A 276,403-nucleotide genomic window follows, 5' to 3' on the forward strand; every position below is an offset into this window, starting at 1 on the left:
ACACAGATAGTGCCCCCAATACTGTACCCGCTATGCCCCCAATACTATACTGCAGAAACAGTACCCCTGGGAATACTACTACCACACAGATAGTGCCCCCAATACTGTACCCGCTATGCCCCTAATACTATACTGCAGAAACAGTACCCCTGGGAATACTACTACCACACAGATAGTGCCCCCAATACTGTGCCCGCTGTGCCCCCAATACTATACTGCAGAAACAGTCCCCCTGGGAATACTACTACCACACAGATAGTGCCCCCAATACTGTGCCCGCTGTGCCCCCTATACTATACTGCAGAAACAGTCCCCCTGGGAATACTACTACCACACAGATAGTGCCCCCAATACTGTGCCCGCTGTGCCCCTAATACTATACTGCAGAAACAGTCCCCCTGGGAATACTACTACCACACAGATAGTGCCCCCAATACTGTACCCGCTATGCCCCCAATACTATACTGCAGAAACAGTACCCCTGGGAATACTACTACCACACAGATAGTGCCCCCAATACTGTGCCCGCTGTGCCCTTAATACTATACTGCAGAAACAGTCCCCCTGGGAATACTACTACCACACAGATAGTGCCCCCAATACTGTGCCCGCTGTGCCCCTAATACTATACTGCAGAAACAGTCCCCCTGGGAATACTACTACCACACAGATAGTGCCCCCAATACTGTACCCGCTATGCCCCCAATACTATACTGCAGAAACAGTACCCCTGGGAATACTACTACCACACAGATAGTGCCCCCAATACTGTGCCCGCTGTGCCCTTAATACTATACTGCAGAAACAGTACCCCTGGGAATACTACTACCACACAGATAGTGCCCCCTTAAACAATTATTGGCACACAGTGCTCTAAAAAATAACTGCACCAAGACACTAATAGTATAAAGATAATGTCCCCCAAAAATAATTGTGCTAAGCGGATACTGTGCCAGGGTGCCCCCAAAATCCCACCAATAGAAATAATTCTCTGCCAGAGCACACTTAGTAGTAATAATGCCCCTATAGTGCCCTAGTAATCATGTTCCTCATAGACCCCCAGTAGTAGTAAAGCTCCCCATAATACCCCCTAGTAGTACTAATTTTCCCTATAATATGACAGTACATGAAATACCCCCGCTTAGTGCCCGCAGTTGAGCTAATGTCCCCATAATGTATGCCAGTATAAAATACCCCTATATAGTGCCCCAGTAAATGCCCTCATACTGCTCCTCTCCCCCTTCCCCATAGTGTCCCCCATAATATGGCAGTGAAAAAATGCCCCTTAGTACCCCCAGAAGATGCCCCTATAGTGCTCCTCTCCCCCACAATGTGCCAGTAAAATAATTCCCCTTCTTAGTGCCACCATATGCCCCAATAGTGCTCCACTCCCCCATAGTGCCCCCAAATAATGTCCCATAGTGCCGCTCTCCCCTATAGTGCCTGCCATAATGTGCCAGTAAAAAATGCCCCCTTAGTGCTACCAAATGCCATAGTGCCCCCCATAATGTTCCAATACAAAAGGCCCCTTTAGAGCCCCCACTTCCCCATAGTGCCCCCAAATAATGCCCCCATAGTAACACCAGATGCCCCAGTGCTGCTGTCCCCTATAGTGCCCCCCAGAATGTGCCAATAATTAAAAAAAAAAGCCCCTTTAGAGCCCCCAGATACCCCCATAGTGCTCCTGTCCCCCATGGTGCCCCCCATAATGTGCCAGCAAGAAATGCCCCCATAGTGCCAGCTCCTCCAATAGTGCCAGCTCCCCTCATAGTGCCAGCTCCCCCCATAGTGCCAGCTCCCCCCCCATAGTGCCATCCCCCTTATAGTGTGCCAGTTCCCCCATAGTGCCAGCCCCCTTATAGTGCCAGCCCCCCCATATTGCCATCCCCCTTATAGTGCCAGTTCCCCCATAGTGCCAGCCCCCCCATAGTGCCAGCCCCACCCATAGTGCTAGCTCCCCCTATACTGCAAGCCCCCCCATAGTGCCAGCTCCTCCCCCATAGTGCCAGCCCCCCCATAGTGCCAGCCCCCCCCATAGTGCCAGCCCCCCATAGTGCCAGCTCCCCCATAGTGCCAGCCCCCCTATAGTGCCAGCTCCGACTATAGTGCCCCCCCAAAGTGCCAGATCCCCCCCATAGTGCCAAATCCCCCCATAGTGCCAGATCCCCCCCATAGTGCCAGCTCCCCCTATAGTGCAAGCCCCCCCATAGTGCCAGCTCCTCCCCCATAGTGCCAAGCCCCCCATAGTGCCAGCTCCTCCCCCATAGTGCCAGCCCCCCATAGTGTCAGCCCCCCCATAGTGTCAGCCCCCCCATAGTGCCAGCTCCCCCATAGTGCCAGCTCCCCCATAGTGCCAGCTCCCCCTATAGTGCCCCCGCATAGTGCTAGCTCCCCCCAAAGTGCCAAATCCCCCCCATAGTGCCAAATCCCCCCCAAAGTGCCAGCCCCCCCTATAGTGCCAGATCCCCCCCCCATAGTGCCAGCCCCCCTATAATTCCAGATCCCCATAGTGCCAGATCCACCCCCCCCCATAGTGCCAGATCCCCCCCCATAGTGCCAGCCCCCCTATAGTGCCAGATCCCCCTATAGTGCCAGATCCCCCCCCATAGTGCCAGATCCCCCCCATAGTGCCAGATTCCCTCCCCCCATAGTGCCAGATCCCCCCCATAGTGCCAGATCCCCCCCCATAGTGCCAGATCCCCCCCATAGTGCCAGATCCCCCCCCATAGTGCCAGCTCCCCCTATAGTGCCCCCCCATAGTGCTAGCTCCCCCAAAGTGCCAGATCCCCCCCCATAGTGCAAGCCCCCCCTATAGTGCCAGATCCCCCCCATAGTGCCAGATCCCCCCCATAGTGCCAGATCCCCCCCCCCATAGTGCCAGATCCCCCCCTCCCCCATAGTGCCAGCCCCCCGCAAAGAAGAAAAAAAAAAAAAACACTAATACTTACCTCCATCAGCAGCGATGCAGCCTCTTCTGGCCTGTGTCCCTGCTGTGTGCTGCCGGTGTTCTGCCAGATCTCTATAGCTTGCCGAAAGTCTATAGCGGAAGTGACGTGGTGCGCTGCGCAAGCGCACAAGCGCACTTCCACAAATCATCCGCATCATCGTCTTAAAGTGACAGTCACCTCCAGTAAAATACAGCATCTACATTAATTTGTACCCTCGCGGGCTCGCTTTGCTCGCCACGCATCGGGCTCGGCCTCGCTGCGCTCGGCATTTAGTAAAACTAACTCTATGCCGCCATTGATAGTAAAGAAGGAAATGGATAGTCTCTTTCTTTACTATCCATTTCCTTCTTTACTATCAATGGCGGCATAGAGTTAGTTTTACTAAATGCGAGCGCAGCGAGGCCGAGCCCGATGCGTGGCGAGCGGAGCGAGCCCGCGAGGGTACAAATTAATGTAGATTAATAGAGCTGTATTTTAATGGAGATGACTGTCACTTTAAGAAATGTGTGCGCACGCGCGGTGCTGCAGGAATGCTTCGCTGAAGTACGCTTGTGCGCTTGCGCAGCGCACCACGTTACTTCCGCTATAGACTTTCGGCAAGCTATAGAGATCTGGCAGAACACCGGGCTCAGGCGTCGCGATGATAATGACGTCATCGCGCTGCCTGAGCCGGCCTCTGATAGGCTGCAGGCATTAGTGCCTGCGGCCTATCAGAAGAACAGGGGAGGGACACGCCTCTCCGTCCCCTGCCCCACAGCACACAGCACGGCCGCAATGACATCCAGGGCCGCGCCGCCTGTGGTGATGATCGGCGGTGCGGCCCTGAAGAATAAAAAAAAAAAAATTATTATTATTTTTTTTAAAACGGGCGGCCCAGCGGCCGTTTATTTAGGGCGGCCTGGGGGGCAATTGCCTCCCTGCCCCCCGGCCCAGCCCGCCCCTGCTGTGGATGACTGGCCTGATAACCGTGGGGATGATCCCTGTTCCTCCTCCTCTTCCTCCTGTGCCTCATCCATCTGCGCCTGAAGCATTTTTCAAGTAGTGTTGATCACGAATATTCGAATTTCGAATTTTTATCGCGAATATAGGCTCTTCGAAAATTCCCGAAAATTTCGAATATAGTTATATATATTCGTAATTTTTTTTTTTCCGATATTTTTTGTTTTTTTTTATCAGTACACATGATCCCTCACTGCTTCTAGCTTGTGGGCCAATAAGAAGGCTGCAATATACTTGACTTTAGGAGTAGTAGTGTTTGCGAATTTTGCTCTATATTCATTGTTTTTGAATATTCGCTATATTGCTATATATTCTTGTTTTAGAATATTACGAATATTCGAAAAAAATGGAATAGAGCAATTTAGCTAATATAGTGCTATAATCTTCTTTGTCTAATAGTTGTAAGTTGAAAAAAATCGCAAGAAAAATTTGAATCTGAAAATTCGCATATTACACAATCATTACCTTTCTGATTTTTCGAGTAAAAAAAAAAAATAGTGAATTTGCGAATTTTCGACGAATATTCGCGAAATATCGCGAATTCGAATATGACCCCTGCCGCTCATCACTATTTTCAAGTAGACATAGAAGTGGGATAGTAACGCTGAGAACGCCGTCATCACCGCTGGCCATGTTGGTCTCGAAGCCGCGTGACACGGCACACAGGTCAGTTTGGCTTTGTCATTACATTAGCATTACATGTATGCCGCCACGCTGTGCGTAGACTTTCCACAGGAATAGCCTTTTATATCTGGGTGTTAATCATTTACAAGAGGGGTTTGAGGGCGAGTAGGAATAGGGCAGGGATAGGGGGCAGCCCGGCCTCGCTCTCCTGTGTAAATCCTGAATGGGGAGGATAAGGAATGATTCATGAGTAATCTGGCAGTTGGAAATGCGCACATTGTAAAGATGGCCTCTATGAAGGAATGAGGGAAATGAAGGTGACATAAAACGTGTCCCATATAGGTCCAGTCCACCCTGTCGAAGGCCTCCTCAGCGTCTGTCCCCAGTAGAACCAGTGGATGTTTCTTCTCAGACACTATCTGAAGTAGGGACAGCACTCTCCTCGTATTGTCCTTCCCCTCTCTACCCGCCACAAACCCGACCTGTTCTGGTGAAATTCAGGATGGCGCTCGGGATCCCATCCTGCTTGCTAACAGACATAACAAGGATATAAGTCTGTAGCTGCCGCAGTTTGCAGGATCTTTCCCTTCCTTATAGATCAGAGTAATATAAGCTTCCAGTGATTGCTTTGGGATTGGGACGCCGGACAGATAAGCGCTGAACGTGTCTGTCAGTCGTGGGAGAAAAACTGAGAGGAAGGATCTGTAATAGGAGCATGGGAAGCCATCTGGGCCTGGAGCTATACCCAACGGGCAGTTCAGCATGGTGGACCGGACCTCATCTATGGAGGAAGGTCCTAACAGCTCAGCGTGCGATGCCACCAGGATAGAGGGTAGAGTGATGCCTGAAAGACATTTGGTAATGGCTGGGATTCTGTCTTGTGTCTGGTTGTTCTGCTCCGTGGAGTGGATTTGGTTTAGTGAGGTATAAAACTCGATAAATTCTCGTTCAATCACAGCTGGGTCCGCCGAAAGATGGCCGGAGTATGTTTGTGGTCGAGGCTACGGAAAATAGGATATGCTAGCTGAGGGGGGAAGAAGCTTAGTAAGGGAAACTAACTGATGGCTGGTGGTGTGCCCTTAGCCATGAGCGCGGGTAGGCCTATAAGGGGGCAAAAAACCAAACGTGGGGGAAAAATATATATTGTAATTCAGAGAGCATGCAAGCTCAAAGGGCCAGATGACAAAATGCTTTTGATATCTCAGCATGAGGATTAGGAATGTACCGGGAAAAACAGGAGGACTTCCAACGACCCATTTTCTTAATGACTAGAGTTGAGCGGACACCTGGATGTTCGGGTTCGGCCGAACTTGAAAAAAAGAGTTCGGGTCCCGAACTTGACCCCGAACCCGAACCCCATTGAAGTCAATGGGGACCCGAACTTTTGGCCACTAAAATGGCTCTAAAATAGTCCTGGAAAGAGCTAGAGGGCTGCAAAAGGCATCAAAATGTGCTTAAGAGCATGGCAAGTGTTCTGCAAACAAATGTGGATAGGGAAATGACTGAAAATAACATAAAATACAGAAAAAATAAAAATAACAATCTGGATCTAGGAGTAGGAGGTTGAGGTGGTGGTGTAGGTTGACGTGGCGGTGTAGGTGGAAGCGGCGGTGAAGGAGGAATAGCTAGCCAACACTGATTTGTGTTATTTTTTATTTTTAAATTGGGACATATAACAAAATAAAACAAAGAATAAGTGCACTTGAGTACAAGAATAGATGGTTGAGGCCGGTATAAATGTCTATTCTGCACAAGGTACGGACAAGTCCTGTGGGATCCAGGCCTGGTTCGTTATAATAAACCTCAGCTTGTCCACATTGGCTGCGGCCTGTGATAACGCTCTCTGCTAAACACACGTTCACACTATACACTGTCTGCAGGGCAGCACCTCCAAGGCTGACAAAGCTTCTCCACATGTCGGCCATGCTAACCCTGCCTTCTCAGGTGCTGGCGGTGCCCCAGCTGCGTGGGCGACCTCCTCCTCTGCCTTCGCCTTGTGCTTCCACTGTGCCCAGGGCCGTAGATAATTTTTTTTCCTGGGGGGGGTTCAGCTTTCTCAAATTAGTTTTTTTTTGTATGAAGAGGCTGCGGTGCTTCATGAGTCCCACAGTCTCTTCTTAGGCCATATGACATCTTCAGACAAAAAGAAAATGGGCAACTAAGCCAGTTCTGCGTTATACCAGTCTGATAAATTACCCCAAATGTTCCTATAGTGTCCACAGCAGCTATAATGTCCCCTAGAGACCCCCAGTAATAATACCACCCTCTATTGTGCTCCAGGCAATAATCCCTGTATAGTGTCCCCAGAAATAATAGAATTGCCCCTACAGTGCCTCCCCAATAGCAACACCCCCATATAGTATTTTCCACCACACTGCCCCCCACATAGTAATCCCCCCATAGTAATTTGCCCCCACACAGTAATTTCCCAACACTGTCCCCACATAGCATTTACCCCCACACTGCCCCCACACAATAGTTTCCCCCACACTGCCCCATCTAGTAATTTGCCCCCACATAGTAGTCCCTCTCATAATAATTTGCCCCCACACTGCCCCATCTAGTAATTTGCCCCCACATAGTAGTCCCTCTCATAATAATTTGCCCCCACATAGTATTCCCTCTTATAATAATTTAAGGCGGGATGAGTCAGGCGCGTCACAGTGCTGCGTCCCGGCACAGGCACGCGATGAAGCCTATGGCGGTGATAGGCGAGGGGAGAGGGAGCTATGCACTCCCGTGCCCCGCCGCAGTAATACAGTATGTGGGCGTTCGGGTCAGCGGCACGCCTGGGGGGGATTGAACCCCCCTATTCCCCCCTTATCTACGCCCCTGACTGTGCCCCCGCTGTCAGGTGGGAATGCCATCAGCAGCGTGCTCTTGTAGTCGCGCATCTTCCCATCAGTAACAGATGTTTTCACTTTCAAATTTACTTCCCTGTCAGCAATGCAGAGCAGGGGTTCATTCACGGCAAAAGGGGGTTCATGTCACCCAGCAATAGAACAGAGGATTTTGAGAGATTTAGGCCCCTGTCACCCAGGCACAGCAGGGGTTTGTATACGCCAAAAATGGTAAAATGTCACCCGACAATTGAAAATAAGAATTTTTTCAATATAGGGCACAAAATTTTTCTTTTTTATTAAAATGGCTCTAAAATAGTCCTTGAAAAGGCTAGAGGGATGTAAAAGGCAGTAAAATGTGCTTAAGAACATGGCAGCTGCCTGCAAACAAATGTGGAGAGGGAAATGACTTAAAATGAAATAAAATAACTAAAAATTACAAATTATTAACCTGCAACTCAGAGAAGGAGGTGGATATGGAGTCGGAGGTTGAGGAGGCGGTGAATGTGGTCCTCTGTGGGAGGCGTATCATCTGCGTCCTCCGTATCCCCCCAGCCACGCACCAGTGATGGGCCCGAGCTGCGTTGGATGCCAACCCGCTGTGAACATGCTTCATCCTCATCCTCCTCCACCTCCTCCTCATCCTCGTCCTCCTCGTCCTCCAGTAGTGGGCCCTGTCTGGCCACATTTGTACCTGGCCTCTGGTGTTGCAAAAATCCTCTTTCTGAGCCACTTCTAAAAGACTGGCCTGAAAGTGCTAAAAATGACCCTTCTTCCTCCTCCTCCTCCTCCTCCTGGGCCACATCCTCTTCCATCATCGCCCTAATTGTTTTCTCAAGGAGACATAGAAGTGGGATAGTAACGCTGAGAACGGCGTTATCGGCACTGGCCATGTTGGTGGAGTACTCGAAACAGCGCAACAGGGAACACAGGTCTCGCATGGAGGCCCAGTCATTGGTGGTGAAGTGTTGCTGTTCCGCAGTGCGACTGACCCGTGCGTGCTGCAGCTGAAACTCCACTATGGCCTGCTGCTGCTCGCACAGTCTGTCCAGCATATGCAAGGTGGAGTTCCACCTGGTGGGCACGTCGCATATGAGGCGGTGAGCGGGAAGGCCGAAGTTACGCTGTAGAGCAGACAGCCGAGCGGCGGCAGTATGTGAACGCCGGAAGCGCGAACAGACGGCCCGCACTTTATGCAGCAGCTCTGACATATCGGGGTAGTTGTGAATGAACTTCTGCATCACCAAATTCAGCACATGCGCCAGGCAAGGGATGTGCGTCAAACCGGCTAGTCCCAGAGCTGCAACGAGATTTCGCCCATTATCGCACACCACCAGGCCGGGCTTGAGGCTCACCGGCAGCAACCACTCGTCGGTCTGTTGTTCTATACCCCGCCACAACTCCTGTGCGGTGTGGGGCCTGTCCCCCAAACATATGAGTTTCAGAATGGCCTGCTGACGTTTACCCCGGGCTGTGCTGAAGTTGGTGGTGAAGGTGTGTGGCTGACTGGATGAGCAGGTGGAAGAAGAGGAGGAGGAAGCTGAGGAGGAGGAGGAGGAGACAGGAGGCAAAGAATGTTGCCCTGCGATCCTTGGCGGCGGAAGGACGTGCGCCAAACAGCGGGTTGGCCCAGCCGCCACTACATTTACCCAGTGTGCAGTTAGGGAGTGTAACGGAACGCCTAGTACCTCCGTCGATAGATGCTCCTAGTGCTTCCCGAGGACTCCAAGCACTCCACTCGACACCGTCAGCACTGCAGACCCCACGAACCGCCGAAGCTTGGTGGAGGTCTCGCCGTCTCCTACCCACCCTGGACCTACGACAAGGCTCCAGGCTCCAGTGGGTGAACCTCTCCTAATTGCAGAGAGCAGGAACCATGAACAAGCTCTTACAAGAGCTTATACTCAGGGGAGTATTGTGATATAGCAATCCCCAAGAGTGTAGTTATCCCATTCCCCAAACATGAGCCAAAACTTCATGAAGGTATAAAACAGGAACTCTCTTTATTTTAACACACAAGCATTTTATACACATCTTCCAACAAGGTTACCACCCACAGGGTTTTGTAAAAACAGCCAATAACCACATACAATACACTCAGACACTCCCACACAAAATCCTCCCCTCTGCCCGTGATAGAATTACCTCACACTGGGTTGATGCAATCATCACAGGCAGGCGAATACACAATATCCTCTGTCCTGGGGACAACCGAGAAGTAATTCAATTATCTCTCAGGACAAAGGACATCGCCAATACACACAGAGAGACAATGGAACAGACCTCCCTACTCAACGTATACAATGTCCCACCCTTTTCAGTACACATAGACATTTAACATTCCAAAATGGCACGAATTAGACCAGGGTTCAAGTTAGTCCAAGTCCTTTGTGAACAAATGAGGCCTGGCTGATGAGATGGCCCATAATCCTGGGGCAAGAGGCTAGTAGCCAGGCCGCTCCAAAACCCAGTGGCGAGGTTGGTTTCGCCACAGGGAGATATAGCGTCCCTGGCCGTGCTTACTGGTCCACGTATCTGTGGTTAGGTGGACCTTGCCACAGATGGCGTTGCGCAGTGCACACTTGATTTTATCGGACACTTGGTTGTGCAGGGAAGGCACGGCTCTCTTGGAGAAGTAGTGCCGGCTGGGAACAACATACTGTGGGACAGCAAGCGACATGAGCTGTTTGAAGCTGTGTGTGTCCACCAGCCTAAATGACAGCATTTCATAGGCCAGTAGTTTAGAAATGCTGGCATTCAGGGCCAGGGATCGAGGGTGGCTAGGTGGGAATTTACGCTTTCTCTCAAATGTTTGCGAGATGGAGAGCTGAACGCTGCCGTGTGACATGGTTGAGATGCTTGGTGACGCAGGTGGTGGTGTTGGTGGTACATCCCATGTTTGCTGGGCGGCAGGTGCCAACGTTCCTCCAGAGGCCGAGGAAGAGGCCGAGGCGGCGGCAGCAGCAGCAGAAGAGGCCGAGGCGGCGACAGCAGCAGAAGAAGCCGAGGCGGCAGCAGCAGAAGAGGCCGAGGCGGCAGCAGCAGAAGAGGCCGAGGCGGCGGCAGCAGCAGAAGAGGTAGCAGGGGGAGCCTGAGTGACTTCCTTGTTTTTAAGGTGTTTACTCCACTGCAGTTCATGCTTTGCATGCAGGTGCCTGGTCATGCAGGTTGTGCTAAGGTTCAGAACGTTAATGCCTCGCTTCAGGCTCTGATGGCACAGCGTGCAAACCACTCGGATCTTGTCGTCAGCACATTGTTTAAAGAAGTGCCATGCCAGGGAACTCCTTGAAGCTGCCTTTGGGGTGCTCGGTCCCAGATGGCGGCGGTCAGTAGCAGGCGAACTGTTTTGGCGACGGCTGCTCTGCTTTTGCCCACTGCTCCCTCTTTTGCTACGCTGTTGGCTCGGTCTCACCACTGCCTCTTCCTCCGAACTCTGAAAGTCAGTGGCACGACCTTCATTCCATGTGGGGTCTAGGACCTCATCGTCCCCTGCATCGTCTTCCACCCAGTCTTGATCCCTGACCTCCTTTTCGGTCTGCACACTGCAGAAAGACGCAGCAGTTGGCACCTGTGTTTTGTCATCATCAGAGACGTGCTGAGGTGGTATTCCCATGTCCTCATCATCAGGAAACATAAGTGGTTGTGCGTCAGTGCATTCTATCTCTTCCACCCCTGTTGATGCCCTTGGGAACCCTGCCAGCAGAGTCTTCAAACAGCATAAGAGACTGCTGCATGACTTGAGGCTCAGACAGGTTCCCTGATATGCATGGGGGTGATGTGACAGACTGATGGGCATGGGTTTCAGGCGCCACCTGTGCGCTTTCTGCAGAAAACTGGGTGGGAGATAATGTGAACGTGCTGGATCCACTGTCGGCCACCCAATTGACTAGCGCCTGTACTTGCTCAGGCCTTACCATCCTTAGAACGGCATTAGGCCCGACCAAATATCGCTGTAGATTCTGGCAGCAACTGGGACCTGAGGTAGTAGGTTCAGTAGGACGTGTAGCTGTGGCAGAACGGCCACGTCCTCTCTCTGCACCAGAGGGTCCACTAACACCACTACGACCATGACCGCGTCCCTTATTAGATGTTTGCCTCATAGTTAGCGTTCACCAAGCAAAGTAAAAAGTGGTTAATTCTGTTAAAAAAAATTAACCGCCAATAAAAACCTTGATGTAGGGTATTGCACTAAATATTATTTTTTTTTAACTCTATACGACAGCGGTATTTGTGGCCTAAATGTGACACTCACTTATGCACGTCTTATCCCAGATGTGCAATATATTAGAGGGTTTTTTCACCCCAGTATGACAAAGCTGTATTTCTGGACTTGCAGATAGCCTAAGCTGGTGCACTATCGTTGCATAAAATGGCTGCCGATCAGGTATTGATATTGATGAAATGAAGAAAAAAAAGTCCGTTTTCAGCAGTAGTTGGCTCAGGGCAGGCTTAAAAAAATTGTGCACTGCACCCACAAAACACTTTTTCTGTAGATCGCTGAGTACATAAACCAGTTCTTGATTTCTCCCTGATCTCTCCCTCACAGCAGCTGCAGCCTCTCCCTACACTAATCCGAGCAGATTGACGGGCGGCGCTACGTGACCCCAGCTTATATAGAGGCTGGGTCACATGCTGCACTGGCCAATCACAGCCATGCCAATAGTAGGCATGGCTGTGATGGCCTCTTGGGGCAAGTAGTATGACGCTTGTTGATTGGCTGCTTTGCAGCCTTTCAAAAAGCGCCATAAAAATCGCCGAACACAGGGGCGTGGCTTGGCCGCTGAGAGGAATGGCCGCTTGATCTTACAGCTCCTGCACCAGAGCGATCATAATTGAGCTTCCCAGACCTATTATCACCCTCCTCATTACCCGGCTAGCCTGGACAGGAGCTGGACACCCTCCTTGACACCATGGGGAGGTCCAAAAGACAGCTGCCTAAACTGCAAAGTGGGAATCTAGACGGCTTCTTTGAGAGAGGCCCGGCTAAAGATGGCGCCGGATCGAACAACGGAACTTACCCGCCGTCTCCCTGCAACAGCATCTCGCCGAAACATAGCTCTCCCTCACAATCGCCTCCTTTGGAGCCCGAGGCCTTTTCTTTGAATGAAGCGGAGTTCCCCTCGCTCCCTCCGATTCCGGGCGAGATCCATGCCCTGGAGACCACAGATCCAGAAAATGGCGTCGCCGCAAGCAGCTCAAGATCCTCACCCTCATCTAGCCCCCAGAAACAGAGACCGAGGCTGGAATCTTCCAAACATCAGGAGGTCAGTACTGCAATATGGGCGATACCGTCAGAGACTCCCCAAGCAGTTCCTATACTTGCATATCAAACTTCTGATAAACCTCTCTGTGAAGCTTCTAGCACTGCACCAGTCACTACGTGCAGACATAGCAGGGATGATTAACCTCTGAGCTGCCAAAGTTAAAGAAAACGAGAGCAAAGTAGCTCATGTGGAAAGTAAAATGGCTGAATTCGCGGCCTCACAAAATAACATTATAGATGCACACAATGATATGGCAGATGAACTTGAATCTCTCAAGTACAAAATCGCAGATATGGAAGATCGTTCCAGGAGGAACAATGTGAAGTTCCGGGGTATACCAGAAGACGTGGCACCCAGAGATCTACAGACATATCTCAAAAGCCTATTTAAATTGCTTCTGCCGAGAATACCTGGACCTGACATGATCATAGACAGGGCCCACAGGATCCCTAAGCCAGCCCATCTAAGTGCGGATATCCCAAGGGACACCTTAGCCCGCATTCATTTTTTCCACACAAAAGAGGCCTTGATGTTAGCGGCCAGAAACTGCGATCAGTTACCTGCTCCCTTTCAATCAGTCAGGCTGTTTGCTGATCTATCCATGGCGACGCCAAGACAAAGAAGGGAACTGCAACCTGTCACCCTCGCCCTTAGAGATAATGACATTCAGTACAAGTGGGGATACCCACAAAAACTACTCATACGGAAAGACGGCAAAACCCATGTGGTGAAAACAGTTGAAGAAGGGCAAAATCTCCTCCAATTATGGGACATACGGCTCTCTGTGTAGAAACGCGGAAATCGTCGGCGAAATGACCCCCCTACTTCATCTAATACAAGGGACACTTGATTCCTCTAGTAGGACCGAAATCGGTTGGAGATATGGATGTCCCATAAAGTGTCTTACTATTAACCTTGGATGAGTTACGGGAATGGTTGTTAATATTTGCACTAATTATGAGTAGAGTTGAGCGAACACCTGGATGTTCGGGTTCGAGAAGTTCGGCCGAACTTCCCGGAAATGTTCGGGTTCGGGATCCGAACCCGAACCGAACTTCGTCCCGAACCCGAACCCCATTGAAGTCAATGGGGACCCGAACTTTTGGGCACTAAAAAGGCTGTAAAACAGCCCAGGAAAGAGCTAGAGGGCTGCAAAAGGCAGCAACATGTAGGTAAATCCCCTGCAAACAAATGTGGATAGGGAAATGAATTAAAATAAAAATAAAAAAAATAAAAATGACCCAATATCAATTGGACAGAGTTCCCATAGCAGAGAATCTGGCTTCATGTCAGCGCAGAGAATCAGTCTCTTCATGCCATAGCACAGAATCAGTCTTCATGTCATAGCAGAGAATCAGGCTTCACGTCACCCACCACTGGAACAGGCCACTGTCACACATTTAGGCCCAGGCACCCAGGCAGAGGAGAGAGGTCCTGTAACAGAGAATCTGGCCTTATGTCAGCGCAGAATCTGTCTTCATGTCATAGCAGAGAATCAGGCTTCACGTCACCCACCACTGGAACAGGCCACTGTCACACATTTAGGCCCAGGCACCCAGGCAGAGGAGAGAGGTCCCGTAACAGAGAATCTGGCCTTATGTCAGCACAGAATCTGTCTTCATGTCATAGCAGAGAATCAGGCTTCACGTCACCCACCACTGGAACAGGCCACTGTCACATATTTAGGCCCAGGCACCCAGACAGAGGAGAGCAGTCCCGTAACAGAGAATCTGGCCTTATGTCAGCGCAGAATCTGTCTTCATGTCATAGCAGAGAATCAAGCTTCACGTCACCCACCACTGGAACAGGCCACTGTCACACATTTAGGCCCAGGCACCCAGGCAGAGGAGAGAGGTCTCGTAACAGAGAATCTGGCCTTATGTCAGCGCAGAATCAGTCTTCATGCCATAGCAGAGAATCTGGCTTCATGTCAGCGCAGAATCAGTCTTCATGTCATAGCAGAGAATCAGGCTTCACGTCACCCACCACTGGAACAGGCCACTGTCACACATTTAGGCCCCGGCACCCAGACAGAGGAGAGAGGTCCCATAACAGAGAATCTGGCCTTATGTCAGCGCAGAATCTGTCTTCATGTCATAGCAGAGAATCAGGCTTCACGTCACCCACCACTGGAACAGGCCACTGTCACACATTTAGGCCCAGGCACCCAGGCAGAGGAGAGATGTCCCGTAACAGAGAATCTGGCTTCATGTCAGCGCAGAATCTGTCTTCATGTGCAGCGTACTCAAGTTGTGTGTAATAGGTGTTTCTGGGTGTAGTAGTGCAATATACACTAACCTGGTACGGCTGACTCTCTGCAAGGGCAGGTATAGGTAGAAATAGTTCGTGACGCCAGTGCCAAGTAAACGGTGGCACGCCGTTTGCGGATGCAGGAATAATTTGAGGAAACGTGGTATTAAAACAGAACTTCAACTTTAGTAGGTTTTCCAAGCAGAGACAATAATGGAAATGCAGTTCCTTAGCATACAGTCGATTTTGCAATTCGGTCGATGCAGGCAATTCAGTTACAGCAGGGTAATTACAGAGTGTTGAACACAGGACTTGCAGCACAGGAGCTTGCACTCTAATTCTGTCTGATCCTGGAATGTAGCAATTCTTCACCAAGGCCCATTAACCTAAGTCTGGCTTTATATCCTTGATTATGGCTTTTATAAGAACCTCCTCTGTCTTTCTCAGTACCTCTGGCTTTCCTGATCTTTGCCTCTGTTTCTCTCAGCTTCTGAAAGGTTCCTCAGACTCTTGGTCTAACATATTCCTGTTTCTGCACATGGGAATTCAGGAGGGAATCTTCTCCTGGGCAGCAGGCTTCTGGCCTGGACTTGTCTCAGACATTGTCTAATCTCCAACTGTAGAATACAGATACTAGACTCCGTCTGCCTTGCACTTCCCTGTCTGGGCCTTATATAAACTAGGGCTCCCTAGCTCCCTCTATGGACTAGAAGTAGGAATGACACCCCTAGCAGGCCTGTACATGCAAGTTTCAGTAACAGGGAAATACACACATTACATGACATTTTATAAAACTAACATATAGCAACTTCCCATAATTAAGGAGGGACGACAGCACACCAAGTGACCTTTGGTAGTGACGGGTATTACAGTTCCCGTACACTACATATGTCATAGCAGAGAATCAGGCTTCACGTCACCCACCACTGGAACAGGCCACTGTCACACATTTAGGCCCAGGCACCCAGACAGAGGAGAGAGGTCCCGTAACAGAGAATCAGGCCTTATGTCAGCGCAGAATCTGTATTCATGTCATAGCAGAGAATCAGGCTTCACGTCACCCACCACTGGAACAGGCCACTGTCACACATTTAGGCCCCGGCACCCAGGCAGAGGAGAGAGGTCCCGTAACAGAGAATCTGGCCTTATGTCAGCGCAGAATCTGTCTTCATGTCATAGCAGAGAATCAGGCTTCACGTCACCCACCACTGGAACAGGCCACTGTCACATATTTAGGCCCAGGCACCCAGACAGAGGAGAGCGGTCCTGTAACAGAGAATCTGGCCTTATGTCAGCACAGAATCAGTCTTCATGTCATAGCAGAGAATCAGGCTTCATGTCACCCACCACTGGAACAGGCCACTGTCACACATTTAGGCCCCGGCACCCAGACAGAGGAGAGCGGTCCCGTAACAGAGAATCTGGCCTTATGTCAGCGCAGAATCAGTCTTCATGTCATAGCAGAGAATCAGGCTTCTCGTCACCCAACACTGGAACAGGCCACTGTCACACATTTAGGCCCCGGCACCCAGACAGAGGAGAGCGGTCCCGTAACAGAGAATCTGGCCTTATGTCAGCGCAGAATCAGTCTTCATGTCATAGCAGAGAATCTGGCTTCATGTCAGCAGAGAATCAGTCTTCATGTCATAGCAGAGAATCTGTCTTCATGTCATAGCAGAGAATCAGGCTTCACGTCACCCACCACTGGAACAGGCCACTGTCACACATTTAGGCCCCGACACCCAGACAGAGGAGAGGTTCATTCAACTTTGGGTTGCCCCGCAATATAATGGTAAAATGAAAATAAAAATAGTATTGAATGAGGAAGTGCCCTGGAGTACAATAATATATGGTTAAGGGGAGGTAGTTAATATCTAATCTGCACAAGGGATGGACAGGTCCTGTGGGATCCATGCCTGGTACATTTTTATGAACGTCAGCTTGTCCACATTGGCTGTAGACAGGCGGCTGCGTTTGTCTGTAATGACGCCCCCTGCCGTGCTGAATACACGTTCAGACAAAACGCTGGCCGCCGGGCAGGCCAGCACCTCCAAGGCATAAAAGGCTAGCTCTGGCCACGTGGACAATTTGGAGACCCAGAAGTTGAATGGGGCCGAACCATCAGTCAGTACGTGGAGGGGTGTGCACAGGTACTGTTCCACCATGTTAGTGAAATGTTGCCTCCTGCTAACACGTTCCGTATCAGGTGGTGGTGCAGTTAGCTGTGGCGTGGTGACAAAACTTTTCCACATCTCTGCCATGCTAACCCTGCCCTCAGAGGAGCTGGCCGTGACACAGCTGCGTTGGCGACCTCTTGCTCCTCCTCTGCCTTCGCCTTGGGCTTCCACTGGTTCCCCTGTGACATTTGGGAATGCTCTCAGTAGCGCGTCTACCAACGTGCGCTTGAACTCGCGCATCTTCCTATCACGCTCCAGTGTAGGAAGTAAGGTGGGCACATTGTCTTTGTACCGGGGATCCAGCAGGGTGGCAACCCAGTAGTCCGCACACGTTAAAATGTGGGCAACTCTGCTGTCGTTGCGCAGGCACTGCAGCATGTAGTCGCTCATGTGTGCCAGGCTGCCCAGAGGTAAGGACAAGCTGTCCTCTGTGGGAGGCGTATCGTCATCGTCCTGTGTTTCCCCCCAGCCACGCACCAGTGATGGGCCCGAGCTGCTTTGGGTGCCACCCCGCTGCGAACATGCTTCATCCTCATCCTCCTCCACCTCCTCCTCATCCTCGTCCTCCTCGTCCTCCAGTAGTGGGCCCTGTCTGGCCACATTTGTACCTGGCCTCTGCTGTGGCAAAAAACCTCCCTCTGAGTCACTTCGAAGAGACTGGCCTGAAAGTGCTAAAAATGACCCCTCTTCCTCCTCTTCCTCCTGGGCCACCTCCTCTTCCATCATCGCCCTAAGTGTTTTCTCAAGGAGACATAGAAGTGGTATTGTAACGCTGATAACGGCGTCATCGCCACTGGCCATGTTGGTGGAGTACTCGAAACAGCGCAACAGGGCACACAGGTCTCGCATGGAGGCCCAGTCATTGGTGGTGAAGTGGGTCTGATCCGCAGTGCGACTGACCCGTGCGTGCTGCAGCTGAAACTCCACTATGGCCTGCTGCTGCTCGCACAGTCTGTCCAGCATGTGCAAGGTGGAGTTCCACCTGGTGGGCACGTCGCATATGAGGCGGTGAGCGGGAAGGCCGAAGTTACGCTGTAGCGCAGACAGGCGAGCAGCGGCAGGGTGTGAACGCCGGAAGCGCGCACAGACGGCCCGCACTTTATGCAGCAGCTCTGACATGTCGGGGTAGTTGCGAATGAACTTCTGCACCACCAAATTCAGCGCATGCGCCAGGCAAGGGATGTGCGTCAAACCGGCTAGTCCCAGAGCTGCAACGAGATTTCGCCCATTATCGCACACCACCAGGCCGGGCTTGAGGCTCACCGGCAGCAACCACTCGTCGGTCTGTTGTTCTATACCCCGCCACAACTCCTGCGCGGTGTGGGGCCTGTCCCCCAAACATATGAGTTTCAGAATGGCCTGCTGACGTTTACCCCGGGCTGTGCTGAAGTTGGTGGTGAAGGTGTGTGGCTGACTGGATGAGCAGGTGGAAGAAGAGGAGGAGGAAGCTGAGGAGGAGGAGGAGGAGACAGGAGGCAAAGAATGTTGCCCTGCGATCCTTGGCGGCGGAAGGACGTGCGCCAAACAGCTCTCCGCCTGGGGCCCAGCCGCCACTACATTTACCCAGTGTGCAGTTAGGGAGATATAGCGTCCCTGGCCGTGCTTACTGGTCCACGTATCTGTGGTTAGGTGGACCTTGCCACAGATGGCGTTGCGCAGTGCACACTTGATTTTATCGGACACTTGGTTGTGCAGGGAAGGCACGGCTCTCCTGGAGAAGTAGTGGCGGCTGGGAACAACATACTGTGGGACAGCAAGTGACATGAGCTGTTTGAAGCTGTCTGTCTCCACCAGCCTGAATAACAGCATTTCATAGGCCAGTAGTTTAGAAATGCTGGCATTCAGGGCCAGGGATCGAGGGTGGCTAGGTGGGAATTTACGCTTTCTCTCAAATGTTTGTGAGAAGGAGAGCTGAACGCTGCCGTGTGACATGGTTGAGATGCTTGGTGACGCAGGTGGTGGTGTTGGTGGTACATCCCATGTTTGCTGGGCGGCAGGTGCCAACGTTCCTCCAGAGGCCGAGGAAGAGGCCGAGGCGGCGGCAGCAGCAGCAGAAGAGGCCGAGGCGGCGGCAGCAGCAGAAGAGGCCGAGGCGGCAGCAGCAGAAGAGGTAGCAGGGGGAGCCTGAGTGACTTCCTTGTTTTTAAGGTGTTTACTCCACTGCAGTTCATGCTTTGCATGCAGGTGCCTGGTCATGCAGGTTGTGCTAAGGTTCAGAACGTTAATGCCTCGCTTCAGGCTCTGATGGCACAGCGTGCAAACCACTCGGGTCTTGTCGTCAGCACATTGTTTGAAGAAGTGCCATGCCAGGGAACTCCTTGAAGCTGCCTTTGGGGTGCTCGGTCCCAGATGGCGGCGGTCAGTAGCAGACGGACTCTCTTGGCGGCGGGTGTTCTGATTTTGCCCCCTGCTCCCTCTTTTGCTACGCTGTTGGCTCGGTCTCACCACTGCCTCTTCCTCCGAACTGTGAAAGTCAGTGGCACGACCTTCATTCCATGTGGGGTCTAGGACCACATCGTCCCCTGCATCGTCTTCCACCCAGTCTTGACCCCTGACCTCCTGTTCAGTCTGCACACTGCAGAAAGACGCAGCAGTTGGCACCTGTGTTTCATCATCATCAGAGACGTGCTGAGGTGGTATTCCCATGTCCTCATCATCCGGAAACATAAGTGGTTGTGCGTTAGTGCATTCTATGTCTTCCACCCCTGGTGAAGGGCTAGGTGGATGCCCTTGGGAAACCCTGGCAGCAGAGTCTTCAAACAGCATAAGAGACTGCTGCATAACTTGAGGCTCAGACAGTTTCCCTGATATGCATGGGGGTGATGTGACAGACCGATGGGCTTGGTTTTCATGCGCCATCTGTGCGCTTTCTGCAGAAGACTGGGTGGGAGATAATGTGAACGTGCTGGATCCACTGTCAGCCACCCAATTGACTAATGCCTGTACCTGCTCAGGCCTTACCATCCTTAGAACGGCATTGGGCCCCACCAAATATCCCTGTAAATTCTGGCGGCTACTGGGACCTGAGGTAGTTGGTTTTTTAGGCGCTGGGTGACAGGCTCATCTTGCCCCTGATGTAGTATATGGCCAAAAAATAACCAGACTGTTGATGGTTAAATGCACTTCGGTGACACAGGCTCATCCTGCAGCTGATGTAGGATATAGCACAAAATAACCACACTATTGATGGTTAAATGGACTTGGTGATAGCTTGTGCCGATCACCCCAGAAAAAAAGTGATATAAAAACGCTCTGGGCAGCCTCAAAAAAGTGAGCAAGTCAATATTAGCACTTCAATGATCCACAGCTGCAGATCGATCACAGAATGAAGTCTTATGAGGAGTTAATCTGCCTAATCTCGCCCTAACGTCGCAGCTGCAACCTCTCCCTACACTTGAATCAGCAGAGTGACGTGCAGCGCTACGTGACCCAAGCTTATATAGAGCCCGGGTCACATGGTGCACTGGCCAATCACAGCCATGCCAATAGTAGTCATGGCTGTGATGGCCTCTTGGGGCAAGTAGTATGACGCTTGTTGATTGGCTGCTTTGCAGCCTTTCAAAAAGCGCCAAGAAAGCGCCGAACACCGAACCCGGACTTTTACGGAAATGTTCGGGTTCGTGTCCGTGTCACGGACACCCCAAAATTCGGTACGATCCCGAACTATACAGTTCGGGTTCGCTCATCCCTAGTTATGAGGGATCTTGCATTTTCCCATTGTTATTGAGGTGCAGTATACCTGATTGAACACCCAAACCGGTTGTGCCTTCTCTCAACCTCACTTGTGGACTTACGCCTCCTAAACCACACAGACGGGCAAAATCGCCTGGTACTGTAATAATATCCTTTTCTTTCCCTGTTGTGTTCATCCCTCTGTACCTTTTTCTTTCTTTTATTGATTATTTTACCATTTATTGCGTTAGATTCATCTGACAAGTTTACTTCTTGTGGGAAAGTGTTGTTGCTAACCATACGGTTGTCTTACTAGTTGTTTACTATCTGTTTATCCGTCTGGTAATTGGGGCCTCTCCTCATTCATATGGATCTTAAAATTCTATCATTAAACGCTAAAGGGATCAATTGCCCCCCAGAAAAGATCATATGTTTGGCGAGAGGTGACCAAAGCAGCAGCAGACCTTGTTTGCATCCAGGAGACTCATTTGTTGCAAGAGGATGCTAAACGCATTCACCACCACTCCTTTCCTCATGTTTTGCGCTCTCATTTCAGCAAGAAATCTAGGGGGATTTTTATAGCCGTCAAGAACACGGTTGCCTTCATTATGATCTCTTCTAAGTTGGATCCTAGTGGCCGATACATCATCTTGGTATGTTCCGTTAATAATGTTACTTATACGTTAGTCAACATCTATGCACCCAACGCCCATCAAATTACCTTTTTACGTAAACTACTAAAGAAGGTTAACGCCATGAAACAAGGGAAAACTATTATTTGTGGTGACTTCAATATGATAATGGATCGGTCACTGGATTCTACTTGCTCTACAAGGCGGTTGGAGGGAGGGGTCGCCTCTCTCTTGCAGTCTGAGGGTCTTATTGATGTTTGGAGAGCCCAGCACAGTGCGGAGAGGGACTACACCTTCTTCTGGCCGCCTCATCTTTCATAGTCCCGTATAGATATGTTTTTGATTGATCACCCTACTCTTATGCATGCAAAGTCCTCGAGTATTGGACTTATTCAGTGGTCTGACCAGGCCCCAATTACATTAACCCTGGAAAATCTTTACCAGTCCTCAAGAGCTCCCATTTGGCGAAATGACATATCTCTATACCATAATCTGGAATCTGTTGAGGAGCTCTCTAAAGAATTGCAGTAGTTTTTTGCCTTTAACGAGGGTTCTGTTTCAGATAAATACACAGTGTGGCAAACCCACAAAGCATTCATAAGGGGTTCCTTGATTAGATTAAAACACAAATTGAGAAAGATTAGAGAAAAAGAATCTTCACAATTATTGAAATCTATTGCAGACCTTGAGAGTCTTAATAAAGCATCACCTACAGTTCATACCTCTAACTTATTGAGGATAGAGAGGGACAAATTAGGATGCCTGCTTTCCCAAAATTACTCTAAGACCCTGCTCAGAATGAAGTTGAGATATTACGCCCAGGGAAACAGAGCAGATAAACTACTAGCCAACCAAATTAAAACCCACCAATCAAAAACAAAAATACCATATCTCTTGCATCCATCATCTAATGCTAAATTGCTGGACCCTAGAGATATCGTGGAACAGTTTCGCACCTATTATCATGCCCTGTACAATCTCAAGGACAATATCCCTGTACCAGAGAATTACCCTAGTCTTGTGGAGGATTTTTTTTTAGCAAAATCCAACCTACCTACTGTCCCCTCATCACAATTGCAATTGTTAAATGCCCCCCCCCCCCCCCCCCACTTCTACAGAACTCCAAAAGCTGATCTTGTCTCTCCCACAGGGCAAATCCCCAGGCCCGGACGGTTTGTCAAATGAGTATTATAGACATTTTCTCCCTATTTTGTCCCCTTATATTTTAGATATTTTTAATAAAGCTCTAGATGGGACTCCCTTCCCTTCAGAAATGCTCACGGCTCTAATTGTCACTCTGCCCAAACCCGGAAAAACTCCAGATATACCTAAAAATTTTAGGCCAATTTCTTTACTCAACTCGGACCTAAAAATATTTGCCAAATTGATTGCCATTAGGTTATCACCCATACTGCCATCCCTAATCAAGGACGACCAGACGGGTTTTGTCAAGGGCCAACTATCATCAGATAATACCAGGAGATTGGTGAATCTCTTTAACTATGCTGAGCAGAAAATTTTTCCCCTACTAGCTGTGACGCTTGACGCCGAGAAAGCGTTTGACCGCTTAGACTGGTCATTCGCTTTTTCGGTCCTCCAGAAGATGGGGTTTAGAGGAAATATAATGAATGTCTTTCATAGCCTATACCACTCTCCTATGGCCAAAGTATGGGTCAACGGGGTAGTATCAAATCCTTTCCATATCACTAATGGATCACGCCAAGGGTGCCCATTATCACCCCTCTTATTTATCTTAGCCCTGGAACCCCTTGCCCAACACATACGAAATTCCCCCCTCATACAAGGTGTAGATATAGGTGGACGAGATGACAGAATTTCACTTCATGCAGACGACATCATTCTTACTCTGTCGAACCCCCTCACATCCTTGGGCTTTGCTCTAGATATCATAAAACACTTTGGCTTGTTATCCTATTATAAAATCAACAGTTCTAAGTCTCAAGTCCTACCGATTAATATCCCTCAAAGTGAAATTGCACTATTAAAAACCATGCACCCCCTAGATTGGCAGGAATCAGAACTCCCATACTTAGGAATAAAGCTCACGTTCCCTTCTTCTCTCTTATAGAAGCGTAATTATGAGCCCCTTCTTTCGACTATGTCCTCCGACTTTGCTCAGTTCTCCATGAGGGAGATTTCATGGGTAGGAAGGGTGATGACTTTGCCTAAACTGATCTACACCTTCCGAGCTCTCCCAATTCCGGTCCCCCTATTATTTTTTAAGAAAGCACAGACCTGCTTATCTAAATACATTTGGAAAACATCCAAGCCTAGGATTGCGCAGAGACAAGTATTTTTGAGGAAAGGTGCTGGGGGAATAGGACTACCCTACATCCGTGACTATTACAAAGCAATAGGTCTTTCACTAGCTAGGGAATGGTGGACATTAGATTGCACTAAAGCCTGGCATCAAATTGAATCCGACTCGATTGGTGGAGGGTCCTTGAGAGACCTTTTGATTCGAATGGAATAGGAAGATTCCTGACCTCACCCTTATGACAGAAAAACATGTAGGGAAACTCTGGCTTCAAGCCCACGTAGCTTTCCCAGATTCTAAAGATTTCTTATTTTCTCATTCTGACACATATACTCTAGAGTCTTCTCTCCAGAACATCACCTTCTCCAAATGGCGGGAGGGTGGGATAGAGAAAGTGTCTCAGCTTGTCTCAGCTGATGGAATACTCTCCTTCCCTAATATCCAACAAGTGTTCCAACTACCGTCCGGAGAAATATTTCATTATCTTAGGATCAAACATTTCCTTACAACTATTCTTAAGGCACCCCCTCCTATCCATAAAGGGATCCTCCAATTATTTCAATCCCAGGCTTATTGAGGAAAGGGGCGACTGGTCGTATCTATAATTTCTTAGGTGATAAAACCAAATTTATCAAAACTAAACCTTTTAAAAAGTGTGAACAGAAGATAGGGGCTCATTTCCAGATGACTCTTGGTCACATGCTATTGGCTTCTTAACCTCTAATTTCAAGTGTGTCCCCCACTATGAGGCGGGAGTTAAGACGCTCCTAAATCGGTATTTTACACCCCAGAGGTTACACACTATATACCCTTCTACCTCCCCTTTATGTTGGAGGGGATGTGGATGGGTTCATTGTTTCACATTCTCTGGTCATGCCCAATTATCGCCATTGGTCGGTGAACTAACTAACCTAGCCATATTGCCATCTCCAGAACTAGCACTCTTATCTGTAGGCATCCATCACATTCACCCTACTCTCAGACCTATAGTCGGACAAACTTTCCTCAGTGCCAAATTGATTGTGACCCGTCATTGGAAAAGTCAAATTCCTCCTGATTTTTCAGAGGTGGTCAATGAGTTAAAGGGTTCCTGTCACCCCACAAAACTCATTATTATTTTTTTGGATAGTTATATTCCTTATAGCGCGATATAGGAGAATATAATAGTCTTACTTACATTCATGCGGCCGTTTCTTTAGAAAACGAAGTTTTATCATATGTAAATCAGGGCTCTACCAGCAAGTAGGGCGTCTACGTGCTGGTAGCCGCAGCAGAAAACCGCCCCCTCGCCGTGTTGATTGACAGGGCCAGCCGGGATCTCCTCCTCCGACCGGCCATGTCAGTATTTCAAAAATCGCGCGCCTCTGGTCATTCGGCGCAGGCGCTCTGAGATGAGGAGGCTCGTCTCCTCAGCACTCCCTCAGTGCGCCTGCGCCGATGACATCACCGATGACATCGGGGGATTGGCAAAATATGCATTACATGTAGAGGCCGGTAATACAGAGGTTGTAATATAATGTGGAGGCTGGTGATGTAATGTGGAGGCTGGTAGTATGGAGGCTGTAATGTAATGTAGAGACTGGTAATATTGAGTCTGTAATATAATGTGGAGGAAGGTAATGTAATATGGAGGCTGTAATAGAAACATAGATGTAATGTGGAGGATGTAATGTAAGGTGGAGGCTTTAATGTAATGCAGAGGCTGGTAATATATAGGCTGTAATATAATGTAGAGGCTGTGATGTAATGTGGAGGCTGGTAGTATGGAGGCTGTAATGTAATGTTTAGGATGTGATGTAATTTAGAGGACGATAATATGGAGTCTGTAATATAAGGTGGAGGCTATAATGCAGAGGCTGTAATAGAATGTGGAGGCTGTAATAGAAACATAGGTGTAATATGGAGGCTATAATGTAATGCAGAGGCTGGTAATATGAAGGCTGTAATATTATGTGATGTAATGTGGAGGCTGAAATGTAGAGGCTGGTAGTATGGAGGCTGTAATGTAATGTAGAGGCTGGTAATATGGAGGCTGTAATATAACGTGGAGGAAGATAATGTAATATGGAGGCTGTAATAGAAACATAGATGTAATATGGAGGCTATAATGTAATGCAGAGGCTGTAATAGAATGTGGAGGCTGGTAGTATGGAGGCTGTAATATAAGGTGGAGGCTATAATGTAATGCAGAGGCTGTAATAGAATGTGGAGGCTGGTAGTATGGAGGCTGGAATATAATGTGGAAGCTGTAATATTATATATAGGCTGTAATGTAATGTGGAGGCTGTAATGTAATGTAGAGGCTGGTAGTATGGAGGCTGTAATGTTATGTAGAGGCTGGTAATATGGAGGCTGTGATGTAATGTAGAGGCTGGTAGTATGGAGGCTGTAATGTAATATAGAGGCTGGTAGTATGGAGGCTGTAATATAATGTGGAGGAAGATAATGTAATATGGAGGCTGTAATAGAAACATAGATGTAATATGGAGGCTATAATGTAATGCAGAGGCTGTAATAGAATGTGGAGGCTGGTAGTATGGAGGCTGTAATAGAATGTGGAGGCTGGTAGTATGGAGGCTGTAATATAATGTTGAGGAAGATAATGTAATATGGAGGCTGTAATAGAAACATAGATGTAATATGGAGGCTGTAATGTAATGTGGAGGCTGTAATATTATGTGGAGCCTGGTAATGTAATGTGGAGGCTGTAATGTAATGTAGAGGCTGTAATATAATGTGGAGGAAGATAATGTAATATGGAGGCTGTAATAGAAACATAGATGTAATATGGAGGCTGTAATATAAGGTGGAGGCTATAATGTAATGCAGAGGCTGTAATAGAATGTGGAGGCTGGTAGTATGGAGGCTGTAATATAATGTGGAGGTTGATAATATAATATAGAGACTTTATTTTAATGTGAAGGATATGATGTAATTTACAGGCTGGTAACATGGAGGCTGGAAAATGAAAACCACCAGCACTTCTGAGCTCAGCCAATCAGAGCTGGAGGGCGGGGCCTGGAGTTCAGGAACAGCCCCGCCCCCAGTTCTCTTTCAGGTCCGCCCATGCTCCATATAAAGGAGGGCTCTGGGCTGAGCAGTCACTGCTCTCTGCTCCTCACACCTAGAAGATGTCTGGTCGCGGTAAAGGAGGGAAAGGGCTCGGGAAAGGCGGCGCCAAGCGGCACAGGAAGGTGCTCCGTGATAACATCCAGGGCATCACCAAGCCTGCCATCCGCCGCCTAGCTCGCAGGGGAGGCGTCAAGCGCATCTCCGGCCTCATCTATGAGGAGACTCGCGGGGTGCTGAAAGTCTTCCTGGAGAACGTCATCCGGGACGCCGTCACCTACACCGAGCACGCCAAGAGGAAGACCGTCACCGCCATGGACGTGGTCTACGCGCTCAAGCGCCAGGGCCGCACTCTCTACGGCTTCGGGGGTTAATGCTGCCGCCTCCGTCCTCACAGCACAAAGGCTCTTCTCAGAGCCGCCCACATCTTCCCGGGGAGGAGGAGCTACAATTCCACTGAGGGGTTAACACCGCCCGCCCATCAGGGGACGGAGAGCCGGACAATTGCCGCTCTTCTCCGCACAGTGAATAGTGGACTGTTCTCCCCTTCTTCGGTAGGACGGTCGTGGGGAACGGGAGAAGGCGGCCACTGACGGGTTAATACTGAGCAGGCTATGGGGGCGGGGCTATAGAACTAGTACCATGGCTTTTGAAATTCCCGCTCAATTACCGTCCGGTAAGAATTCAGCGGCCGTGGAGAAGCTCCGGCTCATCTGAATGGATGGATGTGAGCCCCGCCCCCCGCCCCTCCTGCTGCTCCGCCCCCCGGCTCAGTGAATGAATAGATATGAGCCCCGCCCCTCCTGCTGTCTCCGCCCCCCGCTCTTCTCAGAGCCCCCACCTTCTCTAGGACGGAGCTGCCGCATTGTGTGAATACATGGAAGCCTCATGTCCGAGGCGGATTATTCCCTCATTATAGACCACTGATCGGGAGGATGGGGGGAGTAGTGATCGTATACTCGGGAGGATGAGGGGAGTAGTGATCGTATACTCGGGAGGATGAGGGGAGTAGTGATCTGATGGATGGATGGATGTGAGCCCCGCCGTGCGCTCTATCCCCGGACACCAGCGCAGAGAGAAGGGGGCGGAGCTATAGAACAAGTGCTTTACAGTGATTGGCTGATCTCTGGCTTTTGAAATTCCCGCTTAATTACAGTCCGGTCAGAATCCAGCGGCCGTGGAGGAGCAGTCCATTACACACAGGGGCACTTACCGCTCCTGACCTGCTGCGAGTACGGGCAGACATTGCTGCTGTAGAGGGTTCGTCCCCTGTGTGTAATGGACTGCTCCTCCACGGCCGCTGAGCGGGAATTCCAAAAGCCAGAGATCAGCCAATCACTGTAACGTACTTGTTCTGTAGCTCCGCCCCCATAGCCTGCTCAGTATTAACCCGTCAGTGGCCGCCTTCTCCCGCTCCCCACGACCGTCCTACCGGAGGAGGGGAGAACAGTCCCGTATTCACTGTGCGGAGAAGAGCGGCTCCATCGCTGCGCTGGTGTCCAGGGATAGAGCGCACGACCCCCCTGCACGCACAGTACACTCAGCGGCGGCATCACTACCAGCAGGGGGCGGGGCGCAGTGAGGGGCGGTTATCAGCCGAGCAGCGAGGCCTGATAGACTGAAGAGAGCTGCTAGCCCCGCCCCCCGGCTCAGCTAAATGGATGGATGTGAGCTCTGCCCCCGCCCCCGGCTCATCTGAATGGATGGATGTGAGTTATGCTCCGCCCCCCGGTTTAGCAGAATTGATGGCTGTGAGCACCACCCCTCCTGCCGCTCCGCCCTCCTGCTCTGCTGAATGGATGTATGTGAGCCCCGCCTCTCTATTTGCTCCGCCCCCGGCTTAGATGAATGGATGTGAGCCCCGCCCCTCTATTTACTCCGCCCGCCGGCTCAGCTGGATGGATGTGAGGCTGCCAATTAGGAGCAGTGGAGACACCACGTGACCCTCTCCTCCAGTAGATCGGCGCGCAGTCAGCAGCAGCTCATTTGCATGGCCCGTGTATAAATACCGCCGCGGTGGCAGGAGGAGAACAGACGAGATCTTGTCTTCCGTCAGAATGCCCGAGCCAGCCAAGTCCGCCCCAGCGCCCAAGAAGGGCTCCAAGAAAGCCGTCACCAAGGTTCAGAAGAAGGACGGCAAGAAGCGGAGGAAGAGCAGGAAGGAGAGCTATGCCATCTACGTCTACAAGGTGCTGAAGCAGGTCCACCCCGACACCGGCATCTCCTCCAAGGCCATGGGCATCATGAACTCCTTCGTCAACGACATCTTCGAGCGCATCGCAGGGGAAGCCTCCCGCCTGGCTCACTACAACAAGCGCTCCACCATCACCTCCCGGGAGATCCAGACCGCCGTGCGCCTGCTGCTGCCCGGAGAGCTGGCCAAGCACGCCGTCTCCGAGGGCACCAAGGCCGTCACCAAGTACACCAGCGCCAAGTGAGCGCCGCTCTCCGGACCCAAAGGCTCTTCTCAGAGCCCCCACCCTGTCTCCAGCGGAGCTGCTCCCGGGTCTCCCCGTTCTCACAGTGGCTGCGGTTTTCCTCCCTGTCAGCTAGATGAGATGCGGTAACGCTATCGGAAGTTACACTACAAGCTCCCCTCATCCTCCTCCTCCATGTCCGATCACTACTCCCATCATCCTCCTCAGTGTGGCGCTCCCTGGAGAGAGGCTGTGCGGCCGCTCAGTGCAGGAGGACGAGGCTCCTACGGGCACATAACGGCTGCGGGGTCCAGAGCTCTGCTATTGGCTGGGAGAGCTCAGGATCTCGTCGCTCATTTGAATTTCCCGCCTATAGTTGAGCTGCTGATTTACAGGAGGAGCCGGTCATGTGACCTGTACCAGCGCCGCTCATTGGCGGGACGTATTAACCCCTCAGTCTCCGAGCACAGCTCGTCTCGTAGCTGCGGTGGAGAACACCCGGGGCTCGGGATTTACACAGATTATTGGGGGGTTTCTGTAATGTAGACCTCCGGCTGTACTGAGCACAGGGCGCCGCTGATCCCCTGATGTGCGGGCGGTGTTAACCCCTGAGTGGAATTGTAGCTCCTCCCCGGGAAGATGTGGGCGGCTCTGAGAAGAGCCTTTGTGCTGTGAGGACGGAGGAGGCGGCGGCAGCATTAACCCCCGAAGCCATAGAGAGTGCGGCCCTGGCGCTTGAGCGCGTAGACCACGTCCATGGCGGTGACGGTCTTCCTCTTGGCGTGCTCGGTGTAGGTGACGGCGTCCCGGATGACGTTCTCCAGGAAGACTTTCAGCACCCCGCGAGTCTCCTCATAGATGAGGCCGGAGATGCGCTTGACGCCTCCCCTGCGAGCTAGGCGGCGGATGGCAGGCTTGGTGATGCCCTGGATGTTATCACGGAGCACCTTCCTGTGCCGCTTGGCGCCGCCTTTCCCGAGCCCTTTCCCTCCTTTACCGCGACCAGACATCTTCTAGGTGTGAGGAGCAGAGAGCAGTGACTGCTCAGCCCAGAGCCCTCCTTTATATGGAGCATGGGCGGACCTGAAGGAGAACTGGGGGCGGGGCTGTTCCTGAACTCCAGGCCCCGCCCTCCAGCTCTGATTGGCTGAGCTCAGAAGTGCTGGTGGTTTTCATTTTCCAGCCTCCATGTTACCAGCCTGTAAATTACATCATATCCTTCACATTAAAATAAAGTCTCTATATTATATTATCAACCTCCACATTATATTACAGCCTCCATACTACCAGCCTCCACATTCTATTACAGCCTCTGCATTATAGCCTCCATATTACATCTATGTTTCTATTACAGCCTCCATATTACATTATCTTCCTCTACATTATATTACAACCTCCATATTACCAGCCTCTACATTACATTACAGCCTCCATACTACCAGCCTCCACATTCTATTACAGCCTCTGCATTACATTATAGCCTCCACCTTATATTACAGCCTCCATATTACATCTATGTTTCTATTACAGCCTCAATATTACCAGCCTCTACATTACAGACTCCATATTACATTACCAGGCTCCACATAATATCACAGCCTCTACATTACATTACAGCCTACATATAATATTACAGCTTCCACATTATATTCCAGCCTCCATATTATATTATCAACCTCAACATTATATTACAACCTCCATATTTAAAGCCTCCACATTACATCACAGCCTCTATATTATCATCCTCAACATTATATTACGGCCTCTACATTACAGTCTCCATGTTAAATTACCGGCCTCCACATTATATTACAGACTCCATATTACCGGCCTTTACATTACATCACGGCCTAAACATTACATCACAGCCTCCACATTATATGACAGCCTCCATACTACCAGCCTCCACATTACATTATATTACAGCCTCCATACTACCAGCCTCCACAATACATCACAGCCTTAATATTACCAGCCTCTGCATTACATACAGACTCCAAATTATATTACAGCCTCCACATTACATTGCAGACAACATTTTACCGTCTTCTACATTACATCACAGCCTAAACATTATGTTACAGCCTCCATATATTCAGCCTCCCGATTACATCACAGCCTCCATATAACTAGCCTTTACATTACATTATCACCTACACAGCTCAGAGAGCAACCACACAGAGAGTGATTCTAATTAATTATTCTCTATTAGATATCCAACATGGTAGATGGAATATCAGTTAAAAAACATATACAAAAGACAGTGCATACTGGGAACAGATCGGTGTTACAATAAATGTATAAGAACAGAGTACGCTCCAAACCAATAAGGGGCTAGTATCCCCCCCCGTACACAGTGGCGCAGTATCAGCTAGGTGGGGCGCATGTAGCAATGAAGGCATCCAGAGTAACATACACCAACACTCCAAACATTTAGGGGAGTGTAAGCCTGGATGCCGCCCACAACCAGCGGAGACTGCAGGAGATAAGGGGGGAAAAACACTAAATACCTACTGACCCTGGTCTGAAACAGCCGATCGTTTCACAAAGTGCTTCCTCTTGGGGCCTACTGAACTACTCCATACTGACCTCCTATATACTCCAGACATCTGCATTCATCCAATCAGCACACACCTACTCAGCTTTCCATGATTGATCAAATCAGTTACTCCTGGCCGTGGGGAACATGGCCAACCAATCGTCAGTCGTGTTCAGTCTCGTCATCAGTCACCTGATGGTATCGGCACCGCCCACCTCTCTCTCCAGGTCATATTGCGGCACCGTTCAATCCTTTGTACCTATCCTCTCACTCTACCTCCGCATCGCTCCCCAAGGTTGCATAAATTAGATCCCCGGTGGTGCTCGGATGATCCATTGCCGTCACGCGATCCGCGTCATGACTCGGCTACGTCAGCCGATGGCGCCAGAGAGTGACGTCACCCTCTGTACTACCACTATGTTTCCACGGATCGCGTGACGGCAATGGATCATCCGAGCACCACCGGGGATCTAATTTATGCAACCTTGGGGAGCGATGCGGAGGTAGAGTGAGAGGATAGGTACAAAGGATTGAACGGTGCCGCAATATGACCTGGAGAGAGAGGTGGGCGGTGCCGATACCATCAGGTGACTGATGACGAGACTGAACACGACTGACGATTGGTTGGCCATGTTCCCCACGGCCAGGAGTAACTGATTTGATCAATCATGGAAAGCTGAGTAGGTGTGTGCTGATTGGATGAATGCAGATGTCTGGAGTATATAGGAGGTCAGTATGGAGTAGTTCAGTAGGCCCCAAGAGGAAGCACTTTGTGAAACGATCGGTGGGCGGCTGCTTCAGACCAGGGTCAGTAGGTATTTAGTGTTTTTCCCCCCTTATCTCCTGCAGTCTCCGCTGGTTGTGGGCGGCATCCAGGCTTACACTCCCCTAAATGTTTGGAGTGTTGGTGTATGTTACTCTGGATGCCTTCATTGCTACATGCGCCCCACCTAGCTGATACTGCGCCACTGTGTACGGGGGGGGATACTAGCCCCTTATTGGTTTGGAGCGTACTCTGTTTTTATACATTTATTGTAACACCGATCTGTTCCCAGTATGCACTGTCTTTTGTATATGTTTTATAACTGATATTCCATCTACCATGTTGGATATCTAATAGAGAATAATTAATTAGAATTACTCTGTGTGGTTGCTCTCTGAGCTGTGTAGGTGATAATACGAATAACTCCATGCGAGATATTTATGATATAGTTGTTTTTTTGGTGCTTCCTCTACATTACATTACAGCCTCCATATAACTAGCCTCTACATTACATTACAGCCTCCATACTACCAGCTTCCACATTACATTACAGCCTCCATACTACCAGCTTCCACATTACATTACAGCCTCTATATTTCATTACTGGCCTACACATTATATTACAGCTTCCATATTACCGGCCTCTACATTACAGTCTCCATATTATATTACATTACTGGCCTCCACATTATATTACAGCCTCTGTATTACCGGCCTCTACATCACAACTACATCACAGCTTAAACATTATGTTACAGCCTCCACATTACATCACAGCCTCCACATTAATTGACAACCTCCATATTGCCAGCCTGTAAATTACATTATATCCTCTGCATTATATTAACGCCTCTATATTATATTATTATCCTCAACATTATATTACAGCCTCCTTATTTACAGCCTCCACATTACATTATAGCCTCCACATGATATTACAGACTTCATACTATATTACAGCCTCCACATAATTTTACAGCGTCCATATTACCAGCCTCCACATGATATTACAGCATTCATCTTACAGACTCCACATTATATAACAGCCTCCATATTACCGGCCTCCACATTATATTACAACCTCCAAATTATATTACAACCTCCACATTACATTACAAGCGTCCACATTATATAACAGCCTTCACATTACAGCCTCCACATTATAATTACAGCCTCAATATTACATTACAGCCTTCATATTATATTACAGCCTCTATATTATATTACAGCCTCCACATAATATTACAGACTCTATATTATCAGGCTCCACATGATATTACAGCCTCCTCAAGATATTACAGCCTCCATATTACCAGGCTTCACATTATATCACAGCCTCCATATTACCAGGCTCCACATTATATTACAGCCTCCATATTACCAGGCTCCACATTATATTACAGCCTCCACAATAAATTACAGCCTCCATATTACCAGTCTCCACATGATATTACAGCCTCCATATTATATTATAGCCTTCACATTACATTATAGCCTCCATATTATATTACAGCCTCCACATTATATTACAGCCTACAGATTTCAGCCTTCACACTATAGTACAGCCTCCATATTACCAGGCGGTCCTCATTAAGGTCTTACTGGGGGGGCTGTTGTGTGTGTGTGGGGGGGGGGGGGATAGAAGCATCACCAGCATCACATGCATCAACTTCCGTCTATAATGAGCAGCTTTCTTCAGCCGCCCTCTGAAGAAACCACCCAGCTCCAGCAGCAGGACATCCAGCAGAACCTGAACCAGCAGGTGGTGACATACTTGGACTGCACCCTGTAACCCATGATCCAAGATCTCCTGGACTTCTGGGCATGCAAACTTGATGTGTGGCCCCAACTGGGCGAGTTTTCCATGGACATGCTTTCCTGCCCGGCCAGAGCGGGTGCTCGGTGCGGCGGGGGGCACAGATACCCCTGAGAGAACTCACCTTTCCTTCCAAAATGTTTAGTGACAAATAGAGTTGAGCGGACACCTGGATGTTCGAGTTCGGCCGAACTTCACAAAAAAGTTCGAGTTCGGGACCCGAACTTGACCCCGAATCCAAACCGCATTGAAGTCAATGGGGACAATGAATGCCACCAGCAGCGCGTCTACCAGCGGGCGCTTGTACTGGCGCATCTTACGATCACGCTCCAGTGAGGGAATTAAGGACGGTACGTTGTCCTTGTAACGGGGATCCAGCAGCGTGGCCACCCAGGAATCAGCACAAGTTAGAATGTGGGCACCTCGGCGGTCGTTGTGGAGACACTGCAGCATGTAATCGCTCATGTGTGCCAGGCTGCCCAGAGACAACGACAAGCTGTCCTCTGTGGGAGGTGTATCGTCTGTGTCCTCTGTATCCCCCCAGCCACGCACCAGTGATGGCCAGGAGCTGGTCTGGGTGCCACCCTGCTGTGAACATGGTTCCTCCTCCTCCATCTCCTCCTCCTCCATCTCCACCTCCTCATCCTCCAGAACTGTGCCCTGGCTGGACAATTGTGTACCTTGGGTTTGTGGGTGCAGGAACCCACCCTCGGAGCCACTTGGGAATGACTGGCTGGAAACCCTATGAAATGATCCCTCTTCCTCCTCCTCTTCCTCCTGTGCCACATCCTCTTCCATCATCGCCTGCAGCGTTTTTTCAAGGAGGCCTAGAAGTGGGATAGTAACGCTGAGAACGGCGTCATCGGCACTGGCCATGTTGGTGGAGTACTCGAAACAGCGCAACGAGGAACACAGGTCTCGCATGGAGGCCCAGTCATTGGTGGTGAAGTGTTGCTGTTCCGCAGAGCGACTGACCCGTGCGTGCTGCAGCTGAAACTCCACTATGGCCTGCTGCTGCTCGCACAGTCTGTCCAGCATGTGCAAGGTGGAGTTCCACCTGGTGGGCACGTCGCATATGAGGCGGTGAGCGGGAAGGCCGAAGATAGGCTGCAGCGCTGACAGGCGAGCAGCAGAAGGGTGTGAACGCCGGAAGCGCGAACAGACGGCCCGCACTTTATGCAGCAGCTCTGACATGTCGGGGTAATGTTTAAGGAATCTCTGCACCACCAAATTCAGCGCATGCGCCAGGCAAGGGATGTGCGTCAGACCGGCTAGTCCCAGAGCTGCTACGAGATTCCGCCCATTATCGCACACCACCAGGCTTGAGGCTGACTGGCACCAACCACTCGTCGGTCTGTTGTTCAAGGCCCGTCCACAGCTCCTGCGCGGTGTGGGGTTTGTCCCCCAAACAGATACGTTATAACACTGCCTGCTGTCGTTTCCCCCTGGCTGTGCTGAAGTTGGTGGTGAAGGGGTTACGCTGACCGGATGAGGAGCCGGTAGAGGATGAGGAAGCGGAGTAGGAGGAGGAAGCAACAGGAGGCAAACTGAAGCGCCCTGCAATCCTCGGTGGTGGAAGGACATGCGCCAAACTGCTATCCGCCTCAGGCCCAGCCGCCACTGCATTTACCCAGTGTGCTGTTATGGAGATATAACGGCCCTGACCGTGCTTACTGGTCCACGTATCCGTAGTCAGGTGGACCTTGCCACAGATGGCGTTGCGCAGTGCACACCTGATTTTGTCCCCCACTTGGTTGTGCAGGGAAGGGATGGCTCTCCTGGAAAAGTAGTGGCGGCTGGGCACCACGTACTGTGGGACAGCCACCGCCATAAGGCCTTTAAAACTCTCCGTCTCCACCAGATGGAATGACAGCATTTCAAAGGCCAGTAATTTAGAAATGCTGGCATTCAGGGCCAGGGATGGCGGGTGGGTAGGGGGGTACTTCCTCTTCCTCTCCAGCGTTTGGGAGATGGAGAGCTGTACGCTTCCGTGGGACATTGTGGAGATGCTTGGTGACCCAGGTGGTGGTGTTGTCTGCAGATCCTCTGCGGGGTGGCAGGTGGCACTGTCACTCCAGAGGTGGATGAAGAGGCCACGACTGCAGCAGAAGAGGAAGCAGGAGGAGTCAGAGACCTTTCTTGGTTTTTGAGGTGTCTTCTCCACTGCAGCTCGTGCTTTGCACTTAGATGCCTGGTCATGCAGGTTGTGCTCAAGTGGAGAACGTTTATGCCTCGCTTCAGGTTCTGATTGCACAGCGTGCAAACCACTCGTGTCTTCTCGTCAGCACATTGTCTGAAGAACTGCCACGTCAGGGAACTCCTTGGAGCTGGCTTTGGTGTGCTCGGTCCCTTGCTGCGGTGGGCAGTAGCAGGCGTACTGTCTAGAGGACGGCCGCTCCGCTTTTGCACCCTGCTCCCTCTTCTGCTGTGCTGGTGGCTCTGTGCGACCACCGCCTCTGTGCGACCACCGCCTCTTCCTCCAAACTACATAGGTCACTCGCATGACCTTGATTTCATGTGGGGTAGAGGACCTCATCGTCCTCCACATCATCTTCCACCCAGTCTTCCCCCCTGCCTTCCTTGTCGGTCTGCAGACTGCAGAAAGCCCCAGCAGTTGGCACCTATGTTTCGTCATCATCCGAGACGTGCTGCGATGGTCCTCCCATGTACTCATCTTGAAAGATAAGTGGTTGGCCATCGGTGCACTCAATCTCTTCCACTTCTGGGGCAGGGCTATGTGGACGGCCCTGGGAAACCCGGCTAACAGAGTCATCAAAAAGCAGAAGAGACTGCTGCATGACTTGGGGCTCAGACTGCTTGGCTGATTTGCAAGGGGGTGAGGTGAAAGACTGATGGACATCGGCTGCAGGTGCCAACTGTGGTCTTTCAGCAGGAGACTGGGTGGGAGACAATGTGAAGGAACTGGATCCACTGTCAGTCACCCAATCTACTATCGCCTGTACTTGTTCAGGCCTCACCATTCGTAGAGCTGCATTAGGCCCGACCAAATACCGCTGCAGGTTCTGTCGCCTACTCGCACCTGAGGAAGGGGTTTTACTTGTGCGTGTAGCTGGTACAGATCGACCACGTCCTCTCCCTGCAACAGGAGCTCCACCAGCAGCACCACGACCTGGGCCACGTCCCTTATTTGACGCTCTCCTCATATTTCTAGAATTTAGGATCTTTCCCTAAATGGGTGTTTAATTAATAGTAGAATAGAACGACAGTATGTACAGGGTGTATCTCACACGCCCTGACCCACACTAGGCCTCAATTAAACGTTTGTGCACAAAATGGCTGTATTTCAAGTAACTGAATATAACCCAAATATAGAAAGGGTATATCTCACAATGACATCTGCAGCAAAGGCTGCCAAATAAACTTTTTTTGCCAAAACGGGTGTTTTTTTAATAACTGAAATTCCAGGGTTATATACTGCTGTCATATTCAAACGTCTTGATGCTGCAAGGGCGGAAATATTGTGTATTTTGCCCAAAAAAGGGTGTTTTATTAATAGAAGAATATAACCCCTGTATATACAGGGTGTATCTCACACGCCCTGACCCACACTAGGCCTCAATTAAATATATAACATAGTAACATAGTAACATAGTACATAAGGCCGAAAAAAGACATTTGTCCATCCAGTTCGGCCTGTCATCCTGCAAGTTGATCCAGAGGAAGGCAAAAAAAAAAAAAACCTGTGAGGTAGAAGCCAATTTTCCCCACTTTAGGGCAATAAAAAATTCCTTCCTGACTCCAATCAGGCATCAGAATAACTCCCTGGATCAACGACCCCTCTCTAGTAGCCATAGCCTGTAATATTATTACACTCCAGAAATACATCCAGGCCCCTCCTGAACTCCTTTATTGTACTCACCATCACCACCTCCTCAGGCAGAGAGTTCCATAGTCTCACTGCTCTTACAGTAAAGAGTCCATAGTCTCACTGCTCTTACAGTATAGAGTCCATAGTCTCACTGCTCTTACAGTATAGAGTCCATAGTCTCACTGCTCTTACAGTAAAGAGTCCATAGTCTCACTGCTCTTACAGTAAAGAGTCCATAGTCTCACTGCTCTTACAGTATAGAGTCCATAGTCTCACTGCTCTTACAGTAAAGAGCCCACAGTCTCACTGCTCTTACAGTAAAGAGTCCATAGTCTCACTGCTCTTACAGTAAAGAGTCCATAGTCTCACTGCTCTTACTGTAAAGAGTCCATAGTCTCACTGCTCTTACAGTAAAGAGTCCATAGTCTCACTGCTCTTACTGTAAAGAGTCCATAGTCTCACTGCTCTTACAGTAAAGAGTCCATAGTCTCACTGCTCTTACAGTATAGAGTCCACAGTCTCACTGCTCTTACAGTACAGAGTCCACAGTCTCACTGCTCTTACAGTATAGAGTCCATAGTCTCACTGCTCTTACAGTATAGAGTCCATAGTCTCACTGCTCTTACAGTAAAGAGTCCATAGTCTCACTGCTCTTACAGTAAAGAGTCCATAGTCTCACTGCTCTTACAGTATAGAGTCCATAGTCTCACTGCTCTTACAGTAAAGAGCCCACAGTCTCACTGCTCTTACAGTAAAGAGTCCATAGTCTCACTGTTCTTACAGTAAAGAGCCCACAGTCTCACTGCTCTTACAGTATAGAGTCCATAGTCTCACTGCTCTTACAGTATAGAGTCCATAGTCTTACTGCTCTTACAGTAAAGAGTCCATAGTCTCACTGCTCTTACCGTAAAGAGTCCATAGTCTCACTGCTCTTACAGTAAAGAGTCCATAGTCTCACTGCTCTTACAGTACAGAGTCCATAGTCTCACTGCTCTTACAGTACAGAGTCCATAGTCTCACTGCTCTTACAGTACAGAGTCCATAGTCTCACTGCTCTTACAGTATAGAGTCCATAGTCTCACTGCTCTTACCGTAAAGAGCCCACAGTCTCACTGCTCTTACAGTAAAGAGCCCACAGTCTCACTGCTCTTACAGTATAGAGTCCACAGTCTCACTGCTCTTACAGTACAGAGTCCACAGTCTCACTGCTCTTACAGTACAGAGTCCACAGTCTCACTGCTCTTACAGTACAGAGTCCACAGTCTCACTGCTCTTACAGTACAGAGTCCATAGTCTCACTGCTCTTACAGTAAAGAGTCCATAGTCTCACTGCTCTTACTGTAAAGAGTCCATAGTCTCACTGCTCTTACAGTAAAGAGTCCATAGTCTCACTGCTCTTACAGTATAGAGTCCACAGTCTCACTGCTCTTACAGTACAGAGTCCACAGTCTCACTGCTCTTACAGTACAGAGTCCACAGTCTCACTGCTCTTACAGTACAGAGTCCACAGTCTCACTGCTCTTACAGTACAGAGTCCATAGTCTCACTGCTCTTACAGTAAAGAGTCCATAGTCTCACTGCTCTTACTGTAAAGAGTCCATAGTCTCACTGCTCTTACAGTAAAGAGTCCATAGTCTCACTGCTCTTACAGTAAAGAGTCCATAGTCTCACCGCTCTTACAGTAAAGAGTCCATAGTCTCACCGCTCTTACAGTACAGAGTCCATAGTCTCACTGCTCTTACAGTAAAGAGTCCATAGTCTCACTGCTCTTACAGTATAGAGTCCATAGTCTCACTGCTCTTACAGTATAGAGTCCATAGTCTCACTGCTCTTACATTAAAGAGTCCATAGTCTCACTGCTCTTACAGTAAAGAGTCCATAGTCTCACTGCTCTTACAGTAAAGAGTTCATAGTCTCACTGCTCTTACAGTATAGAGTCCATAGTCTCACTGCTCTTACTGTAAAGAGTCCATAGTCTCACTGCTCTTACAGTAAAGAGTCCATAGTCTCACTGCTCTTACAGTAAAGAGTCCACAGTCTCACTGCTCTTACAGTAAAGAGTCCACAGTCTCACTGCTCTTACAGTAAAGAGTCCATAGTCTCACTGCTCTTACAGTATAGAGTCCATAGTCTCACTGCTCTTACAGTAAAGAGTCCATAGTCTCACTGCTCTTACAGTAAAGAGTCCATAGTCTCACTGCTCTTACAGTATAGAGTCCATAGTCTCACTGCTCTTACAGTATAGAGTCCACAGTCTCACTGCTCTTACAGTAAAGAGTCCATAGTCTCACTGCTCTTACAGTATAGAGTCCATAGTCTCACTGCTCTTACAGTATAGAGTCCACAGTCTCACTGCTCTTACAGTACAGAGTCCACAGTCTCACTGCTCTTACAGTACAGAGTCCACAGTCTCACTGCTCTTACAGTACAGAGTCCACAGTCTCACTGCTCTTACAGTACAGAGTCCACAGTCTCACTGCTCTTACAGTACAGAGTCCACAGTCTCACTGCTCTTACAGTACAGAGTCCACAGTCTCACTGCTCTTACAGTACAGAGTCCACAGTCTCACTGCTCTTACAGTACAGAGTCCACAGTCTCACTGCTCTTACAGTACAGAGTCCACAGTCTCACTGCTCTTACAGTAAAGAGTCCATAGTCTCACTGCTCTTACAGTAAAGAGTCCATAGTCTCACTGCTCTTACAGTATAGAGTCCATAGTCTCACTGCTCTTACAGTACAGAGTCCACAGTCTCACTGCTCTTACAGTAAAGAATCCTCTTCTATGTTTGTGTACAAACCTTCTTTCCTCCAGACGCAGAGGATGTCCCCTCGTCACAGTCCTGGGGATAAATAGATGATGGGAGTGATCTCTGTACTGACCCCTGATATATTTATACATAGTAATTAGATCTCCCCTCAGTCGTCTTTTTTCTAAAGTGAATAACCCTAATGTTGATAATCTTTCAGTGTCCTGTAGTCCCCCCATTCCAGTTATTACTTTAGTTGCCCTCCTCTGGACCTTCTCCAGCTCTGCTATGTCTGCCTTGTTTACAGGAGCCCAGAACTGTACACAGTACTCCATGTGTGGTCTGACCAGCGATTTGTAAAGTGGTAGGACTATGTTCTCATCATGGGCATCTATGCCCCTTCTGATGCAACCCATTATCTTATTGGCCTTGGCAGCAGCTGCCTGACACTGGTTTTTGCAGCTTAGTTTGCTGTTTATAAAAATTCCTAGATCCTTTTCCATGTCAGTGTTACCCAGTGTTTTACCATTTAGTATGTGCACCAAATGGAGGAATTTCAAATATCTGAATATAACCCAAATATATATAAAGGGTGTATCCCACAATGACATATGCAGCAAAGGCTGCCAAATAAACTTTTTTTGCCCTAACGGGTGTTTGTTTAATGACTGAATATGACAGCAGTATTGTCATGCCCTGCTCAGGCTATGTGCGGAGGTCTGCCAGGTTAGCAGCACGTGTGTAGCTGTAACGGATCACCTGGCACCCCGACTGAGTACCTCCTTTTACGGATGCGCCTAGCGTTTTCCTGAGGCTTCCAAGCACTCTGGCAGACACCACAATCACCGAACCAGCATATAAATCCTCTCCCAGCAATGAATGCTGTAGGCAGTTGAATAGGAACCATACGAATAGGTTTTCACTCCTAGCAGTCAAACTGGGACAGCATGCAATAAATCCTCCCCCAAGAATGAGACGACACTTCACCTTGAGGGTTAAAACAGGAACTCCCTTTATTTTAACACAAGCATTGATTTATACACATCTTCCAACAATGGTACCACCCACAGGCTCTGCAAAAACATCCAATCATATGTATCTACAGTATTTAAACCTTCCCAGCAATTGTACACAAAATCCCCTTCCCTCTGCCTCTGTCTGTAACGCAATAAACAAAACACATTGAGCATTGTCTGAGATGTAATTAACCAACACAATAAGCATTGTCTCAGACGCAATCCACAAAATACAATTACCAAACGTAATGGACTAACTTGAACCCTGGCATGCACATATACAATTTAACCGAACACATAATAACATACATAGTATTTAAGACAGCCTGAATGCAATCTGCTACACAGTCTTAAAGGGGCATTGTTCCTAAAAGTCAGACATGTCCACGGATGGCCATTAAAGGGCCAGTAGCAGCAATATAAAATACCACATGCCCAAATATTGCATTCAAACGTACCAAATCACCAGGGGCCATAGTCAGCAGGTAGGAGGCGGGCAGCCAGGCCTCTCCAATGCCCAGTGGCGAGGCAGGTTCCGCCACAGTAGCCTTTTGTTTTGTTTTGGAGTTGAGCTGTATCCGCCTCCCTTCAGGTGCACTGGGTGGGGTCGTTGGTTTGAGTTTAAATTACACCCACTCCCAGTGTCCTGTGCGGGTTATAGCTTCTGTCTGGCTCTGTGAAAGAAAGGAAGGAAGGATTTGCTGTTCCTGCTCAGAAAAGATACGTTTTTGTTTTCTTGTGGTTGGCTGTCTAGGCTGTTAGAGAGACGCCTGCCCCCTCCAGGTTCTGAGGGAGCAGGCTGCCTCTATCCCCCTTTCACCATCTTAGGGATTTTAGGGAATTTTCAGCCCAGGCACGAGGACCCGTTATTCCCACCTTCAGGGTCTGAACGTGGGCATAGAAGTATAAGGACAGCTGGTAGGGATTTGTCAGGAGGTGACTTTGATCCCCAGCTTCTCGCCTAGACACTTGTTAGTTTATTTTCTGTTTATCTGGTATCCTGTCCCCCGTGACAAGTATATAACCCTGGAATTTCACACGTGCTGATGCTGCAAGGGCTGTAAAATTGTGTATTTTGGCCAAAAAGTGTGTTTTTCAAACCCCAGAAAATGATGGGTGTATTTCGAGCTTAAATTGCACACTGACTAATCCAGATGTTGTAGATTGCCAAAAAAGTTGGGTTTTTTACTAACAGAATATGAAAGCTATATATAACGTTTGAATTTCACACGTCCAGATGCAGCTAGGGATGTAAAATAATGTATTTTGCACAAAAAGGGTGTTTTTAAAAAAAAAAAAATATGCCTGTATTTCTAGTTAAAATTGCACACTGACTAATCCTGCAAATGCACCAGATGTTGTATATTGCCCAAAAAGGGTGATTTTTCACAACCAGATTATTAGTGGAGTTTTTCAAGCTTGGATTAGAATGTCACAAAAGCTCAGATGCAGTGCTGGTGCACAGATGCAGTGCTGGTGCACTGAGCTTGCATAAAATGGCTGCCGCCCGCCTAACTAACAGATGGATAAAAGTTATTTTTTTTTTGGTCAATGGGCTCAGGGCAGGGTAAAACGATTTGTGCCCTGCACCCACACAACTATTTGTCTGTAGATCGCTGAGTTAGATTCTCTCCTATTCTCTCCCTCACAGCAGCAGCATCCTCTCCCTACACTTGTAACAGCAGAGGGACGTGCAGCGCTACGTGACTGCAGCTTATATAGAGCCCGGGTCACATGCTGCTCTGGCCAATCACAGCCATGCCAATAGTAGGCATGGCTATGATGGCTTCTAAGGTCAGACAGTTACACAAATCCTAAAGTTCAGTACGAACCCGAACTTTACAGTTCGGGTTCGCTCAACCCTACTAATAAGCAATTAACTTTGTTTGTCTTAAATACACACAGCTCAGCAATTCTCAATTCTGACCTAAAATAAACCAGCAAAGTAAAATGGAATCCAGGATACAAAATGAAGGTGCAATCCCTCACAGGGTTCGCTCACCATAAGGCCCTTACTACAATGTTTTATGTTGGGGTTTGATCACCTGTAGGCCCTTACTCCAATGTTTCATACGGTCTGCTCAGCTGTAGGCCCTCACTACAATGTTTTATGGGGTTCGCTCACCTGTAGGCCCTCACTACAATGTTTCATAAGGTCTGCTCAGCTGTAGGCCCTCACTACCGCTCACCATAAGACCCTCACTACAATGTTTTATGGGGTTTGCTCACCTGTAGGCCCTCACTTCAAAGTTTTATACGGTCTGCTCAGCAGTAGGCCCTCACCTGCAATGTTTCATATGGTCTTCTCAGCTATAGGCCCTCACTACAATGTTTTATGGGGTTCGCTCACCTGTAGGCCCTCACCGCCAATATTTCATACAGTCTGATCAGCTGTAGGCCCTCACTACAATTTTTTATGGGGTTCGCTCACCTGTAGACCTTCACCTCCAATGTTTCATGCGGTCTGCTCAGCTGTAGGCCCTCACTACAATGTTTCATACGGTCTGCTCAGCTATAGGCCCTCACTACAATGTTTTATGGGGTTTGCTCACCTGTAGGCCCTCACTACAATGTTTTATGGGGTTTGCTCACCTGTAGGCCCTCACTACAATGTTTTATGGGGTTTGCTCACCTGTAGGCCCTCACTACAATGTTTTATGGGGTTTGCTCACCTGTAGGCCCTCACTACAATGTTTTATGGGGTTTGCTCACCTGTAGGCCCTCACTACAATGTTTTATGGGGTTCGCTCACCTGTAGGCCCTCACCGCCAATATTTCAAATGGTCTGCTAAGCTGTAGGCCATCACTACAATGTTTTATGGGGTTTGCTCACCATAAGGCCATCACTACAATGATTTATTGGGTTCGCTCAACTTTAGGCCCTCACTTCAATGTTTCATACGGTCTGCTCAGCTGTAGGCCCTACAATGTTTTATGGGGTTCGCTGAACTGTAGGCCCTCACCTCCAATGTTTCATATGGTCTGTTCACCTGTAGGCCCTCACTACAATGTTTTATGGGGTTCGCTCACCATAAGGCCCTCACTACAATGTTTTATGGGGTTCGCTGAACTGTAGGCCCTCACCTCCAATGTTTCATACGGTCTGCTCAGCTGTAGGCCCGCACTACAATGTTTTATTGGGTTTACTCACCTGTAGGCCCCCATTCCAATCTTTCATACAGTCTGATCAGCTGTAGGCCCTCACTACAATTTTTTATGGGATTCGCTCACCTGTAGACCTTCACCTCCAATGTTTCATACGGTCTGCTCAGCTGTAGGCCTTCACCTCCAATGTTTCATACAGTCTGCTCAGCTGTAGGCCTTCACCTCCAATGTTTCATACGGTCTGCTCAGCTGTAGGCCCTCCCTACAATGTTTTATGGGGTTCGCTCACCATAAGGCCCTCACTACAATGTTTTATGGGGTTCGCTCACCTGTAGGCCCTCACTACAATGTTCCATACAGTCTGCTCAGCTGTAGGCCCTCACTACAATGTTTTATGGGGTTCGCTCACCATAAGGCCCTCACTACAATGTTTTATGGGGTTCGCTCACCTGTAGGCCCTCACCTCCAATGTTCCATACGGTCTGCTCAGCTGTAGGCCCTCACTACAATGTTTTATGGGGTTCGCTCACCTGTAGGTAGAGATGTCCCGAACTATTCGCCGGCGAACAGTTCCCGGCGAACATCGCTTGTTCACGTTTGCCGCGGCGGGCGAACATATGCAATGTTCGGTCCGCCCCCTATTCGTCATCATTGAGTAAACTTTGACCCTGTACCTCACAGTCAGCAGACACATTCCAGCCAATCAGAAGCAGACCCTCCCTCCCACCTCCTGGAGAGCATCCATTTCGGAATCATTCGGAAGCTGCAGTCTTAGTGAGAGGAGGGACAGTGCAGCTGCTGCTGATTTAATAGGGAAATCGATAGCTAGGCCAGTGTATTCAGTGTCCACTACAGTCCTGAAAGACTCATCTGATCTCTGCCAGCGTGTGTGTCAGGCTCACAGCGTATACTGTGCCCACTTGCCCAGTGCCACCACTCATATCTGGTGTCACAGTAGCTTGCATAAAAAAAATATAAAAAAATTTGACTGTAAAATAATAGCAGTCAGTTGCCTGCAAGCGTGTGTGTCAGGCCTACAGCGTCTACTCTGCCAACTTCTGCCAGTGCACAGTGCCACTCATATCTGGTGGCACAGTAGCTTGCACGCATAGTACAACTAAACTAATCTAAAAAAAATGACAGGCAGAGGCAGGCCACCCCGCAGGGGCCGTCGTGGTCGTGGTGCTGTGATTTCCTTTGGCCCTAGACTAATGCCCAGTGTTCAGAGGCCACGTACCCTGAACTCGAAAAGTTCTGAGGACATAGTTGACCGGCTAACACAGGACACCCAATCTTCTACAGCTTCCGCTCTGAACCTTGACGCACCATCCTCCTCCAGCTCAGCTTCGGGCACCTCTCACGTTACCACTCGCCCGCCTGCCGCCACCACCAACACTAGCACCACAGCCGCTTCACTTGATCTGTCAGAGGAGTTATTTACACATCAGTTGGAAGAAATGAGTGATGCGCAACCATTATTGCCAGAGGATGTAGATAACAGGGATATGTCTCAGTCAGGCAGCATTACACACATGGACGTACGGTGTGATGATGATGATGTTGTACCCGCTGCTGCTTCCTTTGCTGAGTTGTCAGATACAAGTGAAGCGGTTGATGATGACGATGTGTCCGTGGATGTCACGTGGGTGCCCGCTCGAAGAGAAGAAGAAGAGGGGGAAAGTTCAGATGGGGAGACAGAGAGGAGGAGGAGACGAGTTGGAAGCAGGGGGAGGTCGTCACAAGGAGCTAGTGGCACAGTCAGACAGCATGTATCGGCACCCGGGGTCACCCAGACAGCATGCCAATCAACACATGCTGCTGCCACCACCAGAATGCCGTCATTGCAGAGCTCAGCAGTGTGGCATTTTTTTGTGTGTCTGCCTCTGACAACAGCGATGCCATTTGCAACCTGTGCCAAAAGAAACTGAGTCGTGGGAAGTCCAACACCCACCTAGGTACAACTGCTTTGCGAAGACACATGATCTCACATCACAAATGCCTATGGGATCAACACATGAGTACAAGTAGCACAGAAACTCAAAGCCACCATCCTCCTCCTGGTCCAGCATCTTCAGCCACGTCAACCACTGCTGTCCTCCTTGCCCCCTCTCAACCACCCGCCACTCCGCCTCTCACCTTCAGCAGTTCCTGCTCATCTTCCCACAGTCAGGTGTCTGTCAAGGAAATGTTTGAGCGTAAGAAACCTGTAACGGATCACCTGGCACCCCGACTGGGTACCTCCGTTGACGATGCTCCTAGCGTTTTCCTGAGGGTTCCAAGTACTCTGGCAGACACCACAATCACCGAACCGAAGAAGCATATATATCCTCTTCAAGCATATGAATGCTGTAGACAGTTGAATAGGAACCATACGAATAGGTTTACACTCCTAGCAGTCAAACTGGGACAGCATACCATAAATCCTCCCCCCCCAAGAATGAGACGACACTTCACATTGAGGGTTAAAACAGGAACTCTCTTTATTTTAACACACAAGCATTTTATACACATCTTCCAACAAAGTTACCACCCCAGGGTTTTGTAAAAACAGCCAATAACCACGTACAATACACTCAGACACTCCCACACAAAATCCTCCCCTCTGTCCGTGATAGAATTACCTCACAGTGGGTTGATGCAATCATCACAGGCAGACGAATACACAATATCCTCTGTCCTGGAGACAACCAAGAAGTAATTCAATTATCTCTCAGGACAAAGGACATCGCCAATACACACAGAGAGACAACAGGACAGGAATCCCCACCCAAACACACAAAATCCTCCCTTCTGTCTGTGATATAATTATGGATTAACATAACTATCACAGACAGTAAAAATACAGTTTTTAAACATACTCTATAACTTTAAAACCATACATTCCATCTCCATAAAAATTACATATTTAAACTCCGTATACATCAAACATAAACACTTCCAAAAATCACACAAATCCCTCCAGCGGATCAAAAGTTCAGTGGAAGTCCTTTATGACCGACCGCAAGCACAATTTCCTGCCCAAAACAGTTCCATAGATTTGGGCTGTGCGGTCGGTCAATTTCATGCAGAAAAACGACTAAGTCCCATCTTCGAACGGGACTTAGTCTCTGGAGCTGAAAGTTCAGTATGGAAGAAGGTAAGGGTCAGCGGCGTTCGTGTATCTGCGCATCCGATTCCAGCTCCACAGAATCTTTAGTATACACCGCTGACCGCGTTCGGTCCTATTAACAGTCCAGACATGCGGCATAGTTCTGTTACACTGTTCTTGAAGGGTAATATGTCCCGGGGCCATAGTCGTAGGGCAAGAGGCTGGTAAACAGGCCTCTCCAAAACCCAGTGGCGAGGTTGGTTTCGCCACAAAACCAATGTCGCAAAGTCACCCCCTTGCCCAGCGTCTGACAGCTGGCTTGTCAGAACTCTTAGCCCGCCAGCTTTTACCATACAAGCTGGTGGAGTCTGAGGCCTTCAAAAAATTTGTAGCTTTTGGGACACCGCAGTGGAAGGTACCCGGCCGAAATTTCTTTGCACAAAAGGCAATCCCCAACCTGTACTCTATTGTGGAAAAGGAAGTCGTGGCATGTCTGGCACACAGTGTTGGGCAAGGGTCCATCTGACCACTGATACCTGGTCTGCAAAGCACGGTCAGGGCAGGTATATCACCTACACTGCGCATTGGGTCAACCTGCTGATGGCTGCCAAGCATGGAATGCGTGGCTCTGCAGAGGAGTTGGTGACACCGCCACGACTTGCAGGCAGGTCTGCTGCCACCTTCTCTACTCCTCCTACTCCATCCTCTTCCATAACCTCCTCGGCTGAGTCCTCTTCTGCTGCGGTGTCTGGCTGCACATCAACTGCACCCCCCAGCTCCCCACGGGCTATTCCACATCCCGGATACGACAGTGTCACGCCGTCTTGGGGTTGACTTGCCTGAAAGCAGAGAGTCACACCGGACCAGCACTCCTGTCCGCCCTGAACGCACAGGTGGATCAGTGGCTGACTCCGCACCAACTGGAGATCGGCAAAGTCGTGTTTGACAACGGAAGCAATTTGTTGGCGGCATTGAATTTGGGCAAGTTGACACATGTGCCGTGCATGGCACATGTGTGTAATCTGATTGTACAACGCTTTGTGCATAAGTACCCAGGCTTACAGGACGTCCTCAAGCAGGCCAGGAAGGTGTGTGGCTATTTCAGGCGTTCATACACGGCCATGGCGCAGTTTTCAGATATCCAGCGGCGAAACAACATGCCAGTGATGCGCTTGATGAGCATGAAGAGGAAGAGTTGTGGCCGTAGATGAGCGTGAAGAGGAAGAGTTGTGGTCACCATCACCACCAGAAACAGCCTTGTCCGCATCGCTTGCTGGACCTGCGGCAATGCTGGAAGAGGAGTCTGAGGAAGAGGAGTCAGAGGAGGAATGTGGCTTTGAGGAGGAGGCGGAAGGCCAACCACAGCAGGCATCCCAGGGTGCTCGTTGTCACCTATCTGGTACCCGTGGTGTTGTACCTGGCTGGGGGGAAGAACAGACCTTCAGTGAGGACGAGGAACGGGACATGAGTAGCTCGGCATCCAACCTTGTGCAAATGGGGTCTTTCATGCTGTCATGTCTGTTGAGGGACCCTCGTATAAAAAGGCTGAAGGAGAACGACCTGTACTGGGTGGCCACGCTACTAGACCCCCGGTATAAGCAGAAGGTGTCTGAAATGTTACCGAATTACCGCAAGTCGGAAAGGATGCAGCAGTTCCAAAATAAATTAAAAAGTATGCTTTACACAGCGTATAAGGGGGATGTCACAGCACAACGGGAATCTAACAGGGGAAGAGGTGAAAGTAATCCTCCTCCTACCACGACCACGCCGGCAAGGACAGGACGCTTTACAGACGTGTTGTTGATGGAGGACATGTGGAGCTTTTTAAGTCCTACGCATCGCCACAGCCCTTCGGGGTCCACCCTCAGAGAACGACTCGACTGACAGGTAGCAGACTACCTCGCCTTAACTGCAGATATCGACACTCTGAGGAGCGATGAACCCCTTGACTACTGGGTGTGCAGGCTTGACCTGTGGCCTGAGCTATCCCAGTTTGCGATAGAACTTCTGGCCTGCCCCGCTTCAAGTGTCCTGTCAGAAAGGACCTTCAGTGCAGCAGGAGGCATTGTCACTGAGAAGAGAAGTCGCCTCGGTCAAAAAAGTCTAGATTACCTCACCTTTATTAAGATGAATGAGGCATGGATCCCGAAGGGACTGACAGTGGAGGATGCATTTGACTAAAAAAGGCCTGATGAGAGGAGCTGCCTTGGGCTAAAAATGGTCCCCACGCTGCTGTATTTAATCTCTGCATGCCGGATGACTTGCGTGACTTATCCGCCACCAACTAGGGTTCAAGCCGCAATGTTTTAGGGCACTTTCTGCCTGCGAAACAAACATCAATTTTTCCGGCCGCTGCTACAGTACTACAGCAGTGGCTGTAACAATACCTAGTTTTTCAGGCATGTGTACATGCCTAATTTTTCTGGCCTCTGGTGCTGCACTGTGGCTGCAAAAACCAAACAAAAAAAAAGGCACATACAAGTGTCAATTCCCCTTCGTGATCATTACCTTGTTGTGGTGAAGGGGCTTGCGTATCACAATGAAGCGACCACCTCTGAGTGTGTTGGCAATGTTGGCACACCCCAGATGATAAGGTCGTTGCTTCATTGTGAACAGACCAAAAGCGATCGGCTGGATAATTTTGCATAGAAAAAACATTAATTTTCTTTGTGATCATCTAAGGTGATCATTAAAGTCTACTAGGCCAACAATGGCCCACACTGCAGAATCATTGTTTTCTGGGTCACTTAACTGTCACTGAACGACCTCAGCACGACCATAGGCTTTGTAAAACCGCCATCGCCTGCAATCTCCCAAACGTGCGCACGAGCACAGTCATCACTACACCAAGATTGACGCATAGAGGAATAACATTTATGTCATGAGTGTGTCAACTATTGACAACTCTTTGCGGTTGTCTGAACTCTATTCCATACACGTCCCCCGAGAGGGGACGTAACAGGGATTAAACTGATAAGAATAGAACAACATAACACACCACAACTATCTGGTGGCACCAGGGGCTATTGCCCCCCAGGCCGCCCTAAATAAACGGCCGCTGGGCCGCCCCCGTCTTTAAAAAAAAAAGATATATATTTTTATTCTTCGGGGCCGCACCGCCGATCATCACCACAGGCGGCGCGGCCCTGGATGTCATTGCGGCCGTGCTGTGTGCTGTGGGGCAGGGGAGGGAGAGGCGTGTCCCTCCCCTGTTCTTCTGATAGGCCGCAGGCACTAATGCCTGCAGCCTATCAGAGGCCGGCTCAGGCAGCACCATGACGTCATTATCATCGCGACACCTGAGCCGGGCAGCACACAGCAGGGACACAGGCCGGAAGAGGCTGCATCGCTGCTGATGGAGGCAGTGGCATCGCCAGGGGGGGGGCCAGAGGGGGCCACGGCCCCCCTACATCATGCTGTGCCCCCCCAACTAAAATGCCACCCCCTAAGTGAGCCGCCGCCGCCGGGCACAGGGAGATGAGCGCTTCCATTGCGCTCATCTCCATTGTAATCTGCCTGTGCCAGCGGAGGTGCAGGGGAGGGAGAGGCGTGTCCCTTCCTCTTCCTCTGATAGGCTGCCGGCCTAGTGCCTACAGCCTATCAGAGGCCGGCGCAGGCGGGGCGATGACGTCATCGCGCCGCCTGAGCCTTACAGCGCGGGACACAGGAAGAGTCTGCATCGCATCGCTGACACTGAGGTAAGTATAAGTGCTTTTTTTTTTTGTTTTGTTTTTTACAATAGTGTTACTGGCACATTGGGGGGGCTTATTACAATAGGGGGGGGGACAGACTGACTTAATACTGGCACATGATGGGGGGGACTTAATACTGGTACATGATGGGGGGGAATTATTACAATGGGGGGGGCTTATTACAATGGGGGGGGGGGACTTAATACTGGTACATGATGGGGGGGACTTAATACTGGCACATGATGGTAGGGCTTAATACTGGCACGTAATGGGGGGCTTATCACTGGCACATTGGGGGGCTTATTACTGGCACGTGATGGGGGCTTATTACTGGCAAGTGATGGGGGCTTATTACTGGCACATAATGGGGGGCTTATTACTAGCACGTAATTGTGGGGCTTATTACTGGCACATTGGGGGGCTTATTACTGGCACGTGATGGGGGGCTTATTACTGGCACGTGATGGGGGGCTTATTACTGGCACGTGATGGGGGGCTTATTACTGGCACATTGGGGGGCTTATTACTGGCACGTGATGGGGGGCTTATTACTGGCACGTGATGGGGGGGACTTAATACTGACACATGATGGGGGGGACTTAATACTGGCACATGATGGGGGGGCTTAATACTGGCACATGATGGGGGGCTTATTACTGGCACGTGATGGGGGGCTTATTACTAGCACGTGATGGGGGGCTTATTACTGGCACGTAATGGGGGGCTTATTACTAGCACGTAATGGTGGGGGGGATTATTACTGGCACGTGATGTGGGGCTTATTACTGGCACGTGATGGGGGGCTTATTACTGGCACGTGATGGGGGGCTTATTACTGGCACGTGATGGGGGGCTTATTACTGGCACGTGATGGGGGCTCTTGTTACTGGCACGTGATGGGGGCTTATTACTGGCACATTGGGGGGCTCTTGTTACTGGCAGTGGCACGTTATTGAGGGCACTTATTACTGGCACATTATTGGTGGGCACTATAGGGGCATCTACTGAGGCCACAAAGAAGGGGTGTTTTATATGGGGGGCTCTGTACAGTAGCATTTTATACTGGGACACATTATGGTGGGTACTATGGAGAAGGGGAGACAGGAGTACTATGGAGTCATCTACGGGGGCACTAAGAAGAGGTATTTTATACTTGCAAATTATGGGGGACACTGAGGGCATCTACCGGGGCACGATATATGGGGCATTTTATACTGGTACATTATGGGGTGCACTAGGAGTAAGGGGGAGAGGAGCACTATGGGGGCATTTACTGGGGAACTATATAGGGGTATTTTATACTGGCACATTATGGGGGACATTAGCTCAACTCGGGGCATAAGGGGGTATGTTTTGCACATTATAAGGAGAATTATTTCTACTGGGGGGCATTATGGTGGGTTTTATTACTCCCCCATGGTATGACCCCCTAGTAGCAGCACCAGCCTCTCCCTGCTCTGCTATCCCTCTGCCCCTTCTCCAAATCCTTATTATGAAATCTTTCTCATTAGGATAAAACACAACATCAGCTCCGCCGAGCCCTCGGCCAAGTGTTGAAGTGGTGTCCGAGATCCCCAAGGGCCAAGTAACTGTAAGTGTTCATGTGAAATATGTTTATTTTATATATGTACACTCCTGTGAGAGGCGGGGAGGGAGATCTGTGGATGACACTGTTCTAGGGAGGGAGATCTGTGGATGACACTGTTATAGGGAGGGAGATCTGTGGATGACACTGTTATAGGGAGGGAGATCTGTGGATGACACTGTTATAGGGAGGGAGATCTGTGGATGACACTGTTATAGGGAGGGAGATCTGTGGATGACACTGTTATAGGGAGGGAGATCTGTGGATGACACTGTTATAGGGAGGGAGATCTGTGGATGACACTGTTATAGGGAGGGAGATCTGTGGATGACACTGTTATAGGGAGGGAGATCTGTGGATGACACTGTTATAGGGAGGGAGATCTGTGGATGACACTGTTATAGGGAGGGAGATCTGTGGATGACACTGTTATAGGGAGGGAGATCTGTGGATGACACTGTTATAGGGAGGGAGATCTGTGGATGACACTGTTATGGAGGGGGAAATGGGGATGACACTGTCATGGGGTGGATCTGTGGATGACACATATAGCATAAGATGCTATATACGGTATGTGGCATCCACAGATCCCCCCCATAGCAGTGTCATCCACAGATCCCCGTCTCTATAAAAGTGTCATCCACAGACAGCAGGACTTTTCTTCCCTGTTGCGGTTTTAGGTATTGGGTAAAGTATTGCAGCATTTCTAAGCGTACTTGTGTAAATGTATCGTTGTTATAGCTGCCCCCCCTACTTTTGTCCTGGCCCCCAGTGTGCCCCCCCAAAATTTGAAAGCTAGAGACGCCACTGGATGGAGGTAAGTATTAGTGTTTTTTTTTTTTCTTCTTCTTTGCGGGGGGCTGGCACTATGGGGGGGGGGGATCTGGCACTATGGGGGGGATCTGGCACTTTGGGGGAGCTAGCACTATGGGGGGGCACTATTGGGAGAGCTGGCACTATAGGGGGGCTGGCACTATGGGGGAGCTAGCACTATAGGGGGGGCTGGCACTATAGGGGGGGCTGGCACTATGGGGGAGCTGGCACTATAGGGGGGCTGGCACTATGGGGGGCGCTGGCACTATGGGGGGGGCTGGCACTATGGGGGGGGCTGGCACTATGGGGGGAGCTGGCACTATGGGGGGGCACTATGGTGGCATTTCTTACTGGCACATTATGGGGGGGCACCATGGGGGAGAGGAGCACTGTGGGGGTATCTGGGGGCTCTAAAGGGGATTTTTTTTAATTATTGGCACATTCTGGGGGGCACTATAGGGGAGAGCAGCACTATGGGGCATCTGGTGTTACTATAGGGGCATTATTTGGGGGCACTATGGGGAAGTGGGGGCTCTAAAGGGGCCTTTTTTATTGGCACATTATGGGGGGCACTATGGCATTTGGTAGCACTAAGGGGGCATTTTTTACTGGCACATTATGGGAGGCACTATAGGGGAGAGCGGCACTATGGGGCATTATTTGGGGGCACTATGGGGGAGTGGAGCACTATTGGGGCATATGGTGGCACTAAGAAGGGGCATTTTTTTTACTGGCACATTGTGGGGGAGAGGAGCACTATAGGGGCATCTGCTGGGGGCACTAAGGGGCATTTTTTTACTGGCATATTATGGGGGACACTATGGGGGGCTATGAGGAACATGATTACTAGGGCACTATAGGGGGCATTATTACTACTAAGTGTGCTCTGGCAGAGAATTATTTCTATTGGTGGGATTTTGGGGAGCACTGTTACTTTGGGGGCACCCTGGCACAGTATCAGCTTAGCACAATTATTTTTGGGGGACATTATCTTTATACTATTAGTGTCTGGGCGCAGTTATTTTTTAGAGCACTGTGTGCCAATAATTGTTTAAGGGGGCACTATCTGTGTGGTAGTAGTATTTCCAAGGGGACTGTATCTGCAGTATAGTATTGGGGGCACTATCTGTGTGGTGGTAGTATTTCCAGGGGGACTGTTTCTGCAGTATAGTATTGGGGGCACAGCGGGCACAGTATTGGGGGCACTATCTGTGTGGTAGTAGTATTCCCAGGGGTACTGTTTCTGCAGTATATTATTGCGGGCACAGTATTGGGGGCACTATCTGTGTGGTAGTAGTATTCCCAGGGGTACTGTTTCTGCAGTATAGTATTGGGGGCACAGCGGGCACAGTATTGGGGGCACTATATGTGTGGTAGTAGTATTTCCAGGGGGACTGTTTCTGCAGTATAGTATTGTGGGCACAGTATTGGGGGCACTATCTGTGTGGTACTATACTGTACTATAATATACTGTGCTATAATATGTTGTGCTGTACTATACTGTACTATAATATACTGTACTATATTATGCTGTACTGTACTGTACTATTCTATAAAATACTGTACTGTACTATATTGTGCTGTACTATACTGTGCTGTACTATACTGTACTGTAGTGTACTATTCTATAATATACTGTACTATACTGCGCTGTACTATACTGTGCTGTACTATACTATACTGTTCTGTACTATACTGTACTGTAGTGTACTATTATATAATATACTGTACTGTACTATACTGTACTATATTGTGCTGTACTATACTATACTGTGCTGTACTGTACTGTAGTACTATTCTATAAAATACTGTACTATATTGTGCTGTACTATACTGTGCTATACTGTACTGTAGTGTACTATTCTATAATATACTGTACTATACTGCAATGTACTATACTATACTGTGCTGTACTGTACTATTCTATAATATACTGTACTGTGCTGTACTATACTATACTGTGCTGTACTGTAGTGTACTATTCTATAATATACTGTACTATACTATATTGTGCTGTACTAATATTGTGCTGTACTATACTGTGCTGTACTATACTGTGCTGTACTGTACTATACTGTACTGTGCTGTACTATACTATGCTATACTGTACTGTACTATACTGTACTGTACTGTTCTGTACTATAATATATTGCACTAAACTGTACTATGCTGTGCTGTACTATACTATACTATACTGTGCTGTACTATACTATAATATATTGCACTATACTGTACTATACTGTACTATAATATATTGCACTAAACTGTACTATGCTGTGCTATACTGTACTATACTATACTGTGCTGTACTATACTATAATATATTGCACTATACTGTACTATAATATATTGCACTAAACTGTGCTGTGCTGTACTATACTATACTGTACTATACTGTGCTGTACTATACTGTACTATAATATATTGCACTATACTGTGCTGTACTATACAATAATGTACTATACTGTGCTATACTATACCGTGCTGCACTATACTATACTATACTATACAATACTGTTCTATACTGTGCTGTACTATAATATACCGTGCTGCACTATACTGTACTATACAATACTGTTCTATACTGTACTGTACTATAATATACAGTGCTGTACCAGGGGTGTGGAATTCCTATCGCCCGACGCCCGGGACATGCAGTTCCGGGCGCCGGGCAAGTAGTTTGAACAGTTGCAGGGACATGTCGGTTGGGCAGTAATAGGAGCGGTCATATGCTCGCCGCGAGCTGACCGCTCCTACATCTATGTCAGCCTGCGGCCACTGCATCGTCGGCTCAGCTCCGTCACAGCACACAATAGCAGAGCCGCTGGCGGCAGCAGGGAGGGGAGGGACTCGGGAGGAGTGTAATCTGATCCTAGAGTGGAAGCTGCTTCTGCCAGCCCCTCCCCTCCCCGCCCACCAACCAATCAGAGCTGAGGCAAGGCAAGCACTAGCAGCTCTGAGCCGTCTGTACAGGGAGTTAGAATAGAAATGAATCGAATGAGTCACAAGTTAAAAGAATCTAAAGATCCGATTAGTTAGAGACTCATTCGATTCATTGAGTTAAAAGAGCCGTGAGTCAGAGGCTAGAACAGGTTACACTGAGGCCGTGAGTCAGAGGCTAGAACAGGTTACACTGAGGCCGTGAGTCAGAGGCTAGAACAGGTTACACTGAGGCCGTGAGTCAGACTGTAGAACAGGTTACACTGAGGCCGTGAGTCAGAGGCTAGAACAGGTTACACTGAGGCCGTGAGTCAGAGGCTAGAACAGGTTACACTGAGGCCGTGAGTCAGAGGCTAGAACAGGTTACACTGAGGCCGTGAGTCAGAGGCTAGAACAGGTTACACTGAGGCCGTGAGTCAGAGGCTAGAACAGGTTACACTGAGGCCGTGAGTCAGAGGCTAGAACAGGTTACACTGAGGCCGTGAGTCAGAGGCTAGAACAGGTTACACTGAGGCCGTGAGTCAGAGGCTAGAACAGGTTACACTGAGGCCGTGAGTCAGAGTCTAGAACAGGTTACACTGAGGCCGTGAGTCAGAGTCTAGAACAGGTTACACTGAGGCCGTGAGTCAGAGGCTAGAACAGGTTACACTGAGGCCGTGAGTCAGAGGCTAGAACAGGTTACACTGAGGCCGTGAGTCAGAGGCTAGAACAGGTTACACTGAGGCCGTGAGTCAGAGGCTAGAACAGGTTACACTGAGGCCGTGAGTCAGAGGCTAGAACAGGTTACACTGAGGCCGTGAGTCAGAGGCTAGAACAGGTTACACTGAGGCCGTGAGTCAGAGGCTAGAACAGGTTACACTGAGGCCGTGAGTCAGAGGCTAGAACAGGTTACACTGAGGCCGTGAGTCAGAGGCTAGAACAGGTTACACTGAGGCCGTGAGTCAGAGGCTAGAACAGGTTACACTGAGGCCGTGAGTCAGAGGCTAGAACAGGTTACACTGAGGCCGTGAGTCAGAGGCTAGAACAGGTTACACTGAGGCCGTGAGTCAGAGTCTAGAACAGGTTACACTGAGGCCGTGAGTCAGAGGCTAGAACAGGTTACACTGAGGCCGTGAGTCAGACTGTAGAACAGGTTACACTGAGGCCGTGAGTCAGACTGTAGAACAGGTTACACTGAGGCCGTGAGTCAGACTGTAGAACAGGTTACACTGAGGCCGTGAGTCAGACTGTAGAACAGGTTACACTGAGGCCGTGAGTCAGACTGTAGAACAGGTTACACTGAGGCCGTGAGTCAGACTGTAGAACAGGTTACACTGAGGCCGTGAGTCAGACTGTAGAACAGGTTACACTGAGGCCGTGAGTCAGACTGTAGAACAGGTTACAATGAGGCCGTGAGTCAGACTGTAGAACAGGTATCACTGAGGCCGTGAGTCCGAGTCTAGAACAGGTTACACTGAGGCCGTGAGTCAGACTGTAGAACAGGTTACACTGAGGCCGTGAGTCAGAGTCTAGAACAGGTTACACTGAGGCCGTGAGTCAGAGGCTAGAACAGGTTACACTGAGGCCGTGAGTCAGAGGCTAGAACAGGTTACACTGAGGCCGTGAGTCAGAGGCTAGAACAGGTTACACTGAGGCCGTGAGTCAGAGGCTAGAACAGGTTACACTGAGGCCGTGAGTCAGAGGCTAGAACAGGTTACACTGAGGCCGTGAGTCAGAGGCTAGAACAGGTTACACTGAGGCCGTGAGTCAGAGGCTAGAACAGGTTACACTGAGGCCGTGAGTCAGAGGCTAGAACAGGTTACACTGAGGCCGTGAGTCAGAGGCTAGAACAGGTTACACTGAGGCCGTGAGTCAGAGGCTAGAACAGGTTACACTGAGGCCGTGAGTCAGAGGCTAGAACAGGTTACACTGAGGCCGTGAGTCAGAGGCTAGAACAGGTTACACTGAGGCCGTGAGTCAGAGTCTAGAACAGGTTACACTGAGGCCGTGAGTCAGAGTCTAGAACAGGTTACACTGAGGCCGTGAGTCAGAGGCTAGAACAGGTTACACTGAGGCCGTGAGTCAGACTGTAGAACAGGTTACACTGAGGCCGTGAGTCAGACTGTAGAACAGGTTACACTGAGGCCGTGAGTCAGACTGTAGAACAGGTTACACTGAGGCCGTGAGTCAGACTGTAGAACAGGTTACACTGAGGCCGTGAGTCAGACTGTAGAACAGGTTACACTGAGGCCGTGAGTCAGACTGTAGAACAGGTTACACTGAGGCCGTGAGTCAGACTGTAGAACAGGTTACACTGAGGCCGTGAGTCAGACTGTAGAACAGGTTACAATGAGGCCGTGAGTCAGACTGTAGAACAGGTATCACTGAGGCCGTGAGTCCGAGTCTAGAACAGGTTACACTGAGGCCGTGAGTCAGACTGTAGAACAGGTTACACTGAGGCCGTGAGTCAGAGTCTAGAACAGGTTACACAGAGGCCGTGAGTCAGAGTCTAGAACAGGTTACACAGAGGCCGTGAGTCAGAGTCTAGAACAGGTTACACTGAGGCCGTGAGTCAGAGTCTAGAGCAGGATACACTGAGGCCGTGAGTCAGACTGTAGAACAGGTTACACTGAGGCTGTGAGTCAGAGGCTAGAACAGGTTACACTGAGGCCGTGAGTCAGAGTCTAGTGCAGGTTACACTGAGGCCGTGAGTCAGACTGTAGAACAGGTTACACTGAGGCCGTGAGTCAGAGGCTAGAACAGGTTGACTCACGGCCTCAGTGTAGAGTCTAGAACAGGTTACACTGAGGCCGTGAGTCAGACTGTAGAACAGGTTACACTGAGCCCGTGAGTCAGAGTCTAGAACAGGTTACACTGAGGCTGTCAGACTGTAGAACAGGTTACACTGAGGCCGTGAGTCAGAGTCTAGAACAGGTTACACTGAGGCCGTGAGTCAGAGTCTAGAACAGGTTACACTGAGGCCGTAAGTCAGAGGCTAGAACAGGTTACACTGAGGCCGTGAGTCAGAGGCTAGAACAGGTTACACTGAGGCCGTGAGTCAGAGTCTAGAACAGGTTACACTGAGGCCGTGAGTCAGAGGCTAGAACAGGTTACACTGAGGCTGTGAGTCAGAGGCTAGAACAGGTTACACTGAGGCTGTCAGAGGCTAGAACAGGTTACACTGAGGCTTTCGGCTGATGCTCTTGTTGCAGCAGTGATAAGGTTAAGGGACAGGAGCAGAGAGATAAGAGAAGGGACAGATGACACAGAGTTTAGATTACAGGGTAAATTAAGCCTTTAGGATCAAATTGGCTTCTCAGGAGATATATATGTTAATGTTCAGGATAACACTGACAGCATTATGTCAGTGTTATCCAATAGATTCCAGAACTGTAAGGGTTACATAGCATCATAAATCAGTATAATGCTATGTGACCCCAGTCAGCGCTTGCAGGTCAGGCCGGGAGCTGCGATGTGGACAGGCTCCGGGAGGAACGCTCATCTGCAGGGGTGTCAGAAATAAAGGTTGTGCTGTCTGTCTTCTGAGGCTCTGGCCCTGCCTGCAATCTGCACTGCACGTGGCACTTGATAAACTATAACGTCTCCTTGTGGCCCCCATACAGTATAACGTCTCCCTCTTGCCCCCATACAGTATAACGTCACCTTGGGGCTGCCCTAGTGCCCCATACAGTATAACGTCACCAAGCGGTTGCCCCCGCACAGTATAACGTCACCCTGTGGCCCCCGCCCCCATACAATATAACGTCTCCCTGTGGCCCCCACCCCCATACAGTATAACGTCTCCTTGTGGCCCCTGCCCCATACAGCATAACATCTCCTTGTGTCCCCCGCCCCATACAGCATAACATCTCCTTGTGTCCCCCGCCCCATACAGCATAACATCTCCTTGTGGCCCCCGCCCCATACAGCATAACATCTCCTTGTGGCCCCCGCCCCATACAGCATAACATCTCCTTGTGGCCCCCGCCCCATACAGCATAACATCGCCTTGTGGCCCCCACCCCCATACAGTATAACGTTAGTATAAGTTCAGGACAAGTAGATTTAGCCCCCTCTTTAGTCCTTCGACAAGTAGTTTTTAAAAAATTTTCCACACCCCTGTGTAAAATACTATACCGTGCTGCACTATGCTATATTATACTATACCGTGCTGTACTATATGGTGCTGTACTATACTATACCGTGCTGTGCTATACTGTACTAAACTGTACCGTACTATACAATACTGTTCAATACTGTGCATACTATACTATACCCTGCTGTATAATACAAAACTGTTCTATACTGTGCTGTACTATACTGTGCTGTAGTATACTGTACTATACTATACCATGCTGAACTATACAATACTGTTCTATACTATACTATACTGAACTATACAATACTGTTCTATACTGTGCTGTACTATACTATACTGTGCTGTACTATACAATACTATTCTATACTGTGCTATACTGTACTATACTATACCCTGCTGAACTATACAATACTGTTCTATACTGTGCTGTACCATACTATACCGTGCTGTACTATACAATACTGTTCTATACTGTGCTGTAGTATACTGTACCATACTATACTATACAATACTGTTCTATACTGTGCTGTACTATACAATACTGTTCTATACTGTGCTGTACTATACAATACTGTTCTATACTGTGCTGTACTGTACTATACTACACCGTGCTGAACTATACAATACTGTTCTATACTGTACTATACTGTGCTGTACTATACAATACTGTTCTATACTGTGCTGTACTATACAATACTGTTCTATACTGTGCTGTAGTATACTGTACTATACTACACCGTGCTGAACTATACAATACTATACTATACCCTGCTGTATTATACAATACTGTTCTATACTGTGCTGTACTATACTATACCCTGCTGTATTATACAATACTGTTCTATACTGTGCTGTAGTATACTGTACTATACTATACCGTGCTGAACTATACAATACTGTTCTATACTGTGCTGTACTATACTATACCGTGCTGAACTATACAATACTGTTCTATACTGTGCTGTAGTATACTGTACTATACTATTCTATACCATGCTGTACTATACAATCCTGTACTATACTGTGCTGTACTATACAATACTGTTCTATACTGTGCTGTACTATACTATACCGTGCTGAACTATACAATACTGTTCTATACTGTGCTGTAGTACACTGTACTATACTATTCTATACCGTGCTGTACTATACAATACTATTCTATACTGTCCTGTACTATACTGTGCTGTACTATACAATACTGTTCTATACTGTGCTGTACTATACTATACTATTATCTGCTGTATTATACAATACTGTTCTATACTGTGCTGTAGTATACTGTACTATACTATACCGTGCTGAACTATACAATACTGTGCTGTACTATACAATACTATTCTATACTGTGCTGTACTATACTGTGCTGTACTATACAATACTGTTCTATACTGTGCTGTACTATACTGTACTATACTATTATCTGCTGTATTATACAATACTGTTCTATACTGTGCTGTAGTATACTGTACTATACTATTCTATACCGTGCTGTACTATACAATACTATTCTATACTGTCCTGTACTATACTGTGCTGTACTATACAATACTGTTCTATACTGTGCTGTACTATACTATACTATTATCTGCTGTATTATACAATACTGTTCTATACTGTGCTGTAGTATACTGTACTATACTATACCGTGCTGAACTATACAATACTGTTCTATACTGTGCTGTACTATACAATACTATTCTATACTGTGCTGTACTATACTGTGCTGTACTATACAATACTGTTCTATACTGTGCTGTACTATACTGTACTATACTATTATCTGCTGTATTATACAATACTGTTCTATACTGTGCTGTAGTATACTGTACTATACTATACCGTGCTGTACTATACAATACTATTCTATACTGTGCTGTACTATACAATACTGTTCTATACTGTGCTGTACTATACAATACTATTCTATACTGTGCTGTACTATACTGTGCTGTACTATACAATACTGTTCTATAATGTGCTGTACTATACAATACTGTTCTATACTGTGCTGTACTATACTATTATCTGCTGTATTATACAATACTGTTCTATACTGTGCTGTAGTATACTGTACTATACTATACCGTGCTGAACTATACAATACTGTTCTATACTGTGCTGTACTATACAATACTATTCTATACTGTGCTGTACTATACTGTGCTGTACTATACAATACTGTTCTATACTGTGCTGTACTATACTATACTATTATCTGCTGTATTATACAATACTGTTCTATACTGTGCTGTAGTATACTGTACTATACTATACCGTGCTGAACTATACAATACTGTGCTGTACTATACAATACTATTCTATACTGTGCTGTACTATACTGTGCTGTACTATACAATACTGTTCTATACTGTGCTGTACTATACAATACTATTCTATACTGTGCTGTACTATACAATACTGTTCTATACTGTGCTGTACTATACAATACTGTTCTATACTGTGCTGTACTATACTGTACTATACTATTATCTGCTGTATTATACAATACTGTTCTATACTGTGCTGTAGTATACTGTACTATACTATACCGTGCTGAACTATACAATACTGTTCTATACTGTGCTGTACTATACAATACTGTTCTATACCGTGCTGTACTATACAATACTGTTCTATACTGTACTGTACTATACTATTATCTGCTGTATTATACAATACTGTTCTATACTGTGCTGTAGTATACTGTACTATACTATACCGTGCTGAACTATACAATACTGTTCTATACTGTGCTGTACTATACAATACTATTCTATACCGTGCTGTACTATACTGTACTATACAATACTGTTCTATACTGTGCTGTAGTATACTGTACTATACTATACTGTGCTGTACTATACAATACTGTTCTATACCGTGCTATTCTATACCGTGCTGTACTATACAATACTGTTCTGTACTGTGCTGTACTATACTATTATCTGCTGTATTATACAATACTGTTCTATACTGTGCTGTAGTATACTGTACTATACTATACCGTGCTGAACTATACAATACTGTTCTATACTGTGCTGTAGTATACTGTACTATACTATACCGTGCTGAACTATACAATACTGTTCTATACTGTGCTGTAGTATACTGTACTATACTATACCGTGCTGAACTATACAATACTGTTCTATACTGTGCTGAACTATACAATACTGTTCTATACTGTGCTGTACTATACAATACTGTTCTATACTGTGCTGTACTATACTATACCCTGCTGTATTATACAATACTGTTCTATACTGTGCTGTAGTATACTGTACTATACTATACCGTGCTGAACTATACAATACTGTTCTATACTGTGCTATACTATACTGTGCTGTAGGCGAAAAAACAAGAAAACAGAGCTCATGGTACCAAAAGTAAAAATATAATTTTATTGTAACATAGTTAAAAAGTATAAAGCAATAAGTGATCTGCCGTAATAAAGTGAATGGAAGCAGAAGAAAGAAGAAAGAACGCCTCCCTGGGATAGCACACGTGTCAAATGTAAAAAATAATAATGATCAATGGAATGGATTATATACGGTACAATGACCGACCAATGACCAAAAAAATATAACATAAATAACGGTTGAGTCAGCAATCAAAAGAAAACCTACCCGGCAAAGACTGAAACAGGGTTTGCATTGTGAGTGCAGCATAAATGAGATAAGAGCAAACCTCAGTAGTGACTAGGTATGAAACACCCTGAATCAGAACGCCGTGTAGGTAACAAAGAGAGCAAAGACTCACCAAAAAAGACCGTCTGCTGTGTCACCAGGGATGGCGCTACCCCAACGCGCGTTTCGGCGTGCATTCGTCCGGGGGTTGTTTTTTCGCCTGTTTTACTCGGGAGCTAGTACCGAGTTACAACTACGGGAGTCCTTTTGGTTGTATTGGGTGGACACTGTTTTCCATTTTTTACCAATTGGGCACCTTTGGTCTTTATTGTATTTTCTGTGCTGTACTATACTATAATATACTATGCTATACTATACTGTACTATAATATACTGTACTATAATATACTGTACTATAATATACTGTACTATACTGTGCTGTACTATACTATACTATACTGTGCTATACTATAATATACTGTACTATACTGTGCTATACTATAATATACTGTACTATACTATACTATAATATACTGTACTGTGCTGTGCTATACTATAATATAATGTACTATACAGCGCTATACTATACTGTACTATACTGTACTATAATATACTGTACTGTGCTATACTATAATATACTGTACTATACTATAATATACTGTACTATACTATAATATACTGTACTATACTGTGCTGTACTATACTATAATATACTGTACTATACTGTGCTATACTATAATAGACTGTACTATACAGCGCTATACTGTACTATACTATACTATAATAAACTGTACTATACTATAATATACTGTGCTGTACTATACTATAATATACTGTGCTGTACTATACTATACAGCGCTATACTATACAGCACTATACTGTGCTGTGCTATACTATAATATACTGTACTGTGCTGTACTATAATATACTGTACTATACTGTGCTATACTATACAGCGCTATACTATAATAGACTTTACTGTGCTGTGCTATACTATAATAGACTTTACTGTGCTGTGCTGTGCTATACTATAATATACTGTACTGTACTATAATATACTGTGCTGTACTATACTATACTGTACTATAATATACTGTACTATACTATACTGTGCTACGCTATACTATAATATACTATAATATTATATACTGTACTGTACTATACTATACTTTGCCGTATTGTACTGAGATTACGGAGGAGCAATGAGGGGGATTATAGGGGCAGTTCTCTCTACTTTTCTTACTCCCCAGAATGTTTCCGGGGGTCAGTAAAGCGGGGTCCACACTTCTGGGGGGCGGGGCCATACTCTGCCCCATTGTACCGGCACCCCCTCTGCTGCAGCCAGGAGCCCAGGAGAGAAGTCCTCTGTCATCTGCGGAGCCCTGACCACAAGACGCATCTCTGCTCCCTGAGAGCCCTGTACACACATGAGGCGGCATCACTGCGGCGGGGAATGTGCGGGGACACGGAGCACTGGAGCCGGCAGGGAGCGGAGGCCGCCGCCTGTGTTACCCTCCCGGGCTCTCCGCGGCTCCAGCTCCTCCCCGCAGCGTCCAAGCAGCTTCCTGCGGCCCCACCTTGTGGGAAAGAGCCCTGGGATGGGGACGAGGGCCGGGAAGAGAGGGAACGAGCCCCCGCAGCGGAGCCATCGGGCCGGATCCAGCCGGATGTGCAGAACGGCAGGCAGAGCGGGAGGACTGTGGCGGAGATCCCGGGGCCTGCTCCGGCCTCCTCCGCCACAGACGGCGACACACGGTGAGGGGGGATGTCCGGGAGGAGGAAGGCGCGGAGAAGGCGGCCTCTCCTGTCCGGTTCTAGCCGCTAAAGGGCTCTTCTCCCGGGCAGGGAAGCACAAGGGGAGAGCGGAGCTGCAGCCGGGCTGAGAGGGGTGAAGGCGGGGCCTGTGTCCAGTGTCAGCCAATAGACGCGCAGGAGGGCGGAGCTCGGCAGCCAATCACTGCGCAGCGCTGCACATATAAGAGGCGGTCCCGGCTCCGGCCTCAGTGTTTTCTCCAGGAGAAGTCTTTGTGTTCTCCCCACGTCTCACACGATGGCAGAGACCGCGCCAGCAGCCGCCGCTCCTCCTCCTCCCGCCGAAGCGGCCGCCAAGTCCAAGAAGCAGCCGAGGAAATCCGCCGCGGCAGGGGGCGCCAAGAAAAGCAAGAAGCCGTCCGGTGCCAGCGTGTCCGAGCTCCTGGTCACAGCCGTGTCCGCCTCCAAGGAGCGCAGCGGGGTGTCTCTGGCCGCCCTGAAGAAGGCTCTGGCTGCCGGAGGATGCGATGTAGAGAAGAACAATAGCCGCATCAAGGTGGCCGTCAGGGCTCTGGTCACCAAGGGGACCCTCACCCAGGTGAAGGGCAGCGGCGCCTCCGGCTCCTTCAAGATCAACAAGCAGCAGGAGACCAAGGACAAGGCGGCGGCCAAGAAGAAGCCGGCGGCGGCCAAGAAACCTGCAGCTACTGCGGCCAAGAAACCCGCTAAATCCCCGAAGAAGCCCAAGAAGGCTCCGGCCAAGAGCCCGAAAAAGGCTAAGAAACCAGCCGCGGCCAAGAAAGCAGCCAAGAGCCCCAAGAAGCCGAAGGCTGCCCCCAAGAAGCTGGCCAAGAGTCCGGCTAAGAAGGCGGCCAAACCAAAGGCTGCTGCCAAGAGTCCGGCTAAGAAAGCGGCGAAAGCCAAGAAGAGCGCGGCCAAGAAGTAACCGGCGCCGCCCGCACCTCTCCCCCAAAGGCTCTTCTCAGAGCCGCCACCTCCTCCTCAGACGAGCTCCACTCCGCCCTTCTGCCCTCGTTCTCCGCTCACAGCGGGCGGGGGCTCCGGCTCCTCTGCGGGCAGGAATAGGGGGCGGGTTAACCCTGTCAGCGCCGCTCTCTTCCGTCTATCAGGGCCTCTCTGCTCGGCTGATAACCGCCCCTCACTGCGCCCCGCCCCCTGCTGGTAGTGATGCCGCCGCTGAGTGTACTGTGCGTGCAGGGGGGTCGTGCGCTCTATCCCTGGACACCAGCGCAGCGATGGAGCCGCTCTTCTCCGCACAGTGAATACGGGACTGTTCTCCCCTCCTCCGGTGGGGGGCGGGAGAAGGCGGCCACTGACGGGTTAATACTGAGCAGGCTACGGGGGCGGGGCTATAGAACTAGCACCTTGGCTTTTGAAATTCCCGCTCAATTACCATCTGGTTAGAATTCAGCGGCCGTGGACAAGCTCCGCCCCCGGCTCAGCTGAATGGATGATGTGAGCCCCTCCTCTCTTGCTGCTCCGCCCACCGGCTCAGCTGATTAAATGGATGTGAGCCCCTCCCGCCTGCTGCTCCGCCCCCGGCTCAGCTGAATGGATGATGTGAGCCCCTCCCCTCCTGCTGCTCCGCTGAATGAATAGATATGCGCCCCGCCCCTCCTGCTGCTCCGCCCCCCTCTCTTCTCAGAGCCCCCACCTTCTCTAGGACGGAGCTGCCGCATTGTGTGAATACATGGAAGCCTCATGTCCGAGGCGGATTATTCCCTCATTATAGACCACAGATCGGGAGGATGGGGGGGAGTAGTGATCGGACACTGAGGATGATGAGGGGAGTAGTGATTGGACAGTGAGGAGGATGGGGGGAGTAGTGATCAGACAGTGAGGAGGAGGAGGTAGTGAAGGACGAGCGGCTGGATGGATCCACAGAGCCGGGCACTCGGGGATACACCGGTGCTATGGGGGCGGGGATAAGATTGGAGCTCAGGAGAATGCGGGGACGTCTGTGACGAAGAGACGGAAGGGAAGAGCAGGAAGTACGGGCAGACATTGCTGCTGTAGAGGGTTTGGCCGCTGAATTCTAACCGCACTGTAATTGAGCGGGAATTTCAAAAGCCAGGAGATCAGCCAATCACTGTAAAGCACTTGTCCTATAGCCCCGCCCCCAGCAGCGCTGAGTGGAGATGGCGGGGGGCAGGGAGGATGGAGGCGGTTATCGGTCACGGTCAGCGAGTCCCTGATAGACGGGAGGAGATACAGAGAGCGCTTTTAGAATAAAGGAACTGCTCTCACTAATTAGAGCGCTGAAAGGGTTAACCCGCCTCCTGTGAGCAGAGGTGGAGAATGAAGGGCGGAGTGGAGCTCGTCTCTGGAGGAGGTGGTGGCTCTGAGAAGAGCCTTTGTTGGGTGCGGGGCGCAGATCTAAGCCCTCTCCCCTCGGATCCTGCGGGCCAGCTGGATATCCTTGGGCATGATGGTGACCCGCTTGGCGTGGATGGCGCAGAGGTTGGTGTCCTCGAAGAGCCCGACCAGGTAAGCCTCGCTGGCCTCCTGCAGGGCCATGACGGCCGAGCTCTGGAAGCGAAGGTCGGTCTTGAAGTCCTGGGCGATCTCTCTCACCAGGCGCTGGAAGGGCAGCTTCCGGATGAGCAGCTCGGTGGACTTCTGGTAGCGCCGGATCTCCCGGAGAGCGACGGTCCCGGGCCGGTAGCGGTGAGGCTTCTTGACTCCGCCAGTGGCGGGGGCGCTCTTCCTGGCGGCCTTAGTGGCCAGCTGCTTGCGGGGAGCTTTCCCACCGGTAGACTTACGCGCTGTCTGCTTGGTTCTGGCCATGGCTCTGCAGAGATCTGTACACAGCAAGAGAGTGAGGTGAGGAACGGACCGTGCAGATCATTTATACTCCCGTCCTCGTCCTCATTGGCTCATGTAAACCACACCCCTACATCACTATTGGTTTATTCGTACAATGATGTGCCCGCAAAAACTTCAATAACCAATCATCGTTCACAAGAGGCGGCGCTCATCCTATCCGCCAGTCCCAGCTGATGGGCGTGTCTTCAGGTAATAAGCCCCTCCTACATGAAGCGGGAGGTCAGTCTCTTCCCACCGCCTCCTCCTCAGACGAGCTCCACTCCGCCCTTCTGCCCTCGTTCTCCGCTCACAGCGGGCGGGGGCTCCGGCTCCTCTGCGGGCAGGAATAGGGGGCGGGTTAACCCTGTCAGCGCCGCTCTCTTCCGTCTATCAGGGCCTCTCTGCTCGGCTGATAACCGCCCCTCACTGCGCCCCGCCCCCTGCTGGTAGTGATGCCGCCGCTGATTGTACTGTGCGTGCAGGGGGGTCGTGCGCTCTATCCCTGGACACCAGCGCAGCGATGGAGCCGCTCTTCTCCGCACAGTGACTACGGGACTGTTCTCCGGTAGGACGGTCGTGGGGAGCGGGAGAAGGCGGCCACTGACGGGTTAATACTGAGCAGGCTATGGGGGCGGGGCTATAGAACTAGTAAGTTACAGTGATTGGCTGATCTCTGGCTTTCGAAATTCCCGTCCAGCGGCCGTGGAGGAGCAGTCCATTACACACAGGGGACGAACCCTCCACAGCAGCAATGTCTGCCCGGCCGTACTCGCAGCAGGTCAGGAGCGGCAAGTGCCCCTGTGTGACGGACTGCTCCTCCACGGCCGCTGAATTCTGACCGGACTGTAATTGAGCGGGAATTTCAAAAGCCAGAGATCAGCCAATCACTGTAAAGCACTTGTTCTATAGCTCCGCCCCCTTCTCTCTGCGCTGGTGTCCGGGGATAGAGCGCACGGCGGGGCTCACATCCATCCATCAGCAGATCACTACTCCCCACTGTCTGATCACTACTCCCCCCATCCTCCTCACTGTCTGATCACTACTCCCCCCCATCCTCCTCACTGTCTGATCACTACTCCCCCATCCTTCTCTTTGGCCGATCACTACTCCCCTCATCCTCCCGACTATACGATCACTACTCCCGATCAGTGGTCTATAATGAGGGAATAATCCGCCTCGGACATGAGGCTTCCATGTATTCACACAATGCGGCAGCTCCGTCCTAGAGAAGGTGAGGGCTCTGAGAAGAGCGGGGGGCGGAGCAGCAGGAGGGGAGGGGCTCACATCCATTCATTCACTGAGCCGGGGGGCGGAGCAGCAGGACGCACATCCATCCATTCAGATGGGGCGGGGCTCACATCATCCATTCAGCTGAGCCAGGGGCGGAGCTTCTCCACGGCCGCTGAATTCTTACATCACATCCTAAACATTACAGCCTCCATACTAACAGCCTCTACATTATATTACAGCCTCCACATTATCAACCTCAACAACATATTACAGCCTCTACATTATTTTTACAGCCTAAATATTACCAGCCTCCATGTTATATTACAGCCTCCGTATTAACGGCCTCTACATTACAGTCTCCATGTTAAATTACCGGCCTCCACAATATATTACAGACTCCATATTACTGGCCTCTACATTACATCAGGGCCTAAACATTACATTACAGCCTCCATATTACACCACAGCCTCCATATTACTAGCCTCTACATTACAGCCTCCATACTACCAGCCTCCACATTACATTATATTACAGCCTCCATATTACTAGCCTCTACATTACAGCCTCCAAACTACCGGCCTCCACATTACATTACAGCCTCCATACTACCAGCCTCCACATTACATCACAGCCATATTACCAGCCTCTGCATTACATTACCAGCCTCCACATTATATTGCAGACTCCATATTACCGTCCTCTACATTACAGCCTAAACATTATGTTACAACCTACATATATTCAGTCTCCAGATTACATTACAGCCTCCATATAACTAGCCTCTACATTACAGCCTCCATATTATATTACAGCCTCCATATTAGCGGCCTCTACATTACATCACAGCTTAAACATTGTTACAGCCTCCATATTTTCAGCCTCCACATTACAAGCCTGTAAATTACATTATATCCTCCGCATTATATTAAAGCCTCTATATTATCAACATTATATAACAGCCTTCATATTTACAGCCTCCACATTACATAATAGCCTCAATATTACATTGCAGCCTCCATATTATATTACCACTACTCCCCTTATCCTCCCCAGTGCCCAATCACCACTCCCCTCATTAATAGCAGATCACTACTCCCCTCATCATCCTCAATACCATATAACTATTTCCCTCATTCTCCTTATTGCCCAATCACTACTCCCCTCATCCTCCTCAATACCATATAACTACTCCCCTCATCATCCTTAATGCCCGATCACTGCTCCCCTCATCCTCCTCTCTGGCAGATCACTGCTCCCCTTATACACTTCAGCTGAGCTCTGCTCCCGCTATGAATGGCTGCGGATCAGCGAGCTGTGCGGCTGCTCAGTGCAGGGCGGGAGGACGAGGCTCCGCTCCTACGGGCACATAACGGCTGCGGGGTCCAGAGCTCTGCTCCTATTGGCTGGGAGAGCTCAGGATCTCGTCGCTCATTTGAATTTCCCGCCTATAGTCCCCAACTGCAAATGAGCTGCTGATCTACAGGAGGAGCCGGTCATGTGACCTGTACTCGCGTCATAAGCCACGCCCAGCCCCGCTCATTGGCTTCTCCACGAGTCTTGTCTCCATTGGAGGCTTCTAATCCACCCAATGAGCGGCGCTGGGGGCGGAGCAGCAGCCTATAAAGGCGGCAGGAGGCGGCTCCTCCGGATCACACACATCCGAGTCTTCCTTGCTGTAGAGAACGATGTCTGGACGCGGCAAACAAGGAGGCAAAGTCCGGGCTAAGGCCAAGACCCGCTCCTCCCGGGCAGGGCTCCAGTTCCCGGTCGGCCGAGTGCACAGGTTCCTCCGCAAGGGCAACTACGCCCAGAGGGTGGGCGCCGGCGCTCCCGTCTACTTGGCCGCTGTGCTCGAGTATCTCACCGCCGAGATCCTGGAGCTGGCCGGCAATGCCGCCCGCGACAACAAGAAGACCCGCATCATCCCCCGCCACCTGCAGCTGGCCGTGCGCAACGACGAGGAGCTCAACAAGCTGCTGGGCGGCGTCACCATCGCCCAGGGAGGCGTCCTGCCCAACATCCAGGCCGTGCTGCTGCCCAAGAAGACCGAGAGCACCAAGTCGGCCAAGAGCAAGTGAGCCCGGAACCAAAGGCTCTTCTAAGAGCCCCCCACATGGTCTGCACGACTGAGCTGGCGATGCCGCTGATCTCCGCTGAGGAGGAGGCGTCACACAGGGGCACTTACCGCTCCTGACTAGAGGTGGTAAGTTTGGATCTTTGGCTCCAGTTGCTGACAAGTGAACCGGAGCCGGATAGGTAATAAGTGTCCGATCAGTGGTGACCGGACTGAGGACTAGAACAGGAAGGGGGGGCTGGGGGCCCTGATCCGGGCATTATACTGAGTGGGGGGCGCTCTATGGACAGCACTGCGGGGGCTTTATACTGCTGCAGCCGGTCAGAGACTCCGTGTATTGTTCTAGAAGTCGGATCATTGGATTCTTAGCCTCAGTGCACGACTCCCTGGACCGTGTGCGCCTCCGCTCTGATTGGCTGCTGGCCTCCCCCCCTCCTCCGACATGAATCGGACATCACCGCTCCTGACCTGCTGTGAGTACGGGCGGACATTGCTGCTGTAGAGGGTTTGGCCGCTGGATTCTAACCGCACTGTAATTGAGCGGGAATTTCAAAAGCCAGAGATCAGCCAATCACTGTAAAGCACTTGTCCTATAGCTCCGCCCCCAGCAGCGCTGAGTGGAGATGGCGGTGGGCAGGGAGGATGGAGGCGGTTATCGGTCACGGTCAGCGAGTCCCTGATAGACGGGGGAGATACAGAGAGCGCTTTTAGAATAAAGGAACTGCTCTTACTAATTAGAGCGCTGAAAGGGTTAACCCGCCTCCTGTGAGCAGAGGTGGAGAATGAAGGGCGGAGTGGAGCTCGTCTCTGGAGGAGGTGGTGGCTCTGAGAAGAGCCTTTGTTGGGTGCGGGGCGCAGATCTAGGCCCTCTCCCCTCGGATCCTGCGGGCCAGCTGGATGTCCTTGGGCATGATGGTGACCCGCTTGGCGTGGATGGCGCAGAGGTTGGTGTCCTCGAATAGCCCGACCAGGTAAGCCTCGCTGGCCTCCTGCAGGGCCATGACGGCCGAGCTCTGGAAGCGAAGGTCGGTCTTGAAGTCCTGGGCGATCTCTCTCACCAGGCGCTGGAAGGGCAGCTTCCGGATGAGCAGCTCGGTGGACTTCTGGTAGCGCCGGATCTCCCGGAGAGCGACGGTCCCGGGCCGGTAGCGGTGAGGCTTCTTGACTCCGCCAGTGGCCGGGGCGCTCTTCCTGGCGGCCTTAGTGGCCAGCTGCTTGCGGGGAGCTTTCCCGCCGGTGGACTTACGGGCTGTCTGCTTGGTTCTGGCCATGGCTCTGCAGAGACCTGTACACAGCAAGAGAGTGAGGTGAGGAACGGACCGTGCAGATCATTTATACTCCCGGCCTCGTCCTCATTGGCTCATGTAAACCACACCCCTACATCACTATTGGTTTATTCGTACAATGATGTGCCCGCCAAAACTTCCGTTACCAATCATCGTTCACAAGAGGCGGAGCCCATCCTATCCGCAAGTCCCAGGTGATGGGCGTGTCTCCAGGTAATAAGCCCCTCCTACATGAAGCGGGAGGTCAGTCTCTTCCCACCGCCTCCTCCTCAGACGAGCTCCACTCCGCCCTTCTGCCCTCCTTCTCCGCTCACAGCGGGCGGGGGCTCCGGCTCCTCTGCGGGCAGGAATAGGGGGCGTGTTAACCCTGTCAGGGCCTCGCTGCTCGGCTGATAACCGCCCCTCACTGCGCCCCGCCCCCTGCTGGTAGTGATGCCGCCGCTGAGTGTACTGTGCGTGCAGGGGGGTCGTGCGCTCTATCCCTGGACACCAGCGCAGCGATGGAGCCGCTCTTCTCCGCACAGTGAATACGGGACTGTTCTCCCCTTCTCCGGTGGGGGGCGGGAGAAGGCGGCCACTGACGGGTTAATACTGAGCAGGCTATGGGGGCGGGGCTATAGAACTAGTAAGTTACAGTGATTGGCTGATCTCTGGCTTTCGAAATTCCCGTCCAGCGGCCGTGGAGGAGCAGTCCATTACACACAGGGGACGAACCCTCCACAGCAGCAATGTCTGCCCGTTCTCGCAGCATGTCAGGAGCGGTAAGTGCCCCCGTGTGTAATGGACTGCTCCTCCACGGCCGCTGGATTCTGACCGGACTGTAATTGAGCGGGAATTTGAAAAGCCAGAGATCAGCCAATCACTGTAAAGCACTTGTTCTATAGCTCCGCCCCTTCTCTCTGCGCTGGTGTCCGGGGATAGAGCGCACGGCGGGGCTCACATCCATCCATCAGCAGATCACTACTGCCCTCTGTCTGATCACTACTCCCCTAATCATCCTCACTGTCTGATCACTACTCCCCTCATCATCCTCAGTACCATATAACTACTTCACTCATTCTCCTCATTGCCCAACTGCTCTCTGGCCGATCACTACTCCCCCCATCCTCCCGAGTATACGATCACTACTCCCCCCATCCTCCCGATCAGTGGTCTATAATGAGGGAATAATCCGCCTCGGACATGAGGCTTCCATGTATTCACACAATGCGGCAGCTCCGTCCTAGAGAAGGTGGGGGCTCTGAGAAGAGAGCAGGAGGCGGAGACAGCAGGAGGGGCGGGGCTCACATCATCCATTCAGATGAGCCGAGGGCGGAGCTAGTCCACTGCCGCTGAATTCTAACCGGACGGTAATTGAGCGGGAATTTCAAAAGCCAAGGTGCTAGTTCTATAGCCCCGCCCCCAGAGCCTGCACAGTATTAACCCGTCAGTGGCCGCCTTCTCCCGCTCCCCACGACCGTCCTACCGGGGAAGGGGAGAACAGTCCCGTATTCACTGTGCGGAGAAGAGCGGCTCCATCGCTGCGCTGGTGTCCAGGGATAGAGCGCACGACCCCCCTGCAGGCACAGTACACTCAGCGGCGGCATCACTACCAGCAGGGGGCGGGGCGCAGTGAAAGGCGGGGCGGTTATCAGCAGAGCAGCGAGGCCCTGATAGACTGAAGAGAAATGTTAGCCCCGCCCCCCGGCTCAGCTGAATGGATGGATACGAGCCCTGTCTTTCCTGCTGCTCCTCCCCCCGGCTCATCTGAATGGATGGATGTGAGTTCTGCTCCGCCTCCCGGTTTAGAAGAATGGATGGCTGAGCCCCGCCCCTCTATTTGCTCCGCCCTTCGGCTCTGCTGAATGGATGTATGTGAGCCCCGCCCCTCTATTTGCTCCGCCGGATGGATGTGAGCCCCTCCTTCTTGCTGCTCCGTCCCCCGGCTCTGCTGAATGGATGTATGTGAGCCCCGCCCCTCTATTTGCTCCGCCCCCGATTCTGCTGAATAGATGTATGTGAGCCCCGCCCCTCTATTTGCTCCGCCCCCGGCTCAGCTGAATAGATGTGACGCTGCCAATTGGGAGAAGTGGAGACACCACGTGACCCTCTCCTCCAGTAGATCGGCGCGCAGTCAGCAGCAGCTCATTTGCATGGCCCGTGTATAAATACCGCCGCGGTGGCAGGAGGAGAACAGACGAGATTTTGTCCTCAGTCAGAATGCCCGAGCCAGCCAAGTCCGCCCCAGCGCCCAAGAAGGGCTCCAAGAAAGCCGTCACCAAGGTTCAGAAGAAGGACGGCAAGAAGCGGAGGAAGAGCAGGAAGGAGAGCTATGCCATCTACGTCTACAAGGTGCTGAAGCAGGTCCACCCCGACACCGGCATCTCCTCCAAGGCCATGGGCATCATGAACTCCTTCGTCAACGACATCTTCGAGCGCATCGCAGGGGAAGCCTCCCGCCTGGCTCACTACAACAAGCGCTCCACCATCACCTCCCGGGAGATCCAGACCGCCGTGCGCCTGCTGCTGCCCGGAGAGCTGGCCAAGCACGCCGTCTCCGAGGGCACCAAGGCCGTCACCAAGTACACCAGCGCCAAGTGAGCGCCGCCGCCGCTCTCCGGACCCAAAGGCTCTTCTCAGAGCCCCCACCCTGTCTCCAGCGGAGCTGCTCCCGGGTCTCCCCGTTGTTCTCACAGTGGCTGCGGTTTTCCTCCCTGTCAGCTAGATGAGATGCGGTAACGCTATCGGAAGTTACAACACAAGCTCCCCTCATCCTCCTCCTCCATGCCCGATCACTACTCCCATCATCCTTCACATTACATTATAGCCTCCATATTATATTACAGCCTCCACATTATATTACAGCCTACAGATTTCAGCCTTCACACTATAGTACAGCCTCCATATTACCAGTCTCTACATGATATTACAGCCTCTACATTACAGCCTCCATATTACCAGTCTCTACATGATATTACAGCCTCTACATTACAGCCTCCATATTACCAGTCTCCACATTATATTACAGCCTCCATATTACCAGTCTCCACATGATATTACAGCCTCTACATTATATTACAGCCTACAGTTTTCAGCCTTCACATTACATTACAGCCTCCATATTACCAGTCTCCACATGATATTACAGCCTCCACATGATATTACAGCCTCCATATTATATTACAGCCTCCACATTTCATTACAGCCTCCATATTACCAGTCTCCACATGATATTACAGCCTACAGATTTCAGCCTTCACACTATAGTACAGCCTCCATATTACCAGGCGGTCCTCATTAAGGTCTTACTGGGGGGGCTGTTGTGTGTGTGGGGGGGGGATAGAAGCATCACCAGCATCACATGCATCAACTTCCGTCTATAATGAGCAGCTTTCTTCAGCCGCCCTCTGAAGAAACCACCCAGCTCCAGCAGCAGGACATCCAGCAGAACCTGAACCAGCAGGCGGTGACATACTTGGACTGCACCCTGTAACCCATGATCCAAGATCTCCTGGACTTCTGGGCATGCAAACTTCATGTGTGGCCCCAACTGGGCGAGTTTTCCATGGACATGCTTTCCTGCCCGGCCAGAGCGGGTGCTCGGTGCGGCGGGGGGCACAGATACCCCTGAGAGAACTCGCCTTTCCTTCCAAAATGTTTAGTGACAAATAGAGTTGAGCGGACACCTGGATGTTCGAGTTCGGCCGAACTTCACAAAAAAGTTCGAGTTCGGGACCCGAACTTGACCCCGAACCCAAACCCTATTGAAGTCAATGGGGACAATGAATGCCACCAGCAGCGCGTCTACCAGCGGGCGCTTGTACTCGCGCATCTTACGATCACGCTCCAGTGAGGGAATTAAGGGCGGTACGTTGTCCTTGTAACGGGGATCCAGCAGCGCGGCCACCCAGGAATCAGCACAAGTAAGAATGTGGGCACCTCGGCGGTCGTTGTGGAGACACCGCAGCATGTAATCGCTCATGTGTGCCAGGCTGCCCAGAGGCAACGACAAGCTGTCCTCTGTGGGAGGTGTATCGTCTGTGTCCTCTGTATCCCCCCAGCCACGCACCAGTGATGGCCATGAGCTGGTCTGGGTGCCACCCTGCTGTGAACATGGTTCCTCCTCCTCCATCTCCTCCTCCTCATCCTCCACCTCCTCATCCTCCAGAACTGTGCCCTGGCTGGACAATTGTGTACCTTGGGTTTGTGGGTGCAGGAACCCACCCTCGGAGCCACTTGGGAATGACTGGCCGGAAACCCTATGAAATGATCCCTCTTCCTCCTGTACCACATCCTCTTCCATCATCGCCTGCAGCGTTTTTTCAAGGAGACATAGAAGTGGGATAGTAACGCTGAGAACGGCGTCATCGGCACTGGCCATGTTGGTGGAGTTCTCGAAACAGCGCAACGAGGAACACAGGTCTCGCATGGAGGCCCAGTCATTGGTGGTGAAGTGTTGCTGTTCCGCAGAGCGACTGACCCGTGCGTGCTGCAGCTGAAACTCCACTATGGCCTGCTGCTGCTCGCACAGTCTGTCCAGCATGTGCAAGGTGGAGTTCCACCTGGTGGGCACGTCGCATATGAGGCGGTGAGCGGGAAGGCCGAAGTTACGCTGCAGCGCTGACAGGCGAGCAGCAGAAGGGTGAGAACGCCGGAAGCGCGCACAGACGGCCCGCACTTTATGCAGCAGCTCTGACATGTCGGGGTAATGTTTAAGGAATCTCTGCACCACTAAATTCAGCGCATGCGCCAGGCAAGGGATGTGCGTCAAACCGGCTAGTCCCAGAGCTGCTACGAGATTTCGCCCATTATCGCACACCACCAAGCCGGGCTTGAGGCTGACTGGCACCAACCACTCATCGGTCTGTTGTTCAAGGCCCGTCCACAGCTCCTGCGCGGTGTGGGGTTTGTCCCCCAAACAGATAAGTTTTAACACTGCCTGCTGTCGTTTCCCCCTGGCTGTGCTGAAGTTGGTGGTGAAGGGGTTACGCTGACCGGATGAGGAGCCGGTAGAGGATGAGGAAGCGGAGTAGGAGGAGGAAGCAACAGGAGGCAAACTGAAGCGCCCTGCAATCCTCGGTGGTGGAAGGACATGCGCCAAACTGCTATCCGCCTCAGGCCCAGCCGCCACTGCATTTACCCAGTGTGCTGTTATGGAGATATAGCGGCCCTGACCGTGCTTACTGGTCCACGTATCTGTAGTCAGGTGCACCTTGCCACAGATGGCGTTGCGCAGTGCACACCTGATTTTGTCCCCCACTTGGTTGTGCAGGGAAGGGATGGCTCTCCTGGAAAAGTAGTGGCGGCTGGGCACGACGTACTGTGGGACAGCCACCGCCATAAGGCCTTTAAAACTCTCTGTCTCCACCAGACGGAATGACAGCATTTCAAAGGCCAGTAATTTAGAAATGCTGGCATTCAGGGCCAGGGATGGCGGGTGGGTAGGGGGGTACTTCCTCTTCCTCTCCAGTGTTTGGGATATGGAGAGCTAAACGCTTCCGTGGGACATTGTGGAGATGCTTGGTGACCCAGGTGGTGGTGTTGCCTGCAGATCCTCTGCGGGGTGGCAGGTGGCACTGTCACTCCAGAGGTGGATGAAGAGGCCACGACTGCAGCAGAAGAGGAAGCAGGAGGAGTCCGAGACCTTTCTTGGTTTTTGAGGTGTCTTCTCCACTGCAGCTCCTGCTTTGCACTTAGATGCCTGGTCATGCAGGTTGTGCTCAAGTGGAGAACGTTTATGCCTCGCTTCAGGCTCTGATTGCACAGCGTGCAAACCACTTCTCGTCAGCACATTGTGTGAAGCAGGGGCGGATTAAGTGCATGATAGGCCCGGGGCCGTCTACCCAACTTGGCCCCTTCCCCCCTCCATTTTATTTATTTTTTGTATGAAGAGGCTGCGGTGCTTCATGGGCTCCACAGTCTCTTCTTAGGCCATATGACATCTTCAGACTAAAATAAATACCCCAAATTGGGTCCTAAACTGAAAAATTTGGTCACCAAATTTAAAATATATAAAGACATGGAGGAGAATACAGCACCACATACCTCTTACATCCAGGGACATCTCCTGTCATGTAGACCTTCTCTTTCCTCTTCTCCTCCATCTGACCCAGACCACCATGGCAAATTTTCAGCCGCATCTCGTCTCTACAGTTTGTAACACAGACACGTTAGATTTCTCAATTTTTCCATCAACCTCCTCATCCTGGTGTCCCCACAGTGTCATCCTGCTGCCACCCCCAATACTGTGCCCGTTGTGCCCCCCAATGCCCCAGGTACTATACTGCTGAAAAAATAGTGACCCTAATAGACATAATTGGGGTAATTTATCAAACTGGTGTAAAGTAGAACACTATTTCCAAAAGAGCTGTCAAATATGAAAGGTGGAATCTGATTGGCTGCTATGGGCGACTAAGCCAGTTCTGCGTTACACCAGTCTGATAAATTACCCCAAATGTTGCTATAGTGTCCACAGCAGCTATAATGTCCCCTAGAGACCCCCAGTAATAATACCACCCTCTATTGTGCTCCAGGCAATAATCCCTGTATAGTGTCCCCAGAAATAATAGAATTGCCCCTACAGTGCCTCCCCAATAGCAACACCCCATATAGTAATTTCCACCACACTGTCCCCATATAGTAATCCCCCCATAGTAATTTGCCCCCACATAGTAATTTCCCCCAAACTGCCCCCATATAGTAGCTTGCCCCCACACAATAGTTTCCCCCTCACGCCCCCATCTAGTAATTTGCCCCCACATAGCAATTACCCCCACACTGCCCCCACACAATAGTTTCCCCCACACGCCCCCATCTAGTAATTTGCCCCCACATAGCAATTACCCCCACACTGCCCCCACACAATAGTTTCCCCCACACGCCCCCATCTAGTAATTTGCCCCCACATAGCAATTACCCCCACACTGCGCCCACACAATAGTTTCCCCCACACTGCCCCCATCTAGTAATTTGCCCCCACACTGCCCCCATATAGTAGCTTGCCCCCACACAATAGTTTCCCCCTCACGCCCCCATCTAGTAATTTGCCCCCACATAGCAATTACCCCCACACTGCCCCCACACAATAGTTTCCCCCACACGCCCCCATCTAGTAATTTGCCCCCACATAGCAATTACCCCCACACTGCCCCCACACAATAGTTTCCCCCACACTGCCCCCATCTAGTAATTTGCCCCCACATAGTAGTCCACTCTAATAGTGGAGCAGAAAAGAGCTCCTGGGAATATCGGAGTGTGGGGTCACTGCTTTGGCCGGCCTCTCCATGGTGGGAGGAAGGATGATCTGAGCGAGGAGTTGGCTGTCCAGACTCTTGGCTACAGAGACTGGACTTGGTGGAAGAGAGGGTGATGCTTAACGACTGGAAGCATTATCTTCAGCAAGCCAACCGACCACCTGTTGGCACTGGTCTGACTTGGACAGTGTTGTCCTGCGCCGCCTAGCTTAGTTGGACATGAAGCTGGGTACTTTTTTTTTTAATTAACAATTTTTATTGTTTTATCAAGTAGTTAAAGATAGCCATACATTGAGTGATATCATGTGAAATCATACAAATAATAGTTACACATGAAGGCAATAGATATGTAACATGATCAGTGTAAACCGGAGTGCGTGGGGAAAATAGTGCATATAGACAGTAACACAACCATAACAAGAGTTAGACATGGGGATCTTCGGAGGGATTGCGTCAGTGAGAGTACGACCTATGTGAAAGCATGGTTCCCTTTCGTCCTAACCAGCAGCACAAGTGGGGTATTTGCCCCTGTGAAGCTGGAAAGGACAGGCGGAACTTTCTGCCTAAGTATCCTAATTAGTAATTAATTAAGCCCCTACCCCATATAACCCGGCCCCTAACTGGACGGGGTTGCTTTTTTATTGTCCTGTGGACTCCAGGGCAGACTAGACTCCTTTCTGGAGTCTCCCATTGTTAGCCATAGAGTTATTTTATGGTTATTATAGTCTTTAATTCTGCCTTTTTGTTTTTTCTAGGTATCCTGAACCTGCCCTCTCCTACCTCTGTGGGAGCGTGCCTGCGGTGGATCACTTCGGAGCCCATCTGTGTTACAGTCATATCAGATGCAGGGGGGAGATGGCGGCGGTTTGGCTTCCTGCCTTTCACCTCGTGTGCCGCTGAAGCGGTCGCTTCGTTCCTCCGGCGTCTCGCGAGTACCGGAAGTGCGTCATTGTCGTCACTTCCGGTCCGCGGCTCCGACCTCCAGCGCTGTGTTCAGCGCTTCCCCTGTTCAAAATACACCTTAAGTTCGTGCCTCAGTTTTGCTGGGGCACCTAACGGGGGAATTAGGAAGGTTATCTTATATTTATTAAAATTGTACCTTTTAACCGGGAATCCACCCCCAGGGTGGGGGAGTGGCTATAGACTCCTCCCCCTTGCGCTATTTAAGACACCCGTGTGAGGCAGGTCAATGTTGCTCTCAGTTTTCTGAGCTCAACTGACTTCTGCTGTTTGGCTTCTCCTGCGCTCAGGAAGTTTTCCTTGAAGTCACCTTCTTTCTTCTAAGATGGCATCGCCACCTCATGGTAAGGTACTGCTCTCCCTTTTTGTACCATTTTGGGTCCAAATTCTTATTCTGTTGTCTGTGTCTTAGGCAAATCCACTCACAAGCAGAAGCATCTCATCTGCTCCAGCTGCAGCACCCCATTGCCAGATTCATACGAATTCCATCGATGCCCAGGCTGCCGTCCCAGACCAGCGGACCCAGAACCAACCGTGGTGGATATGTTCTCATGGATGAAACAGTTCATGGATACGTCCATTGCCGAGATCAAGGGAGCAGTCTCTAACAAGAGGCCCAGACAGACTTCTCCTGGTCCTGTACCCATGTCTGAAGACGTCGTCTCCATTGAGGATAATTCTTCCTCTGAGGAAGAGAGTTCGGCCTTCCTTTTTCCGGCCGAAAAAACTCAAAGACTGTTACGCTCCATCAGGTCGAGGGACCATGCTGTTGAGCAAGGGGAAGCTCCACAGTCCACCTCTAGGGGGCCAAGGGCCTTTAAAGTGGACGAGTCTTTAAAGAAATTAATGGCGACCGAGTGGAAACACCCGGAGAAGGGGCCAGTATTAAAAAAAAGATTTAAACTAATGTTCCCTCTACAGGATGCGGATTCCTTAGTCTGGGTTCCAACTCCAAAGGTGGATATGGCCATATCAAAGCTCTCTAAAAGGACTCTAGTCCCCTCAGATGACACCAGCAACCTAAAGGATCCCCTAGACAGACGAGCAGAGTGCACGCTTAGACGCAACTACTCGGCTGCCTCCGCCTCTGCCTCGGTTGCTATAGCGGGCTCTGAGGTATCAGAGTTTGTCCGTGCACGCACTCTCAGGATCCAATCAGACTTGGATTCTGGGGTTGCCCGGGACGACATCCTGGACCAATTCAAGACTCTCTTACTGGGCATTGATTTCCTATCAGATTCCTCCCAACAGCAATTAAAATTAGCGGCCAAGTCTATGGCGCTCTCCTCAGCCAGCAGGCGCCCACTCTGGTTAAAACCATGGGCGGCGGACAACACGTCCAAATTTAACTTTTGCTCCCTTCCTTATGAGCCGGGGAGACTGTTCGGTTCTGAATTAGATTCTCTCATGGAGAACTTAGCGGACAAAAAAGGTAAATCCCTCCCCCAGCAGTCCTTTCGGGGTCGAGGAAGAGGTAGAGGAGGAGGAGGAAGATTTCAGGGGGGAGATAGAACCCAGAGGCGTTCTGAAGGTAGTAAGAGAGGTAGGGGTCGCGGTCGTGGGAACCGCAGGGCTGATCTATGACTCTCCACAGCCCGTCAATTCCTCTTCCCCACCCCCCGGGGTCCCAGAGGAAGGACCAGTTTTCAGTCCCCCAGTCGGTGGACGTTTGAGTCTATTCAAAAAATTTTTGGATGCAAAAAATTCCAGACCCTTGGGTGCTACAGGTGATAGCATCAGGGTACACTATAGATTTAATTTCCCTTCCTCGGGACAAGTTAGCCCTAACAAGGACTTTAGCACCCGACAGACAATTAATCCTGGAAGACTCGGTTTTCCAGTATATACAGAAAGGAGCATTAGAGGAGGTTCCTCCTCGCGAATGGCGGCAGGGGGTTTATTCCCCCATCTTTCTGGTACCAAAACCATCAGGAGACTGGCGGATGATGATCGATTTACGTTACCTAAATCGTTTCATCAGGAAGAAGCGTTTCCGGATGGAAACCATTCGCTCTGTACTAAACATCCTGAACCCAGGAGATATGATGGTAACTATAGACCTGAAGGATGCTTACCTTCATGTTCCCATCTGCCCAGCACACAGGAAATATCTCAGAGTTTCTGTGGCCTTGCAAGGGGTAGTGAAGCACTACCAGTTTTCTGTATTGCCCTTCGGCATATCCTCAGCTCCGCACACCTTCACAAAGGTAGTGGCTCCTGTGGTCGCCCATTTAAGACTTCTTGGGCTAGAGGTCGTACCGTACTTGGACGATTGGCTTTTAAAAGCCGCAAACGCAGACGTCCTGCATAGTCAGCTTCAACAAGCTCTCCAGATTCTCCAGGGTCTGGGTTGGTTGATAAATTGGGACAAGTCGCACTTAGTCCCCTCAACCACGAGAACGTTCTTGGGGTTTGTGATCGATTCACAACTGATGACCCTATACCTGTCCCCACAGAGGAGGGACAGAGTAATAAAAGCCGCACAGTCTCTTATACCGCCCAAACGAGTCTCCATAAGGGTTCTTATGAGGATGTTAGGCCACATGTCAGCATCTGCAGAGGCAGTTCCTTGGGCCTTATGGCACTTACGCCCCCTTCAGGAGGAGGTCTTAGCAGCTTGGAGTCGCAAGCCCAAAGACCTAGACAGAATGCACTCCCTGTCGGTAGAAGTCCGTTCTTCGCTCAAGTGGTGGAAGAACCTAAAAGATGGGAGGTCTCTGATCCAACCTCGTTGGGTCACGCTGACCACGGACGCTTCACTGCTGGGCTGGGGGGCCCATCTGGAGGACAACCCAGTACGAGGTACTTGGAATCCCCAGAAGAAAATCCTCTCATCCAATTGGAGAGAGCCGAGAGCGGTCAAACTAGCCCTCCTTTATTTTGCTCCTCTCATTTGCGGTCAGGCGGTGAGAGTCTGGACAGACAACACAACTGTGGTCACTTACCTGAACAGACAGGGAGAGACGAAATCCCAAACCCTCCTGAGGGAGGTGGGTTCTATTCTCTCTTGGGCAGAGGTCAACCTGTCCCACCTAATGGCAGTCCATATCAAAGGGGATCTCAATTAGTGATGAGCGGCAGGGGTCATATTCGAATTCGCGATATTTCGCGAATATTTTGTAGAATATTCGTCGAAAATGCGCAAATTTGAAAATTCACGATTTTTTTTTTACTCAAAAAATCGGAAAGGTAATGATTGTGTAATATGTGAATTTTCGGAATTCGAATTTTCGGATTCAAATTTTTTATTGCAAATTTTTCAACTTACAACTATTAGACAAAGAAGATTATATCACTATATTAGCTAAATTGCTCTATTCTATTTTTTTCGAATATTCTCTATATTGCTATAACTTTGTTTTTTCGAATATTCGTAATATTCTAAAACAAGAATATATAGCAATATAGCGAATTTTCAAAAAAACAAATATAGAGCAAAATTCGCAAACACTACTACTCCTAAAGTCAAGTATATTGCAGCCTTCTTATTGGCCCACAAGCTAGAAGCAGTGAGGGATCATGTGTACTGATAAAAAAAAAAAAAAAATCTAAAAAAAAAAAAAAGAAAAAATTCGAATATTCGAAATTTCGAATATATATAACTATATTTGAAATTTTCGCGAATTTTCGAAGTACCTATATTCACGATAAAAATTCGAAATTCGAATATTCGTGATCAACACTAATCTCAATGTGGTCGCAGATCGCCTGAGTCGGGGTCTACCAGTTCCAGGGGAGTGGTCCCTGAACAAGAGTATCTTCTCCACGATTGTCCAGCGGTGGGGCACCCCAGAAATCGACCTGATGGCTACCCGATTGAACGCCAAGGTGAGAAAGTTCTGTTCCCTTTACAGGGAGGACAACCCGGTAGCAATAGACGCTCTGTCCATAACTTGGAGGTTCAGGCTGGCATACATCTTCCCTTTCGTCCTAACCAGCAGCACAAGTGGGGGGTATTCGCCCCTGTGAAGCTGGTCAGGACAGGCGGAATTTTTGCTGAATAAAATTCTGCATCTCTAGTAATTAATTAATTAATTAACTCCCCCCTCCTTATATAGGCCGCCCTCACACAGGGCTAGTTGCTTTTATTTTGTCCTGTGTGTTGGTCTGACAGGCATGACTTTATTCAGAGTCTCTCCCTCAGTAGTTGGGGGAAAAACTTGCTGAAGTTCTGCTTTTATTTTGTCTTAATGTTACAATTTTCTTTTACAGGGTCCCTGCCTGGCTGGGAGCGTAAGTATGGAGACGGTCTGGCTGCAGGTAGCCGGTAAGTTCTGACAGGGTGTACTCAGTAAGCGGAGCTGGGAGCTCCCTCCCCCCTGTCTCCTCTCCGCTCCGCTCCTGCTCTCCCCTCCTACCTCCTCTGTAAACTGCGGCCGGCCCTGAGATCGTTTCTCAGCTCCGGTGTATCGGACGCGAGACCGGAAGTGCGTCATTGTCACTTCCGGTCCGGAAAAAAAAAAAAAAAAAGAGACGCCGCCGCGATAAAGATTAGCGCGAGTTAGCGCAAATTAGCTGATGTGCTTGTGGAGGAGGGGGGGAGGAGCGAATTCGATTAAGTTGCTAATAAAATTTCGTTTTTTATGGGTCCCTCAGTGGGGAGCCTGGAGATTTTTGGGGGAGGAGCTGTTACTCCTCCTCCCCCTGGTCCTCCCCTTCCTGCTATATAAGGCCAGGCTGCTGGCAGGGTCAGTGTTGCACTCAGTTCCTGTGTGCAGCTGATCTTGACTTTTGCTGTTCCAGTGCTAAGGCTGTGAGAGTACCTACTCTGATCAGAAGGTTCTAGGTTGTTCAGATTTCTTAGAGTCATGACGTCACCATCTCAAGGTAAGATTGACGTCTGCGCTTGACCCCCTGGGCGCGTTGAAACCAGCTTTAATAGTGCCTACTTCTTTTCTAGGAAAAGTCGCCCACAAGCAGAAGCACCTGGCCTGTTCCAGTTGTGGCACCCCGTTACCCGACAGCTACGAGTTTCATCGTTGTCCAGGCTGCCGCCCTAGGCCAGCCAATCCTGAGCCGACGGTTGTTGAAATGTTTTCCTGGATGAAGGAGTTCTTGGACACCTCCGTCGCAGAGATCAAGGGGGCGGTCTCCAACAAGAGACCCAGGCAGGCCTCGCCGGGGCCTGTTCCTATGTCAGAAGACGTGATCTCGCTTGGCGAGAATTCTTCCTCTGAGGAAGAAGAGTCGGTCTTTTCTTTTCCGGCGGAGAAGACACAAAGATTACTGCGCTCCATCAGGTCAAGGGACCAGGATGTTGAGCATGGGGAAGCTCCACACTCCACCGCTAGGGGGCCAAGGGCCTTCAAAGTGGACGAGTCGCTTAAAAAACTAATGGCGACCGAATGGAAACATCCAGAAAAAGGACCGGTCTTAACCAAGAGGTTTAAGCTGATGTTCCCCCTACAGGACGGGGACTCCCTGGATTGGGTCCCTCCGCCTAAGGTGGATATGGCGATAGCCAAGCTTTCTAAAAGAACTTTGGTACCTTCCGATGACGGGAGTAACCTGAAGGATCCCCTGGATAGACGCGCAGAATGTTCGCTTAGGCGCAACTATGCTGCGGCGTCCGCCTCTGCCTCCGTGGCCATAGCCGGTACCGAGGTGTCTGAGTTCATTCGTGCCCGTACGCTGAAGATCCAGGCAGACATAGACTCGGGAATCGCCAGAGATGACATTCTGGATCAATTCAAGACCCTTCTATTAGGCATTGATTTTTTGGCGGATGCGTCTCAGCAGCAGCTAAGGCTTGCTGCCAAGTCAATGGCTTTGTCTGCTGCCAGCAGACGGCCCTTATGGCTGAAGCCCTGGGTAGCGGACAACATGTCAAAATTTAATTTGTGCTCCCTCCCTTACGAGCCTGGCAGGTTGTTCGGCTCCGAGCTAGACCGCCTCATGGAGAGTCTAGCAGACAAGAAGGGAAAATCACTCCCTCAGCAGTCCTTTCGAGGACGTGGGAGAGGCAGAGGGGGGAGATTCCAAGGAAGAGAGAGGAACCAGAGACGTTCCGAAATTAACAAGAGAGGTAGAGGTCGCGGTCGCGGGAACCGCAGGGCTGAGCAATGACTCTCGGCAGCCCGTCACCTCCCCGTCCCCACCCCCCTCACTCCCACACGAATCTCCCTGCCTGAATCCTCCAGTAGGAGGTCGTTTATTTTTGTTCAGAAATTTTTGGGAAAAAATAATTCCAGATCCTTGGGTGCTGCAGGTCATCAGCACCGGTTACAGGATCGATTTCAGTTCCCAACCTCAAGAGAGGTTCGTCCTCACAGGACGTCTAACACCCAGCAGACAACTGATCCTGGAAGACTCTGTACTCCAGTACATTGTCAAAGGGGCCTTAGAGGAGGTTCCTCCTCAGGAGCTCGGTCAGGGAGTGTATTCTCCCATCTTTCTCGTTCCAAAGCCGTCAGGAGACTGGCGCATGATTATCGATCTGCGTTACCTAAATCGGTTTATCAGAAGGAAGCGTTTCCGGATGGAAACCATTCGCTCAGTCCTCAACATCCTGAACCCGGCAGACGTGATGGTGACGATAGATCTGAAGGATGCTTACCTTCATGTTCCTATCTGTCCGGCCCACAGGAAATTTCTCAGAGTTGCTGTCTGCATAAAGGAGGTAGTGAAGCACTACCAGTTTGCTGTGTTGCCCTTTGGCATCTCCTTGTCACGGAACCATGAACCAGACGTGCAACAAGAGATAAGAGAAAATAAGAAGGCTTTATTGAAAATAAAGCTGTAAAGCAAAAGTCCAAAACGGATGGTGAAACCGAGCAGAGTCTTTGCGAAGCCAGAGGTCAGGAACCAGAAGGGTAGTCAGACGAAGCCAGGATCAGGAACCAGCAGGGTAGTCAGACGAAGCCAGGATCAGGAACCAGCAGGGTAGTCAGACGAAGCCAGGATCAGGAACCAGCAGGGTAGTCAGACGAAGCCAGGATCAGGAACCAGCAGGGTAGTCAGACGAAGCCAGGATCAGGAACCAGCAGGGTAGTCAGACGAAGCCAGGATCAGGAACCAGAAGCAGCAGCAGTCTTAGAAGCATGTGTACACAAGAGGACCAAGCAAGGAACTGAAGCCACAGACCTCCTATATATATGAGCTAGGCATCCAGCTCCTCCCAGTGGGAAGGAGGAGCCGCAGGGTGGAAGGCTACAAGAAACCCACAAACCAAGATGGCCGCCAGCACATGTCAAACGAAGGAGAACAGCAAGAAGGTAAGACCATGACAGTACCTCCCCCTCAAGGGCCCCTCCTCCGCGGAGCACAAAACGGTTTCTGAGGGAAGCGTGCGTGGAAGGCTCGGAGCAAGGCAGGAGCATGGACATCTGCGGAGGGAACCCAGGAACGCTCCTCTGGACCATAACCACGCCAATGGACCAAAAACTGCAACCGACCGCGGACCAGGCGTGAGTCCAGGATATTGCTCACCTCATATTCCTCACGATTGCCCACTTGGACCGGACGAGGCCGAGGAACCGAGGAAGTGAAACGATTACACACCAGTGGCTTCAACAGGGAGACATGAAACACATTGGAGATCCGCATGCCAGAAGGAAGCGCAAGGGCATAGGCTACCGGGTTTACCCTGCGAAGCACTCGGAAGGGACCAACAAAGCGAGGCGCCAGCTTGGGAGTGGGCACTCGAAGGTTGAGGTTGCGGGTGGACAACCATACACGGTCTCCGACCTGGTAGGAAGGAGCAGGCGCTCGTCTGCGATCAGCCTGGAGTCTCTGGCGCTGCGCAGAGACCTCAAGGGACCTCTGGATCTGTACCCAAGAAGCACGTAGGACGGAAAGGTGATCCTCCACAGCCGGAATATCCTGGGGAGAGAATTCCTCCGGTAACACGGCAGGTTGGAACCCATAATTGGCCATGAAGGGAGACGTCCCAGAGGAAGAGTTCACCGCCGTGTTCCTGGCAAACTCAGCCCAAGGCAGGAGGTCAACCCAATTGTCTTGGTGGTCGGAGACATAGCAACGAAGGAATTGCTCCAAGGCCTGATTGGATCGTTCTGCGGCCCCATTGGACTGAGGGTGGTAGGCCGAGGAGAAGGAGAGATGAATCCCCAACTGGGAGCAAAAGGCGCGCCAGAACCTGGACACAAACTGACTCCCCCGATCCGACACAATCTCCTTGGGCAAACCGTGCAACCGGAAGACCTCCCTGGCAAAAATCGTGGCCAACTCTTGTGCAGAGGGTAACTTCTTGAGAGGAACACAGTGGCACATTTTGGAAAACCGATCCACAATCATGAGAATGACCGTATGGCCTCGGGATGCAGGGAGGTCCACAATGAAATCCATCCCCAGGTGTGACCATGGGCGCTCCCCGGTGGCTATGGGTTGCAGAAGGCCCAACGGAAGGTGCCGAGGGGACTTACTCTGGGCACAAACGGAGCATGCCGCTACATATGCGGCGATGTCGGAACGTAGGGAAGGCCACCAGAACAGACGTGAAACAGCCCAGGACAGCTGATTCTTTCCAGGATGCCCCGCGGTCTTGGAGTTATGGTAGGTACGCAACAACCGAGTGCGCAACTCCTCAGGCACAAAACATCTGCCGTTGGGTCTCCCAGAGGGAGCACCAGATTGAGCCGCCAAAATCTGCTCACCCAGGGGAGAGGTCAGGCTGGTGCGAATGGCGGCCAGGATCTGATTCGGAGGTATGACCGAAGTCGGAATCGACTCCTCCCTGGACAGCTCGGAGTACTGCCGTGATAAGGCATCCGCCCTGATGTTCTTGGAACCGGGTAGGTAGGAGACCACGTAATTAAAACGTGACAAGAACAGAGCCCATCTGGCCTGACGTGGTGTCAATCTCTTGGCCTCAGAAAGGTAGGTCAGATTCTTGTGGTCCGTCAGGATGAGAACCGGAACCACCGAACCCTCGAGCAAGTGCCTCCATTCTTTAAGGGCCTGCACGATGGCCAATAACTCCCTGTCACCAATCTGATAGTTGCACTCCGCGGAAGACAGTTTCCGGGAGTAAAACCCACAAGGAAGCAGAGGACCCTCTGGTGTTCTACGCTGAGACAGAAGGGCGCCTACTCCCGTCTCAGACGCGTCCACCTCGAGGACAAAGGGCAACCCAGGGTTGGGATGCGACAGAATCGGTGCCGACACAAAGGCGGACTTTAGGGCCTCAAAAGCTCGGATGGCCTCGAGCGGCCAGACCTGGGAATTACTGCCCTTCCTGGTCAGATCCGTGAGAGGCTTGGCCAGCATGGAAAAGTCCCTGATGAACTTCCGATAATAATTGGCGAAGCCCAAAAAGCGCTGCAGGGAACGAAGACCACTGGGCTGGGGCCACTGTAAGACAGCCGAAACCTTCTCAGGATCCATGGAGAACCCCTCAGCGGAAATGATGTAACCTAAGAAGGTTACCTGGGATCGGTGAAATTCGCATTTCTCAAGCTTACCGAACAGCTTGTTCTCTCGTAACCGTTGCAACACTCGTCTGACATCCAGAATGTGGACCTCCATGGATTCAGAATATACCAAGATGTCATCCAAATAGACCACCACACACTGTTGCAACAGGTCACGGAAAACATCGTTGATGAATTCCTGAAAGACTGCGGGCGCATTGCACAACCCAAAGGGCATAACCAAGGATTCATAATGACCGGTCCTGGTGTTAAACGCAGTCTTCCACTCATCGCCCGCCTTGATCCTTACCAGGTTATATGCCGCCCTCAGGTCGAGTTTGGTAAAGACCGTGGCCCCTTTAAGGCGATCGAACAGCTCGGAAATCAAGGGTATCGGGTAAGCGTTCTTGATCGTGATGCGATTGAGACCCCTGTAATCGATGCAAGGCCTCAACTCACCGCCCTTCTTTTTCACAAAGAAAAATCCAGCCCCTGCCGGGGACGAAGATTTGCGAATGTGTCCGCGTGAAAGCGCCTCCCTCACGTACTCCTCCATGGCCTCATTCTCCGCTACCGACAGTGGATAGACTTTGCCACGAGGAGGAACGGCACCAGATTGTAACTCTATGGCACAATCGTATGGGCGGTGCGGAGGTAGGGCAACCGCGCGCACCTTATCGAATACATCCCGGTACTCCTCGTATTCAGGAGGCAACAGAGAGTCCGAGGAAGTACACAGCAACTTGACAGGCCCATGGATGCAACTAGCCCCACACTGTGGTGACCACGAGAGGATCTCGACCGATCTCCAATCGAAAGTCGGATTATGCTTCTGGAGCCAGGGGTACCCCAAGACCACCGAGTAGTGTGGAGACGAAATAACCTGGAGACAGACCGACTCTCTGTGAACGGCACCAATGGCTATCCCCACTGGAAGGGTCTCATGAGTCACGTGTGGCGGCAGAAGGGGTCTGCCGTCTATCGCCTCAAGAGCCAGTGGGGAACCTCGAGCCTGCAGAGGAATGGAATTGGCGGCAGCGAACCCACTATCAATGAACAAACCACCAGCACCAGAGTCCACCAACGCCTGGGTCGTCACCGAGCCCCCGACCCAGGAGAGGACAACAGTGATCAGTGGTTTGTCAACACGGGAAACCGGGGACGAGGAGACTCCACCCAAGATCTGCCCCCGACAGGATCTCAGGTACGAGCGTTTTCCCGGACGGTTCGGACATGCCAACCGAAAATGCCCACCGAGACCACAGTACATGCATCGGCCCTCGCGTCTCCGGAGTGCCCTCTCCCCCTCGGACAGGCGAGCAAACCCCAGCTGCATGGGTTCACCCCCAGACAAGTCATCCCCAGGAGGCGTGGGAGGAGAGGGAGGCACGGGTGGGACAGCAAACGTAGGCACCAATCTGTTAGAAGACCTCCGCAGGTTCTCCTTAAAGGAAGGTCTCTCCCTGAGTCTGGTGTCAATCAAAATCAGGAATGAAATAAGAGACTCAAGCTCAACTGGTAGGTCCTTAGCTGCAACCTCATCCTTCAAGGCATCCGAGAGACCATGAGAGAAAGCAGCGACCAGAGCCTCATTATTCCAGCCCACCTCTGCTGCCAGGGTACGAAACTCAATGGCGTATTCAGCTACGGATCGTGAACCCTGTCTGATGGACATAAGGAGCTTCGCAGCAGAGGCAGCACGAGCCGGCACATCGAATACCTTCCGAAGAGAAGCAACAAAACCGGAAAACTCGGCAACGACCGGATTGTTGTTCTCCCATAAAGGGCTGGCCCAGGCCAAGGCCTTGTCCGAGAGCAGCGAGATCAAGAAGCCCACCTTTGATCTCTCAGTAGGAAAGGCATGTGGCAGCAACTCGAAATAAATGCCCACCTGGTTAAGGAAACCTCGGCACTGAGTTGGCTCTCCCCCAAAGCGCTGTGGAAGAGGGGCAGAACCGGTCATACCCCGAAACACCGCAGGCGCAACAACAGGTGTCGGGGTAGACTCTGGCGCAACAACCGGAGCGGCAGTAGGAGCGAGCCCAGGAGCGACAACCGACCCATCGGCAACGGGAGCGAAATGAGCCGTGCGTTCAAGCAGGGTTTGCAACGCCACAGCGAACCGACCCAACAGGTGATCCTGCTGATCAAGTCTGGCAACCAGCGTGGGTAGCGAGGATGGCCCTGTACCGTCAGAATTCATGGCTTGGTCCTAATGTCACGGAACCATGAACCAGACGTGCAACAAGAGATAAGAGAAAATAAGAAGGCTTTATTGAAAATAAAGCTGTAAAGCAAAAGTCCAAAACGGATGGTGAAACCGAGCAGAGTCTTTGCGAAGCCAGAGGTCAGGAACCAGAAGGGTAGTCAGACGAAGCCAGGATCAGGAACCAGCAGGGTAGTCAGACGAAGCCAGGATCAGGAACCAGCAGGGTAGTCAGACGAAGCCAGGATCAGGAACCAGCAGGGTAGTCAGACGAAGCCAGGATCAGGAACCAGCAGGGTAGTCAGACGAAGCCAGGATCAGGAACCAGCAGGGTAGTCAGACGAAGCCAGGATCAGGAACCAGAAGCAGCAGCAGTCTTAGAAGCATGTGTACACAAGAGGACCAAGCAAGGAACTGAAGCCACAGACCTCCTATATATATGAGCTAGGCATCCAGCTCCTCCCAGTGGGAAGGAGGAGCCGCAGGGTGGAAGGCTACAAGAAACCCACAAACCAAGATGGCCGCCAGCACATGTCAAACGAAGGAGAACAGCAAGAAGGTAAGACCATGACACTCCTCTGCTCCACACACCTTCACAAAGGTTGTGGCTCCTGTGGTCGCCCACTTAAGGCTCCTCGGCTTAGAGGTCGTCCCTTATTTAGACGACTGGCTTTTAAAAGCCGCATGCGCAGGCATCTTACAAGCCCAGCTTCAACAGGCTCTCCACACTCTGCAGAACCTAGGGTGGCTCGTGAATTGGGACAAATCAGAGCTGGTCCCCTCTACTACAAGGCGATTTCTGGGGTTTGTGATAGATTCACAACTAATGACCCTATATCTATCTCCTCAGAGGAGAGACAAAGTAATAAGGGCTGCAGAGTTTCTCCTACCCCCCAGGCGGGTGTCTATTCGGGTTCTAATGAGGATGATAGGCCACATGTCAGCATCTGCAGAGGCAGTACCTTGGGCCTTGTGGCATCTTCGGCCACTACAAGAGGAAGTCTTAGCGATTTGGAATCGCAAACCCAGAGACCTAGATCGAAACCACTCCCTGTCTGCAGAAGTCCGTTCCTCCCTCAGGTGGTGGAAGAACCTAGTAGATGGAATGCCTCTAACCCAACCTACTTGGGTGATCCTGACCACGGACGCCTCCCTTCTGGGCTGGGGAGCCCATCTGGGACACAATACAGTTCAGAATACCTGGAATCCTCAGGAGAGACTCCTGTCGTCCAATCTGAGGGAGCTAAGGGCGGTGAGGTTAGCCCTCAATCACTTCTCACCTCTCATCCAAGGTCAAGCCGTGAGAGTACGGACCGACAACACGACTGTGGTTGCTTATCTAAACAGACAGGGAGGAACGAGATCCCGGACCCTCCTGAGGGAGGTGGGATTGATTTTATCTTGGGCAGAGAGCAATCTATCTCATCTAGTGGCAGTTCACATCAGGGGGGATCTCAATATAGTAGCAGATCGCCTAAGTCGGGGCCTTCCGGTACCAGGAGAATGGTCCCTGAACGACAACATCTTCTCCAGGCTAGTCCAACGCTGGGGGACTCCAGAGATCGATTTGATGGCAACCCGTCTGAACGCCAAAGTAAGCAAATTCTGCTCCTTGTACAAGGAGGACAATCCGGTAGCGATAGATGCTCTGTCCATAACATGGAGGTTCAGGCTGGCCTATGTATTCCCTCCAATTTCCATGATACCAAGGGTATTGATGAAGATCAAGCAAGACCAGACCTCAGTGATAGCCATCATCCCATTCTGGCCGAAGAGGTCTTGGTTCACCCAGCTCATGCAGATGAGTCAGGGCAATTATTGGAGACTTCCCCTAATACAGGACCTTGTGTATCAGGACACAGGTCCCTGTCTAGATCTGAGGAGGCTCAGTCTGACAGCCTGGAGACTGACCGGTCCCTTCTAGTAGCTAGAGGGCTTTCGGTGGAGGTCCTGAGAACAATCTCTCACTCCAGAGCGGATTCTACGAATCAGAAATATTCCCGCATATTCAAGATATTTATGCGATGGTGCACGGATAGAGAGGTAGTTTCCTCAGATCCTCCTCTCTCTGAGATTCTTCAATTCCTGCAAGATGGTCTAGACAAGGGTCTAAGCCCATCTACATTGAGAGCTCACGTCGCTGCCTTGTCAGCATGCCTTGGTAAGCCAATTTCTCAGGACCCCCTAATTAAGAGGTTCCTTAAGGGTGCTCAGAGGCTTAGGCCCAGCATCCAGAGACCAATCCCTGAGTGGGAGCTGCCAGTGGTCCTAAGGGGGTTGTGCTCCCCCCCCTTCGAGCCTTTGGAACAGGTAGACTTAAAGTACTTTTCCCTCAAGGTTACCTTTCTCTTGGCCATAACATCAGCCAAGAGGGTTGGGGAGCTCCAGGCTCTGGGGGCAGCGGAACCATACTTAAGTTTTCTGCAGGACAAGGTCCTGTTAAGATTTCTGCCTACCTTTTTACCAAAGGTTCCTTCGTTTGCGAACACCAACCAGACGATAACTCTGCCGGTGTTCTCTCCTACCTCTAACTCTCCTGAGGAGGAGAGATTACTTTCCTTGGACATCCCAAGAGTCCTTAGAATTTATTTGAATAGAACGGAAGAGTTTAGGAGATCAGAAAACCTGCTGATCTCTTATTCGGGGAACAATAAAGGGCTCAAGGTTTCCAAGCCCACCTTGAGCAGATGGATTAAGGACGCTATTAAGCTGACTTTTACGTCCCAAGACTTACCACCGCCATCTTTCTTATCTGCCCATTCTACAAGGGCAGTTTCTACATCATATGCGGAAAGGAAGCTAATCCCCTTAGAGCAAATTTGTGCGGCTGCCTCGTGGAGCACGCAAAACACCTTTATTTCCCATTACCGCCTGGAGAATAGGCGTTCAGAGGGAACAGCCTTTGGACGGTCCGTGTTAGATGCTGCTCGTCCATAGGTCAGCTCTCTAACTCCTGTGGGATTATTAGCTACTTAGTGCTAGTCCTTTGCCCTCCCAAGATTTGTGTGAGGTTCCTTGCTACTTCCCCACTTGTGCTGCTGGTTAGGACGAAAGGGAAGCGTCAATTTTGACGTAAATTTGTTTTCCCTTAGTCCTAACAGCAGAACACAAATATCCCTCCCTCTATGCTGTTATGTTTACTTGTTAAAAAAAGCAACTAGCCCTGTGTGAGGGCGGCCTATATAAGGAGGGGGGAGTTAATTAATTAATTAATTAATAGAGATGCAGAATTTTATTCAGCAAAAATTCCGCCTGTCCTGACCAGCTTCACAGGGGCGAATACCCCCCACTTGTGCTGCTGTTAGGACTAAGGGAAAACAAATTTACGTCAAAATTGACGCTTCCCTCCAATTTCCATGATACCGAGGGTATTGATGAAGATCAAGCAAGACCAGACCTCGGTGATCGCCATCATGCCTTTCTGGCCAAAGAGGTCTTGGTTCACCCAGCTCATGCAGATGAGTCAGGGCAATTATTGGAGACTTCCCCTAATACATGACCTTGTGTATCAGGACACAGGTCCCTGTCTAGATCTGAGGAGGCTCAATCTGACAGCCTGGAGATTGACAGGTCCCTTCTAGAAGCTAGAGGGTTATCTGTGGAGGTCCTGAGAACAATTTCTCACTCCAGAGCGGAATCTACAAGCAAGAAGTATTCTAGAATCTACAGAATATTCCTGCAATGGTGCAATGACAGAGAGGTAGTTGCCTCAGACCCTCCTCTCTCCGCTATTCTACAATTCCTCCAGGATGGTCTAGACAAGGGTCTAAGCCCATCTACACTCAGAGCTCACGTCTCTGCCTTATCGGCATGCCTTAGCAGACCGATTTCTCAGGACCCTCTAATCAAAAGGTTCCTGAAGGGAGCCGAGAGGCTTAAACCCAGAATCCTGAGACCAGTCCCACAGTGGGACTTAACAGTGGTTCTAAAAGGGTTATGTGTTTCCCCCTTTGAGCCTTTGAATGAGGTAGACTTGAGGTTCCTATCCCTAAAGATCAACTTCTTACTAGCTATCACATCAGTTAAGAGAGTTGGGGAACTTCAGGCTCTGGGGGCTTCTGAGCCCTATTTAAAATTCCTTCAAGACAAGGTCCTGTTAAGGTTTTTGCCAACCTTTTTACCAAAGGTTCCTACTTTTTCTAATATCAATCAGACAATATGTCTGCCCACTTTTTCACCGGCTGCGACTTCTCCCGAGGAGGAAAAGCTCCGTACATTGGACATCTCAAGAGGTCTTAGGATATATTTGGACAGAACAAGCGAATTTAGAAGATCGGAAAACCTCCTTCTGACCTATTCAGGGAAGAACTGGGGTCTGAAGGCCTCCAAACCCACTCTGAGCAGGTGGATTAAAGAAGCAATCCGTCTGGCCTTTCTGTCCAAGATTTGACGCCTCCTTCTTTTGTCTCCGCCCATTCTACCAGGGCTGTATCCACCTCTTATGCAGAGAAGAAACTGATCCCCTTAGATCAGATTTGTGCAGCCGCTTCTTGGAGTTCTCTGAACACCTTCATCTCGCATTATCGTCTAGAGGCTAGACAGGCGGAGGGAATGGCCTTTGGACAATCCGTTTTAAGTGCCGCCCTCTCCTGAGAGGGGAGTAGGGAGCCCTCCCAATTTGGGTGAGGTTTCTTGCTACTTCCCCACTTGTGCTGCTGGTTAGGACGAAAGGGAAGCGTCAATTTTGACGTAAATTTGTTTTCCCTTAGTCCTAACAGCAGCACACAAATTTCCCTCCCCTTGTGTTATTTATTATCATTTACTTGTTATAAAGCAACCCCGTCCAGTTAGGGGCCGGGTTATATGGGGTAGGGGCTTAATTAATTAATTACTAATTAGGATACTTAGGCAGAAATTTTTTGTGTTCATTAAAAATTCCGCCTGTCCTGACCAGCTTCACAGGGGCAAATACCCCACTTGTGCTGCTGTTAGGACTAAGGGAAAACAAATTTACGTCAAAATTGACGCTTCCTGCAGCACAGGTGAGGCAGAATGGAGTAGAGAGGGGGGTCATGAGAAGTTTCTATATCTTCTCCAGGGTGACCATATCTGGAGGAAGGGAGACCTAGTCCCTAATTCCCAGTGAGAGATTTCCTCAAACCTGTAGATCTGGTCGACCTTATTTACCCAGTGATCTATCTTAGGGGTTTCAGAGGAGAGCCAGTGGGAGGGCAAAAGCAATCTGGCTGCTGCCAGTAGTAGAGAGAAGAGAGGAACCTTATGTGAGCTTATTCCTCCTACCCCCAGAGTAAGCAGGACCAGGTCCGGGGTGCAGGGAGAAGAGGTCAGGGCAAATCTGATTGCTAGCTTTTCCTATTTCAGACCACCAGGCCTTGATAGGTTCGCAAGACCACCAGATGTGGAAGTAGGTAGCCTTTTCTTTGAGGCATCTCCAACAAACATCTGGAGATCCTGGTCTATAAAGGCAGGTCTTGTCTGGGGTCCTGTACCAGCGGAGTAGAATTGTGTAACTGTTTTCTTGGATGTGGATGCATCTAGAGATCTTATGTGGTGAGATTTTTGCTGTTTTAGAAAACGAGAAGGTCCGCTTTAAATCCCTCTCCCATAGACCTATTGCAGCGGGTTTTGGACAAGAAGGAGACGTCTTAAGTGACTTGTATATTGTTGATATTGTTTTGGGAGGGGGTAGCAGATTGCCGATCAGCCTCTCAGACCAGCTAGCTTCTCTCGGGGAGGGGTATTTTTTATAAGAAGAAGTGCTTTTGACCTTAGAAAGTGCATAAGCATATGATTTTGAGTGGGTAGTCCCAGTGGCGGATTACAATAGGGACGTTCGGGCCGGCAGCCCCGGGCCCAGCACCGCTGGGGGGCCCAACGCTGACCCGAACGCCCACATACTGCTGCGGGGCACGGGAGCGCATAGCTCCCTGTCCCGTCCGCGATCACCGCCATAGGCTTCAGGCCTTGAAGGCCTGAGGCCTATGCGGTAGAGAAATCCCGGCGCAGGCGTGCGTGATGACGTCATCGCGCGCCTGTGCCGAGACGCAGCACTGTGACGCGCCTGACTCTGTGAGCAAGCGCCTGGCCCTGGACATACAGTAGGTGAGTATTTATCTTTTCATTTTTTTGTTCATTTTTTAATTTTTTTATTTCATATTAGGGAAGTTAAATCGAGTACATTGGGGGGGGGGGAAATGTGGGGGCAGTATGGGGCCAAATTATTATGGGAGGGAATACTATGTGGGGGCTAATTACTATGTGGGGCAGTGTGGGGCCAAATTGCTATGTGGGGGCAAATTGCTGTGTGTGGGCAAATTACTATGTGGGGGCAGTGTGGGGGCAAAAAATTGCTATGTGGGGGCAAATTGCTATGTGGGGGCAGTGTGGGGGCAAAAAATTGCTATGTGGGGGAAGTGTGGGGGCAAATTGCTATGTGGGGGCAGTGTGGGGGCAAATTGCTATGTGGGGGCAAATTGCTATGTGGGGGCAGCATGGGGGAAATTGCCATGTGGGGGCAGTGTGGGGGCAAATTGCTATGTGGGGGCAAATTGCTATGTGGGGGCAGTGTGGGGGCAAATTGCTATGTGGGGGCAAATTGCTATGTGGGGGCAGCATGGGGGAAATTGCTATGTGGGGGCAAATTACTATGTGGGGGAAGTGTGGGGGCAAATTGCTATGTTGGGTCAGTGTGGGGGCAAATTGCTGTGTGGGGGCAAATTGCTATGTGGGGGCAGCGTGGGGGAAATTGCCATGTGGGGGCAGTGTGGGGGCAAATTACTGTGTGGGGGCAAATTACTATGTGGGGGCAGTGTGGGGTAATTTCTATGTGGGGACAGTGTGGGCAAATTACTATGTGGGGAAAACTATTGTGTGGGGGCAAATTACTATGTGGGGGCAGTGTGGGGACAAAATTACTATGTGGGGGCAGTGTGGGGGCAAATTGCTATGTGGGGGCAGTGTGGGGGCAAATTGCTATATGTGGCAGTGTGTGGGCAAATTACTATGTGGGGGCAAATTACTATGTGGGGGCAGTGTGGGGGCAAATTACTATGTGGGGGCAGTGTAGAGCAAATTACTGTGTGGGGGCAAACTACTATATGGGGGCAGTTTGGGGGAAATTACTGTGTGGAGGCAAATTACTATGGGGGGATTACTATGTGGGGGCAGTGTGGTGGAAATTACTATATGGGGTGTTGCTATTGGGGAGGCACTGTAGGGGCAATTCTATTATTTCTGGGGACACTATACAGAGATTATTACCTGGAGCACAATAGAGGGTAGTATTATTACTGGGGGTCTCTAGCGGACATTATAGCTGCTGTGGACACTATAGGAACATTTGGGGTAATTTATCAGACTGGTGTAAAGTAGAACTGGCTTAGTTGCCCATAGCAGCCAATCAGATTCCACCTTTCATATTTGACAGCTCTTTTGGAAATCCAGTTCTACTTTACACCAGTTTGATAAATTACCCCAATTATGTCTATTAGGGTCACTATTTTTTCAGCAGTATAGTACCTGGGGCATTGGGGGGCACAACGGGCACAGTATTGGGGGTGGCAGCAGGATGACACTGTGGGGACACCAGGATGAGGAGGTTGATGGAACAATGGAGAAATCTAACGTGTCTGTGTTACAAACTGTAGAGACGAGATGCGGCTGAAAATTTGCCATGGTGGTCTGGGTCAGATGGAGGAGAAGAGGAAAGAGAAGGTCTACATGACAGGAGATGTCCCTGGATGTAGGAGGTATGTGGTGCTGTATTCTCCTCCAAGTCTTTTTTATTACAATTATATGTATTTTAAATTTGGTGACCAAATTTTTCAGTTTAGGACCCAATTTGGGGTATTTTTTTTAGTCTGAAGATGTCATATGGCCTAAGAAGAGACTGTGGCGCCCATGAAGCACCGCAGCCTCTTCATACAAAAAACCCTAAACTAAAATGGAGGAGGGGGGGGCAAGTTGGGTAGAGGGCCCCGGGCCTATCATGCACTTAATCCGCCCCTGGGTAGTCCCAACTTCATGTGAAGCTCAGCTTCAGGAAGCATACAGCCATCTGAATCCAAAATGTCGGATAGGGGGAGCTTGGAGTACCTTAAGGGGATAGGACAGCTTTCTCTAGAGCTGAAACATCTTTAACGAGTAAGAGAGGAGCGGGTAAAGCCCCACCGCTGGCCGAGAACCACCCCCCAACCTTTAATGTGTTACCAATCATGGGGTTGGGTATCAGGCTAGGTGACGGAGGTGGTCTGTCAGCCGGCAGGAGGGCTCGGGCAGGGGTGTGAAGAAAGGCATTCTCCAGGAGAAGCCATGTTTTATGGGAGGGGCTTCTAACCCAGGCCACACCCCTGGAGAGTTGGATAGCTTTCATGTAAGTTTCAGGGTCAGGCAATACCTCCGTGAGCTCTAGATTTAGTAAGCGTGTCAAATGAGATAGGTGAGCTTCTCCCTGCCATATAGATCTGCGCATCATCTTACTCAGGGCGATAGAAGAGTTTTTGGGGGTCTCAATAGGGAGTACTTGCATCAGATAGGTTAGTCTTGGAATTACCACCAGAGACATGAGGATGTTCTTCCTCCCAAACCAGGAAAGGTATGGAAAGTCCAAGGAGTCCAGCTGGGCGGCCATTGAGAGTAGAAGGGGTTTGTACTTCATTGTATATAAATCAGATAGACAGGGAGTGCGCTTCACCCCAAGACATGTCAGTTGTTGGGTGCGCCAGTTACATGCGGAGTTCTTCTGGATGGAGGAGAGAACAGGGGGTGAGAGGCCAATATGTAGGACCTGAGATGTGGAGGGGTTCACTGTAAAACTGGACAGGGAACCAAAGTGACTGAGTATGGAGAGGATGGTTTCCATAGATCTGCAGGGGTTAGTTGCTGGGTGCGGTTTTATTACTTCTTTTTGGTGCCCGGCAGCGGGCACAGTGTCATTGCGCCCAGTGCCACGACCTCTGCCTGAACCATCAGCATAACGCCCACTCCCCCGTCCCTTAGTGCCGGCCTTCTTCATACTGACGGACTTTTTACTGCCCACAACAGACCGTCCCCAGGTGCAGGGCGGTATATGAGACAGAACAGATCCGGGACAGTATTGTAGCCACAGATTACTGTCATCTGCAGACACGGCTGTATGATGGCGGTTATATCTAGGACTATGTTACTCCCAATATACGGGGCAGAGATGCAATGCGCGGCCAGTAACGGTCTCTGGCGCAGACAAGAAAACTGGGTGCAGATTCAGTGGAATTTGTGTCTATGCTGATTCTCACTTTCTCCCAATATATGGCCTGAAGCGCTCAGACGGTATTCTAATGCAGAGCACGGAGATGAATGGGTTAAACAGCTGGCAGCAACAATGTGGTCAGATTCTGGGGCACAAACGGCTGTTTTCAGGGCTCTTCTTCCGCTCTCTGCCCGGATACACAGAAGGTGCTGCACAGACGGCAGAAGTCAGACGCCTTCTAGTAGGAGAGACAATGAAGACGGGTTTGTGTCAATAAAAAATATATAAAAAGTGCAAATCTGCCCTTGAAATTGCTGCCAATTAAAAGGACTTTTGGGTCTTTGAAAGGTCTTGAGAAGAGTAATGTGCGACCCCGATCTCCCTCCCTGACCGGCAATGAGCCGACCCCGTGACCGGGGGCCATATAGCAGGACGCGCTCCGGCCAGCCAATCACTGTGATGCCAGGAGAGAACATGGCCGATGGCGATACTGCATGGTTATTGGCTGCTAAGAAGGCGCCAGACGTGCGGGGAGGAGACTGGAGCATGGCGCTACTCGGCCGAGCGCTCGCTCATCACTGCGCGGCTCGCGGCTTCTGATGTCTCCATGAGCAGAGAAGGAAGGCTTCACAGACGTAGAGATGGCAGCAGAATGGCAGCGGGGCAGCTGTGAGCGGGGGAGGCTGCCGCCAGGGATGGTGGGTCTCCTGCTGGACTGCTGGGATCTGACAGTCTCTCTGCCTATGGAGATCAGCTATCCTCTGGCCGCGGCTTTGTCTGCTTCCCATACTACTGGTGCCGGGATATCAGGGGACCGTTCTGTTGGAGGAGGACTTCTAGAGGTCAGCGCTCTGGGCTAGCCTTACAGACACAGAAGGCAGAGACATCGTCCTCCAATAATGCCGTAAAGAGACATCTCAGCCTCCTCCTCAATAGGCAGCACGGGGTCCTCCACCGGCGGCGCACGCGCTAATCCACATCTGTCCACCACTGGTATGAATGTGCGCCATGGAACGTCGCCCTGGCAGCCATCCTCCAGTAGATGAAGGCCACAAACGGTGACCCCCCATCTCAATGGGCAGGGGATTGGCAAAATATGCATTACATGGAGACTGTAATGTAGAGGCCGGTAATACGGAGGCTGTAATATAATGTGGAGGCTGGTGATGTAACATGGAGGCTGGTAATATAGAGGCTGTAATATAATGTGGAGGCCAGTGATGTAACATGGAGGCTGATAATATAGAGGCTGTAATATAATGTGGAGGCTATAATGTAATGTAGAGGCTGATAATATACTATGCAGGCTGTGATGTAATGTGGAGGCTGGTAATATGAAGGCTGTAATATAATGTAGAGGCTGTGATGTAATGTTGAGGCTTTAAATATGGAGGCTGTAATATAATGTTTAGGTTGATAAAATAATGTGGAAGCTGTAATATAATGTGGAGCAGAATAATGTAATGTGGAGGCTGGTAGTATGGAGGCTGTAATGTAATGTAGAGACTGGTAATATTGAGTCTGTAATATAATGTGGAGGAAGTTAATGTAATATGGAGGCTGTAATAGAAACATAGATGTAATGCAGAGGCTGGTAATATAAAGGCTGTAATATAATGTAGAGGCTGTGATGTAATGTGGAGGCTGGTAGTATGGAGGCTGTAATGTAATGTTTAGGATGTGATGTAATTTAGAGGACGATAATATGGAGTCTGTAATATAATGTGGAGGCCGGTAATACGGAGGCTGTAATATAATGTGGAGGCCGGTAATGTAACATGGAGGCTGGCAATATTTAGGATGTAATATAATGTGGAGGCTATAATGTATTGTAGAGGCTGTAATATGTTGTTGAGGTTGATAATATACTATGGAGGCTGTGAAGTAATGTGGAGGCTGGTAAAATGGAGGCTGTAATATAATTTGGAAGCTATAATGTAATACATAGGCTGGTAATATGAAGGCTGTAATATAATGTGATGTAATGTGGAGGCTGGTAGTATGGAGGCTGTAATGTAATTTTTAGGATGTGATGTAATGTAGAGGACAGTAATATGGAGTCTGTAATATAATGTGGAGGCCGGTAATGTAACATGGAGGCTGTAATGTAATGTGGAGGCTGGTAATATTTAGGCTGTAATATAATGTGGAGGCTGTAATATGTTGTTGAGGTGGATAATATAATATGGAGGCTGTAATATAATGAAGATGCTGTAAATATGGAGGCTGTAATATAATGTTGAAGTTGATAATGTAGAGGCTGTGATGTAATGTGGAGGCTATAATGTAATATGGAGGCTGTAATATCATGTGAAGGCTGGAATATAATGTGTAGGTTGTAATAGAATGTGGAGGCTGTGATATTATGTGGAGCCTGATAATGTAATGTGGAGGCTGGTAGTATGGAGGCTGTAATGTAATGTAGAGGAAGGTAATGTAATATGGAGGCTGTAATATAATGTGGAGGAAGGTAATGTAATATGGAGGCTGTAATATCATGTGGAGGCTGGAATATAATGTGGAAGCTGTAATATTATATGTAGGCTGTAATGTAATGTGGAGGCTGTAATGTAATGTAGAGGCTGGTAGTATGGAGGCTGTAATGTAATGTAGAGGCTGGTAATATGGAGGCTGTATTAGAAACATAGATGTAATATGGAGGCTGTAATATAAGGTGGAGGCTATAATGCAGAGGCTGTAATAGAATGTGGAGGCTGGTAGTATGGAGGCTGTAATGTAAGGTGGAGGCTATAATGCAGAGGCTGTAATAGAATGTGGAGGCTGGTAGGATGGAGGCTGTAATAGAAACATAGATGTAATATGGAGGCTGTAATATAATGCAGAGGCTGTAATAGAATGTGGAGGCTGGTAGTATGGAGGCTGTAATATAATGTCGAGGTTGATAATATAATATAGAGACTTTATTTTAATGTGAAGGATATGATGTAATTTACAGGCTGGTAACATGGAGGCTGGAAAATGAAAACCACCAGCACTTCTGAGCTCAGCCAATCAGAGCTGGAGGGCGGGGCCTGGAGTTCAGGAACAGCCCCGCCCCCAGTTCTCTTTCAGGTCCGCCCATGCTCCATATAAAGGAGGGCTCTGGGCTGAGCAGTCACTGCTCTCTGCTCCTCACACCTAGAAGATGTCTGGTCGCGGTAAAGGAGGGAAAGGGCTCGGGAAAGGCGGCGCCAAGCGGCACAGGAAGGTGCTCCGTGATAACATCCAGGGCATCACCAAGCCTGCCATCCGCCGCCTAGCTCGCAGGGGAGGCGTCAAGCGCATCTCCGGCCTCATCTATGAGGAGACTCGCGGGGTGCTGAAAGTCTTCCTGGAGAACGTCATCCGGGACGCCGTCACCTACACCGAGCACGCCAAGAGGAAGACCGTCACCGCCATGGACGTGGTCTACGCGCTCAAGCGCCAGGGCCGCACTCTCTACGGCTTCGGGGGTTAATGCTGCCGCCTCCTCCGTCCTCACAGCACAAAGGCTCTTCTCAGAGCCGCCCACATCTTCCCGGGGAGGAGCTACTATTCCACTGAGGGGTTAACACCGCCCGCACATCAGGAGATCAGCGGCGCCCTGTGCTCAGTACAGCCGGAGGTCTACATTACAGAAACCCCCAATAATCGGTGTAAATCCCGAGGCCCGGGTGTTCTCCCCCGCAGCTACGAGACGAGCTGTGCTCGGAGACTGAGGGGTTAATCCGTCCTGCCAATGAGCGGCGCTGGTACAGGTCACATGACCGGCTCCTCCTGTAAATCAGCAGCTCAACTACGAGCTCTCCCAGCCAATAGCAGAGCTCTGGACCCCGCAGCCGTTATGTGCCGGTGAGCCCCGCCCCCCGCTGTCTCCTCCCCTCCCCCCCGCTCTTCTCAGAGCCCCCACCTTCTCTAGGACGGAGCTGCCGCATTGTGTGAATACATGGAAGCCTCATGTCCGAGGCGGATTATTCCCTCATTATAGACCACTGATCGGGAGGATGGGGGGAGTAGTGATCGTATACTCGGGAGGATGAGGGGAGTAGTGATCGGCCAAAGAGAAGGATGGGGGGAGTAGTGATCGGCCAGAGAGAAGGGTGGGGGGAGTAGTGATCGGCCAGAGAGAAGGGTGGGGGGAGTAGTGATCGGACACTTGAGGAGGATGGGGGGAGTAGTGATCGTATACTCGGGAGGATGAGGGGAGTAGTGATCGGCCAAAGAGAAGGATGGGGGAGTAGTGATCAGACACTGAGGAGGATGGGGGAGTAGTGATCAGTCAGTGAGGAGGATGGGGGAGTAGTGATCTGCTGATGGATGGATGTGAGCCCCGCCGTGCGCTCTATCCCCGGACACCAGCGCAGAGAGAAGGGGGCGGGGCTATAGAACAAGTGCTTTGCAGTGATTGGCTGATCTCTGGCTTTTGAAATTCCCGCTCAATCACAGTCCGGTCAGAATCCAGCGGCCGTGGAGGAGCAGTCCATTACACACAGGGGACGAACCCTCTACAGCAGCAATGTCTGCCCGTACTGGCAGCAGGTCAGGAGCGGTAAGTGCCCCTGTGTGACGCCTCCTCCACAGCGGAGATCAGCGGCTTTGCCAGCTCAGTCGTGCAGACCATGTGGGGGGCTCTTAGAAGAGCCTTTGGTTCCGGGCTCACTTGCTCTTGGCCGACTTGGTGCTCTCGGTCTTCTTGGGCAGCAGCACGGCCTGGATGTTGGGCAGGACGCCTCCCTGGGCGATGGTGACGCCGCCCAGCAGCTTGTTGAGCTCCTCGTCGTTGCGCACGGCCAGCTGCAGGTGGCGGGGGATGATGCGGGTCTTCTTGTTGTCGCGGGCGGCATTGCCGGCCAGCTCCAGGATCTCGGCGGTGAGATACTCGAGCACAGCGGCCAAGTAGACGGGAGCGCCGGCGCCCACCCTCTGGGCGTAGTTGCCCTTGCGGAGGAGCCTGTGCACTCGGCCGACCGGGAACTGGAGCCCTGCCCGGGAGGAGCGGGTCTTGGCCTTAGCCCGGACTTTGCCTCCTTGTTTGCCGCGTCCAGACATCGTCCTCTTCTCTGTACAGATGAGACTGACAGCCCCGCTCCGCCCGTCACTTCTTATACCGGATGGCGCAGGGAGAACTCCTCTGTGATTGGCCGAATCCAAACCCAGTTGAGGAAGCAGATGACCTGAAAGGCTTGTGAGGACACGCCCCCTTTTCTCCACCAATTGCCGGCCGCCCCCATAGCACCGGTGTATCCCCGAGTGCCCGGCTCTGTGGGTCCATCCAGCCGCTCGTCCTTCACTACCTCCTCCTCCTCAAGTGTCCAATCACTACTCCCCCCATCCTCCTCAGTGTCCAATCACTACTCCCCCCATCCTCCTCAGTGTCCAATCACTACTCCCCCCATCCTCCTCAGTGTCCAATCACTACTCCCTCCATCCTTCTCTCTGGCCAATCACTACTCCCCCCATCCTCCTCAGTGTCCAATCCCTACTCCCCCCATCCTTCTCTCTGGCCAATCACTACTCCCCTCATCCTCCTCAGTGTCCAATCACTACTCCCCCCATCCTCCTCAGTGTCCAATCACTACTCCCCCCATCCTCCTCAGTGTCCAATCACTACTCCCCTCATCCTCCCGAGTATACGATCACTACTCCCCTCATTCTCCCGATCAGTGGTCTATAATGAGGGAATAATCCGCCTCGGACATGAGGCTTCCATGTATTCACACAATGCGGCAGCTCCGTCCTAGAGAAGGTGGGGGCTCTGAGAAGAGCGGGGGGCGGAGACAGCAGGAGGGGCGGGGCTCACATCCATTCATTCAGCTGAGCCAGGGGGGGCGGAGCAGGAGGGGCTCACATCATCCATTCAGATGAGCCGGGGGCGGAGCTTCTCCACGGCCGCTGAATTCTAACCGGACGGTAATTGAGCGGGAATTTCAAAAGTCATGGTACTAGTTCTATAGCCCCGCCCCCATAGCCTGCTCAGTATTAACCCGTCAGTGGCCGCCTTCTCCCGCCCCCCACCGGAGAAGGGGAGAACAGTCCCGTATTCACTGTGCGGAGAAGAGCGGCTCCATCGCTGCGCTGGTGTCCAGGGATAGAGCGCACGACCCCCCTGCACGCACAGTACACTCAGCGGCGGCATCACTACCAGCAGGGGGCGGGGCGCAGTGAGGGGCGGTTATCAGCCGAGCAGCGAGGCCCTGACAGGGTTAACCCGCCCCCTATTCCTGCCCGCAGAGGAGCCGGAGCCCCCGCCCGCTGTGAGCGGAGAACGAGGGCAGAAGGGCGGAGTGGAGCTCGTCTGAGGAGGAGGTGGCGGCTCTGAGAAGAGCCTTTGGGGGAGAGGTGCGGGCGGCGCCGGTCACTTCTTGGCCGCGCTCTTCTTGGCTTTCGCCGCTTTCTTAGCCGGACTCTTGGCAGCCTTGGGTTTGGCCGCCTTCTTAGCCGGACTCTTGGCCAGCTTCTTGGGGGCAGCCTTCGGCTTCTTGGGGCTCTTGGCTGCTTTCTTGGCCGCGGCTGGTTTCTTAGCCTTTTTCGGGCTCTTGGCCGGAGCCTTCTTGGGCTTCTTCGGGGATTTAGCGGGTTTCTTGGCCGCAGCAGCTGCAGGTTTCTTGGCCGCTGCCGGCTTCTTCTTGGCCGCCGCCTTGTCCTTGGTCTCCTGCTGCTTCTTGTTGAGCTTGAAGGAGCCGGAGGCGCCGCTGCCCTTCACCTGGGTGAGGGTCCCCTTGGTGACCAGAGCCCTGATGGCCACCTTGATGCGGCTATTGTTCTTCTCTACATCGCATCCTCCGGCAGCCAGAGCCTTCTTCAGGGCGGCCAGAGACACCCCGCTGCGCTCCTTGGAGGCGGACACGGCTGTGACCAGGAGCTCGGACACGCTGGGACCGGACGGCTTCTTGCTTTTCTTGGCGCCCCCTGCCGCGGCGGATTTCCTCGGCTGCTTCTTGGACTTGGCGGCCGCTTCGGCGGGAGGAGGAGCGGCGGCTGCTGGCGCGGTCTCTGCCATCGTGTGAGACGTGGAGAGAGAACACAAAGACTTCTCCTGGAGAAAACACTGAGGCCGGAGCCGGGACCGCCTCTTATATGTGGAGCGCTGCGCAGTGATTGGCTGCCGAGCTCCGCCCTCCTGCGCGTCTATTGGCTGACACTGGACACAGGCCCCGCCTTCACCCCTCTCAGCCCGGCTGCAGCTCCGCTCTCCCCTTGTGCTTCCCTGCCCGGGAGAAGAGCCCTTTAGCGGCTAGAACCGGACAGGAGAGGCCGCCTTCTCCCAGCCTTCCTCCTCCCGGACATCCCCCCTCACCGTGTGTCGCCGTCTGTGGCGGAGGAGGCCGGAGCAGGCCCCGGGATCTCCGCCACAGGCCTCCCGCTCTGCCTGCCGTTCTGCACATCCGGCTGGATCCGGCCCGATGGCTCCGCTGCGGGGGCTCGTTCCCTCTCTTCCCGGCCCTCGTCCCCATCCCAGGGCTCTTTCCCACAAGGTGGGGCCGCAGGAAGCTGCTTGGACGCTGCGGGGAGGAGCTGGAGCCGCGGAGAGGCCGGGAGGGTAACACAGGCGGCGGCCTCCGCTCCCTGCCGGCTCCAGTGCAGCGTACTCAAGTTGTGTGTAATAGGTGTTTCTGGGTGTAGTAGTGCAATATACACTAACCTGGTACGGCTGACTCTCTGCATAGGCAGGTGATGGTAGAAATTGTTTGTGACGCCAGTGCCAAGTAAACGGTGGCACGCCGTTTGCGGATAGCAGGAATAAATGAGGAACACCGTGATGTTAAAGCAGAACTCCAACTTTAGTAGTCATCATCAATACAGGGACATCAATGGAATCGCAGTTCCTTGGCATACAGTTGATTTGGCAATACGGTCGATGCAGGCAATACAGATTTAGCAAGGTTATTACAGAGTGTTAGACACAGGACTTGCAGTACAGGAGCTTGCACTCTATTTCTGTCTGATCCTGGAATATAGCAAATCTTCTCCAAGGCCCATTAACCTAGTTCTGGCTTTATATCCTTGGCTGTAGCTTTATAAAGTACCTCCTCTGTTATTCTGAGTACCTCTTGCTTTCCTGATCTTTGCCTCTGTCCCTCTCAGCTTCCTTAGGCTCGTTCACTTAAGTATTCCTGTTTCTGCATAAGGGAATTCAGGAGGGAATCTTCTCCTGGACAGCAGGCTTCAGGCCTGGACTTGTCTCAGACATTGTCTAATCTCCCACTGTAGATTACAGACACTAGACTCCGTCTGCCTTCTACTTCCCTGACTGGGCCTTATATAAACTAGGGCTCCCTCTAGTGAATAGAAGCTGGAATGACACCCCTAGCAGGCCTGTACATGCAAGTCTCAGTAACAGGAAAATACATGCATTACATTACATTACATGACATTTTATAAAACTGACATATACCAACTTCCCCATAATTAAGGAGGGACGACAGCACACCAAGTGACACTTTGGTAGTGACGGGCATTACAGTCCCCGTACACAACACCAGTGCTCCGTGTCCCCGCACATTCCCCGCCGCAGTGATGCCGCCTCATGTGTGTACAGGGCTCTCAGGGAGCAGAGATGCGTCTTGTGGTCAGGGCTCCGCAGATGACAGAGGACTTCTCTCCTGGGCTCCTGGCTGCAGCAGAGGGGGTGCCGGTACAATGGGGCAGAGTATGGCCCCGCCCCCCAGAAGTGTGGACCCCGCTTTACTGACCCCCGGAAACATTCTGGGGAGTAAGAAAAGTAGAGAAAACTGCCCCTATAATCCCCCTCATTGCACCTCCGTAATCTCAGTACAATACGGCAAAGTACAGTATAGTGCAGTATATTATAGTATAGTACAGATCAGTATAGTACAGTGTAGTATAGTACAGTATATTATAGTATAGTACAGTATAGTATATAATAGTACAGCACGGTATAGTACAGTATATTATAGCATAGTACACTACAGCACAGTATAGTAGTATATTATAGTATAGTACAGCAGAGTACAGTATAGTATATTATAGTACAGTATATTATAGTACAGTATATTATAGTATAGTACAGTATATTATAGTACAGCATAGTATAGTACAGTATATTATAGTACAGCATAGTATAGTACAGCATAGTATAGTACAGTATATTATATTATAGTGCAGTATATTATAGTACAGTATATTATAGTATAGTGCAGTATAGTATAGTATAGTACAGTATATTATAGTACAGTATATTATAGTACAGTATATTATAGTATAGTGCAGTATATAATATTATAGTACAGCATAGTATAGTGCAGTATAGTACAGTATAGTATATTATAGTATAGCACCGTATAGTACAGTATAGTATATTATAGCACAGTATAGTATAGGACAGTATAGTACAGTATAGTATATAATAGTACAGTACAGCACAGTATAGTACAGTATATTATAGTATAGCACAGTATAGTATAGGACAGTATAGTATATAATAGTACAGTATATTATAGTATAGTACATTATAGTACAGCACAGTATAGTACAGGATAGTATAGTACAGTGTAGTACAGGACTGTATAGTATAGTACAGCACAGTATAGTATAGTACAGTATTAGGGTTAGGGTATAGTATAGTACAGCGCAGTATAGTATAGTACAGTATAGTATAGTACAGCATAGTATAGCACAGTATAATATATTATAGTACAGTATAGCATAGTATAGGACAGTATAGTATAGCATAGTATAGGACAGTATAGTATATAATAGTATAGTATAGTACAGATTATTATAGTACAGTATAGCATAGTATAGTACAGTATATTATAGTACAGTATAGCATAGTATAGTACAGCACAGTATGGTATAGTACAGTATAATATAGTATAGCATAGTATAGGACAGTATAGTATATAATAGTACAGTTTAGTGAAGTACAGTATATTATAGTATAGTATAGGACAGCATAGTATAGCACAGTATAGTATAGTGCAGTATATTATAGTATAGCATAGTATAGGACAGTAAAGTATATAATAGTACAGTTTAGTGAAGTACAGTATATTATAGTATAGTTCAGATTATTATAGTATAGTACAGCACAGTATAGTACAGTATGGTATAGTACAGTATAATATAGTATAGCACAGTATAGTATAGGACAGTATAATATATAATAGTACAGTTTAGTGAAGTACAGTATATTATAGTATAGTACAGTATATTATAGTACAGTATAGCACAGTATAGTACAGCACAGTATAGTATAGGACAGTATAGTATAGTGCAGTGTATTATAGTATAGCATAGTATAGGACAGTATAGTATATAATAGTACAGTTTAGTATAGTACAGTATATTACAGTATAGTACAGATTATTATAGTATAGTATAGTATAGCACAGTATAGTATAGGACAGTATAGCACAGTATAGTATAGTGCAGTATATTATAGTATAGGATAGTATAGTATATAATAGTACAGTTTAGTATAGTACAGTATATTATAGTACAGCACAGTATAGTATAGTACAGTATATTATAGTACAGTATAGCACAGTATATTATAGGACACTGTAGTATAGTACAGTATAGTACAGCACAGTATAGTATAGCACAGTATAGTACAGTATATTATAGTACAGGATAGTATAGTACAGTACAGTATAGTACAGTACAGTATAGTACAGTACAGTATAGTACAGCACAGTATAGTACAGGACTGTATAGTATAGTACAGCACAGTATAGTATATTATAGTACAGTATAGTATATTATAGTATAGCACAGCACAGTATAGTACATTACAGCATAGTATAGTACAGCATAGTATAGTATAGCACAGTATAGTATATTATAGTATAGTACAGTGCAGTATAGTATAGTACAGTATATTATAGTACAGCACAGTATAGTATAGTACAGTATATTATAGTACAGCACAGTATAGTACAGTATATTATAGCTATGGCGAATCCAACCTCGCCACGGTGTTTTGGAGAGGCCTGTTTATCCGCCTCTTGCCCCTGGATTATGGGCCATATACTAACTTTTAAACCCCTGAACCGATTCAAGTGAATTTTGGATAGGTTTGTCCCCAAGTTATATTGTTTAAATTGATGTAAGTTATATGTATGGCCAATGTAAACTCACAAAGTTGTAACAATCTATAATAAGTGTAACTTGTCAGCTTGGGAGGAAAATGCTGGGTGTGTTTCTATTGTGCCATTGTCCCATTGTGTGTTTAAATGGTGATGTCTGTTCTGTTGTCCTCACATGTGTATTGGCGATCTCCCTTTGTCCTCAGAGATATTTGGATTGCTCCTCAGGTTGTCTCCGGGACAGAGAGGAGGAGACCATGATGCATTGTGGGGATATGTTGTATCTGTCCTATGTCACAGTCTTCATTCTGGTCCTCTGGGGGCGTGAACGATTGGTTGCTGTAGTTACATTGTATGTGTTGTAAATTACTGATTGGTTGTATTTCAAACCCCTGTGGGCAGTACTATGTTTGTGGTTTATGAATAAAAGAGGCTGTACGTGAAGTACAGTCAGACCACTGCTTGACCCTCAACACGGAGCCTTGTCTCGTTATTGGGGGGATTCACTGTATGCTGTTAGGGACTGATTGCCAGGAGTGTAAGCTGATTCCTGTTCGTCTGCTAGCAGCTATTTGTGAGGTTCCAGTTTGGAGTGCTACTTTGTATCATGTTCGGGGGTTTGGTGTTCTGCAGTAGCTGTGCCTGTCTCTCAGAAAGAGCTTATCGCTTAAACGGATGTTAACCCCTTGTCTGCTGAAACGGGTCCGTTACATTGGTGGCAGCAGCGGGATCGTTTCCACAGCCCAGAAGGACAGCTACAAAGAAACATCATTCCCTGGAATTACAATTTGAGGGCAACGCATGTCCCAGTACAGCGACCCTGACAGCACCAGAATGGAAACAGCAGTGGAGTACGATGAGGGTGTCATGGATGACCGAGATGCAGTCCGCAAAGGCATCTGGTACCAGGTACTGGGTATTGTGGAATATATGCAGGACGAGAGACTCCCCACGGAAGACCAGCGGTTGCAGAAGCGAATAGCCCTGCGGATGCCCTTCCTGGGAGAGCAGCCCCGGGAGGAATGGGTAAAGGAATTGGAACTCCTAGCATGGCGAGAGCTGTGGCTGGAAGATGCCTACCAGGCGCTCTGGTGGTATGGGGCACAGTACCTACCCAGGACAGCTGAGCATGACAAGCCGGAGGGAGAGGAGTTTGATGGTCCTGGCTTGTTATGGGAGACCTTTTCAGAGCTGGAGTTTGGGAGCCCTACACAAGCCCGGTTCCATGATCTCTTTGAATGGAGGGAGAGCAGGTATGACTGGGACGACACTCATGAGATTGAGCAGGACCTGGTCCACCTGGTGACCCGGGAGATGGAGCTGGAACAGGGCTACCAGCAGCTGTTCCACGCCAGTGAGAAGGCTCAGCAGGACAGTAAGGTGACAAACCCAGTCTCCATTCCCCAGCGGCAGTGTGAAGTGCAGGGAGAGGAGAGCAGCGTCCTCCCTCCCCAGCAGCAGGCTGAGGTACAGGGGGCAGAGGTAGTTGTTCCTGCCCCCCCAGCAGCAGAGTGATATGCCGGGAAGGCAGTGTGAAATGCAGGGAGAGGAGAGCAGCGTCCTCCCTCCCCAGCGGCAGGCTGAGTTACAGGGGGCAGAGGTAGTTGTTCCTGACCCCAGCAGCAGCATGATTTTTTGGGAATTGGGAGCCCAGTCTCCATTCCCCAGCGGCAGGCGGAGTTACAGGGGGCAGAGACAGTCGGTCCTGTCCCCCAGCGGCAGAGTGTCCAGCAGGGAATAGAGAGCCCAGTCTCCTTTCCCCAGCAGCAGGACACTGTATTGGGAGCGGAGACGGTCGGTCGGTCGCCCTCCCCAGCGGCTGGAAGTATGTATGGGAGAGGAGCTCGTTACCCCCTCTCCCCAGCGGCAGCTTAACGCACCAGGGGGAGACAGTAAGCCCCACAACAGTGCAGATGGGACCGTGGTCTCTGCACTTACAGCACAGGGGGTAGAGACAGTCGGTCTCCCCCTCCAACAACCAGGCTCCAACCAGGCTTCTTCCGTGGTAGCGCTGGCACCAGGGCAGAGTACCGCTGATCCCTGCCCACAAAGCAACCTCCACTCCAAGTCAGGGAGCAACACAGAGACCGGGAGTACCAGCTTCCAACATAACCTTGGTGGACTCACTGGACAGAGACAGGCTACCAAATGCAACAGGTCCAGTATTGGGTTGTGGGTGGGCTGCCAGACTAACTCAGGTACCGACCGGCGTGAGGTCAGGTATCTGGTTAGTCTTCACTGGGGGGGGGGAGATGTGTGGCGAAACCAACCTCGCCACTGGGTTTTGGAGAGGACTGGCTGCTGGCCTCTTGCCCCAGGATTATGGGCCATATACTAACTTTTAAACCCCTGAACCTATTCAAGTGAATTTTGGATAGGTTTGTCCCCAAGTTATACTGTTTAAATTGATGTTAGTTATATGTATGGCCAATGTAAACTCACAAAGTTGTAACAATTTATAATAAGTGTAACTTGTCAGCTTGGGAGGAAAATGCGGGTGTGTTTCTATTGTCCCATTGTCCCATTGTGTGTTTAAATGGTGATGTCTGTCCTGTTGTCCTCACATGTGTATTGGCGATCTCCCTTTGTCCTCAGAGATAATTGGATTGCTCCTCAGGTTGTCTCCGGGACAGAGAGGAGGAGACCATGATGCATTGTGGGGATATGTTGTATCTATCCTATGTCACAGTCTTTATTCTGGTCCTCTGGGGGCGTGAACGATTGGTTGCTGTAGTTACATTGTATGTGTTGTAAATTACTGATTGGTTGTATTTCAAACCCCTGTGGGCAGTACTATGTTTGTGGTTTATGAATAAAAGAGGCTGTACGTGAAGTACAGTCAGACCACTGCTTGACCCTCAACACGGAGCCTTGTCTCGTCATTGGGGGGATCGACTGTATGCTGTTAGAGACTGATTGCCAGGAGTGTAAGCTGATTCCTGTTCGTCTGCTAGCAGCTATTTGTGAGGTTCCAGTTTGGAGTGCTACTTTGTATCCAGTTCGGGGGTTTGGTGTCCTGCAGTAGCTGTGCCTGTCTATCAGAAAGGGGCTTATCGCCTAAACGGATTTTAACCCCTTGTTTGCTGAAACGGGTCCGTTACAATAGCACAGTATAGTAGAGCATAGTATAGTACAGTATAGTACAGTATATTATAGTACAGCATAGTATAGTACACTATAGTATAGTCTAGTACAGTATATTATAGTACAGCACAGTATAGTATAGTACAGTATAGTACAGCACAGCATGGTATAGTCCAGTATAGCACAGTATAGTATAGTACAGTATATTATAGTACAGCATAGTATAGTACAGTATATTATAGTATAGTACAGCACAGTACAGTATATTATAGCACAGTATAGTACAGCATAGTATAGTACAGCACAGTATAGTGCAGCACTGTATAGTACAGTATAGTATAGTACAGCACAGTATAGTACAGTATATTATAGCACAGTATAGTACAGCACAGCATAGTATAGTACAGTATAGTATAGTACAGCACAGTACAGCATAGTATAGTACAGTATATTATAGGACAGCACAGTATAGTACAGTACAGTACAGTATAGTACAGCACAGTATTGTACAGCACAGTATAGTATAGTACAGCATAGTATAGTACAGTACAGTATAGTACAGTATAGTACAGCACCGTATAGTACAGCACAGTATAGTACAGCACAGTATAGTACAGTATAGTATAGTACAGCACAGTATAGTACAGTATAGTACAGCACAGTATAGTATAGCACAGTATAGTATAGTACAGCATAGTATAGCACACCATAGTTTAGTACAGTACAGCATAGTATAGTACAGTATATTATAGCACAGTATAGTACAGTATAGTACAGCACAGCATAGTATAGTACAGCACAATATAGTATAGTACAGTAAATTATAGTACAGCATAGTATAGTATAGTACAGTATATTATAGTACAGCACAGTATAGTACAGCACAGCACGGTATAGCACAGTATAGTATAGTACAGCATAGTTTAGTACAGTACAGCATAGTATAGTACAGTATATTATAGCACAGTATAGTACAGTATAGTACAGCACAGCATAGTATAGTACAGCACAATATAGTATAGTACAGTAAATTATAGTACAGCATAGTATAGTCTAGTACAGTATATTATAGTACAGCACAGTATAGTATAGTACAGTATATTATAGTACAGCACAGTATAGTATAGTACAGTATAGTACAGCACAGCATAGTATAGTCCAGTATAGCACAGCATAGTATAGTACAGCACAGTATAGTGCAGCACTGTATAGTACAGTATAGTATAGTACAGCACAGTATAGTACAGTATATTATAGCACAGTATAGCACAGTACAGCATAGTATAGTACAGTATAGTACAGTACAGCACAGTATAGTACAGCACAGCATAGTATAGTACAGCACAGTATAGTACAGCACAGTATAGTACAGCACAGTATAGTACAGCACAGCACGGTATAGCACAGTATAGTATAGTACAGCATAGTATAGCACAGCATAGTTTAGTACAGTACAGCATAGTATAGTACAGTATATTATAGCACAGTATAGTACAGCACAGCATAGTATAGTACAGTATAGTACAGCACAGTATAGTACAGCACAGTATAGTACAGTACAGCACAGTATAGTATAGTACAGTATAGCACAGCATAGTATAGTACAGCATAGTATAGTACAGCACAGTATAGTACAGCACAGTATAGTACAGCACAGTATAGTATAGTACAGTATATTATAGCACAGTATAGTACAGCAAAGTATAGTACAGCACAGTATAGTACAGTATAGTACAGCACAGTATAGTACAGTATAGTATAGTACAGTATAGTACAGCACAGCATAGTACAATACAGCACAGTATAGTACAGCATAGTATAGTACAGTATAGTACAGTTCAGCACAGTATAGCACAGTATAGTACAGCACAGTATAGTATAGTACAGCATAGTATAGTACAGTACAGTATAGTACAGCACTGTATAGTACAGCACAGTATAGTACAGCACAGTATAGTATAGTACAGCATAGTATAGTACAGTACAGTATAGTACAGCACAGTATAGTACAGCACAGTATAGTATAGTACAGCATAGTATAGTACAGTACAGTATAGTACAGCACAGTATAGTATAGTACAGCATAGTATAGTACAGCACAGTATAGTATAGTACAGCATAGTATAGTACAGTATATTATAGCACAGTATAGTACAGTATAGTATAGTACAGAATAGTATAGTACAGCATAGTATAGTACAGCACAGCATAGTACAGCACAGCATAGTATAGTACAGCACAGTATAGTACAGCACAGTATAGTACAGTATATTATAGCACAGTATAGCACAGTATAGTACAGTATAGTACAGCATAGTATAGTATAGTACAGTATAGTACAGTTCAGCACAGTATAGCACAGTATAGTACAGCACAGTATTGTACAGCACAGTATAGTATAGTACAGCATAGTATAGTACAGTACAGTATAGTATAGTACAGTATAGTACAGCACAGTATAGTACAGCACAGTATAGTACAGTACAGTATAGTACAGTATAGTATAGTACAGCATAGTATAGTACAGTACAGTATAGTACAGCACAGTATAGTATAGTACAGCATAGTATAGTACAGTATATTATAGCACAGTATAGTATAGTACAGCATAGTATAGTACAGCACAGTATAGTACAGCACAGTATAGTATAGTACAGCATAGTATAGTACAGTACAGTATAGTACAGCACAGTATAGTATAGTACAGCATAGTATAGTACAGCACAGTATAGTATAGTACAGCATAGTATAGTACAGTATATTATAGCACAGTATAGTACAGTACAGTATAGTATAGTACAGCATAGTATAGTACAGCACAGTATTGTACAGCACAGTATAGTATAGTACAGCATAGTACAGTACAGTATAGTACAGTATAGTACAGCACAGTATAGTACAGCATAGTATAGTACAGTACAGTATAGTACAGCACAGTATAGTATAGCACAGCATAGTATAGTACAGTATAGTACAGCACAGTATAGTATAGTACAGCATAGTATAGTACAGTATATTATAGCACAGTATAGTACAGTATAGTATAGTACAGCATAGTATAGTACAGCACAGTATAGTATAGTACAGCACAATATAGTATAGTACAGTAAATTATAGTACAGCATAGTATAGTACACTATAGTATAGTCTAGTACAGTATATTATAGTACAGCACAGTATAGTATAGTACAGTATAGTACAGCACAGCATAGTATAGTCCAGTATAGCACAGCATAGTATAGTACAGCACAGTACAGTACAGTATATTATAGCACAGTATAGCACAGTACAGCATAGTATAGTACAGTATAGTACAGTACAGCACAGTATAGTACAGTACAGCACAGCATAGTATAGTACAGCACAGTATAGTACAGCACAGTATAGTACAGCACAGTATAGTATAGTACAGTATAGTACAGCACAGTATAGTACAGCACAGTATAGTACAGCACAGTATAGTACAGCACAGCACGGTATAGCACAGTATAGTATAGTACAGCATAGTATAGCACAGCATAGTTTAGTACAGTACAGCATAGTATAGTACAGTATATTATAGCACAGTATAGTACAGCACAGCATAGTATAGTACAGTATAGTACAGCACAGTATAGTACAGTACAGCACAGTATAGTATAGTACAGTATAGCACAGCATAGTATAGTACAGCATAGTATAGTACAGCACAGTATAGTACAGCACAGTATAGTACAGCACAGTATAGTACAGCACAGTATAGTATAGTATAGTACAGCAAAGTATAGTACAGCACAGTATAGTACAGTATAGTATAGTACAGTACAGCATAGTATAGTACAGTATAGTACAGCACAGCATAGTACAATACAGCACAGTATAGTACAGCATAGTATAGTACAGTATAGTACAGTTCAGCACAGTATAGCACAGTATAGTACAGCACAGTATTGTACAGCACAGTATAGTATAGTACAGCATAGTATAGTACAGTATAGTACAGTATAGTACAGTTCAGCACAGTATAGCACAGTATAGTACAGCACAGTATTGTACAGCACAGTATAGTATAGTATAGTACAGCATAGTATAGTACAGTACAGTATAGTACAGCACTGTATAGTACAGCACAGTATAGTACAGCACAGTATAGTATAGTACAGCATAGTATAGTACAGTACAGTATAGTACAGCACAGTATAGTACAGCACAGTATAGTATAGTACAGCATAGTATAGTACAGTACAGTATAGTACAGCACAGTATAGTATAGTACAGCATAGTATAGTACAGTATAGTACAGCACAGTATAGTATAGTACAGTATATTATAGCACAGTATAGTACAGCACAGTATAGTATAGTACAGCATAGTATAGTACAGGATAGTATAGTATAGTACAGTATAGTACAGCACAGCATAGTACAGCATAGTATAGTACAGCACAGTATAGTACAGTATAGTACAGCACAGTATAGTATAGTACAGTATATTATAGCACAGTATAGCACAGTATAGTACAGTACAGTATAGTACAGCACAGTATAGTATAGTACAGTACAGTATAGTACAGCATAGTATAGTACAGTTCAGCACAGTATAGTACAGTACAGTATAGTACAGCACAGTATTGTACAGCACAGTATAGTATAGTACAGCATAGTATAGTACAGTACAGTATAGTATAGTACAGTATAGCACAGTATAGTACAGCACAGTATAGTACAGTACAGTATAGTACAGCACAGTATAGTATAGTACAGCATAGTATAGTACAGTACAGTATAGTACAGCACAGTATAGTATAGTACAGCATAGTATAGTACAGTATATTATAGCACAGTATAGTACAGTACAGTATAGTATAGTACAGCATAGTATAGTACAGCACAGTATAGTATAGTACAGCATAGTATAGTACAGTACAGTATAGTACAGCACAGTATAGTATAGTACAGCATAGTATAGTACAGTACAGTATAGTACAGCACAGTATAGTATAGTACAGCATAGTATAGTACAGTATATTATAGCACAGTATAGTACAGTACAGTATAGTATAGTACAGCATAGTATAGTACAGCACAGTATTGTACAGCACAGTATAGTATAGTACAGCATAGTATAGTACAGTACAGTATATTATAGCACAGTATAGTACAGCATAGTATAGTACAGTACAGTATAGTACAGCACAGTATAGTATAGTACAGCATAGTATAGTACAGTATAGTACAGCACAGTATAGTATAGTACAGCATAGTATAGTACAGTATATTATAGCACAGTATAGTACAGTACAGTATAGTATAGTACAGCATAGTATAGTACAGCACAGTATAGTACAGCACAGTATAGTATAGTACAGCATAGTATAGTACAGTATAGTACAGTACAGTATAGTATAGTACAGCATAGTATAGTACAGCACAGTATAGTACAGTATATTATAGTACAGCATAGTATAGTACAGCACAGTATAGTACAGTACAGTATATTATAGTACAGCACAGTATAGTACAGTATAGTACAGCACAGCAAAGTATAGTACAGTATAGTATAGTATAGTACAGTATAGTATAGCACAGCATAGTATAGTACAGTACAGCACAGTATAGTACAGCACAGCATAGTATAGTACAGCACAGTATAGTACACTACAGCATAGTACAGCACAGTATAGTATAGTACAGTACAGTATAGTATAGTACAGCATAGTATAGTACAGTACAGTATAGTACAGTATAGTATAGTACAGTATAGCACAGCATAGTATAGTACAGCACAGTATAGTACAGCACAGTATAGTACAGCACAGTATAGTACAGCACAGTATAGTATAGTACAGTATATTATAGCACAGTATAGTACAGCAAAGTATAGTACAGCACAGTATAGTACAGTATAGTACAGCACAGTATAGTACAGCACAGTATAGTACAGTATAGTATAGTACAGTACAGCATAGTATAGTACAGTATAGTACAGCACAGCATAGTACAATACATCACAGTATAGTACAGCATAGTATAGTACAGTATAGTACAGTTCAGCACAGTATAGCACAGTATAGTACAGCACAGTATTGTACAGCACAGTATAGTATAGTACAGCATAGTATAGTACAGTATAGTACAGTATAGTACAGTTCAGCACAGTATAGCACAGTATAATACAGCACAGTATTGTACAGCACAGTATAGTATAGTACAGCATAGTATAGTACAGTACAGTATAGTACAGCACTGTATAGTACAGCACAGTATAGTACAGCACAGTATAGTATAGTACAGCATAGTATAGTACAGTATAGTACAGCACAGTATAGTACAGCACAGTATAGTATAGTACAGCATAGTATAGTACAGTACAGTATAGTACAGCACAGTATAGTATAGTACAGCATAGTATAGTACAGTATAGTACAGCACAGTATAGTATAGTACAGCATAGTATAGTACAGTATATTATAACACAGTATAGTACAGCACAGTATAGTATAGTACAGCATAGTATAGTACAGCATAGTATAGTACAGTATAGTACAGCACAGCATAGTACAGCACAGCATAGTATAGTACAGCACAGTATAGTATAGTACAGTATATTATAGCACAGTATAGCACAGTACAGTACAGTATAGTACAGCACAGTATAGTATAGTACAGTACAGTATAGTACAGCATAGTATAGTACAGTATAGTACAGTTCAGCACAGTATAGCACAGTATAGTACAGTATAGTATAGTACAGTATAGTACAGCACAGTATAGTACAGCACAGTATAGTACAGTACAGTACAGCACAGTATAGTATAGTACAGCATAGTATAGTACAGTACAGTATAGTACAGCACAGTATAGTATAGTACAGCATAGTATAGTACAGTATATTATAGCACAGTATAGTACAGTACAGTATAGTATAGTACAGCATAGTATAGTACAGCACAGTATAGTACAGCACAGTATAGTATAGTACAGCATAGTATAGTACAGTACAGTATAGTACAGCACAGTATAGTATAGTACAGCATAGTATAGTACAGTACAGTATAGTACAGCACAGTATAGTATAGTACAGCATAGTATAGTACAGTATATTATAGCACAGTATAGTACAGTACAGTATAGTATAGTACAGCATAGTATAGTACAGCACAGTATTTTACAGCACAGTATAGTATAGTACAGCATAGTATAGTACAGTACAGTATAGTACAGTATAGTACAGCACAGTATAGTACAGCATAGTATAGTACAGTATAGTACAGCACAGTATAGTACAGCATAGTATAGTACAGTATAGTACAGCACAGTATAGTATAGTACAGCATAGTATAGTACAGTATATTATAGCACAGTATAGTACAGTACAGTATAGTATAGTACTGCATAGTATAGTACAGCACAGTATAGTACAGCACAGTATAGTATAGTACAGCATAGTATAGTACAGTATAGTACAGTACAGTATAGTATAGTACAGCATAGTATAGTACAGTATAGTACAGTACAGTATAGTATAGTACAGCATAGTATAGTACAGCACAGTATAGTACAGTATAGTATAGTACAGCATAGTATAGTACAGCACAGTATAGTACAGTACAGTATATTATAGTTCCGCACAGTATAGTACAGTATAGTACAGCACAGTATAGTATAGTACAGTATAGTACAGCACAGCAAAGTATAGTACAGTATAGTATAGTACAGTATAGTATAGCACAGCATAGTATAGTACAGTACAGCACAGTATAGTACAGCACAGCATAGTACAGCACAGTATAGTATAGTACAGTACAGTATAGTATAGTACAGCATAGTATAGTACAGTACAGTATAGTACAGTATAGTATAGTACAGTATAGTACAGTACAGTATAGTACAGCACAGCATAGTACAGCACAGCATAGTATAGTACAGTACAGTATAGTACAGCTCAGTATAGTATAGTACAGTATATTATAGCACAGTATAGCACAGTATAGTATAGTACAGCACAGTATAGTACAGCACAGTATAGTACAGGATAGTACAGTATATTATAGTACAGTATAGTACAGTATAGTACAGCACAGTACAGTATAGTATAGTATAGTACAGCATAGTATAGTACAGTATAGTATAGCACAGCATAGTATAGTATAGTACAGCACAGTATAGTACAGTATAGTATAGCACAGCATAGTATAGTATAGTACAGCATAGTATAGTACAGTATAGTACAGCATAGTATAGTACAGTATAGTATAGCACAGCATAGTATAGTATAGTACAGCATAGTATAGTACAGTACAGTACAGCATAGTATAGTACAGTATAGTACATCATAGTATAGTACAGCACAGTACAGTACAGTATAGTATAGTACAGTATATTATAGCACAGTATAGTACAGCACAGTATAGTACAGCACAGTATAGTACAGCACAGTATAGTACAGCACAGTATAGTACAGCATAGTACAGTACAGTATATTACAGCACAGTATAGTACAGCACAGCATAGTATAGTACAGTATAGTACAGCACAGTATAGTACACTACAGCATAGTACAGCACAGCATAGTATAGTACAGTATAGTACAGCACAGTATAGTACAGCACAGTACAGTATAGTATAGTTCAGCACAGTATAGTATAGTACAGCACAGTATAGTACAGTATAGTATAGTACAGTACAGTATAGTATAGTACAGTATAGTACAGCACAGTATAGTACAGCACAGTATAGTATAGTACAGTATAGTACAGCACAGTATAGTACAGTACAGCATAGTATAGTACAGAATAGTATTGTAACGGATCTCCTAGCACCCCGACTGGGTACCTCCGTTGATGGATGCTCCTAGTGCTTCCCGAGGGCTCCACATAATAAATGGAATAGGACAGCACCACTTCCTGGAACACATAGTCCGTGGTATGGCGGCGCTGCTCGTGGCGTCAGCTCCCGGCCTCAGGGGCCCCTCAAACGTAGAAAAACTTCAGAAAAGTCGCGGCCCTCTTGTTCTTGAATCAAAGCTTAGCGTTTAATCACACCGAAAGGATACAGCAACGTCTGGACACACAGGTCTTTCTCAGCTACATGTGGTTTACAAGTGAAGTTCAATACTTATATAGGTGTAACATTCAATCCGGATTGGTTGAGGGGTTGTCCCCCAGAAAGGTCAAATCCCCCCCTTACATATTCACCCAATCGTGTTCTAAAGTGATAATAACATTCAGTAATAAAACAGCATAACAATCTCAGCTGTGTGTATAAAATCGCTAATTTCTAACGATAATTTGTTTTCCCTTAGTCCTAACAGTGGCACAGATGGGGTATTCTGCCCCTGTGGACAGGTGGAAGTTTTAATGAAATAATAAAAAACTGACATATACACGCCCTCCCTGCCCCCCATAAAGAGGGGAGTGACCCTCCGGACATCGTGTAATTACAAGTAGACAAAAATAACCACAATTACTAAAAAAGGGGGGGAAATTTGTGGGCCACTGTTAGGACTAAGGGAAAACAAATTATCATTAGAAATTAACGATTCCCTTACACCCTAACTAGAGATGAGCGAACCCGAACTGTAAAAGTCCGGGTTCGGTGTTCGGCGCTTTCTTGGCGCTTTTTGAAAGGCTGCAAAGCAGCCAATCAACAAGCGTCATACTACTTGCCCCAAGAGGCCATCACAGCCATGACTACTATTGGCATGGCTGTGATTGGCCAGTGCACCATGTGACCCGGGCTCTATATAAGCTTGGGTCACGTAGTGCTGCACGTCTCTCTGCTCTGATCAGTGTAGGGAGAGGTTGCAGCTGCTGCTGTTAGGGCGAGATTAGGCAGTGATTTACTTACTGAATTGATCGATATACAGCTGTGGATCATACAACCTCTGCTATTCAATTGCTCACTGTTTTTAGGCTGCCCAGAGCGTTTTTCAGTCACTTTTTTCTGGGGTGATCGGCGGCCATTTTGTGTCTTGTGGTGCGCCAGCACAAGCTGCCACCAAGTCCATTTTTAACCATCAATAGTGTGTTGTTTTTTTTGCTATATCCTACATCAGGGGCTTGGCTTTGCTTGCTATTTTATTGAGGGGTAAAATACAATTGCCAAAATAGCAGTACCCTAAATCTGGTGTTTCAGCTGTGGCTAGCCAATTGTAATACTGTCTGCTGTCCGCCGAAGCACAGTTTTTCTTCTGGGTTGAATTCAATTCCCAATTTAGCAATTCCCTAAATCAGTGGTTTCTGCTGTATCAGGCCTACTTTAAATCTATCCATAAAAGGGTATATTAGATTCAAGGTGCTGATAGGGTCATTCTCAAAAACTTCACACGCTACCGTGCATTTCCAAGTCTAATTCTGTGATTAAACGTATACCTGTCACCCAGCGCCTAAATACTAGGCCTACAATTTATATTCAGCTAAATCTGTCATTACTGCTGTGCCTGTATTAGTGTAATACGGTACCTAAATAGATAGCCAAATAGTGTTAGGTGTCTGTAAAAAAAGGCCTGAATTTGAATTCAATACATTGGCCCGAATAACATTTTTCTTATTGTGGTGAACGGTAACAATGAGGAAAACATCTAATAAGGGACGCGGACGTGGACATGGTGGTGTTAGTGGACCCTCTGGTGCTGGGAGAGGACGTGGCCGTTCTGCCACAGCCACACGTCCTAGTGAACCAACTACCTCAGGTCCCAGTAGCCAGCAGAATTTACAGGGATATTTGGTGGGGCCCAATGCCGTTCTAAGGATGGTAAGGCCTGAGCAGGTACAGGCATTAGTCAATTGGGTGGCCGACAGTGGATCCAGCACGTTCACATTATCTCCCACCCAGTCTTCTGCAAAAAGCGCACAGATGGCGCATGAAAACCAAGCCCATCAGTCTGTCACATCACCCCCATGCATATCAGGGAAACTGTCTGAGCCTCAAGTTATGCAGCAGTCTCTTATGCTGTTTGAAGACTCTGCTGGCAGGGTTTCCCAAGGGCATCCACCTAGCCCTTCCCCAGGGGTGGAAGAGATAGAATGCACTAACGCACAACCACTTATGTTTCCTGATGATGAGGACATGGGAATACCACCTCAGCACGTCTCTGATGATGACGAAACACAGGTGCCAACTGCTGCGTCTTTCTGCAGTGTGCAGACTGAACAGGAGGTCAGGGATCAAGACTGGGTGGAAGACGATGCAGGGGACGATGAGGTCCTAGACCCCACATGGAATGAAGGTCGTGCCACTGACTTTCACAGTTCGGAGGAAGAGGCAGTGGTGAGACCGAGCCAACAGCGTAGCAAAAGAGGGAGCAGTGGGCAAAATCAGAACACCCGCCGCCAAGAGACTCCGCCTGCTACTGACCGCCGCCATCTGGGACCGAGCACCCCAAAGGCAGCTTCAAGGAGTTCCCTGGCATGGCACTTCTTCAAACAATGTGCTGACGACAAGACCCGAGTGGTTTGCACGCTGTGCCATCAGAGCCTAAAGCGAGGCATTAACGTTCTGAACCTTAGCACAACCTGCATGACCAGGCACCTGCATGCAAAGCATGAACTGCAGTGGAGTAAACACCTTAAAAACAAGGAACTCACTCAGGCTCCCCCTGCTGCCTCTTCTGCTGCTGCCGCCTCGGCCTCTTCTGCTGCTGCTGCCGCCGCCTCGGCCTCTTCTGCTGCTGCCGCCGCCGCCTCGGCCTCTTCCTCCGCCTCTGGAGGAACGTTGGCACCTGCCGCCCAGCAAACATGGGATGTACCACCAACACCACCACCTGCGTCACCAAGCATCTCAACCATGTCACACGGCAGCGTTCAGCTCTCCATCTCACAAACATTTGAGAGAAAGCGTAAATTCCCACCTAGCCACCCTCGATCCCTGGCCCTGAATGCCAGCATTTCTAAACTACTGGCCTATGAAATGCTGTCATTCAGGCTGGTGGAGAAAGACAGCTTCAAACAGCTCATGTCGCTTGCTGTCCCACAGTATGTTGTTCCCAGCCGCCACTACTTCTCCAAGAGAGCCGTGCCTTCCCTGCACAACCAAGTGTCCGATAAAATCAAGTGTGCACTGCGCAACGCCATCTGTGGCAAGGTCCACCTAACCACAGATACGTGGACCAGTAAGCGTGGCCAGGGACGCTATATCTCCCTAACTGCACACTGGGTAAATGTAGTGGCGGCTGGGCCCCAGGCGGAGAGCTGTTTGGCGCACGTCCTTCCGCCGCCAAGGATCGCAGGGCAACATTCTTTGCCTCCTGTCTCCTCCTCCTCCTACTCGGCTTCCTCCTCCTCTTCTTCCACCTGCTCATCCAGTCAGCCACACACCTTCACCACCAACTTCAGCACAGCCTGGGGTAAACGTCAGCAGGCCGTTCTGAAACTCATATGTTTGGGGGACAGGCCCCACACCGCACAGGAGTTGTGGGGGGGTATAGAACAACAGACCGACGAGTGGTTGCTGCCGGTGAGCCTCAAGCCCGGCCTGGTGGTGTGCGATAATGGGCGAAATCTCGTTGCAGCTCTGGGACTAGCCGGTTTGACGCACATCCCTTGCCTGGCGCATGTGCTGAATTTGGTGGTGCAGAAGTTCATTCGCAACTACCCCGACATGTCAGAGCTGCTGCATAAAGTGCGGGCCGTCTGTGCGCGCTTCCGGCGTTCACACCTTGCTGCTGCACGCCTGTCTGCGCTACAGCGTAACTTCGGCCTTCCCGCTCACCGCCTCATATGCGACGTGCCCACCAGGTGGAACTCCACCTTGCACATGCTGGACAGACTGTGCGAGCAGCAGCAGGCCATAGTGGAGTTTCAGCTGCAGCACGCACGGGTCAGTCGCACTGCGGATCAGACCCACTTCACCACCAATGACTGGGCCTCCATGCGAGACCTGTGTGCCCTGTTGCGCTGTTTCGAGTACTCCACCAACATGGCCAGTGGCGATGACGCCGTTATCAGCGTTACAATACCACTTCTATGTCTCCTTGAGAAAACACTTAGGGCGATGATGGAAGAGGAGGTGGCCCAGGAGGAAGAGGAGGAGGAGGAGGAAGAGGGGTCATTTTTAGCACTTTCAGGCCAGTCTCTTCGAAGTGACTCAGAGGGAGGTTTTTTGCAACACCAGAGGCCAGGTACAAATGTGGCCAGACAGGGCCCACTACTGGAGGACGAGGAGGACGAGGAGGTGGAGGAGGTGGAGGAGGATGAGGATGAAGCATGTTCACAGCGGGGTGGCACCCAAAGCAGCTCGGGCCCATCACTGGTGCGTGGCTGGGGGGGAAACATAGGACGATGACGATACGCCTCCCACAGAGGACAGCTTGTCCTTACCTCTGGGCAGCCTGGCACACATGAGCGACTACATGCTGCAGTGCCTGCGCAACGACAGCAGAGTTGCCCACATTTTAACGTGTGCGGACTACTGGGTTGCCACCCTGCTGGATCCCCGGTACAAAGACAATGTGCCCACCTTACTTCCTACACTGGAGCGTGATAGGAAGATGCGCGAGTACAAGCGCACGATGGTAGACGCGCTACTGAGAGCATTCCCAAATGTCACAGGGGAACCAGTGGAAGCCCAAGGCGAAGGCAGAGGAGGAGCAAGAGGTCGCCAACGCAGCTGTGTCACGGCCAGCTCCTCTGAGGGCAGGGTTAGCATGGCAGAGATGTGGAAAAGTTTTGTCACCACGCCACAGCTAACTGCACCACCACCTGATACGGAACGTGTTAGCAGGAGGCAACATTTCACTAACATGGTGGAAACCTGTGCACACCCCTCCACGTACTGACTGATGGTTCGGCCCCATTCAACTTCTGGGTCTCCAAATTGTCCACGTGGCCAGAGCTAGCCTTTTATGCCTTGGAGGTGCTGGCCTGCCCGGCGGCCAGCGTTTTGTCTGAACGTGTATTCAGCACGGCAGGGGGCGTCATTACAGACAAACGCAGCCGCCTGTCTACAGCCAATGTGGACAAGCTGACGTTCATAAAAATGAACCAGGCATGGATCCCACAGGACCTGTCCATCCCTTGTGCAGATTAGACATTAACTACCTCCCCTTAACCATATATTATTCTACTCCAGGGCACTTCCTCATTCAACCCAATTTTTATTTTCATTTTACCATTATATTGCGGGGAACCCAAAGTTGAATGAACCTCTCCTCTGTCTGGGTGCCGGGGCCTAAATATGTGACAGTGGCCTGTTCCAGTGGTGGGTGACGTGAAGCCTGATTCTCTGCTATGACATGAAGACTTATTCTCTGCTATGGGACCTCTCTCCTCTGTTGGGTGCCGGGGCCTAAAAATATCTGACAATGGCCTGTTCCAGTGGTGGGTGACGTGAAGCCTGATTCTCTGCTATGACATGAAGCCTGATTCTCTGCTATGACATGAAGCCTGATTCTCTGCTATGGGACCTCTCTCCTCTGTCTGGGTGCCGGGGCCTAAAAATATCTGACAGTGGCCTGTTCCAGTGGTGGGTGACGTAAAGCCTGATTCTCTGCTATGGGACCTCTCTCCTCTGTCTGGGTGTCGGGGCCTAAATATCTGACAATGGCCTGTTCCAGTGGTGGGTGACGTGAAGCCTGATTCTCTGCTATGACATGAAGCCTGATTCTCTGCTGACATGAAGCCTGATTCTCTGCTATGGGACCTCTCTCCTCTGTCTGGGTGCCGGGGCCTAAAAATATCTGACAGTGGCCTGTTCCAGTGGTGGGTGACGTGAAGCCTGATTCTCTGCTATGCCATGAAGCCTGATTCTCTGCAATGGGACCTCTCTCCTCTCTCTCGGTGCCGGGGCCTAAATATATGACAATGGACTGTTCCAGTGTTGGGTGACGTGAAGCCTGATTCTCTGCTATGACATGAAGCCTGATTCTCTGCTATGACATGAAGCCTGATTCTCTGCTATGGGACCTCTCTCCTCTGTCTGGGTGCCGGGGCCTAAAAATATCTGACAGTGGCCTGTTCCAGTGGTGGGTGACGTGAAGCCTGATTCTCTGCTATGACATGAAGACTGATTCTCTGCTATGCCATGAAGCCAGATTCTCTGCTATGGGACCTCTCTCCTCTGTCTGGGTGCCGGGGCCTAAATATATGACAATGGACTGTTCCAGTAGTGGGTGACGTGAAGCCTGATTCTCTGCTATGACATGAAGCCTGATTCTCTGCTATGACATGAAGCCAGATTCTCAGTTACGGGACCTCTCTCCTCTGTCTGGGTGCCGGGGCCTAAATATCTGACAATGGCCTGTTCCAGTGTTGGGTGACGTGAAGCCTGATTCTCTGCTATGACATGAAGCCTGATTCTCTGCTATGACATGAGGTTAATTTTAATTTATTTTATTTTAATTTTAATTCATTTCCCTATCCACATTTGTTTGCAGGGGATTTAACTACATTTTGCCGCCTTTTGCAGCCCTCTAGCCCTTTCCTGGGCTATTTTACAGCCTTTTTAGTGCCGAAAAGTTCGGGTCCCCATTGACTTCAATGGGGTTCGGGTTCGGGGCGAAGTTCGGGTCGAGTTCGGATCCAGAACGCAAACATTTCCGGGAAGTTCGGCCGAACTTCTCGAACCCGAACATCCAGGTGTTCGCTCAACTCTAGTCCTAACCAGTGGCACAGATGGGGATTTAGCAAGTAGAAACCCCCATGGGAGGGTCCTCATGCCTGGCGGAAGATAACACTGTCCGGCCAAATGAGGAATAACTATGTATTCTAGTATCCACTCTATAGTGTGAGATATAAGTGGAGTGAGAACTCCAAGAAGCTGACTTACAGATCACGTCCAATGGGATCGAGCTTCTCTCTGCAAAAGAAGTGGCCACTGCTCGAGTAGAGTGGGCCCTTACAAATTCAAGGGGCTCCGAGCCCTGAGACATATAAGACTCCCGAATTGCCTCTTTAATCCAGCGACTGATGGAGGGCTTAGAGGCTTTCCTCCCCTTATGGGTACCGGAAAAAAGGATAAGGAGGTTTTCATCCTTCCTAAATACCTTGGAGCGTTCCAGTTAAATCCTAAGACATCTCGAAATGTCGAGGGTATGGAGCCCTCTTTCCTCAGAGGAGGGGGGTGGAGCCAACGTTGGCAGGGAGATCACCTGGTTAATATTGTCAAAGGAAGGAACCTTTGGGATGAAAGTAGGCAAAGGTTTGAGAAGTACCCGATCCTGCAGGAACTTTGTATAAGGCTCAAAGGCAGAAAAAGCCTAGAGTTCCCCAACTCGCTTTGCAGAGGTAACGGCCAACAAGAAGGTGATCTTCCAGGTCAGGAAATTGAATCCCGCCTCCTCTAGGGGCTCAAAGGGGGGAGATGATAACCCCCTGAGCACGACCGATAAATCCCAAACAGGGATAGGTCTGATTACTGTAGGCTTTAATCTTGAGGCTCCCTTCAGGAATCTCTTGATAAGGAGGTCTTGAGAAATAGCTCTGTTGAGACAAGCAGCAGAGATTGCTGAAATCTGCACTTTAAGGGTAGCTGGTGATAGCCCCCTGTCCAGACCGTCTTGAAGAAATTGGAGAATTATCGGGATGGAAGCTTCAGCGGATGTTTGCTGATGCCTTGTACACCAGGATGAAAAGATCTTCCAGATTCTGGAGTAGGCCTTATTGGTAGCTTCTGATCTGGAGTGCTCTAAGGTTCTCAAGACAGACCCTGATAGCCCTTCTATCCTTGGAAGGGACTGGTCAACCTCCAGGCCGTCAGGTTGAACATTTGAAGATTTGAGGAGATCTGGGTGTCCCCCAACACCAGTACTCTCTCTGGAGGAAGCCTCAGAAATGGACCCCGACTCATCTGTAAGAGTTGGGTAAACCAAGCTCTTTTCGGCCAGTTTGGGATAATGGCGATAACTGACGCTTGGTCCTGCCTGATTTTCATCAAGACCCTTGGTATCAAGGAAATTGGAGGGAAGATGTAGGCCAGCCTGAACCTCCATGGGATTGACAGAGCATCTATAGCCACCGGGTTGTCCTCCCTGTAAAGGGAGCAATACCTCTCCACCTTGGTGTTGAACCTCGTTGCCATGAGATCGATCTCTGGCATGCCCCACCTGAGCGTTATCTCCTTGAAGACCTCTGGATGAAGTGACCATTCTCCGGTTGGAAGACCTCGGCTCAGGCGATCCGCAATCACATTGAGAACTCTGCGAATGTGAACGGCTGATAAGTGGGTGAGGTTCAGTTCTGCCCAATCCAATATCACCCCTATCTCTCTCAGGAGACTTTGCAACCTCGTGCCTCCCTGCTTGTTGATATACAGCACAGCGGTCATGCTGTCTGATTGTACCTTCACTGCCTTCCCTCGAATGAAGGGAGCAAAATGAAAAAGAGCTAGTCTGATTGCTCTGATCTCCAGGAGATTTGATGACAATAACCTCTCCTGAGGTGTCCAAGTTCCCTGGACTGTCATGTCCTAAAGATGCGCAGCCCAGCCTACTAGGGTAGCACGGAAGCACTGAAAAACTATAAGGAAAAAAATAGAACATTTAAAAAACAAATAAAAGCGGCCAAACTAGAGACCGAGAGATTAATTGTCAAAGAGAGTAAAACTAACCCTAAAATGTTCTTCAATTATATAAATGGTAAAAAGTATAAATCTGAAGATGTCGGCCCTTTAAAGAGTAATGAGGGGGGGGGAGTCGCAGAGAGCGACGAGGAGAAAGCAAAGCTGTTAAATATTTTTTTCTCCAATGTATTCACTGAGGAAAATAAACTGTCAGATGAAATGCTGAATGTTGAAATAAATTCCCCATTAAAAGTGCCCTGTCTGACCCAGGAAGAAGTACAACAGCGACTTAAAAAGATTAAAATAGACAAATCGCCGGGACCAGATGGCATACACCCCCGTATCCTAAGGGAATTAAGTAATGTCATAGCCAGACCCTTATTTCTGATATTTGCGGACTCTATACTGACAGGGAATGTACCACAGGATTGGCGCATGACAAATGTGGTGCCAATTTTCAAAAAGGGTCAAAAAACAGAGCCCGGAAACTATAGGCCGGTAAGTCTAACATCTGTTGTGGGTAAACTGAAGGTTTTCTGAGAGATGCTATGTTAGAGCATCTCAACGGAAATAAGCAAATAACGCCATATCAGCATGGCTTCACGAGGGATCGGTCATGTCAGACTAATTTAATCAGTTTCTATGAGGAGGTAAGTTCTAGACTTGACAGCGGCGAATCAATGGATGTCGTATATCTGGACTTCTCCAAAGCATTTGACACTGTACCACATAAAAGGTTAGTATATAAAATGAGAATGCTCGGACTACGAAAAAACGTCTGAATGTGGGTAAGTAACTGGCTCAATGATAGAAAACAGAGGGTGGGTATTAACGGTTCCCACTCAGATTGGGTCACTGTCACTAGTGGGGTACCTCAGGGGTCAGTACTGGAGGGGTCACTGTCACTAGTGGGGTACCTCAGGGATCAGTACTGGAGGGGTCACTGTCACTAGTGGGGTACCTCAGGGGTCAGTACTGGAGGGGTCACTGTCACTAGTGGGGTACCACAGTGGTCAGTACTGGAGGGGTCACTGTCGGTAGTGGGGTACCTCAGGGGTCAGTACTGGGCCCTATTCTCTTCAATATATTTATTAATGATCTTGTAGAAGGCTTGCATAGTAAAATATCAATTTCCGCAGATGACACTAAACTGTGTAAAGTAATTAACACTGAAGAGGACAGTATACTGTATATATATACTACAGAGGACAGTATACTGTATATATACTACAGAGGACAGTATACTGTAAATATACTACAGAGGACAGTATACTGTGTATATATACTACAGAGGACGGTATAGTGTGTGTGTATGTGTATATATTACAGAGGACAGTATACGGTATATATACACTAGAGAGGACAGTATACTGTGTATACTACAGAGGACAGTATACTGTATATATACTACAGAGGACAGTATACTGTATATATACTACAGAGGATAGTATACTGTATATATACTACAGAGGACAGTATACTGTATATATATACTACAGAGGACAGTATACTGTATATATATTACAGAGGACAGTATACTGTATATATACTACAGAGGATAGTATACTGTATATATACTACAGAGGACAGTATACTGTATATATACTACAGAGGACAGTATACTGTATATATACTACAGAGGACAGTATACTGTATATACTACAGAGGAAAGTATACTGTATATATACTACAGAGGACAGTATACTGTATATATACTACAGAGGACAGTATACTGTATATATATACTACAGAGGACAGTATACTGTATATATACTACAGAGGACAGTATACTGTATATATACTACAGAGGACAGTATACTGTATATATACTACAGAGGACAGTATACACTACAGAGGGATCTGGATAGATTGGAGGCTTGGGCAGATAAGTGGCAGATGAGGTTTAACACTGACAAATGTAAAGTTATGCACATGGGAAGAAATAATGCAAGTCACCCGTACATACTAAATGGTAAAACACTCGGTAACACTGACATGGAAAAGGATATAGGAATTTTAATAAACAGCAAACTAAGCTGCAAAAAACAGTGTCAGGCAGCTGCTGCCAAGGCCAACAAGATAATGGGTTGCATCAAAAGGGGCATAGATGGCGGTGATGAGAACATAGTCCTACCACTTTACACATCACTAGTCAGACCACACATGGAGGACTGTGTACAGTTCTGGGCTCCTGTGAACAAGGCAGACATAGCAGAGCTGGAGAGGGTCCAGAGGAGGGCAACTGAAAGATTATCAACATTAGGGTTATTCACGTAAGAAAAAAGACGACTGAGGGGAGATCTAATTACTATGTATAAATATATCAGGGGTCAGTACAGAGATCACTCCCATCATCTATTTATCCCCAGGACTGTGACTGTGACGAGGGGACATCCTCTGCGTCTGGAGGAAAGAAGGTTTGTACACAAACATAGAAGAGGATTCTTTACTGTGAGAGCAGTGAGACTATGGATTCTTTACTGTAAGAGCAGTGAGACTATGGACTCTTTACTGTAAGAGCAATGAGACTATGGACTCTTTACTGTAAGAGCAGTGAGACTGTGGACTATTTACTGTAAGAGCAGTGAGACTATGGACTCTTTACTGTAAGAGCAGTGAGACTATGGACTCTTTACTGTAAGAGCGGTGAGACTATGGACTCTTTACTGTAAGATCAGTGAGACTATGGACTCTTTACTGTAAGAACAGTGAGACTATGGACTCTATACTGTAAGAGCAGTGAGACTATGGGCTCTTTACTGTAAGAGCAGTGAGACTATGGACTCTATACTGTAAGAGCAGTGAGACTATGGACTCTTTACTGTAAGAGCAGTGAGACTATGGACTCTTTACTGTAAGAGCAGTGAGACTATGGACTCTATACTGTAAGAGCAGTGAGACTATGGACTCTTTACTGTAAGAGCAGTGAGACTGTGGACTCTTTACTGTAAGAGCAGTGAGACTATGGACTCTATACTGTAAGAGCAGTGAGACTATGGACTCTATACTGTAAGAGCAGTGAGACTATGGACTCTGTACTGTAAGAGCAGTGAGACTATGGACTCTTTACTGTAAGAGCAGTGAGACTATGGACTCTATACTGTAAGAGCAGTGAGACTATGGACTCTTTACTGTAAGAGCAGTGAGACTATGGACTCTTTACTGTAAGAGCAGTGAGACTATGGACTCTTTACTGTAAGAGCAGTGAGACTATGGACTCTTTACTGTAAGAGCAGTGAGACTATGGACTCTATACTGTAAGAGCAGTGAGACTATGGACTCTATACTGTAAGAGCAGTGAGACTATGGACTCTTTACTGTAAGAGCAGTGAGACTATGGACTCTTTACTGTAAGAGCAGTGAGACTATGGACTCTTTACTGTAAGAGCAGTGAGACTATGGACTCTATACTGTAAGAGCAGTGAGACTATGGACTTTATACTGTAAGAGCAGTGAGACTATGGGCTCTTTACTGTAAGAGCAGTGAGACTATGGACTCTATACTGTAAGAGCAGTGAGACTATGGACTCTTTACTGTAAGAGCAGTGAGACTATGGACTCTATACTGTAAGAGCAGTGAGACTATGGACTCTTTACTGTAAGAGCAGTGAGACTATGGACTCTATACTGTAAGAGCAGTGAGACTATGGACTCTTTACTGTAAGAGCAGTGAGACTATGGGCTCTATACTGTAAGAGCAGTGAGACTATGGACTCTTTACTGTAAGAGCAGTGAGACTATGGACTCTTTACTGTAAGAGCAGTGAGACTATGGACTCTATACTGTAAGAGCAGTGAGACTATGGACTCTATACTGTAAGAGCAGTGAGACTATGGACTCTATACTGTAAGAGCAGTGAGACTATGGACTCTATACTGTAAGAGCAGTGAGACTATGGGCTCTATACTGTAAGAGCAGTGAGACTATGGACTCTTTACTGTAAGAGCAGTGAGACTATGGGCTCTATACTGTAAGAGCAGTGAGACTATGGACTCTTTACTGTAAGAGCAGTGAGACTATGGACTCTTTACTGTAAGAGCAGTGAGACTATGGACTCTATACTGTAAGAGCAGTGAGACTATGGACTCTATACTGTAAGAGCAGTGAGACTATGGACTCTATACTGTAAGAGCAGTGAGACTATGGACTCTTTACTGTAAGAGCAGTGAGACTATGGACTCTATACTGTAAGAGCAGTGAGACTATGGACTATATACTGTAAGAGCAGTGAGACTATGGACTCTTTACTGTAAGAGCAGTGAGACTATGGGCTCTATACTGTAAGAGCAGTGAGACTATGGACTCTATACTGTAAGAGCAGCGAGACTATGGACTCTATACTGTAAGAGCAGTGAGACTATGGGCTCTTTACTGTAAGAGCAGTAAGACTATGGACTCTTTACTGTAAGAGCAGTGAGACTATGGAACTCTTTACTGTAAGAGCAGTGAGACTATGGACTCTATACTGTAAGAGCAGTGAGACTATGGAACTCTTTACTGTAAGAGCAGTGAGACTATGGAACTCTATACTGTAAGAGCAGTGAGACTATGGACTCTTTACTGTAAGAGCAGTGAGACTATGGGCTCTATACTGTAAGAGCAGTGAGACTATGGACTCTATACTGTAAGAGCAGCGAGACTATGGACTCTATACTGTAAGAGCAGTGAGACTATGGGCTCTTTACTGTAAGAGCAGTGAGACTATGGACTCTTTACTGTAAGAGCAGTGAGACTATGGACTCTATACTGTAAGAGCAGTGAGACTATGGGCTCTTTACTGTAAGAGCAGTAAGACTATGGACTCTTTACTGTAAGAGCAGTGAGACTATGGAACTCTTTACTGTAAGAGCAGTGAGACTATGGACTCTATACTGTAAGAGCAGTGAGACTATGGACTCTTTACTGTAAGAGCAGTGAGACTATGGACTCTATACTGTAAGAGCAGTGAGACTATGGACTCTTTACTGTAAGAGCAGTGAGACTATGGGCTCTATACTGTAAGAGCAGTGAGACTATGGACTCTTTACTGTAAGAGCAGTGAGACTATGGACTCTTTACTGTAAGAGCAGTGAGACTATGGACTCTATACTGTAAGAGCAGTGAGACTATGGACTCTTTATTGTAAGAGCGGTGAGACTATGGACTCTTACTGTAAGAGCAGTGAGACTATGGACTCTATACTGTAAGAGCAGTGAGACTATGGACTCTATACTGTAAGAGCAGTGAGACTATGGACTCTTTACTGTAAGAGCAGTGAGACTATGGACTCTATACTGTAAGAGCAGTGAGACTATGGACTATATACTGTAAGAGCAGTGAGACTATGGACTCTTTACTGTAAGAGCAGTGAGACTATGGGCTCTATACTGTAAGAGCAGTGAGACTATGGACTCTATACTGTAAGAGCAGCGAGACTATGGACTCTATACTGTAAGAGCAGTGAGACTATGGGCTCTTTACTGTAAGAGCAGTAAGACTATGGACTCTTTACTGTAAGAGCAGTGAGACTATGGAACTCTTTACTGTAAGAGCAGTGAGACTATGGACTCTATACTGTAAGAGCAGTGAGACTATGGAACTCTTTACTGTAAGAGCAGTGAGACTATGGACTCTATACTGTAAGAGCAGTGAGACTATGGACTATATACTGTAAGAGCAGTGAGACTATGGACTCTTTACTGTAAGAGCAGTGAGACTATGGGCTCTATACTGTAAGAGCAGTGAGACTATGGACTCTATACTGTAAGAGCAGCGAGACTATGGACTCTATACTGTAAGAGCAGTGAGACTATGGGCTCTTTACTGTAAGAGCAGTGAGACTATGGACTCTTTACTGTAAGAGCAGTGAGACTATGGACTCTTTACTGTAAGCGCAGTGAGACTATGGACTCTTTACTGTAAGAGCAGTGAGACTATGGAACTCTTTACTGTAAGAGCAGTGAGACTATGGACTCTATACTGTAAGAGCAGTGAGACTATGGACTCTATACTGTAAGAGCAGTGAGACTATGGAACTCTTTACTGTAAGAGCAGTGAGACTATGGACTCTATACTGTAAGAGCAGTGAGACTATGGACTCTATACTGTAAGAGCAGTGAGACTATGGGCTCTTTACTGTAAGAGCAGTGAGACTATGAACTCTTTACTGTAAGAGCAGCGAGACTATGGACTCTTTACTGTAAGAGCAGTGAGACTATGGACTCTTTACTGTAAGAGCAGTGAGACTATGGACTCTTTACTGTAAGAGCAGTGAGACTATGGACTCTTTACTGTAAGAACAGTGAGACTATGGACTCTTTACTGTAAGAGCAGTGAGACTATGGACTCTATACTATAAGAGCAGTGAGACTATGGACTCTATACTGTAAGAGTAGTGAGACTATGGACTCTTTACTGTAAGAGCAGTGAGACTATGGACTCTTTACAGTAAGAGCAGTGAGACTATGGACTCTTTACTGTAAGAGCAGTGAGACTATGGACTCTTTACAGTAAGAGCAGTGAGACTATGGACTCTTTACAGTAAGAGCAGAGAGACTATGGAACTCTCTGCCTGAGGAGGTGGTGATGGTGAGTACAATACAAGAGTTCAAGAGGGGCCTGGATGTATTTCTGGAGTGTAATAATATTACAGGTTATGGCTACTAGCAAGGCGGTTTGAAGGAATTTGGGGGCCCCAAGCAAAATAGACATGGAGACCCCCCCTCCACGCCCTCCCCACCTTACGCACGCAAAGCCTACAGGAACCACAGTATAGCCATACAGTTTAAGTTCACCCACACTTTATATAAATAAAAAAGGAGGTTTACAGTGCAAATACTGCTGTTGCATTTAATGTGCATGAAATTTGAACAGTGCCATCCACAGATCCCCCTCCCCTAAACAGTGCCATCCACAGATCCCCCTCCCCTAAACAGTGCCATCCACAGATCCCCCCCCTAAACAGTGCCATCCACAGATCCCCCTACAGTGCCATCCACAGCTCCCCCTACAGTGGCATCCACAGATCCCCCTACAGTGGCATCCACAGATCTCCCTCCCCGACGCTCACAGCAGTATATTTATAAACTAATCAGTAACTACTTTACCTTTAATCATTGCTCATTGCTGAGCTCTTCACTTGGATATGGGATATCTTACTTTGTCTTAGCTCCGGTAATAGCATGCAGTGCGGGGGGCGGCGATCACTCACTGACGTCACGCGCCTGCGCCGCCTAATGGGAGGAGCAGGCGCGTGACGTCAGTGAGTGAGCGCCGCCCCCCGCACTGCCTGCTATTACCGGAGCTAAGACAAAGTAAGATATCCAAATAATCCAAGTAAAGAGCTCAGCAATGAGCAATGATTAAAGTTAAAGTAGTTACTGTTTAGTTTATAAATATACTGCTGTGAGCGGCGTGGCCCTGTATATTCTAACCCCCAGGCAAGCGTCCCTGTCACCATGGGAACGCCTGGGGGTTAGAATATACCATCGGATTTGAGTTTTTACGATCTCACTGAGCTCGTGAAAACTCAGATCCGATGGTATATTCTAACCCCCAGGCAAGCGTCCCCGTCACCATGGGAACGCCTGGGGGTTAGAATATACCATCGGATCTTCTGAGTTACTCAGCCTTAAAGGAAGCAAAACAAGCACCGGCTCTGCTTGGCCCCGGGCCAGCTCGGGGCCCCAAGAAATTGCTTGTTTTGCCTGTCAGTTAGCGACGGGCCTGGCTACTAGAGAGGGGTCGTTGATCCAGGGAGTTATTCTGATTGCCTGATTGGAGTCGGGAAGGAATTTTTTATTCCCCTAAAGTGAGGAAAATTGGCTTCTACCTCACAGGGTTTTTTTGCCTTCCTCTGGATCAACTTGCAGGATAACAGGTCGAACTGGATGGACAAATGTCTTTTTTCGGCCTTATGTACTATGTTACTATGTTATGTACTATGTTACCCCAGCCTACTAGGGATGCGTCTGAAGTAAGTATGATCCAAGAGGGCTGGATCAGGGACTTGCCGTCCTTGAGGTGGGACCACCACCTTAGAGAGGATCGGACTTTGTAAGGCAGGGAGAGCACGGAATTGAGTCCCACTGGACTGTGATTCCACTTGGCTAGTACTTCCGACTGGAGCGGATGTAGAAGCCATAATGCCCAAGGTACCGCCTGAGTGGTTGAAGACATTAGTCCCAACATTTTCATCCATGTTCGAATCGTTACCTGTTTTGGTACAGAAAGAGCACAGGCTGTCTGTTGCACGGATTGCCTTCTTTCGGGAGTGAGATGAATCGTCATCCTGACTGAATCCACCATGAACCCCAGGAACCTTACCGAGGTGGCTGGTTGAAGTTGGGATTTGTCCCAATTGATTATCCATCCCAACAGATGCAGGAATGTGACAGCCTGTTGGATGTGTTGGGACAGGATCGCTTGGGAAGGAGCTCTGAGGAGCCAGTCGTCCAGGTATGGAACTATACTCAGGCCCTGAAGCCTTAGCGCGGCCACCACAGAGACCACCATGTAACAGATCACCTGGCACCCCGACTGAGTACCTCCGTTGATGGATGCTCCTAGTGTTTCCTGAGGTTTCCAAGCACTCTGGCAGACACCACAATCACCGAACCGAAGAAGCATATAAATCCTCTCAAGCATATGAATGCTGTAGACAGTTGAATAGGAAACCATACGAATAGGTTTACACTCCAAGCAGTCAAACTGGGACAGCATACCATAAATCCTCCCCCAAGAATGGGACGACACCTCACCTTGAGGGTTAAAACAGGAACTGACTTTATTTAGACACAGCACACCTACTTTAAACCCCCCAACAGCCTAATTTACATACAATAGGGCACCTAGGACTATGGTACCAGGAAGGGTGGGGCCAGACAATAGCAAGGGCTGATGGGAGATTGAGGAGGGACGGAGCAGCTGGTTTAAACTGGTGTCCCTACGACAACACCCTGCTGGGGAAACAATGGGACAGGAAAAAGGGGGAGGAGAAGAGGCACAGAACAACAATGCCTGTAACATAGCAAACTTTACAGCCAGGGCAAGATATATACAGTCCACAACACAAAGCAATACAAAATACCACATGCCCAAATTGCATTCAACGTACCAATTCACCAGAGGCCATAGTCAGTAGGTAGGAGGCGGGTAGCCAGGCCTCTCCAATGTCCAGTGGCGAGGCGGGTTCCGCCACACACCACTTTGGTGAAAGTGTGTGGGGCTGAAGAAATCCCAAACGGGAGGGCCAGAAACTGAAAATGTTTTAGGACCCCCCTGATGTTTACCACGATCCTTAAGAATCTTCTGGACCCAGGATGGATGGGAATATGGAGATAAGCATCCTTGAGGTCTAAGGTTGCCAAGAAATCTCCCGGCATAAGAAGATTGGTCACCGACTGGATAGTTTCCATACGGAACTTCTTTTGTTTTATGAAACGGTTGAAGAACCTCAAATCTATAATCGTCCTCCAACCTCCGGTATTCTTGGGTACCAGGAAAACTGGGGAGTAGATACCTGTTCCTCTCTCTTGGAGAGGAACCTCTTCTAAGGCCCCCTTCTGGAAGTATTCTAGCACGTAATTTTCAAGAATCTTTTGCTTGTTGCTGGGAAGAAGCCTTGTTTGGACGAACTTGTTCGGAGGCGGACTGCTCAAGTCCACAAGGTAGCCCTGAGAAATTACACGCAGGACCCAACTGTCCTGGATATGATCCTGCCAACAAGGTAGAAAGTGCTGTAGGCGACCGCCTACGGGAATGTGGGGAGAAGGGAGCCTGGGATTTCCAGTCAGACCGGCTAAATACCAAGTGCCTCGAGGAGGCCCGCAATCAGAGCGCCGAGGACTTCTTGGGGGGTCTAGAACCCCAAGAGGATTTTCCTCCTCTACGGGAGCCCCAATTCCTCTGGGCTCTGGGTTGAGGTTCCGCCCTGGAACCAAACCCCTTGCCCCGACCACGAAAGGACTGCTGGGGAAGGGACTTGCCCTTCTTGTCCGACAGCCCTTCCATTATTTGGTCAAGCTCTGCACCAAAGAGTTTGCCGGGTTCATATGCCATGGCACAAAGATTGTGCTTTGAGGTCGTATCGGCCTTCCAAGGTTTCAACCAAAGCGGACGCCTGCCCGTGGTTGAGAGAGCCATGGACTTAGATGCCAGCTTCAACTGTTGTGGAGCTGCGTCACACAGGAAGTCTATGGCAAGGCTGGCCATCTTACATGAGGCCAGAATGTCATCCCTAGAGACCCCCTGGTCTAGGTCAGACTGAATCTGGGTGAATCTTGTTTTCAGAAAATTCGCCACTTCAGACGAAGAAATCGCAACCGAGGCGGAGGCTGAGGAAAAACCGCGCCTAAGGGCGCAATCCGCCTTCCGATCCATTGGGTCTTGCAAACTTGACCAGTCGTCTGATGGGATCAGGGTCCTTCTCTATAGTTTTGCAATCGCCATGTCCACCTTGGGGACAGGCCCCCAGGAAGATACTTGATCTTCTTTGACCGGAAACACTGCCTTGAATCTTTTGGTCAACACTGGACCCTTCTCCGGCTTTCTCCATTCCGTCTTCATCAGAGACAGGAGAGAACCATCTGCTTTAAAGGCCCTAGGCCCCCTAGAGGCAGAGGATGAGGCTTCCCCCGGATCAACGTCCTGGTCCCCCGACCGGACGGATTTTAGTAGCCGCTGGGCTTTCTCCAGCGGAAAAAAATATGAAAACCCGTCCTCCTCATCCGAGGAGGAAGAGGCTGAACCGTCTCTCGCCTCCTGACACCCCGATACCTCCATCGCCCGATGGGGGGGGAGGGACGATGGCATTTAGAAAGCAGGGTATTCTTCAGCTCTTGTATGGAGGCGTTCACCTGGTTCATATTGGTCTCCATATAGCCCTTTACCCAATCGACAACGTCGTGGACCGATGGCTCCAGCTGGGGGAGTGTCTTGGCCCTACAGGGTGGGCACCGGGAAAAATCGTAGGAGTCCTCCAGCACGATCTGGCAGTCATGGCACTGCAGGTGACGTCTCTTGCCAGCGGACTTCCTGCTGGGCTCTCGCTCACCGTCCCCGGTAGAAGACTTGGCTGAAAAATACAAACCGGATTCCAAAAAAGTTGGGACACTATACAAATCGTGAATAAAAATTGAATGCAATGATGTGGAGGTGCCAACTTCTAATATTTTATTCAGAATAGAACATAAATCACGAAACAAAAGTTTAAACTGAAAAAATGTACCATTTTAAGGGAAAAATATGTTGAATCAGAATTTCATGGTGTCAACAAATCCCCAAAAAGTTGGGACAAGGCCATTTTCACCACTGTGTGGCATCTCCGCTTCTTCTTACAACACTCAACAGACGTCTGGGGACCGAGAAGACCAGTTTCTCAAGTTTAGAAATAGGAATGCTCTCCCATTCTTGTCTAATTCAGGCCTCTAACTGTTCAATTGTCTTGGGCCTTCTTTGTTGCACCTTCCTCTTTATGATGCGCCAAATGTTCTCTATAGGTGAAAGATCTGGACTGCAGACTGACCATTTCAGTACCCGGATCCTTCTCCTACGCAGCCATGATGTTGTGATTGATGCAGAATGTGGTCTGGCATTATCTTGTTGAACAATGCAGGGTCTTCCCTGAAAGAGATGACGTCTGGATGGGAGCAGATGTTGTTCTAGAACCTGAATATATTTTTCTGCATTGATGGTGCCTTTCCAGACATGCAAGCTGCCCATGCCACACGCACTCATGCAACCCCATACCATCAGAGATGCAGGCTTCTGAACTGAGCGTTGATAACAACTTGGGTTGTCCTTGTCCTCTTTGGTCCGGATGACATGGCGTCCCAGATTTCCAAAAAGAACTTCGAATCGTGACTCGTCTGACCACAGAACAGTCTTCCATTTTGCCACACTCCATTGTAAATGATCCCTGGCCCAGTGAAAACGCCGGAGCTTGTGGATCTTGCTTAGAAATGGCTTCTTCTTTGCACTGTAGAGTTTCAGCTGGCAGCGGCGGATGGCACGGTGGATTGTGTTCACTGACAATGGTTTCTGGAAGTATTTCTGAGCCCATTCTGTGATTTCCTTTACAGTAGCATTCCTGTTTGTGGTGCAGTGTCGTTTAAGGGCCCAGAGATCACGGGCATCCAGTATGGTTTTACGGCCTTGACCCTTACGCACAGAGATTGTTCCAGATTCTCTGAATCTTCGGATGATGTTATGCACAGTTGATGATGATAGATGCAAAGTCTTTGCAGTTTTTCGCTGGGTAACACCTTTCTGATATTGCTCCACTATCTTTCTGCGCAACATTGTGGGAATTGGTGATCCTCTACCCATCTTGGCTTCTGAGAGACACGGCCACTCGGAGAAGCTCTTTTTATACCCAATCTTGTTGCCAATTGACCTAATTAGTGTTAATTGGTCTTCCAGCTCTTCGTTATGCTCAAATTTACTTTTTCCAGCCTCTTATTGCTACTTGTCCCAACTTTTTGGGGATTTGTTGACACCGTGAAAATTGGAATCAACGTATTTTTCCTTTAAAATGATACATTTACTCGGATTAAACGTTTGATCTGTCATCTACGTTCTATTACAGATAAAATACTGACATTTGCCATCTCCACATCATTGCATTCAGTTTTTATTCACAATTTGTTTAGTGTCCCAACTTTTTTGGAATCCGGTTTGTAGAAGAGATATGAATTTAAGCATAATTCAAGAAAAAAAGACCTTTAACCGCAAGCTTCAGGATCTTTACCCAGAAGATCCTAGCAAGCTCTATTATAAAGGAAAAGGTTTTTCAGCAATACAGAGGTTTGCACGCAAACAACTCTAGCACCAACCACACGACTCAAGGTTAACAGAAAACTGCGCTCCAGGAGACTGAACCTGGAGCCTGACCATGTTTAAATAGGGTGTTTAGGCGCCAAACGGAAGCCCCACCCACAAAGGGGCGGGGTAAACATCTACAGCCTATTCCTTAGATCTGAGTAAAAAAAAAAAAACATCCTCTGGAACCCAGAGAGGGACCCCTGAATCATATAAAGGCACCCATCAGCCCTAAACAGGGAAATACTCCCCGGCCGACGCTACTGCGATCGGCCAGAGAAAAAAACGGAAGTGACGTCACCTGACGTCACTTCCGCAAGATGGCGGCGCCCAGCAGAACATGCGGGACGCCGCTACCGCCGCTTCAGACCCCGAATGAGGTAAGACTGAACTCCAGCTAAGGAATCCTAGATCTCAGGCGGCGTAGGAGGAGCGGAACCCGCTCCCAGAGGGGGAAAATAAAAAACACTCTCTCCACCGAAGGGATGGAGGAGGGAACCACCCGTCCTGTCTTGTCCGCAGGACAGAAAAAAACACGATGTCCGGAGGGTCACTCCCCTCTTTATTGGGGGCAGGGAGGGCGTGTATATGTCAGTTTTTTATTATTTCATTAAAACTTGCACCTGTCCTAACCAGTCCACAGGGGCAGAATACCCCATCTGTGCCACTGGTTAGGACGTAAGGGAACCTACCCTGCACCTGAGCCGAGTATCCATCCGGCAGTATGCGTGTGGTGAGTGGCGTCTCCCGTCTGTCTCTGCGCATGTGCGAGATGTAGAACGAGATTCCCGGAAATCACGTATTCGACATAGCGGTCACATGATTGGGAGTCCCGAAACTGTGCAAGCGCCCTCAATCACATGACGAGTCATGTGATAGAGCGTCCCAACCGTATCCCGGCAACCCAAGGTCCTAAACCAAAGCTAATGTGTTGTAAAGGATACTATAGGGCTGAGGATAGGATCCATTATGGGAGCGAAATACGGTAAATATCAGTCGTGCCACTCATCTCACGCATCATGAAATCCAGAATATGAACTTAGACTAAATGCCAATAATCGCCCATGTGCCAGCAACACTGGAAGCAGCCAATAGTGGATGCCCCATAGACAGTGTAGCGCTGCAATGGCAATAGTTGTAACCTAGCAGGACTGTGTTCTGGGCGAAGTGTGGAATGGACCACAGTTAGTTACAGACCCCCTTCCATGCTGACGGAGCACCACTAAAGCCCTGGAAGGGCTTCAAGAACAAGAGGGCCGCGACTTTTCTGAAGTTTTTTCCCGAGGGCTCCAAGCACTCCGCTCGACACCGTAACCACCACAGGAACAAGGACCAGGAACAGCTCTTACAAGAGCTAGGGGTTATAGACAGGGGAGTATACAGCGTATAGCAATCCCCCACACATGAGACGAGGCTCTATGGGGAATGTAAAACAGGAACTCTTTAATGGGTTATTTTTCAGCCTTTTATGCAGGTCTTCCAGCAAGGGACACTCCCTGGGGACCTTGTAGAAGACTGTGACAGTTTATAGATTAGCCAATCACATGCATTTACAGTATTGAAACCTTCCCAGCAATTGTACACAAAAGCCCCTTCCCTCTGTCTGTAACACAATCAACAAAATACAATTACCAAACATAATGGGCTAACTTAGTCACTCACAGGCAGAAAACACACATTTTTCCCAAAACACAGAAAACACCTCAAAACCCCACATATCCCCATAATTTATACATCTATGGATATCTCTTATCTGGGCGAACAACATATCCAAAAATCACCGAGATCCGAGCAGGGGTTCCCGAATTCCATGGAAGTCACATTTGGCCGACCGCAAGCATGGCTTTCCTGCCCACAACAGTTCCATAGATTTAGGGTGTGCGGCCGGTCTGTCTTCTCTTTTAAAGTTAGTATATGGGCCATAATCCTGAGGCAAGAGGCCCCTCCAAAATCCAGTGGCGAGGTTATTTTTGCCACACATCTCCCCCTCCCAGGGAAGACTAACCAGACACCTGACCTCACGCCGGTCGGTACCTGAGTTAGTCTGGCAGCCCACCCACAACCAAATACTGGACCAGTTGAATTCGGTAGACTGTCTCTGTCCAGTGAGTCCACCAAGGTTGTGTTAGTAACTGGTACCCCCGGTCTCTGTGTTTCTCCCTGGCTTGGAGTGGAGGTTGCTTTGTGGGCATGGATCAGCGGTACTCTGCCCTGGTGCCAGCGCATCAGCTAGGCTAGCCTGTGGGGAGTCAGCCTCTGAACAAGAGGATAGGGGAGGACAGAGGCAGACTGCGCTCTGCCCAGATGCCAGCTCTTCCGCTGGGGTAGCCTGTGGGGAGTCTGGCTCTGGACAAAAGGATAGGGGAGGGCAGAGGCAGACTGCGCTCTGCCCAGATGCCAGCGCATCAGCTAGACTAGCCTGTGGGGAGTCAGCCTCTGAACAAGAGGATAGAGGAGGGCAGAGGCAGACTGCGCTCTGCCCAGATGCCAGCTCTTCTGTTGGGGTAGCCTGTGGGGAGTCTGGCTCTGGACAAGAGGATAGGGGAGGGCAGAGGCAGACTGCACTCTGCCCAGATGCCAGCTCTTCCACTGGGGTAGTCTGTGGGAAGTCAGCCTCTGGTCAAGAGGATAGGGGAGGGCAGAGGCAGACTGCGCTCTGCCCAGATGCCAGCTCTTCCGCTGGGGTAGCCTGTGGGGAGTCTGGCTCTGGACAAGAGGATAGGGGAGGGCAGAGGCAGACTGCGCTCTGCCCAGGTGCCAGCTCTTTCGCTGGGGTAGTCTGTGGGGAGTCTGGCTCTGGACAAGAGGTAGGGGAGGGCAGAGGCAGACTGCGCTCTGCCCAGATGCCAGCTCTTCCACTGGGATGTGGTCAGGGAATCCTACCCCCAGGACCTTGTTGCAGATCGGCTGTGGAGAGGAGGAATCGCTTACCTCCTCCTCCTGGCATTCCTGCGGGGTTGGTGGAGGATCTGTACCGGCCGTCCAGCATCTCGGTAGGTCTGGTGCAGAGACCGTGGTCCCATCTGCACCATCGGAGTTAGGGGTGCTGTCCCCCTGTGGTTGGGGAGAGAGACAGGTTGTCTCGTCTCCCTTTACAACCCACTCCTACTGGGGAGTCAGACCGACTGTCTCGACTCTCGGTAACGCTGCCTGGTGCTGGGTAGTGGGTGCGACCATCTCCACTCCTAGTAATGCTGGTTGCTGCAGAGACGGGGGACCGACAATCTCCTCTCCCTGTGATCCTGTCTGCCGCTGGGGATAGAGACCGGCTGTCATCTCTCCCTGTAAGGTAAGTGTCACGGCCAATTTATGTTGACCGTGACGCTGTTGCGTGCAGACTGGTTGCCGGGGGCAACGTGTAGTTTTCTGTTTGCACGTACACTTTCCTTTATTTGGTGCATTCCCCGTTTTGGTGGTCACGGGGTTAATTTAGGTGTGTCTGCTAGGTGTGGTGGGTGTGACCTCAGGCCTCTTTATATGATGGTGTGTTGGAGCCTGTGGTCAGTCTTATTTAGTTGTCTGCCTGAGTAGGAGCTCTGCTCCCTGGCGGTATGTCTTTGTGTCTGTGTGAGTCACCCTTATTTATTATATTGATTCCTTGCCATGGCTGTGTGTCCTCTCCGGTGTGTCTCTGTTTTCCTCCCCCACCTGGTGTATGTTGTATTGGTGTGGTTGGTGTATGGAGGTTTTCTGGTGGTGTCTGGGCTCCGCAAGGGGCGTGCTTTCCCGGAGGTGTTTAAGCGAAGACAAGACTTTGGGTTTCCCAGCCTGGAGCCTCATTCCATCTTGTCTACGGCAGGTAAGTGTGGATTGCATAGTTATGTTGCTGTGTAACTTACCTGCCATACTGTTTATCCCATGGTCTTGCTTCCTGTCTGCCACTGGGTCTCTGGAGACACCTTTTCATCCATGGTGTAGGATGAATGGGTGGTCTTTGCCCTGTCGTTTGGCCTAGGGCAGTGATGGCGAACCTTTTAAAGACCGAGTGCCCAAATCGCAACCCAAAACCCACTTACTTATCACAAAGTGCCAATGGCAATTTGACCTTAATGTTGAGGTTTTATTTTAGAAAAACTCATACATTCACATCTTTTGCTTTAAAAGAAAAATACAATAACAGACCTTTCAATGATACAAACAACTTTTCATTGAAAATTAAAAAGGTAAAAGATTGCAATTAATGTGATTTTTGCTGTTGTATGCATGCTGACAATTTGTCAAATCTTGGCTCATACTTTGTAAGTTTGAGAGCAACACATGCAGCACTGAGGTCGTCTGTTAGTCTGTTTCTGATGTCAGATTTGATATAATTCAAAGCTGAAAACAGCTGCTCACAAGCATAAGATGATCCAAACAAAGTAAGTAAAGCAATCGTAAGTGCTTTCATAGACATAAAGTTATTTGGCAGGGAATTCCACACTTTAAGGATCTCATTTTCAGAACTAACTGTGCTGTCCTTTGTCATCCCTTCCATCTTCTCAAGTGTTCCCCGCAGGTCAGAGAATTTATTTTTCCAGATAGAGCTTTCTTGAAATTCCAATAGCTCCATTTCCAGACTTCCTAAATCTAACCAGTCTAAGCAGGAAAGATCAAGTTCTTCAAATTTGGCTTTATCTGGAGAAGTGAGAAAACACAGGGTTGTCTCCAATTTACGGAATTGTAAAAATCTTTTACTAAAATTCGCCATCGCAGCTGCTAGGATGCTAGAAAATTCCTTGCAGATTTCCTGGTGGCTGGTAGGATTGTCTGCAAATGCTGTAGCATTTTCTAAATGCTTTTTTAGATTTGGAAAATATTTTAGCTGCCCACTTTCAAGGTCTCTTTCAAAAACCTGTAGTTTTCTCTCAAATGTTTTGATACCGCAAAACCTCCTTTCTGCTGTTTTCCCTCCACCTTGCAGTTGTTTGTTCAGTACATTGAAGTGCAGTGTAAAATCAGTAAAACACATGAGGTTGGTAAGCCAGGCCATATCAGTGAGCTGTGGAGATTCCTGCTCTTTTTCATTCATGAAGAGCCTAATTTCATCCAAACAGGCTACAAATCTCTCCAGGACTCGTCCTCTGCTCAGCCACCGTACATTATTGTACATAAGTAAAAAATTATACTGTGCCTGAACCTCCTCAAGAAGTGCTTGAAACTGTCGAGAATTCAGAGCGCGAGCCATGATGTAATTCACCATTTTTGTGACATCTTGGAGGACATCGTCAAGTTTTTTGCTGCTTTCCCTGGCACAAAGAGCTTCTTGGTGTATAATGCAATGGAACTGAATGACTTCATGTTTCGTTTCTTTAACAAAGAACTGTATGAAACCAGATGTTGCCCCCACCATAGAAGGCGTCCCATCACTAGTAATTGAAACCACTTTTTCTGGTCTTATGTTTTGTGACAAAAAAACCTCCATCACAGCATTGTAGATATCTATCCCTTGTTTCACCAGCTCTTCTCTCATGATGTCACCAGCAGCATAGCCTTGCATGATTATTTCTATCTGTGCTTTCGTCCAAGCACATGGAGTAGCAGGCTGCCTTTTGTAAGTCAGTGGTGATCTGCTGACTAACATCACTGGCCATGCGCTGGACTCGGTCTTTAACAGCATTTCTGCTAAGTGGCATCTCAGAGATGCGCTGAATAATTTTATCCTTGTTTGGGAAATCATGGAAAAGGGAATTCCCTTACGTCCTACCAGCAGCACAGATGGGGTTAACTGCCCCTGTGGACTGGTAGGACCGGCGGAATTTTTAATGAGCCCAAGAACCAATAAGCGATCTTCAGCTCCCTGAAGGGAGGAGATCGCCCCCCAGCCCACCGTGTTTTTTTCTGTCCTTTGGACAGGTGGACTGGCGTGAGGCTTCCCCTTTCGGGGAGCTGAAGTGTGTTTGAAGGGGGCTCTCTTGTTTTTTCTAAGAGATCGCCCCTTTTGCCTTTTTGCCTTTTGCCTTTGCTTTCTAGGCTTATTGCGGCGCTATATTTTACAGTTGTACCTCGGGGGGGGGGTGGCCCCCCTCCCCTCTTCCTCCGACGCTGGTTTTCGGAGGCGCAGCTGTGCCCCGTTTGCTCTCGCCGCGCTAGTGTCGGCGCCTTGGGCTCCGCCATCTTCCGGAAGTGACGCGCAGGTGCGCAACGTCACTTCCGGTTTCTCGTATCTCCGACGGCGCGGTGGTTTTTTTCTTCTCACCGCACGGTCTTTTTCCTCCAAGGGACATCCTGCACTGTCAGAGTTGTTAAGGGAGATGTGTATGTGTAAAGCTGAGCCTATAATAAGGCTCCATTAGATCCCTGGGCTTAGTTCTGTGGAGGTACCGCCCAGGGGCGGAGCTTCCCCTTTTTAAACGCCCAGAGCCTGACATTCAGTCTCTGGTTGCGTTGCTTTGACAAGCTAGCTCCAGAGTTCCCTGTGCTTGGCATATATTTCATTGCTATTGGGGTATTTTCTTCCAGCTCTATTTTCTTCAAGTGCTGGTGGGCGTCCATATGGTCTCTTTCCACCTCGCTGTGTGTTTGTTAGGAGTTATGACCTGTCTTTTTTCTGTTACAGTGATGGCTTCCCCTAGGGATTCGGATCAACAGTGGAAGTCAGGGGCCAAAAGAAAGCACTTGGCCTGTTACGACTGTAACACACCCTTGGACGACAACTGCCCTTATTCAAGGTGTGAAAGTTGTCGCACACAGGCATCCACGGAACCCACGATGCAGGAGATGTTCCAGTGGACCAAGACCTATGTGGACGATTCCATACAGGGAGTAGTGCACCTACTTAATGAGAGGCTACCAGGATCCTCCCAGACTCCTATGGAAGTGGCTGCACCAGTCGAGAGACCCACCCCCTGTTCGGTGGGGTCATCTTCTGAGGAAGAAGAACTAACTTCTTGTTTTTTTCCACCAGAGAAAACACAGAAGTTGCTGAAGTCCATCAGGTCGGGGGACCATGATGTTGACATGGGGGAGTCCTCCGATCCCGCCGGCCGGACACAGCGTGTCTTTAGGGCGGATGAGACGCTTCTTTCTGTGATGTGCACAGAGTGGAGAAAGCCTGAAAAAGGTCCAGTCCTCACCAGGAAGTTTAAGCTTATGTACCCGATGGCTAAACCCTTGGTGGAATCGTGGGGTTCCATTCCCAAGGTGGACATGGCGATAGCCAAGTTGTCCAGGCGCACTCTGGTCCCTGCAGACGATGGGTCTAGTCTGCAGGACCCTCTAGATCGGAAGGCAGAGTGCACCCTAAGAAGGGGTTACGGGGCGGCAGCTGCCTCTGCATCGACATCTATTGTGGCCACTGAAGTAGCCTCCTTCCTACGCTCCAGGCTGAATCAAATTCAGACAGACGTTGACCAGAGCGTCTCCCGGGATGACATCTTGACCGCCTTCAAGTCAGTCAATCTGGCTATGGATTTTCTGTGTGATTCCACCCAGATGCAGTTAAAACTGGCAGCCAAAACAATGGCTCTGGTCTCAGCCGCCCGTAGACCTCTATGGCTGAAGCTTTGGAATGAGGACAACGCGTCCAAGTTTAATTTATGTGGGCTCCCCTTCGAGCCGGATAGGCTGTTCGGATCCGAGTTGGATAAAATTATGGAGGGACTCTCCGACAAGAAAGGGAAGAGTCTCCCCCAGCAGCCCTTTCGGGGACGCACCAGACAGGATCAAAAAGGCGGAGGCCGTTCAGGGCAGCAGGCTAGGCGTAGAGATTGAGGGGGGGGGGCATCTCGTAGATCCTCGAGACGCCCCCGCAAACCCACCAGGGAGGCGAAACCCTCCTGACTATGGGCCTCCCCGAGGCTCTTGGTTAAACCCTGCTGCCCCTGCCGTATTTCCTCTAGATTTTCCCGTACCCCTCCCCCAGATTCCCGTGGGGGGCCGTCTCTCCCACTTCAAACACATTTGGGCCCAGCAGATTGAAGACCCCTGAGTTCAGGGTATAGTTTCTGCCGGTTACCGGGTAGATCTCATCTCTCCTTTCCCCCAGAGAGATTTATCGCCACGTGAAACTTCGGGTCTGCCAAACAGAAGATCCTAGAGTCCTACATTCAGGACTATATCTCCAAGGGAGCTCTGGAGGAGGTGCCGGCAGGGGAGAGAGGCCTAGGGATTTATTCTCCAGTATTCCTGGTTCCCAAGAAGACGGGAGATCTCCGGATGATCATCGACTTGAGATTTCTCAATCGATTTGTAAGGAAAACCAGGTTTCGGATGGAAAACATAAGGTCAGTCAGCCACATCCTCAACCCGGGGGACGTCATGGCTACTCTGGACCTCAGGGATGCTTACCTCCACATCCCGATCCATTCCGCCTCCCGGAAGTTCCTCAGGATCGCGGTCCAGATTTCAGGGGTTCGCAGGCATTTTCAGTTCACCGCTCTTCCCTTCGGAATCTCTTCTGCCCCTATTATCTTCACCAAGGTGGTGGTGTCGGTGGTGGCAGCTTTGAGACTTCAAGGACTGACTATTATTCCTTATCTGGACGATTGGCTTTTCATAGCCTCTTCAGTTCCGATCCTTACCCACCATCTTCAGATCGCAATCTCCTTTCTCCTCCGCCTGGGCTGGATTATCAACTGGCAGAAGTCGAATGTGAGCCCATCGACTTCAATCCATTATTTAGGATTCGTGGTCGACTCTGTGGAGATGTCCCTCCAGTTGACTCTAGAAAGGAGAGCGCGGATTCAGGACCTGGCAAGGGTCCTTTACGTCCCTCGTCGAGTCTCCATCCGGACTCTCATGAAGATGCTGGGGCTCATGTCAGCGGCTGCGGACGCAGTCCCTTGGGCGCTATGGCACCTCCGTCCTCTTCAGTCGGAGGTCTTAGACTTATGGAACGGCAGCCCTGCGGGGCTAGATTCCCTGTGCTCCCTGTTCAGTCAAACCCGGAATTCCCTCAGATGGTGGTTCCATCTGCCAGCAGGGAAGTCTATGACCCAACCAGTTTGGCTCATATTGACTACAGACGCGTCCCTTGTAGGCTGGGGCGCTCACCTAGACGGATCCCCAGGGATCTTGGTCTCCTCTGGAGCGGCGTCTCTCTTCCAATCTTTGCGAGATGCGAGCTATCCGGCTAGCCCTCCTTCACTTCGCCCCTCAGATCCGGGGCAAAGCAGTGAAAGTCCAGTCAGACAATATGACTGCGGTTCTCTACATAAACAAGCAGGGAGGCACAAGATCATTGCCCCTTCTGTCAGAGATCGGGGTAATTCTTCGGTGGGCAGAGATGAACCTTTCCCATCTATCTGCCACTCATATTCGAGGCTCCCTCAATATGATTGCGGACCGCTTAAGTCGAGGATTACCGACCATGGAGTGGTCTCTGCATCCGGAGATCTTCAGGCAGTTAGTTCACAGATGGGGTATGCCAGAGGTGGATCTCATGGCGACCAGGTTCAACGCCAAGGTGCTGAGATTCTGTTCCCTGTACAGGGAAGACAACCCCCTGGCGATAGATGCTCTGTCGATACCGTGGAGGTTCAGGCTGGCTTACATCTTCCCTCCGTTTTCCATGATACCGAGGGTATTGACGAAAATCCGGCAGGATCAGGCCTCGGTAATAGCCATCATACCGTTCTGGCCCAGGAGATTCTGGTTTACCCAGCTCATTCAGATGAGTCGGGGACAATATTGGAGACTCCCCCCGGAGCAGACCCTGGTGTCGTAGGACACTCACCTCTTCCCAGATCTGCACAGATTCAACCTGACAGCCTGGAGGTTGATCAGTCCCTTCCCAACATAGAGGGGCGTTCAATCACTCCAAATGACTCTGTCCAGGCCTCTTGGAATGATCTTCCACTATCTGTTTTTGCTTTTTTTGCTGCACTCATTTTTGGGTGTTCAAGACTTGGAGTCTACAAATACACAACATTAAAAAGAAAAATGAAGCACCCAATAAAATCTATCCCTATACCAAAAATAGCTAATACTATTAGTTAACACTAAAGAAATGGATATTAATTTAAATCAACAATCTACGGCAGTGATTCTTAGCTGGTGTTCCATTTCAATTTGCTGACCACCAGCACAAAAGGGCAATGGAAATTGATCCTGCTAAAAAAAAAATATTGTGTGCATCAGTTATGCATGTTTAGTTCTATCTCAGATATGTTTTTCAGGTGGAAAAAAAAATCCTGCATGCAGGACAAGGCTACCTTCACATCTGCATTAGTGCATTAGCAGATGTCTGGTAGTATGTTCCAGCAGGCAAGTGGAAGATCATCCAGACAAAAAATGGCAGCATTCTGCTGTTTTTGTCCATCCTTCAGGGGTCAGCCAGATGTACTGTATTTTTCGCCCCATAAGACACATTTTTTTCCACCAAAAGTGGGAGGAAAATGCTCCAGTGTCTTATGGGGCGAATACTAATGAGCGCTTCCATTATGGCAGTGGCATCCAGAGCAGGAGAGGTGTTATTTCTTATTTTATATGCTCTGTGTTTTGGGGCTGATGAGAGGCATGGGGACTGATGAGAGGCATGGAGACTGATGAGACGCATGGGGACTGATGAGAGGCATGGGGACTGATGAGAGGCATGGGGACTGATGAGAGGCATGGGGGATGACCTGAGATGCATGGAGACTGATGAGACACATGGGGACTGATGAGACACATGGGGGCTGATGAGAGGCATGGGGGATGACCTGAGACGCATGGGGACTGATGAGACACATGGGGGCTGATGAGAGGCATGGGGGATGACCTGAGACGCATGGGGACTGATGAGACACATGGGGGCTGATGAGAGGCATGGGGGCTGATGAGAGGCATGGGGGATGACCTGAGACGCATGGGGACTGATGAGACACATGGGGGCTGATGAGAGGCATGGGGGATGACCTGAGACGCATGGGGACTGATGAGACACATGGGGGCTGATGAGAGGCATGGGGGATGACCTGAGACGCATGGGGACTGATGAGACACATGGGGGCTGATGAGACGCATGGGGACTGATGAGACACATGGGGACTGATGAGACACATGGGGGCTGATGAGAGGCATGGGGGATGACCTGAGACGCATTGGGACTGATGAGACACATGGGGGCTGATGAGACGCATGGGGACTGATGAGACACATGGGGACTGATGAGACACATGGGGGCTGATGAGAGGCATGGGGGATGACCTGAGACGCATTGGGACTGATGAGACACATGGGGGCTGATGAGAGGCATGGGGGATGACCTGAGACGCATGGGGACTGATGAGACACATGGGGACTGATGAGAGGCATGGGGGATGACCTGAGAGGCATGGGGACTGATGAGACACATGGGGACTGATGAGACACATGGGGACTGATGAGAGGCATGGGGGCTGACCTGAGACGCATGGGGAATGATGAGACACATGGGGGCTGATGAGACACATGGGGGCTGATGAGAGGCATGGGGGATGACCTGAGACGCATGGGGACTGATGAGACACATGGGGACTGATGAGAGGCATGGGGGATGACCTGAGACACATGGGGGCTGATGAGAGGCATGGGGGATGACCTGAGACGCATGGGGACTGATGAGACGCATGGGGACTGATGAGACGCATGGGGGCTGATGAGAGGCATGGGGGATGACCTGAGACGCATGGGGACTGATGAGACACATGGGGAATGATGAGACACATGGGGGCTGATGAGACACATGGGGGCTGATGAGACACATGGGGGCTGATGAGAGGCATGGGGGATGACCTGAGACGCATGGGGACTAATGAGACACATGGGGGCTGATGAGACACATGGGGGCTGATGAGAGGCATGGGGGATGACCTGAGACGCATGGGGACTGATGAGACACATGGGGGCTGATGAGACACATGGGGGCTGATGAGACACATGGGGGCTGATGAGAGGCATGGGGGATGACCTGAGACGCATGGGGACTAATGAGACACATGGGGGCTGATGAGACACATGGGGGCTGATGAGAGGCATGGGGGATGACCTGAGACGCATGGGGACTGATGAGACACATGGGGGCTGATGAGACACATGGGGCTGATGAGACACATGGGGGCTGATGAGACACATGGGGGCTGATGAGAGGCATGGGGAATGACCTGAGACGCATGGGGACTGATGAGACACATGGGGGCTGATGAGACACATGGGGGCTGATGAGAGGCAATTCTTAACTGAGGTCTGATTGGGGCACATTCACATTTGGGTCTGAGCTAAGTCTGATTGAGGTTCTTATTAAAATTGGAGGTTTGATTGGTGGTCTGATCTGAGGTCTAATTAAAAATATTTTTGTCTTATTGTCCTCCTTTAAAACCTAGGTGCATCTTATGGGGCAAAACATATTGTAAATGCAATGTCATCTGTACCCCATTATACTTCAACGGGGCTGGAAGATATAGCACTTTCATCTGGCTGCGCTGAATCAAGTTCATCCTGGCAGGCTGTTCTCAGAGGGAACAGCCTGCCAGAATGCAAAGCGCATGTGTGTAAGTAGCCTAAGGCTACATGCACATGACAGGGAAAAAAACGTCCATTAAAAACGGACACACTGTCAGTTTTTGATGGCCATTTTGCATCAGTGTGTGCATCCATTTTCTGGCCATGTGTCCATTTTTAATGTCCATTTTGCATCAGTTTTTCATGTCCGTGAAAAACTGATGAATTTGATTGGCAGTCATTTCTAGACCCACCCTTCTCAGAACACCCACAGGATGGTAGGCCCCCTGGTAAAATAATGTCCCCCATAGGGTAGGATTTTTTTTTTTCTTTTGCTGCCCTCAGCGTTAATAACGCTCCCATGTAGGCCCCCTGGTAAAATAATGTCCCCATAGGGTAGGATTTTTTTTTTTTTTACTGCCCCGAGCTTTAATAATGCCCCCTATTTTGTCCCCAGTTAAAATAATGTCTCCCACATTGTAAATAGTGTAGGAATTTTTTTTACTGTCCCCAGCTTTTACCGCCTCCGGACCGCCTAACGCAGGATCGCGTTCCGGAGGCGGCAGCCCTGCGCACAGTCATGCATCTACCCGTCATCTCGCGAGACGCAAGATTTCCTGTGAACACGCGCACACAGTCGCGCGTTCACAGAATCGGAAGGTAAGCGAGTGGATCTCCAGCCTGCCAGAGGCGATCGTTCGCTGGCAGGCTGGAGATGCGATTTTTTTAACCCCTAACAGGTATATTAGACGCTGTTTTGATAACAGCGTCTAATATACCTGCTACCTGGTCCTCTGGTGGTCCCTTTTGCTTGGATCGACCACCAGAGGACACAGGCAGCTCAGCAATATGTAGCACCAAACACCACACTACACTACACCCCCCCCCCTGTCACTTATTAACCCCTTATTAGCCCCTGATCACCCCATATAGACTCCCTGATCACCCCCCTGTCATTGATCACCCCCCTGTCATTGATCACCCCCCTGTAAGGCTCCATTCAGACGTCCATATGATTTTTACGGATCCACTGATACATGGATCGGATCCGCAAAACACATACGGACGTCTGAATGGAGCCTTATAGGGGGGTGATCAATGACAGGGGGGTGATCACCCCATATAGACTCCCTGATCACACCCCTGTCATTGATCACCCCCCCTGTCATTGATCACCCCCCCTGTCATTGATCACCCCCCCTGTCATTGATCACCCCCCCTGTCAGGCTCCATTCAGACATTTTTTTGGCCCAAGTTAGCGGAAATTATATATTTTTTTCTTACAAAGTCTCATATTCCACTAACTTGTGTCAAAAAATAAAATCTCACATGAACTCGCCATACCCCTCACGGAATCCAAATGCGTAAAAATTTTTAGACATTTATATTCCAGACTTCTTCTCACGCTTTAGGGCCCCTAGAATGCCAGGGCAGTATAAATACCCCACATGTGACCCCATTTCGGAAAGAAGACACCCCAAGGTATTCGCTGAGGGGCATATTGAGTCCATGAAAGATTGAAATTTTTGTCCCAAGTTAGCGGAAAGGGAGACTTTGTGAGAAAAAAAATATATATATCAATTTCCGCTAACTTGTGCCAAAAAAAATAAATTTCTATGAACTCGCCATGCCCCTCATTGAATACCTTGGGGTGTCTTCTTTCCAAAATGGGGTCACATGTGGGGTATTTATACTGCCCTGGCATTCTAGGGGCCCTAAAGCGTGAGAAGAAGTCTGGGATCCAAATGTCTAAAAATGCCCTCATAAAATGAATGTGGGCCCCTTTGCGCATCTAGGCTGCAAAAAAGTGTCACACATCTGGTATCGCCGTACTCAGGAGAAGTTGGGCAATGTGTTTTGGGGTGTCATTTTACATATACCCATGCTGGGTGAGATAAATATCTTGGTCAAATGCCAACTTTGTATAAAAAATGGGAAAAGTTGTCTTTTGCCGAGATATTTCTCTCACCCAGCATGAGTATATGTAAAAAGACACCCCAAAACACATTGCCCAACTTCTCCTGAATACGGCGATACCAGATGTGTGACACTTTTTTGCAGCCTAGGTGGGCAAAGGGGCCCACATTCCAAAGAGCACCTTTCGGATTTCACAGGACATTTACCTACTTACCACACATTAGGACCCCTAGAATGCCAGGGCAGTATAACTACCCCACAAGTGACCCCATTTTGGAAAGAAGACACCTCAAGGTATTCCGTGAGGGGCATGGCGAGTTCCTAGAATTTTTTATTTTTTGTCACAAGTTAGCGGAAAATGAGGATTTTTTTTTTTTCCTTACAAAGTCTCATATTCCACTAACTTGTGACAAAAAATAAAAACTTCCATGAACTCACTATGCCCATCACGAAATACCTTGGGGTGTCTTCTTTCCAAAATGGGGTCACTTGTGGGGTAGTTATACTGCCCTGGCATTTTAGGGGCCGAATGCGTGAGAAGTGGTTTGAAATCAAAATCTGTAAAAAATGGCCGGTGAAATCCGAAAGGTGCTCTTTGGAATGTGGGCCCCTTTGCCCACCTAGGCTGCAAAAAAGTGTCACACATGTGGTATCTCCGTACTCAGGAGAAGTTGGGCAATGTGTTTTGGGGTGTCATTTTACATATACCCATGCTGGGTGAGAGAAATATCTTGGTAAAAGACAACTTTTCCCATTTTTTTATACAAAGTTGGCATTTGACCGAGATATTTATCTCACCCAGCATGGGTATATGTAAAATGACACCCCAAAACACATTGCCCAACTTCTCCTGAGTACGGAGATACCAGATGTGTGACACTTTTTTGCAGCCTAGGTGGGCAAAGGGGCCCACATTCCAAAGAGCACCTTTTGGATTTCACAGGCCATTTTTTACAGATTTTGATTTCAAACTACTTACCACACATTAGGGCCCCTAGAATCCCAGGGCAGTATAACTACCCCACAAGTGACCCCATTTTGGAAAGAAGACACCCCAAGGTATTCGCTGATGGGCATAGTGAGTTCATGGAAGTTTTTATTTTTTGTCACAAGTTAGTGGAATATGAGACTTTGTAAGAAAAAAAAAAAATCATCATTTTCCGCTAACTTGTGACAAAAAATAAAAAATTCTAGGAACTCGCCATGCCCCTCACGGAATACCTTAGGGTGTCTTCTTTCCAAAATGGGGTCACTTGCGGGGTAGTTATACTGCCCTGGCATTCTAGGGGCCCAAATGTGTGGTAAGTAGTTTGAAATCAAAATCTGTAAAAAATGGCCGGTGAAATCCGAAAGGTGCTCTTTGGAATGTGGGCCCCTTTGCCCACCTAGGCTGCAAAAAAGTGTCACACATGTGGTATCTCCGTACTCAGGAGAAGTTGGGCAATGTGTTTTGGGGTGTTATTTTACATATACCCATGCTGGGTGAGAGAAATATCTTGGTCAAATGCCAACTTTGTATAAAAAAATGGGAAAAGTTTTCTTTTGCCAAGATATTTCTCTCACCCAGCATGGGTATATGTAAAATGACACCCCAAAACACATTGCCCAACTTCTCCTGAGTACGGAGATACCAGATGTGTGACACTTTTTTGCAGCCTAGGTGGGCAAAGGGGCCCACATTCCAAAGAGCACCTTTCGGATTTCACCGCCCATTTTTTACAGATTTTGATTTCAAACTACTTACCACACATTAGGGCCCCTAAAATGCCAGGGCAGTATAACTAGCCCACAAGTGACCCCATTTTGGAAAGAAGAGACCCCAAGGTATTTCGTGATGGGCATAGTGAGTTCATAGAAGTTTTTATTTTTTGTCACAAGTTAGTGGAATATGTGACTTTGTAAGAAAAAAAAAAAATTCAGCATTTTCCGCTAACTTGTGACAAAAAATAAAAAGTTCTATGAACTCACTATGCCCATCAGCGTATACCTTAGGGTGTCTACTTTCCGAAATGGGGTCATTTGTGGGGTGTTTGTACTGTCTGGCCATTGTAGAACCTCAGGAAACATGACAGGTGCTCAGAAAGTCAGAGCTGCTTCAAAAAGCGGAAATTCACATTTTTGTACCATAGTTTGTAAACGCTATAGCTTTTACCCAAACAATTTTTTTTTTTACCCAAACATTTTTTTTTTAAAGACATGTAGAACAATAAATTTAGAGAAAAATTTATATATGGATGTCGTTTTTTTTGCAAAATTTTACAACTGAAAGTGAAAAATGTCATTTTTTTGCAAAAAAAATCGTTAAATTTCTATTAATAACAAAAAAAGTTAAAATGTCAGCAGCAATGAAATACCACCAAATGAAAGCTCTATTAGTGAGAAGAAAAGGAGGTAAAATTCATTTGGGTGGTAAGTTGCATGACCGAGCAATAAACGGTGAAAGTAGTGTAGGTCAGAAGTGTAAAAAGTGGCCTGGTCATTAAGGGTGTTTAAGCTAGGGGGGCTGAGGGGGTTAATAATGTCCCCCATAGTGTGTGTGTGTTTTTTTTTTAGCACCCTCAGCTTTAATAATGCCCCCAATGTAGGTCCCCATCTTAAATAATGGCCCCCCGTAGGGTATGAATAATTATTTTTAATGCCCCATCTTAATTTCCTCCATGCTTTAAACAATGCCCCCATAATGGTCCACCGTTGTTTCTGTTTTCTTGATTTTACACGAAAAAAAACAAAAAAAACTCACCTCATCCACTTGCTCGCTCTGCAGCAGTCTCTTCCATCTTCACTGAACAGGACCTGCGATGTGCGTGATGACGTCACCACCCACATCACAGGTAATTCGGCAGGTCCTGCTCAATGAAGAGAGAAGAGACTGCCGCACCACGAGCAAGTGGATGAGGTGAGTTTTTTTTTTTTTTTGCTGCGGGTCACCATGGGGGCATTGTTTAAACCATGGGGACACTTTTTTAAACCCCTAATAAAAGTGTACTCGTCAATTGGCTGTCTTATTGATTTCAGTGGGGTCCGCATGGCTGTGGAAACGGACAAAAATAGGACATGTCCTATTTTTGGACGGACGCTATTCACTGGCTGTTAAAAGAACGGCCATGTGAATAGCCCCATAGACTTTCATTGGTGCTAAAAATGGCCGCGTGACGGTGTGTCACTTAGACGGCAGTCACACGGCCATTATTCGCTGTCGTGTGCATGAGGCCTAAAGGATCACACAGAAATGGATCAAATAAATGCTAAATGTGCAACTGATGCACGGGATTTTTTTTTTACAGGATTCTTTTTTTTATTTTTTATTTATTCAGAATGGAAAAATAATGGTAACTTGAACACTTCCCAACTTAGGCTACTTTCCCACTAGCGGCAGCCTTCTCCGGCAGGCTTTTCCGGATCCGTAACTACCATGTGCACTGCCGGAAGTTCACCTGGCCCTGTTCGCTATAATTGGGGACCGGCGGAGATCCTTTTTTTTCATTAAAATAACGTGAGCGGACCAGATATCCCGGACTGGCATTGATTGTGTACAGGGGAACTAATGTCCCCCAATCATAAGATCTTATGATGTTGTCTGCTCCCCTGCACATGATCAATACCGGGACATATGGCCCACTCAGGCTAGTTTCACACTAGCGACAGGATGGATCCGTCCTGCCGCTAGTTCACGTGTGGCCCCGGACTGCTGCTCATCCCCATTGACTATAATGGGGGCGGCGTTCCAGCGGCAGCACTTGGTGAGAGGCTGCCGTACTAAATGTCGGACATGTCGTAGTTTTAGTCCAAGGGCCTCTTGCCGAGCGCTGCTGCCGGAACTCCGCCCCCATTATAGTCAATGGGGATGAGCAGCAGTCCGGGGCCACACGTGAACTAGCGGCAGGACGGATCCAACAGGCTGTCAGATCCGTCCTGACGCTAGCGTGAAACTAGCCTTAGACTGGTCGTGTGCATGGGCCCCCCATACACTGGGCTGGAGTCTGGAGGTGTATGAGTGGGGAACAGGGGTGCTCCCTGAGGGAAGTTTTACATAAAAAAATAATTATACCAGGGCAGATGTGATTCTCTCACTGCTTGTTCAGCTCGTGGGTCCAGGCTGTACAACTGACAAAGCAAGATGATGTTGTACTGACACAGCTGAGGCAGAAGCCCGCCAACCAGCGTTATGTTTCTACCTGAAACCCACAAGCAGCCACTGAGGGAATACTGAAGGGTAGTGAGCTCCCCTGCAATGTTCCGTTCGGTCCTCTGGTTCTGCCTCCGCCCCTCCCATATCACATGTTGCGCCCTCTCTGCTTCCTGATTGCAGGAGGCGCGCAGTGATGTGAGTCCCTCCCCTCTGTCGTCGCAGCGCTGATGCCAGTCCCTCCCCTCTGTGTTCGGCGCACATCAATGTAAGTCAGCTGGAGTCTGGGACCGCGATCCTCCTCTTTACATATGGGCTAGGGCGCGCGTGCCGACAGAGAAGGCTATGCGTGCCCTCTCTGGCACACGTGCCATAGGTTCGCCATCACGGGCCTAGGGCATTACAGGGATAGTAGGGTCCTAGGTTTGTGAGCATGAGCCCCCTTACCATCTGAGGCGGCTCATGCGCTAGGAGTCCAGGGAGAGCTCAGGGTTACTTTAGGTGGTGACCAGCTCCTTGTGCCCTGCTATCTTGCTTTGCAGCCACTTCCATTCCACGGTGGGGGGTTTTCCCCGCTCCCCGCCGTGACAGTAAGCTGCCGATGGGTAGTCAGACCGACTGTCTGGACTCCGGGTAACGCTGGCTGTAGTTGGGGATCTGGGCCGGCTGCCCAGCATCCCTGTAGGGCCGGTGGAGAGAGTTCCGTCCCATCTCTACCTGCCGCCGGGAGGTCTTCCCAGAACCAGTCGATGAAGTTCCCTACTATGGGAGTTGGTAGGAAAGCAGGGGGTATCGACATCAAGTCCTTCCAGTTGTAGGGGGGCAGATCTGGCTCTGCTTGTCGGGTAGGTTGGGGATGAACGGAGCTGAGCAGGTGTTGGTAGGTCTGCTCCAGCTCCCACTCCCTTGTTACCAGGTGGGTCATGTCTTTGCTCACCTCCCATCCGCCAGCATAAACATGCATGCCCATCCGGTAGTCATAGATGTCCCAAAATCTAGACTCCTCCATGCTGCCGAGATCAATGTCCTCCTCCAAGGCCTCTCATAGTAACCCAGGTCCATCCTAATCCTTCCCTTCAGGTAAGTCGTGCTCGGCCGTCCAGGGGGGATGTTGAATGACATGCCACCTTAGGGCCCGGTAAGCGTCCTCTAGCCAAAGCTCCTTACATACCAGGCTCTGGAGCTCTGTTACCCAGTCATCCAGGGGGTGCTCTCCCAAGAGACCCATCCGCATCACCACACGCTTCTGTAGCCGCTGATCATAACTGAGGAGACTCTCACCTCGCCGCCGCTGGGCATTTTCCAGGACATCATACCAGACTTCCTTTCTGTCTGCATCCCTGTAGTCCGCGGCCGCCTCCTCGCCATGGAACACTGTCCGAAGACTAGCTGATTCCATCCTGCTGTATCCAGGGGCGCTGTACGGATACTAGCATTGCCCTCCATATACTCCACGAACTGTGTCTCCGAGCTGCTCCTCCTCGCACTAGGACACCATCCCACTGCTGCCACCACTGTAACGGATCTCCTGGCACCCCGACTGGGTACCTCCGTTGATGGGTGCTCCTAGTGCTTCCCAAGGGCTCCAAGCACTCCGCTCGACACCGTAACCACCACAGGAACAAGGAACAGGATGGCTGTAAAAATGTTATGGAAAGGGCTAGAGGGCTGAAAATGGCATCAAAATGTGGTTAAGAGCATGGCAAGTGCGCTGCAAACAAATGTGGATAGGGAAATGACTTTAAATAACATAAAATACGTAAAAATTAAAACTAATAATCTTGATCTAGGAGGACGAGGTGCATATGGAGTAGGAGGTTGAGGAGGCGGTGGATGTGGCGGTGTAGGTGGAAGCGGCGGTGGAGGAGGAGGAGGAGGAGGAGGAGGTAGCCTACACTGCTTTTTGGTTTTAAATTTATACATATTTTTTTTAATTAGGGTACACCCCAAAACATTGGGAAATATAACCTGTGATAACGCCCTCCAGCCGTGCTAAACACACGTTCAGACAATACACCGGCTGCAGGGCAGGCCAGCACCTCCAAGGGGTAAAGGGCAAGCTCAGGCCATGTGCCCAATTTGGAGACCCAGAAGTTGCAGGGGCTGACCCCTGTCAGTCAGTTCATGTAGGCGTGTGCACACTTACTGCTCCACCATGTTGCACGTCCCCGTGACGTCCACCATCCATTTGGATATCTGCTCTATCAAGTTTCCATGTTCTTTTCTGTGCCTACCATGGTGATCACGGTTAGCGGCGAATCAGGGTTCCACGCCAGAGAGGGAGCGTGAGAAAGAGAGACCACATCCAAGGGAGGTCAATGGCTGCGATGGGATGAAGCGGAAATGTGGGAGAAGCTATTAAAGCAGAAGGATCGAATGAAAGGGCCAATTAAAGACGAAGTTTAGAAATGTAAGTCCCTGTCACCTATGCAGAGCAGGGGTTTATTCATGTCAAAAATTGTAAACTGCAGAACACTCCAGTGATGCCCGTGATCTGATTTGGGTGCCACCCTGCTGTGAACGGGGATCCTTCTCCTCATCCTCCAGACCTAGACAGTACGCCTGCTACTGCCCACCGCAGCAAGGGACCGAGCACACCAAAGCCAGCTCCAAGGAGTTCCCTGACGTGGCAGTTTTTCAGACAATGTGCTGACGAGAAGACACGAGTGGTTTGCACGCTGTGCAATCAGAGCCTGAAGCGAGACATAAACGTTCTCCACCTGATCACAACCTGCATGACCAGGCATCTAAGTGCAAAGCACGAGCTGCAGTGGAGAAGACGCCTCAAAAACCAAGAAAGGTCTCTGTCTCCTCCTGCTTCCTCTTCTGCTGCAGTCGTGGCCTCTTCATCCACCTCTGGAGTGACAGTGCCACCTGCCACCCCGCAGAGGATCTGCAGGCAACACCACCACCTGGGTCACCAAGCATCTCCACAATGTCCCACGGAAGCGTTCAGCTCTCCATCTCCCAAACGCTGGAGAGGAAGAGGAAGTACCCCCCTACCCACCCGCCATCCTTGGCCCTGAATGCCAGCATTTCTAAATTACTGGCCTTTGAAATGCTGTCATTCCGTCTGGTGGAGACGGAGAGTTTTAAAGGCCTTATGGCGGTGGCTGTCCCACATTACGTCGTGCCCAGCCGCCACTACTTTTCCAGGAGAGCCATCCCTTCCCTGCACAACCAAGTGGGGGACAAAATCAGGTGTGCACTGCGCAACGCCATCTGTGGCAAGGTGCACCTGACTACGGATACGTGGACCAGTAAGCACGGTCAGGGCCGCTATATCTCCATAACAGCACACTGGGTAAATGCAGTGGCGGCTGGGCCTGAGGCGGAGAGCAGTTTGGCGCATGTCCTTCCACCACCGAGGATTGCAGGGCGCTTCAGTTTGCCTCCTGTTGCTTCCTCCTCCTCCTCCGCTTCCTCATCCTCTACCGGCTCCTCATCCGGTCAGCGTAACCCCTTCACCACCAACTTCAGCACAGCCAGGGGTAAACGACAGCAGGCAGTGTTATAACGTATCTATTTGGGGGACAAACCCCACACCGCGCAGGAGCTGTGGACGGGCCTTGAACAACAGACCGACAAGTGGTTGGTGCCAGTCAGCCTCAAGCCCGGCCTGGTGGTGTGCGATAATGGGCGAAATCTCGTAGCAGCTCTGGGACTAGCCGGTTTGACGCACATCCCTTGCATGGCGCATGCGCTGAATTTGGTGGTGCAGAGATTCCTTAAACATTACCCCGACATGTCAGAGCTGCTGCATAAAGTGCGGGCCGTCTGTTCGCGCTTCCGGCGTTCTCACCCTGCTGCTGCTCACCTGTCAGCGCTGCAGCGTAACTTCGGCCTTCCCGCTCACCGCCTCATGTGTGACGTGCCCACCAGGTGGAACTCCACCTTGCACATGCTGGACAGACTGTGCGAGCAGCAGCAGGCCATAGTGGAGTTTCAGCTGCAGCACGCACGGGTGAGACGCTCTGCGGAACAGCAACACTTCACCACCAATGACTGGGCCTCCATGCGAGACCTGTGTGCCCTGTTGCGCTGTTTCGAGTACTCCACCAACATGGCCAGTGCCGATGACGCCGTTCTCAGCGTTACTATCCCACTTCTATGCCTCCTTGAAAAAACGCTCATGGCGATGATGGAAGAGGATGTGAAACAGGAGGAGGAAGAGGAAGAGGGATCATTTCGTAGGGTTTCCGGCCAGTCATTCCCAAGTGGCTCCGAGGGTGGGTTCCTGCACCCACAAACCCAAGGTACACAATTGTCCAGCCAGGGCACAGTTCTGGAGGATGAGGAGGAGGAGGAGGATGAGATGGAGGAGGAGGAACCATGTTCACAGCAGGGTGGCACCCCGACCAGCTCATGGCCATCACTGGTGCGTGGCTGGGGGGATACAGAGGACACAGACGATACACCTCCCACAGAGGACAGCTTGTCGTTGCCTCTGGGCAGCCTGGCACACATGAGCGATTACATGCTGCAGTGTCTCCGCAACGACCGCCGAGGTGCCCACATTCTAACTTGTACTGATTCCTGGGTGGCCACGCTGCTGGATCCCCGTTACACGGACAACGTACCGTCCTTAATTCCCTCACTGGAGCGTGATCGTAAGATGCGCGAGTACAAGCGCACGCTGGTAGACGCGCTGCTGGTGACATTCATTGTCCCCATTGACTTCAATGGGGTTTGGGTTCGGGGTCAAGTTCGGGTCCCGAACTCTAACTTTTTTGTGAAGTTCGGCCGAACCCGAACATCCAGGTGTCCGCTCAACTCTATTTGTCACTAAACATTTTGGAAGGAAAGGCGAGTTCTCTCAGGGGTATCTGTGCCCCTCGCCGCACCGAGCACCCGCTCTGGACGGGCAGGAAAGCATGTCCATGGAAAACTCGCCCAGTTGGGGCCACACATCAAGTTTGCATGCCCAGAAGTCCAGGAGATCTTGGATCATGGGTTACAGGGTGCAGTCCAAGTATGTCACCGCCTGCTGGTTCAGGTTCTGCTGGATGTCCTGCTGCTGGAGCTGGGTGGTTTCTTCAGAGGGCGGCTGAAGAAAGCTGCTCATTATAGACGGAAGTTGATGCATGTGATGCTGGTGATGCTTCTACCCCCCCCCATCCCCCCCACACACACACAACAGCCCCCCCAGTAAGACCTTAATGAGGACCGCCTGGTAATATGGAGGCTGTACTATAGTGTGAAGGCTGAAATCTGTAGGCTGTAATATAATGTGGAGGCTGTAATATAATGTGGAGACTGGTAATATGGAGGCTGTAATGTAATGTGGAGGCTGTAATATAATATGGAGGCTGTAATAATGTGGAGGCTGTAATATCATGTGGAGGCTGTAATATCATGTGGAGACTGGTAATATGGAGGCTGTAATATAATATGGAGGCTATAATGTAATGTGAAGGCTATAATATAATATGGAGGCTATAATATAATATGGAGGCTGTAATATAATGTGGAGGCTGTAATATCATGTGGAAGCTGTAATATCATGTGGAGACTGGTAATATCATGTGGAGACTAGTAATATGGAGGCTGTAATGTAATGTGAAGGCTATAATATAATGTGGAGGCTGTAATATAATATGGAGGCTGTAATATCATGTGGAGGCTGTAATATAATGTGGAGGCTGTAATATAATATGGAGGCTGTAATATCATGTGGAGGCTGTAATATCATGTGGAGACTGGTAATATGGAGGCTGTAATTTAATGTGGAGCCTGGTAATATGGAGGCTGTAATATAATGAGGAGCCTAGTAATATGGAGGCTGTAATATAATGTGGAAGCTGTAATATAATATGGAGGCTATAATGTAAAGTGGAGGCTGTAATATAATGTGGAGGCTATAAAATAATATGAAGGCTATAATGTAATGTGGAGGCTGTAATATTATATGGAGGCTATAATGTAATGTGGAAGCTGTAATATAATATGGAGGCTATAATGTAAAGTGGAGGCTGTAATATAATGTGGAGGCTATAAAATAATATGAAGGCTATAATGTAATGTGAAGGCTGTAATATAATATGGAGGCTATAATGTAATGTGGAGCCTGGTAATAGGGAGGCTGTAATATCTTGTGAAGTCTGGTAATATGGAGGCTGTAATATCTTGTGGAGGCTGTAATATCTTGTGGAGGCTGGTAATGTGAAGGCTTTAATAAATTGTGGGGCCTGGTAATATGGAGTCTGTAATATTATGTGAAGGCTGTAATATAATATAGAGGCTTTAATATAATATTGAGGCTGTTATATAATGTGGACGCTTGTAATGTAATATGGAGGTTGTAATATAATGTGGAGGCCGGTAATATGGAGGCTGTTATTTAATGTGGAGTCTGTAAGATGAATGCTGTAATATTATGTGGAGGCTGTAATATAGTATGAAGTCTGTAATATCATGTGGAGGCTATAATGTAATGTGGAGGCTGTAAATAAGGAGGCTGTAATATAATGTTGAGGTTAATAATATAATATAGAGGCGTTAATATAATGCAGAGGATATAATGTAATTTACAGGCTGGTAATATGGAGGTTGTCAATTAATGTGGAGGCTGTGATGTAATGTGGAGGCTGAAAATATGGAGGCTGTAACATAATGTTTAAGCTGTGATGTAAATGTGATGTAGAGGCCGGTAATACAGAGGCTGTAATATAATGTGGAGGCCAGTAATGTAATATAATATGGAGACTGTAATGTACAGGCCGGTAATATGGAAGCTGTAATATAATGTGTAGGCCAGTAATGAAATATAGAGGCTGTAATGTAATGTGGAAGCTGGTAGTATGGAGGCTGTAATGTAATGTAGAGGCTAGTTATATGGAGGCTGTGATGTAATCTGGAGGCTGAATATATGGAGGCTGTAACATAATGCTTAGGCTGTGATGTAATGTAGAGGACGGTTATATGGAGTCTGCAATATAATGTGGAGGCTGTAATGTAATGTGGAGGCTGTAATATAATTTGGAGTCTGTAATGTAATGCAAAGGCTGGTAATATTAAGGCTGTGATGTAATGTGGAGGCTGGTAGTATGGAGGCTGTGATGTAATGTTTAGGCCGTGATGTAATGTAGAGGTCGGTAATATGGAGTCTGTAATATAATGTGGAGGCCGGTAATTTAACATGGAGACTGTAATGTAGAGGCCATTAATACGGAGGCTGTAATATAACATGGAGGCTGGTAATATTTAGGCTGTAAAATAATGTGGAGGCTGTAATATGTTGTTGAGGTTGATAATATAATATGGAGGCTGGTAATTTGGAGACAGTAATATAATTTGAGGGCTGTAATGTAATGCAGAGGCTGGTAATATGAAGGCTGTAATATAATGTAGAGGCTGTGATGTAATGTGGAGGCTGTAATGTAATGTTTAGGATGTGATGTAATGTAGAGGACGGTAATATGGAGTCTGTAATATAATGTGGAGGCTAGTAATGTAACACAGAGACTGTAATGTAGAGGATGGTAATACGGAGGCTGTAATATAATGTGGAGGCTGGTAATGTAACATGGAGGCTGTAATGTAATGTGGAGGCTGGTAATTTTTAGGCTATAATATAATGTGGAGGCTATAATGTAATGTAGAGGCTGTAATATGTTGTTGAGGTTGATAATATAATATGGAGGCTGTGATGTAATGTGGAGGCCATTAATATGGAGGCTGTAATATAATGTAGATGCTGTAAATATGGAGACTGTAATATAATGTTGAGGATGATAATATAGAGGCTGTGATGTAATGTGGAGACTATAATGTAATGTGGAGGCTTTAAATATGGAGGCTGTAATATAATGTTGAGGTTGATAATATAATATGGAGGCTGTAATATATTGTGGAAGCTGTAATATAATATGGAGGCTGTAATGTAATATGGAGGCTGTAATATCATGTGGAGGCTGGAATATAATGTGGAAGCTGTAATATTATATGTAGGCTGTAATATTATGTGGAGCTTGGTAATGTAATGTGGAGGCTGTAATGTAATGTAGAGGCTGGTAGTATGGAGGCTGTAATGTAATGTGGAGCCTGGTAATATGGAGGCTGTAATAGAAACATAGATGTAATATGGAGGCTGTAATATAAGGTGGAGGCTATAATGCAGAGGCTGTGATAGAATGTGGAGGCTGTAATAGAAACATAGATGTAATATGGAGGCTATAATGTAATGCAGAGGCTGGTAATATGAAGGCTGTAATATAATGTGATGTAATGTGGAGGCTGTAATGTAATGTAGAGGCTGGTAGTATGGAGGCTGTAATGTAATGTAGAGGCTGGTAGTATGGATGCTGTAATGTAATGTAAAGGCTGGTAATATGGAGGCTGTAATAGAAACATAGATGTAAGGTGGAGGCTGTAATATAAGGTGGAGGCTATAATGTAATGCAGTTGCTGTAATAGAATGTGGAGGCTGGTAGTATGGAGGCTGTAATGTAATGAGGAGGAAGATAATGTAATATGGAGGCTGTAATTGAAACATAGATGTAATGTGGAGGGTGTGATATAAGGTGGAGGCTATAATGTAATGCAGAGGCTGTAATAGAATGTGGAGGCTGGTAGTATGAAGGCTGTAATGTGGAGGAAGATAATGTAATATGGAGGCTGTAATTGAAACATAGATGTAATGTGGAGGCTGTAATATAAGGTGGAGGCTATAATGTAATGCAGAGGCTGTAATATAATATGGAGGCTGTAATATCATGTGGAGGCTGGAATATAATGTGGAAGCTGTAATATTATATGTAGGCTGTAATGTAATGTGGAGGCTGTGATATTATGTGGAGCCTGGTAATGTAATGTGGAGGCTGTAATGTAATGTAGAGGCTGGTAATATGGAGGCTGTAATATAATGTGGAGGAAGATAATGTAATATGGAGCCTGTAATAGAAACATAGATGTAATATGGAGGCTGTAATATAAGGTGGAGGCTATAATGTAATGCAGAGGCTGTAATAGAATGTGAAGGCTGGTAGTGTGGAGGCTGTAATGTAATGTGGAGGAAGGTAATGTAATATGGAGGCTGTAATAGAAACATAGATGTAAGGTGGAGGCTATAATGTAATGCAGAGGCTGTAATAGAATGTGGAGGCTGGTAGTATGGAGGCTGTAATGTAATGTTGAGGTTGATAATATAATATAGAGACTTTATTTTAATGCGAAGGATATGATGTAATTTACAGGCTGGAAAATGAAAACCACCAGCACTTCTGAGCTCAGCCAATCAGAGCTGGAGGGCGGGGCCTGGAGTTCAGGAACAGCCCCGCCCCCAGTTCTCTTTCAGGTCCGCCCATGCTCCATATAAAGGAGGGCTCTGGGCTGAGCAGTCACTGCTCTCTGCTCCTCACACCTAGAAGATGTCTGGTCGCGGTAAAGGAGGGAAAGGGCTCGGGAAAGGCGGCGCCAAGCGGCACAGGAAGGTGCTCCGTGATAACATCCAGGGCATCACCAAGCCTGCCATCCGCCGCCTAGCTCGCAGGGGAGGCGTCAAGCGCATCTCCGGCCTCATCTATGAGGAGACTCGCGGGGTGCTGAAAGTCTTCCTGGAGAACGTCATCCGGGACGCCGTCACCTACACCGAGCACGCCAAGAGGAAGACCGTCACCGCCATGGACGTGGTCTACGCGCTCAAGCGCCAGGGCCGCACTCTCTACGGCTTCGGGGGTTAATGCTGCCGCCTCCGTCCTCACAGCACAAAGGCTCTTCTCAGAGCCGCCCACATCTTCCCGGGGAGGAGGAGCTACAATTCCACTGAAGGGTTAACACCGCCCGCACATCAGGAGATCAGCGGCGCCCTGTGCTCAGTACAGCCGGAGGTCTACATTACAGAAACCCCCCAATAATCGGTGTAAATCCCGAGCCCCGGGTGTTCTCCACCGCAGCTACGAGACGAGCTGTGCTCGGAGACTGAGGGGTTAATCCGTCCCGCCAATGAGCGGCGCTGGTACAGGTCACATGACCGGCTCCTCCTGTATAGGCGGGAAATTCAAATGAGCGACGAAATCCTGAGCTCTCCCAGCCAATAGCAGAGCTCTGGACCCCGCAGCCGTTATGTGCCCGTAGGAGCCTCGTCCTCCTGCACTGAGCGGCCGCACAGCCTCTCTCCAGGGAGCGCCACACTGAGGAGGATGATGGGAGTAGTGATCGGGCGTGGAGGAGGAGGATGAGGGGAGCTTGTAGTGTAACTTCCGATAGCGTTACCGCATCTCATCTAGCTGACAGGGAGGAAAACCGCAGCCACTGTGAGAACGGGGAGACCCGGGAGCAGCTCCGCTGGAGACAGGGTGGGGGCTCTGAGAAGAGCCTTTGGGTCCGGAGAGCGGGGGCGGCGCTCACTTGGCGCTGGTGTACTTGGTGACGGCCTTGGTGCCCTCGGAGACGGCGTGCTTGGCCAGCTCTCCGGGCAGCAGCAGGCGCACGGCGGTCTGGATCTCCCGGGAGGTGATGGTGGAGCGCTTGTTGTAGTGAGCCAGGCGGGAGGCTTCCCCTGCGATGCGCTCGAAGATGTCGTTGACGAAGGAGTTCATGATGCCCATGGCCTTGGAGGAGATGCCGGTGTCGGGGTGGACCTGCTTCAGCACCTTGTAGACGTAGATGGCATAGCTCTCCTTCCTGCTCTTCCTCCGCTTCTTGCCGTCCTTCTTCTGAACCTTGGTGACGGCTTTCTTGGAGCCCTTCTTGGGCGCTGGGGCGGACTTGGCTGGCTCGGGCATTCTGACTGAGGACAAAATCTCGTCTGTTCTCTTCCTGCCACCGCGGCGGTATTTATACACGGGCCATGCAAATGAGCTGCTGCTGACTGCGCGCCGATCTACTGGAGGAGAGGGTCACGTGGTGTCTCCACGTCTCCCAATTGGCAGCCTCACATCCAGCTGAGCCGGGGGCGGAGCAAATAGAGGGGCGGGGCTCACATACATCCATTCAGCAGAGCCGGGGGCGGAGCAAATAGAGGGGCGGGGCTCACATACATCCATTCAGCAGAGCCGGGGGCGGAGCAAATAGAGGGGCGGGGCTCACATCCATCCATTCAGCGGAAAGGCTAGTGAGGACACGCCCCCTTTTCTCCACCAATTGCCGGCCGCCCCCATAGCACCGGTGTATCCCCGAGTGCCCGGCTCTGTGGATCCATCCAGCCGCTCGTCCTTCACTACCTCCTCCTCCTCAGTGTCCAATCACTACTCCCCCCATCCTCCTCAGTGTCCAATCCCTACTCCCCCCACCCTTCTCTCTGGCCGATCACTACTCCCCTCATCCTCCCGAGTATACGATCACTTCTCCCCTCATCCTCCCGATCAGTGGTCTATAATGAGGTAATAATCCGCCTCGGACATGAGGCTTCCATGTATTCACACAATGCGGCAGCTCCGTCCTAGAGAAGGTGGGGGCTCTGAGAAGAGCGGGGGGCGGAGCAGCAGGAGGGGCGGGGCTCACATCATCCATTCAGATGAGCCGGGGGGGCGGAGCAGCAGGAGGGGAGGGGCTCACATTCATCTATTCAGCTGAGCCGGAGGCGGGGCTCACATCCATCTATTCACCTGAGCCGGGAGGCGTGGCTCACATCCATCCATTCAGATGAGCCGGGGGCGGAGCTTGTCCACTGCCGCTGAATTCTAACCAGATGGTAATTGAGCGGGAATTTCAAAAGCCAAGGTGCTAGTTCTATAGCCCCGCCCCCGTAGCCTGCTCAGTATTAACCCGTCAGTGGCCGCCTTCTCCCGCCCCCCACCGGAGGAGGGGAGAACAGTCCCGTAGTCACTGTGCGGAGAAGAGAGGCTCCATCGCTGCGCTGGTGTCCAGGGATAGAGCGCACGACCCCCCTGCACGCACAGTACACTCAGCGGCGGCATCACTACCAGCAGGGGGCGGCGCGCAGTGAGGGGCGGTTATCAGCCGAGCAGCGAGGCCCCGATAGACGGAAGAGAGCGGCGCTGACAGGGTTAACCCGCCCCCTATTCCTGCCAGCAGAGGAGCCGGAGCCCCCGCCCGCTGTGAGCGGAGAACGAGGGCAGAAGGGCGGAGTGGAGCTCGTCTGAGGAGGAGGTGGCGGCTCTGAGAAGAGCCTTTGGGGGAGAGGTGCGGGCGGCGCCGGTTACTTCTTGGCCGCGCTCTTCTTGGCTTTCGCCGCTTTCTTAGCCGGACTCTTGGCAGCCTTGGGTTTGGCCGCCTTCTTAGCCGGACTCTTGGCCAGCTTCTTGGGGGCAGCCTTCGGCTTCTTGGGGCTCTTGGCTGCTTTCTTGGCCGCGGCTGGTTTCTTCGCCTTTTTCGGGCTCTTGGCCGGAGCCTTCTTGGGCTTCTTCGGGGATTTAGCGGGTTTCTTGGCCGCAGTAGCTGCAGGTTTCTTGGCCGCCGCCGGCTTCTTCTTCTTGGCCGCCGCCTTGTCCTTGGTCTCCTGCTGCTTCTTGTTGAGCTTGAAGGAGCCGGAGGCGCCGCTGCCCTTCACCTGGGTGAGGGTCCCCTTGGTGACCAGAGCCCTGATGGCCACCTTGATGCGGCTATTGTTCTTCTCTACATCGCATCCTCCGGCAGCCAGAGCCTTCTTCAGGGCGGCCAGAGACACCCCGCTGCGCTCCTTGGAGGCGGACACGGCTGTGACCAGGAGCTCGGACACGCTGGGACCGGACGGCTTCTTGCTTTTCTTGGCGCCCCCTGCCGCGGCGGATTTCCTCGGCTGCTTCTTGGACTTGGCGGCCGCTTCGGCGGGAGGAGGAGGAGGAGCGGCGGCGGCTGCTGGCGCGGTCTCTGCCATCGTGTGAGACGTGGGGAGAGAACACAAAGACTTCTCCTGGAGAAAACACTGAGGCCGGAGCCGGGACCGCCTCTTATATGTGGAGCGCTGCGCAGTGATTGGCTGCCGAGCTCCGCCCTCCTGCGCGTCTATTGGCTGACACTGGACACAGGCCCCGCCTTCACCCCTCTCAGCCCGGCTGCAGCTCCGCTCTCCCCTTGTGCTTCCCTGCCCGGGAGAAGAGCCCTTTAGCGGCTAGAACCGGACAGGAGAGGCCGCCTTCTCCGCGCCTTCCTCCTCCCGGACATCCCCCCTCACCGTGTGTCGCCGTCTGTGGCGGAGGAGGCCGGAGCAGGCCCTGGGATCTCCGCCACAGTCCTCCCGCTCTGCCTGCCGTTCTGCACATCCGGCTGGATCCGGCCCGATGGCTCCGCTGCGGGGGCTCGTTCCCTCTCTTCCCGGCCCTCGTCCCCATCCCAGGGCTCTTTCCCACAAGGTGGGGCCGCAGGAAGCTGCTTGGACGCTGCGGGGAGGAGCTGGAGCCGCGGAGTGCCCGGGAGGGTAACACAGGCGGCGGCCTCCGCTCCCTGCCGGCTCCAGTGCTCCGTGTCCCCGCACATTCCCCGCCGCAGTGATGCCGCCTCATGTGTGTACAGGGCTCTCAGGGAGCAGAGATGCGTCTTGTGGTCAGGGCTCCGCAGATGACAGAGGACTTCTCTCCTGGGCTCCTGGCTGCAGCAGAGGGGGTGCCGGTACAATGGGGCAGAGTATGGCCCCGCCCCCCAGAAGTGTGGACCCCGCTTTACTGACCCCCGGAAACATTCTGGGGAGTAAGAAAAGTAGAGAAAACTGCCCCTATAATCCCCCTCATTGCACCTCCGTAATCTCAGTACAATACGGCAAAGTACAGTATAGTATATTATAGTATAGTACAGATCAGTATAGTACAGTGTAGTATAGTACAGTATATTATAGTATAGTACAGTATAGTATATAATAGTACAGCACGGTATAGTACAGTATAGTATAGCATAGTACACTACAGCACAGTATAGTAGTATATTATAGCAGAGTACAGTATAGTATATTATAGTACAGTACAGTATATTATAGTACAGTATATTATAGTATAGTACAGTATATTATAGTATAGTACAGTATATTATAGTATAGTACAGTATAGTATATAATAGTACAGTATATTATAGTATATTATAGTATAGTGCAGTATATTATAGTATAGTACAGTATATTATAGTACAGTATATAATAGTATAGTACAGTATATTATAGTATATAATAGTACAGATCAGTATAGTACAGTGTAGTATAGTACAGTACAGAATATTATAGTATAGTATATAATAGTACAGCACAGTATAGTAGTATATTATAGTATAGTACAGCACAGTAGAGTATAGTATAGTACAGCACAGTATATTATAGTTCAGTATATTATAGTACAGTATAGTACAGCACAGTATATTATAGTACAGCATAGTACAGTATATTATAGTATAGTATATAATAGGACAGTATAGTATAGTACAGTACAGCATAGAATAGTACAGTATATTATAGTACAGTATAGTATAGTACACTACAGCACAGTATAGTAGTATATTATAGTATAGTACACTACAGCGCAGTATAGTATAGTTCAGCACGGTATAGTAGTATATTAAAGTATAGTACAGCACAGTAGAGTACAGCATATTATAGTACAGCACAGTATATTATAGTACAGTATAGTACAGCACAGTATAGTATTGCACAGTATAGTACAGTATATTATAGTATAGTATATAATAGTACAAGACAGTATAGTATAGCACGGTATAGTACAGGATAGTATAGTACAGTACAGCATATTATAGTACAGTATATTATAGCATAGTACACTACAGTATAGTACAGTATAGTACACTACAGCACAGTATAGTACAGTATATTATAGTACAGTATAGTACACTACAGCACAGTATAGTAGTATATTATAGTATAGTACAGCACAGTATAGTACAGTATATTATAGTACAGTATAGTACACTACAGCACAGTATAGTATAGTACACTACAGCACAGTATAGTAGTATATTATAGTATAGTATATTATAGTACAGTATAGTACAGCAGAGTATAGTATAGTACAGTATATTATAGTATAGCACAGTAGAGTACGGTATATTATAGTACAGTATAGTACAGTATATTATAGTACAGTATATTATAGTAGAGTACAGTATATTATAGTACAGTAAAGTACAGTATATTATAGTACAGTATATTATAGTACAGTATATTATAGTATAGCACAGTAGAGTACAGTATATTATATTATAGTACTGTACAGTATATTATATTTCAGTACAGTATAGTATAGTACAGTATATTATAGTACAGTATATTATAGTACAGTATAGTGCAGCACAGAATAGTAGAGTACAGTATAGTATAGTACAGCATATTATAGTATATTATAGTACAACATAGTATAGTATAGTACAGTATATTATAGTATAGTATAGTACAGCACAGTATAGTATAGCACAGTATAGTATAGTACAGCACAGTATAGTACAGTATAGTACAGTATATTATAGTACAGTATATTATATTTCAGTATAGTACAGTATATTATAGTACTGTATAGTACAGAACAGATTAGTACAGTACAGTATATTATAGTACAGCACAGTAGAGTATAGTACAGTACAGTATAGTACAGCATAGTATAGTACAGTATATTATAGTACAGTATAGTACAGCATAGTATAGTACAGTATATTAAAGTACAGTATATTATAGTACAGTATAGTACAGTATAGTACAGTACAGCACGGTATAGTAGTATATTATAGTATAGTACAGTACAGTATATTATAGTACAGAACAGTATATTATATTATAGTACAGTATAGTACAGCACAGTATAGTACAGTATATTATAGTACAGCACAGTAGAGTACAGTATATTATAGTACAGTATATTATAGTACAGTATAGTATAGTACAGCACAGTATAGTACAGTATAGTATAGTACAGTATATTATAGTATAGTACAGTATATTATAGTATAGTACAGTATATTATAGTATAGGACAGCACAGTATATTATAGTATAGTACAGTATATTATAGTATAGGACATCACAGTATAGTATAGAACAGTATAGCACAGTATAGTATATGATAGTACAGTATATTATAGTACAGTATAGTACAGCACAGTATAGTACAGTATATTATAGTACAGCACAGTATAGTATAGTACAGTATATTATAGTACAGTATAGTACAGCATAGTATAGTACAGTATATTATAGTACAGCATAGTATAGTATAGTACAGTATATTATAGTACAGTATAGTACAGCATAGTATAGTACAGTATATTATAGTACAGTATATTATAGTACAGCACAGTATAGTACAGTACAGCACGGTATAGTAGTATATTATAGTATAGTACAGTACAGTATATTATAGTACAGAACAGTATATTATATTATAGTACAGTATAGTACAGCACAGTATAGTACAGTATATTATAGTACAGTATATTATAGTACAGTATAGTATAGTACAGCACAGTATAGTACAGTATATTATAGTGCAGTATAGTACATTATTATAGTATAGTACAGTATATTATAGTATAGGACAGCACAGTATATTATAGTATAGTACAGTATATTATAGTATAGGACATCACAGTATAGTATAGAACAGTATAGCACAGTATAGTATATGATAGTACAGTATATTATAGTACAGGATAGTATAGTATAGGACAGTGTAGTATAGTATAGTACAGGACTGTATAGTACAGCACAGTATAGTATATTATAGTATAGTACAGTATAATATAGTATAATACAGTAGTACAGCACAGTATAGTACAGCACGGTATAGTATAGTTCAGGACAGTATTGTATAGTATATTATAGTGCAGCATAGTATAGTACAGTATATTATAGTATAGTACAGTATAGTATAGCACAGTATATTATAGTATAGTATTGTATAGTACAGCACGGTATAGTATAGAACAGTATAGTACAGCACGGTATAGTATAGAACAGTATTGTACAGCACAGTATAGTACAGTATATTATAGTACAGCACAGTATATTATAGTACAGTATATTATACTACAGTATAGTACAGTATATTATACTACAGTATAGTACAGTATAGTACAGCATATTATAGTATAGTACAGCACAGTATAGTATAGTACAGTATATTATAGTACAGTATAGTACAGCACAGTATATTATAGTACAGTATAGTATAGTACAGTATATTATAGTTCAGTATAGTACAGTATATTATAGCACAGTATAGTATAGTACAGCACAGTATAGTATAGCACAGTATAGTACAGCACAGTATTGTATATTATAGTACAGTATATTATAGTACTGCATAGTATAGTACAGTATCGTATAGTACATTATATTATAGTACAGTATTGTATAGTACAGCATAGTATAGTACAGTATTGTATAGCATAGCACATTATGTTATAGTACTGTACAGTATAGTACAGCACAGTATAGTACAGCACAGTATATTATAGTATAGTATAGTATATTATAGTACAGCACAGTAGAGTCCAGTATATTATATTACAGTATAGTACAGCACAGTATAGTACAGTATATTATAGTATAGTACAGTATAGTACATTATAATACAGCACAGTAGAGTACAGTATATTATAGTACAGTATATTATAGTACAGTATAGTATAGTACAGCACAGTATAGTACAGTATATTATAGTACAGTATATTATAGTGCAGTATAGTACAGTATATTATAGTATAGTACAGTATATTATAGTATAGGACAGCACAGTATATTATAGTATAGTACAGTATATTATAGTATAGGACATCACAGTATAGTATAGAACAGTATAGCACAGTATAGTATATGATAGTACAGTATATTATAGTACAGGATAGTATAGCACAGTATAGTATAGGACAGTGTAGTATAGTATAGTACAGTATAGTACAGGACTGTATAGTACAACACAGTATAGTATATTATAGTATAGTACAGTATATTATAGTATAATACAGTAGTACAGCACAGTATAGTACAGCACGGTATAGTATAGTTCAGGACAGTATTGTATAGTATATTATAGTGCAGCATAGTATAGTACAGTATATTATAGTATAGTACAGTATAGTATAGCACAGTATATTATAGTATAGTATTGTATAGTACAGCACGGTATAGTATAGAACAGTATTGTACAGCACAGTATAGTACAGTATATTATAGTACAGCACAGTATATTATAGTACAGTATATTATACTACAGTATAGTACAGTATATTATACTACAGTATAGTACAGTATAGTACAGCATATTATAGTATAGTACAGCACAGTATAGTATAGTACAGTATATTATAGTACAGTATAGTACAGCACAGTATATTATAGTACAGTATAGTATAGTACAGTATATTATAGTTCAGTATAGTACAGTATATTATAGCACAGTATAGTATAGTACAGCACAGTATAGTATAGCACAGTATAGTACAGCACAGTATTGAATATTATAGTACAGTATATTATAGTACTGTATAGTACAGTATCGTATAGTACATTATATTATAGTACAGTATTGTATAGTACAGCATAGTATAGTACAGTATTGTATAGCATAGCACATTATGTTATAGTACTGTACAGTATAGTACAGCACAGTATAGTACAGCACAGTATATTATAGTATAGTATAGTATATTATAGTACAGCACAGTAGAGTCCAGTATATTATAGTACAGTATAGTACAGCACAGTATAGTACAGTATATTATAGTATAGTACAGTATAGTATAGTACATTATAATACAGCACAGTATAGTACAGTATATTATAGTACAGCACCGTATAGTACAGTATAGTACAGCACAGTATAGTATAGTACTGTATATTATAGTACAGCACAGTATTGTATAGTACAGTACTTATTATAGTACAGCATAGCACAGTATATTATAGTACAATATAATATAGTATAGTACAGTATATTATATTACGGCACAGTATAGTACAGCACAGTATAGTATATTATAGTACAGTATATTATAGTTTAGTACAGTATATAATAGTATTGTACAGTATAATACAGCACAGTATAGTATAGTAGAGTACAGTATATTATAGTACAGCATAGTACAGTATGTTACAGCACAGTATATTATAGTATAGTACAGCACAGTATAGTACAGCATAATATAGTACAGTATATTATAGTATAGTACAGTATAGTATAGCACAGTATATTATAGTATAGTATAGTATAGTACAGCACGGTATAGTATAGTACAGTATATTATAGTATAGTGCAGCACGGTATAGTATAGAACAGTATTGTACAGCACAGTATATTATAGTATATTATAGTACAGCACAGTATATTATAGTACAGTATATTATAGTACAGCACAGTATATTATAGTACAGTATATTATAGTACATTATAGTACAGTATATTATACTACAGTATAGTACAGTATAATACAGTATAGTACAGCATAGTATAGTATAGTACAGTATATTATAGTACAGTATATTATAGTACAGTATAGTACAGCACAGTATATTATAGTACAGTATAGTATAGTACAGTATATTATAGTTCAGTATAGTACAGTATATTATAGCACAGTATAGTATAGTACAGCACAGTATAGTATAGCACAGTATAGTACAGCACAGTATTGTATATTATAGTACAGTATATTATAGTACTGCATAGTATAGTACAGTATCGTATAGTACATTATATTATAGTACAGTATTGTATAGTACAGCATAGTATAGTACAGTATTGTATAGCATAGCACATTATGTTATAGTACTGTACAGTATAGTACAGCACAGTATAGTACAGCACAGTATATTATAGTATAGTACAGTATATTATAGTATAGCACAGTATAGTATATTATAGTACAGTATATTATAGTATAGTACAGTATAGTATAGTACAGTATATTATAGTACAGCACAGTAGAGTCCAGTATATTATAGTACAGTATAGTACAGCACAGTATAGTACAGTATATTATTGTATAGTATAGTACAGTATATTATAGTACATTATAATACAGCACAGTATAGTACAGTATATTATAGTACAGCACCGTATAGTACAGTATAGTACAGCACAGTATAGTATAGTACTGTATATTATAGTACAGCACAGTATTGTATAGTACAGTACTTATTATAGTACAGCATAGCACAGTATATTATAGTACAATATAATATAGTATAGTACAGTATATTATAGTACGGCACAGTATAGTACAGCACAGTATAGTATATTATAGTTTAGTACAGTATATTATAGTATAGTATAGTACAGTATAATATAGCACAGTATAGTATAGTAGAGTACAGTATATTATAGTACAGCATAGTACAGTTTGTTACAGCACAGTATATTATAGTATAGTACAGCACAGTATAGTACAGGACAGTATAGTACAGTATATTATAGTACAGCACAGTATAGTACAGTATATTATAGCACAGTATAGTAAAGCATAGTATAGTACAGTATAGTATAGTACAGTATATTATAGTACAGTATAGTACAGCACAGTATAGTACAGCACAGAATAGTATAGTACAGTATATTATAGTACAGTATAGTACAGCACAGTATAGTACAGCATAGTATAGTACTGTATAGTACAGCACAGTATACTACAGTATAGTATAGTACATTATATTATAGCACAGTATAGTACAGCATAGTATAGTACAGTATAGTACAGCACAGTATAGTACAGCACAGAATAGTATAGTACAGTATATTATAGTACAGTATAGTACAGCACAGTATAGTACAGCATAGTATAGTACAGTATAGTACAGCACAGTATACTACAGTATAGTATAGTACAGTATATTATAGCACAGTATAGTACAGCATAGTATAGTACAGCATAGTATAGTACAGTATAGTACAGCACAGTATAGTATAGTACAGAATAGTATAGTACAGCACAGTATATTATAGTACAGTATAGTACAGCACAGTATAGTACAGTATAGTGCAGCATAGTATAGTACAGTACAGCATAGTATAGTACAGAATAGTATTGTAACGGATCTCCTAGCACCCCGACTGGGTACCTCCGTTGATGGATGCTCCTAGTGCTTCCCGAGGGCTCCACATAATAAATGGAATAGGACAGCACCACTTCCTGGAACACATAGTCCGTGGTATGGCGGCGCTGCTCGTGGCGTCAGCTCCCGGCCTCAGGGACCCCTCAAACGTAGAAAAAACTTCAGAAAAGTCGCGGCCCTCTTGTTCTTGAATCAAAGCTTAGCGTTTAATCACACCGAAAGGATACAGCAACGTCTGGACACACAGGTCTTTCTCAGCTACATGTGGTTTACAAGTGAAGTTCAATACTTATATAGGTGTAACATTCAATCCGGATTGGTTGAGGGGTTGTCCCCCAGAAAGGTCAAATCCCCCCCTTACATATTCACCCAATCGTGTTCTAAAGTGATAATAACATTCAGTAATAAAACAGCATAACCATCTCAGCTGTGTGTATAAAATCGGTAATTTCTAACGATAATTTGTTTTCCCTTAGTCCTAACAGTGGCACAGATGGGGCATTCTGCCCCTGTGGACTGGTTAGGACAGGTGGAAGTTTTAATGAAATAATAAAAAACTGACATATACACGCCCTCCCTGCCCCCCAAAAAGAGGGGAGTGACCCTCCGGACATCGTGTAATTACAAGTAGACAAAAATAACCACAATTACTAAAAAAGGAGGGGGGGGAATTTGTGTGCCACTGTTAGGACTAAGGGAAAACAAATTATCGTTAGAAATTAACGATTCCCTTATGTCCTAACCAGTGGCACAGATGGGGATTTAGCAAGTAGAAACCCCCATGGGAGGGTCCTCATGCCTGGCGGAAGATAACACTGTCCGGCCAAATGAGGAATAACTATGTATTCTAGTATCCACTCTATAGTGTGAGATAAAAGTGGAGTGAGAACTCCAAGAAGCTGACTTACAGATCACGTCCAATGGGATCGAGCTTCTCTCTGCAAAAGAAGTGGCCACTGCTCGAGTAGAGTGGGCCCTTACAAATTCAGGGGGCTCCGAGCCCTGAGACATATAAGACTCCCGAATTGCCTCTTTAATCCAGCGACTGATGGAGGGCTTAGAGGCTTTCCTCCCCTTATGGGTACCGGAAAAAAGGATAAGGAGGTTTTCATCCTTCCTAAATACCTTGGAGCGTTCCAGGTAAATCCTAAGACATCTCGAAATGTCGAGGGTATGGAGCCCTCTTTCCTCAGAGGAGGGGGGTGGAGCCAACGTTGGCAGGGAGATCACCTGGTTAATATTGTCAAAGGAAGGAACCTTTGGGATGAAAGTAGGCAAAAATTTGAGAAGTACCCGATCCTGCAGGAACTTTGTATAAGGCTCAAAGGCAGAAAAAGCCTGGAGTTCCCCAACTCGCTTTGCAGAGGTAACAGCCAACAAGAAGGTGATCTTCCAGGTCAGGAACCTGAATCCCGCCTCCTCTAGGGGCTCAAAGGGGGGAGATGATAACCCCCTGAGCACAACCGATAAATCCCAAACAGGGATAGGTCTGATTACTGTAGGCTTTAATCTTGAGGCTCCCTTCAGGAATCTCTTGATAAGGGGGTCTTGAGAAATAGCTCTGTTGAGACAAGCAGAGATTGCTGAAATCTGCACTTTAAGAGTAGCTGGTGATAGCCCCCTGTCCAGACCGTCTTGAAGTAATTGGAGAATTATCGGGATGGAAGCTTCAGCGGATGTTTGCTGATGCCTTGTACACCAGGATGAAAAGATCTTCCAGATTCTGGAGTAGGCCTTATTGGTAGCTTCTGATCTGGAGTGCTCGAAGGTTCTCAAAACAGACCCTGATAGCCCTTCTATCCTTGGAAGGGACTGGTCAACCTCCAGGCCGTCAGGTTGAAGATTTGAGGAGATCTGGGTGTCCCCCGACACCAGTACTCTCTCTGGGGGAAGCCTCAGGCGATCCGCAATCACATTGAGAACTCTGCGAATGTGAACGGCTGATAAGTGGGTGAGGTTCAGTTCTGCCCAATCCAATATCACCCCTATCTGTCTCAGGAGACTCTGTGACCTCGTGCCTCCCTGCTTGTTGATATACAGCACAGCGGTCATGCTGTCTGATTGTACCTTCACTGCCTTCCCTCGAATGAAGAGAGCAAAATGAAAAAGAGCTAGTCTGATTGCTCTGATCTCCAGGAGATTTGATGACAATAACCTCTCCTGAGGTGTCCAAGTTCCCTGGACTGTCATGTCCTGAAGATGCGCACCCAAGCCTACTAGGGATGCGTCTGAAGTAAGTATGATCCAAGAGGGCTGGATCAGGGACTTGCCGTCCTTGAGGTGGGACCACCACCTTAGAGAGGATCGGACTTTGTAAGGCAGGGAGAGCACGGAATTGAGTCCCACTGGACTGTGATTCCACTTGGCTAGTACTTCCGACTGGAGCGGACGTAGATGCCATAATGCCCAAGGTACCGCCTGAGCTGTTGAAGACATTAGTCCCAACATTTTCATCCATGTTCGAATCGTTACCTGTTTTGGTACAGAAAGAGAACGGGCTGTCTGTTGCACGGATTGCCTTCTTTCGGGAGTGAGATGAATCGTCATCCTGACTGAATCCACCATGAACCCCAGGAACCTTACCGAGGTGGCTGGTTGAAGTTGGGATTTGTCCCAATTAATTATCCATCCCAACAGATGCAGGAATGTGACAGCATGTTGGATGTGTTGGGACAGGATCGCTTGGGAAGGAGCTCTGAGGAGCCAGTCGTCCAGGTATGGAACTATACTCAGGCCCGGAAGCCTTAGCGCGGCCACCACAGAGACCACCACTTTGGTGAAAGTGTGTGGGGCTGAAGAAATCCCAAACGGGAGGGCCAGAAACTGAAAATGTTTTCGGACCCCCCCCCCCCCCCCCCCCGATGTTTACTGCGATCCTTAAGAATCTTCTGGACCCAGGATGGATGGGAATATGGAGATAAGCATCCTTGAGGTCTAAGGTTGCCAAGAAATCTCCTGGCATAAGAAGATTGGTCACCGACTGGATAGTTTCCATACGGAACTTCTTTTGTTTTATGAAACGGTTGAAGAACCTCAAATCTATAATCATCCTCCAACCTCCGGTATTCTTGGGTACCAGGAAAACTGGGGAGTAGATACCTGTTCCCCTCTCTTGGAGAGGAACCTCTTCTATGGCCCCCTTCTGGAAGTATTCTAGCACGTAATTTTCTAGAATCTTTTGCTTGTTGCTGGGAAGAAGCCTTGTTTGGACGAACTTGTCCGGAGGCGGACTGCTCAAGTCCACAAGGTAGCCCTGAGAAATTACACGCAGGACCCAACTGTCCTGGATATGATCCCGCCAACAAGGTAGAAAGTGCTGTAGGCGACCGCCTACGGGAATGTGGGGAGAAGGGAGCCTGGGAATTCCAGTCAGACCGGCTAAATACCAAGAGCCTCGAGGAGGCCCGCAATCAGAGCGCCGAGGACTTCTTGGGGGGTCTAGAACCCTGAGAGGATTTTCCTCCTCTACGGGAGCCCCAATTCCTCTGGACTCTTGGTTGAGGTTCCGCCCTGGAACCAAACCCCTTGCCCCGACCACGAAAGGACTGCTGGGGAAGGGACTTGCCCTTCTTGTCTGACAGCCCTTCCATTATTTGGTCAAGCTCTGCACCAAAGAGTTTGCCGGGTTTATATGCCATGGCACAAAGATCGTATCGGCTTTCCAAGGTTTCAACCAAAGCGGACGCCTGCCCGCGGTTTAGAGAGCCATGGACTTAGATGCCAGCTTCAACTGTTGTGGAGCTGCGTCACACAGGAAGTCTATGGCAAGGCTGGCCGTCTTACATGAGGCCAGAATGTCGTCCCTAGAGACCCCCTGGTCCAGGTCAGACTGAATCTGGGTGAATCTTGTTTTCAGAAAATTCGCCACTTCAGATGAAGAAATCGCAACCGAGGCGGAGGCCGAGGCTGAGGAATAAGCGTGCCTAAGGGCGAGATCTGCCTTCCGATCCATTGGGTCTTGCAAACTTGACCCGTCGTCTGATGGGATCAGGGTCCTTCTCGATAGTTTTGCAATCGCCATGTCCACCTTGGGGACAGGCCCCCAGGAAGATACTTGATTTTCTTTGACCGGAAACACTGCCTTGAATCTTTTGGTCAACACTGGACTCTTCTCCGGCTTTCTCCATTCCGTCTTCATCAGAGACAGGAGAGAACCATCTGCTTTAAAGGCCCTAGGCCCCCTAGAGGCAGAGGATGAGGCTTCCCCCATATCAACGTCCTGGTCCCCCGACCTGACGGATTTTAGTAGCCGCTGGGCTTTCTCCAGCGGAAAAAAATATGAAAACCCGTCCTCCTCATCCGAGGAGGAAGAGGCTGAACCGTCTCTCGCCTCCTGACACCCCGATACCTCCATCGCCCGATGGGGGGAGGAGGGACGATGGCGTTTAGAAACCAGGGTATTCTTCAGCTCTTGTATGGAGGCGTTCACCTGGTTCATATTGGTCTCCATATAGCCCTTTACCCAATCGACAACGTCGTGGACCGATGGCTCCAGCTGGGGGAGTGTCTTGGCCCTACAGGGTGGGCACCGGGAAAAATCGTAGGAGTCCTCCAGCACGATCTGGCAGTCATGGCACTGCAGGTGACGTCTCTTGCCAGCGGACTTCCTGCTGGGCTCTCGCTCACCGTCCCCGGTAGAAGACATGGCTGAAAAACAGAAGAGATATGAATTTAAGCATAATTCAAGAAAAAAAGACCTTTAACCGCAAGCTTCAGGATCTTTACCCATAAGTTCCTAGCAAGCTCTATTATAAAGGAAAAGGTTTTTCAGCAATACAGAGGTTTGCACGCGAACAACTCTAGCACCAACCACACGACTCAAGGTTAACAGAAAACTGCGCTCCAGGAGACTGAACCTGGAGCCTGACCATGTTTAAATAGGGTGTTTGGACGCCAAACGGAAGCCCCGCCCACAAAGGGGCGGGGTAAACCTCTAAAGCCTATTCCTTAGATCTGAGTAAAAAAAAAAAAACATCCTCTGGAACCCAGAGAGGGACCCCTGAATCATATAAAGTCACCCAACAGCCCTAAACAGAGAAATACTCCCCGGCCGACGCTACTGCGATCGGCCGGAGAAAAATCCGGAAGTGACGTCACCTGACGTCACTTCCGCAAGATGGCGGCGCCCAGCAGAACATGCGGGACGCCGCTACCGCCGCTTCAGACCCCGAATGAGGTAAGACTGAACTCCAGCTAAGGAATCCTAGATCTCAGGCGGCGTAGGAGGAGCGGAACCCGCTCCCAGAGGAAAAAAATAAAAAACACTCTCTCCACCGAAGGGATGGAGGAGTGAACCACCCGCCCTGTCTTGTCCGCAGGACAGAAAAAAACACGATGTCCGGAGGGTCACTCCCCTCTTTATTGGGGGCAGGGAGGGCGTGTATATGTCAGTTTTCTATTATTTCATTAAAACTTCCACCTGTCCTAACCAGTCCACAGGGGCAGAATACCCCATCTGTGCCACTGGTTCGGACGTAAGGGAACCTACCCTGCACCTGAGCCGAGTATCCATCCAGCAGTATGCGTGTGGTGAGTGGCGTCTCCCGTCTGTCTCTGCGCATGCGCGAGTTGTAGAACGAGATTCCCGGAAATCACGTATTCGACATAGCGGTCACATGATCGGGAGTCCCGAAACTGTGCAAGCGCCCTCAATCACATGACGAGTCATGTGATAGAGCGTCCCAACCGTATCCCGGCAACCCAAGGTCCTAACCTAGCAGGACTGTGTTCTGGGCGAAGTGTGGAATGGACCACAGTTAGTTACAGACCCCCTTCCATGCTGACGGAGCACCACTAAAGCCCTGGAAGGAGGTCTATCCAGTGCATCTCAGAGCTCCCTTTTCAAATTCGCCACCCGAGATGTGGGATTGTGATATTTTAGTGCGATGTAAGTTTTAGTGCCCGATGTACCATTGTGATAATATATTCATTGGTTTATTGTTCTTCTTCTCTTTTTTTCACTTTTAGATTGTGCTACCATATGTAACCTGAGCGGAGGACTATATGCTGCCCCATTTATGAGCCACCAGAGAGCCGGCCAGTTGGGTTCCTTCCTTATACCAGTTGTACTTCCATGTTTTTTGCCTGTGCTGGATGTGTGTACTGGGAGGGTTTTGTTGTCGTGTTATTAGGCATCTTTTGCCAATCTTATGATCCCCTCTTCCTGAGGAGCGACACATTTGATATTGATGGAGGGCATTGTGGGACGCCATGGGGGCAATTTTACGCTATTCCACAGGATTTGACTGGCCCTGAACCCAATCCATTTACAGGATATCGTTGGGAATAAGCAGGGTAGGGGTGCTCTTCATTTGGAGTTGGGCCCAGACCAGGCAGGTGCCTATATATTTCACCTCCCCTTGACCGGGGTGGGGGGTATGTCGGCCCTAGTATTCCCCTTCCAAAAGTGTACGTGTGCGTGTTTCCCCAGCACATCCTGGTGGTGGAGACCATAGGGAGTTGTGCGGGGGATGCTCATGACTACATGGCTTTAGCTATAGGGCTGCATTGTTTGAACCTTGCGATTTTATTTAGCCTAATATTGCCCCTTTTCCTCTGGGATGCACTCGCTAGACCTCCTTCCAGGGCTTTAGTGGTGCTCCGTCAGCATGGAAGGGGGTCTGTAACTAACTATGGTCCATTCCACACTTCGCCCAGAACACAGTCCTGCTAGGTTACAACTATTGCCATTGCAGCGCTACACGGTCTATGGGGCATCCACTATTGGCTGCTTCCAGTGTTGCTGGCACATGGGCGATTATTGGCATTTAGTCTAAGTTCATATTCTGGATTTCATGATGCGTGAGATGAGTGGCACGACTGATATTTACCGTATTTCGCTCCCGTAATGGATCCTATCCTCATCCCTATAGTATCCTTTACAACACATTAGCTTTGGTTTAGGACCTTGGGTTGCCGGGATACGGCTGGAACGCTCTATCACATGACCCGTCATGTGATTGAGGGCGCTTGCACGGTTTCAGGACTCCCAATCATGTGACCGCTATGTCGAATACGTGATTTCCGGGAATCTCGCTCTACATCTGGCGCATGCGCAGAGACAGACGTTAGACGCCACTCACCGCACGCATACTGCTGGATGGATACTCGGCTCAGGTGCAGGGTAGGTTTTATATACACAGCTGAGATGGTTGTGCTGTTTTATTACTGAATGTTATTATCACTTTAGAACACGATTGGGTGAATATGTAAGGGGAGGATGTGACCTTTCTGGGGGACAACCCCTCAACCAATCCGGATTGAATGTTACACCTATATAAGTATTGAGCTTCACTTGTAAACCACATGTAGCTGAGAAAGACCTGTGTGTCCAGACGTTGCTGTATCCTTTCGGTGTGATTAAACGCTAAGCTTTGATTCAAGAACAAGAGGGCCGCGACTTTTCTGAAGTTTTTCCCCGAGGGCTCCAAGCACTCCGCTCGACACCGTAACCACCACAGGAACAAGGACCAGGAACAGCTCTTACAAGAGCTAGGGGTTATAGCCAGGGGAGTATACAGCGTATAGCAATCCCCCACACATGAGACGAGGCTCTATGGGGAATGTAAAACAGGAACTCTTTAATGGGTTATTTTTCAGCCTTTTATGCAGGTCTTCCAGCAAGGGACACTCCCTGGGGACCTTGTAGAAGACTGTGACAGTTTATAGATTAGCCAATCACATGCATTTACAGTATTGAAACCTTCCCAGCAATTGTACACAAAAGCCCCTTCCCTCTGTCTGTAACACAATCAACAAAATACAATTACCAAACATAATGGGCTAACTTAGTCACTCACAGGCAGAAAACACACATTTTTCCCAAAACACAGAAAACACCTCAAAACCCCACATATCCTCATAATTTATACATCTATGGATATCTCTGATCTGGGCGAACAACATATCCAAAAATCACCCAGATCCGAGCAGGGGTTCCCGAATTCCATGGAAGTCACATTTGGCCGACCGCAAGCATGGCTTTCCTGCCCACAACAGTTCCATAGATTTAGGGTGTGCGGCCGGTCTGTCTTCTCTTTTAAAGTTAGTATATGGGCCATAATCCTGAGGCAAGAGGCCCCTCCAAAACCCAGTGGCGAGGTTATTTTTGCCACACATCTCCCCCTCCCAGGGAAGACTAACCAGACACCTGACCTCACGCCGGTCGGTACCTGAGTTAGTCTGGCAGCCCATCCACAACCAAATACTGGACCTGTTGAATTCGGTAGCCTGTCTCTGTCCAGTGAGTCCACCAAGGTTGTGTTAGTAACTGGTACTCCCGGTCTCTGTGTTTCTCCCCGGCTTGGAGTGGAGGTTGCTTTGTGGGCAGGGATCAGCGGTACTCTGCCCTGGTGCCAGCGCATCAGCTAGGCTAGCCTGTGGGGAGTCAGCCTCTAAACAAGAGGATAGGGGAGGGCAGAGGCAGACTGCGCTCTGCCCAGATGCCAGCTCTTCCGCTGGGGTAGTCTGTGGGAAGTCAGCCTCTGGACAAGAGGATAGGGGAGGACAGAGGCAGACTGCGCTCTGCCCAGATGCCAGCTCTTCCGTTGGGGTAGCCTGTGGGGAGTCTGGCTCTGGACAAGAGGATAGGGGAGGGCAGAGGCAGACTGCGCTCTGCCCAGGTGCCAGCTCTTTCGCTGGGGTAGCCTGTGGGGAGTCAGGCTCTGGACAAGAGGATAGGGGAGGGCAGAGGCAGACTGCGCTCTGCCCAGATGCCAGCTCTTTCGCTGGGGTAGCCTGTGGGGAGTCTGGCTCTGGACAAGAGGGTAGGGGAGGGCAGAGGCAGACTGCGCTCTGCCCAGATGTCAGCTCTTCCGCTGGGGTAGTCTGTGGGAAGTCAGCCTCTGTACAAGAGGATAGGGGAGGACAGAGGCAGACTGCGCTCTGCCCAGGTGCCAGCTCTTTCGCTGGGGTAGCCTGTGGGGAGTCCTGCTCTGGACAAGAGGGTAGGGGAGGACAGAGGCAGACTGCGCTCTGCCCAGATGCCAGCTCTTCCGCTGGGGTAGCCTGTGGGGAGTCAGGCTCTGGACAAGAGGATAGGAGAGGACAGAGGCAGACTGCGCTCTGCCCAGGTGCCAGCTCTTTCGCTGGGGTAGCCTGTGGGGAGTCCTGCTCTGGACAAGAGGGTAGGGGAGGACAGAGGCAGACTGCCCTCTGCCCAGGTGCCAGCTCTTCCGCTGGGGTAGCTTGTGGGGAGTCAGGCTCTGGACAAGAGGGTAGGGGAGGGCAGAGGCAGACTGCGCTCTGCCCAGATGCCAGCTCTTCCACTGGGATGTGGTCAGGGAATCCTACCCCCAGGACCTTGTTGCAGATCGGCTGTGGAGAGGAGGAATCGCTTACCTCCTCCTCCTGGCATTCCTGCGGGGTTGGTGGGGGATCTGTACCAGCCGTCCAGCATCTCGGTAGGTCTGGTGCAGAGACCGTGGTCCCATCTGCACCATCGGAGTTAGGGGTGCTGTCCCCCTGTGGTTGGGGAGAGAGACCGGTTGTCTCTTCTCCCTTTACAACCCACTGCTACTGGGGAGTCAGACCGACTGTCTCGACTCTCGGGAACGCTGCCTGGTGCTGGGTAGTGGGTGCGACAATCTCCACTCCTAGTAATGCTGGTTGCTGCAGGGACGGGGGACCGACAATCTCCTCTTCCTGTGATCCTGTCTGCCGCTGGGGAGAGAGACCGGCTGTCATCTCTCCCTGTAAGGTAAGTGTCACGGCCAATTTATGTTGACCGTGACGCTGTTGCGTGCAGACTGGTTGCCGGGGGCAACGTGTAGTTTTCTGTTTGCACGTACACTTTCCTTTATTTGGTGCATTTCCTGTTTTGGTGGTCACGGGGTTAATTTAGGTGTGTCTGCTAGGTGTGGTGGGTGTGACCTCAGGCCTCTTTATATGATGGTGTGTTGGAGCCTGTGGTCAGTCTTATTTAGTTGTCTGCCTGAGTAAGAGCTCTGCTCCCTGGCGTTATGTCTTTATGTCTGTGTGAGTCACCCTTATTTATTATATTGATTCCTTGCCATGGCTGTGTGTCCCCTCCGGTATGTCTCTGTTTTCCTCCCCCACCTGGTGTATGTTGTATTGGTGTGGTTGGTGTATGGAGGTTTTCTGGTGGTGTCTGGGCTCCGCAAGGGGCTTGCTTTCCCAGAGGGGTTTAAGCGAAGACAAGACTGTGGGTTTCCCAGCCTGGAGCCTCATTCCATCTTGGCTACGGCAGGTAAGTGTGGATTGCATAGTTATGTTGCTGTGTAACTTACCTGCCGTACTGTTTATCCCATGGTCTTGCTTCCTGTCTGCCACTGGGTCTCTGGAGACACCTTTTCATCCGTGGTGTAGGATGAATGGGTGGTCTCTGCCCTGTCGTTTGGCCTAGGGCATTACAGGGATAGTAGGGTCCTAGGTTCGTGAGCATGAGCCCCCTTACCATCTGAGGCGGCTCATGCGCTAGGAGTCCAGGGAGAGCTCAGGGTTACTTTAGGTGGTGACCAGCTCCTTGTGCCCTGCTATCTTGCTTTTCAGCCACTTCCATTGCACGGTGGGGGGTTTTCCCCGCTCCCCGCCGTGACAGTAAGCTGGCGATGGGGAGTCAGACCGACTGTCTGGACTCCGGGTAACGCTGGCTGTAGTTGGGGATCTGGGCCGGCTGCCCAGCATCCCTGTAGGGCCGGTGGAGAGACTTCAGTCCCATCTCTACCTGCCGTCGGGAGGTCTTCCCAGAACCAGTCGATGAAGTTCACTACTTTGGGAGTTGGTAGGAAAGCAGGGGGTATCGCCGTCAAGTCTTTCCAGTTGTAGGGGGCAGATCTGGCTCTGCTTGTCGGGTAGGTTGGGGATGAACGGAGCTGAGCAGGTGTTGGTAGGTCTGCTCCAGCTCCCACTCCCTTATTACCAGGTGGGTCATGTCTTTGCTCACCTCCCATCCGCCAGCATAAACATGCATGCCCATCCGGTAGTCGTAGATGTCCCAAAACCTAGACTCCTCCATGCTGCCGAGATCAATGTCCTCCTCCAAGGCCTCTCATAGTAACCCAGGTCCATCATAATCCTTCCCTTCAGGTAAGTCGTGCTCAGCCGTCCAGGGGGGATGTTGAATGACATGCCACCTTAGGGCCCGGTAAGCGTCCTCTAGCCAAAGCTCCTTACATACCAGGCTCTGGAGTTCTGTTACCCACTCATCCATGGGGTGCTCTCCCAAGAGACCCATCCGCATCGCCACACGCTTCTGTAGCCGCTGATCATAACTGAGGAGACTCTCACCTCGCCGCCACTGGGCATTTTCCAGGACATCATTGTGGCTAAACCAACCTCGCCACTGGGTTTTGGAGGTGCCTGGCTACTAGCCTCTTGCCCCAGGATTATGGGCCCTCTCATCAGCCAGGCCTCATTTGTTCACAAAGGACTTGGACTAACTTGAACTCTCACCCCCACGATTTAGACCAGGGTACAAGTTAGTCCATTACGTTTGGTAATTGTATTTTGTGGATTGCGTCTCAGACAATACTCATTGTGTTAGTTAATTGCGTCTCAGACAATGCTCATTGTATTTTGTTTATTGCGTTACAGACAGAGGGAAGGGGATTTTGTGTACAATTGCTGGGAAGGTTGAATACTGTAAATACATGTGATTGGCTGTTTTTACAAAACCCTGTGGGTGGTAACATTGTTGGAGGATGTGTATAAATCAATGCTTGTGTTAAAATAAAGGGAGTTTCTGTTTTAACCCTCAAGGTGAAGTGTCATCTTATTCTTGGGGAAGGATTTATTGCATGCTGTCCCAGTTTGACTGCTAGGAGTGTAAACCTATTCGTATGGTTTCCTATTCAACTGCCTACAGCATTCATATGCTTAAGAGGATTTATATGCTTCTTCAGTTCGGTGATTGTGGTGTCTGCCAGAGTGCTTGGAAACCTCAGGAAAACGCTAGGAGCATCCGTCAACGGAGGTACTCAGTCGTGGTGCCAGGTGATACATTACATTGGTGGCAAGCAGTGGGATGGCGTCCTAGTGCGAGGAGAAGCAGCTCAGAGACACCGGTAACGTGTGGAGTTACAAATTGAGGGAAAATGCTAGCACTCGTGCAGCGCCCCTGGGAGCAGAGGTATCCAGCGACTTGGAGAAGACAAGTATGGAAGGCTCTGAAGATGGCTGGCCGAGGTGAGGCAGCGAGTGGCCCAGTATGGAGATAATGTGTCCATGGATATATGCCAGGCCATCTGGAACCAGGTCACAGCCAAGTGACACGCAAGGATGGAATGAGAATTCCGACTGGCGAAAGAGAGAGAAATTGCCCAGCGGAAGGAGTGTTACAGCAGCCGAGCAGAGGCTGCATCCGAGGAGGTTAGCAGTCTCCCCTTGAGGCGGCCAGAGGAACCCGAAGTAGGGGTCCTCATAGACTGGTCCTGTGAGGAACCACAACAGGCAGGTGGAGACGGGACCGAGGTCTCTCCACCGGGATGCTGGGCAGCTGGCCCAGACCCTCAGCAGCAGCCGGAGTTGCCAGGTGTGGACGCAGGTGGTCCTTACTCGCAAATGTTGAGGGACCTCACAGACTGGTCCTGGGAAGACCCACAGATCGCAGGTGGAGATGGGACCGAGATCTCTCTACCGGCCCTACAGGGATACTGGGCAGCCGGCCCAGATCTCCAACTCCAGATGGGGGTAATACAGGGAGAGAAGTGTGTCGTCCTTCCTTTCCAGCGGCAGAGTGCTTTACAGGGAGGGGAGACAGCCGGTTTCACTCCCCAGCGGCAGTGTGAACTACAGGGAGTGGAGACAGCTGGTCTCACTCCACAGCGACAGTGTGCTTTACAGGGAGGGGAGACAGCCGGTTTCACTCCCCAGCGGCAGTGTGAACTACAGGGAGTGGAGACAGCTGGTCTCACTCCCCAGCGGCAATGTGTATCCATAGGAGAGGGGACAGTCGGTCCCTCTCTCCAACAGCAGCAGTACCAGGAGGAGGAGGTAAGCAACCCCTCCCCTCCACAGCCAAATCCAAACCAGGTACTGGGGTCAGCAGAGCAGTCGTTAGCCCCCTCTGGCCCCCTCCCAGCAGAAGAGCTGGCATCTGGGCAGAGCGCCGCTGGCCTCTGCCCTACTTGTCCCCTTACTACCCAGCAGGACTGTACTCCAGTCCCTCCAGCAGAAGAGCTGGCATCCGGGCAGAGCGCCGCTAGCCTCTGCTCCACCGACCCCCTTGTTACAGGGTTGGCTTGCACCCCCCTTACCCCAGCAGAAGAGCTGGCATCAGAGCAGAGCGCCGCTGGCCTCTGCCCTAACCATTCAGTTACTACCCAGCAGGAGTTGGCACCATGCACCCCAGCTGAAGCGCTGGCATCAGGGCAGAGCGCCGCTGGCCTCTGCCCTCCCCTAACCTCTTCTCCAGAGCCGGACTTCCCACAGGCTACCCCAGCGGAAGAGATGGCATCTGGGCAGAGCGCAGTTGGCCTCTGCCCTCCTCTAACCTCTTCTCTAGAGCCGGACTTCCCACAGGCTACCCCAGCGGAAGAGCTGGCATTGTAATGACCGGCGTCACGCACAGGGAGGGAAAAATGGAAAGCCCTGCCCAAGGGAGAGGGAAAGGTGGTGACCCCTGACTCACCTTGCGGCTGGCACCTGACTGCCCTGACTTCCCTAGACGGGTTCCTCACCCGTGCGGCGATCACGTGCCTAAACCCTGGCTTTCCCTAGAATGAGCACTAGATAGTGAACGGGCCGGTGGGATCAATAGTCCGCACCACTGACACTAAGAGGGAAACACCAGGGAGAGGACAGACAATACAGACAAACACATACACCCAGGTGGGCGACCACAGCAGACCACAAAGGTCCAACAGGGTTCCGGAGGGTAACGTTCTGGACCAACTAACAGAGAACGCAGCAACACAGCTCCAGAGGGTCAGTATAGAAGTCCAGGCAGGAAGCTCTATATCTGGCAACCAGAGAAGTGTGAGAGGGGAATATAAGGAGGTTGGGAGTGCTGGACAAGGAACAGCTGAGGAGAAGGAGCTACGGATCCCTGAGTGAGCCAAAAAGGGTTGCAAAGCAAACCCAGAAAGCTACCATAAGGAAACAGCCCTATCTTACATAGAGCGCGCAGCCAACCGCTGTGACTTCCTGACCCCGGGTATAACGGAGTCAGGCGTGGGTCTTGACACCCTCGTGACAGTACCCCCCTCTCTACGAGGGGCCTCCGGACACTCAGGACTAGGTCTCTCAGGATGAGAGGCATGAAAAGCCCGAACTAGCCTGTCGGCGTTTACCTCAGACGCAGGAACCCACATTCTTTCCTCGGGACCGTAACCTCTCCAATGCACCAGATATTGAAGAGAGCGGCGGACCCGACGAGAATTAACAATTTTGGATATCTGAAATTCTAGATTACCATCCACAATAACAGGAGGGGGTGGCAGCGGTGACGGTTCTAGAGGTGGAACATATTTTTTGAGTAACGACTTATGAAAGACGTTCGGGATTTTAAAAGTCTGAGGTAGCTCCAGGCGAAAAGCCACGGGGTTGATGATGGCTACAATTTTGTAAGGGCCAATGAACCTAGGACCCAGTTTCCAAGAGGGAACCTTTAATTTAATATTCCTAGTAGACAACCACACATAGTCTTTCACTCCTAGGTCCGGACCTGGCGACCGTCTCTTATCAGCCATGCATTTGTATTTACCTCCCATATTTTTCAAGTTAGCTTGCACCTTCTGCCATACCGATGAAAGAGATGACGAAAACCGTTCCTCTTCGGGAACCCCAGAAGACCCCCCTCTTTGAAAGTACAGAATTGGGGATGAAAACCATATGCACCAAGAAATGGTGACTTGCCAGTGGATTCCTGACGACGATTATTTATGGCAAACTCAGCTAACGGTAAATATGATGACCACAACTCTTGGTTTTCAGACACAAAACATCTTAGATATGTCTCCAGGTTTTGGTTGGTACGCTCAGTCTGTCCATTCGACTGAGGATGGAAAGCTGAGGAAAAGGACAAGTGTACCCCCAAACGGGGACAAAAAGCTTTCCAAAATTTAGAAATAAACTGGGTACCCCGATCCGAAACAACATCGGAAGGGACCCCGTGAAGCTTCACGATTTCACTGATAAATACCTGAGCAAGAGTCTTAGCATTAGGTAGTGTGCATAACGCAATGAAGTGTACCATTTTGCTAAACCTGTCCACTACTACCAAAATAACTGTTTTACCCGCAGACAAAGGTAAGTCAGTGATAAAATCCATTGACAGATGTGTCCATGGTCTATTGGGAATGACGAGTGGTAATAGAGACCCTGCAGGACGTGTATGTGAAACTTTTGCGCGCGCACAGGTAGAACAAGAAGACACAAAATCCAATACATCCTGACGCAAACTTGGCCACCACGACGAGACAATAGCTCCAAGGTTGCTTTACCACCCGGGTGCCCAGCAAGTGCCGAATTATGATGTTCCTTTAATAGTTCGAAACGCAGGTTCAACGGTACAAACAATTTCTCTGAGGGGCAAGAGACCGGGGCGTCCCCCTGGGCCTCTAACACCTTCCCCTCCAGAACAGAGTGTACCGCAGAGACAACCACTCCTCTTTGTAGAATGGGTACCGGATCACTCACATTACCCCCACCAGGGAAACTACGAGATAATGCATCTGCCTTGGTGTTCTTTGCCCCAGGACGATAGGTAATCACAAAGTTAAACCTGGTAAAAAATAGCGACCACCTAGCCTGTCTAGGGGTGAGACGCTTAGCTGATTCGAGGTACAGAAGATTTTTGTGGTCCGTAATCACAGTGACGGGGTGGACTGCCCCCTCTAAAAAGTGACGCCATTCTTCAAACGCTAGTTTAATAGCTAATAGTTCCCTATTGCCAATATCGTAGTTCTTTTCTGCTGCAGATAGTTTTTTAGAAAAGAAAGCACAAGGACGCCATTTGCCAGGAGACGGACCCTGAGACAGTACAGCCCCCACTCCCCCCTCTGACGCATCGACTTCAACAATAAAAGGCTGAGAGACATCAGGTTGGACTAGTACAGGTGCCGAGGTAAACCTCTCTTTTAGAGAGGAAAAAGCAACTTTAGCGGCGTCAGACCATTTAGAAAAATCAGTCCCCTTCCTAGTCATGTCAGTAAGGGGTTTTACAATAACTGAATAATTTTTAATGAATTTCCAAAAGAAATTTGCGGAGTCAGGCGTGGGTCTTGACACCCTCGTGACAGGCATCTGTCCAGAGCGCAGTCGGCCTCTGCCCACCAAGTACCTACAGCTCCAAGGTAGAGAACCACAAGGAAGCAAGGAGTCGCAGATGCCCACTCAACAGCTGGGGACATACAGAACAGAGCCAGGCCCCAAAATTCAACAGGTCCAGTATTTGGTTGTGGGTGGACTGCCAGACTAACTCAGGTACTGACCGTGAGGTCAGGTATCTGGTTAGTCTTCCCTGGGAGGGGGAGATGTGTGGCGAAACCACCCTCGCCACTGGGTTTTGGAGGGGCCTGGTTACTAGCCTCTTGCCCCAGGATTATGGGCCCTCTCATCAGCCAGGCCTCATTTGTTCACAAAGGACTTGGACTAACTTGAACTCTCACCCGCACGAATTAGACCAGGGTACAAGTTAGTCCATTACGTTTGGTAATTGTATTTTGTGGATTGCGTCTCAGACAATGCTCATTGTGTTAGTTAATTGCGTCTCAGACAATGCTCATTGTATTTTGTTTATTGCGTTACAGACAGAGGGAAGGGGATTTTGTGTACAATTGCTGGGAAGGTTGAATACTGTAAATACATGTTATTGGATGTTTTTACAAAACCCTGTGGGTGGTAACATTGTTGTAGGATGTGTATAAATCAATGCTTGTGTTAAAATAAAGGGAGTTCCTGTTATAACCCTCAAGGTGAAGTGTCGTCTCATTCTTGGGGGAGGATTTATTGCATGCTGTCCCAGTTTGACTGCTAGGAGTGTAAACCTATTCGTATGGTTTCCTATTCAACTGTCTACACAGCATTCATATCCTTGAGAGGATTTATATGCTTCTTCGGTTCGGTGATTGTGGTTAGAGTTGAGCGAACACCTGGATGTTCGGGTTCGAGAAGTTCGGCTGAACTTCCCGGAAATGTTCGGGTTCGGGATCCGAACCCGACCCGAACTTCGTCCCGAACCCGAACTCCATTGAAGTCAATGGGGACCCGAACTTTTCGGCACTAAAAAGGCTGTAAAACAGCCCAGGAAAGGGCTAGAAGGCTGCAAAATGCAGCAAAATGTAGTTAAATCCCCTGCAAACAAATGTGGATAGGGAAATGAATAAAAATAAAAATAAAATAAATAAAAATTAACCAATATCAATTGGAGAGAGTTCCAATAGCAGAGATTCAGGCTTCATGTCAGCAGAGAATCAGGCTTCACATCACCCACCACTGGAACAGGCCACTGTCAGATATTTAGGCCCCGGCACCCAGACAGAGGAGAGGTTCATTCAACTTTGGGTTGCCCCGCAATATAATGGTAAAATGAAAATAAAAATAGTATTGAATGAGGAAGTGCCCTGGAGTAGAATAATATATTGTTAAGGGGAGGTAGTTAATGTCTAATCTGCACAAGGGATGGACAGGTCCTGTGGGATCCAGGCCTGGTTCATTTTTATGAACGTCAGCTTGTCCACATTGGCTGTAGACAGGCGGCTGCGTTTGTCTGTAATGACGCCCCCTGCCGTGCTGAATACACGTTCAGACAAAACGCTGGCCGCCGGGCAGGCCAGCACCTCCAAGGCATAAAAGGCTAGCTCTGGCCACGTGGACAATTTGGAGATCCAGAAGTTGAATGGGGCCGAACCATCAGTCAGTACGTGGAGGGGTGTGCACAGGTACTGTTCCACCATGTTAGTGAAATGTTGCCTCCTGCTAACACGTTCCGTATCAGGTGGTGGTGCAGTTAGCTGTGGCGTGGTGACAAAACTTTTCCACATCTCTGCCATGCTAACCCTGCCCTCAGAGGAGCTGGCCGTGACACAGCTGCGTTGGCGACCTCTTGCTCCTCCTCTGCCTTCGCCTTGGGCTTCCACTTGTTCCCCTGTGACATTTGGGAAAAAAATAACCACACTATTGATGGTTAAATGGACTTGGTCGCAGCTTGCCCCTGATGTAGGATATAGCAAAAAAATAACCACACTATTGATGGTTAAATGGACTTGGTGGCAGCTTGTGCTGGCGCACCACAAGCCACAAAATGGCCACCGATCACCCCAGAAAAATGTGACTGAAAAACGCTCTGGGCAGCCTAAAAACAGTGAGCAATTGAATAGCAGCAGTTCAATGATCCATAGCTGTAGATCGATCAATGACTTAAGTGTTTTGGAGGAGTTAATCACTGCCTAATCTCGCCCTAACGTCGCAGCTGCAACCTCTCCCTACACTAAGCACAACAGAGTGACGGGCGGCGCTACGTGACTCCAGCTTAAATAGAGGCTGGGTCACATGCTGCACTGGCCAATCACAGCCATGCCAATAGTAGGCAAGGCTGTGATGGCCTCGTGGCGCAAGTAGTATGACGCTTGTTGATTGGCTGCTTTGCAGCCTTTCAAAATACGCCAAGAAAACGACGAACACCGAACCCGAACCCGGACTTTTACTAAAATGTTCGGGTTCGGGTCCGTGTCACGGACACCCCAAAATTCGGTACGAACCCGAACTATACAGTTCGGGTTCGCTCATCCCTAATTGTGGTGTCTGCCAGAGGGCTTGGAAACCTCAGGAAAACGCTAGGAGCCACCGTCAACGGAGGTACTCAGTCGGGGTGCCAGGTGATCCGTTACAATCATACCAGACTTCCTTTCTGTCTGCATCCCTGTAGTCCGCGGCCGCCTCCTCGCCATGGAACACTGTCCGAAAACTAGCTGATTCCATCCTGCTGTATCCAGGGGCGCTGTACGGATACTAGCGTTGCCCTCCATATACTCCACGAACTGTGTCTCCGAGCTGCTCCTCCTCGCACTAGGACACCATCCCACTGCTGCCACCACTGTAACGGATCTCCTGGCACCCGACTGGGTACCTCCGTTGATGGGTGCTCCTAGTGCTTCCCGAGGGCTCCAAGCACTCCGCTCGACACCGTAACCACCACAGGAAGAAGGAACAGGATGGCTGTAAAAATGTTATGGAAAGGGCTAGAGGGCTGAAAATGGCATAAAAATGTGGTTAAGAGCATGGCAAGTGCGCTGCAAACAAATGTGGATAGGGAAATGACTTTAAATAACATAAAATACGTAAAAATTAAAACTAATAATCTTGATCTAGGAGGACGAGGTCCATATGGAGTAGGAGGTTGAGGAGGCGGTGGATGTGGCGGTGTAGGTGGAAGCGGCGGTGGAGGAGGAGGAGGAGGAGGTAGCCTACACTGCTTTTTGGTTTTAAATTTATTTATATATTTTTTTAATTAGGGTACACCCCAAAACATTGGGAAATATAACCTGTGATAACGCCCTCCAGCCGTGCTAAACACACGTTCAGACAATGCACCGGCTGCAGGGCAGGCCAGCACCACCAAGGGGTAAAGGGCAAGCTCAGGCCGTGTGCCCAATTTGGAGACCCAGAAGTTGCAGGGGCTGACCCCTGTCAGTCAGTCCATGTAGGCGTGTGCACACTTACTGCTCCACCATGTTGCACGTCCCCGTGATGTTCACCATCCATTTGGATATCTGCTCTATCAAGTTTCCATGTTCTTTTCTGTGCCTACCATGGTGATCACGGTTAGCGGCGAATCAGGGTTCCAGGCCGGAGAGGGAGCGTGAGAAAGAGAGACCACATCCAAGGGAGGTCAATGGTTGCAATGGGATGAAGCGGAAATGTGGGAGAAGCTATTAAAGCAGAAGGATCGAATGAAAGGGCCAATTAAAGACGAATTTTAGAAATTTAAGTCCCTGTCACCTATGCAGAGCAGGGGTTTATTCATGTCAAAAACTGTAAAATGTTCACTGCAGAGCACTCCAGTGATGCCCGTGATCTGATTTGGGTGCCACCCTGCTGTGAACGGGGATCCTTCTCCTCATCCTCCAGACCTAGACAGTATGCCTGCTACTGCCCACCGCAGCAAGGGACCGAGCACACCAAAGCCTGCTCCAAGGAGTTCCCTGACGTGGCAGTTCTTCAGACAATGTGCTGACGAGAAGACACGAGTGGTTTGCACGCTGTGCAATCAGAGCCTGAAGCGAGACATAAACGTTCTCAACCTGATCACAACCTGCATGACCAGGCATCTAAGTGCAAAGCACGAGCTGCAGTGGAGAAGACACCTCAAAAACCAAGAAAGGTCTCTGACTCCTCCTGCTTCCTCTTCTGCTGCAGTCGTGGCCTCTTCATCCACCTCTGGAGTGACAGTGCCACGTGCCACCCCGCAGAGGATCTGCAGGCAACACCACCACCTGGGTCACCAAGCATCTCCACAATGTCCCACGGAAGCGTTCAGCTCTCCATCTCCCAAACGCTGGAGAGGAAGAGGAAGTATCCCCCTACCCACCCGCCATCCCTGGCCCTGAATGCCAGCATTTCTAAATTACTGGCCTTTGAAATGCTGTCATTCCGTCTGGTGGAGACGGAGAGTTTTAAAGGCCTTATGGCGGTGGCTGTCCCACAGTACGTCGTGCCCAGCAGCCACTACTTTTCCAGGAGAGCCATCCCTTCCCTGCACAACCAAGTGGGGGACAAAATCAGGTGTGCACTGCGCAACGCCATCTGTGGCAAGGTGCACCTGACTACGGATACGTGGACCAGTAAGCACGGTCAGGGCCGTTATATCTCCATAACAGCACACTGGGTAAATGCAGTGGCGGCTGGGCCTGAGGCGGAGAGCAGTTTGGCGCATGTCCTTCCACCACCGAGGATTGCAGGGCGCTTCAGTTTGCCTCCTGTTGCTTCCTCCTCCTACTCTGCTTCCTCATCCTCTACCGGTTCCCTTTCGTCCTAACCAGCAGCACAAGTGGGGTATTTGCCCCTGTGAAGCTGGTCAGGACAGGCAGCATTTTTAATGGACAAAAAATTTCTGCCTAAGTATCCTAATTAGTAATTAACTAATTAAGCCCCTACCCCATATAACCCGGCCCCCAACTGGACAGGGTTGCTTTTTTATTGTCCTGTGGACTCCAGGACAGGCTAGACTCCTTACTGGAGTCTCCCATAGTTATCTATAACTTTATAAAATGGTTATTATAATCTTTAATTCTGCCTTTTTGTTTTTCTAGGTATCCTAGAGTGTCCTGCCCTCTCCTGCCTCGGTGGGAGCGTGCCTCCGGTGGATTACTTCGGAGCCCATCTATGTTTTATAGTCATATCGGATGAAGGGGGGAGATAGCTGCTGTTTGGCTACTCCTGCCTCTTACCTCGTGTGCCGCTTAGCAGTCGCTTCCGCGCTCCTCCGGCGTCTCGCGAGTACCGGAAGTGCGTCATTGTCGTCACTTCCGGTCCGTGGCACCGTCCTCCAGCGCTGTGTTCAGCGCTTCCCCTGTTTAAAACCCTCTTAGTTTCGTGCCCTCAGTTTTGCTGGGGCACCTAACGGGGGGAAAAGAGAGAAATCATATTATTTTTATTAAAATTGTAGTTTTAACTCGGGAATCCACCCCCTGGGTGGGGGAGTGGCTATAAACTCCTCCCCCTTGTGCTATTTAAGGCACCTGTGTGAGGCAGGTCAATGTTGCTCTCAGTTTTCTGAGCTCAACTGACTTCTGCTGTTTGGCTTCTCCTGCGTTCAGGAAGTTCCTTGAAGTCACCTTGCTTTCTTCTAAGATGGCATCGCCACCTCATGGTAAGGTACTGTGCAGCGTACTCAAGTTGTGTTTAGAAGTGTTCCTGGGTGATGTAGTGCAATAGACACTAACCTGGTACGGCTGACTCTCTGCTAGGGCAGGTGATGATAGAAAGTTCGTGACGCCAGTGCCAAGTAAACGGTGGCACGCCGTTTGCTGATAGCAGGAATAAATGAGGAACCACGTGATGTTAAAACAGAACTCCAACTTTAGTAGTTTTCATACAGAGACATTCACGGAAGCGCAGTTCCTTTGCATACAGTTGATTTTACAATACGGTCGATGCAGGCAATACAGATTAAGCAAGGCGATTACAGAGTGTGAAACACAGGACTTGCAGTACAGGAGCTTGCACTCTATTCCTGACTGATCCTGGAACATAGAAAATCTTCTCCAAGGCCCAATACCTTAACTCTGGCGTATATCCTTGGCTTTATGATTATTAAGTACCTTCTCTGTTATCTTGAGTACCTCTTGCTTTCCTGAGATTTGCCTCTGTCTCTCATTCTGCTTCCTCAGATTCTAGAAGTTTCTGCACTGACTTCCCAGGCTGTTTAACAGTGGTCTTCCTGCTTCTGCATATATAAATTCAGGAGGGGAACCTTCTCTTTGGATTTGGAACCCGGTTACAGGGACTGCAATACCCTCTCCTGGTCCGCAGGCTTCAGGCCTGGACTTGTCTCTGACATTGTCTAAGCTCTGGTCAGACTGGACTACACTCCCTTTCCCTTCCCTGACTGGGCCTTATATAAACTAGGGCTCCCTAGCTCCCTCTAGTGACTAGAAGCTGGAATGACACCCCTAGCCGGCCTGTACATGCAAGTTTCACAGTAACAGGGAAATACATAGCATTACATTACATGACATTTTATAAAGATGACATATACCAACTTCCCCATAAATAAGGAGGGACGACAGCACACCAAGTGACCTTTGGTAGTGACGGGTATTACAGTCCCCGTACACTACAACTGCTCTCCTTTTTTGTACCATTTTGGGTCCAAATTCTTATTCTGTTGTCTGTTTCTTAGGCAAATCCACTCACAAGCAGAAACATCTCGCCTGCTCCAGCTGCAGCACCCCATTACCGGATTCGTACGAATTCCACCGATGCCCAGGCTGCCGACCCAGACCAGCGGACCCAGAACCAACGGTGGTGGACATGTTTTCATGGATGAAGAAGTTCATGGATACGTCCATTGCCGAGATCAAGGGAGCAGTCTCTAACAAGAGGCCCAGACAGGCTTCTCCTGGTCCTGTACCCATGTCTGAAGACGTCGTCTCCATTGAGGATAATTCTTCCTCTGAGGAAGAGAGTTCGGCCTTCCTCTTTCCGGCCGAAAAAACTCAAAGACTGTTACGCTCCATCAGGTCGAGGGACCATGCTGTTGAGCAAGGGGAAGCTCCACAGTCCACCTCTAGGGGGCCAAGGGCCTTTAAAGTGGACGAGTCTTTAAAGAAATTAATGGCAACCGAGTGGAAACACCCGGAGAAAGGGCCAGTGTTAACAAAGAGATTTAAACTAATGTTCCCTCTACAGGATGCGGATTCCTTAGTTTGGGTTCCACCTCCAAAGGTGGATATGGCCATATCGAAGCTCTCCAAAAGAACCCTAGTCCCCTCAGACGACGGCAGCAACCTAAAGGACCCCCTAGACAGACGAGCAGAGTGCACGCTTAGACGCAACTACTCGGCTGCCTCCGCCTCTGCCTCGGTTGCTATAGCGGGCTCTGAGGTATCAGAGTTCGTCCGTGCGCGCACTCTCAGAATCCAATCAGACTTGGATTCTGGGGTTGCCCGGGACGACATCCTGGACCAATTCAAGACTCTCTTACTGGGGATTGATTTCTTATCAGATTCCTCCCAACAACAATTAAAATTAGCGGCCAAGTCTATGGCGCTTTCCTCAGCCAGTAGGCGCCCACTCTGGTTAAAACCATGGGCGGCGGACAACACGTCCAAGTTTAACCTTTGCTCCCTTCCCTATGAACCGGGTAGATTGTTCGGTTCTGAATTAGATTCTCTCATGGAGAACTTAGCGGACAAGAAAGGTAAATCCCTCCCCCAGCAGTCTTTTCGGGGTCGAGGAAGAGGTAGAGGAGGAGGAGGAAGATTTCAGGGGGGAGATAGAACCCAGAGGCGTTCTGAAGGTAGTAAGAGAGGTAGGGGTCGCAGTCGTGGAAACCGCAGGGCTGATCTATGACTCTCCACAGCCCGTCAATTCCCCTTCCCCACCCCCCGGTGTCCCAGAGGAAGGACCAGTTTTCAGTCCCCCAGTCGGTGGACGTTTGAGTCTATTCAAAAGTTTTTGGATGCAAAAAATTCCAGACCCTTGGGTGCTACAAGTGATAGCGTCAGGGTACACAATAGATTTAATTTCCCTTCCTCGGGACAAGTTCGTCCTGACAAGGACTTTAGCACCCGACAAACAATTAATCCTGGAAGACTCGGTTCTCCAGTATATACAGAATGGAGCATTAGAGGAGGTTCCTCCTCGCGAATGGCGGCAGGGGGTTTATTCCCCCATCTTTCTGGTACCAAAACCATCAGGAGACTGGCGGATGATCATCGATTTACGTTACTTAAATCGTTTCATCAGGAAGAAGCGTTTCCGGATGGAAACCATTCGCTCTGTATTAAACATCCTGAAGCCAGGAGATATGATGGTAACTATAGACCTGAAGGATGCCTACCTTCATGTTCCCATCTACCCAGCACACAGGAAATATCTCAGAGTTGCTGTGGCCTTGCAAGGGGTAGTGAAGCACTACCAGTTTGCTGTATTGCCCTTCGGCATATCCTCAGCTCCGCACACCTTCACAAAGGTAGTGGCTCCTGTGGTCGCCCATTTAAGACTTCTTGGGCTAGAGGTCGTACCGTACTTGGACGATTGGCTTTTAAAAGCCGCAAACGCAGACGTCCTGCAGAGTCAGCTTCAACAAGCTCTCCAGATTCTCCAGGGTCTGGGTTGGTTGATAAATTGGGACAAGTCGCACTTAGTCCCGTCAACCACGAGAACGTTCTTGGGGTTTGTGATCGATTCACAACTGATGACCCTATACCTGTCCCCACAGAGGAGGGACAGAGTAATAAAAGCCGCACAGTCTCTTATACCGCCCAGACGAGTCTCCATAAGGGTTCTTATGAGGATGTTAGGCCACATGTCAGCATCTGCAGAGGCAGTTCCTTGGGCCTTATGGCACTTACGCCCCCTCCTCATCAGGAGGAGCTCTTAGCAGCTTGGAGTCGCAAGCCCAAAGACCTAGACAGAATGCACTTCCCGTCGGTAGAAGTCCGTTCTTCGCTCAAGTGGTGGAAGAACCTAAAGGATGGGAGGTCTCTGATCCAACCTCGTTGGGTCACGTTGACCACGGACGCTTCTCTGCTGGGCTGGGGGGCCCATCTGGAGGACAACCCAGTACGAGGTACTTGGAATCCCCAGGAGAAAATCCTCTCATCCAACTGGAGAGAGCTGAGAGCGGTCAAACTAGCCCTCCTTCATTTTGCTCCTCTCATTTGCGGTCAGGCGGTGAGAGTCCGGACAGACAACACGACTGTGGTCGCTTACCTAAACAGACAGGGAGGGACGAAATCCCTAACCCTCCTGAGGGAGGTGGGTTCTATTCTCTCTTGGGCAGAGATCAACCTATCCCACCTAATGGCAGTCCATATCAAAGGGGATCTCAATGGGGTGGCAGATCACCTGAGTCGGGGTCTATCGGTTCCAGGGGAATGGTCCCTGAACAAGAGTATCTTCTCTATGATTGTCCAGCGGTGGGGCACGCCGGAAATCGACCTGATGGCTACCCGATTGAACGCCAAGGTGATCAGGTTCTGTTCCCTTTACAGGGAGGACAACCCGGTAGCGATAGACGCTCTGTCCATAACGTGGAGGTTCAGGCTGGCATATATCTTCCCTCCAATTTCCATGATACCGAGGGTATTGATGAAGATCAAGCAAAACCAGACCTCGGTGATTGCCATCATGCCATTCTGGCCAAAGATGTCTTGGTTCACCCAGCTCATGAAGATGAGTTAGGGCAAATATTGGAGACTTCCCCTAATACAGGACCTTGTGTATCAGGACACAGGTCCCTGTCTAGATCTGAGGAGGCTCAATCTGACAGCCTGGAGATTGACAGGTCCCTTCTAGAAGCTAGAGGGTTATCTGTGGAGGTCCTGAGAACAATTTCTCACTCCAGAGCGGAATCTATAAGCAAGAAGTATTCTAGAATCTACAGAATATTCCTGCAATGGTGTAATGACAGAGAGGTAGTTGCCTCAGACCCTCCTCTCTCCGCTATTTTACAATTCCTCCAGGATGGTCTAGACAAGGGTCTAAGCCCATCTACTCTCAGAGCTCACGTCTCTGCCTTATCGGCATGCCTTAGCAGACCGATTTCTCAGGACCCCCTAATCAAGAGGTTCCTGAAGGGAGCCGAGAGGCTTAAACCCAGAATCCTGAGACCAATCCCACAGTGGGACTTAACGGTGGTTCTAAAAGGGTTATGTGTCCCCCCTTTTGAGCCTTTGAATGAGGTAGACTTGAGATTCCTATCCCTAAAGATCACCTTCTTACTAGCTATCACATCAGCTAAGAGAGTTGGGGAACTTCAGGCTCTGGGGGCTTCCGAGCCCTATTTAAAATTCCTTAAGGACAAGGTCCTGTTAAGGTTTTTGCCAACCTTTTTGCCAAAGGTTCCTACTTTTTCTAATATCAATCAGACGATATGTCTGCCCACTTTTTCACCGGCTGCGACTTCTCCCGAGGAGGAAAGGCTCCGTACATTAGACATCTCAAGAGGTCTTAGGATATATTTGGACAGAACAAGCGAATTCAGAAGATCGGAAAACCTCCTTCTGACCTATTCAGGGAAGAACAGGGGTCTGAAGGCCTCCAAACCCACTCTGAGCAGGTGGATTAAAGAAGCAATCCGTCTGGCCTTTCTGTCCCAAGATTTGACGCCTCCTTCTTTTGTCTCTGCCCATTCTACCAGGGCTGTATCCACCTCTTATGCAGAGAAGAAACTGATCCCCTTAGATCAGATTTGTGCAGCCGCTTCTTGGAGTTCTCTGAACACCTTTATCTCGCATTATCGTCTAGAGGCTAGACAGGCGGAGGGAATGGCCTTTGGACAATCCGTTTTAAGTGCCGCCCTCTCCTGAGAGGGGAGTAGGGAGCCCTCCCAATTTGGGTGAGGTTTCTTGCTACTTCCCCACTTGTGCTGCTGGTTAGGACGAAAGGGAAGCGTCAATTTTGACGTAAATTTGTTTTCCCTTAGTCCTAACAGCAGCACACAAATTTCCCTCCCCTTGTGTGATTTATTATCATTTACTTGTTATAAAGCAACCCCGTCCAGTTGGGGGCCGGGTTATATGGGGTAGGGGCTTAATTAGTTAATTACTAATTAGGATACTTAGGCAGAAATTTTTTGTTCATTAAAAATTCCGCCTGTCCTGACCAGCTTCACAGGGGCAAATACCCCACTTGTGCTGCTGTTAGGACAAATTTACGTCAAAATTGACGCCTCCTCATCCGGTCAGCGTAACCCCTTCACCACCAACTTCAGCACAGCCAGGGGTAAACGACAGCAGGCAGTGTTATAACGTATCTGTTTGGGGGACAAACCCCACACCGCGCAGGAGCTGTGGACGGGTCTTGAACAACAGACCGATGAGTGGTTGGTGCCAGTCAGCCTCAAGCCCGGCCTGGTGGTGTGCGATAATGGGCGAAATCTCGTTGCAGCTCTGGGACTAGCCGGTTTGACGCACATCCCTTGCCTGGCGCATGCGCTGAATTTGGTGGTGCAGAGATTCCTTAAACATTACCCCGACATGTCAGAGCTGCTGCATAAAGTGCGGGCCGTCTGTGCGCGCTTCCGGCGTTCTCACCCTGCTGCTGCTCGCCTGTCAGCGCTGCAGCGTAACTTCGGCATTCCCGCTCACCGCCTCATATGCGACGTGCCCACCAGGTGGAACTCCACCCTGCACATGCTGGACAGACGGTGCGAGCAGCAGCAGGCCATAGTGGAGTTTCAGCTGCAGCACGCACGGGTGAGTCGCTCTGCAGAACAGCAACACTTCACCACCAATGACTGGGCCTCCATGCGAGACCTGTGTTCCTCGTTGCGCTGTTTCGAGTACTCCACCAACATGGCCAGTGCCGATAACGCCGTTCTCAGCGTTACTATCCCACTTCTTTGCCTCCTTGAAAAAACGCTGCAGGCGATGATGGAAGAGGAGGTGGCACAGGAGGAGGAGGAGGAGGAAGAAGAGGGATCATTTCATAGGGTTTCCGGCCAGTCATTCCCAAGTGGCTCCGAGGGTGGGTTCCTGCACCCACAACCCCAAGGTACACAATTGTCCAGCCAGGGCACAGTTCTGGAGGATGAGGAGGTGGAGGATGAGGAGATGGAGGAGGAGGAACCATGTTCACAGCAGGGTGGCACCCAGACCAGCTCATGGCCATCACTGGTGCGTGGCTGGGGGGATACAGAGGACACAGACGATACACCTCCCACAGAGGACAGCTTGTCGTTGCCTCTGGGCAGCCTGGCACACATGAGCGATTACATGCTGCAGTGTCTCCACAACGACCGCCGAGGTGCCCACATTCTAACTTGTGCTGATTCCTGGGTGGCCACGCTGCTGGATCCCCGTTACAGGGACAACGTACCGTCCTTAATTCCCTCACTGGAGCGTGATCGTAAGATGCGCGAGTACAAGCGCACGCTGGTAGACGCGCTGCTGGTGGCATTCATTGTCCCCATTGACTTCAATGGGGTTTGGGTTCGGGTGAAGTTCGGCCGAACCCGAACATCCAGGTGTCCGCTCAACTCTATTTGTCACTAAACATTTTGGAAGGAAAGGTGAGTTCTCTCAGGGGTATCTGTGCCCCCCGCCGCACCGAGCACCCGCTCTGGCCGGGCAGGAAAGCATGTCCATGGAAAACTCGCCCAGTTGGGGCCACACATCAAGTTTGCATGCCCAGAAGTCCAGGAGATCTTGGATCATGGGTTACAGGGTGCAGTCCAAGTATGTCACCGCCTGCTGGTTCAGGTTCTGCTGGATGTCCTGCTGCTGGAGCTGGGTGGTTTCTTCAGAGGGCGGCTGAAGAAAGCTGCTCATTATAGACGGAAGTTGATGCATGTGATGCTGGTGATGCTTCTATCCCCCCCCACACACAACAGCCCCCCCAGTAAGACCTTAATGAGGACCGCCTGGTAATGTGGAGGCTGTAATATAATATGGAGGCTGTAATATCATGTGGAGACTGGTAATATGGAGGCTGTAATTTAATGTGGAGGCTGTAATATAATGTGGAGCCTGGTAATATGGAGGCTGTAATATAATGTGGAGCCTGGTAATATGAAGGCAGTGATATAATGTGAAGCCTGGTAATATGGAGGCTGTAATATAATGTGGAAGCTGTAATATAATATGGAGGTTGTAATTTAATGTGGAGGCTGTAATATAATGTGGAGCCTGGTAATAAGGAGGCTGTAATATAATGTGGAGCCTGGTAATATGGAGGCTGTAATATAATGTGGAGCCTGGTAATATGGAGGCTGTAATATAATGTGGAAGCTGTAATATAATATGGAGGCTATAATGTAAAGTGGAGGCTGTAATATAATGTGGAGGCTATAAAATAATATGAAGGCTATAATGTAATATGGAGGCTGTAATATAATATGGAGGCTATAATGTAATGTGGAGGCTGTAATATAATATGGAGGCTATAATGTAATGAGGAGGCTTTAATATAATATGGAGGCTGTAATGTAATGTGGAGCCTGGTAATATGGAGGCTGTAATATAATGTGGAAGCTGTAATATAATAAGGAGGCCGTAATGTAATGTGGAGGCTGTAATATAACGTGTAGGCTGTAATATAATATGGAGGCTATAATGTAATGTGGAGGCTGTAATGTAATTTGGAGGCTGTAATATAATGTGTAAGCAGTAATATAATATGGAGGCTGTAATGTGGAGGCTGTAATATAACGTGTAGGCTGTAATATAATATGGAGGCTATAATGTAATGTGGAGACTATAATATAACATGGAGTCTATAATGTAATGTGGAGGCTGTAATGTAATGTGAAGGCTGTGATATAATATGGAAGCTATAATGTAATGTGGAGCCTGGTAATAGAGAGGCTGTAATATCTTGTGAAGCCTGGTAATATGGAGGCTCTAATATCATGTGGAGCCTGATAATATGGAGGCTGTAATATGTTGTGGAGGATGTAATAATGTGAAGGCTGGTAATGTGAAGGCTTTAATATATTGTGGGGCCTGGTAATATGGAGTCTGTAATATTATGTGGAGGCTGTAATATAATATAGAGGCTATAATGTAATATGAAGGCTGTAATATAATATTGAGGCTGTAATTATAATGTGGAGGCTGTAATGTAATGTGAAGGCTGTTATATAATGTGGATGCTTGTAATGTAATGTGGAGGTTGTAATATAATGTAGAGGTTGTAATATAATGTGGAGGCCGGTAATATGGAGGCTGTTATATAATGTGTAGTCTGTAAGATGAATGCTGTAATATCATGTGGAGGCTGGTAATATGGACGCTGTAATATTATGTGGAGGCTGTAATATAGTATGAAGTCTGTAATATCATATGAAGGCTATAATGTAATGTGGAGGCTGTAAATAAGGAGGCTGTAATATAATGTTGAGGTTAATAATATAATATAGAGGCGTTAATATAATGCAGAGGATATAATGTAATTTATAGGCTGGTAATATGGAGGTTGTCAATTAATGTGGAGGCTGTGATGTAATGTGGAGGCTGAAAATATGGAGGCTGTAACATAATGTTTAAGCTGTGATGTGATGTAGATGTGATGTGGAGGCCGGTAATACAGAGGCTGTAATATAATGTGGAGGCCAGTAATGTAATATAATATGGAGACTGTAATGTAGAGGCCGGTAATATGGAAGCTGTAATATAATGTGTAGGCCAGTAATGAAATATAGAGGCTGTAATGTAATGTGGAAGCTGGTAGTATGGAGGCTGTAATGTACTGTAGAGGCTAGTTATATGGAGGCTGTGATGTAATCTGGAGGCTGAATATATGGAGGCTGTAACATAATGTTTAGGCTGTGATGTAATGTAGAGGACGGTTATATGGAGTCTGCAATATAATGTGGAGGCTGTAATGTAATGTGGAGGCTGTAATATAATTTGTAGTCTGTAATGTAATGCAGAGGCTGGTAATATTAAGGCTGTGATGTAATGTGGAGGCTGGTAGTATGGAAGCTGTAATATAATGTAATGTGGAGGCTGGTAGTATGGAGGCTGTCATATAATGTGGAGGCTGTGATGTCATGATTAGGCCGTGATGTAATGTAGAGGCCGGTAATATGGAGTCTGTAATATAATGTGGAGGCCGGTAATTTAACATGGAGACTGTAATGTAGAGGCCGTTAATACGGAGGCTGTAATATAACATGGAGGCAGGTAATATTTAGGCTGTAAAATAATGTGGAGGCTATAATTTAATGTAGAGGCTGTAATATGTTGTTGAGGTTGATAATATAATATGGAGGCTGGTAATATGGAGGCTGTAATATAATTTGAGGGCTGTAATGTAATGCAGAGGCTGGTAATATGAAGGCTGTATTATAATGTAGAGGCTGTGATGTAATGTGATGGCTGTTAGTATGGAGGATACAATGTAATGTTTAGGATGTGATGTAATGTAGAGGACGGTAATATGGAGTCTGTAATATAATGTGGAGGCTGGTAATGTAACATGGAGACTGTAATGTAGAGGATGGTAATACGGAGGCTGTAATGTAATGTGGAGGCCAGTAATGTAACATGGAGGCTGTAATGTAATGTGGAGGCTGGTAATTTTTAGGCTGTAATATAATGTGGAGGCTATAATGTAATGTAGAGGCTGTAATATATTGTTGAGGTTCATAATATAATATGGAGGCTGTGATGTAATGTGGAGGCCATTAATATGGAGGCTGTAATATAATGTGGAGGCTGGTAATTTTTAGGCTGTAATATAATGTGGAGGCTATAATGTAATGTAGAGGCTGTAATATATTGTTGAGGTTCATAATATAATATGGAGGCTGTGATGTAATGTGGAGGCCATTAATATGGAGGCTGTAATATAATGTAGATGCTGTAAATATGGAGGCTGTAATATAATGTTGAGGATGATAATATAGAGGCTGTGATGTAATGTGGAGACTATAATGTAATGTGGAGGCTTTAAATATGGAGGCTGTAATATAATGTTGAGGTTGATAATATAATATGGAGGCTGTAATATAATGTGGAAGCTGTAATATTATATGTTGGCTGTAATGTAATGTGGAGGCTGTAATGTAATGTGGAGGCTGGAATATGATGTGGAAGCTGTAATATTATATGTAGGCTGTAATGTAATGTGGAGGCTGTGATATTATGTGGAGCCTGGTAATGTAATGTAGAGGCTGGTAATATAATGTGGAGGAAGATAATGTAATATGGAGGCTGTAATAGAAACATAGATGTAAGGTGGAGGCTGTAATGTAATGTGGAGGCTATAATGTAATGCAGAGGCTGTAATAGAATGTGGAGGCTGGTAATATGGAGGCTGTAATATAATGTGGAGGAAGAAATGTAATATGGAGGCTGTAATAGAAACATAGATGTAATATGGAGGCTGTAATGTAAGGTGGAGGCTATAATGCAGAGGCTGTAATGTAAGGTGGAGGCTGGTAGTATGGAGGCTGTAATATAAGGTGGAGGCTATAATGTAATGCAGAGGCTGTAATAGAATGTGGAGGCTGGTAGTATGGAGGCTGTAATATAATGTGGAGGTTGATAATATAATATAGAGACTTTATTTTAATGTGAAGGATATGATGTAATTTACAGGCTGGTAATATGGAGGCTGGAAAATGAAAACCACCAGCACTTCTGAGCTCAGCCAATCAGAGCTGGAGGGCGGGGCCTGGAGTTCAGGAACAGCCCCGCCCCCAGTTCTCTTTCAGGTCCGCCCATGCTCCATATAAAGGAGGGCTCTGGGCTGAGCAGTCACTGCTCTCTGCTCCTCACACCTAGAAGATGTCTGGTCGCGGTAAAGGAGGGAAAGGGCTCGGGAAAGGCGGCGCCAAGCGGCACAGGAAGGTGCTCCGTGATAACATCCAGGGCATCACCAAGCCTGCCATCCGCCGCCTAGCTCGCAGGGGAGGCGTCAAGCGCATCTCCGGCCTCATCTATGAGGAGACTCGCGGGGTGCTGAAAGTCTTCCTGGAGAACGTCATCCGGGACGCCGTCACCTACACCGAGCACGCCAAGAGGAAGACCGTCACCGCCATGGACGTGGTCTACGCGCTCAAGCGCCAGGGCCGCACTCTCTACGGCTTCGGGGGTTAATGCTGCCGCCTCCGTCCTCACAGCACAAAGGCTCTTCTCAGAGCCGCCCACATCTTCCCGGGGAGGAGCTACGATTCCACTGAGGGGTTAACACCGCCCGCACATCAGGAGATCAGCGGCGCCCTGTGCTCAGTACAGCCGGAGGTCTACATTACAGAAACCCCCCAATAATCGGTGTAAATCCCGAGCCCCGGGTGTTCTCCCCCGCAGCTACGAGACGAGCTGTGCTCGGAGACTGAGGGGTTAATCCGTCCCGCCAATGAGCGGCGCTGGTACAGGTCACATGACCGGCTCCTCCTGTAAATCAGCAGCTCAACTATAGGCGGGAAATTCAAATGAGCGACGAGATCCTGAGCTCTCCCAGCCAATAGCAGAGCTCTGGACCCCGCAGCCGTTATGTGCCCGTAGGAGCCTCGTCCTCCTGCACTGAGCGGCCGCACAGCCTCTCTCCAGGGAGCGCCACACTGAGGAGGATGATGGGAGTAGTGATCGGGCATGGAGGAGGAGGAGGAGGGGAGCTTGTAGTGTAACTTCCGATAGCGTTACCGCATCTCATCTAGCTGACAGGGAGGAAAACCGCAGCCACTGTGAGAACAACGGGGAGACCCGGGAGCAGCTCCGCTGGAGACAGGGTGGGGGCTCTGAGAAGAGCCTTTGGGTCCGGAGATCAGCGGCGGCGGCGCTCACTTGGCGCTGGTGTACTTGGTGACGGCCTTGGTGCCCTCGGAGACGGCGTGCTTGGCCAGCTCTCCGGGCAGCAGCAGGCGCACGGCGGTCTGGATCTCCCGGGAGGTGATGGTGGAGCGCTTGTTGTAGTGAGCCAGGCGGGAGGCTTCCCCTGCGATGCGCTCGAAGATGTCGTTGACGAAGGAGTTCATGATGCCCATGGCCTTGGAGGAGATGCCGGTGTCGGGGTGGACCTGCTTCAGCACCTTGTAGACGTAGATGGCATAGCTCTCCTTCCTGCTCTTCCTCCGCTTCTTGCCGTCCTTCTTCTGAACCTTGGTGACGGCTTTCTTGGAGCCCTTCTTGGGCGCTGGGGCGGACTTGGCTGGCTCGGGCATTCTGACTGAGGACAAAATCTCGTCTGTTCTCTTCCTGCCACCGCGGCGGTATTTATACACGGGCCATGCAAATGAGCTGCTGCTGACTGCGCGCCGATCTACTGGAGGAGAAGGTCACGTGGTGTCTCCACTTCTCCCAATTGGCAGCCTCACATCCATTCAGCTGAGCCGGGGGCGGAGCAAATAGAGGGGCGGGGCTCACATCCATCCATCCGGCGGAGCAACAGGAGGGTCGGGGCTCACATACATCCATTCAGCAGAGCCGGGGGCGGAGCAACAGGAGAGGCGGGGCTCACATCCATCCATTCAGCAGAGCCGGGGGACGGAGCAGAAAGAAGGGAGGGGCTCACATCCATTCATAGAGCTGAGTCGGAGGGCGGAGCAGCAGGAGGGGTTGGGCTCATAGCCATCCATTCTACTAAACCGGGGGGCGGAGCAGAACTCACATCCATCCATTCAGATGAGCCGGGGGGAGGAGCAGCAGGAGGGGCAGGGCTCGCATCCATCCATTCAGCTGAGCCGGGGGGCGGGGCTAGCAGCTCTCTTCCGTCTATCAGGGCCTCGCTGCTCGGCTGATAACCGCCCCTCACTGCGCCCCGCCCCCTGCAGGTAGTGATGCCGCCGCTGAGTGTACTGTGCGTGCAGGGGGGTCGTGCGCTCTATCCCTGGACACCAGCGCAGCGATGGAGCCGCTCTTCTCCGCACAGTGAATACGGGACTGTTCTCCCCTTCTCCGGTGGGGGGCGGGAGAAGGCGGCCACTGACGGGTTAATACTGAGCAGGCTATGGGGGCGGGGCTATAGAACTAGTACCTTGGCTTTTGAAATTCCCGCTCAATTACCGTCCGGTAAGAATTCAACGGCCGTGGACAAGCTCCGCCCCCGGCTCAGCTTAATAGATGATGTGAGCCCCTCCCCCGGCTCGTCTGAATGAATAGATATGAGCCCCGCCCCTCCTACTGCTCCGCCCCCCGCTCTTCTCAGAGCCCCCACCTTCTCTAGGACGGAGCTGCCGCATTGTGTGAATACATGGAAGCCTCATGTCCGAGGCGGATTATTCCCTCATTATAGACCACTGATCGGGAGGATGAGGGGAGTAGTGATCGTATACTCGGGAGGATGGGGGGAGTAGTGATCGGCCAGAGAGCAGTTGGGCAATGAGGAGAATGAGTGAAGTAGTTATATGGTACTGAGGATGATGAGGGGAGTAGTGGTCAGCCAGTGAGGAGGATGGGGGAGTAGTGATCAGACAGTGAGGAGGATGAGGGGAGTAGTGGTCAGCCAGTGAGGAGGATGGGGGAGTAGTGATCTGCTGATGGATGGATGTGAGCCCCGCCGTGCGCTCTATCCCCGGACACCAGCGCAGAGAGAAGGGGGCGGAGCTATAGAACAAGTGCTTTACAGTGATTGGCTGATCTCTGGCTTTTGAAATTCCCGCTCAATCACAGTCCGGTCAGAATCCAGCGGCCGTGGAGGAGCAGTCCATTACACACGGGGGACGAACCCTCCACAGCAGCAATGTCAGGAGCGGTAAGTGCCCCTGTGTGACGCCTCCAGAGCGGAGATCAGCGGCATCGCCAGCTCAGTCGTACAGACCATGTGGGGGGCTCTTAGAAGAGCCTTTGGTTCCGGGCTCACTTGCTCTTGGCCGACTTGGTGCTCTCGGTCTTCTTGGGCAGCAGCACGGCCTGGATGTTGGGCAGGACGCCTCCCTGGGCGATGGTGACGCCGCCCAGCAGCTTGTTGAGCTCCTCGTCGTTGCGCACGGCCAGCTGCAGGTGGCGGGGGATGATGCGGGTCTTCTTGTTGTCGCGGGCGGCATTGCCGGCCAGCTCCAGGATCTCGGCGGTGAGATACTCGAGCACAGCGGCCAAGTAGACGGGAGCGCCGGCGCCCACCCTCTGGGCGTAGTTGCCCTTGCGGAGGAGCCTGTGCACTCGGCCGACCGGGAACTGGAGCCCTGCCCGGGAGGAGCGGGTCTTGGCCTTAGCCCGGACTTTGCCTCCTTGTTTGCCGCGTCCAGACATCGTTCTTTACAGCAACGAAGACTCTGATGTGTGTGATCCGGAGGAGCCGCCTCTTGCCGCCTTTATAGGCTGCTGCTCCGCCCCCAGCGCCGCTCATTGGGTGGATTAGAAGCCTCCAACGGAGACAAGACTCGTGGAGAAGCCAATGAGCGGCGCTGGGCGTGGCTTATGACGCGAGTACAGGTCACATGACCGGCTCCTCCTGTAGATCAGCAGCTCATTTGCAGTTGGGAACTATAGGCGGGAAATTCAAATGAGCGACGAGATCCTGAGCTTTCCCAGCCAATAGGAGCAAAGCTCTGGAGCCTGGTAATTTGGAGGCTGTAATATAATGTGGAAGCTGTAATGTGGAGGCTATTATATAATGTGGAGTCTGGTAATAGGGAGGCTGTAATATAATGTGGAGCCTGGTAATAGAGAGGCTGTAATATAATGTGGAGGCTGTAATATAATGTGGAGGCTATAAAATAATATGAAGGCTATAATGTAATGTGGAGGCTGTAATATAATGTGGAGGCTGTAATATAATGTGGAGGCTGTAATATAAAGGCTGTTATATAATGTGGACACTTTTAATGTAATGTGGAGTTTGTAATATAATGTGGAGGCCGGTAATATGGAGGCTGTTATATAATGTGGAGTCTGGCTTTTCGCCTGGAGCTACCTCAGACTTTTAAAATTCATAATGTTTTTCATAAGTCGTTACTCAAAAAATATGTTCCACCTCTAGAACCATCACCGCTGCCACCCCCTCCTGTTATTGTGGATGGTAATCTAGAGTTTCAAATATCCAAAATTGTTCATTCTCGTCGGGTCCGCCGCTCTCTTCAATATCTGGTGCATTGGAGAGGTTACGGTCCCGAGGAAAGAATGTGGGTTCCAGCGTCTGAGGTAAACGCCGACAGGCTAGTTCGGGTTTTTCATGCCTCTCACCCTGAGAGACCTGGTCCTGAGTGTCCGGAGTCCCCTCGTAGAGAGGGGGGTACTGTCACGAGGGTGTCAAGAGCCACGCCTGACTCCGTTATACCCGGGGTCAGGAAGTCGCAGCGGGTGGCTGCGCGCTCTATGTAAGATAGGGCTTTTTCCTTATGGTAACTTTCTGGGTTTGCTTTGCAAACCCTTTTGGCTCACTCAGGGATCCGTAGCTCCTTCTCCTCAGCTGTTCCTTGTCCAGCACTCCCAGACCTCCTTATATTCCCCTCTCACACTTCTCTGGTTGCCAGATATAGAGCTTCCTGCCTGGACATCTATTCTGACCCTCTGGAGCTGAGTAGCTGCGTTCTCTGGTAGTTGGTCCAGAACGCTACCCTCCGGATCCCTGTTGGACCTTTGTGGTCTGCTGTGGTCGCCCACCTGGGTGTATGTGTCTGTATTGTCTGTCCTCTCCCTGGTGTTTCCCTCTTAGTGTCAGTGGTGTGGACTAGTGATCCCACCGGCCCGCTCATTTTAGGGAAAGCCAGGGTTTAGGCACGTGATCGCCGCACGGGTGAGGAACCCGTCTAGGGACGTCAGGGCAGTCAGGTGCCAGCTGCACGGTGAGTTAGGGGTCTTCACCTTTCCCTCTCCCTTGGGCAGGGCTTTCCCTTTTTCCTCCCTGTGCGTGACGCCGGTCATTACAATATGACAGCCTCCATACTACTAGACTCCACATTACATTATATTGCAGCCTCCATACTACCAGCCTCCACATTACATCACAGCCTTAATATTACCAGCCTCTGCATTGCATTACAGACTCCAAATTATATTACCAGCCTCCACATTACATTACAGGCCTCCACATTATATTGCAGACTCCATATTACCGTCCTCTACATTAAATCACAGCCTAAACATTATGTTACAGCCTCCATATTTTCAGCCTCCAGATTACATCACATCCTCCATATAACTAGCCTCTACATTACAGCCTCCATACTACCAGCCTCCACATAATATTACAGCCTTCATATTACCAGCTTCCACATTACATTACAGCCTCTATTTTTCATTACTGGTGTGCACATTTTACAGCTCCATATTACCGGCCTCTACATTACAGTCTCCATATTACATTACTGGCCTCCACATTATATTACAGCCTCCCTATTACCGGCCTCTATATTAGTCTCCATATTACATTTACGGCCGCCACATTATATTACAGCCTCCATATTACCGGCCTCTACATTACATCACAGCTTAAACATTATGTTACAGCCTCCAGAATTTTAGCCTCCATATTACCAGCCTGTAAATTACATTATATCCTCTGCATTATATTAAAGCCTCTATAGTATATTATTAACCTCAACATTATATTACAGCCTCCGTATTTACAGCCTCAACATTACATTATAGCCTCTACATGATATTACAGCATTGATCTTACAGACTCCACATTATATAACAGCCTCCATATTACCGGCCTCCACATTATATTACAAACTTCACATTACATTACCGTGTCCATATTACATTACAGCCTCCACATTATATTACAGCCTCCACATTATATTACAGTCTCCAAAGCTCTGCTCCTATTGGCTGGGAAAGCTCAGGATCTCGTCGCTCATTTGAATTTTCCGCCTATAGTTCCCAACTGCAAATGAGCTGCTGATCTACAGGAGGAGCCGGTCATGTGACCTGTACCTGCGTCATAAGCCACGCCCAGCGCCGCTCATTGGCTTCTCCAGAGTCTTGTCTCCGTTGGAGGCTTCTAATCCACCCAATGAGCGGCGCTGGGGGCGGAGCAGCAGCCTATAAAGGCGACAGGAGGCGGCTCCTCCGGATCACACACATCAGAGTCTTCCTTGCTGTAGAGAACGATGTCTGGACGCGGCAAACAAGGAGGCAAAGTCCGGGCTAAGGCCAAGACCCGCTCCTCCCGGGCAGGGCTCCAGTTCCCGGTCGGCCGAGTGCACAGGCTCCTCCGCAAGGGCAACTACGCCCAGAGGGTGGGCGCCGGCGCTCCCGTCTACTTGGCCGCTGTGCTCGAGTATCTCACCGCCGAGATCCTGGAGCTGGCCGGCAATGCCGCCCGCGACAACAAGAAGACCCGCATCATCCCCCGCCACCTGCAGCTGGCCGTGCGCAACGACGAGGAGCTCAACAAGCTGCTGGGCGGCGTCACCATCGCCCAGGGAGGCGTCCTGCCCAACATCCAGGCCGTGCTGCTGCCCAAGAAGACCGAGAGCACCAAGTCGGCCAAGAGCAAGTGAGCCCGGAACCAAAGGCTCTTCTAAGAGCCCCCCACATGGTCTGCACGACTGAGCTGGCAAAGCCGCTGATCTCCGCTGTGGAGGAGGCGTCCGTGCGTCACACAGGGGCACTTACCGCTCCTGACCTGCTGCGAGTACGGGCAGACATTGCTGCTGTGAAGGGTTCGTCCCCTGTGTGTAATGGACTGCTCCTCCACGGCCGCTGGATTCTGACCGGACTGTAATTGAGCGGGAATTTCAAAAGCCAGAGATCAGCCAATCACTGTAAAGCACTTGTTCTATAGCTCCGCCCCCTTCTCTCTGCGCTGGTGTCCGGGGATAGAGCGCACGGCGGGGCTCACATCCATCCATCAGCAGATTACTACTCCCCTCATCCTCCTCACTGGCTGACCACTACTCCCCTAATCATCCTCAGTACCATATAACTACTGCCCTCATCCTCTCGAGTATACGATCACTACTCCCCCCATCCTTCTCTCTGGCCGATCACTACTCCCCTCATCCTCCCGAGTATACGATCACTACTCCCCTCATTCTCCCGATCAGTGGTCTATAATGAGGGAATAATCCGCCTCGGACATGAGGCTTCCATGTATTCACACAATGCGGCAGCTCCGGCCTAGAGAAGGTGGGGGCTCTGAGTAGAGCGGGGGGCGGAGCAGCAGGAGGGGCGGGGCTCATATCTATTCATTCAGATGAGCCGAGGGCGGAGCTTGTCCACGGCCGCTGATTTCTAACCGGACGGTAATTGAGCGGGAATTTCAAAAGCCATGGTACTAGTTCTATAGCCCCGCCCCCATAGCCTGCTCAGTATTAACCCGTCAGTGGCCGCCTTCTCCCGCCCCCCAGTCCCGTATTCACTGTGCGGAGAAGAGCGGCTCCATCGCTGCGCTGGTGTCCAGGGACAGAGCGCACGACCCCCCTGCACGCACAGTACACTCAGCGGCGGCATCACTACCAGCAGGGGGCGGGGCGCAGTAAGGGGCAGTTATCAGCCGATCTGCGAGGCCCTGATAAACTGTAGAGATGTTAGCCCCGCCCCCCGGCTCAGCTGAATGGATGGATGGGGGCCCTGCCCCCTTGCTGCTCCGCCCCCCGGCTCATCTGAATGGATGGATGTGAGTTCCGCCCCTCCAGCTGCTCCGCCTCCCGGCTCCGCTGAATGGATGTATGTGAGCCCCGCCCCTCTATTTGCTCCGCCCTTCAGCTCTGCTGAATGGATGTATGTGAGCCCCGCCCCTCAATTTGCTCCGCCCCCGGCTCAGCTGGATGGATGTGAGGCTGCCAATTAGGAGCAGTGGAGACACCACGTGACCCTCTCCTCCAGTAGATCGGCGCGCAGTCAGCAGCAGCTCATTTGCATGGCCCGTGTATAAATACCGCCGCGGTGGCAGGAGGAGAACAGACGAGATTTTGTCTTCCGTCAGAATGCCCGAGCCAGCCAAGTCCGCCCCAGCGCCCAAGAAGGGCTCCAAGAAAGCCGTCACCAAGGTTCAGAAGAAGGACGGCAAGAAGCGGAGGAAGAGCAGGAAGGAGAGCTATGCCATCTACGTCTACAAGGTGCTGAAGCAGGTCCACCCCGACACCGGCATCTCCTCCAAGGCCATGGGCATCATGAACTCCTTCGTCAACGACATCTTCGAGCGCATCGCAGGGGAAGCCTCCCGCCTGGCTCACTACAACAAGCGCTCCACCATCACCTCCCGGGAGATCCAGACCGCCGTGCGCCTGCTGCTGCCCGGAGAGCTGGCCAAGCACGCCGTCTCCGAGGGCACCAAGGCCGTCACCAAGTACACCAGCGCCAAGTGAGCGCCGCCCCCGCTCTCCGGACCCAAAGGCTCTTCTCAGAGCCCCCACCCTGTCTCCAGCGGAGCTGCTCCCGGGTCTCCCCGTTGTTCTCACAGTGGCTGCGGTTTTCCTCCCTGTCAGCTAGATGAGATGCGGTAACGCTATCGGAAGTTACACTACAAGCTCCCCTCATCCTCCTCCTCCATGCCCGATCACTACTCCCATCATCCTCCTCAGTGTGGCGCTCCCTGGAGAGAGGCTGTGCGGCCGCTCAGTGCAGGAGGACGAGGCTCCTACGGGCACATAACGGCTGCGGGGTCCAGAGCTCTGCTATTGGCTGGGAGAGCTCAGGATCTCGTCGCTCATTTGAATTTCCCGCCAATAGTTGAGCTGCTGATTTACAGGAGGAGCCGATCATGTGACCTGTACCAGCGCCGCTCATTGGCGGGACGGATTAACCCCTCAGTCTCCGAGCACAGCTCGTCTCGTAGCTGCGGGGGAGAACACCCGGGGCTCGGGATTTACACCGATTATTGGGGGGTTTCTGTAATGTAGACCTCCGGCTGTACTGAGCACAGGGCGCCGCTGATCTCCTGATGTGCGGGCGGTGTTAACCCCTCAGTGGAATTGTAGCTCCTCCCCGGGAAGATGTGGGCGGCTCTGAGAAGAGCCTTTGTGCTGTGAGGACGGAGGCGGCAGCATTAACCCCCGAAGCCGTAGAGAGTGCGGCCCTGGCGCTTGAGCGCGTAGACCACGTCCATGGCGGTGACGGTCTTCCTCTTGGCGTGCTCGGTGTAGGTGACGGCGTCCCGGATGACGTTCTCCAGGAAGACTTTCAGCACCCCGCGAGTCTCCTCATAGATGAGGCCGGAGATGCGCTTGACGCCTCCCCTGCGAGCTAGGCGGCGGATGGCAGGCTTGGTGATGCCCTGGATGTTATCACGGAGCACCTTCCTGTGCCGCTTGGCGCCGCCTTTCCCGAGCCCTTTCCCTCCTTTACCGCGACCAGACATCTTCTAGGTGTGAGGAGCAGAGAGCAGTGACTGCTCAGCCCAGAGCCCTCCTTTATATGGAGCATGGGCGGACCTGAAAGAGAGGGGGCGGGGCTGTTCCTGAACTCCAGGCCCCGCCCTCCAGCTCTGATTGGCTGAGCTCAGAAGTGCTGGTGGTTTTCATTTTCCAGCCTCCATATTACCAGCCTGTAAATTACATCATATCCTTCACATTAAAATAAAGTCTCTATATTATATTATCAACCTCCACATTATATTACAGCCTCCATACTACCAGCCTCCACATTATATTACAGCCTCTGCATTACATTACAGCCTCCACCTTACATTACAGCCTCCACCTTACATCTATGTTTCTATTACAGCCTCCATATTACATTATCTTCCTCCACATTATATTACAGCCTCCATATTACTAGCCTCTACATTACATTACAGCCTCCACATTACATTACCAGGCTCCACATAATATCACAGCCTCCACATTATATTACAGCCTACATATAATATTACAGCTTCCACATTATATTCCAGCCTCCATATTACATTACAGCCTCCATATTACTAGCCTCTACATTACAGCCTCCATATTACTAGCCTCTACATTACAGCCTCCATACTACCAGCCTCCACATTATATAACAGTCTTCATATTACCAGCCTCTGCATTACATTACAGGCTCAAAATTATATTACAGCCTCCACATTACATTACAGCCTCTATATTACATTATTGGCCAGGACATTATATTACAGCCTCCGTATAACCGGCCTCTACATTACAGTCTCCATATTACATTTCCAGCCTCCGTAGTACCAGCCTCTACATTACAGTCTCCATATTACATTTACGGCCTCCACATTATATTACAGCCTCCATATTAGCGGCCTATACATTACATCACAGTTTAAATATTATGTTACAGCCTCCATATTAATTGACAGCCTCCGTATTACATTACAGCCTCCCTATTAACAGCCTCCACATTACAGCCTCCATTTTGTATTATCAATCTCAACATTATATTACAGCCTTCATATTTTCAGCCTCTACATTACATTATAGCCTCCATATTATATTGCAGCCTTTATATTGCCAGCCTCCACATTACATCCTCCACATTATATTACAGACTCCATATTACCGTCATCTACATTACATCACAGCATAAACATTATGTTACAACCTCCATATTTTCAGCCTCCACATTATATTACAGCCTCCACATTACATTACAGCCTCCACATTACATTACAGCCTCCATATTACCAGCCTCCACATTATATTGCAGCCTTCATATTACCAGCCTCTGCATTACATTACAGCCTCCATATTACCAGCCTCCAAATTATGTTACAGCCTCCATATTACATTACAGCCTCCACATTATATTGCAGACTCCATATTACCGTCCTCTACATTACATCACAGCCTAAACATTATGTTACAGCCTCCATAGTTTCAGCATCAAGATTACATCAAAGCCTCCACATTATATGACAGCCTCCATACTACCAGCCTCCACATGATATTACAGCCTCCATATTAAATTACAGCCTCCATATTATATTACAGCCTCCATATTATATTATCAACCTCAACATTACATTACAGCCTCCATATTTAAAGCCTCCACATTACATTATAGTCTCCACATTACATCACAGCTTCTATATTATCATCCTCAACATTATATTACAGCCTCCATATTTACAGCATCTACATTATATTACAGCCTCCATATTAATGGCCTCCACATTACATCACAGCCTCCATATTATTTTATCAACCTCAACAACATATTACAGCCTCTACATTACATTATAGCCTCCACATTATATTACAGCCTAAAAATTACCAGCCTCCACATTACATTACAGCCTCTATGTTACATTACCGCCTCCATATTACCATCCTCTACATTACAGTCTCCATGTGACATTACCAGCCTCCACATTATATTACAGACTCCATATTACCGTCCTCTACATTACATCACATCCTAAACATTACATTACAGCCTCCATACTAACAGCCTCCACATTACATCACATCCTCTACATTATATTACAGCCTTCATATTACCAGCCTCTGCATTACATTACAGCCCTCAAATTATATTACAGCCTCCATATTACCAGCCTCCATATTATATTATCAACCTCAACAACATTTTACAGCCTCTACATTAGATTATAGCCTCTACATTATTTTACAGCCTAAATATTACCAGCCTCCATGTTTTATTACAGCCTCCGTATTAACAGCCTCTACATTACAGTCTCCATGTTAAATTACCGGCCTCCACATTATATTACAGACTCCATATTACCGGCCTCTACATAACATCACGGCCTAAACATTACATCACAGCCTCCTGATTATATGACAGCCTCCATACTTCCAGCCTCCACATTACATTATATTACAGCCTCCATGCTACCAGCCTCCACATAACATCACAGCCTTAATATTACCAGCCTCTGCATTACATTACAGACTCCAAATTATATTACAGCCTCCACATTACATTACAGCCTCCACATTATATTGCAGACTCCATATAACCGTCCTCTACATTACATCACAGCCTAAACATTATGTTACAGCCTCCATATATTCAGCCTCCAGATTACATCACAGCCTCCATATAACTAGCCTCTACATTACATTACAGCCTCCATACTACCAGCTTCCACATTACATTGCAGCCTCTATATTTCATTACTGGCCTACACATTATATTACAGATTCCATATTACCGGCCTCTCCATCATATCACAGCGTAAACATTATGTTACAGCCTCCATATTACATCACAGCCTCCACATTAATTGACAACCTCCATATTACCAGCCTGTAAATTACATTATATCCTCTGCATTATATTAACGCCTCTATATTATATTATTAACCTCAACATTATATTAAAGCCTCCTTATTTACAGCCTCCACATTACATTATAGCCTCCACATGATATTACAGACTTCATACTATATTACAGCCTCCACATAATATTACAGCGTCCATATTACCAGCCTCCACATGATATTACAACATTCATCTTACAGACTCCACATTATATAACAGCCTCCATATTACCGGCCTCCACATTATATTACAAGCGTCCACATTATATAACAGCCTTCACATTACATTACAGCCTCCACATTATAATTACAGCCTCAATATTATATTACAGCCTTCATATTACATTACAGCCTCTATATTATATTACAGCCTCCACATAATATTACAGACTCCATATTACCAGGCCCCACAATATATTAAAGCGTTCACATTACCAGCCTCCACATTATTACAGCCTCCACATTATATTACAGCCTCCATATTATCAGGCTCCACATGATATTACAGCCTCCACAAGATATTACAGCCTCCATATTACCAGGCTTCACAAGATATTACAGCCTCCCTATTACCAGGCTCCACATTACATTATAGCCTCCATATTATATTACAGCCATTACATTACAGCCTCCACATTACATTATACCCTCCATGTTATATTATAGTCTCCACATTACATTATAGCCTCCATATATTGTATTACAGCCTCCATATTATATTACTGCTTCCACATTATATTACAGCCTCCACATTACATTATAGCCTCCATATTATATTACAGCCTACACGTTATATTACAGCCTCCACATTACATTACGGCCTCCATATTATATTACAGCTTCCACATTATATTACAGCCTCCACATTACATTATAGCCTCCATATTATTATTTTTTTTTATCAATAGTTTTTATTAGTTTTTTTTTTTTGAAAAAAAAAAAGACATACATTATTATGCATGGAGAGCAATACAGCAATGAAAAACGCAGCAAACAAAAATAAAATAAAGATATAAAACATAAAACATAAAACATACAGTGCAGTCATTCGGCAATATTTAGCCAAATGTAATTTTTATACAAACATAATTTGTACAGATTTACGGTAAATTTTATGCTACCGGGCATCCAACAATATATTAAGTATGAATTGAGTATATCAAACAGAGGACAGTAAAGCAAGTGGAGAGGCCCTCCATATGCCCCATTTCCTCTCGAACCTCCCGGCTGCGTCCCCAGCTCCCACCAACGCACGCTCATGTATATAGGTAGAATTTAGTCTTGGAACATCCCGTGACTTCCAATTTTTTACTATAGCTAATTTAGTTGAAAGAAAAAGGTGTCCCAGCATCACCCTGCCCTCAGATGGTATCCTAACCAAATCAATCCATAACAGAGCCAATGAGGGAGATGGCGGGAGCCGGAAACCCAGCAAATCCGAGGCAAGAGAGAATGTAGCCCTCCATATATCCCGCAACATCGGACAAGACCACAGAATATGATATAATGTGCCTCTCCCCCCACATCCTCGCCAACATAAATGTGAAGTATCAGGAAAGATATAGCTCAAGCGGTCCGGCGTATAATACCACCGTAGTATGGCTTTCATCAAGGACTCATAGTGTAAAGCACACCGAATATTTTTCGATATACAAGAAAAGGCCGCTAACCACTGCTCCTCAGAAAACATTAGCCCTAAGTCCCTTTCCCAAGTAAGCAGTGGAGTAGTTTTAACAAATAATCCTTTATCCCCCATCATCATATACAAAGGCCGCAGTCGTGTGCTTTTTGGCGGGGGAAGTGACCATAATGTAAAGACTTCCTGACTGCACACCAGAACAAACGGACAATTAGCTGTTAAAAAGTGTCTAATACACAAACATTTATAAAAATCTGTGTGTGGGATCAGGAATCGTCTATGAAGATATTCAAAAGGGCAAAGGGTGTCCGAGATAAATAATTTAGAGAGAAGATCCAGTCCACTCAGCTCCCAGGACGTCACCGAAATATTCGGAATAAGAAAGTTAAATACAGTTACTGGGGTGCTGGGTGGAAAGGATCCAGACTCCCGGGTGCATAACTTATGGAATCTGACCCAGTTTTCCAATGCCACAGATACCAATGTCGGAGCCGATGGTAGTCGCTTAAATGTCGGATGGAGGGTTTTTAAACTGCTACCAGGAGATAGTATTGTTTCTATATGTACCCACTGTTTAGCAGAATTGCCCACCCACCACTCCCTTAGCTGTGATACCTGCGAGGCCAGAAAATACTCATAGATGTTCGGGAGACCCAGACCACCCCGGAGTCTCGATCTCTGCATTATGGTGATTGCTATTCTGGGTCTATGCCGTTTCCAGATCAATGCATTAATCAACTGGGAACACTTCTGAAAGAAGCTACCTGGGAGAGTAATAGGTAGTGTCCTAAATATGTATAGGAGTTTAGGGAGAGTGAACATCTGAAAGGATGCAATACGGCCTACCCAAGACACCTCATATCTAGCTGAGTTCTCAAGGTCCTTCTCCAGAACCTTTAAAAGTGGGAGATAATTTACCGCGTATAGCTTCTTAAATGATGCTGTAAGCTTTATCCCCAGATAGTCAATTTGGCCATTCTGCCAGTCTAAGTCTTCTGGGTTGAAAGGATATTTATTGGAAGAGCCTGGGATTTAAGAGCATTCAGTTGATAGAACGAGAGTTCTCCAAATCGAGTTATAATATCGATGGCAGCCGTAAGAGATGTTTGCGGTCTAGACAACGTCAGGATAATGTCATCTGCATATAAGCGGACTTTATGTTCTATGCCTCCTATAACAACTCCTTCCACATCGGGGCTTTGACGTAAGGTTTGAGCCAAAGGCTCTATGGTCAAAATAAATATCATGGGAGACAGGGGGCAGCCCTGGCGGGTACCATTACTGATATCAAAGGGGTCAGAAAGTACCCCATTGACCCACACTCTAGCGCTTGGTTGGGTGTAAAGTGCCCTGATAGCCGCCAGGATTGCTCCCGAAAAGCCTCCATATTATATTACAGCCTCCACATTACATTATAGCCTCCATATTATATTACAGCCTCCATATTACATTATAGCCATCATGTTATTTTATAGCCTCCACATTATATTACAGCCTCCACTTTACATTATAGCCTCCATATTATATTACAGCCTCCATATTACCAGGCTCCACATTATATTACAGCCTCCATATTACCAGGCTCCACATTATATTACAGCCTCCTTATTACCAGGCTCCACATTATATTACAGCCTCCACATTACATTATAGCCTCCATATTATATTACAGCCTCCACATTACATTATAGCCTTCATATTATTTTATAGCCTCCACATTATATTACAGCCTCCACTTTACATTATAGCCTCCATATTATATTACAGCTTCCACATTATATTACAGCCTCCATATTACCAGGCTCCACATTATATTACAGCCTCCATATTACCAGGCTCCACATTTTATTACAGCCTCCATACTACCAGGCTCCACATTATATTACAGCCTCCACATTAAATTACAACCTCCATATTATATTACTAGGCTCCACATTATATTACAGCCTCCATATTACTAGGCTCCACATTACATTACAACCTCCATATTACCAGGCTTCACATTATATCACAGCCTTCATATTACCAGGCTCCACATTATATTACAGCCTCCATATTACCAGGCTCCACATGATATTACTGCCTCCACATGATATTACAGCCTCCATATTATATTACAGTCTCCACATTATATTACAGCCTTCACATTATATTACAGCCTCCACATTATATTACAGCCTCCATATTATATTATAGCCTTCACATTACATTATAGCCTCCATATTATATTACAGCCTCCACATTACATTACAGCCTCCATATTACCAGTCTCCACATGATATTACAGCCTCCACATTATATTACAGCCTACAGATTTCAGCCTTCACACTATAGTACAGCCTCCATATTACCAGGCGGTCCTCATTAAGGTCTTACTGGGGGGGCTGTTGTGTGTGGGGGGGGATAGAAGCATCACCAGCATCACATGCATCAACTTCCGTCTATAATGAGCAGCTTTCTTCAGCCGCCCTCTGAAGAAACCACCCAGCTCCAGCAGCAGGACATCCAGCAGAACCTGAACCAGCAGGCGGTGACATACTTGGACTGCACCCTGTAACCCATGATCCAAGATCTCCTGGACTTCTGGGCATGCAAACTTGATGTGTGGCCCCAACTGGGCGAGTTTTCCATGGACATGCTTTCCTGCCCGGCCAGAGCGGGTGCTCGGTGCGGCGGGGGGCATAGATACCCCTGAGAGAACTCGCCTTTCCTTCCAAAATGTTTAGTGACAAATAGAGTTGAGCGGACACCTGGATGTTCGAGTTCGGCCGAACTTCACAAAAAAGTTCGAGTTCGGGACCCGAACTTGACCCCGAACCCAAACCCCATTGAAGTCAATGGGGACAATGAATGTCACCAGCAGCGCGTCTACCAGCGTGCGCTTGTACTCGCGCATCTTACGATCACGCTCCAGTGAGGGAATTAAGGACGGTACGTTGTCCGTGTAACGGGGATCCAGCAGCGTGGCCACCCAGGAATCAGCACAAGTTAGAATGTGGGCACCTCGGCGGTCGTTGTGGAGACACTGCAGCATGTAATCGCTCATGTGTGCCAGGCTGCCCAGAGGCAACGACAAGCTGTCCTCTGTGGGAGGTGTATGGTCTGTGTCCTCTGTATCCCCCCAGCCACGCACCAGTGATGGCCATGAGCTGGTCTGGGTGCCACCCTGCTGTGAACATGGTTCCTCCTCCTCCATCTCCTCATCCTCATCCTCCTCATCCTCCAGAACTGTGCCCTGGCTGGACAATTGTGTACCTTGGGGTTGTGGGTGCAGGAACCCACCCTCGGAGCCACTTGGGAATGACTGGCCGGAAACCCTACGAAATGATCCCTCTTCCTCCTCCTCCTCCTGTACCACATCCTCTTCCATCATCGCCCTAAGTGTTTTCTCAAGGAGGCATAGAAGTGGGATAGTAACGCTGAGAACGGCGTCATCGGCACTGGCCATGTTGGTGGAGTACTCGAAACAGCGCAACGAGGAACACAGGTCTCGCATGGAGGCCCAGTCATTGGTGGTGAAGTGTTGCTGTTCCGCAGAGCGACTGACCCGTGCGTGCTGCAGCTGAAACTCCACTATGGCCTGCTGCTGCTCGCACAGTCTGTCCAGCATGTGCAAGGTGGAGTTCCACCTGGTGGGCACGTCGCATATGAGGCGGTGAGCGGGAAGGCCGAAGTTACGCTGCAGCGCTGACAGGCGAGCAGCAGAAGGGTGAGAACGCCGGAAGCGCGCACAGACGGCCCGCACTTTATGCAGCAGCTCTGACATGTCGGGGTAATGTTTAAGGAATCTCTGCACCACCAAATTCAGCGCATGCGCCAGGCAAGGGATGTGCGTCAAACCGGCTAGTCCCAGAGCTGCTACGAGATTTCGCCCATTATCGCACACCACCAGGCCGGGCTTGAGGCTGACTGGCACCAACCACTCATCGGTCTGTTGTTCAAGGCCCGTCCACAGCTCCTGCGCGGTGTGGGGTTTGTCCCCCAAACAGACACGTTATAACACTGCCTGCTGTCGTTTACCCCTGGCTGTGCTGAAGTTGGTGGTGAAGGGGTTACGCTGACCGGATGAGGAGCCGGTAGAGGATGAGGAAGCGGAGTAGGAGGAGGAAGCAACAGGAGGCAAACTGAAGCGCCCTGCAATCCTCGGTGGTGGAAGGACATGCGCCAAACTGCTATCCGCCTCAGGCCCAGCCGCCACTGCATTTACCCAGTGTGCTGTTATGGAGATATAACGGCCCTGACCGTGTAGTGTCCCACTAGATAGGTGTGGGCACTGCACAAGGGTCAATTGGTGTGCGCGTTACTCCTACTCACAAGGGACAGGAATGTTATATTTTATTAAGCATTTAACGTATTTTCTAATGTGATTTTATATGCAATGTTCCCCTGTATGATGCAATAGCAGGCCTAGTTGTGTGTAGTTAGACATCCCAGACACTAGAGGGAGATAGGGAGCCCCTAGTATAAATGTCCAGGCCCAGACAGGGAGTGGGAGTTCAGAGTCAGGATTCTGCAGAGACAGAAGTTAGAAGGCACCAGCCCGGGACAAGCTGAGGGCCTCCTCCTGACATGCAGCTAGACAGCCCAGGCTACTAGTTGTTACCAGGAGGCTAGTAGAGGGATCCTAGCCTACCTGCGGATCAAGAGAGCCTTAGTTAGCTCTGAAGACACCCCAGTTGCAGGACAGAACCTCCTGGGAGAAACCCACAGTCAGGATCTTACCAGCAAAGATAAGTAACACTGATGGGCAGATGCTATATAGGAAGCAAAGCAAGGATTTTATACGAGAGGAAGATATATATAAACCAAGGATTTAAGCCACCATTTAGGCATCCGGGCCTTGGGATTGAAACCAGACAGGAGTTCTAGAAAGAACAGTGTACGCTATTTCTGAGGAAAGGTACAACCTGATTCTGAGTGTGTTGTGGATTTACCCTCTGAGTATCTTGCATAATCAATACCTGCCATCTTGTGGAATAAAGCCTGCTTGTAAAGCTGTGATCTAAAGGACTGTGTTACCATCTGCATGTACAAAGTTGGACTATTAAGTAAAGCAACGTTTGGTTCACTATACCACCTGTGTACCTCACTTATTCCAACTATAAATCGGTGTGCCACCGTTACAGGTACTGGCGTCACGAATCCAACAGGGACCTTGCTTCAGGTACTCAAAATACCTGTAACATCCAGGGCACCTCATCCACCATCAGGCCAGGTCCCTATATACAGAGTGTGCCCCAGAGGAACTGTGTCTACCTCTCCTTCACTGCCGCATGCCTGCCCAGGGTTCTCCAATACAGTGAGCAACCCTCGATTGCCCATAACCGTGACCTCGCTTCGCTATACCCTGCAGGTCTGGCGTGCTGCATAAATTGGCGTCACGAACAGGATAACGAACATTCCTGCGCCATTGCGGATATAAAACTGTGCTAAAAAGTGCCTTAAAGTGACCAAGCCCTATTGTTTTATTCAAAATTGCTTGGCCAAAGAACTGAAAAGAATTAGCGGTGTGAAGATAGTGTTTTCTGGACTGTTTGCTGCTTATTTGAGCCACCGCTTACTGTCAGTGAATAGACAGCGTTTTGCTAAAGATGGCCGCTGAGCTTGCTTGAATTTACTGCTGCGTCATCTTCATCCTGAATTGGCGGTAAAAGTTGACGCCTTTTTGCTGAAAAGAGCGGGAAAGGCTCAATGTCGGCGCCACCGCCTGTCTGGACATTTGCATGTCTGCAGTAATGGACTCCGCCTCCCCCATACTGGAGTACCTGGGGGGCGGCCTCCCAGTGCAAAGGAAGGATCTGTCTGAACTTATTGGCGCCACCCTGTCGCTCTCCAGAGAAGGATCGAGCATGTTGAAGAGTGAAGACTGCTCTGTTGGGATGTCCGCGCCTGAGTTGTCAAAGATGGATAGTACTGGTGTTGAGCCAGAGGACGCTCCACCGGCCTACTCTCCGGGACCGGAGAAACACGTCTGCCCGCCACCGAGGACGCAACCGGAGACCTACTATGGCTCCTGGAGAGACTTCTTCCAGCCCTCGTTCAAGTGGTCAGCGTTGATGGCAGAGATCCAGGAGGCCGCCATAAAGAAAAATACCAAGACCAAGATATACTATGAGGAACTGGCAAAGACCGTTCATGAGCGCCACACTGACACCCAACCCCGCCTGGAAAGGAGAAAGGGGTTGGTTGTGGCATTCGATAAGAACCGTGGCTACGGTTTTATACAGGACTATACCACCGGCAGAGACTTATATGTGAACCGGAGGTCCGTCAAGCGGAGTTACCTCTCCGAATATATGCATAACCTCCACGAGGGAGAGGAAGTGGAATTCACCCCTGCCGAGGGCCTGCAAGGCCCATATGCCACTGCCGTGACCCGTCCCAGGAAAGAACCGGAGGACTGGGAAGCAGATGAGGACTATGGCTGCGAGCGCGAACCAGCGCGCTCTCCAGAACCGGCCCATCATGCGTTTCAAGAGCGGGGCTCTTTCATTGGCCCGAATGTCTTCTGGCAGCCCACAGTATTGGAGAAATGGGTGAGCCCCTATCCATCCCCCGAGCTGCCTCGCCGGGAGAAAACGATGCAAGAGATGGAGAATCTGAAAAGACTCCACGTTACCCTGGATAATATCCGGAAGGGTAAAAGACCTGATGCGCCACCTGAGCCTGCAGCGGCTGCGCAGGATGCACCCGTTATATTACAAGTGCCGGCGGCGACAGCGGAGGACAGCGATCCTGAGACCGAGAGCCTGGACGACCAGATCGTCCGTCTGGAGGAAAAGTTGCGGGAGTTACGCAGAATTGCCACCGCCAGAATCCAGACGCCACCGAGGAAGGAAGAGGTAAGGGTACCTGTCCCTACCAGCCGGCCACCTTCTGCTACCACGGCTGCGTTGAGGCCCCCAAGGAGGCCCTCTCACACAGTGACTTGCTGCGCAGAGCCAGTTGTTCCAGAGCCCACCGGACCACTTGCGGCGGCAGTACCTAGGCCAGCACAGCCTACCATAGTTATCCCTGCACCGGTGCGGTCAGCAACTGTCATTACCCCTAGGCCTATGGGGCCAATACCTATTAGGGGTACCTTTATGCTGCAGCTGCCCCCCAATACCGTGTTGTGGGCACATCCGACTGTGGAGGCTTATTATAGGCCTCATCTACAAGCAGAGCCAGGGAGCACCGCTGAAATGCAAAGCGATTATGACATGCCCCTGTGAATTGGCCTGCTAGGCCGTTGATTTATTTGCTTTCATCAAGGGACCTCATTGCTGAGAATTTAACCCTTTCAGGACAGGAGTCCTTTGTTTTGGTCCTTTGTTGCTGCTGCCAGTTACCCACGGCTCAGTGGTGGTGGTCACCCACTGAAACACCAATGTCAGCAAAGCCATCTTGTTTCCAGGACCTCCTGCCTGCTTCTTCAAAATTGTGCCAAGTTGTGCCTGTTTCTATGTTGCACCTTTAACCCTCTAACCCCCTTTTCAGGTTGATTAAGGGTATTACAGCACCTCTTTTATATATATATGTCAATGGCTATTTTTATGTGCTGTCTTTTTATTGTGCAACATCAAATTTCAAGGAAACGTGCCCGGAGATAGACTCAAAAGTACCTGAGCCTCTGAGATTTTGCTATTTTAAAGAAATGTGCCCAGAGACGGACTCAAAAGTACCTGAGCCTCTATGATCATCTACCTTGCTTGTATCCTGACTTGTCTGGTGAAAGACGCTTGTTCTAAATAAGAAAGAAACCTGGGTACGGACTCATATTTGTTCCTTGAGCCTCCAAGAACTTTAAATTGTTTTTATATTGTTCTACTGTTCTATTATGGACAATTTGCACATATGGACTATCCTGGTATCACTGATACGCTGCACCAGGTCAGCGCCCCTGTTCCCTCACACTATCCTGAGAGAAGAGAGCGACGCCCCTTTTCACCGTCACTTGTTCCTAAGCCAGTGGAACTGCCTGATTTATGCATATAATGTATTCTTGCAAATGTAGATGAAATTTTCCTGCTTTGCATTATTTTCTCTTTTTCAGGTGCAGTATCCAGCTGGGCAGGGCCCCTCCATGTTGTGCCGAGGACGGGCAACGTTATAGCGTGGTGGTATGTAGTGTCCCACTAGATAGGCATGGGCACTATCAAAAGGGTCAATTGGTGTGCGCGTTACTCCTACTCACAAGGGACAGGAATGTTATATTTTATTAAGCATTTAACGTATTTTCTAATGTGATTTTATATGCAATGTTCCCCTGTATGATGCAATAGCAGGCCTAGTTGGGTGTAGTTAGACATCCCAGACACTAGAGGGAGATAGGGAGCCCCTAGTATAAAGGTTCAGGCCCAGACAGGGAGTGGGAATTCAGAGTCAGGAGTCTGCAGAGACAGAAGTTAGAAGGCACCAGCCAGGGACAAGCTGAGGGCCTCCTCCTGACATGCAGCTAGACAGCCCAGGCTACTAGTTGTTACCAGGAGGCTAGTAGAGGGATCCTAGCCTACCTGCTGATCAAGAGAGCCTTAGTTAGCTCTGAAGACACCCCAGTAGAAGGACAGAACCTCCTGGGAGAAACCCACAGTCCTTCATCAGACAAGTCAGGATATTACAAGCAAAGATAAGTAACACTGATAGGCAGAGGCTTTAGGAAGCAAAGCAAGGATTTAATACGGGAGGAAGATATATATAAACCAAGGATTTAAGCCACCATTTAGGCATCCGGGCCTTGGGATTGAAACTAGACAGGAGTTCTAGAAAGAACAGTGTACACTATTTCTGAGGAAAGGTACAACCTGATTCTGAGTGTGTTGTGGATTTACCCTCTGAGTATCTTGCATGATCAATACCTGCCATCTTGTGGAGTAAGCCTGCTTGTGAAGCTGTGATCTAAACGACTGTGTTACCATCTGCATGTACAAAGTTGGACTGTTAAGTAAAGCAACGTTTGGTTCACTATACCACCTGTGTACCTCACTTATTCCAACTATAAATCGGTGTGCCACCGTTACAGGCACTGGCGTCACGAATCCAACAGGGACCTTGCCCCAGGCACTCAAAATACCTGTAACATCCAGGGCACCTCATCCACCATCAGGCCTGGTCCCTACATACAGAGTGTGCCCCAGAGGAACTGTGTCTACCTCTCCTTCACTGCCGCATGCCTGCCCAGGGTTCTCCAATACAGTGAGCAACCCTCGATTGCCTATAACCGTGACCTCGCTTCGCTATACCCTGCAGGTCTGGCGTGCTGCAACCGTGCTTACTGGTCCACATATCCGTAGTCAGGTGCACCTTGCCACAGATGGCGTTGCGCAGTGCACACATGATTTTGTCCCCCACTTGGTTGTGCAGGGAAGGGATGGCTCTCCTGGAAAAGTAGTGGCGGCTGGGCACGACGTACTGTGGGACAGCCACCGCCATAAGGCCTTTAAAACTCTCCGTCTCCACCAGACGGAATGACAGCATTTCAAAGGCCAGTAATTTAGAAATGCTGGCATTCAGGGCCAGGGATGGCGGGTGGGTAGGGGGTACTTCCTCTTCCTCTCCAGTGTTTGGGAGATGGAGAGCTGTACGCTTCCGTGGGACATTGTGGAGATGCTTGGTGACCCAGGTGGTGGTGTTGCCTGCAGATCCTCTGCGGGGTGGCAGGTGGCACTGTCACTCCAGAGGTGGATGAAGAGGCCACGACTGCAGCAGAAGAGGAAGCAGGAGGAGTCAGAGACCTTTCTTGGGTTTTGAGGTGTCTTCTCCACTGCAGCTCGTGCTTTGCACTTAGATGCCTGGTCATGCAGGTTGTGATCAGGTGGAGAACGTTTATGCCTCGCTTCAGGCTCTGATTGCACAGCGTGCAAACCACTCGTGTCTTCTCGTCAGCACATTGTCTGAAGAACTGCCACGCCAGGGAACTCCTTGGAGCTGGCTTTGGTGTGCTCGGTCCCTTGCTGCGGTGGGCAGTAGCAGGCGTACTGTCTAGGTCTGGAGGATGAGGAGAAGGATCCCCATTCACAGCAGGGTGGCACCCAAATCAGATCACGGGCATCACTGGAGTGTTCTGCAGTGAACATTTTACAATTTTTGACATGAATAAACCCCTGCTCTGCATAGGTGACAGGGACTTACATTTCTAAACTTCGTCTTTAATTGGCCTTTTCATTTGATCCTTCTGCTTTAATAGCTTCTCCCACATTTCCGCTTCATCCCATTGCAGCCATTGACCTCCCTTGGATGTGGTCTCTCTTTCTCACGCTCCCTCTCTGGCGTGGAACCCTGATTCGCCGCTAACCGCGATCACCATGGTAGGCACAGAAAAGAACATGGAAACTTGATAGAGCAGATATCCAAATGGATGGTAAACATCACGGGGACGTGCAACATGGTGGAGCAGTAAGTGTGCACACGCCTACATGAACTGACTGACAGGGGTCAGCCCCTGCAACTTCTGGGTCTCCAAATTGGGCACATGGCCTGAGCTTGCCCTTTACCCCTTGGAGGTGCTGGCCTGCCCTGCAGCCGGTGTATTGTCTGAACGTGTGTTTAGCACGGCTGGAGGGCGTTATCACAGGTTATATTTCCCAATGTTTTGGGGTGTACCCTAATTAAAAAAATATATAAATAAATTTAAAACCAAAAAGCAGTGTAGGCTACCTCCTCCTCCTCCTCCACCGCCGCTTCCACCTACACCGCCACATCCACCGCCTCCTCAACCTCCTACTCCATATGGACCTCGTCCTCCTAGATCAAGATTATTAGTTTTAATTTTTATGTATTTTATGTTATTTAAAGTCATTTCCCTATCCACATTTGTTTGCAGCGCACTTGCCATGATCTTAACCACATTTTTATGCCATTTTCAGCCCTCTAGCCCTTTCCATAACATTTTTACAGCCATCCTGTTCCTTGTTCCTGTGGTGGTTACGGTGTCGAGCGGAGTGCTTGGAGCCCTCGGGAAGCACTAGGAGCACCCATCAACGGAGGTACCCAGTCGGGGTGCCAGGAGATCCGATACAGTGGTGGCAGCAGTGGGATGGTGTCCTAGTGCGAGGAGGAGCAGCTCGGAGACACAGTTCGTGGAGTATATGGAGGGCAACGCTAGTATCCGTACAGCGCCCCTGGATACAGCAGGATGGAATCAGCTAGTCTTCGGACAGTGTTCCATGGCGAGAAGGAATTTTTACGTATTTTATGTTATTTAACCACCTCCGGACCGCCGAACGCAGGGACGCGTCCTGGAGGCGGTCGATTCATTCCTCCTGGACGCATATACAGTACAGACCAAAAGTTTGGACACACCTTCTCATTCAAAGAGTTTTATTTATTTTCATGACTATGAAGGCATCAAAACTATGAATTAACACATGTGGAATTATATACATAACAAACAAGTGTGAAACAACTGAAAATATGTCATATTCTAGGTTCTTCAAAGTAGCCACCTTTTGCTTTGATTACTGCTTTGCACACTCTTGGCATTCTCTTGATGAGCTTCAAGAGGTAGTCCCCTGAAATGGTCTTCCAACAGTCTTGAAGGAGTTCCCAGAGATGCTTAGCACTTGTTGGCCCTTTTGCCTTCACTCTTCAGTCCAGCTCACCCGAAACCATCTCGATTGGGTTCAGGTCCAGTGACTGTGGAGGCCAGGTCATCTGGCGCAGCACCCCATCACTCTCCTTCATGGTCAAATAGCCCTTACTTTCAAAGTTTTCCCAATTTTTCGGCTGACTGACTGACCTTCATTTCTTACAGTAATGATGGCCACTCGTTTTTCTTTACTTAGCTGCTTTTTTCTTGCCATAATACAAATTCTAACAGTCTATTCAGTAGGACTATCAGCTGTGTATCCACCTGACTTCTCCTCAACGCAACTGATGGTCCCAACCCCATTTATAAGGCAAGAAATCCCACTTATTAAACCTGACAGGGCACACCTGTGAAGAGAAAACCATTTCAGGGGACTACCTCTTGGAGCTCATCAAGAGAATGCCAAGAGTGTGCAAAGCAGTAATCAAAGCAAAAGGTGGCTACTTTGAAGAACCTAGAATATGACATATTTTCAGTTGTTTCACACTTTTTGTTATGTATATAATTCCACATGTGTTAATTCATAGTTTTAATGCCTTCAGTGTGAATCTACAATTTTCATAGTCATGAAAATAAAGAAAACTCTTTGAATGAGAAGGTGTGTCTAAACTTTTGGTCTGTGCTGTACGCATCCTCTCGCGAGACGCGAGATTTCCTGTGGACACGCGCGCGCGTTCATAGGATCGGAAGGTAAGCGAGTGTATCTCCAGCCTGCCAGCGGCGATCGTTCGCTGGCAGGCTGGAGATGCGATTTTTTCAACTCCTAACAGGTATATTAGACGTTTTGATAACAGCGTCTAATATACCTGCTACCTGGTCCTCTGGTGGTCCCCTTTGCTTGGATCGACCACCAGAGGACACAGGCAGCTCAGTAATAAGTAGCACCAAACACCACTACACTACACCCCCCCCCGTCACTTATTAACCCCTTATTAACCCCTGATCACCCCTGATCACCCCATATAGACTCCTGATCACCCCCCGTCATTGATCACCCCCCTGTCATTGATCACCCCCCTGTAAGGCTCCATTCAGACGTCCATATGATTTTTACGGATCCACGGATACATGGATCGGATCCGCAAAACACGTACGGACATCTGAATGGAGCCTTACAGGGGGGTGATCAATGACAGGGGGGTGATCAGAGAGTCTATATGGGGTGATCACTTTCTGAGCACCTGTCATGTTTCCTGAGGTTCTACAATGGCCAGTACAAACACCCCACAAATGACCCCATTTTGGAAAGAAGACACCCCAAGGTATTCCATGAGGGGCATGGCGAGTTCCTAGAATTTTTTATTTTTTGTCACAAGTTAGCGGAAAATGATGATTTTTTTTTTCTTACAAAGTCTCATATTCCACTAACTTGTGACAAAAAATAAAAACTTCCATGAACTCACTATGCCCATCAGCGACTACCTTGGGGTGTCTTCTTTCCAAAATGGGGTCACTTGTGGGGTAGTTATACTGCCCTGGCATTCTAGGGGCCCTAATGTGTGGTAAGTAGTTTGAAATCAAAATCTGTAAAAAATGGCCGGTGAAATCCGAAAGGTGCTCTTTGGAATGTGGGCCCCTTTGCCCACCTAGGCTGCAAAAAAAGTGTCACACATGTGGTATCTCCGTTCTCAGGAGAAGTTGGGCAATGTGTTTTGGGGTGTCATTTTACATATACCCATGCTGGGTGAGAGAAATATCTTGGCAAAAGACAACTTTTCCCATTTTTTTATACAAAGTTGGCATTTGACAAAGATATTTATCTCACCCAGCATGGGTATATGTAAAATGACACCCAAAACACATTGCCCAACTTCTCCTGAGTACGGAGATACCACATGTGTGACACTTTTTTGCAGCCTAGATGGGCAAAGGGGCCCACATTCCAAAGAGCACCTTTCGGATTTCACCGGCCATTTTTTACAGATTTTGATTTCAAACTACTTACCACACATTAGGGCCCCTATAATGCCAGAGCAGTATAACTACCCCACAAGTGACCCCATTTTGGAAAGAAGACACCCCAAGGTATTCGCTGATGGGCATAGTGAGTTCATAGAAGTTTTTATTTTTTGTCACAAGTTAGTGGAATATGAGACTTTGTAAGAAGAAAAAAAAAATCATCATTTTCCGCTAACTTGTGACAAAAAATAAAAAGTTCTATAAACTCACTATGCCCATCAGCGAATACCTTAGGGTGTCTTCTTTCCGAAATGGGGTCATTTGTGGGGTGTTTGTACTGTCTGGCCATTGTAGAACCTCAGGAAACATGACAGGTGCTCAGAAAGTCAGAACTGCTTCAAAAAGCGGAAATTCACATTTTTGTACCATAGTTTGTAAACGCTATAACTTTTACCCAAACCATTTTTTTTTTTTACCCAAACATTTTTTTTTTATCAAAGACATGTAGAACAATAAATTTAGAGAAAAATTTATATATGGATCTCGTTTTTTTTGCAAAATTTTACAACTGAAAGTGAAAAATGACATTTTTTTGCAAAAAAAACGTTAAATTTCGATTAATAACAAAAAAAGTAAAAATGTCAGCAGCAATGAAATACCACCAAATGAAAGCTCTATTAGTGAGAAGAAAAGGAGGTAAAATTCATTTGGGTGGTAAGTTGCATGACCGAGCAATAAACGGTGAAAGTAGTGTAGGTCAGAAGTGTAAAAAGTGGCCTGGTCATTAAGAGTGTTTAAGGTAGAGGGGCTGAAGTGGTTAAAGTCATTTCCCTATCCACATTTGTTTGCAGCGCACTTGCCATGCTCTTAACCACATTTTTATGCCATTTTCAGCCCTCTAGCCCTTTCCATAACATTTTTACAGCCATCCTGTTCCTTGTTTCTGTGGTGGTTACGGTGTCGAGCGGAGTGCTTGGAGCCCTAGGGAAGCACTAGGAGCACCCATCAACGGAGGTACCCAGTCGGGGTGCCAGGAGATCCGTTACAGTGGTGGCAGCAGTGGGATGGTGTCCTAGTGCGAGGAGGAGCAGCTCGGAGACACAGTTCGTGGAGTATATGGAGGGCAACGCTAGTATCCGTACAGCGCCCCTGGATACAGCAGGATGGAATCAGCTAGTCTTCGGACAGTGTTCCATGGTGAGGAGGCGGCCACGGACTACAGGGATGCAGACAGAAAGGAAGTCTGGTATGATGTCCTGGAAAATGCCCAGTGGTGGCGAGGTAAGAGTCTCCTCAGTTATGATCAGCGGCTACAGAAGCGTGTGGCGATGCCGATGGGTCTCTTGGGAGAGCACCCCCTGGATGAGTGGGTAAAAGAACTCCAGAGCCTGGTATGTAAGGAGCTTTGGCTAGAGGACGCTTACCGGGCCCTAAGGTGGCATGTCATTCAACATCCCCCCTGGACGGCCGAGCATGACTTACCTGAAGAGAAGGATTATGATGGACCTGGGTTACTATGAGAGGCCTTGGAGGAGGACATTGATCTCGGCAGCATGGAGGAGTCTAGGTTTTGGGACATCTACGACTACCGGATGGGCATGCATGTTTATGCTGGCGGATGGGAGGTGAGCAAAGACATGACCCACCTGGTAACAAGGGAGTGGGAGCTGGAGCAGACCTACCAACAGCTGCTCAGCTCCGTTCATCCCCAACCTACCCGACAAGCAGAGCCAGATCTGCCCCCCTACAACTGGAAGGACTTGACGGCGATACCCCCTGCTTTCCTACCAACTCCCAAAGTAGGGAACTTCATCTGGGAAGACCTCCTGACGGCAGGTAGAGATGGGACTGAAGTCTCTCCACCGGCCCTACAGGGATGCTGGGCAGCCGGCCCAGATCCCCAACTACAGCCAGCGTTACCCGAAGTCCAGACAGTCGGTCTGACTCCCCATCGGCAGCTTACTGTCACGGCGGGGAGCGGGGAAAACCCCCCACCGTGCAATGGAAGTGGCTGCAAAGCAAGATAGCAGGGCACAAGGAGCTGGTCACCACCTAAAGTAACCCTGAGCTCTCCCTGGACTCCTAGCACATGAGCCGCCTCAGATGGTAAGGGGGCTCATGCTCACGAACCTAGGACCCTACTATCCCTGTAATGCCCTAGGCCAAACGACAGGGCAGAGACCACCCATTCATCCTACACCACGGATGAAAAGGTGTCTCCAGAGACCCAGTGGCAGACAGGAAGCAAGACCATGGGATAAACAGTACGGCAGGTAAGTTACACAGCAACATAACTATGCAATCCACACTTACCTGCCGTAGCCAAGATGAAATGAGGCTCCAGGCTGGGAAACCCACAGTTTTGTCTTCGCTTAAACCCCTCCGGGAAAGCACGCCCCTTGCGGAGCCCAGACACCGAGCCCAGACACCACCAGAAAACCTCCATACACCAACCACACCAATACAACATACACCAGGTGGGGGAGGAAAACAGAGACACACCGGAGGGGACACACAGCCATGGCAAGGAATCAATATAATAAATAAGGGTGACTCACACAGACACAAAGACATACCGCCAGGGAGCAGAGCTTCCCACTCAGGCAGACAACTAAATAAGACTGACCACAGGCTCCAGCACACCATCATATAAAGAGGCCTGAGGTCACACCCACCACACCTAGCAGACACACCTAAATTAACCCCGTGACCACCAAAACGGGGAATGCACCAAATAAAGGAAAGTGTACGTGCAAACAGAAAACTACAGGTTGCCCCCGGCAACCAGTCTGCACGCAACAGCGTCACGGTCAACATAAATTGGCCGTGACACTTACCTTACAGGGAGAGATGACAGCCGGTCTCTCTCCGCAGCGGCAGACAGGATCACAGGGAGAGGAGATTGTCGGTCCCCCGTCCCTGCAGCAACCAGCATTACTAGGAGTGGAGATGGTCGCACCCACTACCCAGCACCAGGCAGCGTTACCGAGAGTCGAGACAGTTGGTCTGACTCCCCAGTAGCAGTGGGTTGTAAAGGGAGACGAGACAACCGGTCTCTCTCCCCAACCACAGGGGGACAGCACCCCTAACTCCGATGGTGCAGATGGGACCACGGTCTCTGCACCAGACCTACCGAGATGCTGGACGGCCGGTACAGATCCTCCATCAACCCCGCAGGAATGCCAGGAGGAGGAGGTAAGCGATTCCTCCTCTCCACAGCCGATCTGCAACAAGGTCCTGGGGGTAGGATTCCCTGACCACATCCCAGTGGAAGAGCTGGCATCTGGGCAGAGCGCAGTCTGCCTCTGCCCTCCCCTACCCTCTTGTCCAGAGCCTGACTCCCCACAGGCTACCCCAGCGAAAGAGCTGGCACCTGGGCAGAGCGCAGTGTTAAAGATGTGTGAATTTTATTCTATATTTTTTGTATATCTAGGACTGTAATGAGTTAAACTTTTTCTTCTCCAAGTGCCTCCCCCCACCCTTCTCTTTGTCTCAAGCAGGAGAGGAGGGGGGGGGGGCAAAGTGCTGCGGGCAGTGTCGGATTTCTCATCTTTCTGCAGGTGTCCCATGGAGTGTGGTGGAATGCGTAGACCAATCATATGACTTGATGATATATATTATCCACTGCCTATAGAGAAGCACCTCTTTGAAGTGTCACATATGACGTATGCAGTATTATTGTTAGAATAGAAGCCATTACAAAATGGCGATGGTAACCAGATGTTCACATTAGTTCACATTCCAAAGTAGGGCCCAGTGCGCAGATGCAGGTGTATTATCTCCTCTCTCTTCTTCCTTTTTGACCAATGAAACAATGTTTTAGCCTTTAGAGAGGACTGCCCTCTTCTGAAGATGTATATACGGCTTATCCCATGTAATAAAAGTTAGAGATTGCAATGACCATCTATGTGTCAGCGTCTAGTCTCTCAGCCACACGTGGATATTAACCCCTGGGGGGGGGGGGTACATTGATCTGGAACACCAGAGTGTATCTAAAATGCCCTAATTTAGGGCGTCTTTATCAAAATGGCACCCCAGATGGGACTCTGAGCGAATGTAGCATCAAACAGCTGACAAGACGGGCCGCTGAGCTTGACGAACGTCAGAGGGGAGAGGATTGCAACCTCAAAGAAAGGTGAGAAAACTTTTTATCTCATCTGCCTTTCTGCTATTTACTTCATCATGCTCAGATAGCTCAGTCTGCTGTGGGGTGGTACTGATGTAAGTATAGTAGTCGGCTGTAATGCTGAAAGCTTAGAGTCTATTGAACCAATAGTCTGAAATTATAGATCACTCTGGTGTGTATATGTTTTGTGTGTGTCTGTGATTTATGTGAGGAGTGAGTTGAGCACAGACGGTAAAACCAAGGACAAAGGGAGGGGACAGTAACCTCCTGGTTTGGAAGGGGGCGCTGTAGCGCCGAGGTTTGGGACAAAGGAACTCCGGCTGACCTGACCAGGGAGACTGTAGTTCCACATGACTCATCGATCAAGGGGAAGACTGCGGAGACTACCTGACCTGACCCTAGGAAGATGGTAGTTCCACATGGCTCATTGATCAAGGGGAAGACTGCGGAGACTACCTGACCTGACCTCAGGAAGACGCGTCGGAGCCCGCCTGACCTCTGGTTTTGGGGAAGACGTGCGGGGAGTCCCGGCTGACTAGTCAGACGTGATAGTCAGATTTGAGCAAACCAGTGGGGAGGGTGAATCCTTTGTCTGCGGAGGAAAGGGTTAAAGGTGCTGATCACTCCTCTGTTTTGTGTGTGTGTCAGGTTGAAATACTGTTTTTAAAATGGGCCAGTCCCACTCACATGGAGATGGAGAAGGAGAATATACTGCTCCTCAGATTGTAGCGAGAGAAGAAGGAAGTCAACATGTGAAAAGTTATAAGAAGTTAATGAAGATTGCAGGATGTGATATGGAGAACTGAAAGTTAAAATGTGACAAAGAATGTTAGAGAAAGTGTGGCCCCGGACAGAAGGTCGCCCGGCTGGCAACAGGGATGAAAATCTGTAAGAAACTGTGAAGTTAGAGCTTACAGACTGAGGGCATCAGAACTCCGGTGATGTTGAAGGGGAGTTTTAACGAGTGAGAAAACAGGGCAGTGTCAGGGAAAGCTGAATAATGAAGGATTATTAGGTGCAGCACAGGCATGGAACCGAGTGGCAAGTCGATTTATGGCAACTGGAGGGACAAAAAGATGGACAGGAACTGTGAAATAGAGAAATTCATTTCCCCCCCACCTTCACACAGAAACATTCCTGAGATAAGAGGAGCAGGGAAAGGGGGGAGGGAATCATGGGGGCAGGGAATCATGCAGAGTAAGTGATGTTATATGTGTAATATTATTATAGAAGACAAAGAATTGTTCAATAATCTTCTTTCTTCTTTCCCAAGCAGTGTACTGGGGGAATCCAGCTTTTAACAAAATGACTGTATGATTATAACATGTATATTGTCTTACAGCGACAGAGCATCAGCAATTCTGGGTGTGTTGTGGCTGTCTGTTTCCAGGAAAGCTGTGTTTGTCTGTGCTGCAAGTTTTGGGATAAAACAATGTGGGTTGGAAGACATAAATGATTCAGTGGAATGTGAATGGGTGTGGCTTTGAGTTGTAATTGAGGCGAATATGTGTGAAGACTGATTATGAGCTGTTAATGAAAATGAGTACATGGAAATATGAATGCGTATGGAGTACGGTATTTGTTTTTTAAATAATATGCGCATTGAGAATTTTATTTTATTTTTCTTTGAAGTTTTGGGGTTTTTATTGGTGCCAACAGCATTGATCAAGCTGTACATTTTTTTTTATATCGAAGTCAATGCTAAGTTTCTTATGGGCCCTTTGTGTGTTCATGTCTGTATTGTCAGATCTGTTTGTTTCAATGTTTGAAGTTACGTGTTACATGTTAAGTGTTGTGCTTCACATCAGAGCTCTGTTCTAATGGACAGCTGCCACATTACTGACAGACAAAGGGAGGACCACAGCGTCCGACTGAAAGTGGTGGACTTAGATGACTCAGAGCGGAGGGAGGAGGATAGGGGTGGACGTTACAGACAACGACAGCCCTTGTGCCCATCCCCTTGTTATAAGACACTCCCATGGAAGATGAGAAGTCCTGTTTTGTTTTCCAGTCTATTAATTCTGCGATAGGGAAAGTTGGATACTTCTGTAAGCCAAAATGCAGAGTAACATCAAGCGGCATTGGGTGGTTCAGTGGTGCCAACCATAGGTAGTGTTCCTTTGGCATTGCTTCAGCCCTGATGTCAAACGCCTCATTGAAGTGAGGAAAAAGTAAGTCTGCCACCCTGTGATGGGCCTGCAGAGTCTGTGGGACCCAGATCCCAGAAGAGAAAGTGTTGTGCTGTGTGTGGTACTCCTCGTCCTCACCACACAAGAGGATTGTATTCTATGTTGACCATGCCCGGATCACTGTCCGTCCCCACAGACACCCATGTTTTGTTGTCATAAGGAGAACACAAAGACAGGGGGGGGGGGGGAGTTAGATCAAGATTAGGAAACAGGAAATCCAGTATCGGCTCTACTTTTAAACATTTTAAGCAGATTCAGTCTGGCCCAATGATATCCCTTACTCTGGGTGATAAAGAAGTAGTCCCTTTTTGATTGATACTGGAGCAGCCAAGACAGTTGTGCACAGCAAACATGGCCTCCCCTGATTTACTCTCCAAGGACACCTGTCTTTGGGTAGAAGTGGATAGGAAAGTAGTACGCTCCTTTTTCAACAGAAACCATCCATATTAGATTTGCCCCTAACCAAGATGCGCTTGCCCGTTTGCTGGTCAGTGGTAACGCCCCTTGTTGCCTCCTAGGTGCAGATTTGCTTGCAAAAGTACATTCTGGTATCTCACATCAGGAGGATGGCACTGTGAAGCTTACAGGTGCCCTCAAAGACCAGGAACTTTGTTGGCCATTAGTGATAAAATTCCCTGGTCCATGTTTGTATCAGTACTCCCAGAAGCTGAGAAAAGCAAAACCACTCACCATTGGATGGTACATGACCTACATGCAGTTAATGAAGCCACAGTTTCTAACACCCACATCGTGCCCAATACACACACCTTGTTGGCTCAGGTTCCCATTACCCCTACTCACTCCACTGTGATTGATTTGTCCTTTAGTCCCTACCGCCTCCCAGATGAGGTGGTAGATGCTTTTTATGCCTAGAGCTGGCAATTTTGTGTTCCCCCACAATGTACTATCAGATTATTACATTTAGATTGTATTGTTATGAAATGAGTGGCCATGACTCAGCTGTCCTCACCCAACTGCATGGCCAGCAGTAGAGCCCCGTAGCATATTATTCAGCCAGACTTGATCCCGTGGCCAGAGGTGCCCCTTTCTGCATCAGAGCTGTAGTAGTTGTACTAGCTATGCTTGATGAAAGCTCTGAGATAGTTCTGAACCACAAAGTGATGGTGATATTACATCTATCCTCATGAACGTACAATCCAAATGATTGTTTTGTTGCCCGTTATTTGAGAATGCAGTGTTCCATTTTGTTGCCTGACAATGTTGCTCTCCAAAGGTGTAATACTTTGGACCCAGCCACCCTGTTGTCTCTGGACCAAGGGGGGAGGGAAGAGTTAGGGCACCGCACTTTAAACTTTTCTTCCAGATTCAAAGGAAGAGGCTCCTGACTGTTTGCAGATGATGTCACAAGAGGTAGTGGGATTTGGTAAATCAGCCATTAGGTAATCTAGATCATGTGCTCTTTGTGGATGGATCGAGGTATGGCCAGGATGGCAGGTACTACACAGGTTGGGTAGTGGTGATTAAACGTGAACTACCAGACATGTCGGCTCAAGAAGTGGAGCTAAAAGACTCAGAAGATGGCTTGCAGATATGCAGATGGAAAAACAGCCACCATTTACACTGATTCCAGGTGTGCTTTTGGGATAGCCCATGACTATGGGCCCACATGGAAAGCCAGAGACTCCTTGATCACTTCAGGTAAACCCATCGAAAATGGGGAAGCAGTGAGGTCTCTGATGGAAGCCCTCTTGTCACTAACATGAGAGGTGATGATAGCAGCGAAAGGCCACTGTAAACAGATGCAGAGGAGGCAAAGGGGAAAGCCACGGCAGATCAGGTGGCAAAAATGGCTGCCAAATTACCTAAGCAGACCCCTGTCTTAAGTGGCCACAGTTCAGGTCCCTGAAATAACTCCTCCTGTCTCCCGAAAGTTCTTAAGACCTTACAGAACCAGAATGGGAAGGAGGAAAGGGACTGGTGGATGGAAAAGGGGGGACTACAAATAAGAAGGGAAACTTTACTTTCCCAGGTCCCTCTACTCCACGATGGCACAGGCAACCCATGGAGTGACGCACCAGACAAAAACTGCTATGTGTGATTTAGTACGTAGAATATGGTACGCCCCAGGGTTCAGCACTGTAACAGTCAGACATACTCAAGGATAAATGGTCGTGTCCAGAACAACGTGGGCAAGGTGGTTAAGGTACCCAAGAAACACGTCTTGCTTTTTGTATCTGTTTCAACGTTTACAGACTACCTTCAACTACACAAGGTGGGCATGTATGAGTATGTATTGATATGTGATGACTTGTTTTCAGGATGGCCAAAACCGTACCCAAAGAAGTAAAGAAGATTATGGCCGAAGTTGTGTGCAGGTATGGGGTACCTTAGATCATTGAAAGTGACACAGGTGTTCACTTCACAGGTGAAGTGATGCAGGAGATGATGAAGGCTTTGGGTGTAGGACAGGCCTTACATGCTTCGTACCATCCGCAAAGCAGCAGCAGAGTAGGGAAAAGGAACTGAACGGGACACTGTAACGGACCGTTTCAGCAGACAAGGGGTTAAAATCCGTTTAGGCGATATGCCCCTTTCTGAGAGACAGGCACAGCTACTGCAGAACACCCAACTCCCGAACTGGATACAAAGTAGCACTCCAAACTGGAACCTCACGAATAGCTGCTAGCAGACGAACAGGAATCAGCTTACACTCCTGGCAATCAGTCTCTAACAGCATACAGCGGATCCCCCCAATAACGAGACAAGGCTCCGTGTTGGGGGTCAAGCAGTGGTCTGAGGTGCTGGCACACCCAGCCTGGTTTTTATTACAGTTGTTTGCAATTACAGGTCCGCCCACAGGGAGGTATAAAACAACCAAGCCCATCTGGTGTACACGCCCCTAGGGGACCAGAATGAAGACTGTGACACAGGACAGATATGCAGCACTGTAGGATACACAGAGACAATACATCCCCACAATGCATCATGGTTTCCTCCTCTCTGCCCTGGAGACACCCGAGGCGTAATCCAATTATCTCTCAAGATAAAGAGAAATCACCAATACACATGTGCAGACAACAGGACAGACATCACCCTTTAAACACACAATGGGACAATGGCACAATAGAAACACACCCAGCATATTCCTCCCAAGCTGACAAGTTACACTTATTATAAATTGTTACAACTTTGTGAGTTTACATTGGCCATACATATAACTTACATCAATTTAAACAGTATAACTTGGGGACAAACCTATCCAAAATTCACTTGAATAGGTTCAGGGGTTTAAAAGTTAGTATGGGCCATAATCCTGAGGCAAGAGGCTGATAAGCAGGCCTCTCCAAAACCCAGTGGCGAGGTTGGTTTCGCCACACATCTCCCCCCCCCCCAGGGAAGACTAACCAGATACCTGACCTCACGCCGGTCGGTACCTGAGTTAGTCTGGCAGCCCACCCACAACCCAATACTGGACCTGTTGCATTTGGTAGCCTGTCTCTGTCCAGTGAGTCCACCAAGGTTATGTTGGAAGCTGGTACTCCCGGTCTCTGTGTTGCTCCTTGGCTTAGAGTCTGGTTGTTGGAGGGGGAGACCGACTGTCTCCACCCCCTGTGCTGTAAGTGCAGAGACCACGGTCCCATCTGCACTGTTGTGGGGCTTACTGTCTCCCGCTGGTAAGTTAAGCTGCCGCTGGGGAGAGGGGGTAACGAGCTCCTCTCCCATACATACTTCCAGCCGCTGGGGAGGGCGACCGACCGTCTCCGCTCCCAATACAGTGTCCTGCTGCTGGTGAAAGGAGACTGGGCTCTCTATTCCCTGCTGGACACTCTGCCGCTGGGGAATGGAGACTGGGCTCCCAATTCCCAAAAAATCACTCTGCTGCTGGGGGGCAGGAACAACTACCTCTGCCCCCTGTAACTCAGCCTGCCGCTGGGGGAGGGAGGACGCTGCTCTCCTCTCCCTGCATTTCACACTGCCTTCCCGGCATATCACTCTGCTGCTGGGGGGCAGGAACAACTACCTCTGCCCCCTGTAACTCAGCCTGCCGCTGGCGAGGGAGGACGCTGCTCTCCTCTCCCTGCATTTCACACTGCCTTCCCGGCATATCACTCTGCTGCTGGGGGGCAGGAACAACTACCTCTGCCCCCTGTAACTCAGCCTGCCGCTGGCGAGGGAGGACGCTGCTCTCCTCTCCCTGCATTTCACACTGCCTTCCTGGCATATCACTCTGCTGCTGGGGGGCAGGAACAACTACCTCTGCCCCCTGTAACTCAGCCTGCCGCTGGGGAGGGAGGACGCTGCTCTCCTCTCCCTGCATTTCACACTGCCTTCCCGATTCCCTGCTGGACACTCTGCCGCTGGGGAGAGGAGACTGGGCTCCCGATTCCCAAAAAATCACTCTGCTGCTGGGGGGCAGGAACAACTACCTCTGCCCCCTGTAACTCAGCCTGCCGCTGGGGAGGGAGGCACTAAGTTAAAGATTCAAAAGCCTTAGAGTGCCTGCTGGTAGCCCACTTTTAGTAAGGTATACGCCTAACCGTGAGACAGGCCTTTGTCCCTATAAGGTCCTTTTTGGGTCAGGCCCTAGGATAGGATTTATTTCCCACAGCAGCTTCAGATGCAACATGGTTGTCTGACAGATTATGTGATCAGTTTGTACAAGCATTTGACTAAAGTACATTTTCGAGTTTTTGCTTCACTTCCAGGTTTTGATAAAGTACCAGGAACCCACCCACTTGTGTCTGGAGATTGGGTGGTAGGAAAAGACACGTTAGAAAAGTCCTAAAACCCTGGTTTGATGGTCCATTCCGAGTGTTATTGACCACATGCACAGTGAAGCTCAAAGAAAAGGAAAATTGAATTGATTTCAAGGAAATGTTGAGACTGGTTTTCCCTTGTGTGACTGTTGATCATGACTCAAAAGAATATGGAAAAATTGTATGAAAACTTCGATCCAGAAAATCAGGAGTACTGATGACCTCCACTCCCCCCATATAATGTCAACGCCAGTTAGGGAAAGATCATCTGACTTCCCCGTGCTCAAATCCAGTGTCACGGGAGGCTGTTCGCTAGGTATGGCTTGTCGTGGAAGCTGGTGAAGAGGATGTCGGAGCATTGGGACAGATGGTTAGGTTTAGGGAGAGAATGAAATTCAAGGGGGGACTGTTAAAGATGTGTGAATTTTATTCTATATTTTTTGTATATCTAGGACTGTAATGAGTTAAAATTTTTCTTCTCCAAGTGCCTCCCCCCACCCTTCTCTTTGTCTCAAGCAGGAGAGGAGGGGGGGGGGGGCAAAGTGCTGCGGGCAGTGTCTGATTTCTCATCTTTCTGCAGGTGTCCCATCGAGTGTGGTGGAATGCGTAGACCAATCATATGACTTGATGATATATATTATCCACTGCCTATAGAGAAGCACCTCTTTGAAGTGTCACATATGACGTATGCAGTATTATTGTTAGAATAGAAGCCATTACAAAATGGCGATGGTAACCAGATGTTTACATTAGTTCACATTCCAAAGTAGGGCCCAGTGCGCAGATGCAGGTGTATTATCTCCTCTCTCTTATCTCTTCTTCCTTTTTGACCAATGAAACAATGTTTTAGCCTCAGAGAGAACTGCCCTCTTCTGAAGATGTATATACGGCATATCCCATGTAATAAAAGTTAGAGATTGCATTGACCATCTATAAGTCAGCGTCTTGTCTCTCAGCCACGCGTGGATATTAACCCCTGGGGGGGGGTACATTGATCTGGAACACCAGAGTGTATCTAAAATGCCCTAATTTAGGGCGTCTTTATCACAGTCTGCCTCTGCCCTCCCCTATCCTCTTGTCCAGAGCCAGACTCCCCACAGGCTACCCCAGCGGAAGAGCTGGCACCTGGGCAGAGCGCAGTCAGCCTCTGTCCTCCCCTATCCTCTTGTCCAGAGGCTGACTTCCCACAGACTACCCCAGTGGAAGAGCTGGCATCTGGGCAGAGCGCAGTCTGCCTCTGCCCTCCCCTATCCTCTTGTTCAGAGGCTGACTCCCCACAGGCTAGCCTAGCTGATGCGCTGGCACCAGGGCAGAGTACCGCTGATCCCTGCCCACAAAGCAACCTCCACTCCAAGCCGGGGAGAAACACAGAGACCGGGAGTACCAGTTACTAACACAACCTTGGTGGACTCACTGGACAGAGACAGGCTACCGAATTCAACTTGTCCAGTATTTGGTTGTGGGTGGGCTGCCAGACTAACTCAGGTACCGACCGGCGTGAGGTCAGGTGTCTGGTTAGTCTTCCCTGGGGGGGGAGATGTGTGGCAAAAATAACCTCGCCACTGGGTTTTGGAGGGGCCTCTTGCCTCAGGATTATGGCCCATATACTAACTTTAAAAGAGAAGACAGACCGGCCGCACACCCTAAATCTATGGAACTGTTGTGGGCAGGAAAGCCATGCTTGCGGTCGGGAAATGTAACTTCCATGGAATTCGGGAACCCCTGCTCGGATCTGGGTGATTTTTGGATATGTTGTTCGCCCAGATCAGAGATATCCATAGATGTATAAATTATGGGGATATGTGGGGTTTTTAGGTGTTTTCTGTGTTTTGGGAAAAATGTGTGTTTTCTGCCTGTGAGTGATTAAGTTAGCCCATTATTTTTGGTAATTGTATTTTGTTGATTGTGTTACAGACAGAGGGAAGGGGCTTTTGTGTACAATTGCTGGGAAGGTTTCAATACTGTAAATGCATGTGATTGGCTAATATATAAACTGTCACAGTCTTCTACAAGGTCCCCAGGGGGAGTGTCCCTTGCTGGAAGACCTGCATAAAAGGCTGAAAAATAACCCCTTAAAGAGTTCCTGTTTTACATTCCCCATAGAGCCTCGTCTCATGAGTGGGGGATTGCTATACGCTGTATACTCCCCTGGCTATAACCCCTAGCTCTTGTAAGAGCTGTTCCTGGTCCTTGTTCCTGTGGTGGTTACGGTGTCGAGCGGAGTGCTTGGAGCCCTCGGGAAAAAACTTCAGAAAAGTCGCGGCCCTCTTGTTCTTGAATCAAAGCTTAGCGTTTAATCACACCGAAAGAATACAGCACCTAGAAGGTGTCCAGCGTTGGCGAGGTGAGCGTCTTCCCAGCAAGGAGCAGCGGTTACAAGTCAGAGTGGCCCTACGGATACCTATGCTGGGAGAACAGGCCCAGGAGGAATTGGTGATGCAACTTAATTCACTGGCATGGAGGGAACTGGGTCTCGATGATGCATACCAAGCGCTACGTTGGTACGCGGTTCAGCGGGTTCCCGGAATGGCCAAATTTGACAAACCCGAGGGCAAGGATTTTAATGGCCCTGGCTTATTATGGGGGGGCCTTTGCAGAACCGGAATTTGGGAGTGCGGCAGAGTCACGGCTTTGGGACATATTTGACTACAGAGAGGCCGTGCTGGATCTCCCTATGGCCGAAGACCTAAGGCCAGACCTGATTGAACTGGCTGTCCAGGAATGGGAACTGGAGCAGGATTACCAGCACCTGGTCAGCTCCAGTCAGTCACCCTATACCCTGCAAGTACCACCAGAGCAGTGGGAGATCGAACAGAATTATGCGGACTTTTATGATCAAGTGACACCGCTTGTCTCTAACCTGATGGGGCTTATGGACTGTACAACATTGGGAGCGTTGAGTTTCATTCCCCCTCCCCAACAACTAAGCCCGTCATCAGGAGACCTGCATTCGGTACCTCCTACTCCCCAACCAGCCCCAGAAATGAGGGACCTCACATACTGGTCCTGGGAAGACCCACAGATGGCAGGTGGAGATGGGACTGTGATCTCTCTACCGGCCCTAAAGGGATCCTGGGCAGCCGGCCCAGATCTCCAACTCCAGATGGGGGTAATACAGGGAGAGAAGTGTGTCGTCTTTCCTTCCCAGCGGCAGAGTGCTTTACAGGGAGGGGAGACAGCCGGTTTCACTCCCCAGCGGCAGTGTGAACTACAGGAAGTGGAGACAGCCGGTCTCACTCCACAGCGGAAGTGTGCTTTACAGGGAGTGGAGACAGCCGGTCTGACTCCACAGCTACAGTGTGCTTTACAGGGAGGGGAGACAGCCGGTCTCACTCCGCAGCGGCAGTGTGAACTACAGGGAGTGGAGACAGCCGGTCTCACTCCACAGCGGAAGTGTGCTTTACAGGGAGTGGAGACAGCCGGTCTGACTCCACAGCTACAGTGTGCTTTACAGGGAGGGGAGACAGCCGGTCTCACTCCACAGCGGCAGTGTGCTTTACAGGGAGGGGAGACAGTCGGTCTCACTCCACAGCGGCAGGGTGAACTACAGGGAGTAGAGACAGGCGGTCTCACTCCACAGCGGCAGTGTGCTTTACAGGGAGGGGAGACAGTCGGTCTCTCTCCCCAACAGCAGCAGTACCAGGAGGAGGAGGTAAGCAATAGTGATGAGCGGCAGGGGTCATATTCGAATTCGCGATATTTCGCAAATATTTTGTAGAATATTCGTCGAAAATTCGCAAATTTGAAAATTCGCGTTTTTTTTTTTTACTCAAAAAATCGGAAAGGTAATGATTGTGTAATATGCGAATTTTCGGATTCAAATTTTTTATTGCGAATTTTTCAACTTACAACTATTAGACAAAGAAGATTATATCACTATATTAGCTAAATTGCTCTATTCGATTTTTTTCGAATATTCTCTATATTGCTATAACTTTGTTTTTTCGAATATTCTTAATATTCTAAAACAAGAATATATAGCAATATAGCGAATTTTCAAAAAAACGAATATAGAGCAAAATTCGCAAACACTACTACTCCTAAAGTCAAGTATATTGCAGCCTTCTTATCGGCCCACAAGCTAGAAGCAGTGAGGGATCATGTGTACTGATTAAAAATAAATAAATAAATAAATAAATAAATTCAATTCGAATATTCGAAATTTCGAATATATATAACTATATTCGAAATTTTCGCGAATTTTCGAAGTACCTATATTCGCGATAAAAATTTGAAATTCGAATATTCGTGATCAACACTAGTAAGCAACCCCTCCCCTCCACAGCCAACTCCAAACCAGGTACTGGGGTCAGTAGAGGAGTCGTTAGCCCCCTCTGGCCCCCTCCCAGCAGAAGTGCTGGCATCAGTGCAGAACACCGCTGGCCACTGTTCCCCAAGTAGCCCCAGCAGTTTGCCTAGCACACCAAGGGGAGACAGTAAGCCCCACAACAGTGCAGATGGGACTGTAGTCTCTGTACCTGCACCACTGGAGATATGGACAGTCTGTCCTGGTCCACAACAACAGGACAATGTATTGGAAGGAGAGGCAGTCTGTTTTCCCCTACAACAAGGGAGGGTGTCGCAGAGAGAGGAGCCTGTTACCCCTTCCCCCCAGCAACAGCTTTGTTCAACCAGGGGAGAGGGCACCCTGGTTACCTTCCCCCCAAGCCATGGATCTACAACTGGGCACAAGCGGCAGGGGGCCATAGGGACAACTACACCCTTGGAGAAAGGCCGGCTGACTATAAGAGCCCCAGACCGTCTGGAGGTCTGGAGTCTGGATAGTCTCAATGGGAAAGGGGAGAAATGTGGCGGAACCCGCCTCGCCACTGGGCATTGGAGAGGCCTGGCTGCCTGGCTGCCCGCCTCCTACCTGCTGACTATGGCCCCTGGTAAATTTGTACGTTTGAATGCAATATTTGGGCATGTGGTATTTTATATTGCTGCTACTGGCCCTTTAATGGCCATCCGTGGACATGTTATGACTTTTAGGAATAATGCCCCTTTAAGACTGTGTAGCAGATTGCATTCAGGCCGTCTTTAATATTATGTATGTTATTATGGGTTCGGTTAAATTGTATTGCTGTGTGTTGTGGACTGTATATATCTTGCTCTTACTGTAATGTTTGCTATGTTACAGGCATTGATGTTCTGTGCCTCTTCTCCTCCCCCTTTTTCCTGTCCCATTGTTCCCCCGGCAGGGTGTTGTCGCAGGGACACCAGTTTAAACCAGCTGCTCTGTCCCTCCGCCATCTCCCATCAGCCCTTGCTATTGTCTGGCCCCACCCTTCCTTGTACCAGAGTCCTCTAGGTGCCCTATTGTATGTAAATGAGGCTGTTGGGGGGTTTAAAGTGGTGTGCTGTGTCTAAATAAAGTCAGTTCCTGTTTTAACCCTCAAGGTGAAGTGTCGTCTCATTCTTGGGGGAGGATTGATTGCATGCTGTCCCAGTTTGACTGCTAGGAGTGTAAACCTATTCGTATGGTTTCCTATTCAACTGTCTACAGCATTCATATGCTTGAAGAGGATTTATATGCTTCTTCGGTTCGGTGATTGTGGTGTCTGCCAGAGTGCTTGGAAACCTCCGGAAAACGCTAGGAGCATCCGTCAACGGAGGTACTCAGTCTAGGGGTGCCAGGTGATCCGTTACATTCCCCATAGAGCCTCGTCTCATGTGTGGGGGATTGCTATACGTTGTATACTCCCTTGGCTATAACCCCTAGCTCTTGTAAGAGCTGTTCCTGGTCCTTGTTCCTGTGGTGGTTACGGTGTCGAGCGGAGTGCTTGGAGCCCTCGGGAAAAAACTTCAGAAAAGTCGCGGCCCTCTTGTTCTTGAATCAAAGCTTAGCGTTTAATCACACAGATAGGATACAGCAACGTCTGGACACACAGGTCTTTCTCAGCTACATGTGGTTTACAAGTGAAGTTCAATACTTATATAGGTGTAACATTCAATCCGGATTGGTTGAGGGGTTGTCCCCCAGAAAGGTCAAATCCCCCCCTTACATATTCACCCAATCGTGTTCCAAAGTGATAATAACATTCAGTAATAAAACAGCATAACCATCTCAGCTGTGTATATAAAACCTACCCTGCACCTGAGCCGAGTATCCATCCAGCAGTATGCGTGCGGTGAGTGGCGTCTAACGTCTGTCTCTGCGCATGCGCCAGATGTAGAACTAGATTCCCGGAAATCACGTATTCGACATATCGGTCACATGATCGGGAGTCCCGAAACAGTGCAAGCGCCCTCAATCACATGACTGGTCATGTGATAGAGCGTCCCAGCCGTATCCCGGCAACCCAAGGTCCTAAACCAAAGCTAATGTGTTGTAAAGGATACTATAGGGCTGAGGATAGGATCCATTATGGGAGCGAAATACGGTAAATATCAGTCGTGCCACTCATCTCACGCATCATGAAATCCAGAATATGAACTTAGACTAAATGCCAATAATCGCCCATGTGCCAGCAACACTGGAAGCAGCCAATAGTGGATGCCCCATAGACAGTGTAGCGCTGCAATGGCAATAGTTGTAACCTAGCAGGACTGTGTTCTGGGCGAAGTGTGGAATGGACCACAGTTAGTTACAGACCCCCTTCCATGCTGACGGAGGACCACTAAAGCCCTGGAAGGAGGTCTAGCGAGTGCATCCCAGAGGAAAAGGGGCAATATTAGGCTAAATAAAATCGCAAGGTTCAAACAATGCAGCCCCATAGCTAAAGCCATGTAGTCATGAGCATCCCCCGCACAACTCCCTATGGTTTCCACCACCAGGATGTGCTGGGGAAACACGTACACTTTTGGAAGGGGAATACTAGGGCCGACATACCCCCCACCCCGGTCAAGGGGAGGTGAAATATATAGGCACCAGCCTGGTCTGGGCCAACTCCAAATGAAGAGCACCCCTACCCTGCTTATTCCCAACGATATCCTGTAAATGGCTTGGGTTCAGGGCCAGTCAAATCCTGTGGAATAGCGTAAAATTGCCCCCATGTCGTCCCACAATGCCCTCCATGAATATCAAATGTGTCGCTCCTCGGGAAGAGGGGATCATAAAATTGGCAAAAGATGAAACATAGAAACATAGAAACATAGAATGTGTCGGCAGATAAGAACCATTTGGCCCATCTAGTCTGCCCAATATACTGAATACTATGGATAGCCCCCGGCCCTATCTTATATGAAGGATGGCCTTATGCCTATCCCATGCATGCTTAAACTCCTTCACTGTATTTGCAGCTACCACTTCTGCAGGAAGGCTATTCCATGCATCCACTACTCTCTCAGTAAAGTAATACTTCCTTATATTACTTTTAAACCTTTGCCCCTCTAATTTAAAACTGTGTCCTCTTGTGGTAGTTTTTCTTCTTTTAAATATGCTCTCCTCCTTTACCGAGTTGATTCCCTTTATGTATTTAAAAGTTTCTATCATATCCCCTCTGTCTCTTCTTTCTTCCAAGCTATACATGTTAAGGTCCTTTAACCTTTCCTGGTAAGTTTTATCCTGCAATCCATGTACTAGTTTAGTAGCTCTTCTCTGAACTCTCTCTAGAGTATCTATATCCTTCTGGAGATATGGCCTCCAGTACTGCGCACAATACTCCAAGTGAGGTCTCACCAGTGTTCTGTACAGCGGCATAAGCACTTCACTCTTTCTACTGCTTATACCTCTCCCTATACATCCAAGCATTCTGCTGGCATTTCGTGCTGCTCTATTACATTGTCTTCCCACCTTTAAGTCTTCTGAAATAATTACTCCTAAATCCCTTTCCTCAGATACTGAGGTCAGGACTGTGTCAAATATTCTATATTCTGCCCTTGGGTTTTTACGCCCCAGGTGCATTATCTTGCACTTATCCACATTACATTTCAGTTTCCAGAGTTCTGACCATTCTTCTAGTTTTCCTAAATCCTTTTCCATTTGGCGTTTCCCTCCAGGAACATCAACCCTGTTACATATCTTTGTGTCATCAGCAAAAAGACAAACCTTCCCAGCGAGGCCTTTTGCAATATCACTTATGAAGATATTAAACAAAATTGGTCCCAGTACAGATCCGTGTGGAACCCCACTGGTAACATGACCTTGTTTTGAATGTTCTCCATTGACTACAACCCTCTGCTGTCTGTCACTCAGCCACTGCCTAATCCACTCAACAATATGGGAGTCCATGCTCAATGACTGCAGTTTATTGATAAGTCTTCTATGTGGGACAGTGTCAAAAGCCTTACTAAAATCTAGATATGCGATGTCTACTGCACCTCCACCGTCTATTATTTTATTCACCCAGTCAAAAAAATCTATAAGATTTGTTTGACATGATCTCCCTGAAGTAAACCCATGTTGTTTTTCATCTTGCAATCCATGGGATTTTAGATGTTCCACAATCCTATCCTTTAATAGGGTTTCCATTAATTTGCCTACTATTGATGTCAGACTCACTGGTCTATAGTTGCTCGATTCCTCCCTACTACCTTTCTTGTGAATGGGCACGACATTTGCCAATTTCCAATCTTCCGGGACGAGTCCTGTTACTAATGATTGGTTAAATAAATCTGTTAACGGTTTTGCCAGCTCACCACTAAGCTCTTTTAATAATGTTGGGTGTATCTCATCAGGCCCCTGTGACTTATTTGTCTTCACCTTAGACAGCAAACTTAGAACATCTTCCTCTGTAAAGATACATGCATCAAACGATTTATTAGTCATTCTTTCTAGTGGAGGTCCTTCTCCTTTTTCTTTTGTAAAAACTGAACAGAAGTATTCATTAATGATGCCTAATAACACTACAACAAAACCCTCCCAGTACACACATCCAGCACAGGCAAAAAACATGGAAGTACAACTGGCATAAGGAAGGAACCCAACTGGCCGGCTCTCTGGTCGCTCATAAATGGGGCAGCATATAGTCCTCCGCTCAGGTTACATATGGTAGCACAATCTAAAAGTGAAATAAAGAGAAGAAGAACAATAAATCAATGAATATATTATCACAATGGTACATCGGGCACTAAAACTTACATCGCACTAAAATATCACAATCCCACATCTCGGGTGGCGAATAGAAAAGGGAGCTCTGAGATGCACTGGATAGACCTCCTTCCAGGGCTTTAGTGGTGCTCCGTCAGCATGGAAGGGGGTCTGTAACTAACTGTGGTCCATTCCACACTTCGCCCAGAACACAGTCCTGCTAGGTTACAACTATTGCCATTGCAGCGCTACACTGTCTATGGAGCATCCACTATTGGCTGCTTCCAGTGTTGCTGGCACATGGGCGATTATTGGCATTTAGTCTAAGTTCATATTCTGGATTTCATGATGCGTGAGATGAGTGGCACGACTGATATTTACCGTATTTTGCTCCCATAATGGATCCTATCCTCAGCCCTATAGTATCCTTTACAACACATTAGCTTTGGTTTAGGACCTTGGGTTGCCGGGATACGGCTGGGACGCTCTATCACATGACTCGTCATGTGATTGAGGGCGTTTGCGCGGTTTCGGGACTCCCGATCATGTGTCGAATACGTGATTTCCGGGAATCTCGTTCTACAACTCGCGCATGCCCAGAGACAGACGGGAGACGCCACTCACCACACGCATACTGCCGGATGGATACTCGGCTCAAGGTGCAGGGTAGGTTCCCTTACGTCCTAACCAGTGGCACAGATGGGGTATTCTGCCCCTGTGGACTGGTTAGGACAGGTGGAAGTTTTAATGAAATAATAAAAAACTGACATATACACGCCCTCCCTGCCCCCAATAAAGAGGGGAGTGACCCTCCGGACATCGTGTTTTTTTCTGTCCTGCGGACAAGACAGGGCGGGTGGTTCACTCCTCCATCCCTTCGGTGGAGAGAGTGTTTTTATTTTTTCCCCTCTGGGAGCGGGTTCCGCTCCTCCTACGCCGCCTGAGATCTAGGATTCCTTAGCTGGAGTTCAGTCTTACCTCATTCGGGGTCTGAAGCGGCGGTAGCGGCGTCCCGCATGTTCTGCTGGGCGCTGCCATCTTGCAGAAGTGACGTCAGGTGACGTCACTTCCGGTTTTTTCTCCGGCCGATCGCAGTAGCGTCGGCCGGGGAGTATTTCTCTGTTTAGGGCTCTTGGGTGCCTTTATATGATTCAGGGGTCCCTCTCTGGGGTCCAGAGGATGTTTTTTTTTTTTACTCAGATCTAAGGAATAGGCTTTAGAGGTTTACCCCGCCCCACTGGTGCTAGAGTTGTTTGCGTGCAAACCTCTGTATTGCTGAAAAACCTTTTCCTTTATAATAGAGCTTGCTAGGATCTGCTGGGTAAAGATCCTGAAGCTTGCAGTTAAAGGTCTTTTTTTCTTGAATTATGCTTAAATTCATATCTCTTCTGTTTTTCAGCCATGTCTTCTACCGGGGACGGTGAGCGAGAGCCCAGCAGGAAGTCCGCTGGCAAGAGACGTCACCTGCAGTGCCATGACTGCCAGATCGTGCTGGAGGACTCCTAGGATTTTTCCCGGTGCCCACCCTGTAGGGCCAAGACACTCCCCCAGCTGGAGCCATCGGTCCACGACGTTGTCGATAGGGTAAAGGGCTATATGGAGACCAATATGAACCAGGTGAACGCCTCCATACAAGAGCTGAAGAATACCCTGGTTTCTAAACGCCATCGTCCCTCCTCCCCCCATCGGGCGATGGAGGTATCGGGGTATCAGGAGGCGAGAGACGGTTCAGCCTCTTCCTCCTCGGATGAGGAGGACGGGTTTTCATATTTTTTTCCGCTGGAGAAAGCCCAGCGGCTACTAAAATCCGTCCGGTCGGGGGACCAGGACGTTGATCCAGGGGAAGCCTCATCCTCTGCCTCTAGGGGGCCTAGGGCCATTAAAGCAGATGGTTCTCTCCTGTCTCTGATGAAGACGGAATGGAGAAAGCCGGAGAAGGGTCCAGTGTTGACCAAAAGATTCAAGGCAGTGTTTCCGGTCAAAGAAGATCAAGTATCTTCCTGGGGGCCTGTCCCCAAGGTGGACATGGCGATTGCAAAACTATCGAGAAGGACCCTGATCCCATCAGACGACGGGTCAAGTTTGCAAGACCCAATGGATCGGAAGGCGGATTGCGCCCTTAGGCGCGCTTATTCCTCAGCCTCGGCCTCCGCCTCTGTTGCGATTTCTTCGTTTGAAGTAGCGACTTTTCTGAAAACAAGATTCACCCAGATTCAGTCTGACCTAGACCAGGGGGTCTCTAGGGACGACATTCTGGCCTCATGTAAGACGGCCAGCCTTGCCATAGACTTCCTGTGTGACGCAGCTCCACAACAGTTGAAGCTGGCATCTAAGTCCATGGCTCTCTCAACCGCGGGCAGGCGTCCGCTTTGGTTGAAACCTTGGAAGGCGGATACGACCTCAAAGCACAATCTTTGTGCCATGGCATATGAACCCGGCAAACTCTTTGGTGCAGAGCTTGACCAAATAATGGAACAGCTGTCAGACAAGAAGGGCAAGTCCCTTCCCCAGCAGTCCTTTCGTGGTCGGGGCAAGGGGTTTGGTTCCAGGGCGGAACCTCAACCCAGAGCCCAGAGGAATTGGGGCTCCCGTAGAGGAGGAAAATCCTCTCGGGGTTCTAGACCCCCCAAGAAGTCCTCGGTGCTCTGATTGCGGGCCTCCTCGAGGCTCTTGGTATTTAGCCGGTCTGACTGGAAATCCCAGTCTCCCTTCTCCCCACATTCCCGTAGGCGGTCTCCTACAGCACTTTCTACCTTGTTGTCAGGATCATATCCAGGACAGTTGGGTCCTGCGTGTAATTTCTCAGGGCTACCTTGTGGACTTGAGCAGTCCGCCTCCGGACAAGTTCGTCCAAACAAGGCTTCTTCCCAGCAACAAGCAAAAGATTCTAGAAAATTACGTGCTAGAATACTTCCAGAAGGGGGCCTTAGAAGAGGTTCCTCTCCAAGAGAGGGGAACAGGTATCTACTCCCCAGTTTTCCTGGTACCCAAGAATACCGGAGGTTGGAGGATGATTATAGATTTGAGGTTCTTCAACCGTTTCATAAAACAAAAGAAGTTCCGTATGGAAACTATCCAGTCGGTGACCAATCTTCTTATGCCGGGAGATTTCTTGGCAACCTTAGACCTCAAGGATGCTTATCTCCATATTCCCATCCATCCTGGGTCCAGAAGATTCTTAAGGATCGCGGTAAACATCGGGGGGGGGGGGGGGGTCCTAAAACATTTTCAGTTTCTGGCAATCCCGTTTGGGATTTCTTCAGCCCCACACACTTTCACCAAAGTGGTGGTCACTGTGGTGGCCGCGCTAAGGCTTCAGGGCCTGAATATAGTTCCATACCTGGACGACTGGCTCCTCAGAGCTCCTTCCCAAGCGATCCTGTCCCAAAACATCCAACAGGCTGTCACATTCCTGCATCTGTTGGTATGGATAATCAATTGGGACAAATCCCAACTTCAACCAGCCACCTCGGTAAGGTTCCTGGGGTTCATGGTTGATTCAGTCAGGATGACGATTCATCTCACTCCCGAAAGAAGGCAATCCGTGCAACAGACAGCCCGTTCTCTTTCTGTACCAAAACAGGTAACGATTCGAACATGGATGAAAATGTTGGGACTAATGTCTTCAACCGCTCAGTCGGTACCTTGGGCATTATGGCATCTACGTCCGCTCCAGTCGGAAGTACTAGCCAAGTGGAATCACAGTCCAGTGGGACTCAATTCCGTGCTCTCCCTGCCTTACAAAGTCCGATCCTCTCTAAGGTGGTGGTCCCACCTCAAGGACGGCAAGTCCCTGAACCAGCCCTCTTGGATCATACTTACTTCAGATGCATCCCTAGTAGGCTGGGGTGCGCATCTTCAGGACATGACAGTCCAGGGAACTTGGACACCTCAGGAGAGGTTATTGTCATCAAATCTCCTGGAGATCAGAGCAATCAGACTAGCTCTTTTTCATTTTGCTCCCTTCATTTGAGGGAAGGCAGTGAAGGTACAATCAGACAGCATGACCGCTGTGCTGTATATCAACAAGCAGGGAGGCACGAGGTCACAAAGTCTCCTGAGAGAGATAGGGGTGATATTGGATTGGGCAGAACTGAACCTCACCCACTTATCAGCCGTTCACATTCGCAGAGTTCTCAATGTGATTGCGGATCGCCTGAGCCGAGGTCTTCCAACCGGAGAATGGTCACTTCATCCAGAGGTCTTCATGGAGATAACGCTCAGGTGTAGCATGGCAAAGATCGATCTCATGGCAACGAGGTTCAACACCAAAGTGGAGAGGTATTGCTCCCTTTACAGGGAGGACAACCCGGTGGCTATAGATGCTCTGTCAATCCCATGGAGGTTCAGGCTGGCCTACATCTTCCCTCCAATTTCCTTGATACCAAGGGTCTTGATGAAAATCAGGCAGGACCAAGCGTCAGTTATCGCCATTATCCCATACTGGCCGAAAAGAGCTTGGTTTACCCAACTCTTACAGATGAGTCGGGGTCAATTTCTGAGGCTTCCCCCAGAGAGAGTACTGGTGTTGGGGGACACCCAGATCTCCTCAAATCTTCAAATGTTCAACCTGACGGCCTGGAGGTTGACCAGTCCCTTCCAGGATAGAAGGGCTATTAGGGTCTGTCTTGAGAACCTTAGAGCACTCCAGATCAGAAGCTACCAATAAGGCCTACTCCAGAATCTGGAAGATATTTTCATCCTGGTGTACAAGGCATCAGCAAACATCCGCTGAAGCTTCCATCCCGATAATTCTCCAATTTCTTCAAGCAGGTCTGGACAGGGGGCTATCACCAGCTACCCTTAAAGTGCAGATTTCAGCAATCTCTGCTTGTCTCAACAGAGCTATTTCTCAAGACCCCCTTATCAAGAGATTCCTGAAGGGAGCCTCAAGATTAAAGCCTACAGTAATCAGACCTATCCCTGTTTGGGATTTATCGGTCGTGCTCAGGGGGTTATCATCTCCCCCCTTTGAGCCCCTAGAGGAGGCGGGATTCAAGTTCCTGACCTGGAAGATCACCTTCTTGTTGGCGGTTACCAGGGCCGTCTTTTCGAATGGGCACGCTGGGCAGTTGCCCGGGGGCCCCACTTGCCTGGGGGCCCGCCTGCCCAGTGAACCCACCAGCCAACTTCCCAACCGTCATTTAGCAGCGTTGCCGCAGGCCAGCGGCAGCCTCCCGCGAGCCCGCGGGAACGGCCGCCTAACACACACAGGCATGGGCATGGATCACACTCTCGGCTCTCTCTCAGCCTCTGACCTGTACCCGCCAGCCTGAGCCAATAGACATCACCGCCGTCGCTGCCACCGTACCGCCCACGACTTCCCTCCCCCTGAGGTGTGACGTCACTCACGAGAGCTGCCTGTCTGCTGCAACGAAGAGGAGCCGCGCTAGAGCCGCCGAGGAGGAACAATTGAGACAGGAGTACAGTCAGTGTCAGACTGTATCTCAATTTTGCAAGTAAGAAAGCAGCGCTGCAGTAAATGTGTTCTTGTTTTTTTTTATATATACACAGCATGGCGGCGGGGGGGGGGGGGGGGGGTAGAGGGGGCCAAATGTCCTGCTTCTGTCTGCACTGGTCATAGAAACTGATGTAGGGTAGGGGTACAAAGTGTATCACTCAAAATGTGTATTAGGTGGATAGATTCAATCAAAATCACTACTGGTCTCGGTCACTGATGATGAATGAATGTACTGCCACTGCATTTATGGGTGCTGGTAAGGCCACATTTATGGGTGCTAATATTACTGCATTTATGGGTGCTAATATTACTGCATTTATGGGTGCTAATATTACTGCATTTATGGGTGCTGATGTTACTGCATTCATGGGTGCTGATGTTACTGCATTCATGGGTGCTGATGTTACTGCATTCATGGGTGCTGATGTTACTGCATTCATGGGTGCTGATGTTACTGCATTCATGGGTGCTGATGTTACTGCATTCATGGGTGCTGATGTTACTGCATTTATGGGTGCTGATGTTACTGCATTTATGGCTTTTGTTAGCTGTTTTTTTTGTTACGGTTATCTGAAAGATGGGTTTCAAAAGTTTTGACAGGGGCGCAGTTTCAGTGCTTGCCATAGGCGCCATTTTTACTAGATACGCCTCTGTGTCACTGTGAAGAATGGAGCCGATGCTTTCTGTGTAGTTCCGGCCAGTGCTTGAAGTGGGCCGGAACGCGGCGGTACTCAGTACCGCCACTTCCAAAAATTGCCCTGGAGAGTACCAGCACCTCTCCGTGCGCCCAGTACGTGGGTTTCCGGTACCGGAGCGCAGCGGAGAGCTGGCAGTATCTCCTCCCTAATGTCGTTGGCTGGGCAGCTAGTGGAGGGGGGCGGGTCGTTGCAGAGTACGGCTCAGGCTGGCGCAGGCAGGGAGTTGACCTCACGTTAGGTGACGTCAACTCCTTCCCGCGCGCCTGTGACTGAGGAGCGATCAGTGCGGCGACCAGTGACTGGTCCTCCTTGGAGTCAGGAGTCGGACGGTGCAGCAAAGGACATCGACTTTGCTTTGGAATCCAACTTCTGAAGAGTACTGGTGAGTGACAGGCACCCCCCCTCCCCCCACACACATTAGTTCCTCTCTGTACCAGTACCCCCCCCCCCCCTGGCAGGGGGGTACTGGTACAGAGAGGAATTAATGTGTGTGTGTGTGATGAGTGGGGGGGGGGTCTGATGTGCAGGGGGGTACTGGTACAGAGAGGAACGAATGTGCGGTGGTGGGGGGGGTACTGTACTGGTACATAGAGGAACTAATATATATGTGTGTGATGGGGGGGTCTGATGTGCAGGGGGGGGAGCACCGGCGCCTAATAGAGTACCGGCACCTCTTTTGGCCCACTTAAAGCACTGGTTCCGGCTCTTCATAGGCGGAGTGATATCAAATGCCAGAATGACATGATACAGGAAGCATCGGCCCTGCTCTCTACTGCAGCCGCATACTTCCTGTCACACGTCCGCATCTCAGAGGACCCAGGCAGTACACACGCCACTCCAACATTAATACCCACCAGCACCAGCAGTACCCACACCAGCATGAGCTTCGCAGCACAATGGGGCAGCATCGTTTGAACTGGCTTTCACTAATGTGCATTGAAAATGACATCCTAAAAACCATTGACTTCAAGCCAGTTATAAAGGAATTCTGTACAAAAAAGTGTCGCAAATTTAATAAATGATTAGTGTTTTTGTACTGTCCAATTTTAATCAGTAATGTCTTGTTTTTCAATTTCTTGCTTTTCAAGCTCATGTTATATTGTTCAAACGTTGTGTTTAATGTTTAAACACTGATTTTGTTGAAAGTACCAATAAATATCGCCTTATTGATAATTTGCATTTTTATTCTAGTGCGTGATTGTGTAGACAGGGCCCCAGTGCACTGTATTGCCCGGGGGCCTATAATGCTCTTAAGATGGCACTGGCGGTTACCTCTGCAAAGCGAGTTGGGGAACTCCAGGCTTTTTCTGCCTTTGAGCCTTATACAAAGTTCCTGCAGGATCGGGTACTTCTCAAATTTTTGCCTACTTTCATCCCAAAGGTTCCTTCCTTTGACAATATTAACCAGGTGATCTCCCTGCCAACGTTGGCTCCACCCCCCTCCTCTGAGGAAAGAGGGCTCCATACCCTCGACATTTCGAGATGTCTTAGGATTTACCTGGAACGCTCCAAGGTATTTAGGAAGGATGAAAACCTCCTTATCCTTTTTTCCGGTACCCATAAGGGGAGGAAAGCCTCTAAGCCCTCCATCAGTCGCTGGATTAAAGAGGCAATTCGGGAGTCTGATAGTTTCCCCTGAAGACGCCGACAGGCTCGGCGAAACATGTAGGGATTCAGGTTGTTAGGTTTTAGACAGGAGTTAGACAGGGTGTTATATGTGGGTCTCAAAATAAGAGACTCTACATCACTGATCTATAAAAATATGTAGGCAAGTCTGATGACAAAAGCTGTACACAGAATCTCTGGCCACTGATAGTGCGACTGTCACTCCTGAAAGTTTTAATCTCCCCACTTTATGTTCCCAAGCAATATGTTGGTTTTAAAAGAAATATAATAAAATTGAGTTTTATATTATTAGTCAGAGGAGTTGCAAAAATACGCGTGGTCCTAGTGACCGTTAATAATTAAAAAATTTTGGTAAATAGTTGCGTAGCAACTCCTTTGAGGGATTTCTTTGTTTGTTACAATTGTCTTATATGTCTCAGGGCTCGGAGCCCCCTGAATTTGTAAGGGCCCACTCTACTCGAGCAGTGGCCACTTCTTTTGCAGAGAGAAGCTCGATCCCATTGGACGTGATCTGTAAGTCAGCTTCTTGGAGTTCTCACAGTGGCACACAAATTTCCCCCCCTTTTTTAGTAATTGTGGTTATTTTTGTCTACTTGTAATTACACGATGTCCGGAGGGTCACTCCCCTCTTTATGGGGGGCAGGGAGGGCGTGTATATGTCAGTTTTTTATTATTTCATTAAAACTTCCACCTGTCCTAACCAGTCCACAGGGGCAGAATACCCCATCTGTGCCACTGTTAGGACTAAGGGAAAACAAATTATCATTAGAAATTAGCGATTTTATATACACACTGAGATTGTTATGCTGTTTTATTACTGAATGTTATTATCACTTTAGAACACGATTGGGTGAATATGTAAGGGGGGGATTTGACCTTTCTGGGGGACAACCCCTCAACCAATCCGGATTGAATGTTACACCTATATAAGTATTGAACTTCACTTGTAAACCACATGTAGCTGAGAAAGACCTGTGTGTCCAGACGTTGCTGTATCCTTTCGGTGTGATTAAACGCTAAGCTTTGATTCAAGAACAAGAGGGCCGCGACTTTTCTGAAGTTTTTTCAACGTTTGAGGGGCCCCTGAGGCCGGGAGCTTATGCCACGAGCAGCGCCGCCATACCACGGACTATGTGTTCCAGGAAGTGGTGCTGTCCTATTCCATTTATTATGTGGAGCCCTCGGGAAGCACTAGGAGCATCCATCAACGGAGGTACCCAGTCGGGGTGCTAGGAGATCCGTTACAATACTATTCTGTACTATACTATGCTGTACTGTACTGTGCTGTACTATACTGTACTATACTGTGCTGTACTATACTGTACTATACTATACTGTACTATACTGTACTATACTATACTATGCTGTGCTGTACTATACTGTGCTGTACTATACTGTACTATACTATGCTGTGCTGTACTATACTGTACTATACTGTACTATACTATACTATGCTGTACTATAATATACTGTACTATACTATACTGTAGTATACTGTGCTGTACTATACTTTACTATACTGTACTATACTATGCTGTACTATACTGTGCTGTACTATACTATACTGTACTATAATATACTGTACTATACTATTCTGTGCTGTACTATACCGTGCTGTACTATACTGTTTTGTACTATACTATGCTGTGCTGCACTATACTGTGCTGTACTATACTGTACTATACTGTGCTGTACTATACTGTACTATACTATGCTGTGCTG

The 276,403-nt window shown here is 48.5% G+C and overlaps 13 protein-coding genes across 13 annotated transcripts; 8 read left to right on the plus strand and 5 right to left on the minus strand.

Annotated features, from left to right (window-relative positions):
- Window positions 1-26,815: 26,815 nt before the first annotated feature.
- LOC120999880 (histone H4) lies at window positions 26,816-27,127 on the plus strand. The gene has a single exon (XM_040430930.1). The coding sequence runs from the start codon at window positions 26,816-26,818 to the stop codon at window positions 27,125-27,127; it is 312 nt and encodes a 103-aa protein (XP_040286864.1).
- A 1,683-nt stretch (window positions 27,128-28,810) lies between these two features.
- LOC120999878 (histone H2B 1.1) lies at window positions 28,811-29,233 on the plus strand. The gene has a single exon (XM_040430929.1). It carries the CDS (start codon window positions 28,811-28,813, stop codon window positions 29,189-29,191), a length of 381 nt encoding a protein of 126 aa, XP_040286863.1. The 3' UTR covers window positions 29,192-29,233.
- Window positions 29,234-29,868: 635 nt separating this feature from the next.
- On the minus strand, window positions 29,869-228,916 carry LOC120999870. Its single transcript, XM_040430920.1, has 5 exons — window positions 228,631-228,916; window positions 198,617-198,643; window positions 99,589-99,603; window positions 73,623-73,966; window positions 29,869-30,183 (listed from the first exon to the last, which is right to left on the minus strand). The coding sequence occupies exons 1-5, from the start codon at window positions 228,914-228,916 to the stop codon at window positions 29,869-29,871; spliced, it is 987 nt and encodes a 328-aa protein (XP_040286854.1).
- On the plus strand, window positions 66,861-67,508 carry LOC120999872 (histone H1C-like). The gene has a single exon (XM_040430923.1). It carries the CDS (start codon window positions 66,861-66,863, stop codon window positions 67,506-67,508), a length of 648 nt encoding a protein of 215 aa, XP_040286857.1.
- On the plus strand, window positions 72,305-72,718 carry LOC120999874 (histone H2A type 1-like). Its single transcript, XM_040430925.1, has one exon. The coding sequence runs from the start codon at window positions 72,305-72,307 to the stop codon at window positions 72,695-72,697; it is 393 nt and encodes a 130-aa protein (XP_040286859.1). The 3' UTR covers window positions 72,698-72,718.
- LOC120999881 (histone H4) lies at window positions 106,078-106,389 on the plus strand. Its single transcript, XM_040430931.1, has one exon. The coding sequence runs from the start codon at window positions 106,078-106,080 to the stop codon at window positions 106,387-106,389; it is 312 nt and encodes a 103-aa protein (XP_040286865.1).
- LOC120999875 (histone H2A type 1-like) lies at window positions 107,547-107,985 on the minus strand. The gene has a single exon (XM_040430926.1). The coding sequence runs from the start codon at window positions 107,958-107,960 to the stop codon at window positions 107,568-107,570; it is 393 nt and encodes a 130-aa protein (XP_040286860.1). The 5' UTR covers window positions 107,961-107,985; the 3' UTR covers window positions 107,547-107,567.
- On the minus strand, window positions 109,267-110,164 carry LOC120999873 (histone H1B-like). Its single transcript, XM_040430924.1, has one exon. It carries the CDS (start codon window positions 109,909-109,911, stop codon window positions 109,267-109,269), a length of 645 nt encoding a protein of 214 aa, XP_040286858.1. The 5' UTR covers window positions 109,912-110,164.
- On the plus strand, window positions 175,108-175,419 carry LOC120999882 (histone H4). The gene has a single exon (XM_040430932.1). The coding sequence runs from the start codon at window positions 175,108-175,110 to the stop codon at window positions 175,417-175,419; it is 312 nt and encodes a 103-aa protein (XP_040286866.1).
- On the minus strand, window positions 177,840-178,496 carry LOC120999871 (histone H1A-like). The gene has a single exon (XM_040430921.1). The coding sequence runs from the start codon at window positions 178,494-178,496 to the stop codon at window positions 177,840-177,842; it is 657 nt and encodes a 218-aa protein (XP_040286855.1).
- On the plus strand, window positions 219,514-219,825 carry LOC120999883 (histone H4). Its single transcript, XM_040430934.1, has one exon. The coding sequence runs from the start codon at window positions 219,514-219,516 to the stop codon at window positions 219,823-219,825; it is 312 nt and encodes a 103-aa protein (XP_040286868.1).
- LOC120999876 (histone H2A type 1-like) lies at window positions 222,500-222,915 on the minus strand. Its single transcript, XM_040430927.1, has one exon. The coding sequence runs from the start codon at window positions 222,913-222,915 to the stop codon at window positions 222,523-222,525; it is 393 nt and encodes a 130-aa protein (XP_040286861.1). The 3' UTR covers window positions 222,500-222,522.
- LOC120999877 (histone H2A type 1-like) lies at window positions 225,723-226,136 on the plus strand. The gene has a single exon (XM_040430928.1). It carries the CDS (start codon window positions 225,723-225,725, stop codon window positions 226,113-226,115), a length of 393 nt encoding a protein of 130 aa, XP_040286862.1. The 3' UTR covers window positions 226,116-226,136.
- Window positions 228,917-276,403: the final 47,487 nt, after the last annotated feature.

This window comes from Bufo bufo, chromosome 4 (assembly GCF_905171765.1).
Source record: "Bufo bufo chromosome 4, aBufBuf1.1, whole genome shotgun sequence".
Classification (NCBI taxonomy): Eukaryota; Metazoa; Chordata; class Amphibia; order Anura; family Bufonidae; genus Bufo; species Bufo bufo.

Coding starts and splice junctions, on each gene's coding strand:
- LOC120999878 (XM_040430929.1), top strand. CDS start 28,811: ATGCCCGAGCCAGCCAAGTCCGCCCCAGCGCCCAAGAAGGGCTCCAAG.
- LOC120999871 (XM_040430921.1), bottom strand. CDS start 178,496: ATGGCAGAGACCGCGCCAGCAGCCGCCGCCGCTCCTCCTCCTCCTCCC.
- LOC120999880 (XM_040430930.1), top strand. CDS start 26,816: ATGTCTGGTCGCGGTAAAGGAGGGAAAGGGCTCGGGAAAGGCGGCGCC.
- LOC120999870 (XM_040430920.1), bottom strand. CDS start 228,916: ATGTCTGGTCGCGGTAAAGGAGGGAAAGGGCTCGGGAAAGGCGGCGCC. Junction 198,644..228,630: donor CGCGCTCAAGCGCCAGGGCC/GCACTCTCTACG, acceptor TCCTCGCACTAG/GACGCCATCCCACTGCTTGC. Junction 30,184..73,622: donor CCAACCTCTGCGCCATCCAC/GCCAAGCGGGTC, acceptor CCTCACACCTAG/AAGATGTCTGGTCGCGGTAA.
- LOC120999872 (XM_040430923.1), top strand. CDS start 66,861: ATGGCAGAGACCGCGCCAGCAGCCGCCGCTCCTCCTCCTCCCGCCGAA.
- LOC120999882 (XM_040430932.1), top strand. CDS start 175,108: ATGTCTGGTCGCGGTAAAGGAGGGAAAGGGCTCGGGAAAGGCGGCGCC.
- LOC120999873 (XM_040430924.1), bottom strand. CDS start 109,911: ATGGCAGAGACCGCGCCAGCAGCCGCCGCTCCTCCTCCCGCCGAAGCG.
- LOC120999875 (XM_040430926.1), bottom strand. CDS start 107,960: ATGTCTGGACGCGGCAAACAAGGAGGCAAAGTCCGGGCTAAGGCCAAG.
- LOC120999874 (XM_040430925.1), top strand. CDS start 72,305: ATGTCTGGACGCGGCAAACAAGGAGGCAAAGTCCGGGCTAAGGCCAAG.
- LOC120999877 (XM_040430928.1), top strand. CDS start 225,723: ATGTCTGGACGCGGCAAACAAGGAGGCAAAGTCCGGGCTAAGGCCAAG.
- LOC120999881 (XM_040430931.1), top strand. CDS start 106,078: ATGTCTGGTCGCGGTAAAGGAGGGAAAGGGCTCGGGAAAGGCGGCGCC.
- LOC120999876 (XM_040430927.1), bottom strand. CDS start 222,915: ATGTCTGGACGCGGCAAACAAGGAGGCAAAGTCCGGGCTAAGGCCAAG.
- LOC120999883 (XM_040430934.1), top strand. CDS start 219,514: ATGTCTGGTCGCGGTAAAGGAGGGAAAGGGCTCGGGAAAGGCGGCGCC.